A 288,358-nucleotide genomic window follows, 5' to 3' on the forward strand; every position below is an offset into this window, starting at 1 on the left:
GGAGATAAAGAGCTGGAAGGAATGACTGCACTGAACAGGGAAGCAGGATACATTATGAATGATTTTTAAGTTCTGTTTCTCGGGAATGAAAGTTAGGAAGTTAGTTGGGTAGTGTTGCAACTGCAATTTCCTTATTTTAATGACTCTATCTTATAGCCTTGGGAATATGCCCATTTTCATGTTTTCATGGACTGTGTCCGTTGGCTAAAGTAGCAAAGAAATTGCACTGCTTTATGAATCCTGTGTGCTGTCCTGTGTTGAAATGCAGCCAGCACTAGGGGAAGATGCAAAGAGCTGTACAGGAGCTAGTTGCAGGTCACATGTAGATCTCAGCCTAATCCCTGAATTTAAGATCATAACCATGAAGTTTTCTTGCTTCTGCATGTTTGTCACTCAAATTGACCATTGCAACCCTGATATCACTAGTATATAGACATGGTAAGGATTTCTAAGAGGTAGGATTGAAATGCCTTTGCTAGATCTCATTTCTTTTCTAAGAAAAGAAATATCAATATTTTAAGTCTCTCTTTGTAAAACTCTTCTCTTTTTTTGCTTCCATTCTTCTCTGAATCCCCTGTAATTCTGCAGTGGACTGCTTGAGAGGCTGTGTGTGAGCAGATGCACACCCAATGCAGAGAGGGCTATCTCTGTGGTTTGTATAACAGCCTCCTGATGTTTGGTGATTTCCCCTAGCCCTTTTCTCACACCACCTGCCACTTTGTCTGGTTTTTGGGAGAAGAGGTGCACATTAAGGTTATAAAATAAATTATCCTTCTTCCATTTCTGGTTGGATTTTTTTTAATTCAAAGGAGATTATGACTGATACAAGGGAAGCCTGGTTTCTTAATACTCTTTGTCTTGCTGTCCACGTATTTATAAAGATGTTAGAAATTTACATGAAGAACCTGGTTGAGTGCCTCTTAATGAACCTTATTGGCTCAGATCCAAACTGTTTTAAATAAATAGAAAAGTAAATATGGGGCCTCACAGGATATTTTCCAAGGCACAAAGGACAGTTAGGTAACCAGCTCACAGGACAGATCTAAAGCTTTCTCCAGCTAAGCCACTGAAAAACTTTATGCCCATGTAACTTTACACAAGCTGAAAAACATGATCCATATACACTGGTATATTTCTGCAAATTAAATCTCAAAAAAATTCTAATTAAGAAGAAAAAAAAGAATGATAAGAGATCTGGAACAGTAGATTGTGTTGAGATACATGATTTATAGTTACAGATAGGAAATGTCAGCAGATTATGAAAGATCTTTGGCCTGAAATGATGTAGCAGAAATCTGTGAAGGGCTTCATAAAGAGGCCTATCAGCAACTGCCTGAATTTCACCAAACCTTCTGTGTTCACTTATGTTGAACATTTTCAGCTGATAAGAACCAACAAATATGAGAGGGCAACTTTGATTTTGCTTTTGAAAAACAGTAGGAAGTGCTAGTAATTGTCAGTTTGTATTGGTTAAGCTGATACTCCGTGGCATGAACTCAGCAAAACCATTTTCTTTGAATATGTCTAGCAAACAGAATGGAACTTACTAGAAATGGCCAGTTTTGTGCTGGCCTGTGCTTCTGTGTAATGTTTGTATAATGCACCTAGCTGAGAAATATTTGGTGATGTCTGACTGTGTTGTCATGCTGTAGGCATAGCCTTGTTTCCAAGCTAATTAAAGAAAACAAGATAGAGGCAGCATCTTGACACTGTTTTGATTCCCTTGAACTTGGCTATTCTGCTGCCTTTGTTTTAGTGTCTTAAGGCTTCAGGTAAAAATATGCCCAAAGATTAGAATTTGTGCATTTGTCCTCTAATTCTTTAGTACAGATGCCAACATGACAGAAAAATACTTTATCTTCACCAAAATTGCTTATTTGATTTGATTCAACTTCCTATAATTCTGATCTTATATCATGTACAAATACAAATCAATTTACATATGTTTATAATAATTCACATAATGAAAAATGCACAAGTGTTTTATTGTCATTGAATGTAGCATCTTTCACTTCTAGTGTCCAGAAATTTAGATGTGGTGCATTGATGTTAAAATAAGACAATTAACTCCTTTGTTGCTTTCTGATGTACAAATAGGAGTTACTTGCGTTAATGAAATCCCATTAGGATTAGATTTTGAAGTTATTTCTTTACAAATTAAACACATTCTTTACCAGACTCTTCCAGTACACAAAAGGAACTGAAAAAGTATGATTTCAGGAAATGTTTAATGTAACATTTAAAAAAAAATAAAATACCATTAAGGCATATGATGGGTGGCATTGCTTATGTGACTAGAATTTATTTTCACTGAGTTGACATTTGCCATGGTATCTATGATTTATTAATAATGTTGTTTAATGTAGGATAACTGCATTCCTTGAGCACTCAGGCATCCTGACAATGTGTGGTCTCTGCTACGTAATCTCTGCTATGTAAATAAAATGGAAAGCAATCTTTGTCTCAAAATAATCCTAACAGGGAATACAGAAAAAAGACGGCAGAAAAAAAGTTACAGTGAGAGGAAGTGCCTTATCTGCAGTCCCATCATATGTGAGTGAAAAGGATGAAAATGGAAGGCAAGTCTTCTGAACCTTAGACATCTAAGTCTCCATCCAGTGGCTTGTTTGTTAGTCTAATCTGCCTCTCACATATCTTTGGATGTCACCTAACTGCAATAGCCAACTGAAATTTCACAGATCAGTGTTAAAGGCTATTTGTTATACTTGTGGTTGCACAGAAAGCTTTCCATATTCGCAGAACTGGGGTAATAAGGAGGCACTGATACAAAGCCTCAAAGAAAACCACATTTTTCATATGCTGACACTGATTTACTCATGAGAGTATCAAACTTCATTTTGAGTATAAGCTTACTGTGAACTTCCACTTCAACCATATCCTGTGAGGCACAGAGTTTTGCTCTGCTTGATGGTGGTGCTGCTTGGCTGACCTCAGAAGTATTGTTTGGTATGTATTGCTACATTATCTCTGCTTTATTCTAAATGAGGAAGCCATGGAATTTCCCTCATTCTAATAAGAAACATAGCAGTAGAAGCTAGTGTTAGGCTGAACAAGGCCCAAGTAGATTTTTTCTGGGCAGCTGAAAGGACTTGCCTCAAAATTGATCACAAATTCAGGGACTGATGCATCAGTTTTGTGTCTGCCTAAAGATAAATAGGAGTTGGAAAGTAAAAATAACTAAAGTACAAGGGGAACTGTGAACGTAGTCCTGGGTGGAAGTCCTATCAGAGAAAGGGAAGCTTATTTTGAGCATATGATCAGGTGGAATTCCAGACTTGAAATTTATGTGTGGGAAAATCTTCATGTTGGCTTCTGAGAAATTTGTGCATGTTCTTTGTATGAGTTTTTAATAAAAAAGTATGAGACTTTGGAAATAATCAAAGTAATGTGTTACATTTCTTTTTCAAATGGAAACAAGATGGCTTTTCTATCAACTAACATTTGAAGGTTTTTGTGGTTGAAGCAGATCAAAGTGTTTTGAAATATGAGACCCAAAGGGCACTTTCACATGAGTATACACCAAAGAAATTATTTGGGGATCTCAGAAGAAATTACTACAAGTCCCTACATCAAATTATGGTAGATAGGAAGATGACGAGTCAAGAGTCTTCCACACACACATTTTTTGCACTGTTCATTGGAGGTGCTTCCTGTGGGTTACAACAGTTCTGGGATGGGGGGAGTGAGTTTAAAAGATCATCAGAAATAAAGACCATTTGGTGCTGCACCCGTCAGAGTGACTGACAGCATCCCTGGGAATTCAGAGTGCTGTGGAAATTGCAGTGTAGTAGGAGATAAGGAGCCTTTCAAAATCTGAGTTGCACAAGGACTGGGCTTTTTTTGCCCTTAGCCTACAGCACTTTGTCTTTATAAAATTTTAGATTAAAAGTGATATTATATGCGTTTTAAATAAAGGAAACACTATTTTGTTTGCATGTTGTTACACAGCAGAATATCACCGGCATTACAAAACCCTCCCTTTGTGATTTATGTATTGAGTGAAAGCCCGCACACCGTTTCAGGAGTTAGAATTTTGTATAAAGGAAATAAGTGTGTTTCGAAAACAGGCATACATATAAATGTGAGGGAAGCATAAAGGTATTATGCTCATCATTTCCCTTGTGGAAAAAAAATCACATGTGAAATGTGACTGCCAACTCAGACAAATTGCTGTTTGGCTTCTGCGTACAAACACTGACATATTAATTGAATTTCTCATCAGGAAGTTGTTCCAGTCTCCTTGTTCACCTGATTATAATCCATCTGATGAAGCAGTTGCTATGGTAACAGCTGTTTCAACATTTTAACCTATACAAATATTGCTCAATATAGAATTTTGTGATAACACAGTTAACTTGTGTAACTATTACTCCTGAGAAGAAAATTATGGTCAAAAATTAGAGCAAACAAATTTGCAAGAATTTGCTACCGAGCCAGAGAGAGGCTGGTTGGATAAAGCAAGGCTGACACCTGCTGGCTTCTTTCACTCAGACACAAATGGATTTTCTGCATTCGAGACACGTCCAGCTTTATTTAAAATAGCCTTGAAATAGCTTAATTCCTGCTGCATTAGGAGAGTTTTGGTTTTCTAGTGTCATCACATATTTCTTATTTTATTCTTTTATTTCGGAAGATTGTGAACAATTTTTATATAGAGCTTGCAGCTCATATTACAGACTGTAAGCATATCCTTAGTAAGAACAAGCTTACAATTCTTACTACCCAGATGCTTATTCCTAAAGTTTGACATTTAAGACAAATTCAGGGCTGCTAATTGGCTAGTTAGGCATGCTGATGGACTTGGTGTTTTGAGAGCGAGTAAGGCTTTTTATATAACTTCTAAAATACTCTGTGATTTTTTTGAGGCAGAGAATGAAGAAATATGTAACAAATAATCTCATCCAGGCAGAGCTAGTGTCGTACTAAGAACTGTGCATATGGCCAGTGCTTAAAAATCCATTAATAAATCCAGCAATAGGACGTGCATAAATACTGTATGATGTCTATTCTCCTGACACTACCAAGGGCACAGCAAAATCCTGGGGGAACTGCAGGTGCACTGCAGCACTGGTAATTCCTGAAAGCGTTGCGCCTGTCAGCTCTCAAGGGCAGGCAAAAAGTCTCAGTGTCATGGGAAGGATTTCTTCAATGACAAGTAGTTTGTACGTCTCCTTTGTGGGGGTATAGCATAAACTCCCTCTGTTTAGTTTGGTAGCTAATGTGAGAGAAAGAGAGCAGAGCTTTAACTGCCCTCCCTTCTGCTCCACTTTCCTTTGAAAAGTGTTCTGCTGCTGGCATTATTAACTCTGAAACTCCCTATACAGCTGTGGACTGCAAGGACTGGCTCTCCTATGCAACTGTGGAAGAGGCACAAAGGTTTCCTTGTGACCACTCATTCTTTTTGTGTCCCCACAAAAGGCCAGTCACAATGTAGTATGCTGTTAATAGCTGAAGCACAAGATGTGGTAATGTTAATGAAGCCTGAGCAGCTGACGCTAAGGTTTGGGGGAAACTGGGGCCTAAATGATTGTGCTTTATCTTTCTTATTGAGTCACTGCCACATGACTCTTTTGGCTTAATCCCTTCACAGCATTTTATGCAGAGGCACTACATTCAGATGTTTAAACACAAATTCATTATATGCCATGTATGCTCTGATGTCCTTACGTGTGAATATGACTTTGTTATTACTCTGCCCTCAAGTGTATTTTTCACCTGCCCATGTGAATACTGAGGTATTTTGGCAAAGTGCTTCACTGTGGAGCTGTACTTCCAAATCCTTGAGCTGACATTATGCTCTTCTCATTAGCATGTATGAAAACGCACTTTTTGGTTTAATAAGGAGCCATTAAGAATCTGTGAAATATCAATGTGGAATCAAAGAAACTGAGCATCATTGAAACTAGAGATGCAGTAGAGATGCAAAGAGCTCTGGCTTTTCAAAGAGAGGAAAGGAGGGAGGGGGGAGGCTAAGGGTGTGCATGTTATGAATGTCCCTTCTGTTTGTTAGCTCTACAGCAGAGTCAAAGAAGCTCCTATCTGTGACAGGCAGACCTGACAGACATTGTTTTTTCTGTTTTTATTCCTGCCTCATCTTCTATTTGGCGTTCTTAGATCCCAGTGTCAGGATAGTGTGGTACTTAGTAAGTGGTCTCACAAGTCGTGCTCTTCTAGGGCTCAGAAGTCCACGATGCAGCTACTACAGGTAATTCATATTTTCCTATCAGGGACTCTGAGATGAAAGTGAAAGGTGAGATTTTTTTTTTTTTTTAGGATTCAGGCAAGTCAGTGTGAATATTTGAACATATTTCTAGATGCAAAATATGTGGCTCTTCATGTAGTTCCTAATTTGTGTACTTTACTGTGACAGCTTGCAAAGTAGAGACAATGGTAGTGGTACTGATTGGTGCTATAGATACTGCGAAAAAATGTAAGGAGAAAGTCAGCTCTTTTGGTGCTGTGCATAATCCCAATAGGTTAATCATCTGACATTGCAGAAATGTATCATTTTAGGAAACTCGAAAACCTGACCATGTTGACTTTTATTTCCTAGCAAAGAATTTCTGTTTGCTACCTGATACATGCTGTGAGCCTCTCTGTCTGTGTCTCCGGAAATGGAAAGCTACTCTAAAGCATCTGGAGTGACAAGAACCACAGCAGATTATTGTTTTTAGAGAATTATGTAGCCTGTGAGGCTAATGTGGTTTCACATCACTGAAGCTGTAGTTCTCATTGCAAGGAATCATACACAGCAAGGAATAAATATGGTGGGAAGCATGTCCATCACCAGCCAAAGGAAAGGATGTCCCAGTTCTCACTTTCTAGTGTAAGTAAGTTTCCTAAATCCCTGAGATGCCCTTGAAAACCTCACCCTCAAGTCATGCCCACCCCACCCACGCCTCAGTGAAAAGTGTCTCTTGAGGCCAATTTCCTGAGAAAGTCTGTATGTAACTAAGCATAAAACTGGGGCATCACTAAAGACAGAGCAGCATATGGAAGTTCTCTAGTTCCAAGTTTCTGCAGCATTTCTTCCACTCAGGGACCCTTGTGAATCATGCTAGAGCAGGCAGAAATACTAACTTGGAAGAAATTCATCCAGCACTGTATTCCACATTTGCACATCCATGTGCAACCTCTGCCTTCCTTCAGAGAAGGAAAATATTTTGAGGCAAGCACCACAAATGCCAGTAATTTTCAGTTACTTGCAGTGAAATAGCCATCAAGTTATTGTCTAGAAGGGTTCCTGACCTCAGAGTGGCTGAGTTTGTGAGGAACCTCTGTCTTGTCCAAGTCACTGCTCAGAGAGTCAGCTGGAGCAGGTTGCTAAGGCTGTCTTCAGTTGGGTTTTGAGTATCTCCAAGGGTGGAGATTTCACAGCCTCTCTATTCCAATGTTCAACAGTTCTTACCATTAAAAAAAATGCTTTGCTTGTGTTAAAAATGCAATCTCTTGTATTTCAGTTTGTGCCCCATTTGCTCTTACCCTGTCCCTAAGAAGAGACTTCTTTAGTCATTCCTCTCAGGTGTTTATGCACAGTGATAACATCCCAGTGAGCTGTCTCTTCTCCAGGCTACGCAGCCCCCATTCTAAAGAACAGCATAAAGAAGGCAGACTGAGAACTCATGACATCTGAAATAGTTCTGGAACTGACAACTTTGAGCAAATCACAGTGAAATTCTGTGTCCTGTCCCTAGAGTAGAAGCACAGAAATCGTGACCCTGTAGGAAGAGAGGCAAAAGTAGCTTCAAGATGCTTCTGAGCTCCTTTAACCTTGAATTGGCCTGGAGTCTGGTGAAAGCTGTAGTGTAATCTGTTCAGTCCAAACTGTGGTTCTTCTTCGGTGTCCTATGGGAATGTGAAATAGGATTGCATGAAATAGAAATGTCATGGCTGGAATATCCGTAATGCTGTTTCTTTTGTCCCCACTCCAAGCTGAAGCATGCTCCTTTCACCAGACCTTGAGAAAGGATGTTAGGAACAAAGCTTATTGGGTTCTTTCATAGTGCCTCTTCTAAAGAAACCTTACTTGGTGTGAAGGGTTTTTAGGTCCCCTTTAGGGCTCCACGCTGCTTTTGCATGGCAAAGAGTGATCATGAGGATTTTGTTTAATCTCTCTAGGTCTTATGTATAAGATGCCTGAGACTTGTCCCTAAATTGTAATGTCTTTGTGTCAGGGTTGGATTTTGAGTTGTGTTTGGACTTTTTTCCATGCTTTTGGCCTAGCAGAAAGGGTGCCATTTTTCCTTTGTGGTTTCCTGCAGTGCTGGAGAGTGAATAATTAGGACATGTAATTCAAAACCACAATACATGACTCTGCAATAGGTCATTTTACTTCTTGGTAGTGGAAAGGTCACTGGGCCAGCAGATTTGCTATTTGCTAGGGTGACTTTTAGTTGTGAGGACACCTTCCAGAATGGTTACCAAAATGACAATGTAAGTCAAGACTTCTGGAAAATTCTCTTTAGGATCTCTTGAAAGGGTGGTAATGCTTCCCTCCTCACACTCCCCTATCAAGCTGGAGATGCACCTCATTGACCTGATAATTTTGATGCAGGTCATCTTGGCAGCTGCTGAGTTAAAGAGTGGTAAGAGGTAGCTTCCTCTTGTTGGGAAACTTTTTGGTCTTTTTGCCAACTGACTATTCCTTAAGTTAACTTATTTTTAACAGAACAGCCCAATATCAAGGGTCTTTAAAACTTTTATAAAGTGATACACTTCAGTACCTGGAGTTTGCTTATAAGAGAACTAATTAAAGATGAGTATACAGGTAGTGTGAAATTGAGCTTTGTTCTTGACCTGGTGACATGTCTGTTCTCCTTCACTTTTGACAGTGATACATCTACTACACCAAATGTTGCACTTTCGCACAGCTATTCAATATTTGTCAATATTCTCATTGTTACTCAAATTGCATGTCCTACTCATGTATTCCTGCAGCAGTTAAAATGGTGATTGCTGGATTATAGCAGCTTTTGTCATCATAACTGAATTTTGTCCCTTTATTTAATTAAAAAACTTTTATGCTCCATTAATGTACGGTACATTGGATATAAGACAGATGATGAGATTTAAGTGAGCTTGTGTCTCTTGATCTTGTCATCTCTATGCATATGCATGGGATAAAAATATGGTCTTGAGGCCAAAAAAATTGGAAAGATAATGTAGAGTAAAAGAATTTTTGAAACTATTGATTTGAATGTTGTGGAAGGAAAATATTTATAAACAAAAGTGCTAGGGAAATCCAATGCTGTGAAAAAAACCAATAAACATTGATAACAAAAGAAATAATTGGTAGTACATCAGTTTGGGAGTTCAGATCTTGCAACAAAAAATGTCATTAATTTCCAGTTAAATCAGAAGAAAAAACTTTCCTAAGTGACATTGCAGACAGGTATTGGTTCTCAATCTCTGAATTAATTCTCTGTTTTTCCATAAGAAAAGAGAAAAATCAAGAGTTATTTTGTATTTATGTGAACTATGACCATTTTGGATTTAATTTTTCTTTTTAAGCCTAAAACATCCTGGACAGAATGGGAGAATCTGTAAATACAGGGAGAAATATTTCAGCTCTGAAAATCAGAGATGACAAGTACTGTCTTATTTCTCCGTGATGATTATATGCAACACTAAAAATTATCAAACTGCAATTATGTTACCTGGCTGGAAAAATATCAGAATTATCATACAGGAAAATAAAATTATTTTGCATCTTTTCTCAGTAAAATTTTCACTAGATGGTAATTATTTGGAAAGCGAACTTTATTCATGTTATTTCCCCTTTATCAAATCTCATGTTTTAGCTTCTGTACCTTTAAGTCTTGGTGTGAAATCAAGTGACCTTTTTGCTCTTTGAAGTCCTTGTCTCCACAGGACTGTGACTAGCCTGAATTTAGTGGCACTTCTAATCCAAGGTAATGTAGCAGTTAGAGAAAAAGGTTTAAAACAAGTCACTCAGTATCCCTGAAATAATGCTTTGTTTCCCTGAAAGCAGGCAGGCCAACCTTCTTCAACTCCACTGGCCAATATCTGCTTAAACTTTACTTATATATTTCTAGCTGCCTTTTCTTTTCCTTGCTTTATCTTCTACGTTCATGGAGGGAAATGTGTGGGCTGACTGGCAGGCTGAGAGAGTCTGCCTCTGGCTAGAGAACCTCCTCCTGTCACCCAAGTGTTTACAGAGGGGAGCCTTGTGCTCTCACTGACTGTCTGCCTTGCTCATTGTTGCATGTTGTTGCAATATTCCTCCCCATCACAGTGGAAGTGTCTTGTGTCAAATGTCAAATTAAATATGTACAAATCAGGGCAGGTTTAACAGTTTATTGCAGTGCATTGTCAATTTGATCAACACAAGTCATTAGATAAATCAGATTTTTCTAAAAGATCAGGCTTTGCCACCTCTACAGTCTACTGGATTTTTTTTCAAGTCGTACCCTAAGAATCTGTTTTAAAATTCAAGGAGTGAAGATGACTCCTCATTTAATTTGTCCTCTCCCAGTGAGCTGGTGTATAGTAGACAGCTGGCAGACCTGTAAGGAATTGCTTCAGTGCTCTTGTTCTGATTTTTTCAGGCTTTTCTCAGAGATACTAGGACAGTCTTCATTTCCAGTTTATTCTTTTGGGGTTTTGTATTGTGCTCATGACCAAAGCACCAGAATGACATAGAGAAGAGGACAGAGCAGCATGAGGAACAGCTGGTGTATGTTTATGCTCTCACCCTCTCCTCAGGGGGCAAGTGTGCCCAGCTGAATATTTTCCTTTGGAATTACTTTAAATACTGTGCTAATATGAGAGAATCAAGGCTAGAAGAAATGTGCTTGTTGTTCAGTGTATAAATAGTGAGTCTGGTTATGTCCCTATTTCCTTGCATAGCCCAAGCACTGAGCAAGGTTCCAGAACCTGCCTGCTTCACAGGCAGGCTTTACTCTTTGTAGAGATTGTGTTATGGATATTCTCTTTCTGCTGCTTTTGGGAGAGAAAGTTGTTTGTTTGGGGCTTATTTTACTAGAATAATATGAAGGAGAGCTCAAAAAATTTGATTTCTCTGTCTCCAAATCCATAGATGTCTGTTTTTTTGAGGAAAGTGGATGCTCCTAAACACAGAGAAATAGCACTGCTATTTCAGTGAAGCCAATGACAATTAAGCTTATCTATAGTGCAACCTCTGTGTCTGGAACAAGATGAAAATTTGACAGGTGACACCAGTGAGAATTATCCTTTTGGAAATGAATGTTGGAGCCATTATGAATTGTCTATGGCATCCTGTTTGGAGCAATAGAAATTGATCAGAATAACATTACTTTCATTTTATTCTCAGTTACTTCTTTCTGTCAAAGGATATTTTCTAAGCTAAACCTTGTCTTTAATCAGGGAAAATTCTATTCTATTTTCCTTGTATTGTATTGCTATGGCAACACAACATGAAATGGCATTCTGAGCCGGCTGTCACAAAACTGCTTCCCCCACTGTGTCCAGTGACCAGCCTCTGTTAAGGGACCCTGAGTGCAGGGTCTGGTGCCTCCTGTTCCCTCGAGCCATGCTGGCTTAGTTCTGTGGAGGAGTCTGTGATGAGTCAGAATAACACTGTGGACATTTTGACACGTTTAGACTTGCACAGGTACTGGGGCACATCAAGGACCTGTTAGTCTACAGCAGCAGCACGCAACACAGAGCAAATCATGTCCAGGAGTGGTGTCACCCCTCAGGCAGGAAGGCTCCTGGCTCACAGGTGTTACACTGGCCAGTTTGAGCATGGGCAGCAATCCCCCTGTGGCAGCCGAGGCTTCTCAGCTCAGCACTTACCTACAGCTTTAGGCAGGACAGTGCAGTCTGGTGGAAGCTGTGCTGCTGCAGACACGCTCCTGTCGTTGCCAGCGATGGGCAGGTTATGCCTACCTGAGCTGCAGTTGTGCCTCTGTGTTGACTTACCCCTGAAAACTTCTCTTTTCCCAGTGTCCCCCCTTTCCAGAGGAGGCATGTTGTGCAGCACTGAGCCAACACAGCCTGGCCTAATTTTACTTACTCCTCAATTGATATTCTAGTAACCTGATGTTTCTATTCTAGAAGGGTAATAATGATTCTTTCTGGAGTGAAACTTTACCTGTAGCAGAATAATTACAGTGAATTATCAGGGGGTATGATTCCAAGGCAGTAGTTCCCAGGCACTTGCTTTGAAGAATGTACCTCTGCAAATGTGAGAAGGACGATTTCTGACAATCTGCTATTGATTACAGAAAATTGTTTAGTTCTAGTTTCACCCTCAAACATTTGTCTCTCTGCTGCCTTGTTTTGGAAGATGAAGCTTCTCAGAAACTGAACAGTAGGTCTTATTGATATCAACTCTATTTTACCTAACAGCTCATTTACCTCTTTCCTCTCTGCCTGCCTCCCTCCCTTTTCTTTCCATGCTGCTGCTGGCAAGTTAATTAGGCTGCTCCCTCAAGAAAAATTCATCCAAGTCTGTAATAGCCATATCAGATTGAAGCTAGGATAAAACTCTCCGCAGTATAGCCTTATAAGTGCCTCTCAGCTTCCCACAATGTTTCCCTGCCTGCTTTTTCTTTGTAGAGAGAATTCTCTCGTCATGTGTTCTTTGGAAGTATAAGTTATATTAATTAAAAGAAATTATGATGTATGTTTCCTGAAATATCCTCCTTGATTTCCTTTTATCCCACTTATTTATACATTTTGGGTGCTGAATCTCAAGCTTTGTCCAAAAAGCCCACATTGTGTATTTCACTATCTTTCCTTTTGTAAATCCTTAACCTTCTGTTAGACTAATATATTAAAATTCTTCAGACATGGAGTAGCAATGTTCATAATCTCCAGTTCATTATCTTAATTAGATCTGTCTTATATTATCCCACAGTTTATTCTCGTTACTTTAAAGGTGATCAGCCTTAGAAGAGAATGTGAGCAGACTTTAGTGAATTCTATTGTGGCAACATTTCTCTGATCTGGCTTTGAATCTTTCAGGTGTAATAATGATAATGCTGCTGGTGCTGTTAATTAAAAATTGCATTTGAATGGTATGAATATTCATTTTGGAGAATGAACACAGAATTAACTTGGGGGGTAAAATGTCTTTAATGGCCCAAGGATGTGAAGTGAACCTGGCTCCCCATTAAAGCACAAATGAATCATTAAAAATGATAGAAATTCAAAATCCTCCCACCCTGCAAACTATTAGTAAAGTATTGCCCAGGTTGAGCCTGTCTTCTAAGGTGGCAATAGACATTAATGTTCATCCTTCAGTAACAAATTATACGACATATACTTGACATACAGCTCTGTCCAGGAGCTAATACTTGATGCTAAATCTCTATTAAATAATTTAGAAGGGCTATTGCTTATTTAAAATTCTCAGGTTAAAGTGCTGTATCTGTAAGATCCAGATTACTTTTAATAGCTTTCTGTGGAAGGTCAAAACTGCTTTCCCAGAAAATGATCATGACATCCAAGATTCTGTTGGGGAAGATACAGACAAGAAGAAATGCTGAGACCTCTGATAATGAAACTCTCTATACCCAAATTCTCTCTCGGCAAAATGCAAGACTTTAATATCCTGGGCAGGAATGTTAAAAATGTATCTTTGTCATGTGAATAGCACAACCGAAAATATGAAAGTGATGTCTGTTTTTTTTTATTTTTCTGAATTTATTTGTTGTCATTTTTATCTGAACAAAAGAAACATCAAATAATGAATACCTTTTTTAAAAGCTTATCTGGTACTGCAGGATGTTTAAAAAAATGTGACCACAAACTAGAGATAAAGCCTCTTTGGTGTAGGAACGCTATGTGAAGTTTAATGGGCATTTGGCAGGGAATATTTTGCTGGCTGTTAGCTAGTTGCCAAGGGGATTCACAGGATGCATGTTCTAGAATAAAATGCTCTGTGAATAAACTGGGGTCAGTTAAGGTAATTTGCATGGTGCTTTTCACTGGAGCACCAGGGTCTGGGCTTGCTGTGCAATCAGAGATTAGAGCACTGATGTGCGTCCTCTCCTTTCTCGCTCTGCATCTAAGTCCTTCTTATGCAAGACACTTCTCAGTTGAGGTCTGAACTAGATATCTGCTTGGGAAAGCCCAAATCAACTCTTCATGTATCCCATGCAAAACAGAATTTGGCCTTCCCTTGTGAAAGAGAGAAAGAAATGTCGTGACTTAGGGATTCAAGCCGTATCATGAAATAAATGGAAGGAGGTTTCACAGTGAGATCCCCTTCCTCCTATGCTTCTAAACGAGGATAGATAAAAGCAAAAGGATTCTTCTGATCCCTGTGTTTTCTTGCTTGTGGTGAAGAGGAGATGTGGTAAGCTTTTCTCTGGGGAGGATGTAACAGGGACGTGGAGAGTATGTGATTAAGATTCTTTGTACAGTGAGGATCTCCCTATTAAGCTGCTCCTCTTCCACCCAGTGGTAATAAAAGGGAGGTCTGTCCTTGGCCTTGCAGTTGTTTGTGGTCAAGAGGGCATCTTTTTGCTGGTCCTATGTGAGCCCTTTGGAGATGAACTGTAATTTGCAGATAATATCATAGGAGTAAATAAAGGAAATACTAAAAAGTAACAAAAAACTGTTACCAATATTTAATCTGACTTTTATTAGCAGTGTTATTTTCTGTGTATTAGGCTGGAGAAATGTGATAAAAATTTTAGGGTCATTGTATCTGGATACAGCACACATAAAAGCCAAAAATCTCCTTGTTTGGCTTGTGGGGTACATTTAAGGTTTTTAACAATTGATGTCTTGTGTCACTGAAGGTGCTATAGGGTGTGTGTACTTGGTAGGTAGGTCTGATATGGGGGCCTCAGTGGATCTACTGCCTCCAGAACTACAACTAGTTATTCACTCTGGATTGTCTTTGACATTTTAGTCCTTATACAAAGAATCTATCTGTGTGTCAAGACACTTAGCCCTTTCTGAAATCAGATTTCTCAACATCTAAATAGTAGCAGAGAGTCACTTAAGAAAACCTCAACCACAGCACATCAGTGCAAATGTATGCCACTTGCAAACTCTATTGAACAGAGTAGCATGAAGGCTTAATTTGGGCTGCTAATTAGACTTGGGAAGGAGACTGTGGCTGGACAGCAGCTGTGAGAGGAAAGAATGAACAAACTCAGAGTTTTGTTTCATCTGATCATGTTTTTCACCCTTGTTTAACTATCTGGCAATTATTATGCATATGCTTGTGTTGTTCTTTAAAATTTATCCTGCAAGTGAGAAACTGCAGATAATGAGAAACTGATGTTTCTTTCCTCCCCCATGGTTTTATCTCACTGTGAAGGCCAGGCTTAAGGTGAGAAGTACCTGGCGTTGCATTAGTGCCAGATGTTTTCCCTGGTATTTCTTTGGAGGAGCAATCACATTAATTTATTCATGGAATGCCATAGTGCTCAGTTTTGAGGAGGAACATGTGCTTGCCTTTTGTACCCTGCTTCTGTTTTGTATATTTTTGTGGAGTCCATGTGTCTAGTGCCTGATATTCCAAGGATAGTGCAATTTAATAAGAGGAAAGAATGATATGGCTGCATCCTGCCCATTATGCCCTTAGGAAAGAGATTTTTATTTGCAGTCAGATGTCATTGATGGTGCATTTGGCTTCCTTTCATCAAGTGACAATTGCAGTTTTAAGAATACAGTACAGAGAGCCACTTTAAAGCCAAACATCTCAATTCACAAGTAAGAGAAGGAAAAAAAGTTGTGCAGCTGGAGGATGCTATTTCTTCTTGGCAGCTGTCATTGAAAAAGCATGTGAATGCTCTAGAAGTCAGGTGTCATAAATGCTCCATCCAGAATTTGTCACATGCCTGGAAATATCATAGTGTTGGAAAGAAATTATTAGAACATATTAGAAGTCTCTAGACAAGCTTGCCTTGGAATTTGCTATATTGAAATTTTAGGGAATGAGGAATAAATAAAAGTGAGATCTACAGCAAAATCTCCACATTTTACCATAGTCACAGAGCCTTTTTATGTTACTCAGATCAAAATGTTTGACTTTGGTAGGAAAAATGTTCATGACAAATTCTCTGCCCTTTCCTTGGCTCTCCAAATCTTTAGATGTACCCACAAGGGGACATCTGCACATTTTAAGAATAGATGCATGCATACAGTGGTGGTCATGAGGAAAAGCACTATTCCAATACAAGAAGAGGCTTGGCATTAGGAAAATATTTTACAGTGTGCCCACTGTCTACTCTATTAGCAGCTCTCAAACTTTATTCTTTTCTTCCTTTTCCTTTTCTTCCCCTTCTTCACTGGAAGCAGATGTCTTCAGTGGGATAGAAGAAAAGAAGAACAGCTGAAGCCATGAAGAATATCTGGTCTTTTCACTTGATTCATACTCCTGTCTTCTTCTAACAGGTCCTTGTTCGGAGGAGGGCAGTGCTTGAGAAAGCTGCTGTGTGTGGGTTTATATGCAGGATACCAAGTCCCCACTGTGTGGTACATTAAGTACCCCAGATTGCCTATAGTTTGCTATAGTTTACCCAAGTTTGCATATAGTTTAGTGTCCAGGAAGTACACGGGTGCTGAGTTGTAGTCATTTTGCCCCTCTCTTTCTGCAGTGTATTCAGTGTGATCTGTGCTTGACAGCAGCTGCACTACCTATGTATAGGGGCATTTAGTATGAGTCACTATAAAAATAATGAACTTGAGAATTGTTTAGGTCTGATGCCTGGTGACAGCTGGGACAAGGAAGGGGTGAGATTTGAATCTGCTCTCTTTGGCCTTGGACTCTGGTGTTAACATACAGGTTTTCTGTAATGTCCTGTTCCTTTTCAGTTGTCACTGGCTGGCTTTCTCTGCGTATCATTTCTGTCAACTATTGAAATCAGAGTGTCTCTTCCTATTCCAGCTGGCAGTTGCCAAAGCTATGTGAAACAGAACTGGATATACAGAAGAACTATTTCATTTGTTTTTATGTCAGGTGAAGATGTAACACTAGCATCCTAGGGGTGTTTATTGATGCAGGGGACACCAGGCACTGAGTGCTGGAATTCTGCTCAAAGGAAGCAAGACAGATGGGGAGAGAAAAAAATCCGCACCTGTCAAGTGTGACTCATCGCAGGTGAGTCTAAAGAACAAACATAGCGTCTTCTTCCAGTATATTAGTGCCTCTGCACAAGAAATCCTTTGATAACACATGCCTGTTGTTCATTTAATAGATTTTAAAATGAAGATTATGAAAAAGTTACGTACAGTGTGCTTCACTGCATTGAGTTAATACCAGATTTTAAGAGGTAAGGAGTACTGGACCCCACTACACCAGTCTCCCTTCTGTACTTGTGGCCATAGGAGACTGCAGGAGTTGAGATCAAGGCCACCAAGGAGAGTGGAAGTACCCACAACACCTTACTCATTTTGCATTGCAGTTGTCAAGTAAGTCCATGAATATTGTGGTTTCCTGGAGTAATCATCTGCACAATTGTTTCCTAAAGAAAACTTGTGATTTCACTTCGTGTCTCACCAGGTTCATGATTGCACATAGAGACTTCCTTTTGATATTTCCAAGGGGTATTCTGTACCCCCATAATCTTAATATATTTGTAATGATTGAAAATATATTGCTTTTAGATTCAAGCATAAGATTTGTTTCCCAATTTGTATGAAATGTAAAGAAATACTCTTACCACTTGACTGCATGTCTGGTCTTACAATTTTCTGTGACACATTTGTATTGTGTGTTGAGCAAAATGTAACTTTTAAGATGAAAGCATGGTTTGATTTTTAAAAGAGTAACAATGATAGGAAGAGAGGGATCTATCCATCTGTCTATCTTTATGATATAATTAGAACAGGCTACATTTGTATTATTTCCTGGACTTAGGTTTCATTACAGTTATTTTCCCAATGAATACATTGCATAGTATGCTATTTCCTCTTTTCATTACCATCTTTTTCATGCAAAGGCAGTTATAGAATCTTAATGATTCTGTTATTTAAACCTTTTTGATAATTTGTGTTTTGAATGACCTCTCTTTCACCTCTTCCCTAAGGTTGCTTAAGTTGAGATTAAGAGTTGCTTTCAAATCAAATTACTCACCAAAGAAAAGGGCAAGATAGTTTAGATAATTATTGTCACAATTACAGATATTATAAAAAGGACGAGGAAAAAAAAAAAGAAAAGGAAGTCTGAAACCACACTAGTTTTCCACTACAAAGCAAGGAAAATAATAATTATTGTATGTGAGTCTGATTCAAAATTCACTGAAAAACAGAGATCCCTACATATGAGATTATTCAGGTTTCAGACACCATCAAATCAGGCTTAGTTCTGGATTTGGGGTAAAATATCACAGTTTAAACTATTGGTAATCACTGACAATGTGCTCTTTAAAAGTTGTGTCATCTTGGAAAATGCATAAATGTGGTTGGTCATGTGCATTTGAAATATTTTCAGAATGTTTATTTATAAGACTTTTTTGTATTCAAATGAGTGGAGAAGAATAGATCCCCCACATTAGGATTCAAGGTGCTGGCTGGTGATATGGATTGAAATGGGCTGCACACTGCTTGGGATCCACAGTCCATGTGGGAAAACTGGTATGTGGAAAGTACTTATAAAAACCCAGATATTTGTGTTCAGAAGCAAAATCTACTGCCACACAGTTCGACTGAACAGACTCTGCCAGCCAAACAACTCTCACCATTTAAAGACATGACTGAGTAGTGTGTAATGCTTCACAGACATCTGAGATAGTCAACCAAGATCACCAAATGATAAAAGTCAAGATTAAAGATTCAGTGCTTTCAGCACCATTAAGACTTGTGTGTGTGCACTGGCAGCTCTAAATGGTAAATACACTTCCTTCACATGCCCTGTACTTTCCATAAAGATTGTTTTCCTACAGTGGGCAGGAAGATCGTATGAGAGACTCATGGGAAGTGCACAAAGAACAAATATAGGCAAAGGATTTACCTGCAAAAAAATTGTAGAGAGCAGGGTTCCTATATTTACTCACACTCTCCAATCTTCATCCGAATAAATAAAGTGGTGTCACGGGGCATGCTGCAATACTGATAATGAGTTTTATATTCATTCAGCCTAAGAAGCTTCAACAGATATAGTTAGCCCATCAAATAGATTTAAAATTGTATTGTCTCTGCCTTGCTTTCTGCACTGATTGTTTTTGTATTGCAGCTCCATGCCTCAATAGATACTTTGATTGGTCTGTATCTGTTGTTTTGTTCACGAGTCTCCCCATAATCTGTAATATGAAACTCTTTGTTTTAACACTAAAACTCAACATGTGCTTCCATGAAGATTATTATCTTAGGGATATGGTGGCCAAAATTATATTTTGCTTTCTATCCTTGGTTTTGGGGTTTTTTTTCTGTGTACCTTGTATGGTAGGCAACAATCCAGTTACTTCAAGATCTCAGCTTAGTGGCAGAACCATTTCAGAAGGGATGTTGTGGGTACAGCTGCAGACATTTCCATAGGTTTGATTACCATGCTGCACACAGGTATAATAATAAACCTTGGCTACCCCTGGCTTAGCTTTTATTTTAAATTCTTATGACTGCAATTTAAGAACCCTTTAAAGCATGTATTCCATCTCAAATACGTTACCTTAAGAATGAATGATTTAATGCTGACACAATGATTGGGTATATAGACTATACCAAAGCATTGTGTATCGTTAAAATGCTCCCATGTCTTCAGAGAGCACTGCTCTGAGGGAGCCTACTTGGGTACCAAAAGCATCAAAATCATCCTAATAAAATGGTCTTTCTAAGGTTAAATTCCCTTCAGCAAGTGAGTTAAAACTCCTAAATATTATATTTTCAGTCAGGATGAGAATTATAAGTCTGACTCCAGTATTTGTACCTTAGATATATACCTTAATATGTACTTTAGGTGTCACTCTGGACTTTTGCTATTTCTTTAAAAGAAGACCAAATTTCACTTTTAAGGTATCAGAATACAGTGGTTTATCGAGCCAGACCCTGGATGTGGGCTTTTAAATATATACAATATAAGAAACCTAACAGAACCCTAACTCCTTCCTTAAAGAACGGTGATAATAAATAAATAAACAAATAAATACAGAAAGAAAGAAAGAAAGAAAGAAAGAAAGAAAGAAAGAAAGAAAGAAAGAAAGAAAGAAAGAAAGAAAGAAAGAAAGAAAGAAAGAAAGAAAGAAAGAATGCCATACGCTGAAATGGAAGCATAAACTGGAGACCATATATTTCACATTTTTATAATTTTTTTGGATGTGCTAGCACCACAATAACGTAATACAAACTTTAAAACTTATTATTACTTGTTAGAGCATACTATTTATTTGTAGGCAGAGAATAACAGTTCATGTTTCTCTTTGAGGGCACTAGGTCTTCTGATTTCCATATGCTCCTGAGCACCCTCTGAGCATCTACTGAAAGGCCAGAGAATTATGTTTGTATCAGGAAAACATATTAATGTCCAGTAAAGCAAAATTGTGCACTCTAGATGTTTTTATCAGTTCCTTTAAAATGAGAGCTTTAAAAATTACTAACAAGAAGATTAGGAAACAAGAAGGATATAAAAAAATAACTTAGAAGAAAGATTTACTTTTCCAAATTCATGTAAGGAAGTAGCATTTGTAACTGTTCATCCTTTATTTCCCTTCCCCCTAAGTAAATTCAGTCATCGATTTAACTCAAACTTTAGGATTTGCATTTGAGCTTGATGGCAATAATAATAAGTGAGATAAATCAAATTAATATACTTGCAGATACAGTTAGTTTAATCATTTTGCCATTTCCATTCCCTTTTTATCTGCATTATCACAATTCGATAACATACTAGAGTAAACCAATGCTGCAATGAACTTTTTTCTGTTCCCAGCATGGAGAGATTAGAATTTCTAATTTTATTGCTCAGATTGTCATATCTTGCCTTATGCGGCACCTTTTATTGCAAAAGGAAGCCTGATGTAAAGAGGAATGAATTTTTTCAGAGTTTGTATGTATGTACTTCTGGGGTGAAACAGAGACCTTTTTCAAAGCAACCAGCAGTATCACACAACCATTAAAACAGAATGCCCAGAGAAGCTGGATCACGGTGTAATCGTTTATGGGGGATCTTGGGAGTTCCAGAACAGAGAGGACATGTTCTCAAACACAGAGACATCAATACTTGTCTATATTAAGGGGATTTTCATATTTACACACCCTCTCTGATAGATAATCTGCTTTTATAGTCTTATAGTTTTATAGTCTTTTATAGTTTTTGGGCTTTAGGGGGATGGAATATGAATGGTCTGCAGGGGACAAACTTACATTTTAGCCTAGGGCTACTGAGTGGGGCTATGAAGCTCCTGTTGAAGCCATTGCCAACAAATTGCAGCCCCTCTGCATTCTCCTTGCTGGAGTTACTGGATTCAACCCTCATCAAGATGGCCTTCTCTATTGGGTGTCATGAAAAGCTTTTCTGTGGTATTTTTTATACCATTTATACATATATATACACCATTTTATCCATATGTATGTGCAGAAGCACTCCCAGCTAGGATGTCCTTCTCAGCATAAAGGACAGGTATCTGAGGGAGTTGTGCAGTAGTAATTGTGCTGGGTCAGCAATCTCTTAACACCAGCAGTTTAAGCCACCGTGTCCATAATTGTCCTCTGTGTGTTTACACAAAAGATTAATACATACACGTACAAACCTTTCAAGCCCATGTGTGGGCTGGTTAATAGTTTACCAAGTGTTATCATCTACCTTGGTCCTCCCACTTATCCTTGTTCCTGCTGCCAAGTGTGCCTGGAGCAATTTTTAATGGAAGGGTTATTCATTAGATGAATAGCTAGTGCTTTTGTCTTCAATGCTGTTCCAGGTGCACTAGAAGGGAACAGGCCGTTTGAAGGAAAGAATTTCAATCCCTCACTCCATCCCAGGCTTCGACATGACCTTGGTCAAATATACCTAGCCTTGCACATATGGTTGGGTTCAGTTCTGAAACTGAATTTGCTCTAGGAATTGAGTTGACAAATCTGACCTGGATGCCTAATGTATGGAGAAATTTAAGACCCTGAGAAAGAGATTCCTTTTTTATGCCTCCGTGTCAACTCATTAGAACAGATAATTACATCCTTTTCTTCTTTGAATGTACAGAGAAAGGGTAGAGAGAGCAATAATGCCCATTTTTTACATGGTGGCTGGGCGATGAAAGTGTTCCATCAGAAAGCAGAAAACCTGGATAAACAGATTATATCGGTGTTTATACATTTTTGTCTTGATAAAGCAGAGTAAAGACACAAAATAAGTCAGAAAGTAAAATTCATACAGAAGACTGAGCATGCTGTAGCTTTTTTGTCATTAGTTTCAGTAGTTTTTTCAATGAAAGCAAAGTCACAATTTATTACTTTTGTTGTAAATAGGCAGATAGGCTTTTTTATTCAGCAGTAAGGGGGAGGTGGCATACAAAACCTAGACACAAAAGCAATACTTTTTATACTAATATGACTCCAGAAACATTAGAATGTTACTGTGCTCACGTACACTCAGCTGAAATAGTTTTGGTTTCATCAAGTCCCTCCTGAGGTAGCTCTGACAGGCTATTTAACTCTGCAGAGCTCTGTGACAGCTGAAGCTAAACACATTCAGCCTTTGTAAAAGACTTTAAGCATACCAATAATGGAAGAAAAGGAAAACAAAGAATTGTAGATGGAAAAACAATAAAAAACACCCTTTAGGATTTTCTAAAGGATCATTAATATTGTGGTTAAGATTTCTTAGGACTTCTGGGTTTTTTTCTGCCATACCTTCATTCCTGTTTTAGGATTTGGGGTTTTTTTGCTGCTTTTATTAGAATGTTGCTTGTAAAGTCCATTTTTAAATATCTCCTCCATCTGCCTTTCCTCTGTGTTGCTTCTATTTTCCATCCCTTCTCTATATTGAGGCTTAAAATTGTTAAGAGTTAATGTCTCAGGCAGTGACTTCCATTGTTTTCCTGGGGAGAAGCCTTATATGGCCCTGACACTCGTTTCTGTCTCACAGTGTCTCTTTTTCTGTAAATTTATTCCATATTGAAAATAAGTCAAAAAACAGAGTTCATAAATTAATGAGAATTCATAAGTCTATGAATTCTATAAGTCTATAAGAATATTAAATATATTCTCCAGGCCATCACACAAGATCAGAAATTAAAATATGAAGATGTTTCAAAACTCCATGCAATTTGGTGATTGACCCTAGAATAAACACCAGGAAACCATTCCCTTCATGGCCAAATACCACACACACTTGTATTCATTGCACACATGTTCTATGAATACACCTTGACTTTGCATGTATTTCAAAAACGTTAAGATTTTATTTTTCAAAACTTTAAAATTAAACTTTCAGTCAATATATTTGAGCTTGAGAGAAAAAATAACATAACAGAATTACATTTAACACTGAATTTCTCTTATCCTAGCAGTGTGTGGCTTAGACAAGCTACACTGTCCCCGAAAAGTAATTACTTAATAAATATCCACTGCTTCACAATTTGTGATCAGTCAAGGTAATACAACTTCACAGAATGAGGAATAGCTTGATTGGTAGCTCAAATTTTTCCTGAAGAGATTGAAAACCACATGCTCCTCTCATTTGACCCCATGTGAACCTATTGATTTATAGAAAGCCTTCTCTGAGCCTCAGTGGTCTGAGATCATCAAGGGAGCTAATATGAAATCTATTTTGATTTGGATTATGCTCTTTGGGGACTTAGCTAAATGAATTTCCTAAGTATTTGATATGGCCTGAAAGGATGGATATTTAGACACTATTGTGGATCATCTAGAGTTAGGTAACTGCTTATATGTTGTAACTTGATCGTAGACCTGAGCTTTTTGATTTGGAAACAATCAGAGATCTCACTGAAATTCCTGAGCATGGCAATCACCCTCTTTTAAGATAAATGAGAATGGGGAAGTGATAGTAGGTGTTAAGCAGCAACTGACACAGTGGAATTGCTCCTATGAACACTGACAGCAGATTCCAGCAGCCCCAAATTTCTGCAAAGCAGGCTCAGAGCCTAAGGATCTAATAAATAGAGCAGAGAATCAGCAGACATGAAAAAAAAAACCACAGAAAGGACCAGAAACACAGGCAACAGAAATATATGTGGCATGATGGAAGGAAAGCCAAAGAGGATAAAAACAGGTTTGGGGGCACAATGATTGTTAAAAATACAGATTTAGAATGCTTGAAGACAAAAAAAAATGACATCCTATTTCTCTTCCTGCTGTATCAGGGATTTATGCTTGTTCCTCATAAAGTAAATGAGTTATACCACAGCAATCACAAGCTCTCTCATTAATTTGTCCCCCTAACAAAACAATTGAGAAAACCCCAAATATCTGCTTAGCTACTTGGATAAGATGAATAAAGATATAAAAGAGAAAGCAATATTTCCAGCTGTGGAATTTGCTAGATATGCAGTGAAGTGTGTTGTTCAGCTGAGTTTTGCATAAGAAATACATTTATGTTGCATTTCTAATGCAAATTGCACGTATTTTACATGGACAGAATGAATTCTTGCTGGCTGGATCTTCAGCTTTTCAAATCAATAGAGAGACTCTAATGTATTTTCAATAGACTTTGGAGCAGGCCCTTCCTCCCATGCACTCAAAATGATTTACAATCAATTTATGGCAAGAATCCACTTCAGAAAGCCTGAAAACTACGAATATGCAGTTTCATGGGGAAGCTAACATCAGTGGCCTAAAAATAGACTCAATTTCAATATACTGATCCAGATGCCTGCCTGTGAAGAATTTAGTCCCTGTGCATATGCTATCTAGCTCTTAGTGGTTTGAACAAAAGAGGCAGAAGACTATGTTTAAGGAAGTGATGACAAGTGCCTCTTTTTATCAAATGCTCTGTGCACCAAAATGGAAATACTCAAGGAGCTTATTTTGATGGCATGTTATTTCTGACCCCTCAGTAACTTGTCATGTGACCAACACTAGAATTGTTATAGATAAATGGATCAACCACTTACATTTATACAGATGGATCTGTAAAGAACCTTTTTATATGGCCTGTTCTATATGCAGTGGGGCTTCTTTTTTTCCCCCTGGCTACATCTGTACCTTAGGATTTTGGATTTTGCAGCTTCGGCTATGGAGGCACACACCACCAGTGTTCCACCTTCTTGCTAAAGTAAAACTGAGGAGCAAGACCTCCCTTCCTTTATGTCAAAAAATATATTCACATGGGCTGACTGAAAGGGAGGGAGACAGTTTACACCAAGAGGTCCACCAGTTTGAACATCCAGGAAATGAGAAGATGTTTCACAGGCTTCACATCCCAAATAATGCAAATATAGACTCATAGCACTATATTGGGGAATGCATATATAGCATATATGCTGCAACCCTCAGTGTTTGTGGTATTTACACAGAAGGGAGGACCAGAAAGAGTCAGTGAGCAGGAAAAAGAAAAAGATGGACTAGCAAATCCCCAAAGGCACAGAATATTTTGACATTAAAAACTAGGGTAAGGAAAGATGATTAGGAAAGGAGATGATGTATTGCTCTTAGCAGGCAGATGGGGGAGTAGAGAAAGAACAGTTCAGAGTAGAAAACTACCTGGAGCAGTTTGTGAGTAGAAGAGGAGGAAATGGACAAGGATGACAGATTAGTATTCTGATTTAGGAGCTGATAACTTACTGTTGTGCATCTGACTCCTTGCAATTTGAAATAGGGGACTTTGGGGAGTCCTAATTGGGATTGAGAGAAGTTGTGGGAGTCTTATGTTCCAAAAATGCTTTTCTTTGCTGTATCAGCTAAAGCGTGTCATAGCAAATCCATACTATGAGCAACCAGATGGGACTGCAGAGATACTGTTTAAAAGGTCCTCGGCAGATTTAACTACTGCATATTTAGCATTGTAAGAAAATAGCAATGAATTTCATCTTTGCAAAGATCACAGCTCAAGGGTGAAGGGAAAAAAAGATCAAAGTCTCAGTACACAGCTAACAAGATGTGTTAATCAGACAGTTAATTCTGAATCAGTCATGAGACTGAGCAACACTGGGAATCCTAACCCTGCCAAAGCAAACAGCAAACAGCAGGTCAGAGTCACCTTCCCCCATGACTGTAAGAAAGAATGGAGAATTTTATTGTGAAATGCCTGCCACCAGGACAGGACTTGGCATCACAAGTACTTGACTAGATTCATTAGATCAGTTCTCTAGGAGTCAAATTTGTCCAGGGAGAAGCATGTCCAGAATGATGATGAGAGAACTGTGAATGTACCATACACTCACTTGGGTATGTGACATTGCAGCCAAAGAGAAAGCTGCACTCTGGAAACTGATGCAGAGACTGCTTTTTCCCTTACACATTACAGGAAGACACTTCTTATCTATTTTTGTTTTGTTGATGGAAATCGAGATTTCTTAAAAGTGTCAACCCAGCCATGATAAAGCTGAAGCATACCCAGACATTTCTATACCACTGCAAAAACTGCCAGTGTCCTGATGCTACAATCGGTGGGGAACAAAGCCAGCACCTGGTGTGAATGCACCTGTCAGCAAGGGCTGCCTAGGATGACTTCTGTCCTTTTCTCACCCTCTGCCTCTGATTTTAAAACACTCCCCTTCATCTCTACCAAGTGCTGCTAAATAATTTTCACTCTTTACATCCTCATCCTTCCAAACTGTATGAGAAGTCCATGAGACAATTGCTCCCAACTCACACACAGGGCTTCTTGGCATTTGTAAATTCCTGCTATAGAATTGCAATCCAGAAAGGATAGAAAATGCTGCTCTGGGCTGGGGTTTTAGTGGAATTGCATCAAACTGGAAGCTTGGTCTGTGAAAGACACAGAGATAGATTAAAAAAAATGTTGAGGAAATGACTGTGCATTTGTATAAAATGAAGATTATTCTGAGTATCCTTTTTTCATCACAGTATAGGAATTTTAATAGTGCTGGTTTTAAATAATCAAGAATATAGTCCCTAGAAAAGAAACACATTGTACAAGGAGGTTTTTCCTATTATTTTTGCTATTGTTTTTGCATTCCTTTTCATCCCCAAAGCTTTTGCTCCTAGGTGTTGAATCCTGGCATACACTTCCTAACAAATGCATGCTTTGATGCTGATAGTTTAGCTCTGGACTCCTCTTTTCCTCCAGACCAGATGTTTGACTTCTCCCTGCTAATAGTTAACATGGTGCTACCTCATTATACACCTCTCTCTGGAAATTATGCCAGTGCTGCTTCAGCATGAGCCAAGAGCCATGCAGAATCAATGAGACAGCTGGCGTCCTCCATGGGGATGGACTACTTTACCTTTTGGATTCAGGCAGTCACTGTGAGCTGAGATCCAGGATGCTGTGAATGATTTTTCATAAGCAGGTGAGAACAAAAGAGCTTTGAAAGCCTACTTCAATAGAATCTGGAGACATGGAGCTCTCTTGATTAAAAAAAAAATTACACATACACAGTCCAATTGCATTTTCATCTTAATTGATTTTTGTATGAGATAGAAAAGTGAATTCTGTCAAACAAAAGCGTTCATAGAAGTCTTTTCTTTACATAACATTAAGTAGATTTTTTCATGCACAACAGCTGTGATGTGTTTTCAAAAATCAAATAATTCCCTTATAAAGCTCACAAACTGTAAGTTGATTGCTTTGATCTTGTCCACAATATATGCTAATCCTCAAATATCCATGGAAGAAGGGAATGAGATAATGCAAACAGAATAAACACCTGATTAAGATAAAACATTTGTAGAGTTTGAAGCCAACATGTAGTTAGTGCATTTGCTGTTGGGAAAAAAAATAAAAAAGAAATGAAGTTCAAACTTTAAAGGATGGTTTTAACAGGAAGAATTTGGAGTTGTTCTGTGAAGTCTCATGAAACTGCAAGTTGGAAAATTCTCCTGAAATAAATGAGAATAGACTGCACTTAATTTTCTTCCTACAGTCGGTATGCCTACTTTCACAGAAGGTACTTGACAAAACTCATCAAGAATGAAGCAGTCAGTTTCTGCAAGCACTGTATGACAAAAATAGACTGAAGGATTCTCAAGGTCATCCCTGCTTATAAGACTGCCTGGTTGATTTACAGTGTCTAGTTCAGAGCATCCAAAGGAGCACTCTGTACATTTTACTATTTCCCCTTTACCTCTGACCCTGAATTTAGTTTCAGACTATAAGGTTAAGGACTGGTCTTTGTTGGTACTTGAAAGTCTCTCAGTCATGCTGGATGCTGCTGAAAACAAGGATTAATAATAGCTGTTATCCTTCCAAGGCAGATGATCCTCCAGTGTAACAACTAGAGATGTTTCTGATGTCTCCCTCTGCCAGGACTGCATGGAATGACATCTAACCATGCCCTGTCTTTGCCAAATTTGTTGAAAACAATTTTAACACCTGATTTTAATCACATCTCCTTGTTTCACTTCAAGGGGTTAAAATTTCTAGGATGTCAAGTCTCCAGATCTGCAAAACTCAGTGAAATAAGGATGAAAGTGCAAGGTAGCAATGTAACCTAGGCAGCTGCCATCATTTTCATCAGGAATTGCGCTGACTGTGTGACTGCTGACAGAGATTTCTGTGTCCCTTTTTTCCTAATCCTTTGGTATTCAAAGCAAGCAGTAGTTTTGACGAATAGAAAGAAATACAGCTGAGTCACATGTCTTCAAAGTGGCTGCAGGAAAAGAAGACCTGAAAATGCATTAATATGACAGCCATCCTTCACAATAGTTTTTATACATCCTGTAGAGATCATGCCTGGCAAGAGAGAGCGATTTCCTTTAAAGAAAAGCACTGTGGCTGGTTTTTCTTTCCTGTCTGGATTACTTTTCAATTGCTTTTATTTTGATTTCTCCTCTCAAAAAATGATGAAGGAAACTGAAATTTCAGAAAATGATGATCTTTATTGCATTAAAAAAAAAAAAAAGAAAAAAAAAAGGCGACCAAAAAAAAAAGAAGCTTAAACTTCAAAACATTCCTGTGAGGCAGGTAAATCTTTTCATAAAAGATTATTTCAGCTTTTACTGAGATACAGGCACCTCCAGGGTGAAACACTGTGGTTTTTTAACTGCCTGTAGCCACACAACACAAGAAGTGAGGAGACAGGAAATGAAAACCATCCTATCCAATTTAATTTTAAGGAGAAAAGAGATAGGAGGAATGTAAAGTTCACAGCTGGGATTTCACCAGAGTGGAGGAAATAATACACCTTAAACAAAAGTGTCATAGTGTCTTTAGTGACTGCAAGTAGCAGACTCTCACTTTATGTCTTATCTAGAAGACAAAATCCTCTGCAAGTCAGTGCTCTTTACATTGTCCTGCAATAACAAACTGAGAATTCATGTTAGAGGGTAAAATACAAGCTACCAAATTAACATTTTCCCTTCCTGGTGAATCTAGATATTTCTTAGATTTTTGCAATGCAAATACCACCTGTCCATCACTGATAAGTTATGACAGTATTGCATTAAAAGGTGGAAGGATGCAGCAGATGTTTGAAAGTGCCAGTGCAGAAAAACACCAGAGGAAAGGTTATCTTCCAAAAATGTTTCTTCCTGTTCCCTAGAGTATCTCAACTTGTATCTGATTGTTTATCCATAGTTCTGTAGTGACTGGAAATGTTTAGATGTCTTAGGATCATCTGGGCAATTTTCTCTCTCTGAGAATGAGCTTTTGTACTCGAGGTACCAGCTGAGAATGAAGAAATGAGAATTGGACTTTACAGCTCTGAAGTGGCTTGAGGGTGTAAGCAACAGGAAAAGCACCAGCAATGGGGACAAAAATACACAGTTGTGACTGACATGGAAGAAACAGGAAGGAAGGAAGGAAGGAAGGAAGGAAGGAAGGAAGGAAGGAAGGAAGGAAGGAAGGAAGGAAGGAAGGAAGGAAGGAAGGAAGGAAGGAAGGAAGGAAGGAAGGAAGGAAGGAAGGAAGGAAGGAAGGAAGGAAGGAAGGAAGGAAGGAAGGAAGGAAGGAAGGAAGGAAGGAAGGAAGGAAGGAAGGAAGGAAGGAAAGGACAAAGAGTAAACACTTGCTGTATTTGTACTGTGCTTGTCTTTTTGAGAGCCCCTGTGAAGCTGTGGCCACTGAGCAAATACTTGGTGTGGTTAAAGGAAGAAATAGCTGCAGCCATAGGCAGAGCCTTTCTGATGAGGAGAGCCAGACTGGTGGCAATGGGGTGTGATCCAAAGAAACCCTGCCTCTCTGACTGCCATAGGTGTTTGATTGCAAGAAAATCAGGTTTGCACTCTAGACGTATTTTTATGAAGGGGAAAAGAGGAGCTAGTGTATTTTATTCTGATTTGTATAGTTGTATCCTTTTCTTCCACAGGATTTGTGAGTGGCTTCTTTAGCTTTGGATAGCATAGTCCTTCAGTAAGTGGTTAAAGCAATGTTTTGAGTGCCTAAGAAGAAGGGTGAAAACCACTTCTGGAAACTCTCTTTTGTTCCTTTCCTTTACATTTGAAAGGAAATCAAGTGTCTTTTTCTGTAAACGATTCATCAGGAACCATAACAGCCATGTCAGACCTTGAACAACCTCTTCTGCACACTTCTTCTATAACTTATGCATTTATTTCTGACTTCCCTGCAAACCCAAGCAATGAGCTGTGCTTTTTACAGGTGACTTTCATGCCTCCCATGCCAAGATAAAGCTCCCAAGTTATTTCCAAACCTCCCTAGGATGTTTTCATAGGCTAGGAAGTCCGTGGGGCTGCAGAGAGCAATGGTGAGAAAACGTGTATTATATCATATTCTACACATTCCCAGCAAGAGGAAATTATTTTGTACAGGATAGTCTGCCTTGCTTTGTGTTGCTAGGGCATAAAGCTGTCAAATGCTCTTCAGTTTAAAGAGGACAACAACACTGACAACTGCAGGGATTTCAAATAGGTACTGATTCCTCAGTTATGTAGAGAAGAGCCAATATTTTTAATTTCCTTGTCAAAAAGAGTGGAAAGTAAGATATCTATTGGCTGGATACCGTTGGAGTCTAGGCACAAAGGTGTTGACCAAGTCAATCTCTGTGCTGTGGAGAAACATGCATTCAGCTGGAAGCTACAGCAGCCGCCACAGCTGAGCTGCCCTAACTCACAGTCAGTCCTGCAGCAAGAGAAAGTGGGGAGGGCGAGATCCAACCCCATTTCAGCAAAGCAGTGGAGCTGGGAGAAGCAATGGCCAACTTGCCTTTCAGCAGTCAGCAGTGAAGGCCTTTCCTTACCTACAAAGGAAGAAGCAGGTGGAGATGTGCCAGGAGGGGAAGAAAAAGAATGGCTCTGGTAATCTCTGGGAAGATTCTGCACCTGGGATGGGGCAGCCCTGTTTGTGTATATAAACTAGGGAACGAGAGGCTGGAGCTGCAGAAAGAGACCTTGGGGTCCTGGTCGATGGCAAGTTGAATAGGAGCCAGCAGTGCCCTGGCAGCCAGAAGGGCCAGCTGTGTCCTGGGGGCACCAGGCACAGCATCATCAGCCAGGCAAGGGAGGGCATTGTCCTGCTCTGCTCTGAGCTGGGGCAGCCTCACATTGAGTGCTGGGGGTAGTTTGGGGTGCCACAATATAAAAAAGACATTGAGCTGTTAGAGAGCATCCAAAGGAGGGCAACAAAGATGGTGAAAGGCCTTGAGGGGAAGCTGTGGCTGAGGTCACTTGGTCTGGTCAGCCTGGAGAAGACTGAGAGCAGACCTCACTGCAGTTACAACTTCCTTATGAGAGGAAGAGGAGGGGCAGACACTGATCTCTTCTCTGGATGACCAGTGACAGGACTCCAGGAAATGGCATGAGGCTGAGCTAGGACAGCAGTGGGGGTGTGGGGGGTGTGTGTTTAGGTTAAATACCAAGAAAAAGTTCTTAATGCAGAGGATGTTTGGGCACTGGATCAGGCTCCCAGGGAAGTGGTCACAGCACCAAGCCTGACAGAGTTCAAGAAGCATTTAGACAACACTCTTGCACATGGTGTGACTCTTGGGGATGGTCCTGTGCAGGACCAGGAGTTGGACTTGATGATCCTGATGGGTCCCTTCCTACTCAGCATATTCTATGATTCTCTGAAGGGAAGGAACAGAGATGTGTCCTTGAAGCAGAGATATTGCCATGTTTAAAATGGTGGACAGTCCAAGACATACAGTTTTCTCGGGATTGCCAATAGCTAAAAATTAAAGATGTGGAAGATTATGTGTTATCCATAATTCAGTTTCAGTATTATACTCTGGAAATTAGTGATGATACCATAGCCATGAAAAGGTCTTCAGCAACTGGCAGTATGAAAAAAACCCAACAAAATTTAACTGTCTTTCCTTTTATTTCATTAATGTCAAGGTCTATCATACAATTCTCTAATACTTGTTTTGCATCCCTGTTCAAATACTCAGGGGAAACACTTGAAATCCAGCAGCTGAGACAGAGAGAAGGGGATCAGATAGCATGAAAAAGCTAAAATTATTTCAATGGAGTTTTGCAGAAGAGACCAAGCTGGTGTCTCTTACAGACCGGTCAAGTGATGCCTGGGCCCAGTGTGAATCAAATCTACGGACGATTTCTTTGATGTGTAGTCCCATCTCCTTCCCTGCTTTCCTACTGTGTGAGCTTTTTTATCTTCTCCTCTGTCTGGCACTTTGCTTGCTTTCCCTTTAGAGAGAGATGATAATGGTCTGAGGACTCATTACTATATCCTCAAGGCAGCATTGGAATGAAGACAAGGGACATCATTGTTTGAAAGACAGTAAAATGATGGGATGTAATGAGAAATACACTCAGGGAATGCCAGTTAATGCTCACAGCCTTCTCAAGGTAGTTTTAGCAAAGAGAATCTTGAATTTGTCGCAACCAATCATCCTGAAATCATTATGCTACTTAACAAAGGAAGAGTTTATAGCAATGCATATTTTGTTATATGCTCAATGAAGAATGAAGAAAGGAGTACTGCAAAGGCAAAATAAATTTCTGTTTAAGATCAATAAAAAAATTAATAAAATTGAAATAGGACTATAGATTACCTGAGACGTCATTTCAAATGACTGTAATCTACTTGATATAACTAGGACTCTCTTCTAAAACAGGTCTTTGGAAGCATATTGACCAAATATTAGCTTGTTTAGGAGTTTTATAGGTCACTTGTTGCTTAGTTATTCTCAGGCAATCACACACCTACTCAGGGACGCCATTATCAGAAGGTATAACATGGAGAGATGCTGTGATGTGGTAGCCTGGGCCCAAAGGGAAAAGACTCAGCAGAGGCACAGCCAGTGTTTTCAGGACAGAGCATCTTACCTCTGTGCAAAGATAACCAAGGATATTTCAGATAATTTCTGGATCAGAAGCAGCATGGTAAGCTAAGAGATCATCTCACCACCCTTTCAGTGCAGCACAGGAGTAGCTGGATGACACAATTAATACATTTTCTATAAGGTGGAAACACTAGTGACACTTCCGTGTTTTCTTCCTATTATTATTCAGAGCCACAGTACCCAGCAGCTGCAGCTTCCAGAGAGTCCAGCTGAGGCTCAGCATTATGAACTAATCTCACTCTACCTTCAGGCATTGTTTCAGCACACATTGCTTGCTCCTGTAGCTTAGCTAAGACACAAGACTGGAGTCTGACACCCTTGTTTTATGTGAGCAGGCAAACAGGCTCGGGAAGACCTACAAGACTGAATGACAGGACCAGCAGGACCCGTGCACGTTGAAACACTTGCTGTTCTAGCAGCCCGTCCTGTGGAATGAAAAAGGAGAGGGGGTTGTTTCATTCAGGTCTGTTTTATGAGTAGGGGGAGGTAAGAAAACAATCTGCAGACTTCCCTAGACAGTCTGGGTATTCTCTCCCCCAGTCAGCATTTTGCTGGCTGGAAGCTCCTCTCCCGTGTTCCTTCCTCACTCATCTACTCACACTGCTGCTTGACTGAGCTTACCTACCAGTGCTTCACATTTTTACCACTAAGCTATTTAGGAGGCAATACTGCCATTTGCACAGCTCTGCTTATTCTGAAGATATTTACAATCTTTTTTCTCTTACTAGGCACTACTTTTTTCTATTATTTCTATTATTTCTATTATTTCTATTATTTCTTACTCTTACTCTCCTACTGCTCACTACTCTTTCTCTTCTTCTTGTTTTGAATTGAAGTGAAATTTGGGTAGACATTTGAGTAGAAACCCCTGTAAAAAGATTTTGGGTTACATCTACACCCGTGAAATTACCTGCAAGTTCCATGAGTCTTTCTTCAGTAGCCTGGAGTACCTTCTTTCTGTGGTTTTGCAGGCTGTCTGACCCCAAACCAACCTCTCTTCTCACAGCCTGCATCTCTGGGGACATACTGCATACTCAGCCACATCTTTTGTTAAGTCACAAAGACGTCTTCACAGACTGGCCTATTAGTAGTGGTGGGAACATTGTACAAATATTTGCCATTTGTTTCCTGACAGTTCTTGATTTCCTGCAGCATTTTCTTGATGGCTGCTTTTGCAGCGTGCTGTAATGTACGGATGTAACACTTTTATAAGGACATACAGGCACAAACACTCTCCTACCACTCAGTAGTTCTTTAAGCAATTTTGCAGAAATTCCATACATTCTCTAATCTTTTCATTCACTCTTTTTTCCTGTTTCTCCTTGAGTAGCGTCACTTTCATGCAGTCACTAGAAGCTCATCTAGCATCAGCAGATACACAGTTACACACTATTTCCATTTTCAAGAACCTTTTTCTGTAAATAATAGGAATCCTTTCATCACACAATATTCTCTTTCATCTTTGTCAGTCACTGATTCCAGTCCAGTGACATTTTCACTTCCCTTTACAATGAACCTGTTTACAAACATAAACCACTTCTTGCTTTCATCTCACTTGCCTTGTCCGTCTGTGTTCTCTTCTTTTGCAAGGACAGTGTCACATCACATCTCACTGCTGTGTTCTTATCTCTTTATTTAGACCTGGGCTTATGTCTCTTTTTTCTTTTTCTTTCACCCCTTCAAAGAAGTACCTACAGTAGGATCATAGAAATACAGAATCATAGAATGGTTTGGGTTGCAAGGAACCTTAAAGTTCATCTAGCTCCTACTCCCCTGCCATGAGCAAGGATGCTTTCCTCTACACCAGGTTACTCAGACCTCTACCCAGCCTGGCCTTGAACAATTCCATGGATGGGGCATCCACAGCTTCTCTGGGCAACCTGTTCCAGTGCCTCACAATCCTCACAGTGAAGAATTTCTTCCTTATATCTAATCTAAACCTGCCCTTTTTCAGTTTGCAGCCATGACCCCTTCTCCTGTCACTACATGTCTTTGTTAAAAGTTCCTCTCTGTCACTCTTGTAGCCCTCTCTAGGTTCTGGAAGGTGGTCTAGTGTCTTCCCAGATTTTTCTCTTCTCCAGTCTGAACAACACCAGCTTTCTCACCCTACAGAGGTACTCCAGTCCTGTGATCTTAGTAGCCCTTCCCTGGACTCACTCCACCAAATCCACGTCCTTCTTGTGTTAGGGACCCCAGCGCTGGATGCAGCACTGCAGATGGGGTCTGAGCAGAGCAGAGCAGAGGGGCAGAACCCCCTCCCTCACCCAGCTGGCTGCTGTAGGTGCAGTCCAGGACATGTTTGGCTTTCTGGGTGACAAGTGCACATTGCTGGGTCATGTCCAGCCTCTCCTCCCCAAGTCCTTCTCAGCAGGGCTGCTCTCACTGCATTCTCTGCTCCATTTGTATTCATGTTTGGGATTGCCCCAACCCAGTTGCAGGACCTTGCACTTGACCTTGTTGATCTTCATGAGGTTTTCACAGACTGACCTCCCAAGCCTCATCCCTTCCCTCCAGCACAGCAGCCACCCCACACAGCTTTGTGTTGTCGGCAGATTTGCTAACTGGGAAATTCAGAATTTTGACATTTCTTCCTGTGGAAGAAAGCACAAAGTTAGGAAAAGTGAACCTCAGCCAACATCATGCTACTGCTACAGATTATAATTATGTTATTTGATCCTGTGAGATTCTTTAACATTATTTTGCAACGATCTCTGAAACATCAAGTTAAATTTCATTTAAGTGTTAAATACAGCTGTGACTTCTTGTCCTTTATTGTAAGCTGTATGCCACACATTCTTGTGTGACAAAAAGGAGATTTCTGATTGAAGAGCAGCTCAGCATGTTCCTGTAATTAATACAGGAGAAAACTCAAATCTTAGTTCAGAAATGCTCGAATACCTTCAAACACAGAGATGTTCTGACAGCTGAGCATCCAGTGGGAATTCTGGATAAGAAATAGATACAAATTAAGTCATTTTTCTTCAGGCCCTTTGCTAATGAGTACAATGGATGAGTGAAGCAGGCAACATATAGCTCAGCCAAATGGTACACGGGTCCCAGGTCACACAGCTTGCTCTTTGGCAGCAGTAAAATTATAGAATCACAGAATACCCTGAGTTAGAAAGGACCCACAAGGATCACTGAGTCCAATTCTTAGCCCTGCACAGGACCATCCCCAAGAGTCACACCATGTGCTTGGGACCATTGTCCAAACACTTCTTGAATTCTGTCAGTGCAGTGACCACTTCTCTGGGGAGCCTGTTCCAGTACCCAACCTCTCGCTGGATGAAAAACCTTTTTCTGATATCCAGCCTAAACCTCCCCTGACTCAGCCTCATGCTGCTTCCTCAAGTCTTGTCATGATTTATGAGAGTGAGAAATCGGTACCTGTCCCTCCTCTTCCTAAGGTAAGGATCTTGACTTGTAAGAAAGATTGCCAGGAGAGCTACGTAGGGAATATTACTCTATTAGTCTTTTGATCTATTCCTCTTCTGGAAGAGGCCAAATGCTACATAAATTTGAGTTGCTGCTCCACCACACTGATTTTTGCTGTATTCAGACTGCTTGTCATGACATCTATTTATTTTCATGTCTGTTAGGGCATCTCAGTCTAAGAGAGAGGTGGAGGACCCAAGAGAAAAATCCCAAAGCTGAGGACTTCCTGGTGCTTGTTTGGGGCACAGTCCAAGTTGGCATCTAGAGTAGATATAAAACTAGACTATTGTGTTAAACACTGAATGGGAAATTGTTTTGTCTGTAATTAGGATGGCAAAGGTGCTCCTGAAGTCTTTGTGCATTATATTATTCATTTATTTTTGACTGTGTGGCTGAGGTGGACTTCTTAGTAGAATAGATACCTAGGGACTTTATTAAAAAGCTGTTTGTTTGCATAAAGCAGCATGTGATTTCCCTGCTGAAAGCACCTTGGCTGTGTTTGAAAATAGTTGCTTATCCCTGATAGCCAATGTTCCTGGCTAGTTTTTATCTATATGTGGTGATATGACATAGATGCCTGTGTCTGAGCAAGGCTTTACATTATTCCTTAATTGATGGATGCTTAACATTCATATTGGAGAAAAATAAAAGGCTTTGTAGTGTGATGTTTGAAGTAATTTCAAATTGGTATCAGGTGGGGTTTTTGGGGAGTTTTTTGTTGTTGGGGTTTTAAAAATTTTTTGGGGTTTTTTTTGTTTGTTTTGTTTTTGTTTTTGTTTTGTTTTTGTTTTTTGTTTTTTTACATGACAGTCTCTGATTTTGACCATTAAGTAATTTGGACTTTATAGTTAGTATCTTAGTGTCTGGATGATGTGTCCGGAAGCAGTCAGGCAAGGCGTTGTCTACATACTGTAGTTTAAAATTCACCATTAATGATTCCAGCAAGTTAGAAAACACAGGAAACGGGTTTCATTCTCTCTAGCTTTAGTTGTCTGATAGTCAGGGTCTAGTCTATTTTGTCCCCCCTTCTTCAGCCAAGGAAGAAATATGATGTCTTGAAAAATATGCTTTGACTAAAGCAGGTGCTTAATTGGTGTCAAAATGATGAATCAAATGTCAAATTGCTCTGAAGCTTCATGTTTGAGTTATGCAAGATGAATTGCCCTCTGGACTTTCCTGCCTTGGTCTTCTGACAGTGAAACTTAGCTACCTAAATGTGCTGATGCTTGCACTTAATGTGTTGAATCCCTATCAGAAATTATAACTATGAAAATATTGCCCAAACTACATCTGTTTGGTATGTTTGGCCCTCTGTACTGCTAACACTGTTTAAGAGGAGGGATCAACTGAACAGCCCTTCTGGGAGTAAATGTTCGTGGTTTCTTCTCAGAAGGATGTCAAGAATATGAAGCATTTTGCTTTGTATCTCAAGCTCAGTAAATTGGACATTTCACCCATAGCAGCATCTGTTGGAATAATGGTGCACCAGGTTAGCTGTTTTCAACAAGTACAAACCACAGTTTAACCTTAAGGCTGGAGCCAAGTATAGCTTTATGTTGAATAAACTGCAGTTTGTTTTTCTATTGAGATTAGAATTGTTTGAGCCCTTAAATTTTCCAACTTGCAATTCCCTTGCATAGCCAAACTTCTGTACAGTTATTGTTGTGAGAATGAATTGTTTAATATTTTTTCATCTCTTTGGGTGGTAAATAATGAAACATATGAACACATCACAAAGTCAGAATGGAGCTCTGTGCATTGTATGGGTGTCTGAGGTCTGTTAAAATACTGCCTTAGATACAAATACTCTGAAAACTATCTGTGGTGTCTGCAGCTACATTCTGAAGGCTACGGTTTTTAGCAAATTATTTCTGCAGAGGATTTAGTGTTTTCCATAAATAAGTAAATAAATTTCAAAGACATGAAAACCCCCAGATCATTCTGTATTTAATCCAAAATGTAGATAGGCTTTTGTTCATTGCATGTTCCTCCAGTCAGTGGGGTTCTAGGATCCCCAGCCTCCTTTGGTGAGAAGACACCAGAAACATTCTGAGATGTGCAAGATTCCTACTTGGGCTTAGAGAATGGTCTGTGCAGCCATGGAGAGATGAAGACATTCACCACAGACACTATATCATCTGGGTAGAGAAAAAAGTGTGAAATCAATTTTGATTTGGAATTTTATGTTTTACAGCACCTCAGGAAAAGAAGATGTAATTTATCTGCACATGGACTTTTTGTAGTGAAACCTTCTGCAGACACATAATTTTATTTGCCAGTCATCTTACATACTTGTACATGACTATACCTGTCAGACACAGATGGTCACATATCTGCAGGTATACAAGGTACAACTCTGAAAACATTTAAATGTGTGCCTGATGTAAATAGTGCTAATAGTACCATTGATTCATGTTACTGCTAAAGTGAGCAGAATTAAAGAAGGTGCCTAAAGGCCATAGCTTGCACAGGATCTAAAACCTTAGCTCTTCACACAGAGTTGCACAGGAGTGTTACATGTCCTGAGTGAGTCTGCAAAAAGACCCCAGAAGTGCCCACCATCATTGCATGTAGGTTCACAAAAAACACCACAGGGACAGCGAGCTGCTTTGAGCTAGAAATCATTAAAACGAAAGTGCTACTATCAAACCGTCTCCCCAGATAAATTATCACTAGATTTAAATTGAATTATATAACTTTTCCAGCTCTCTATAAAATGGACTGATACAGTTTTAGTTCTGTGGAGCTGAGTTGTTTTCCAGCTCTGTGCATTACTGAAGACCAAATACTGCACAAAAAATTAATAACACAATTAAACTTCGAATGTAGTAGTAAAAGGATTAGTTTGAGGTTGTTTTTTTTTCTATTTTGGAAAGCTGTTTAATTTTCACGGTGCTCTCTTCTGCTCACATATTTCTTGTTTTTTTCTTTGCAAGAGTGGCTTTTGGGGTGAAGCTTGAATCCTGCTGTAGTGGATCTTCTCTTATACACTTTGCATTAGCAATTTCCTGCTTCACTGCTTCTCCACTATGAGACAAGCTTTAAGATTTAGTGATCTTATAGCAGAGTTGAATAACGGCACTTCCATTTCCTTTTACAAAAATTGGCATCTCTCTTGCCCTAGTCACTCAGATGCACCTAAATAAAAATTGCAACAGAGAAAGGAAAAAGTAGCACTAGACTTTTTAACTGTGGCTCTCAGGCATCTGTATTTTTTTTTGAATGTAAGAACAAACAAGCTGATGCATTTGAAGGGGATTTTTTTCCTTCTTCACATCATTTTATTCCTCCTTTTCACATCATTTTATTCCTTTGCCATTTGATTTTCTACCAGAAAAGCAGTTTGTAGAGGCTTTCCTTATGTGGAAGCTATAACACCGTGGTGATCTTATCTTTCTCTGCAGCTTTTCTACTTCTGTTAAAGCCATTTGCTGATAGAGGAGTAGACCTGTGCACAGTCAATGATGGGGATGTAGTAACCATTTGTGAGCAATGTACTTCTTGTACTCCTGTTTTCTGACTTCTTTGCTCTTTTTTTTTTTTTTTTTAATTAAATACTTGAGATGTTTTCTTCATGATTCCCACAGACTGTTGAGCTGAACTTTCCTGAGTGGAAAACATTTATTTAGAGCACATGTTTAAAGGGTCTACCTTTTAATTTACTGGCATTGAACTTCACTTTACATTTTGTTGCCACTCAACATGCAAGCCATTAGTAAATGAGGTCTCTTTGCAACTTTTCACTGCCATCTTATTTTTTTTCCAGTCCTGAATAATTTTTTATCACCATGATGTGCCAATCTTGGCACATCAGTATAACGTTCCTTCCAGACCATTTGAAAATCTGTTGAACACCAAAAATGCCTACGTGGATCCCTATGACCCCCCGGCTCAATCTCTCTGTTGTGAAAAATTTTAATTCATAACAAGACCTCCACTTTCCACCAGTCAAGCAGTGTGTTTTAAAAGCCCTTATGGAGAGAATTTAACAAAACTTTTAATGAAATTCTCATATTCCTACTACACTGCAGTATCCTTGTTTACATATGAATTGGCACTTCAAAGAAATATAGTAGATTTATGAAGCATGACTTTTCACCATGAAAGTCATACTAACCCTTCTCCAAATTATCATGTTTATTTCTGAGTCTATATATTCTGTTCTTTAATGTAATTTCTACAAATTTACCCAAGATGGAAAACAGATTTACTACGTTCATGTCAACAACTATTTAAAAAAATTGACACCAAATTTAACATCTCTGGTACCAGTACCAGTGTGTTTTAAGATATGAAATGGAGTTGGCTCTTCACAGTTTCATACATTAATTCCTTTAGGTATCCCAAGTGAATATTTTTTGGTTCTGGAACCTGATTTGTTAAAACTTTTTTTGTAGTATTTTTCTTCTAACATTTCCATTTGAGACAGATCATCATATTCTTATGCCATATAAAGTGATCTGTTGCCTGAGCCTTCCTCAGATCCTCCACCATGAACAGTAGTGGAAAATTCATTAAACATTTTCAGCCTTATCTTCCATGAGCATTCCTTTTACATCTTGATCATATATCTGCCTGACTAACTAGCTGGCAGCTTTCCTACTTCTGATGTGTTTAAAAGGAGGGGTTTTTTAATGAAACATTTTTATGCCTTCAGCAAATTACTCCTAAAAAATATTTTGGGCTTCCTTGTGGTTTTCTGTAAACTTTCCAGTTTTTATGATCTCTTTTCCTCACTTGGATGAAACTTCTTTTTTTTTCTTTTTAACTTTTGAAATCTTTCTTCATCCTGTTGTTAACTCTAACTGACTTGTGATTTTGTTCCTTTTAAAGTTTTGTGTAACTACTACTGGCTTACTTAGAACCAGTCACTAACAGGGCGTCATAAAACAATTTCCACACCATGCAAAAAATTTTGCCCTTTTGTCTCTTTCCTAGCTTCCTCTTTTTTAGGGAGTTCTCTTTTTTGAAGTCAAATACTTTTCACATTAATTCTTTCAATTATTTTTCTCCTATGGGTGTAGTCACTGTACCTATAATATCAGGTTATTTTATGTCTCCTTTGCAGCCAGTTTGAAGTAGGCCACTGCATGGGCCTGAGTCAATAATAGCTTTTTCTGCTGGGGACTCTGCAAGCTCTTATGTAATGCAGTCATAAGTAGGTGATGGCTCCAGTCCTCAACCCAGAGAAGAGGACACAACAGGTACCTCTGACACCCTTCTGCACAGCAGCAGTTCCTGGGACTCTTGAACCTCTAGGAGGGTTTCTACAGACTGTTTATAGCTCACTGACCTGCTGTGCCACACATGGTATGTGATCCCATCCCGCTGCTGTGATGAAAGGGTCCTGCTTGATTTATCCACCAGTTTCTTGCAGCAGAAGGAGGGAATGTCTGAAGTAAACGAGGATTCATAAGCAGAAATGTTTTCCTGGGGTATTTCATCCAAGAAAGAGAAAGTTGTTATCTAATGCCAAACATTTATTCCTTGTGACTCCTTGCTAAGAAGGAATCCTTGTTTTTGATTTCCCTAGCTATGGCTGTGAACAAAGAACAGACTCTCTCTGTTAGTCCTCGAGATCACGGTGCTTTCAGGCTGTGTTTGTCAAGACCATCCCAAAGCTTTGAATGCTCCAGTGTCCAGCCCATCTCAGGGTACTTTCCCAGGAAACCAGACACTGTTTGTTCTCAGCTGTCACTTGTGGAGCTGGGCTTCATGTCATGAACAGTGGTATCTGCTGCCTGTAAAAGGACTGGGAAATTACAGGTGCTCTGGGTGTTTTAATCACCTTGGATTATCACCATCATTTCCAGGGGCTGTCATGCATGTAGTTCTTTCTTAATAAGAATTTGTGAGTCCTCTGAGAGACAGAGAGGAGAGAGCTTCCCTTCAAACAGCATGGAAGTCAGATACCACGCACAGGGATAAGCTCTGGAGCCTTGACAGAGCTGTGGACTTGATGAAGAGGTATGCCATTTGTTTGGATAGAAAGAGGTATAACGCTACAGAGTTGGAAAGATTGTGTACCTTTTTCACAGGTACTGGCTTTCCTTCACTTTTACTTATTTATTTTTTTAAATTAAATTAATCAATGTTTCAATTAAAATTTAAAATTTAAATTAATAATGTTTCAATTAATCTATGAGTTGATTCTACTTTGGTTTTTCCTTCCTTCTTACATAGATTTCAATTATTCCAAAGAGTTGCAAAAATTAACCTTTCTGCCTTTACTATTTTCTTAACCTTATTTTTCAAATGGCAAGTTTCAGAGTACACTTCCTAGCCAAAAAGATTATGTTTTCTCCCTTTGATATTGATACTGTCATGATCCAAGGCTACCACGTCCTCTTTGATGTTGTATAAGGAAACTATCTAGAAGCCTTCAGAGGTCCAATGCTATTACATGTGGCCTAGAAAACACCAGCCAGGTTTCCAAGGCTTTGGAAACGGAATTATCTGTGTACTTGACAATTGAATCTTTCTGTAGTGTATGTCTTTCACAATGAAGGCTAGATTCCTTGTCCACTGAGCGATCTCCTTGGTGAAAAGGAATATGTGGACATCCTAGGGTTAAGGGAACCCATGTACTGGAGAAATTTGCTCCTTTTCAGGTGAGTGGTGCCCTGATGTAGCACAGGTGCTGTAGCCTGCAGCTGGGACTGTGCTGTCTCCACGTGTATTGGTGGTGCTCTTCTGTCTCCCCAGGTTCTTTCCGTTTGTCAGGTTTGCCAGGGCCAGGAGCTGGGTTGCTGTGAGCTCACCCCATCTGCTCGGAGGGTAGATCATTGTACAGATGATACCTGTGCATTAAGTGAATCAAGTAGCTCCTGCTCTCCTTCTGGTCTCATTAGATAGCTTGCTCCAAGCTTCTACAAAAGAGATAGTTAATTAAGGGTAATTAATCTACTGTAGCGGTGCCCAGCACTCAAATGGAAACCAAACAGCAACCTATTTATCACTCTTTCAGACCAGCTTTATACTGAATCCAGTTAATATTGTAAAGCTGTGGATTTAATTCAAACTAGGAATTTGAACTACCATGCTGAAGGATTTGCTAAATTTTAATCAGTGCTGCTTAAACTGAACAAATTCTAAAACTGTATGTCTGTTTTGTCTAAGTACACTCTACCTTGCTGGCAAAGTTTTAAATTAGCTGAACTGAAAATCTAATTGAATGACACAATTCCCAACCTATTTCAAATTTAAATGTAGTTCCCCCTTAAGACTAGCTGATCTGTAGAATCCAAACTTGCCGAATTTATTTTACTACAGAGTTTGAAACTCATCAGGTCAGAAAAACAGAATTTATCCTAAACAATCTGTTCTTATTATTGCAGAATATATATTTTATACTATATATCTAAATCTACAAACAATCTGAACTTGAAAAAACAGTACATCCATGTTCTGATGTGTACATAGATGCCTATGAAGGTAGCATGTGCTTGGCTTAGAAGAGTATTGTCTTCTGTAGAGACAAAAATGACATCTGTAAGCTTCAGTTTACCTGGGTGAGCTGGGGTGATCATGGCCACCTTGCTAGATTTAAACACCATTGCTGTTTAAATCAGGCTTCTGTCAGCATCTGATAGTCTCCTTAAATCTATGTGTAGAAATAAAACCATGGACACATCTTACATACTCAAGAGGAAGATGAATCTTCTGAAAATGTGCTTCTTACAATTATATTTTATGATCCTATTACCTTATGAGTGGTACACGATGTAAGCGCAGCACCTTTGAAAATAACATAATATATACTATCGACAGATGACAAGAAACAGAAGATTTGGCAGTACAGATCTGTAAGAAATATAGGATGAAAAGTAAAAGAGGGATCTGTCAGTAGGGCTGATTCTCCAAAACAGGAATCTCATTTTAAAGCCTGCTGTATGATGCTTGCCTGGCACTGCATGATCATCTGAGACATAACTACCCAGGACTGATTTTGATCTCATTAGTAAATTCTGCCTTAGTATCTTGCAGATTGTTTTAATTCTTGTGTCATTTGTGGGTTTCATGGATTTGCATGCTCAAGGAAATCGAGCTACTTGATTCCCCTTGGTTTAATTTTTTTTTATGTCCTCCAGATGTCCTTGCTGTCACTGCAAGCCTTGTATAGCTGAGAAGGGCAGTTTCACACTAGGATGTGAAGTTAACCAGCCTGGGGGGCTGGACTGTCCACCCCCAAATCCCAGCTCACAGGACCACTCTGAATATGAGCTGATCTGCAGCTCTTGCCAGTGCTGCTGACATCCTTGTGCCTTGTACACTTTTCAAAGATATCCTTTCCCTGTTTAAAACTATTATGTCCTCTGGCATATGTGTCAATTAAATCAACCAGTTTTATTTCGGGTGATTTATATCTCTTAAATTCCAGCTTTAAGAAGTCCACTTATCTGGTGATGGAGAGCACTTACCACCAAGGTACTCTGTGTGTGTGTGAGGAGCTCTCACGTGGAAGGGCTGTGCTCAGGAGCTGTGATTCCACTGCTGTGAGTGATGTGATAACACAGCCTCAAACTGCAGCAACACAAATCCTGGTGGGCTTAGAGAAACAATCTTCACAGGGACAGTAGTCAAGACTGGAATAGATGTCCACATATAGTGATGTTTGCTTATGTTGGTGCATTCCATTACATTGTAAAATATGAATTGTGGTTTAAACAAAAAAAAAAAAATATCCTTGGTGCTAAATTACAAGGTGTAACATAAAGCAGTGCTTATGTACTACAACATGGCCTATTGCAAAGCCTCCCTGGGGATCTTTCTGCATGCTGCTTTGGGGGAAGTCCTTAGAGTAATGCCCAAATATCATCATTAGGTGATATTTTCTACCAGCAAAAGCTGGCATTTTCTTGTGGCGGGGCAGAAGTTAGCTTAATATCTAAGATGAAAACTCTCTTCCAGCTCTCAGTTTGCTATGTTTATGGACTGCTGCAAGGATAACAAGCTGATTTTTCTTGGCGAGGGTGATGTTAGACGCCTTTTGCGGTATTGTACTGCGCCACAAGGTGGCACTGGAAGATTGCGATAATCCATTGTAATTAACACCATCACCCCGCAGTCTCTGACAGAGAAAGCACGAATTTTTGTATTAAATTATGTAAACCATGGGAATTGGTTATTTTTCTTTCTTCTGATTTTTGGATCCACTAAAAATTTTTTGTGAAGTTTTCTCAAGAGTGAAAAGGAAATGTGTCTGTGTGCAGTGTAGCTATTGCAAAAGCACGACAAACTAACTCGACAAATCGACATCCCTTTGTTTTTCAACATGCATTCGTTAATCCTGATGATCCTAACAGCTGTCTCTGATTTTGTAGCAAAGTGTTCATACCTCAGCAGTAACTGCAATCCAAAAGTGGGAATTTAATTTCCTCTAATTTCTCTGATAACTTGTCCGAAGCTTTCTCTTCCCTTATAAAGTAAAACTGAAAATCTATTCCAGGTTTTCCTCGAAGGTGAAAGTTTTCCCAAGGTTTGTCTACTTTTAATAAATTTCACAATATTCTAGTCCAAAATACCTCACTTGGTTTTAATACCAGACATAGGCTTGGGTAAACAAAAGCAGTTAATTACTGTACTGCTGTATTACAGATGAAATGTGACACATTTTTGCATGGCTTTTCAAAGCATATAGCTCCTTCCCATATTGCCACATTTCTTTCTGATCCTTTAATTACTGAAAATATTGAAGCTGGTTCGTGGTTTAGCAAAGTAACAAGATGTCGTTCACTTGGGTGGGCTATTGTCTAACTGAAGACTGTTATTTACACCTATGACTAAGAGAATGCCCTCTAGCTAACAAAGAGAATAAAACACTTTGGTGTCTTTTTAGTGCTAAGTACTATAGCTGAAATGTAAAATCTTGATCATCAATCAAGTGTAAACAGCCTTGAATAGTTTAAAAAATATTCCTTGCTGGTCCTAAGACTTGACCACATGAAATAATTTATTTGATCAAGGACTTGGAAAAAATCTGTCTTTAAAAGTTCTTGTTGCTGCAAGACATACCCAAAGGAGACTTCTCCCAAAAGCTCAACTCCGTCTTGTTCAAAGGAAGTCTCAATACTTTGATTTATCTGACGATGAACAGAGTGGTCCCCCAGATTTACACCCCTAAAGACAAAGTTTTTCTGAATAGTTTCCTGATAGCTCATTTTGCCTTGTAGGTAAAACAATATTAAGTTATTCGTTATGAAAGGTAAAAAAACCCCTCAGGTTCTGCTACTCACTCGAGTAAATTTTGGTCGAGGCAAAATCAGTGTGGTTGGTAATTTACAAACCCACCATGAAGCAAAAGCAATGTGAAGGGGTGCAGAGCTCCACAGAACACACTGAACACACACTCAGAAACTGGTTTCTTCCTAGCTACAGCCAGTGGCAGCTGTATTTGACGTGAAGGGTCCTGTGTCTGAGCTCAGCCTCTTCTGTCTGAGATCACCGATCCTTTTATCAGATGCTTTCTTAAAAGAGAATAACCTTCATTTTGGGGACAGCCATTCCAGTCATTTACCACCTGTACTTCCCTTCCCGAGGTCAACATAGCTTTTTACTGCAGCGGGTAAAAGCTGTAGTCCCAGCCTGGCTCCCCGTGAGCAGGGGAGCGCAGAGCAGCAGACCCAGCACCCGCTGCCTGCCAGCCTGGCACCCGTGTGTGTGCCACAAACCCCAAGAGGTGGAAGAGTGGGTGGAAAGAGCTGCCCCCAGAGCCTTTATTGTGATGGCTCCAGCATCAGGAAGAGCCTGACTGGGCATGCAGCCTGATGTCCTTCCCTGGCTGGTTGCTGCTGCAGCCACTCCGTAGAGTGACAAGTAAATTCTGGCTTCAGGACAGAGCTGCTATTGGGTGTACGCAGTCAATACAGGATGACGGAGAAAAAAAGAGGCAGAGGGAAAGACACTAAGGAGATCTGCCTTCAGTGACCTTAACACTGCATCAGAGAGTTTATTCCTGCTTATAATACAGTGAATGAAAAATAGTTGATTGCTACTTCACAAGGTGTGGCTTCACAGTGTTGTTTTGGCACATACGAAGTAGAGCCAGGATGTCCTACCCTGGCAGGCTTTCGGGGTGAAATTCTGCCATTCTTCCTCATTCTCTGTGGAGTGTCCTTCTGCCCTGAATGCTCAAGGTTTATGCAGATCTCTGACTCAAGCCTTGAAAAGCAAACTGCTCCCAGGAGCCAAGGGCAGCTGTTTTGACTGTGCCCTGGGCTGCAAGCATCCCTCCTTCCTTTGGCTCAGCAGGCAGCTCAAGAAGCCTTCAGGGACTTCCCTGCTCTCTCGCTTGCCATTACACTGAAAGAAAGAAAGAGAACTGGCTTTGCAGACTCTCCCCTACATCAGTTTCTACTTCAATAAAATTTAACTCTCATATATGCTCTCTTGCATAAAGTCTTTCCAACTGACATTGTGTTATATATTGTGTTATTTTGCAATTAAAACCCGTACTCATAGACGTAGAAATTCTAATAAAACTTTTGTTATCAAGTTTTATTATTCCAACAAGTGTTGCTGTCAGCTAATAATCCCTAGAGTGGTCATCATGAAATATTTTATAATTGGATTTTAATTAAGCAATTCACTTAGTCCTACATTATTTTTGAAATCTAATTATGTCTTCAGGAAACTCACCCAACTTGTGGTATTTTCTGGACAATACACAGTACAGACTCCTTTCTTCCTTTCAATTCTTTTTCTCTACTTCTTATAGCTATTATTAAAACTCTTCTATTTCCTGTGTTGCTACTGTAGAAACTTTTCTAGATCTAATGGATGAAATAAAAGTGGAATGCAAATAAAAATCTCTATTATAAATATTATGTTAGAAAGGAAGCTCCCTATGCAATGGAAGTTAGAAAGATTTCTTACTTATTATATTCATGATTTCCCCTCCTCCTTGAATTTAAAGGCCTTATTAATGAGAAAATCCTGTAGATAAACCTGGCTGTAAGTTTTTTAGTATAGATTATAATTTATGTCTTACCTCATATATTTTTTGGCAAAATCCTGAGTATATATGTGCACACTGTCACCTGCAATAAGTCTCATGAAGCCTGTAGGCTTACTCATGTTTATATCACAGAAGCTCTGAGTGGTCCAGACACAGCTGTTTTTTAGTCTTCTTTGATGTTGAATGTCACATCTCACCCCAGTGTGGTGTGAATGCACATGATATAGTGTCGGGAGAAATAGTTGAGAAAACCATGAATACAAGGCACTTCTCTTGAAGTGGTTGGAGTATTCCTGTATTTTTCCATATGGGATACAGAGAAACACCACTTTGTGGTATGCCTTTGACTGTAAGTAGGCAGAAATCAATGTAATAAAAATAAAAGTCTTACAGAGATATTTTTATATTTAGAAATAGGAATGGTACATATAGTCATATTCTGACCTTGAAAAAATGGAAATAAAATGTGACAAGGCTCTCTGTTTGTAGTATTTATACCAACCATAAAAATACTCTGTTCAAACATAAAGATTTCCTTGAAACAAAAGAAATCTATTTAAAATGTGAAGAGGGGAAGGGATAAGAAGAGAAGGTCTGATGAGTTGATGGTTGGCAATATGAAGAACATTTCAATAAGATTATTTACATGAGTGATAGGAGGCATCTGGCCCACACACTGTACAGTACAAATATAGAAAAGCTGTGGAGGCCATAATCTGTCATTGTAGTGCCTATGCAACTCCAGCTGAATTCAGTAGTATTTCAACTTGCATATAGATAAGATAGCGGAGTTGCACATGCACTACATATGTACTAAATAGTTTAAAGGCTAGACACTTCATATCACTCATGTAAATAATCTTACTGAAATATTCTTCATATTGCCAAGCACTGATTCATCAGACTTTCTCTTCTTATTCCTTCACTTCTACGCATTTTAAATAGATTTCATTGTTCTCTGGTCCACCTTTGCCATCTTTGCTTTGCTTTTTTTTCATAAGCAGTTTATTTCCAAAATAAGAGATGTGGCCTCTATGAATAGGATTCCATGGGATTCAGTTCTATTTACTGTTTCATAAATAACTGTCCATGTTTAGACAGGTTAGTTACATTGTGCAGTAAGTTTAGCACAATCATTTGATATTTATCATTACAGCATTGTATTTTCCTCGAGTTGCCTCAAGCAATTAAACCATATGCCCATCTTCCATTGGAACCTGTAACAGTTATTAATCACTTGCCATTGTCTTTGGATTTTCTGCTTGTGACCCTTTCAGTTCTGCAAGCCAGGACGCTATCTTTGCAGAAACAGGGAAGATATCTAAAGGTTAGAATATATTCCCAAGCTCTAAAAATAACTCCAATTACATTCTAAAGTCTAACTGGTCTTTTCTGAAGTCCATTACTAAGCCCAGAACTTATGATTGTTTAAAACCTTACTAGCTGATACTGCTTTGATGAGGACATTACTGCTAAAATTGCAAACAGCATCCAAATGGTTGAAATTAAAATTCACTTATTCACTGTAAAAAATCTTATATTCCACTTAAGCTGCTGCACCAATATTACAGAAGCAGATGAAAGTCAAATGGCTGTCTCCAAAAATCTTAAATGTCAGATTTTTATATGCATTTTATCATTTTATTCCCATTGAAAAAGTATCATATGTCCACAGGTGGAATACTTTTGGAGTTTGCTTTTTTTTTCTTTAATTATAAAAACACTCAATCCAGACTCCTATATACTCCTTACTCCTTTCTTCTAGAATGGCAGTGGAGAGAAGGAGCAGTCCAAGCAGCATTTCTGAAGGAAAGTTCAGTTCCATTGTAGTTTGAAAGTTTGTCCCAGTGGCCTCTGGCTAAAGAGGTCAACTGAAGGGCAAAGAAAGAAGCCCTCAGTTAAGCCAATGGATCAGTCTGAACCTTCAGTAAACAGATTCATCCATCCTTAAGAACTTTGCCTCAAGAGCCTGCCTAACAATTCAAATAGATGCCACACAGATCAGGCCGTTTATAGAGACCTTGCTGAATTCATGGAGTGAAGACATTTCAATAGGATGAAGTAAAGAGGAGTCATGCTTGTGCTTCCAGTGGAGCCAGGAGCTCCTCCACAGTGCTTCCCAAGACAAAGTATAAGGGTCTAGATGAGAAAGACTGAGAGGACCTTCTTCTATTTGACCAGCTGAAGGAATAATTATTCTCCTAGGACTACTTCCTTGTCACTCTAATATGAAGGCAGTGATCAGATCTTGGGTAAACTGAATCAAGTTATACATAGAGTTGAATTGCTCCTTCCTGAAGAAATTATGTCTTCTCCAGGGACATGACCTACTGAAACCTGGCAGACTTTGCTTTTTCTGCTCCATACTAACCTGGCAATTTCATATTTAAGATAAGAGTAACCATGCTGGGTCTAAACAGCAAGTTATTGCAATGATCAGCAGTATGCTCCACACAGTCTATGGCAAGTTTGTTCTATGCAAAGAGAGCAATATCTATCTAGAAATCTCCTCTCTCTCTCTCTCATCTCTCTCTAGATTGTTTATTAGGTGTGGTTCTAACCCAGACTTATGGAAAAGTGAGAGTGGGAGAGATAGGAAGGAAGGGAGGAGTTGCAAGGGAAAAGTCAGCTGCAATTTTTTGTTATGCTTTTGAAACAAGAAGTCCCTAGGCAGCTTTAGCCTGCACTGCAACACAGAGGCTGTCTGGAGGGGCAGGATGACAGTATGATTCCTCACAGGCTGCACACTTCTGTTCAAAGCTGTGACATGAGCATTCTGCATGTCTAGCAGAGTGATGGTGCTGGAAGCATATGGAGGTGTCCATCTTCCAGGTGTTTGGAGCAGAAATGGCTGTGGGGGAGGGCTCTGGTGCAGCTCTTTGAAAGAGTACTCATTACCTTCCCCATTCTTTCCCTGCTTCCATTTTATTATACTGTTCCAAACTCAGACCCCCAAATTAAAACAGTATTTTACAGCTTGATACTGAACCCTCAGATCACAAGTATTAGTTACTCCTATGTGCTCTGAGAGAAGCAAGGATTTGACAGGACAACTGAAGTCTTCCTTTTCTTTCTCATTTCCTTCTCTGTGCAGCTTACTGGCATGCTTTGGCTTTGGGAAGTGATAAATCTGAGGTTTGCTATTCAGTTTGGGCATCTGGTAAGGCTGCTGCTTCTGTGCTGCTGGTATCCACCCCCCCCCCCCCCCCCCCCTTCACCCTGTCCCAATGTCACACTAGTAATGATACCGTTTAGGGGCTGGAAGAGTGTATGAAAAACATCCATAGAATTCTTTGTAAAGTAGAAGGTAAAACAGGTCAGTGAGACCTTTCCATTTCTATGACAGCTGGCAGGACAAGCCACAGCACCCGACAGGGGTGAGCTTTCTAGCTTCACTCCGCGGGGCTGTCCAGCTACAGGTTCCTACTGGCGAGGCAGAAGCAACCCTTCCATCCTGGAGCCTGGTTCCCGCAGCCGTCACCCATGTGGGTTCCGCGATCCTGCCACCTCCGTGCCTGACTGGCGGGCGCCCGCTGACTTCCCAGGCGGAGCAACGCTGCCGGTGCACGGGACACCGCTGAGGGAGCTGGAAAAACTAAAATGAAAGGGAAGAAAGAGAAAGAAGGTGCTCTCCCATGCTCCTTTAAGGCAGACAGCCGGCTCCCGCGGGCAGGCAGAGAGGGAAAGGGCTGTGCTCAGGCAGCAGTGCGGGCAGCAGGGAGGGCAGTGCGGGCAGCGCCCGCTCCCGGGCAGAGGCAGGCAGCAGGGAGGATAGGGCAGGCAGCAGGGACAGGGCAGGACACACGGCAAGCAGCAGGGGGGATTGGGCAGGCAGCAGGGCAGATAAGACAGGCAGCAGGGACAGGGCAGGACACACGGCAGGCAGAGGCGCGGGCAGGGTGGGCAGGGCGGGCAGCGCAAAGCAGTTCGCGCCGCCCGGGGAGGGCTCTAATTCATCACCCCGTTCAGCGGAGAGGATGGGACGCCGCTAAACTCCCCTTCCTCCCTCCTCCCTTCCCCCCTCGCCAAGCAAGCCCCCCCGTCCTCCCCCCTCCGCTGCTCTTTCTCTTTCCCCAAGCAGTGAGCTCGGACAGTGCTCGGCTCCAGCGCTTTATTTTAAGATGATCGGCCAAGGTCTTTGCAGATAGATTTTATCTGAAGTTAAATAGCAGGCGCTCGCCGCTCACTCGCCAATAAGTCATTTTTAATAGAGACAAATCGCTCTGGACGCCCCGGAGCGCCGGTGCCGCCGCTCCTGCCCGCGCCCCCCGCCGAAGGCGAGCGGGCAGCCCGGGCAGCTCCCTCCTCCCGTAAGTGTCCTGCTCGGCGGATCCAGAGCGCGGCCGTGTGCGGAGGAGGGGAGGCAAGGGGGGGAGAGCTGCCAGCCGCCCCGCCGCCCTGACAGTGCCTGCGCTGGATGCACAGCGGCCGCGGGACACCTCGGCGCGGAGCGCGGCGAGGAGATGCGCAGGGGTGGTGGGCTGTACCGCGGCACTCAGCCCCTCTAGGCTGGCCCATGGAGCCTCCCGCGGAGCCCCGTCCGCCGTCGGATCCCCCACGCCGTACGTATCCCCACCGCGGCCCCCCCGCGGCGGCGGGGCTGTCCGCGGGCCGCGGGGGCGGAGAAGGGCTGGGGCCGGGGATGGGGGTCCTCGCCCGTCGGGGCGCCCCGGGGCGCGGTCCCGGCCCGGGGCAAGGCACGGCGCGCCTTTAGGAGCGGCAGAGGGAGGTGGGCGCTTGCAGGGGTAAGCGGAGCCTGCTAGGGCGTCCCGAAGGCAAAGCTCTCTGCCTCGGCTTTAAGCTCCCAGAAGCATCCGGAGCCACGATCCCAGCGTCTGCTGTCGCCTTCTCCCCGCTCCGGCGCCACTCCGCTCCCTAGCTCGCTGCCGGGGCTCCGCAGCTAGCTGGCGAGCGGCTGCCACCCGGTCCCCGCCGAGGGCACACAGACAGGCAGGGCTGGCAGTGGCACCCCCGAGCCGTCCCAGCCCACACCACGGGGCTCTCCCGCCCAGTAAAAGGACTGAGCGCCGGGGAGCGCTGCCTATAGGCGGTCCGCCGCCACCTCCGACCGTGCGATCACTTTGCTTTGACGCTGGATTAACTCGATTTTAATCGTTTTTTGTTTCCCCCACCCCCATTCACACACCCCATCTCCTCCTCTCCCGCTGGCCCCCCCTGTCCTCCCCTCCTTTCCCTACACACCTCTCTTTCCCTCTTGTGCTAAGCCTAACCTCGTCTTGTGGTCATGGGATCTATAATTTCGTTTTTGTCTAGGCTGGTGAGAGCTCTGCTTGTTCTGTAAAGTGGATGTCAGGTGGATCTATGTTCTGGAAGGAACAAAGAGGCAGCGAAAGCAGCGCGGGGGAAGTTTGAGCGGCGAGGATGCAGGCTGTGTACTGGTACGCGGTCCTTCTACTGCAGCCCACTCTCTACCTGGTGAGTGTCCCCGGCCCCTCTCACGGGCCGGGCATGGGGAAGCTCGTCGGGGAGGAGGGCGCCAGCCTGGCGGAGAACGAACAAACTCACGGCAACTACTTGCACCCGGCAGCCAGCCCTGCCCCGTCCTCCCGGGGCCGGGCTGGGGAGGTGCGGGTCCCGGCCGGGAAATCCCGGTGGGGCGCGAGGAGTGGGGGCACAGCGCTGTAACTTCTCCGCGGGGAAGGGATGCTCCGCCAGGCCAGAGCAGGGTTGGGGTCTCCCGGGCCGTGTCCCCCGGTGCTACCTCCCGGACCGGGTCCCTGGGTGTCTGCGTGGGCGCCAGAGCATCGCCGCGGGGGCGCCCGGCCAGACTGTGGGATGGAGGCAACTTCCTGCCCTCTGCTCCCTCCTGAGGGTGGGAGCCCTCCGGAAGGGAACCCCTCTGTGTGCCACTACGGGCGGTGCGGCACAGGCGGGCGGGCACTCGGCGGCAAGCACAGCTAGTATTTTCCGCGAGAAGTGTCATTGACTTTCGTAGCAAATCTCCTTTAAGATTACCGCGGGAGCACGGGTAAACATCGGCGTTATCTCCTTTCACACACACACACTTTATTCCCACAACGATTGCAAGGAACAAAACCCAGGCAGACTGCCTCTTTGCAGTCCGCATCCTCTCTCGCTTGTGATGCGTTGAGCAGGCAAGCGCTTTGGCGGCAGCTCATCCCCGTGGCTACGGGGAAGGGAAAAGCCTTTTTCCAGGAGCGTTGCCGAGAGAAGTACACCGGCGCCCGTGCTGGGGGTAGTGACGGGGACGGCCCGGCTCCGGTTCCGGCTGCGGCTCCGGCTCCGGCCCCGGTTGGGGCTCCGCGGGCTCCGGGCGCTGCCCGCGCCGCCGCTCCCTGCGCTGTGGCGGCCGCGCCACTCGGGGGCGCTGCGGGGCAGCTCGCGCGGCCCCGCGCGGGGCAGCCAATCGGGCGCGGCCGGGGGGGCAGGCGGGGCCGCGCGCGCTCCTCCCGCGCCCGCGCAGCGCCCGGCCCGGCCCGGCCCGACCCGACCCGTCCTGTCCTGTCCTGTCCCAGTCCGGCACCTCCCGGCCCTTCCCGTGCCCGCCCGACGTGCCTCCCTCATCGGGGGTCCTGCCCTCGCCGGGCGGTGCCACGTCTGCCGCGGGCGTCTCTCCTCCCTGCGAATTTTATAGCCGGGTGGGGGTGGAGGGGTGGGGGGAAATGGGGAGAAAAGTGCGTGGAAAATAATCCATCAAAAAGCCGGAGCGAGATCGATACGTCGTGTTAAATTTTAAATGTGTTTGCTGGCAGTTAAACTGCTCTCGACTCATTACAACAACAGTGCTGGATTTATTCTAATGCGCTGCAGTCTGAACAACAAGCGCATTAATTCTCCTTTAATTGTAAACTGGGAGCATTTGAAAACCATTCAGTGTGCAAATTATGCTGATTCAATTACCGTTTAGTTACAGACTTCATTACCTGAATACTTTTTTTTTTTTTTTTTTCCGAGGGCTTGGCATTGCAGAGTGAAGGAGACGATTTTCAAGTTTCCCTTGAAACAATGCAAAATATGATTAAAAAAAAAATAAGCTCAGGAATAAAAGACAAGCTAGGGGGGAGGGAATGCGCCCTTCAGCTGGTCTGTGTCTTCTGCCAAAGCACTCGAGGAGGATCCAAAAGGATTTCCCTAGCATGATTCTTCTTTCTAACTCGATACTTCCACTTTCATGCCAATCTCTCCCCATTCTCTGTATTTCAGGAGCGACTCTGAAAGTTTGCATTAGGCCATCGCGTGATAACGAACTGTTTGTTAGCACCGAAGCATGAAGTTTTGATTAAAGCTTTAATGCGGTGCCACAAAGCAGCAAGGTGCAGCACTTTGTTGTGCCTATCCGTATGTGCACGTCGCTCCGCGTGGACAAAAGCGGTTTCAATTAGGAATTAAATTTTCAATGCTCAAACTGCTAGGAAGGGTAAATGAAATGGCAGCACAAACAGCTTCCTATCGAGTTTGTTAAAAAAAACACCTTTTTGAGAGGGGTTAATAATATAGGTGAGAGGGAAAATAGCCTGTTTCCCCTTCGCCTGAATTAGGAGGTGTTCATGGAGAGTGAACAGCTGCAGCGAGGCTGGGCTGCCTTGAAGTCACTCATTTTCAGACACTGTCTGCCTTGTAATTTCTCTTCACTCAGCAAACCGCTGCTTTTTTTTTTTTTTATCCTCTTCCTTTCCCCCCTACCGTTAAACCTCTTTGTAATGTAGTCTTAAGGGACAAAAAAATAGTGCTTCTGCTTTTCTTCCCCTTTTAGTAGAGCCATATGCTATCCAGCCTTATTGCCTGAAATTTATAGAGATCATGGCCAATCTGAAGGAGTAGGAATTTTGCTGGGGTAGAGATGGTTCACCATATTATGTTTATTGGAAAGAACATTAATTGTGCATTGCGATGTGTGCATTTTTCTCCTTGTTTTGAGGTGTGCAGTGTATTGAAAATGTTATATTTGATTTGCAGTGGTAGTGTATTTCCTTTGGCCTAGATGGGTAGCTTAGTACTTATTTGGCAGAATTAGGAATTAACCTTTAAAATCTTGCAGTTGTTTTCTTTCCCTACTTTTAGAAAGCTGCAGAAAGTGTTCAAACATTTGCACTAGGTCTTATTTACCACGTCACTCCATATCACCGCTGTTCTTTCAAAAGCATCTTAGTTTGATTCTAACTAACAGTGCTGTGCTGAGCTCAAAATCGTCAGCGAGGAAGCATGTCAAGAATAAAGAAAAAAAAACAAAATAACATCCGGAGATCACAGACTCTCAGAATTGAGTTCTGTTTATAAGGACACTGGAATTCTACACCATTCCTTCAATGGAAACCTCGTTGTACCTCCTGCCTAGTTGCAGGTGAACTTCCAGTCCGACACCACAGGACAATAAAAGGCCCGGCTGTTCTTTTAATTTCTGCCTTATTTTTTTTCCCCCGTGTGGAAGCAGCAAGCTGTAGAAGTGACCACAGAACGCGCGGGCTGTTATGAAGGACGGCAAGCATCCTAAGTATTATTTCTCAGAGGGACAGGTCAAGCAGGCCCTCGGAGGAGGAGGCAGATCGTTTCCGTGCCGGCAGCTGCGGAGCCGCTCCGTGCGGCGGGGCCCGGCGGGCTGTGGCCGGCAGCTCCCGGCGCCGACGGGCGCTCATCCCGTCCCGTCCCGTCCCGTCCCGTCCCGTCCCGTCCCGTCCCGTCCCGTCCCGTCCCGTCCCGTCCCGTCCCGTCCCTGCGCACCCCGGCCGAGGCGGGAGCCGGGCGGCAAAGGGCTCGTACACGGCGGGATTTCACCCCGGTCACGGTCACGGGCTTTACCCCCGCACGCTCCGGGGAGACCTTCCCGCACCGCACAAGCGAGGAGTGGGTACATGCACCTCTTTCGCTGGGACCATCCCGGCTCGAAGAGACTTCTTAGGTGCTCCTTAACCGGAGTAGCGGGTACGGAAATAAAATCAGTCGGAATTTTGCTTGGCATGCTGCTAGAGTAGGGATCCCTCCCCCCCCCCACCCCTTCATCGCCCGCCCGGTTTGTCGCCTTCTCCCAGCAAAGTGTTTATTCACCGGTGGGTTTAGTTAGGATACGCACCGGAGCTGGGTAGCAGAGTGCTTCAACTCTGTGGAGAACTTAAGCAGCGCAAGAGCAAAAGGAGGGGTGTTTTTTCAGCCCGCGGTGAAGGCTGTTTCGCGGGGGGAGCTTTGCTGCGCGGCGCTTTGCCAGAGGAGTGGAACTACGGGGCTCACGGGGCACCTTGTTAACCAGGGCGATGGCTCTGGCACAGGGGCTTTGGAAACAGCCTGCTAACCTTCTCCCCGTGCCGGGCTGGGATTTTAAGGTCTGTTTCACACCGTCACTGTAGCTTGGAGGCCTTCTGACAGCTGAGAGGAGCTTTACTGCAAGATTGTTTTGAATAATAGAGGTTTAAAATTGTCCTCTGCGGTGGCACACTTGGTACAGTATTTGCTGAGGGGGTAAACAGGGGGTTAGCGGCTCCAGAGTTTGTGTACATTTAATTTCGCTGTGTGTCGCACTGTTTGCGGTCATTTCACCCGGTTAATGAAAGCTGTGGTGAACGTGAGGAAATATCACATGCCGGCGAGGATAAGTTGATTTTTTTCTTCTTTCTTTTTAAAGATTGTTGCTGATTGTGTCCTACTTTGTCATGGAAGAAAAAAAAAAAACAAAACAACCAAACAAACACACACCTCTATAGGCAGAAAACAAAAGAGAGAGGAAGCATTGTCCTATCGTAATCACCACCCACAGTATTTTCTCAGAGGCATTTGGTGGTGAATGCATTCGGGTATTGCTTTTTTTCCTCCCAAATAAGCGCTTTCTTTCAATTTTCAAATTGACGTCGAAGGCAGGGAGGGCGGGGGATAGCGCTTGGCGAGCAGGGACAGTAGTGGCTTTTTGTGCGGGAGAGTTTACGTAGCCTTGAGATGCTCCTGCTCCCTCTTTCTAAACGAGTTTGAGAGACGCTGTAGCGGTGGTGTAAGGTGAAAAAAATATCCTTTCGGAAGGTAAGACACGGGAATAACAACGGGATCCCCAACTCGTGTAGGTGAAACAAACTTATCTGAGCTCTTGATTTTTAAATTTTTTTTTTTTTTTATTTTTTTTTATTTTTTTTTTCCGAGCGGAGGACAGTGTATTCTTTTCCAGGCTTCCTTGCTTCATAACCACCAGGGACCTGTGCTAGTTTAAGAAGGGGTTTCCCCATACTGAAATTTCTTTTTCCTGATGCTTAGTACACACTATTTTAATTTAGTATATAGTTGGAGACAGCAGTCTAGAATAGATTTCACCTTCTGGGGAGGCACCTGAATATAATCCAATATCCTCTTCTACTAGCCAAATCTTCCAAGTCGGTACAGTACCTAGAGGTATCCATTTTAACCTCTTTAATATTTCCCTGCATCTCTAAACCGCCATTTTAATGAACAAAAAGCCAATTTCCTATTCGTCTTGGAAAGTGCAGTGAAACAGGTTAAGAAACCAATTGCTCCGAATAGCCAGCACTTGGGGAAAATGAATGTGTGAGCCATCCTACCCTCCTTAGGATTGGCTTCTGTTCTCCCGACTGGGTTTGGGTGAAGTTTTGCTGTGATTTAGCAGATAGTTTAACACCCATCTCGCTCTTCTTGTAACTCAGCATTAAACCACCCTCCTGGGTGCTTTGTAAATACAGCTTTAGCATTTTTTTCATGCAGCAGATTGACATGTTGACGATTCTGCTTTAAGGAATGTGACAATAAAGTGGAAAACCAAAGGCTGGCAAGCACTTCATCAAGGATAAAAAGGTTCTGCTGTAAGGATGTCACTCAATTTATTGTGAAAGTCGAATGAATTACGTTTAATGAAAGTGCTCCCCAGATGAATATTACCAGCAATTTCCTGAGTTGGCTCTGTCAGATTGATATGAGGAAATGCCAACCCATATCAAAAAAGATCTCCAATCTCAATTACTATGCAAGCTTTCGAAGAGCTCCTTTTTATTGATATGATATATATTGGCGGGTTCTCAATGCTGTGCAAACTACTCTCTGTTCAACAGGACAGCACATTTCCCAGTTTATTGTTTAACCCTACGTTTTTCTGGCTGTTGTATAAACTTCTGCGAGTGCCCTTCTTTCAGAGGGGAAACTGCCTCTCATCCTCTTTCCCTTTCCGTGACTTAGAGAGATCAAAGTTGTGTGACTGGCAGACAGCGGGGGCGACGCTTATTGCAGGAAGTTTGTTCAGCCTGGATGGACAAAGCCGAAGGTCAAGACAAATAGTTCGACTGAGACAATAGCATTGGATCCCCTAATTTTCAGTGTATTTCTAGGCAACAATCCAGATCACGGTAATATTTGTTACTACTAGCAATCCCAATATTCCCGCCCTTTCTTCCTCATTCCTCTAGGGCTTCTAGGGGCAAATTAGGAATTCACTAAGCCCTCGAAGGGAGAGAAAAGCTCTTATGTCACCTCATCTACATAAGAATTGACTTTTCGAGAGGCTTTTCTGTTCTATTTAACTACTGTGACGCCGGTCGTTACTCAAGAATACAGCTTCTTTTCCCATAATCCGTCTTGCTGGGCTTGTTTGTGATAGATTCAGTCAGATTTCTTCTGTGGCTTCCCTATATTATTTTAATTTTTTGTATCAAAGCAGAGAGACACTATTGAAGGACACCAGGGGGACTCTCGAAACTCTGCAGCAGGACGGGGATATGGTTACTTTGACGTGTGGGGCTGCACTCCTTGCATGAAGTATTAATGAGGAAGCAGAAAGAGCTTGTCCTTAGCACTTACCGGGTTAGTCTGGCTTCCTATTTTTCCATTTGTTGCCGGATCTGCGTCTAAAACTTTCTTCAGACCATGATTAGTCTACGTGTTTATTTATTTGTTTATTTATCTTTTAAAAGTGTGTTTCCCCCACCCCCCCTCCCCTGTCGGAGGTGCTGAGTGTTCCGAGCCGCGGACGGCGAGTGCAAGCACTGCGGGGAGAGAGGGCAAGCTGTGGCAATGGGGCCGAGAGGGGGCTGGGGATGAGTGTCCCGCTCGGCACCGGGCCGGCAACGCCGTGCAGCGGCTCCGCGGATAGACAGGGAGCGCCCAGGGCAGGGCAGCACCGCGGACAGACAGCGCCCGGGGCAGGGCAGCACCGCGGACAGCGCCCGGGGCAGGGCAGCACCGCGGACAGCGCCCAGGGCAGGGCAGCACCACCCACTGCTCGCTCACGGGCGCCCCGTCCCGGGCTAGTCAAGGTTTCGCGCTGCTGCTGCTTAGACCTCATCCCCAACACGCTCTAGACTTGGGACTTGGTGCTCTGTGCCAGTTTTCCTGAAGGAAGAAGGAGACAGGTGGACCAGCAGATCCATGTATTTGTTTTCTGTTGCTGCTGACTGGCTTTCTCTCAAAGGCGAAATGGTAGCTTTATTTTCTGAGGAAAAGCTGGTAAGAAGGACATACATGAGTATGGGATGGAACACGGGTCGTAGAATGAATCTGGGGATAGGAAAGCTGTTCTGAGATGCTCAGATCTGTCTCATTCTATCCCAGGACCACAGAATCCTCTCTTTTTGGAGAGAAACCAGAAGTATCCAAGAGCATTAGAGTAAAAAGTGAGGTCTGAGACATGACTGATACATGATGCTTTTTATCCCATGGGCTGGGGCAGGAGTATCTCAGACACAGCTGATGTCATTTTTGGGGTGGTGGCACTCTCAGGCATCTGTGAGGGGCAGCCACATCTTGCTGCCTTCCGTTGATTGCCTGTGTCCTGGCAGACAGTGCTCAGGGTATCTCCCAGCTCTCCCCTTGCTTTCACGAGGAGAAAATCACAGGCAACTTCCTCCACCCCATCACCACTTACTATCGACAGTGCTATCCTCTAGAGCTCTGCTGCTTGAAAAGCACTTGTCAATGAAACAGTGACTTTTGGCAAGGCAGGTGTAAATGAATAACGGATGAAGAGTCCTTCAATAAAGGAATGTGATGGGAATTGACTGGGCTGAGGGGTAAAATAACCCACAGTCTCCACCAGCCTTCCAGACAAAACCATAAGCCATTTATTCCTAGTCCATGTTCTCCCATGAATACCAGTAGTGATTGTGATGCTTTTGCTGGATGTGAACATTCTCCAGTCCCTTTTGATTACACCACATCTCTGTGTGTGGTGTCTCAAAACTGCATTGTCTGCTGCAGAGATACTGCTTTTATCTTCCAAATGCCACCCTCATTAATGTCAATGTCTCACCGTCCAGCTAGTGACAAATGTCTCAGAGACGTTCATCTGCCTTGCACACTGCGTCATCTCTCCCGGTGCCTTGTCTTTTCCTCTCCCAGGAGAGATTTAGTAATCTTTTCTTCCTTGCCCCCTGCATCTGCTCAAAAAAGTTTTGTCCACTAGTTGGTCTCGGTCCTGTCCATTCAGTTAGTTTTTCCAGTGTCCCTTAGGTTATCACCTCTCCTGTTAATCTGTTTGATCACTTTGATGATAGGTTGACCAGTGCAGGCAAAGATGATCTGTTCTTTCCAAATCTGCAGGTTGTTGAAGGGGAAAAATTAGACCTACCAAATGATTATGATATTGGTGCCTCCTTTTCCTCACATTTCATCTTCTAACTCAGACTTGACACAAAAAACAAAAGAACAAAGAGCCTGGTTGTTTCTTTGTGTGAGTAGCCTGGTTATTGTGTGCACAAGAGCACTTGTGAATGCTCTTATTTTGCTGGGCTTTTGAAAACTGATAAGTTAGATATGTCTATGTTATTTCTTTGTATATTTACTTAAAATTTGGTGATAGCTGTGCAGCAGCCTTGTTTTAGAAGCAGAGCTGACAGACAAAATAATACTAGGAAAGAAGTGATCTAATAACCTTAGTTCTTGGAAATGCATAGAATTAAATTCTAATATATACCATATATATGTGTATATACTTATATATATAAAGATTATTAGTATTATAGTAATATATGACACATTAGAATTATATTAATTTATTTATAAAGAAAAGTAGAGAGTCTCTTGAATCTAACCAGTACAGTATCCTCAGCTGAAAAATGAAAGATCCTACTTACCTTCCTAGTTGGAACATGCTTTGAAATAACAGAAATAACATTACCAATGACTAGTGACCTGTGTGTTTTATGATCCTCTTTCCCCTTTCCCTGCCCTATGTCAGCGTTGCATTATGTGTGAGTTAACTTTCAGCTGGCACAATATTTCTTACACTTGTTTAAGAGGTGCATGTGAGCTACTGGGTAAAAGTAAAAAAAAATAAAAAAAATAAAAGGAGAAACATTCTGGCCATGTATTGAGAACACTGTGGATAAACAAAGACTCCTCTGCAGCAGATCCTATGCTCTGATCCTGCAGTGTAATACAAGATAGGATTCCATGTAAATTGATGGTTTGTTTACTTTTGTGAGGAGGACAGATTCTGTTTATGTTGAAGATTAAGTAGACCATTTCTATTTCTGAGAATTGCTTGTCACTATTCAGATACCACTTCAAACTGAATGTGCTCTTAAAAAATTTTAGCTAATGGAATTTCTGTTATGAGTAGTTCAGACCACCTGTACCATAATATTCATCTGCACAGTCATTTTTATAAACTCTTCTTGATTGAGCTTTAGAAAAATAGTCCTTCTGCTAGGCTATTTTGTCAAGAAATGTTGTCATAGGCCTTCAGGTATATAAAACTGCTTATATAAAATTAATGGACTGCTTTTTATATTTACAGTCTCATCCATAGCATTTGATGTCTTGCAAAAGAAGAGATAGACTTAAAGTTAGAATAATGTTAAAACAGTGTGCTCATGTTTATTGCACCATCAATAACAGTACTGTAAAATATTGGTGTGCTTAAAATCAGAATGTTAGTTTATAATTTGACTCGAGTAATTTCTGCTGTCACTTACTGCAACTACGCTGTACTACATACAGAGATTTTTCTTAACATTTATATGGGGAATGCTTTGCACCTTGAGAAGATTTTGTAAGAAATATTGATAGGTAAAACATAGCAATAATACTGTAGCTGTGTGGAGGACAATTGCTGAGTGAACAGATCTTTAAGGATCAGGAAGATAAGAAAGACTACAGAGATGTGACATAAAAGATGTGCATAATAAATAGTACCTGAAAACCTAGACCTTTTAAAAATATGGGCTCCATCCTGCTGCCTTCATCTGCAACGGATATTACTTGACAATGTCCATATTTTGTATTCCTACTTGTTTCTTTTCTCTGCTTCCACAAACCATTGCATTAGCTTAGCTGACTTGCTTGTAACAGGTGGCAGTGTAGTACGTGTTGCAAGCAGAGGGTAGTGCATCAATACATGCAGTGGAATCACGTCTGTGAGTGGTCACTTAGAATGGATAAAAAATGATATTATCTAGTCCTTGACAAGTCTGTGGTATGTGTGAATCATCATCTGTAGCTTCTGTCTGTGCTGACTCAGTGGGACCTCTTGCAGTGTGTCTCCTTGCTCTGTGAGCACCTCTGCTCTCTCTGCTAGCACAAGTCATTAGTATAAGGTACCGTCCCACAGAATTATAAATGTATTGGAATATAACTTGTGTTTGCATCTAAAACCCACTGAACCTTTGCTAGCTAGAGCAGACTGTGAGTCTCGGAAAAGTTATTGTGTGGATTAGCAGATTGTAACAATATGGTTCAGTCTTCCAGTATAATGCAACTCAGATGAATATGGAAATGTATGACTAAGTACATTAGAGGAGGTGCTGTTTTTGTTCTCCACAATTTATAGAATATTCTGAATTTGCAGTGTTGTAACAGACACTTCAGAGTGAAGGCCAATAGCTTGCAACTACTTTTTAGAAGCAAAACAATCTCAGTTGAAGTGAGGACACTTGCTCACATACGCTTCAGTGCTTTACTGAGCTACGAGAAAGTGAATGCAGTATGGTTTTTGCATTTTTTTGGGGATATAAAACTTCTTCCATGGAGGAAAAGATAACACATCCATGCCTTCAAAAATATTGCGGAGTAATGTTTTTGCCAAGAATCTGATGAACTTACCTCTAGACTATTTAGAAACTATTAAAATATTTTTCTATAACTAAGCATTAGACTTTTGACTATCTCTTATCCTAAAAATATTGTCTTCATTATTATTGAATAATAATTAACTAAATGATCAAAATCCTATAATTATGAGATAATAATTATATTTTTGATTAATTTTTAATTTTTTGAGTCATGATTTGTGACTCATTCTGACTACTGCTCCAGCTTCTAAAGAAATAGTCTGCAAAAAACACCTTTATCTTTGAAATGAAACTAAATTTTTCAAAAAGGGTTTTCAAAAAGATAATTCATGTGTCTTCTTTTTCTTCCTGTAAATGCGATTTTGAAGCATTCAGACAGCACCTTTACTACTGTCTAGAATTACAAAGAGATGCAAATGGTGGCCTACCTCAGAAAGCTGTGTGTGGCCATTTTGGAGAACTATATTTGAGGTCGAAAGTTGAAGTCTAACTGCACTATTGATGTACGTTTTTTGCAGACCACTGCAGATTCTTTTTTTTCTTTCAGAAGAAAAATATACTGGAACAATGACCATGTAAAGCAAAAAATGTAGCCTTATTTATTCTTCCACAAGAAACTTGTATGTTGATTCAAGACCATTCAGGCTCAAAAGAACTTTGCCATTGATTTCTTTGGCTGTAACATTGGATCTTTAGCTTGATAAATATTTCCATTTTTACAAGGTGGTTGGGAAAGATATTTAATTACATTTTAGCTTGATTTTCGTTGTGAGAACTGGCTATTGACAGGTAACACAGGAAAGAAGTAGTAAACATTTCTAATGAATGTGAAAGAATGTGTATGTATGGCTATGTGGTATTCATAGCTTCTGGTCTGAGCAACCTTGTCTTTTGTGAAGTCAAAAAGAGCTGAGCAGGATCTGTACACTTTTATTTCCAGCATTGTTTCTGTCATTGTTTTATTCTTTAGTAAATTTACCCAGAAGGTCACCCTGTCTTTGGCCTGCCATGAGATCCTTCCTGTAGATCCAAGTCCTTTTGTTCTCTGGCAGAATGGCTCCATGGCTGCAATACTCTTCACCTAGAGTAATGACTGATGGTTTGTCCCTAAACTTTGCTATTTTACTTTATCCAAGGAGCTCAATGTTAGTCATCTAAGTCTGGCACAAAAACAAACCTGTTCTGCCAGCTGCTACAGGTGGATGATTTGCTTTAGCTCAACAGGTGGAGCTGTGACTTCGTTAGCCTCTTGATTCAGGCTAAAATTCATCTCCCTGGGCAGGTCCCTGACTCAATTTTGCTCAGGTGTTTTACACTCTCTGAATTTGTACCTACATTTCCATTGCTAATGGAAAGTTTTAACCTCTTGACCTATCAAACATTTCAGGTAATGAGACATATATGCTTATGTATTCATCAAGAACAGTTCTTAGTTTGTGGGAATGTGGTGGTTCTAGGGAGGTGCTGTGGGAGGTTTTTTCCCTCAGCTTTGTGTAATAATGGAGAAATTAGATGGAGTCTAAGATGGTATTTCCATTTTGTCGTCTTTGAGCAAGGTCCACCTTGCATGATTGATTTTTTTGTGACCTTTTTGTTAGGTTCTCAAAGACTGTAGAGATGCTTGGAATAATTCTGTCTTCAGCATGTTTAGAGGAAGAGAGTTCCAGTGGAGTTATACTAATAACTTTTATAAAAACAGCAAGTTCATTGCTCATACATGGTAAAGTTTTCATTTCATAGACTACTTACAACTCCTATGGGCCCTTTATTGCCTTGATTTAGCTGGAGCTGATCAATTGGTGGTTGGAATGAGTGAAGGACCATTCTGTTGGGAAAATATATCATAGGACAACGAGGGAGTGGCTTGAAATAAATTGGGATAATAGCATGTGGATCTATCTATAAAAGTTCTTGCTTCTCCAAAGATTTCAATTTTCTGTATTCTCATATTTTTTTAATTCATTTTTCAACATACCCCTGTGTAAACTTGTTTTGTCTGATGAATGTTTAGAGAAAGGTTGTTGTGCATCCCTTGGTAAGTCAGTGCTTCAAATATACTTGATACTAGATGTTCACTATTCATGTCAGAAGTGTTCCTGATACTGCACTTACAGTGGCAATGACAATTAGGGGAACAAAGACAATACTAACTGAAGATTTCAAGTCACAGCAACTCCAGCAAAGAAATAATCATTGTGATTAGATGAAGCAAAGAGCTTCCAAACAAACTCCAGACTAAAATATGCTGAAAACATTTACTGAATGCTTATGAATAAAATAAGCAGAAATCAAAATGGGAGAGGCTTTTTAATGAACAGAAGCATAGGGTAAATTAATCAAATAAATTGTTTGCTATTAATAATGTGGCCAGCTACAGTAAGATTCCAATAAATATGCCCGGTGGGGATGGAAAATCTACACAACTGAAATTACATTGATGAATTTATCCTAGTTTCCAATGCCTTCTGAGTATGTATTTAGGAACAAAAGCTGTCATAAAGATAGCCTGAGAGAAAATAGACTCAACTATTTTTTTATTTATTGAGATACTTCTCTTGACAGTGGAAGTAATTTCAAGTTACTTAATAGTGTTAAATGTATCACTGCTTAGGCAGAGAATTCTTAGCAGAAATACCAGCATAAAAGTGACCTCTACTTTTGCTAGAAGACTCATTGGGAATGGTAGGGAATGTGTGTTATTACCTCTCATGCCTGAAGAAACAGGAGGTTAGTCTTTAATGGAATACTCTTGGTTCTAAAATATGAATGAGTCACTGTAGTTGCATAGAAAGAAGTACAGTAATTAAAAGGCAATCCCAACACAAATTCTTTCTTAGAAATCAAAACAAAATCTCAAAAAACCCAGGATCTGAATAAAGATTCATCCTGCCCCAATTGCTTAGCTTTGATGTCTGTTTTTACAAGTCTGTCTCTGAGCCTGCACCTCTATTTCATCCTTGACTACTTAAGAATTGTTTACACCTTGCATTGTTGGTGTCTGAATCAATGTTACCCACAAACCTAAAACTCTGAGCTCAGTCACAGGCTTGGTTCAAGGCTGAACTCCTCATCTAGGGATTTTTTTCTCATATAATTTTACCGCCACTGAACACAGAAAAAACCCTCTCAAATGTCCAACAAAATGACTGTGCAGAAAGTTACTCTTACATGCAATAATTTTGATTTTTCATCTCTTGTATCACAGCTTCTAGCTTTAATTGTTTAACTACTTTATATTGCTTCATAATTAACTCACATCAACTATGCACTCAAGCTCTCTCTCATGATAATCTGAATATATTCTTTGGACGTTTTTTAGTGTGCATGTCCTCACTGAAAAATACCTTTCCCATGGTTGGTATAAGTCAGACTTGACCATCCCAGGCTTAGCTGTCAGCTGCATTCACATTTCAAGCATCCTATTAGTCAGTTGTAAGAAACTAACGACATATAGCAAAGCTTTGCTCCCAAATAAATGGCTGCACCTCACATTCAGCTATCATTTACAACAGAATTAGTGTCAGCTGTGATAGTTAGACTTCTGAGTTATTTAGCTTAAATGTCACCATTTTCATCTAAAATCCCCTAACTTCTCTAGTATTCATTCTCACATAGGCACATGGAAACTAAAAAACAAGCCAGACAAACTAACCAACCAACCAACCAACCAAAAAACAAAGCAACAACAACAACAAAAAACCCAACCAAGAAAACCCCCAAACCAAAAAACCAAAAAAGGGAGTGCTGACCATCAGGAAGCAGTTCTAGACGGGTGTGCAACACCCTAGACTTAAAAAAGATTTGATGGGGTCACAGGACTTTTCCACTCATTTTCTCTGTCTCTTGCTCATATTTTTCTCGTCAGCCCAGTGACTAAAGCTTTTGTTAGCGTTTTAAGAGAGTCTGTTTCTTTACTTATTCAGGAAATGTGAATCCAAACCTTACAGGTTGTGGTAATTGTTTTAACTGCTGCCTGTTCATCTGTGGAATTTTCTTGATTTTGCTTGTTCATTTTATTCTGCTTGGTTTAATAGTAAGGGACTGCTGTAATCTGAAACTGGATCTCATTTTAGGTAAATTCTGAGACACTTGTGTAATTAAGTCTCTTTCCCTTACTCTTTGACCTTATGTGTTTGAGTTCACTCATAATGGAAGCACTTCAGATTTTGAGAGCCCTATATCAGAAAAAAAGCTTTATTATCATGTGTAAGAAATTCTTGAACTAGAAAGTTGAAAATACGTTGCCTTGCCAATTCTATTCATTGGACATACTAGCAACAGCAAAATAAGGTACCTAATTCTAGGTGCATTTATGCTTCAGAAATGTCAGGAAGTGTTTAAGTTAATTTCTTTTCTTTCTCTGGTTTCTTAATTTCGACTGTTTAGTAGCTTTTGTGAATTATGCTTTCAGGAAATATTTCCCAACAGAAATATGTGGGCAGCTAATTCCAGGTTATGAACATTAAGAGGTCCCTTGGACAAAGACAGTAAGCTTTTCACTGTAGTAATTATAGACACCTTCTGGATCAGGCCTGAAGGATCTTCCAAGGTTGCTAACAGTAAGCATAAGCAGCCCTGATTTTAATCTGCTTGCTGCACCTCCATTATCTTCACAGCTGAACTGAACAAGTCTGGTTCTTGTCTTACATTTTAAGAAACTCTGTCAGTCTCACATAACACAGTAACTAATTAGTACCTAATTTCTTCTAGAAAGCTGTTTATGTGCCCAAGATCCTGAAAGCTTTTTTTCCCTGAAGAGCAATACTCATGGTTGGCTGTGGATGCATACTGTTAGCTTGAAACAAGTTACCAATTTGCAGGCCACTATCCTCACTCCCCATCCATTATTTTTAAGCTTATAATTTCCTCTGTTTGATGATTTGTATCTATCATTCCATGCATAAAAACCTGTAACAAATTACCGGATTGCAATCTGTCTTTATGCCCAGCTGCTTTTTCATTCTCAGTGCACCTGCAGGAATTGTCAGGAAAGGATAGGAGAGCTTGGCTCCAGCATCTTATTTTGTTGAGAGCAAGGATTGAAGGAGTGTTCTTGCTTGGTGCAACTAACTCTATGGGCTGAAGAAAGCAGACTGTTTTCCCGAGCTGAAACATGTATATGCCATTCTGCCAAAACAGCCATGAGTGTTAAAACAAGTAAATGATTTTTAGCTGTAGAAACTGAGGTGATTCTGGGAAGTAGTTAAGGCTTGATATTGAAAACACTCAACAAATTAACTTGTCTTTGAATGGCATTCCAGGAATCATAAAAATTGTATGCTTGACAAAAAAGCCGTGCCCTAACACATTTTAAAGGTTTTTCCTTCTCCAGAAATGAAATATTAAAACTTCTCAAAGAAAAACTGGTTTTGGTTTTTGTTCCAAAGCCAGAGATATTTTCCTGTAGTCTTGCTCTCTAAACAATTTTATGTTAATCTTTCCACAAAGACTAAAGGAATACTCGGGTAGATACCTTGGAGGGAAAAATTTTGCTCTAAGTAGTTGGAGTTCAGCAAACTTACGAGCAACTGAAAAAAAGGGTCTTATTACATGAAGTTTCAGGCAGCCTTAATCATAGCCATTGCTACCAGAACCATCTATAGTTTATAAACATACATATCCTCCTAGGTGCTCTGTGTGACAGTACTTTGCAGTATGGTGTTATTTTCTGAATAACTCTTTCTCTAATCTTGTACTTTGGAGTAGCTCCATGGTTAGCAGAATGATTAGAAGAATGCAGTTATTGCTGATATTTATAATTTCTTTATAACACTACCCACTGTATGGTGCTTACAAACAAGACTTAGTAATAATTTTTTCATCATGAGGTTCTTAGAAAGTGTGGAGGGAGTACTGTGATGTAATGGACAGATTTTTTTTTTTTTTAATTGGAAGTGACAGGCACATTTGGTATACAGAGGAAAAATATGCTGTTAAGTGTTTTAACGTGCAGATTGTATCCAATTATACATAGCTTTAATTATTTCCTAAAGACTCTGTTCTAAAAGTATAGACATTATAGTGCTGTTGGCCCAGGAGGATGTGATATTTCATTTTGAATAAGGCTTTCTCAACCTGCCATCTCTTTATGGGTAGGTCTTTTTATCTGTACAGATGAAACTAGCTTATTATAGCAGCTCAAACATAATGAATGATCTGTTTGTGCAGAACAGTTAAGGGACAAAGAAACAGTTTCTCATTATTTCTTATTTCTCCATCTTAAAATTAGGAGATTTTTTGACTGGCAAACAGAAATAGATCACCAGTACTATAAGGTCTGGGTGAAATATACTGCTAGTAAGATTAAGAAAGTCTTGCCTCATTTCAAACTATATCTGACCTTGGGGGATCTCAGTTATTCCTTGGGACAAAACAGTTAATGTTTCATTTTGTAGTGGTACATCTTTCACCTTTATGTGGATTTAAAAATGTAAATAAAATTGCTTTCTGTCAATGGGCTATGTGAAGGTCGCAGTCATATTCACCACAAGAATTCAAAGTGCCATTTGACCCATCATTGGTTCAGTAGATAACAATGCATTCCATTCCCCTCCAGTAATCTAATTTGCAAGTACTTTATAACCCAACATTTTATGCCTAGTTGCTAAAAAGTAAGAAATAAACCTTTAAGAACTTCACTGCAGATTTATTTACAGAATGTCTGTGTATCAAATGAGAAGATTTTAGAGTGCCAGGACATCTTGTATTGCAGTCTTGTAACAAGACTGAGTATTATAAAAGATAGTGGGAATGACTAGCGAAGGAGTTCAAGGGCTCTCTGATGGATTTACTTTAAACTTTTATGTGCTTATCTCACACAATTCTCTCAGATCATCTTTGCGTCAGGTTTGGTATAAACTGCATTCTTCTCAAATTGAAAACAAATAAAAGCTACTGTGCATGCTGTTTAGAGGAGGGGATGGATAAAGACACAGTTTTAATTAAATGGGATTTTTCTGATTTTGACAATGCAAGATCTGGGATAAATGTGTTTATTTGCCACAATGCAGACTACCCAAGTGCCCACAGACTTCTCTGGATTTCTGGAACATTTCTTGGCCAGAGCTTCAGCCAGTATTAAGTCCGGATGGTTCCCCTGATCTGGCCATATGTGACTATGCATACCTTCTGTTGTTGCTTCCTCTCTTGGCTAGCAGACAAATTGTTCTGAAAATGTGTAAACTGTTAAGCTTTGAAACAGAAACAAACCCTTAAATGCTTAATGCTGGCATGAGACTTTGACATGCAGCTAATTCTGCATTTGCTCAGTAGAAACAATAGATTTTTTTCTCTAGAATGTGAACAATATATTTTTCTTAAATATTTATGTGCTGCATTATTTAGAGCTTCATTAGAAACACCTGATATTGGCCATAGGTAGGATCAGGACACTAGATTAAGTGAGCTGATTTGGTCATAACTTTGTTTCTGTATCCTGTGGAACACACTGAATACACTACCATGAGATTATCTCAACTGATTTGAGAGGAACTGGTAAAAACTAACCACTACTAGACTTAACAAACACTTTACAGCAACAGAATTTGATGGGACACACTTCCCAGACTCCCCCTAGATATCCATGGATCTCTAAAAAGATCTGACTTGCAGTATTAAGCAAAGATACTGTGGATTAATTTTTTACAAATATATTCTTAGTTTTCTGTGGTGGGATTTCATATAGGTTCTTATGTTAGGTACAGAAGGAGTTGTCCCAATGGCTGGTATTGGGGAATTCAGTACCTTTCATGAAATAGATGTCTGCAAAGAGTTATTGTAGAGAACATACTAGGGGCTCTTAAATTAAAAGTGTGTAGCCAGATGCAGACAACTTAGACTAGGCTGTGCTTTGAGCCATGGGAGCAGAAAGTATCCCTAGTCCTGAACATATGCAGCTCAGTTAGGAAATCAAAGTGTTTGAGCAAAAAAAGAGCATCTTCCTCTTAGGTGAACAGTTAGCGTGGGTGTAACAGTGCACAAACATAATTGTCTTCATCTTGGAAATTACTCACAGGCTGGCAAAGAAAAGCTCTGTGTTTGACCATACAGATACATTGTTGAATTCTGTCCTGAGCCACAGCATAAATTAACAAGATTAATATTACAACTGAGGCACACGAGTAAAGATCTATCTTCCAGAAATTGCCTCGTTCTTCCTCCTGTTGACTATTTTACTTAACCTTTGCTTCCAAAAGTATTTCTAGGCCAAATATGGGATATGAGGTCACTGTTTATTTGTAATACTCACAGCAAAACTCAGCTTGAAGTGAAAGCAAGCCTGGGAGTCTAAAGGAAATGGTTCTTCTGTTTATTAACCAAGAGGGAATATTTTTCAGAATGGATGTGTTTAAAAGAAGTCTCCTATTAAGCTCAATGCGATCTAAGAATATGTGCTGACTATAACCAAGATTACTACATGTTTTGGAGAAGTAAAGCTTGAGGGTTTTATGTTGATTTATTTTTCCTTTTACCTTTTTATACCATCTTTTTTGAGGAAATGTACAAGCAGGAGAGAGCCCTAGGGGTTATAAAATGTACTCTCAATATATTACAAAAAGCAGCAAATATGTGAAGAAAGGTATAATATTTGCCTATAGTATTTGCTAGGTGTAGTCTGATCTAATGCCCATCAATGAAATAAGTGGAATTTTTCTGCACTACCTCTAGACAGGTTTAGCAAAGTTTTCCACAAAAAAGATTTCAGAACTTTGTAAAAAGTACAAAACCCCTTACAAACAAACACTTCAACTCCTCCCCCCACAAAAAAACCCCACAAAACCCAAGAAACCTCACAACAAAGATAAATCAGAAGTACAGAGGAGTGAAAGGTGCTACTTTTCTTGGGTTAGTTTTAGATGTTCTTTGCCAATCAGCTGCATCTCTTGTCTGCCTGGCTAACCACGAGGACATTGGTGGGGAGCTGGAGGTGCAAAGCAGTTCCCTGCAAGTCACACTAACCCCACACACTCGCCAGCAAGAGTAATGCTGGATACTCAGTGGGATACCACACTACAGCTACAGTGTCTCTGTGGGAGGCAATTGTCCTATCTGTCATAAACAAGGACATTCATATATAACCAGGAATAATTCACCAGTTCAGAACAATTAATGGTACGATAACTCAATGCATTTAATCTTTAATTGAAGTTGCAGACCTTATGAAATAATAAAACTGGGAGGCAGAAATAGTATAAAATATATCGATTTGCCAGTAATTGATTAAAAAAAATAAAAAAAACACCCCATGAATCCTGCTCTCATTATGCCATCTCAGATTGATGTTTTGGGATATTATGTGCTTTTGCAACTAACTCATCTGTAATAAAAGGACGTGTGCAGAGAAATATGACTCAGAAAAGGATTTAAAAGCACCAAACAAATCCAATACCTCAGAAATCTATTCATAGCTCATTGTCAATGAGAGAGGCCTTGCAGAAGAATGGTAAACAATCTCTTTTCTTGGTATTAGCAGAGCTGTGCAACTAAATCTTTAGAAGCCAAAATGTTTTGCTGTGTTTGACCTAAGGTGAATAGCTGGGCTGAGCTCCCTGCAAGTTTTTACACATCACTTATGTGCTTTCTATATTATTTTAAAGATAATAGCAGATAAACCAAAGGATATTTGCACTTGTCCATTGTATTGTTGCAAATAAATCCAGGCAGAGTTTTAGTGTTAGTGAATTTTTCACTACTATGATGAAAAGGGAATTGCTTGATGTCACTTTTTTTCTGATTTGGAAACTCTGTTAGTTCCAGTCCAGTGAAACAACAAAACATATTCTAAACTCTGAATATGTAACACAGATTGCAGTGAGACTCTTCACATCTATAAACACTTGCTTCCATTCTCTTCTGAATAGAGGCATATCACAGAATCACAGAATCACAGAATATGGTGAGTTGGAAGGGACCCACAAGGATTTTCGAGTCCAACTCCTGTCCCTGCACTGGACATCCCTAAGAGTCATATCAAGTGCCCAAGAGCATAGTCCAAATGCTTCTTGAACTCTGTCAGGCTTCATGCTGTGACCACTTCCCTGGGGAACCTGATCCAGTCCCCACCAGCCTCTGGGTGGAAACCGTTTTTCTAATATCCAACTTAAACCTCCCCTGACACAACTTCAGGCCATTCCCTCGTTGGTCCTGTCACTGGTCACCACAGAGAAGAGATTAGTGCCTGCCCCTTCTCTTCCCCTCCTGAGCAAGTTGTAACTGCAATGTAAACTGCAACAGTCTCTTCTTCTCCAGACAACAGATCAAGTGACCTCAGCCACAGCTTCTCCTCAAGACCCTTCACCATCTTTGTTGCCCTCCTTTTGACGCTCTCTAACAGCTCAATGTCTTTTTTACATTGTGGCACCCGAAACTGCCCCCAGTACTCGAGGTGAGGCTGCCCCAGCTCAGAGCAGAGCAGGACAATCCCTCCCTTGCCTGGCTGTGATGCTGTGCCTGATGTCCCCAGGACAGGGTTGGCCCTCCTGGCTGCCAGGGCACTGCTGGCTCCTGTTCAACTTGCCATGGACCAGGACCCCAAGGTCCCTTTCTGTGGCACTGCTTTCCAGCCTCTCATTCCCCAATCTGTCTGTACCTCCAGGGTTGCCCCATCCCAGGTGCAGAGTCTGATACTTTCCATTGTTAAACTTCATATAGTTGGTGATTGCCCTGTTCTGTAATTTGTTGAAGTCTTTCTGCAGGGCCTTCCTGCCTTTGAGGGGTCAACAGCTCCTCCCAGTTTTGTATGGTCTGCAAATTTGTTTAGTATCCTTCCAGTCCTGTGCACAAGTCATTAATGAAGATGTTGAAGAGCACAGGGCAGAGGATGAAGCCCTTTGTAACCCCACTACCATTACAAATTGGTGAAAGCAAGAGGTCTATTTAACTTGCTTTTTGGTTAGAGTTTTGATTAGCTGTTAATTTCTAATGTAATCTCTGGTGCATATAGCAAAATAGCTCAATTCTAGAAAAAGATAATTGTCCACTATTCAGAAGGAAATAATGAGAAGTGGCCTTGGTTACACCATCCAGAGTCTCATCTGAGACTCTCATCTGGTGCAGCTAGAGCCTACCTTATCTCCACAGTTGTACAAGTTATGGCTAGGGTTCTTGGATAGAAAACAAGTCTTTCTGCTTTACATGCTTTTGCTGGTGATAGTGGCCCAAATGTTGAGAAAAATGTAGCCCAGTATTGTCTATCAGTTCTTGGAAACCCTTGACACCTGACATTTACAGTGGTGACCAGTGGAACAAGTTCTAGCTTTATTTATGCAGGTACCATTGCTGTCCATTGCCAGTCTGTGCCCATGCTTAAGTAAAATTCAGTCAGAAGTCCTGCTGTGAAGCCTGCCCAGCTCCCTCCACATGGTTTCTCTGCTCCTTTCCAAGGGCTTTCAGAATACGTATACAAAGTGGTTTTATTTGCTACGGTATAAGATGTGTAGGGATTGAATACATTCCATGCATGCATATTTGTACAAAGTCCCATGTTATTCTGTTTGCTTTAGCATAAATACTCATGCAGAAGACAAAATGAGAGTGACATCTGGAAAAATACATGGCATACTTAGTCCAACAGTTGTTTTCCCATGCTATTAAGAAAGTTCATTGTGATGATGGCTGCTACATCTCTGCTTCTGTGATTATCCCAGTCTCAGTTACTGCTTCACATTCTCTGAATCAGTATCCTGGGTTATGGCCATTCATCTGGCATCTGAAGGGACTAAAGAATCAAGATCATAATCTGTGAAAGATTACTGGGTATGGACATGTTTGGTTTAGCCTTGCTTCTGTCTTGTTTGAGGTTCTGCTCTCTCACCCTTTCTCCTGCCTGCTCTTCCTGGATAACCATCTGTTACTACTCTATGTAGCCATAGGTAGGTGCTTTGTGACACCTTAGATTTATCTTCTATTTCACTGATGTGTGAGGGAGGAGAGACCCTGTGCACAGCTTAAGCCATCCAACAGAATCCTACCAAAGCAGGTGATTGCTCTCCTGGGAACAGGTATGTGAGAAAAGGACTGTCTGTTAAGGTGTCTCAAGCACAGGGTGAGTCTTGAAGCAGCTCAGGTGGTGAGTGTTGGAAGAATATGGTGTGTGAGTGCAAAGGCTGGTAAGGAAGGCTGTATATCTTAAAGAATATGTTTTCGTGTGCTCTTTTTTGTCAAGGGTTTTCTTCTCAGAAAGTGGACTGCCTTGTATTTATTTTAATCCAGGTTACTATGCAGGATTGCTTGGCAAGGTGGTAATGGGTTTTGAATCAGAGATCTGCCAGGGAGGACAGACCTTAGGCTCCTGTGAGTAAAGATCAATATTTCTTTAGTATAAAGAGGACGTGAACACACATTGATAGATATAAATATATGTATGTGTATGCTTTTGTGGAAGTCCATACTAGCAGAGGATTCTTAGCATTGCCTGTCTTTGATGGAGCTTTCAGTTTAGGGCTTGGACAGCTGAGGTGTGGCTCCTCATCAAACTCCATGTTTCAAAACATTACAGAGTGTGCTAAAGACAGGGTCCTTTGTGGAAAGGGATGTACTTGCCTTCTAGATGAACACAGAAAAGCACTCAGGGTGCTGTTCCTTGAAGCAGGGCTGTCAGAATTAATTCTTTGTGAAGTGAGTAAAGTGTGGAGTAAGGTGAATGAAAGTTTTTTGTCTTGAACAGCAACAAAGGTTTTAGGGGGATTAAAAATTGTGTGATTTGTTGACATGTAACTAATCTGTATAACTTGGGAAGAGAACCTTGGTCTTGGTTCTGTCCTCCCACTACCTCCCTACCTCCTCATGTGAACTTAAAAAATATTGCATCCACTGCTGTGTGTTCTGTCCTGTGTGCTGTATTTCTAAATCTCCGTGACTTTTGATGACTTGGAAGGTTGTTGGTGGAGGAAGAATTCTCCAGTACATCGCAGGATGAGTTATATGCAGACAAATGATGCAAGCAGGACATAATACCTCTGGAGTGCCCTGGCCTGGCTCCTTGGCAAAACAGGTACTTGTTTGATACACGGCCCTTTTGGGCTGCCAGATACCATGTGCACATATATCCAGTGAAAGGCTGATAGACAAGTCCAGTTTTTGGTGTCCTTTTTCTTTAGCTATTAAACAATCAAAGGCTGAGACTCAGGCAGGGCCAGTTATGTTGTGGTTGGTCTCAGGATGCAATTGTCAATGATATGGAGAATTCTGGGAGGACAGCCTGAGGTCAGGACTTGGAGTCTGAGCACACACAGTGTGCTCAGGAATGTGGATAGTTGTTACAGGGCTGTAGTATGGGTATCCCTTGGTGGGAGAAACCTAAATGAGTGATGAAAATGGCATGGTGATGAGGCTTAGCTGTTGTATAGCCAGGATATCACTACAGAACATGAAAGTGATTTTATGAAAGTAATTCATTTGCATGTGGTCCCATTGACTGGAGAAGTTTAATACCCATTGGAAAGTGCATCTTATTATAATTCTTTTGACAAACCCCACATGAATACACTAACCCTTATCTGTGAAATATTTCTATGAGTTTTGCCTAGGATTTGACCTTTGGCTCATGGAAATCCAATTCATTAAGTAGGGATTTTTTGGTTGTTGTTATTTAGTGTTTTTCAATAATCATCATTTTACAATGTCACCACTAAGCAGAACTTGTGTTTTACTTTTCTACATTTCTTAATGTTGAAAGAGCCCCATCTCACTCTTTTGAAAGTCAAAGGGAGATTGCCACTAGGCAGTAAGCATGATAGAGGCATAATTTACAGTTACATCCATTTTCTATCTAATCCACTTTTCTTTCTGCTATTTAAAAAGTAAATGAATGGGGAGATCAGAACTCTAAAGGAGTTAACAGACCAGTCTCGGGTAAAGCTTTATCTGCCTTCCAAGCTGCCATGGCTCACAATAAAGTGAATCTTCTCCCTCTATGCAAACAATTTAAAAAATTTGAAAACCTTTGTAGGCCAAACATTACAAGAATGCAGGTATTGCCAGGCAGAAATCTTAATTTCAATCATATGCAAGACCTACAGTGTTAACATTCATAAGGAGTTTATGAATAGGAATCCAGAGGAAATTACCTATTCTTATCAATAGTCACTATTTCCTCTGTCTGCATAGAGGCTTGGAGGAGAATAGTTGGTATCTTTATTATTAAAATGTCAAGTTATTTCTTTTGTAGATTTCTGGAGTGCATATGTTGTATTAGAGCACAAAGAGTGCAAGTTCTCAGTGCACAGGGAACAAAATGTCTATTATAATTTTTAAAACTACTGTTATGTGGAGTGTGGAACAAAAAAAATACTGACATTCTTAGCTTTCTTCACATAGAAGGATTTCTCAGCTGTCCCTAGTCCTGTGAAGAACGATCAGAGATTGGAGTACAAGGTTTGCAAAGGAGAAATTTTTAGGAACCCTCTGCTTACCAAGCCATAAATGTTGACAATTCTATAATGGAAAAAAGAGAGGATGGGCTCAATTTCCTCTGCAATGATCACTGAGAGATGTTTGTAGCTAGGCCTGATTTGCCTTTAGTAGTAATTTTAGAAGGGTACAACATATGTAGAGTTACTGATGGCTTACACCAGTGGAAAGGAAAGGAGGTTTTTAGGACTAAAATTAACCCATTATTTTAAATTTTTTTTCTGGACCTTAAATTGCTTGAGATGAGGTAGTGGGTGGTGATTTCCAGAAAAAATATGCTGTGGCTCAGGGAACTCTCTGAGACACAAATGGTTAGCTGCTGGAAGGATCTTATGGGGATGCAACATTACAGACTTACCTTGTTCTTGTACTCTACACTAAGTACCTTTTGTTAACTGGTGTTGAAAACACACCTTTGGTTCCATCTGTGTGTGCTTGTTCTTGTGTGCTTCCGTGAGTGGGGGGAACTTGCCTCTCATAGGAATAGTTTCCTCTGAGGGGTAGAGGAAGGAAAATGGTTTTCTGTGCCACACCCTGAGACAGAGTGCAGCAGCTGAGTCTTCTGATGTCTGAAGCCAGCCCTTGAAGCAGAAACAAGTATCTGAACTGCTGCAAGCTAACTATAATCAACTCTTTGCAGATAATTCTCTTTTCTGCAGCTAAAAGCTCTTGCAGGTGGATAATCTAATGCAATTTGACTAAACTTTCCAGCTTAAAGGGAACAGGTGTGTTATCTAAGAAACATCTGCCTCTACTCCTGAGGTTAAACATTCTGGTTCAGCTCATAAAAAATAAAATTGGCAAACTCTAAAAAAATTAACATTTTTCTATGACAAACTTGAACTTGAGATTGGCCACCTGAAAAATGAGAAGCTCATTGGAGCTTAATTTTAATTTACTTTGTTCTTTTGCTGTTCAAGCAGCTTCTTTTCATTAAAAATATTTATAAAATATGTATTGCTGAATATTCCCTGACACAAAGTTATGTACTCTGTTTTCATACCATTTCTAGTTCTGATATGAAATATTGTTCATCTACCAGATCTGTATGGTATTTACAATCTCTGTGGGTTTCTAAAATCACTATGTGTATTCTCAAATGTACCAAGTTAATTTCATTTTTAAAAATTTTTGTTTTTTATAAAATAGTATCTGTATTTCAAAGTTTTAATTGAGGTTTCAGCCAGTTTTGTCTATGTAGATGCTTTGATGTGTAACTCTACATGTGACTCTGCATTTTAATTTTCAGAGGATGACATGTTAGAAGAAATGGTACAAAATAGAAAATATATCTATGTAATGAAAGAATTCAAATTATTTTGTTCCATACAGTGTGTTACAGGTTTATTTGAAATATGGTTTTAAATACATTAAAATAGATGGACCTAATTTTCTACCATTCACAGCAATGCTGACATATCCATTTGTTGACCAGAACAATCACTAGGAAAACACTAGAGTATTGCACTTACTTTCTGTGAGTATAAATGACTATCTGAAGCCAAGAATGACAAATCAAGGTCAGAGCTTATCTTGCAAATAGAAGACTAAGGAGCAGCTGGTCACCATGATTGAACCTCAAATGAGATTCTTCTGTCTATGTTTAAACAGTTGAAGTTGTAAGAGGTAGTGAAAATCCACTATTTCCTGTTTTGTGCAACAGATATTTATAAGTGTTAAGTGGTTTTGAAATGAAAATAATTTATCTAAGTATCTTTTAATATCTAGGCCTCTCTAGGGATATCTAACTTCATAATCTGTTTTGGTATTTTAGTACTCCTTGCAAATAAAAGATAGCCCTAGATTCTAACTTTTTATTTTAAAAAGAAAAAAAAAAGCTTGCTTTTCACAGTATGGAATTCTAAATGCAGCATATTTGCATTTCTCTGCATTTATAGATGTGTAGTGGAAGTGATGTTGAAAACAGTACAGAAAAGGATTACAAGCGCTCTAAAAGTGAACTGAATACCATCTTTGGATGAGATGATTTTTGCAGCATGCATTTTTTGTGAACATAAGTATCAGTTGCAGGCTATTTGATCCAGTTTTGCTTCCTTCACTTCTAATTATTAAAGGGAATTTGAAAAACATTAAGAGTGTATTTGTAAAAATGCTCAAGACTTGATATCAGGATGTGTTGATATCAGGGCATGTTAAGCAATCACAATATTCATGTTTGTGGGAGTACAGAGGTGAAAACAGAACTATGCTAATGTGTGTGGGAAACTGATACAGTAAATTCACTTCAGGAATTTAGAAATTTTTGGTATTGGTTCTCTCAATAAATGTTCCTCACCTTTCATTGTCCCAGGCAAAGAAGCTGCAGTGGAAAAACTTTTCTTCTCTCTCTCTTCCTTTGTCTTTCTATATATAAATGAAAAGATATGGGAAGTGAAATATTGATTTTTAAAATAATGTGTACAAATTATATTTTCACAAAATAAAGTAAAAACACTTCATGAAAATTATTGAAGATGTGACAAACTTATTTATACTCCATTAATTTAAATTTGTTAGGGAGAATCACAGGTCTTGAGAAGTAAACTACAAAATTACCTAGGTTGTTCAATAGTGCAAGTACGTCTTTATCCTCAGTGACAAAAAAATCACCGTTCTGGCATTTTCACAGGGTCCTGAAAAGAGATGTGAATTTTGGGGCCAAATCTAGCAATTTCTTGTTCATGGTGAGAAGGAGACCAATTCTTGTTGTAGCAATGGGAAGGGACAGACAGAGTGAGGTGTAATTTCAGATGATCAAGTGGTTTTTGAACGAGCTTGTTTATAGTGAAGAAGAGCTCTGTAAAAGAAGAGCAAGAGATTTTTGCTTGAATGTGTGGCTTCAACTGCACCTTCTAGACACCTACAGTGAATGTGATTGTTTTGAAGAGTGTATTATGGTGGGCATTGAATCAGAGACCTTCCTTTCACATATCTTTGTGCTGACTTGATTGCTGAGAGAATTGAAACAAGGATCTGCCAAGGAGGAGCAGCAAAGGACAAAACTATTCAGTGAACTAGGGCAAATGGTCTGAAGCACTCATGGAAATGTATATCATGTTTTCCTACTTGCATACTCTGTATCAAATCTGCAAAACCTAAGAATTACTCTCCAGCTTCTGGATTTGTGAGTCTGACCTGTGCATGTCTTGATTTTTTATTTTTTTTTTCCACCAGTTTTACTCTTCCTCTCTGTTCCTATGTTTTCACTTTCCTAGAAGAAAGAGTCACATGAGCTTTGGGGGAGCCTCAGTCAGGTGTGGGTCGATGCCAGCTGAGTGGCTGTGAGCAGGGGCTGTACCCTGCGGGCAGAGAACATTCACTGCAGTCTGTGTGCAGCCTGTGGGAGGAAACCCTTGCTTCCCAGCTGTGTCACTGGCATGAGCAGCACAACTCTGAAAGGAAAGGGAGTGGTTTCAAACAACTAATCTCCTGTAGTTTTGGAGATTGCAAGTTCCTTTGATTTCCCTGCCCATGGACAAAAGCCATTGTTTTGTTGTTTAGTAAAGGGATGACCTTCTATCGTGGTCTTTCCTCATGCATTTCCTTTATCTAGGCTAAGAGGACAAGCAAGGTGCTTTCCTTTGTGTTTCTGGAAGTTCCCCATTTTGCAGAGTTGCCGCAGGAGAAGGCTGTGTTGTCTTTAGGCTTTCTTTGCACTGATGGTGTGGGAAATGCTGTTCGAGTACAACTAAGGATCGGGGCCATATGCTGGCTGTCAGACATGGTTATTTTTCAGAACTATACTCACAGAAGTGAGTCCTTTGATCATATCCCAAAGGCAAGAGGGAGAGGTTCTCTCTGGTCATATTAATATCATGCTGGTTTTCATTTATTTTTCAACGATGTTTTTTCCTTACTATGGTAAAAATTCTCATAAATAAATCATGGGGCATTAAACGACTCAGTATGCATTTACTTTCAAAAGTATTTGCCTTTTAATTTAAGAATGCTTTAAAACTTATTTTAGATGACTCTGTGCTGATATTATATCAAGTGTTCAGTGTCCAACAGCTGTGGCATTTTTGCTGGTTGCTTGCCTCTGGTGAGGAGATGCCTGAAACAACTTTCTTGTAGTATTAATTTCCATAAAGAAGATTGCTTACTCGTGAATACCTTGTTTTAGGCCATGTTGTAACTCATCAGTAGATCAGAGGGGGAGAACTCGTACTTTAGCTACCCAAAGTGCTGCTGACACAAAGATAAATGGTGTCTAATACTATAAGGACCCCATGACTGAGATGTTTCCACTTCAGAACATTCTCTTCTGACAGATACAGAAGGTAAATTCTTTAGTCAAGGAAACCATGGTGTCATATTCAACATTAACACATGTCCTGTGATAACCCCAAAGTCAACATCACTAACAATTTTGATTAAAATGATGATTTTATGAGTAATATATACTCAGTCAACATGCTTTCTTCATGCCGAATCTGGAATTATGGGAGAACGCTTCCTCTTCTAACTAAAAATTCTTTTCTCTACTTTGTAAAGAAAAGAAAAATATACAGTCTGAAGGTAGTCATGAGTAAATAACATTCTTATGCAGCTGCTAAGCAAAATAAACTCTTGGTGCCTGCATTTTGAAATGGCTGCCAGCAAGTTAGTTGAAACGAGTTCAAAATCTATATGCAGATGAAGTTGTGTGTTGTGACTGTCTACCTAACATTGGATAAATACAGCTGGATGAAATGTTTTCCATGTAATTTAGATGTGTGTGTCACCAAGAAGGCTTCCAGGAGATGATGAGATTCTGGGGTGGAATGTGTGTGTCACAGCAATGTAAGATGGATCACAGGTGTTGATTTGATTTCTTCTCAATAAGAAATTATCGGAACAATTCACTTCAACAGAAATGGTTCTTCCACATGAATATGGCCCATTAAATATGGGGGAGATTGAAATACTGGTCCTGCAAATATCTGTAACTACCTGCACATGCTAAACTGCTATTAAAATTAATGACATAGTATATAGAATGTGTATGCTCATGAATTTATGTGAAATCAAACATGATGGATAGCATGAGCCTCTTACAGATTGGAAATTAGTAAAACAACAATATTTTAATGCTATTAGTATTTTTTCCTTCGTTTGTTTCATCCATTTTCATTCGGAATGTGACTTCTTTTTTCCAGGGAATTTTTACCAGTTTTATATTATGTTAGGTTAATTTCTTTCTTTCTTCTCCAATCTCTTTTTATTCCTCTAGAACTCTTTTCCAAGACTTTTTCTCCTAATTTAATTTTTTTTGGTAGTATTGCTCTGTTCAAGGTTTATTATTACTCTCTTTTTTTGTAGTGTTCCTGTTACACACCTATTTTTCTTGGTTTCTGTGACTGTTTAACCCTTTCCCATCTATTTCTTTTACTCATGCTTTCTCACTTATGCCATTGTATTCTCCATGGCTTTTGTCCGAGTTTTCATTAAAGGTGTATAGGAAATTGCAGAAAAGTTATGCATAGTAATCACTGAACACAGAATTAAACACATTTTTTTATGAGAGTCCATATATTTCAAGAGTACAAGCAATAGATTTCTTACATTACAGTGATAAGAAAAGGAAAACAGATAGATATGATCTGGAATTTTCGTTCTGTTTAACAAAGTAAATTTTTTTGGTAATATACATGTGTTAATCCATAGAAAGTATAGTAATTTTGTATTAGAGCATCAAATAAATAGTATTAGCTTGAGCCAATTGTTTAGGTTTACAAATAGGATCAACATAAAAGAGAGTGAAAATTTGTCAGGATTGAGGAAGAATTGCCGATGAAAGCGCTTTAATGAGGTTTGAAATATACATTCTTCTGAATTGCTTTGCTCTCTTGCATTTTTTGTAAGGCTGGTTAGGTGTGAGAACTGCATCATTAGTCTTTAAGAAACGGTCAATTACTGGGAACTGCAAATTAGCTCTACCTGTCAGTGCCTCCAAAGGGAAAGCTTTGCTCATCTGCAATATGGGAAACAAGAGGGGAACTGAATGTCATGGGAATCTCTAAATCAGCTGTGACAACAAGCAAATCTATCTTCAAAGAAGATCAAGACAATAGCCCTTCCTGCCAGGGTGGAATTAAAAGAAAAAATGGACAAGTTCAAAAGCAGCACTGCAGAATAAGACTTTAATATTACTAACAGATCAAAGGAAATGGACTAATAGAAAATAGATGAACTAGACAAACTAGGAGAACAGCCTGCCTCATAAACCTAAGCTGAACCACAGGTCGTATTCCTAAACTTATATTTCTGTCTTTTCACTAGTCACTTGCCCAAACATTTTCCAAGGTTTATTGCCCTTGTCTTTCCTACACTCCTGTAGAGTGGCCCATGCAGTGCAAGAGTTCTACCTCATGTCTGGTATCTGGAGACAGGGGTAGGAAGCAGTAGGAAAATCCTGCATTCTTCTCTCATTTTGTCAAATGAACATTATGGGAGCATGGAGTAGGAAATATGGGTCTGTCTTCTAGAGTTTTGGCTAAAGCAAATAGGCTTGCCCAAATAATTTGGTGTCTATTTCAGTTTGGAGAAAATTTCTTGAGGCTCAAATGATCCTGTAGGCTAAATCTCTGTCAGCCACAATGAAATCTTAGACACCTGGTTCATGTGCACACACCTGTGTGTAGACACTTAAATTTAGCTCAATATTGTACTCATTAGAAAAGAGTCTTTGAGCATTTGTTATGCCATTTAATTTTGTCATTGCTTGTATAGAAGGAATACTTTTCTTGTTTTGTTGCCTTTTGGTAATTTTCTTTAGTCTGTAAGGTGAGGTGAACAACTGGAGAACTTTGTCTTGGGTGTGATGTCCCATCAGAAGAAGTGATATAATATTTCATGTCCACCTTGCTATTGAAGCAGGCAAAGTCAGATAAGTTGTTTTCCAGCTGAAGTATACCTGATGTAGTATGACTTAATTAGGTCTAACTAACTAAGCAATAGTACTTCGCACTTGCTGAGGAACTGACAAAGAAGAAAAGCAAGATTTTCAGAAATTCTAGTTGTTATTGTGGTTCCAGATTTTTTAAGAACTGGGACCTGGAATATGTTCAGCCTTCGGGCTGGAATAAATTTTCTCTTAGGAATCTTGAATTTCCTTGTTGGAAGGGTGCTGGAGTAGCAGAGGCTTGTTTATTTGTTTCGCCATTGATCCCAAGTTTTTTGTGACTGTGCCTAAGGAGAAGCTGTTATTTTGAAAAGTTTCTGGCATTACTCAAAGATTCAGCAAACAGTCATGTTCCATACTTGGAAATTATGCTCAGGAATATAATGGAGAGTTTGCAACGTATGACTGGAAACAGGATGTGACTTTTGTGGGGCTTCCCAAAAACCATGGGAATGTTTCATTTCTCTTCTGGATATGGTTGGGATGGAGTTAATCTCTTTAAAGCAGCCTGTATGGTGCTGCATTTTGGATTTGTGATGAAAACATTGCTGATAACACACCAATGTTTTAGCTATTGCTGAACAGTGCTTGCACAGTGTCATATAAAGTCATGCTCAGCAATAAAACTGAAGGACAGTTTTTCCAAAGTAGACATTGTTCAGACTAGCTGGAGATTGGTCTGTCTGTGGGAGGTGGTGAGCAATTGCCTTTGCCTCACTTGATTTATTTATTTTCCTTTTTTTTTTTTTTTTTTTTGGCTCTATTAAAAAAGTCTTTATTGTGACCCATAAGGTCACAATACTTACTTAGCCCTTCTGATTATGCCCTTTGTCCTTCTGGGGAGAAAGTGAGTGAGTGACTGACTGGGTGGAAACTTAGCTACCATGTGGGGCCATCCCATCACAATTTCTAGTTAGATCAGGTCTGCTGATAAATATTGAATGAGATGTGAGTACTATTATCTGAATATTCTTATTTTTACATTCTGCTTCTTAATTTGACTATTCTGCAACAGCTCACTTCCTCAACCACATGTAATGCTGAAGAGAGGGACTAGGAACCTCTACTGCTGGAAAAAGAAGATTCTCAGCTATAAGATTTTCATTTTCCTAAGACAGGTGTCCAGAAAGGCCCCATGGTAGAATGGTCCAGGAAATGGACCACAGCATAAGCCTAGCTGCATGCTGGAGGAATGCTGAAGTTGTATGCAGCAAAGTGAGTGAATATGGAGTGTAGCTAATAGCATCTTTTAGGGAAAACCCCATAGTTCTGCCTTTCCCTTTACTATTTTGATCACTAGAATTTGCAGAGATCACTGTTATAAAGGTAATGGTAGTAGCCACTAATGTGCAGTTGTTTCTGGAAGCTGGTTTGATGTCTCAGTAGAACTGAAAAGAGAAGGTATATGAAGACATTGTCTCTTTTTGCTCACGACTACAGAGTGAGGCTAGGCTTGGATTCAACAGGCAAATGAACATAAGTCTCTGAAAAACACAAGATGGGACATAAAAAAGTCGATATACTCAGTAGTATTCTGTGTCCTTAAGACAGAGAGTCTGGGAAGTTCCCTGAACTGTTCCTTCACACGCAAATGAAAGGTTTATGTAGGAATATTGAGAAATTGCTTCTTTACAGTAGCTGCTTATTAAACTTTTCTGAAGCATTGGATATCTTTTAGCTCATTATTGTATAGCACCATTTTTACAGGGATTCCAACTTGCTCTAGGGAAGGAAGAACTAACCATCACTTGTAGCATCGATAGATATAGAAAATGAGGCTAGAAAAATAAATGTCATGGCCAAGGTCAAACAGAAAAGAATGGTAGAATTGGGATTTAAACCCACTTCTCTCCCAGGTGTCTTAACACAGAACTAATCTTCCATTCTTTGTCTTAAAGGTAATTTATATTGTAAGTCAAATTCTTGGTATATTACTCGTAAGAAGTAGCAGGGTAATAAAGATAATTAAGCAGATGTTCGAATCACTAAATGAGTGTCATTTTTTGTTTGAAGGCTATCCCAACATGAACTCAGATTTTAGTCTCTTGTGAAAATGTCTGATATAATGCTAAGTTTTAATAGAGTACCAGAGAGAAGAATATTTAGCTACCTTCAATGTGTTCAGCTATTTGATTAATTGAAGGGCTCAGCAGTCAGCTAAGCAGTCAGCGGACATCTCATTAGCCAATTCACGTAGGCATGCTGTGACTATTTTGGATCACATATCCACAATTCAAATTGACAGTAAAAGTCCAATTAAAAAGTAAATGTATTTTCATACATTGTAGCAGTGGTGTTGTCATGTAGCTTGGGTTTTTTCCGTTTATTTCATTTCCAATTACTCATGTTAATGATGTGCTCCAGCATGTGAGAAACTAATGTTCTTATTTCAAGCTCTGTTTAAGAAATTGTCAGGCAACCTTTCCCATTCTGTTCTGCTCAGCTGCTGCAAAGTTGTGTACTTTGACTATATGTGCAGAGGTTATAGTGCCAGATGGTGTGGTTGTTTCTAGGATGTGAAAAACCACAGAGAGACCTCTGAAATATATCCCTTATGACATAAAACATCACACTTTAACTGGCTTTTCAGGGATGTGACTTATAGGTAAATTAAGGTGCAGAGAGCCAATGTATCCAACACTGAATATTAAAAGGTCAGTTGATACATTTCCAAAGGCATTCAATTGATCTTCAGTATTAGACTGCTTTTTAGCAGTATTCTTTACTGACATTAGTTTCCTGCTTTAGTCTATTGTTTAAAAGCCAGAATGTTAATTTATCCATCAAAATCATACTCTTAAGTCTCTACATTTATTTTGTTATTCATTATGCAGAGAAATTATAGAATATATTTGCTAGTACTTTAAACTAGATAAGATTATACAGCTCTACTGAAGTAATACAAAGCTTCTACAAATATAGGTTTACTCTGAATCACATCAGGGCCAAAGCAAAGAATTAGGAAGTTGTGCCTGGTTTCCTATCTACCCTCTCCCCCATTCTTCAAGAAAACAAACTAAAGAGAATTTTTTCTAATGGTTTAGCTCCATAAACATTCTTTGATTTATATAAAGCAAATTTCAGTGCTGGAATAAGGGAGAGGGCAGGAGAGGGGACTCTTTTAAAGGTAATCATCAATTCTGCTGGTTGAAATATTTTATGAGTCTGAAAGTCCCCCAAACCCCCAGTAAGAATATGCAGAGGAAGTACAACATACTTCCATTGCCAGTGAACTCTGCTAGCTCGTGTAGGTTGGGGAAATTTAGGATTCTACAAGTCTGTTTCTGTATAATTCAAGGGCAGCATTTGACCTCACTAACCTGCAGGTGAATTCTTGGTCATCATGAAAGGGCTTTGTAAACCATACATGAGATCTCTTTTCTCCCTGGGTGCTTGTGTTCTACCATGCAGCAGCTGAGCTTCAGTATGCCAGTGAATTCAGTTTTGTGTAGGAGCCCTTCTTACTCCAACTGACCACAAACAATGTCTGTGAATATGTATATTCTGGATTATTTTTTCCATATATATACATTTCCTTTTCCCCAAAGGCTCTTGGAACAGCACGCAGACATGCCTGTTTATTTGGTTCCAAAAAGATCCACAACACCTGAATGTCAGGCAGGTCAGCAATGAATCTGAGTGGGCTAAATCACAGCCCTTTGTGGAATACAAATTCCTTATATTTCGGTGAAAAGCCACAAATATCTGATGTAAACTTCAGATCCCAGAAACTATTTCAGATCTTTATTTAATCTCCCCACTCAATGTGGGAATTTGAGCATTCACTTCAGCCTGTGCATTGTACGGGAAGAGAAAGAGGAACAGAAAAGATTTGCCAGTGACTGTAGACCTACATTTGCAAACTTTTCCCATTCTGTTCTGGAATTCAAGCTCTTTTTCCTCTGACAGTTTGTAAGTGTGTATAATTCAAGATCCTTACATTTAGATGTTGGCAACATGGTTGCTACTTCAATATTTTTGATGTTTTATGGTCAGCTTCTTTCATCTTTAGCATACTTCAATTAGGGACAAAGCCAGCACATAAGTGCTTTGAGTAGAAGCGTTTCATTTGTAAATCCCCACACAACGAGGAAATGAACATGGGTACTGTGAAGAGAGTTTAATGAGAAGCAGCAGACTGATCCATTCACATTGGCACAGACTTCTGAAGTTCATAATTCAGTGCCTAAAACTAGTATTTTGCTAACTAACTTGCTATATAGATTAAATAAGAAGGTTGTTTTGATTAACATTTGTCATTTGTCATTTTGTCAAGTGAACTGAGAAAACATAATTTTAATTCTACAGACGTTTATTGTTTATCTCAAAACTTACCAGAGGGTTACTTTATTTTTCTCTTCCACATAAAAATACCTTGTTGTTTTGAGAACACTGACTAGTCAGTCATTTGTGTCTACCCAGCATTCATTTAAGAATGATTTATTCATTCTGATTAGTAATCAGATCTGGGTAAGAGACATTAAAAAAATGTAAAAATATTCCTCTATCTCTGAATTATTTCTTGCTTTTAAGGCAGAGAAAAAGTAAAACAGGTCATCAAGAAATTAGATACATAAAGATGAGAGGTGAGATAATGAGCTCATTTGCATTGCATTCAGGGTTTGTTTTGAACTTCAAAACATGAGATCATAAACCAGTCAACATTTAAATACTGTCAGCTATATGAAAAGCTAAATCAAAAATGGGCTTTTACTTTTTTTTTTATCCTCTAACAATTATTCTCTCACTGGATGTTTTCTGTCTTTTCTTTGGTAATTTCTGAATGTGAAGTACTGTCGTCTATTCTTTATTTCCTTTTTTAAAAAACAAACCAACAAATCAAACTCCATAAACAAATTCTGAAGTCTACTGTAAATAGCATTTAGTGGAGATTAGAAGAATAGAAGGTATATTAGAAGTGCAGGTATTGGGTTATTCAGAGACACTCTCCTTTAAAAAATGCTGCTGGTACAGGTCAGAGCTTGACTTTGGGCAAATGAAATTTGTTCTACATAACAGATAAACAGAGCTAAGGAAACGGGCCTCAAATGCATTTTTCCTGTGCTTTAGAAGATATTTCATAGGCCTTTCACAGTAGTGTTTATATGTAGTCATTTGGCATATATACTATTCAGACTTCTATGAGGGCAGAAGGAAGAGGAAGGGTTTCTTTCTATGTCGGGGCTTTGCAATCTGCCACAGGGTGGTGGAGAATAGACAGGACAGCTGTACTTGCCCTTTTGCAGGAATAAGCCAAAGGACAATCTAAGCTTGCAGTTAAAATGGTGGGAGCATATGTTGGCATGTATGTTAAGGTGTTGCCAGCAAGATTTCCATCTTTATCCTTCTATTCCTCCCCCGTTTAATTTCTTTGTAGAGAATAAGTTGCTTCTCCATGTTTTACTGATTAGATTACTTTTCATATCCTTGGTAAATCTGGACATGGGTTGTACATCTCTAATTCCCCCTTTTCCAATTACTTGAATGAAACCTTCTTGCTCTTCTCAGAGCAGAGAAATTCATATTCTGAGCAGAACCAGGCAAGAACCTATGGTTTTGTCAGGAGTTTCCTTTCCTCCTTTTCCCTGAACAGACAGAAAAGGCTGTGACAATTTTAGCCTGCTGTGATAAATGATAGCTCAACTGGCTCATCGTTATAGTGGAGGAGGGAGCTTAAAGACATAAGAGGATAACCTTTCAGAGATGCACAAATTTGCTCAAATAAATAACATCAGGAAAGGGCACCATATTTTTCCTTGGTTGATTTTTTTCTAGTGTCTGAAACTAACTCATGCTCTAGCTACCACGGTACTGTAAAGTCATTTGATTTTCCATTATCTAGGTTATCTGTTCAAATTTGGTCCAGGATGTCACTTGGCCCAATCTTCTGTAAATTAGATGTGCTTGACTAGGACTATTGTCATATACTCAGTAACTGTAAGAGGAAACACAAGCTTTGCCAGTATAAAAATGGAGACAGAGACAAAAACCAAAGTGATGTGAGTAAAAAGCAGTTCAGGTGACTTTTTGCAGAAAGCCTATTGGAGTCTCCAGTCAGCCTCACTGATAAGCTGCTATTCCTGCTTGCAATCTATTTTCCACTGAATATAATCAGCAAAACAAACACAAAATAATCTTGTTAGTTGCAGACTGCTGTGTTGGCACCTGAACAGCTCCTAATGTGCCAGCTGCTGCTTTGTTTTGTTTTGTTTGTTTGTTTGTTTCTTGCTGTATTAATGGATTTTACACCACTTTTATTATCCAGTGAAAATATAAAAAAGACCATTCAGGTTGTGTGTATGCCAAGGTGGTTTGGTGGAGAAATTTGGCTGCATAGCATTCATTTTTGGAATTGGTGATCATTGCATATTTTCACTTGATTACACATGTACAAAATATGTGGCCTGTTAAGTGCTTTGAGTGGTCATGAGGGATCCACTTTGGGTTTTGTAAGGATACCTGTACACTGTACACTGCATCACTTTACAGCAGGTACTCTGCTGAATTGCTGCCATCACCCTGAACAATCATACAATGCCTCTCTTAATCCTATCTTCCTTTCCTCAAGAAAGACTGGTTTGGAACATGCAAAAAATTTTCATGGTAAGATGAAAGAAAAAGTATGAGATTTTTATTTGCTTCAGCATTGCAGATAATTTTGGTTTGCTTTCACCTCCTCAACTGAATTTCTCAGATATAATATCTTTCATTCCTGGACAGTGAAAGTAGTGTGAGAAAATAAAATACTATATTATTTTTACCCTTAAGAGACTAATCAGAAAAAGTACTCATAAATGTGAAAGCCAAGATATTAAGGGTTTTGTTAAATTTAGTTGGACAGGCTTGGTTTACAGATTGTATACTTTCCCAGGTGAAATTAGTGGTAATTTCTGAAGCACGTAAGGGATGTATTTCAGGACTTGGAAGAATTTTTTGATAGCTGTGGGGGAGAAAATCTCCAATACCTAAGCACTAGTTATGGCCTTTGTGCACCAAATTACTATTGCTTATCAAATAATTCTCATAGCTCTCACATACATGATAAGCATAGATCTTCACATACCTTTTAGCATTTACAGTGTCTGTGGGGGTTTTAAAAATCATAGCACAGTAATTTAGATGGGAAAATTGGATTTATTTTTATTTTGTATATTGTCCAGAGGCTTTCCCTCAAGTAATAATCAATTTCATATTTCTGATAAAAGCTTTATACAGTATTTATGGTCTTTAAAGGGTTTAGACTGAGAGTGTTTATGAAATACTTTGGAAAAATCCTTGTTTAGAAATGTTGGGATAGCAGTTGTCCATTAAACCAATAATGGTATTAAAACAACAACAAAACATTAATATTATTTTTATGTCTTCTAGCCTAAGTCATAAAACTTAACCAAAGCAATCCCAACCTCTCATTCTCCACATTGTTATATTTTTTTTTGTGAAATACATTTCAGGAATAAAATGGACAAGTAGTTTATGGCATGTGATTAAACATGATCAGTAACATAAATAAATATATATGGAGCACATAAATATAGACAAAGCTATGTCAACGGAGACAAACAAATAGGCTTTTGGGTACATACACATACATGGCTTTTTGATATAACAAGACACGGAGATTTTATAATCATCAGTACCCATGTTTACCACTTGCTTGCTTTCCAGTCTGCATGGTTTATTGCATATTATAATTTGAAAAGATTATGTTACCAGGGTAATGAACAATAAAAAAAATTGCAATTCATCCTAATAAGCTTGAATGGTAACTCACATGCCTTGGACATTTCTAGCCAGGCATAATTTATCCACATCTTTGGCTGTGAAACATTGTGGATCTTCTTAACTTAGTCCCTGACAGATGGTTTAAGCTTTTTCAGGACTACATTTCCAATCACTTTGCCCATATTGCAAAATTGGCCTTGAAAAAGGGTAAAGAGTTGTTATGCTGCATTAACATCTCTTATGAATTGCTTGCTGTGAAGGACATGAAAAAGAAGGAAATCAGAAAAGCAAGTTTTAAAAATGTACTTTTGAAAGTCACAAATGTTGGATAAGATGATGATCTTAATGTATGTCCCTCGCCTCAATTAGAATGTGAATGTGGTCACATTATGTGTGATAATGAAAACATTATAACACAACCTGCTACCTTGTTTCATAAATGATTCAGATTGCATTCATGATAAGAAGTGTTAAAAGTGCTGTAATTAGAAAGACTTCTTATAGCCTTAAACCCTGCTGATGGATAGCACAATTGAGTGCTATTAGATGAACTGAGATTTCTGTAGCACTCTCAAGATTTTTGCTACTCTGAGTGGAAAGGCTCAAATATTTGCATTCATTTCTGCATGAAACATGGATTGATCACACGTACATTGCCAAATTTTCATTTTCTTTTGCAGCTTCAGCTGACTGGCTTCTTCATATAAACTGCTGTTCTTTTCTTCTTGCTGCCTTTTAGTTTATGATAAAAATCAATGAAAGCTGAAACCTTCCACAGTCATCTATAAAATGCAATTACTGTATACAACACACAGTAAAGCTCCTGTGGTGTATATGTTGAGACATAATTTATGCCACTTACCTCCAGAGAGGTATTGATCCTCTTCTGTGAATATCTTACAAAAGGGCTGTTGAATGCAGGCTCAAGGAAATATGTGGTTATTGGGACTGATCTGTAATTTGATTAATAATGACCTAATTCTTGAACTCTGCTCCTTACTGCACTGTTTTCTGTGACTGAACCTTTTATTCTAGAATACTGCCCCTGCTGATCCCCTCCAGAGGCCCACCCTTCCTTGCTGTCCCTCAGAAGCACTGTGGTGTCTATGATACACACCAAGGATCCATAGGAAAAAGCTGAAGTAACCTGACAGATTTTGTTTTTATTTTTTAAATGGTTTCCAATCTTTTCTGACCTTGATAGTGGTGGTTGTCCAGCAGAGCCTTCACTCATTCTGTGATGGGGTCCAGTTCCTAGTTTCCTATTGTGTATAGGAAGGAAAAGCAATTCTGAACAAAGAGTACAGCAGGGATTCTCCAATATAGTAAAAACGCAATAATTTAATTTAACTCATGGTTTTGAGACCTGCAATCTAATGTATAAATTGTAGAATTCTAAAACAATTTAGGTTAGAAAAGACCTTTAAGATCATCACATCTGACCATTTCCTTAACACTGCCAAGTCCACCACTAAAACATATATTAAATGCCACATCTACATCTTTTAAATACCCCCAGGGATGGTGACTTAGCTGCTTCCTTGGGTGGCCTGTTCCAATGCTTGACGACTCTTTCAATGGAGAAGTTTTTCCTAAAATCCTGCATAAACTTCCCCTCACACAACCTAATGCTATTTCCTCTTGTTCTGTCCCTTGTTACTTGGGAGACCACCTGGCTTCACCTCCTTTCAGGTAGTTGCAGACAGTGATAAGGTTTCCCCTGGGCCTTCTCCTCTCCAGCCTAAACACCATGAGCTCCCTCAGCTGCTCCTCATCATTCTTTTATTCCAGACCCTTCACCAGCTCTGTTGCTCTTCTCTGGACACACTCCAGCACCTCAGTGTCCAAAACTGAACATGGGGTTTGAGGTGCAGCCTCACTGGTGCCAAGTACAGGGGGACGATCACTGCCTTGGTGCTCCATGGGGTTGTTGTGACCCAAGTGCAGGACCCAGAGCATTTCCTTGTTGAATGTCATACCATTAGTCCTTGACACATCAATCCAACCGGTCCAGATCACTTTGCAGAGCCTTCCTGCCTTCCATCAGATCAGCATTCCTACCCAGCTTGATGTCACCTGCAAACTGTCTGGAGACAGACTTGATCCCCTTGCCCAGATCTTTGATGAGGATATTAAACAGGATTGGCCCCAACACTGAGCCCTGGATGATGCCACTAGTGACTGGTTGCCATCTGGATTTAACTCCATTCACCACCACTCTTTGGGCTGAGCCTCTTTATTACACAGTGAACAGTGCATCCATCCAAGCAATGAAACACCAGGACAACCCTTCAAGAATGATATAAAACAGAAAGTAGGGGGAATTTATGTAAACCTTTCAGTGTTCTGGTGTTGGGTAATACTTGTATAGCAAAATAATGACAAAAAAAACACTTCTGAAAGAATAAACCTCAGGTTACTCAGGGTTTCAGCCCCTTGTCTCAGGTAAATTCCTCAAATAAAGAGTTGTTGAGGCGTGTCTCTGACGCAGTTTCCATTTCAAATTTCATGCTCCTTGAGATGCCACGATAATGTTAGCAATTTGCTGTATGATATGTAAAAACCATGTGTATCCATAGAATGAGAGTTTAGGAGAGTTTAATTCACTTTGGGCAGAGACCTGGGTAGGAGGTAAGCTTCTCTATGACATGATTACAGTAAATAGTTCAATCTCGTTCTGACATAAATGTCCTGGTTTGGGATTTGACAGAAGTTAGTTATCTATTGTGATTGCATTGTACTTGTTGAGTATTACAATGGGGCATGACAAAATAATACATATCGAAAATTAGAGAAATTGCCCTTTAAGGAATGCTAAAAATATATTTCTGACCCAGATTGACTTAAACGAAATCAACATATAAGGGGCATTTTTCTCTTAATGTACTTATTAGTGGGGTTTTCAACAAAGCATAAGCTCATATCATCTGTTCTGAAAAACTTGAAGTGGTGCTTGAGTAGCAACTGAATGAAAAGTAAACTAAACCTCATTACGAATACAGAAAAAAATGCCAAAACTACCAAAACCCCCAAAACTCGGGCTAAGAAATCAAAACTAGAAACCATTTTTTAAATTAATTCAAAAGTTAATTTCATTTTACAATGCTTTTTATTTTGTCAGTCATATTATTATGAAAACCTAGTCTCTATAAAGCAAGTGCCAGTGTCTTTGTGCATTCCTCCAAGCAAGGATTACAGCTGTGAGTTGTGCAGCCAGCAGTGTTACCTGCCTGGGCAAAATCTCATCATGGCCTTCTGCATTGGCTTTTCCATCTATGAGATGTTTTGTGTCTTTGCTTAAAGATAAAAGTCAAAATTCCTTTGAAAAGTACTGTTGAGTCTATGAAGCTTGACTGTGCATTTAATAAGAGATAAAAGAGCCATCACTACAGTGGTAAGCAATTAAACTCCTAATGTTTTTGCTGACTTCAGTTTTTTTTCCTGCAATGTATTTTGTAAAGTTTTGTTCACTCTGGTAAGAAAAATGTCCTTTTGATATTCAGATGATGTGAATGATGAGTAAAATGCCTGACACAGAGTGGTAGTCCAGCCCAGATATGGAAGGGATGTCCTTCAGCTGAACAACAATGTTGCCATAAGAATCAATGTGTTGCGATTGCCCATATGCAAATTCAGGCTAGAAATCACCTAGCTAGCAATCAGAGAAGTGGATTCTGCAGCATCTGACCAGTTGGGAGAGCTAAATGAAGACGTTAATTAGCATTAATATGGATTTTGGTCAGTTCTGGAAGACATGATGGGATGTGGTGCCTGTAGTAGCTTATCAGAATCCTTCTTTTGCAACTAACTAACTAACTAACTAACTAACTAACTAACTAACTAACTAACTAACTAACTAACTAACTAACTAACTAACTAACTTTTAACTCGTACAAACTAAATCCACCCTTTGAAAAGGATGCGATGGTGCTGACTTCAGTTTGATTGCAGAGTGATATTAAGTGTAGCAGTACTTTACATTTTAAATGCAAATGATGCTTTGTAGAGAATATAGGAGATTTTAAAAACTCCTAATTACAACCACGGCTAGTAGATTCATATGAACTCGCTCTCATGGGTGAAGGCCTAAGAGAGGGGTCAGGGAACTGTGATTTTTCTGAAGCCAGAAATTCAGCTAGAATAGTTTGAAGATGAAGTCTCTTGAGAACATTTGGTGAACCAGAGAATGACAAAATGCAACAATTTTGAAGTTTTCCTTGCTACACACACTGCCCAAGGAGTGTAAGGGAAGGCAGAATGGAAGGTATGTAATGATATCCTATTTGGAAATTTCCTATTTAATGGAAGAATTATCAGGTGCCTGGTTGCCTCTGCCACATTTCCAGCTTCTGTAATGAAACCAAACTTCCTGTACTTGCCCATGTAAATTCTAGTTTGCTAAGCAAAAGGTTCTATTACTGCACAGTAAATGCTGAACAGACTTTATATACCTGAGAGATTTGCTCTGAGTTTTCATTAGTATCTGGGTTCAGTAGATACCAGCTGTGGCCAAGGTTGCTGTGATTCCAAAGCAAAGTTTGGTCTAGCTTGAGTGTCCCAGAATGGATCAGACAATACAGATGTTGTGTTGTCATCAATTTGATCAACAGCTTATCAGTGCCTAGTCACTGGCACACTGTCTTGTCTACAACTGAGGTTCAATGTGTTGCTACAGGAATTCAAGGTGATCTACAGGGCCATGACCCTGGGAGAGTGAACCTTCACATCTGACCAGTGCCTGGTCTTGAGCAGATAAACACAATTCCTGACTGGGAAATTAAATCTCATGGGAAGTAATACTTTACCTACAGCATATCAAATCTTCACAGAAACAGGGGATAGGCACAGAATTGTTTTGGTCTGTCATTGTTCCTCTACTTTCCTTTTCCCTGCTTTTTGACTATTACATTGCATTCTGGCAAAGGATTTGAATGAAGGTGCTGGGAACTGTCCCAAGAGACAGGGTAGCAGCCTCTGCAAGTTTGGTGTCTGACATGATTCCTTCTTGTGCAGAGTAACTCTGTAGGCAATGGGGAGCTCTTGGGAGGCTTTGAATGAACTTCGCATCTTGAACTTACCTAAAAAAAAAAAACAACCAAAAAAACCCCTTATATTTGCATGTGAAATATTACATCAAGGTGAAATAGACATAGAGTACACACTGACTGCTTCACTGGTTGCAAGTCTGACCATGTTTACTCATGCATGTTTTTGGGAGTTAGATTTCTGCTATAAAAACATACTAAGGCTAATTCACTTGAAATCTTGGTCTCAGACAGGACTTAGCTTAGTGGTCTAAGAAGCACCTGGAACCTGCTTTGAGAGTTTATTTTTAAAATGCCATAGGTTGCACATTTGATGTATAATTTAGTCCTTTGCAATATTTCTTGGGCTTTCATGACCTTCATCTACCAAATCTGTATTCATATTAATTTGTGTCCTATCCATTTCCTATGAAATTTCCTGCTCCTATTTCAAGTGCAGACTCTGAAATTAGAGAGTTTTTTAGTGGTTTATAAAAATTTGGGCTGCTTTCTTATGTTACATTGGTTCATCCAGGCTTAGGGTACTGACATAGTCTGTTAGCTGTTATGCATCTGCTGATGGGTGATAATTAAATTTTATTGCTTTCAATTGTGTGACTGTATGCAAAAAAATCCTCTGTGAAAACTGGATCAGAAAATAAGACAGGTATAAAATCTTTGCCTTGTATAAAAGACTCAAACACAAGTGTTCTTCCAGCCACGTTGTGTCAACAACAAATTTCCAGGTGTGTTTAGAATGGTATTAACCCTGTAGTTGTCTTGAATACCAGATGCAGCCCACTGGTTTGATTGCAAGTGTGGCAGCTACTAGGAAGCATATTTTGTATTTTCAGGGTGGGCTCAAAGGAGGGCAGGATGTGAAGGGATTCCAGCAGCAGACTGGTCCTGCACCAACCTAAGGCTGTTGTGCTGCTGGGAACAAAGCCAGGGCAGAGGCCAAAGGAAGGGCCAGTCACTGCTGCAGATGCCAGCGCTCAAGAAATATAATCTGGAAGTTAACAGCTGCCAAACTAGCCCTCAGTGTAGCCAAGCTGGTTGGCTTTTTTTGGAAGAGATGACAGAAAGTGGCCAAAGGGACCAGTAGTGGCAATTCTCCAACTACAGGACTGAAACGAAGCCAAATAAGTACTGTGATTGTACTGGTCTTTTCAGAATAAGAGGCACTGTCAGTGGAGTCCCAATTCAGACATTTTCTTTTGTTGCATCCACATCCTGGAGGATCTGCAATTAAATAGATCAAATGTATGAGAAAAATGGAATCTTCCTCCCACTTTTCTTACTCCATCCCAGTCCAGGGCAATGGAGAAATTAAAAATAGACACTGCAGCCCCTCTCCGAATGTCATGATCATGGATCATTTCAAATTAGTAACTCAGCCTTGTGTGCAAGTCAGTGGGGCACTGGCTGCATGGGTCACCCCCTTAAACAGGGGGCTTACTTGGTATTGCCCAGCCTAAGGTAGGAGTTTAGAAGCAAATGATGATGCCTCAACACCTGCCTGGAGTTCATAGAAAGCACTGCTAATTCTTGCTAAGCTCCCTTTGGTCTGCTGCTGTGCCTGGTGCCCACAGCTGACCTGGCAGCCTTCCACGCTGTGGCTGCAGAGCAACCTCCCTCAGCCCAGCACAGGAGGTCAGGGGCAGGGGTCCTCAGTCTGATCACCTCTGCTATAGAATGCCCAGCTAATAACACTCCTGAATTGTGTTGTGGTCCCAAGGAGAATATTGATTCTGCCACCTAAACAAGCCATCCTTTCTCAGGATTAGTCAGGTCTCTCTAAAAGCTCGTGCCACAGTTAAGGGTGAGACCTCATGCTAGGAATGCGGGCAAAAAGAGATGGGAAGAGAAAGAGACATTTGAAGCTAAAGAGATTATATTTTTGAAGTAAGGAAGAAAACCTCTGGGAAGCAGACCAGAAGAAAGGGTTCATATTTGTGAAACAAATCTAGTGTGAAAGGAGATTGATTTCTGGGGGAAAGGCAATATGAAAGCTGTTACTAGAATTGACTTTTATTCTAGCACATCTGGAGAGATCCTTTTCACTTTATAGATGCAGGATGGACCATGTGTGAATTATAGAATCACATGAGAGCTGAACAGATCGTATTCCTATGGCCATCTTCATCTATCATACAAGATTTGTCAGGCAGTTCATCTTCTTACAATTGAGCCATCATCTTAACATGCTAAAATGTAGAAGGGGAATGTTTCCTGTTTCTGCTCCTAAATATAGAATTTACTCCATAGTGACCTCAACCATGTACTGAGAATGGCCAAGTTACACCCATACTTTTCTATATTCAAATAGGTAGCCTCAAAGTACTTTATTTCAAATCCTGGGTTACAAAGGGAGGAGTTGGAAAGCTCAGATTCCTATCTGATGCAACCACTCCCAGCCTGGGAAACAATGAAATATAGCTTATGTTGTACACCTTAGGAAGCCAGGTGATTCACTGCCTAAACATACCTGCTTCCTTCCATTGACTACAAAGGGAAAGCACTATGATGGGTTGTTATAGTTGTTTACTTTATAGACATCTATAGGATGATCAGGTGATGCAATGGAATCATTATAGCTTGATGGGACTTTGGAGCTGAGACCCCAAATTATCAGCACAGTCCCTTTTTAGGTCATGCCTACAGCTCAGTAAGCAGGAGACTTAGCTACTCCGAGACATTTTTCTCATTGTCTGAAAAAGTGGAGTGCAAATTTTTCCTGTCGGTATGTTTTACTTAGAGGGTAGCTACACCCTGGGGTTCTTTGCTATAAAACAGAGAAGAGAGGCATAAGGTGTTATTATTACAAATATTATTGCAGAATCTGATAAAACATGTCTGGAACCTATTCTTAAAAAATCCAATGATATGGATTTTGCAGTCTTTCCAGGCAATCTGTTCCGATGCTTTGCTCTCATCAAGTTAGAAAGTTTTTCTAATGCCTAGTCTAAAGTTTCCACATTCCATTATTTCTTGTTCTAATCCCTGTGGACATGGAGAACAATTGATTCCAATTCCTCAGCAAGGTACTGTTCAAGTCTGTTATGACATTTCCTGTTAAGTGTTTCACTCTCCAAACTGAACAACTCTGGTTTTGTTCAGTCTTTACCTGCAGATCATTTTTCCCCAGTCCTCTAGTCCACCTTGTTTCTCTCCCTGGACTTCTGCAAGAAGCAGAGTGCCTAAAGGTGCATGCAGTACTTTAGCTGCTTACTGATTCTGGAGTAACTACAGGAAAATCTTACACATGATACTGCCCATATAAACTCTGCAATAGTTTTTGCAGGGAGGTGGGAGTGTTTATTTCTGTTCAGCTTGTGATCCCCCATAGGCCACAAACTATTTCCTACAGACTCATTTTCCGCCTTCTATTTGTACAGTTGATTACTCTACATAACTGTAGCACTTTCACTTGTCCTTTCAGAATTGCATCCTATTGATTTCAAACCACTTCTTCAAATCACCAAGTTCATTTTTAATAGTGAAAAATGAGATCTCCTACCTCAGAGCCTCTCTGTGTTCAGTATGGTAACATAGGAAAGGATCACAGGTTTTCCTCTGCTTTTATTCTTATGGGGTGGCAAGGCACAATGTCCACAACTCTGCTGACATGAGTCTAAGCTGTGGGATAAGAAGAAATAAATATCCTTTGTTACAGTGGAGCCTGAAGGTAAGACAAGTTTATCCAACTGTTTCTAAGTGTTTTCCAGTGTTTCATATAAAGTTCCTTATTCCATCACATGTATTAAAAAGAAGAGGGAGAAAAATATACTTTTATTCCTCAGCAGGGGGACCTTTGTTTTAGGTACTGTATTCAAGTGAATCAGTAAATGATTCCTGCTCTGCTAAATTTGTAACCTAAACACAAGAAACTAGAAATAGAGGCAAGGGATTTAGCAGGTAATGGAAAGGTGGCAAACTGTATATTCATTTTTGGCATTTTCTAGGAAACGTTTTAGTCATGTTGATGAGAGAAATGGAATGCAAAAATGTAGGGGAAACGTACAAAATGTAGGGAAAAGTGAGGCTAAATGAAGGGGACCCAGCATGCTAAGGGCAATGTAGTGGGAATAAAACTAAAAGAAAATTCTGGGAGGAGACTCTAGAAAAGAGTCAAAGACAAGCCAAGAAATTCCAAACGAAACTGTATAACACAGTCTGTCTGCCAAGAGGTCTGCATTTTGTTGCTTTCAAGTAACACATCTCTAGCTGGACAAATACTAGAATTTGTCTTTAAATCCATAGAGCAGGAAGGGAGCAGACAGAGGAATGGGAAGGAGTGTTTTGTCAAGGATCTCTGTGTGTGGATACGAGGGTGTGTGTCTCAAGCACAGTTCAGGGAAGTGCTAAGAGAAGAGGTGGCACCTTTCAAGATATGTTCCACATTGAGTGGCATGTCTGTCATTGTGCAGCAAGCCCTTCACAAAAGAAATGGATCCTGTAGACTGGAAGAGGATGATGACACAACTGTATTTTTTACCTGCTCCAAGGACAATGCCTTCAGGAACACTTGCTGTGGTGCTCTTCCATGCTGAGTTCAAAGCATACTCCTTCAGAAAATTGAAGTCTATTTTCAGTTGCTGACTGGTTCACTGTGAATTAAAATGGGGTGTTCAGAAGGGTGAAATCAGAATCGTTTATAATCCATGTTCTTTGTTTTTTCATTTCTTCTTGCTCCCCTCTCTCCTCCCTGACATAATTGGGACACATTAGCTTCACTGTCTCAGTTCATTAGGTCATTTCTGAAAATCGAAAATCACAGTTTTGTATTTATTGGTGTCTTTTTATTTGTAGGAAATCATTTGCAGTGAAACTACTTCTAAATTTCCTACTGTGTAGAAGACTCCAGAGCTGTTTGCTTCTACTTCATCAGAAGAACTGCTGGAAATAATAGCTCTGAGTTAGGGAATGATTTTGCCCAAGGACTCTAGCTTTGATAATTAAAAATACCAGTCCCTCATGATGCTGAAAACCCTCACTTCTTGTGGACTGCAGAGGGTCCTCAGCTCTTTACAACCTCATGACCTAATTCTGATGTGATGGAGTAAGCTTTTCAGAACATGCATAGGGCAAGTTTATCTCTGGTGCAGTATCCAAAACCAGTGCAAGAACAGATAAATGACATGTATGGGATATCCAAGGGTAGTTTCTTTTAACTATATTTAACTGATGATGTCTCTTTAGCCTATGATATTTATAACAGCTAAAAATCTGGTCTTTATCTATTTACAACTGACAGAAATTGAAAAGATTCAGAAACTGAAAATTTAAAAAGATGACCTGTAAAGAAAACAACTTTCAGTTTACATAAGAGATGTTTTTATTGAATCTTTACATGGCCTTTAGAAAGGATGGAAAAATTCAGGATTATCTCTACAGGAGAGAAAAAAATATTTTAGAAGATTACTGATAAATGAGAAATCTCTTCATTTTGCCTTTCACAGTCTTTTTTGTCTCAGCATCAGTTTACTCCTTTCTTTTTCATTTCCCTTCATCCTTTTTCCTGTCAATAATATCCCTTCCCTCCTTTTTCCAAATTACATTTTAAAATGTCAGCCTTACCTATGGCAATAGTAAGCTAGTTCATTCTATCTTTAATGTTGCCTTTGAGTCCAGAGGAACTTTCCTTGCCCGTTTTTCCTGCTTGCTTAAAGATATTTCCTAAGAGTCGCCATGAGAGGCTGTAATCAGGCAAGCCTTTAACTAGGGCTTGCAAATGGGGAAACTACTCTGAAGTTTCAATGTGCAGAACACTTTTGTAGAATATTTGCTTTATATTCTAAAGTCAGCCCTTGGCTTACTTCTAAGACTGACTACAGCCTGAGTGGGAGCTGTGTTTGATTCTTAAATATGACTTTGAAGGTAAACACTTTCATTAGGACTTCTGTAATGGACTTGGAAATATTTTAATCCAAAGTTTTGTTCCTGGAACGATTAGCTGCCTGTGCCCTAGCCTGAGGGAAGCTGCCACGAGGGAAAATAATATGAAAGATGGATCTAAATGGAGAACTGTGCCACTACCACTTAAAATTCAGTTCCTTGTCTGTGATGTTTTCAGAGAATACAAAACCATTTCTATATGAAAAAAAAATTGCAGACCATACGAGTGATAATGTATTGCAACGTCCTAAAGCAAAGACTGGAAAAATGATTTACGCATTTTGTTTGCTCATTCATTATAATTTGTTTTCTGTGGAAATATTCAATGATGTCAGGAGTTCAGACTAGAACTGGTGGTGATATTGTTACTCCTCTAACACCAGGAGTTGGAGTTGTCAGTGGAAAATTCAGTCATTAGTCTGAATAAATCTTTTACTGGGTAGGTGATGGTTGGGAAGGTATGTGCAACAGGTGTGAAAATGGGTTGTTTCCTGGGATATCAATAAAGTTCTGGCAAGACCTGAGAGACCCTTCTGGCCAGATTTTGAACTTTTACCCGTGAATTTGGCAGTGGAAATGGAAATGAATATTTTACAAATAAAAATTTTATTATCGGGAGAAAGATGCCCCTCTAAGTAACAGCTTCATGAAATGTACCCCAACTTACCAACATGTGCAGCACAGGATGAGTACTCAAAATCTCAGAATTGTAGTAGGAAAACACAAGTAAAGACAAGGAGTTAAAATATACTTAAAAATTGTAGGAAGTTTTGCAGAAAAAAGTCCTCTACAGAAAGTGATTCGTTTTCTAACAGGGCAAAACTGCTACCCCAGAGAACTGAAAATATTTAGGGAAATTATATAAAGCAAGAGCAGGAGAAGGCTGACAGGTGCTAAAGAGTATTCAGGTCAGACAAAGACATCTGCCAAAGACATCAGTCATACAAGATAAGGAAAATTACAATTGAACTGTGGGAGGAACAGGTGCTGCTCACAAAGGAGTATCCTGAAAACTTAATGGCATATCAAAACACAAAGCTAAATAAAAAGGCCAAATATTAAACAAAACTTATATGTCTTAGTGAAAGGCTAAAAACGCTAGGAAGGTGAACTTGATTACTTGGTAATATGGCTAGAAGCCTTCTATAGCCTGGAAGAATGAAAGATGGAAATAAAATGTTTGTAAAACTGGATTTGACTATTCATAATGAGTAGATTTAAGTCATTGAATGGTAGAGTAGTGCACCTAAATTATTTTATGTTCTTCAAAGAGGTATGCTTTCTTAATACATGGAAAAGCCTACAGAAGTACTGTATGTATTTCACAGATTGTGACATTTATTTCATTACCAGTGTCTTGACCAAACTATTTTCCAGGAAAAAAACCTAAGGAGATCAATAAGATATGAGATATCAACTGGTTAAAAACTCCAAAAGGGGTGACTTTGAGTATCTGTCTCTAAGCTACACTGAATAAATAATACTCTTTTTGTAACATACAAGGCAGTCCAATTGGAAACAGCTGAAATGCCAGATGTGACATTGATATAATTAAGCTCTCTCTATTAAGTGACCGTGGAGCTGGAAGTACAGTATTGGATGCTACTTTGGACAGCTCACTATAAATCTCTGAAGTAATTTGCAAAGAGCAATAGTGTAACACAGAAAAAATGGAAAGATATAGTACCATCACTTTATTAACTCCATACTCCAGCTGAAGCCATATACATATAAATGAGAAGAAGCCAACAGGTACATGGCAAAAACATAGAAGCATGAAGCAATTTTGGTCTGAAGAAAGAGATGAAGTAATGAATTTTAGAAAAGAAAAAAAGACACAATGAAGGTATACAAGATAGTGAGTATTAATAAGAAGCTAAATCTGAGCTTCTATTTACTTTCTGAAGATTTCATCAAAAAGGGACTTTGAAATTGAAAGCCTCTGCAATTAAAAATGATAAAAGGAAATACATTTAAAGATAATAATTAACCTGTGGCATTTATATAGACAATGCAAATATCCTCAGGACATTAAATAGGAAACAACAAACAACAACAAAAAAATCAGTAACATAAGCCCTCAGATCTCAGCATGTTTGCAAAAAAAAAAAATGTCTGTAAGCAGGTTATTAAAAAAAAACCAAACACTTATTAGTTTGGTTTTTCACTTTCTTTTGTGCACTGGTTACTGTCTAGGTTACCAGAGCATCTGTGTGTTGTTTTAGAAAAGAGGTGAAAAGATAGATGCAAAAATAACCCTTGCAATAGTGACAGTAAGTATTTTGACTCCCCAGATGCTCTCTGAAATCTGATTTCAAATCTTGTAGATGGGACATTTAAAAAACCCTTCTAAAATAATATGGGAGAATTAACACATATTTTCATACAATTTTCTTTATTATGAAAAAGGAAATAATTTTCTGTCGCAAAGTAAGAGGCTTTAAAAATAGGTAGTAGGCTTGTATCTGTTTTCATCATTTGTATATGTGGGTGAGGGATGGAATGAAAACAGAAAATCTTATGTATATTTTGTTATTTATTTGGGAAATGGGCCAACATGACAAAGAGAGGAAGTGATGGCCCTGAACCATCTTCCCTGAATCTGAGCATTGTGTGAGGTTTTGAGGTTGCAGCTCCTGATTAGGATGGCTTGCTGGGCTGGTGTGGTTGAAGCATAGCAATAAGAGGCAGGAAGGTGATGTGATTAGTATCTTATCTGTCTGTCCTTGAATCCCCCATGCTTGTGACCTTGTCTGCATTAATACAGACTGGCTGGGAAAGTGTGTGATTACAGCAGAAGTCCATCAGGGAGCGGACTCATTTCAAGTGCAACACCAGGACGCTCTAACTACTCTGCTTTTGTGCCCCATGATGAATTCCCTGGTAATCTCTTTTCAGGTTACCTGCTGGCAATGGCTTATTTGCATATCTCTTAAGGACATTTAGGGTTAGGACTGCATTTTAAATAAGTTTTTTTAGAAGACTGTGTTAATTTTCTGCATCCAAAACCAGATTGCCTTTTTCATGGAGAGAGATATATATATCAGTTCTTTCAGATTTGGTTTGCACTCTAAAAACTTATTTCAGAGATCACACTTAATGTCCTTTAAAATCAAATCAACATAGGTCATCATTTGACTTTGTGAGGGTACTCAGAGGATGAGGAAAGTAGAGGAGCTCATGCCCACCTCAGGTATTGTGGAGTGGCAGGCACTGGGGTCTACTACCTGGGTATGAACTATCTGAAGGTGGGGAAGCCTTAGCTGTTCCTCAGATAAAACCAGTTTACAAACTGTAACTGACAGGGGATATGTGTGTGGGGAGGGAGGAGAGGGGAGACAGTAGTCTGCCTGTGCTGAAAACTGTCATCCCTGAGATGGAAAGGGGCTTAGAAAGGGAGCTGTGATTCTTAGGCAACACTGTAGTGGAAATAAGGTAGCCAAGATTTTCCCATCGACTGACAATGAGAGGAAATTCTCAGTTATTTATTGGCAGAGAGAGTATTTTTCTTATGAAATATTTTTTTTCAGTGCATTCTCTGCATGCTTTCAATACCTATAATTACATGTCCCTGCTCTAAGCAGCTAATGATTTACTTTCACACAGGGTACTCTAAGAGGGACAACAAAGGAGTGGGATGGGGAGTATTAGGGCACTAAGGCTACGAAGATTATGCAGAGATGATATGGACACAGCATGGAGAAATGCTCATTTTGCATTTGCATCCATTTTATGACTGCTCCATGTTGCTAAGCTAACATAAAGAGGCCTCATGTAAATGAGCCAAACCTCCCTGGGTAAGTGATTGAATGGATTTTAGTGGACACACATTCTTGTAGCAATTATGGTAGAGTGGTTTTAAACAGTGGCTGGAATCTGAAATGATATTGGAATCTGAAATGAAACTGCCTAGTTTGATATTGGCATGGGAAGCCTTGTTGCCAAAGGGATTCCCCTGAACCTGTTTGAGCCTACCACAACAATTCACAACCAGGGATCTTCCAAGATGACTGATGGCTGCTCCAAAACCATTAGCCTCATGATGTTTCTGTTACCTTGGATGTTTTGTGGGAAAAAGCAAAAGCAGTCTGCTGCGTGGAAATGGGACATATTTCCATATTTCCAAAACATCTGTTGACATTATATATGCCGAGTAATTTCATTTCAAAATTGTCATATTTTTCAACATAGGACATCTGTGCTGGTAGGCAGTATCTGTAAAGTGCAAACAAAGATGGAATTAGATGTACAATAAATATACTCAGACAAAAATTACTTTTCAGTAGAGAAGCAAACATGCAATGTAACACTTTTATCAGCTATTCTCTTTTGTCAGAAAATGCTCTTTCTCCATTCAGCAGTGTAGCAAGAGACCAATATATAGGTTGTGTGCCCCAAACAATTCTGCGACTGTGAAGGTTTTCTATCCATGTAAACAAGTTTGTTATACAAGCCCTAGCTTCTAAATTCCCTTGGTACTTGACCTTTGCTGAGCAAGTTGAATTCATAATGCCGAAATTCCCCACACACACAGGGTGAGGCAGGTTTGGTACCTAGTCCGGGAGTCCCAAAAGCTCATATGTCAAAGTTACTCAGTAGGTTATAACACCAAAAAAGGGGCTATGGTCCTATCAAGCCAGGAATCAGAGCTTGGAGTTGCTGTGTGTCTTTGTGAGGCAAAATGTTGACCTCTCATTTGCAGGATGGTACCTTATAAACTGTGCAGTGTTCCCATGCTCTTATGGAGTGGTGAGAGCTCTCACTTGCATTATCCTAATGGATTTTGCATTCTAGGCAGTGCCTTCAACACCACCTTTTTGGGATCAAAGTACTCTATGCTCCTTCTGTTGAAGCTGGGCTCCTGCTTTTGAGACAAGTGATTCAAACACCCAGCTGTGATGTAAGAAGTGAGTACCATTCACACCTGCCACAGCTTTTCACACAAAGCAGTCTGAGTTAGGTTTGGTCAGAGAATGCTAGAAATCTAGGCTCCTCTGAGGTCTCAAACCTCAGTGCATCTTTCTGAGTTGTTAATGAAAGGTGATTTATCTAGACAGCCAGCTCGGTAAAGAGAAAGATGCCAGACAGTTTCCTCAGTCATACATCTATAATTATCAGGGAGATATATCCCGGACACCTAAGTGGGTAAGATAGGGTTTTCTTCAATTGCTTTCCTGGTTTGAGTTAGTCAAATTTAAACTGTGCTTTTTTAAACTGTATTTTGAGATTGAAGAAGATCTGCCCATGCTCCATGTTCCAGCTATCACATAGTGCCTCAGGAAAGACACATGACAAGGGAGTATGAATATAGAGTTATGAGCAGAGTTATAGGTAGAACTGAGCTTTTCTGCATCAGTCCTGGTGCTCTGCCTCTGCCCCAGTGTTGTGCAAGAATGAGGGGAACAGTGAATCATGGAGAAGTGCTAGAGCATGGGGGAGGTTGCACTACACAGAGATTGTAGAGTTACAGAGAGTTTGGTTTATCAGTCTTGCTGTCAAAAGCAATTACTGAGTTGGTGGAGCCTCTTCTACCAACCAAGAGTATTGCCTGATGCATTCCCACTTGTCCTTCAACAACATGTTGCATTTCCAGGGCTTTGCTGTCAAAAAAGTAAATAGATAGGCAATGACCAGTTTTATGTGATCACAGGATTGGTTTTTTGTGGTTTTTTTTTTCTTTTTTTTTGGTCTTTATTTTTATTACTACAGTAATTTTGAAAATTGGTATCCTTATGTATTAAGAGACGGAGTTCACAAGGTCACTTGACTTGTGCCTCTTACGTTGTCATTTCTCTTTCTTTCCCTTCCCTCAAATTTTCACCAAATCTGAGAGATGACACCTTGGTCTCTCAGGCAATTAAAGCTGCTTTCAGATCTAAATGTTTGAGCCCTAAATGAACACTAAATACAAAACTCATACCTACAATAGACATTAATTTGTCTATTTCACCTGAAAGATTCTGTCAGATCCTTCAAAACAGGGTCTTCATAGATTCATTCATCATCTATGGAATGCATCAAGACCATGGGAATCTGGGGTTCTGAACTTTGCTTACTGTTGTTTCTCAAACATGCATCCTTTGCCTCTTCATAAAGTTCCTTTGGTCTGTGGAAGAGCAGCCAAAAAGTAGTCAGATGTTCAGACTCATGGTGAGTCAATACTTCTTGTTAACCTGAAATATTAGCTCTTGAAATATTTCCTCCATGAAACAGCTTTTGTTTTCCTTGTTTTCCTTTTCATTTTTTTTAAATTGTTGTCACTAGCTTATTTCTCTGTTGTAAATAAAATTGCCCTCTGGAAGCAGAGGGAAACAGCTGAAAAAATTTAACAGGATCTTATAACATGAAGTGTTTTACAACTCCTCAAGAGAAGGAGGCATGGTGACTTAGATGTGGTATGAATAGCTTAGAGAAGTGGTGTTCCTCATCTGAAGTACCTGTACAGCTACAAGCGTTTTGTTAACTTGGGCTATAAAGAAACCTTGTCACTTGTAGTCAGAGAAAGTTTGGCAAAAGTTATATCTACCTTGGCTAGAGAGTATAAATGCCATAAAGTGGGTTTTAAGTTTGCTGTTGCCACTGCATAAAAACATCTATATTCAAGATGTGTTCTATTACCTGCAGTTAGGCTCATCTTTGAAAATATATGTTAGCATAGCTCTGTGGTGTGCTGTACGTCAGGTTTATTAACAATGAAAAAAATGCCCTTAATACAGCATTTGTTCCAATTTGCTTAGGTATCAAATCGGTATGGAAAGTTATGTTCCAGATTTGACATAAATATATCTGCAGATATTATAGAAATGATTCTGAAGTTATAGTTCCCAGGAGTTGTTTGTAATGCAGCCTATTCTCAAACAAAATCTGGCTAAGAAGCAACATTTATTTGATATAGCATAGACTCCCATGCATCTTTCACTGTTTTATGCTATGCATTGATAGTATGAAATGTATTATTGATTGCTACAAGGTATTCTGGTAGAGTACTGTGCAAGTATTGAAGGTTACAGATTCATTATATTACTGTGTAATAGATTTATTTTTGGCATAATATCTACTAATCGTATATTATTTGGAAGAGAAACATTAGTTTATGACTGTGAAATAAGATATTGCTTTAGAAGAATGCATATAAATCTCTATATAGAAGATACTAAGTATTGGTATAAAGAGGATCTCTTTTCATGCATTCTGGAGAAATGATGTTTATCAGGATTATTAAAGTTGAAAAATCAACCCTTCAGACTGGTAGGAAATACCAGATCGTGCATATGCTTCCAAAGAACTTCAATCTTTATGATATATTTCAATAAATTGTGGTAGAATATGCTGATACATTGTAGATGGTCTTCAGTTTGAAATTTCTTTATTGAGATAGCAAAATGAGACATGCTCAAAGAAAAATGATAATTCAAATTTTAAAACTTGCCACATATAAAAATATCCTGGATTGACCTTCAGAGTCATTTCAGTGGTTACAAAAGCTGCCCATGGGTTTGGAGACCATGTCAAAATTAATGATACTCAATTGTAAAAGTTTCATTGCTAACCATTTTTTACACTTTTATTCTTCAGTAGGGAAAAAGTGAACTGTTCAGTGTAGAAAGAGGAAACATGCTTTCTTAGCTCCACTGGAAATCTACTGGAAGGAACAAGCCAGTTTTGAAAACTGCTGTTGAGGAACTAAGTTTGCTAACACTCCAATCCAAAACTATTACACTAAAACTCTTGGGAAATTGACTATATTTACAGGTGTGTTTTTTTACTTGTCATGACACATTGAAACTTAGGAATATAATTTTCAGTAACAGATAAGTCAAATTTGATCTGAATAAAATAAAAGATTTTTTTGAAACATAAAAATTATTAATGAGAAAATAATTTCAGATGTATAAATGATTAAAAAAAAAGGAGACCAGAATTCCTTCTGCACAGGAAGCTTTACTGCCCACCAGAATAATGAAGCAAATGAACTTCAGGTGCTGGAGATCTTATAATATGCTCTCTAGAAACAGAGACTTATTGGTAAAGTAGTAAACTAATTTCATATATACAACAAGGTAATTTCCTGTTGTGAAATTTCACAGTAAGCTGAAAACTGACTTTTGCAATTATATGCTGATGAAGACCACAGCACCTTCATGCAAATATAAACCCTTCATGTAACTAAAATAGTAAAACTTGCTGTCTAGTACTTTTAGGATTTAGCATTAAGCATTTTGAAGTTTCAGCATATTATCACTAGAAACTATTTTTGGCTTCACAAGTTATTCTTTAAAGCTTGTTAAAATGAAATCCTCTTTCCCTTCATGTCTAAAAATAAGCATAGGAACTCCAATTTTCTGGAGGTTGTGACGAATGAGTGAAATCCTCATAAAATCAGAGTTTTTTATAAGAAATCTCAGACTTGATACAATTTTTGGGTACAAGGATTGCTATGAATTTTGAATGCCAAAGGCATTCAGGGCTTAGCTGCATTTCCTTACGCTACATGAATAGTAGTGTTTATTCTTCATAAGGTGAAATTACTGTGCTTTGTCCAGTGGGCTTTGCTCTGACAATAACTATTATAGAGAAGACCCAGGCATTTCCATCCCCTCAGGAGGCACATGGTGCCTGGATAATAGCAAAATGTATGTGGCTTTGCTGCATGTAGTGGTTAGGGAGTAGTCAACAGAAATCTCATGCAGTGATGGAAGTGAGAGTCGTGTGTACTTAGAGTGGTGCTCGTAGGGTCTCTGTTTATTGTGGCAGAGGGAAAGAGGGCTTTAGGGCCTGGGGGAAAATGTGGCAAATAAAGATCTGGCAGTTAACCTCCTGACAGTGAGGGAGTATATAGGGAGCAGTTGCTATGGAGGGCTTAATCATAAGCTTCCAAAAGAGTGTAGCAGGCATGCTGAAAGCAGGCTGAAGTGTTTGGAAGGATTCACAGTCTAAAGAAGGTGGTTAGAAATGATTACGAAAAGGAAAACAGCTGAAAAGTCTGTCTTCTTCAGTGAATTACTGAATCTATAGATAATAGATAGATATATAGATATATAGATATATAGATATATAGATATATAGATATATAGATATATAGATATATAGATATATAGATATATAGATATATAGATATATAGATATATAGATATATAGATATATAGATATATAGATAGATATATAGATATATAGATATATAGATGTGGCCATACATACTGTTTACTGCATTCTCGATGAGCTTTTAGTGGCGTATCAGAAGTAAGATAATCTATAATATCACAACATATTGCTAGCACGCTTGAGTCAAATGAAACACCTTTCTTGGCAAAATCAGAATGAGAAAGTGTAAGAGGCAAATTGCAATTTTGGCAAATCTGATCCATGTTATGGTAGAATCTACACTATAATAAGCATCATAAGGTCTGCATACATAAACAATCTGAGAAAAATCAAATTTTAAAAAAGGTTTAAATATATGAATAATCATTTTGATAGAATAAGTATTTTCAAGGTGCCAGTTATTATTGCATTGTGTATATATATATGTATATATACATATCTCTGTAATGCATAAAAATGTGAAGTGCATATATTTGGGTGCAAACATCCCAGTTTAATGAATATCTTTGATTAAGCATCAAATACTGTGCTGTAGGAAAGAATTGTGATCCTAATGATAACAATGGCTCCAAGGCTTAGCCTCAAACACAAGCCCACCTGCCTGTATGGGCAAACTGACTTGGAAAGAATGTTTAAAACTCTTCCAAGTTTCTAAAGAACTACCCTATGGGCAAAAGTCTCCTTGATCACTTTGATGTCCAGAGTGCAGATGAGATTTCTGGGCAGTGAAATTTTATGCTGTAGATTTCTCTGTATGTGAACAAAAGTAGCAGAAATTATAGAAGATTGAAAAGTAACAAAGCACAGGCCAAAAATAATTTGGACATGACATGTTACCTTTGTAAAAAGAAGATGACAAGGAATTTAAGCAATGGTGGGGAGAAAGGAGTCAGCAACTGATGAATAATATTCTGAAGTCACATATGAAAATAATCTGGTAGGGAATAAAAGCCAATCTGGAATACCAGATATGAACCATGGAATGTTGTTCCCAATGTTGATACTGTTTTTCAATGCACATAAAAAAATAAAGTGAAAATAGGCTTAATATAGAGGAAACTTAGAGATTGCTTGAACTTTCAGCATTTTTCATTTAAGCAAAGAAACTGGGGAATAAAAGAGAATTGGATAGGATACAATTTGGAAAGCTTTCTTATGTTATTATATTTCACAGGATTCAGATATTGCTGCTTGAGAAATTCTGAAAGTTCTAGGAATTCCGTAAAATAAATTTTGGCACCAGTTCTCAAATGATTAGTTTGGGAGTTGACGAATAAAGAGAAATTTTAAGCTTCTGCTCAGTAGTAACGCCTGAAAAAAAAATCACTGGATTTCCTAGACTTGTTTTTAATGTGTCCATCTGTTGATACCGGCTATTTATGTTGTCCAGTACTCCTTGAAGTACTGGATAAGGAACACCAAGGGATTACCTACATGTCCCATCAGAATATAAAGCAGTTGATGTATGAAGCACTCAGAAACAAACACAGTTCCCCAGAGAAAACTGACAATTAACATTTATTTATACCTGAGTGTATGTATGTAAAATTAGCATCTGTGCAGAGAAGATGAATAAAAATTTTCGCAGTGGAATATTTTTGAGCATTAGATTCTCTTTGTGCAGCAGAAAGAATACCTGTCCTTTATGTCCAAGATGTATCAAGAGCCCTGGAGGTATTAATGTGGCTAGTGCTCATGATGAGAGAAAGGAATACTAAAATGACATGTGAAATGCTGAGATACTTGGAAATAAATTTAACTAAATTTCCAGAACCAATAACCTGTGTGGCAATGCAAAAAGTAAAAGAAATCCATTTCACAAGATTGGTACTGTCAAGATTGCTTGTAAAGTGCATTTTATAAAGATCATGCAGAATAGGAGGGCACACCAACAGCTCTTTCAGAAACGTTCATTCCTATTAAGGAATAAGCAGAACAGAAAAATTCCTTTGGAGATATTTGATTTGGTGTACATAGACTGAGCAGTTAATTCCCTAAATGGCTGAGCAAGATACTGTGAGGGAAGGAGGAGGAGCTGTAGAAGTATCTCTTTGATGTTCATGTCTTAATCCGGAATTGGTTTTGATTTGATGCTTGGAGTGGCAAGACTAAGCCTATGATTTGCAGAATTGTAAAATCTATACTTGTACTGGTGTAATAGAAAAAGAAACCAAACAGGTGGATCTGCTCTCAGTTGTACATCAAACTAATTCAATTTACATTTTGTGCTGTTTCTGATTCAGACTTGTGAGGGTTACAGGAAAACTGGGCTCTAGAAGAGGTTTTGTCACTGGAAACAATTTGTGGATTTAGTTCCAGATCAGATACATCTGGGGGTCTAAATTAATAGTATAACAGTAGGGCTTGATTCAGTTGCTGAAACAGTGTTATCTGGTGCCATTTGAAACTCAGATTTCCTGCTTCAAGCTGTCCTGAAAGGCCCATATTTCCCATGCCTTACATCACATTTACAACATTTTGTGCATTGTAATAGCTGAAAGGACCAATTTTAGGCGACTGAATTGAATCTTCAGTAAGTACAATTACTGGACCCTAAGATATGTTGAGCAGATTGGTAAGAAATGTGGTCTCCACCACTTTTTTTACTAGGTTTCCATTGCCTATAGTAGGAGCTTGGACACCTACTTTATTTAGACACCTAAAACATGCTTTTAATTCCATGCTGAATTCTACCCTATGTGGCTGGACCAGTGCTTAAAGACTCAAGTTCAATTTCCCACACCAAGATGCCCTCTGCCACTGGAGACACTGTAAGCATCTGTGATAGCAATGTGGCTTCAGGCAATCCTAGACTGTCCCAATGGTAGTAAACACTTGTTTCTAGGCAAATAAATATTGTTTTATCTGCAAAGATCAGAATAAAAGGTTAGCACCAACCTTAAAAAGTTGCAGGGTGGAGCTGGGTTATTAGGATGCTCCAATTCTCCTTTTAAAAAGAATCAGTTCTGTTAAGAGATTTAACTAACTTTCAGGCCTAATTTTAAAGGAAGAAAATTAATGTACTAATATGAATACTTTATAAAGATGCAGTTTTTAAGTTTGTACAAGAAAGAACTCTGAAAATAATCACTCTAATGGGATTTAGCTCCAGGTGAGGTCTGTAGCCAGAATGGAACAAGTTCAGTCAGTATCACGGGTTATAGCTGAATTTGGATCAGCAGCACCCATCCACTGCAAAGGATTTAGAATCAGAGTGTTTTAAAGGGTGGAATCACTGAGAAGCCAGTTGTTTTTATGTGATTTTCGATTCCCTGTACTTAAATCGTGGGAAAAGCATGATTTTACTTCAAAGAAGTCCTAAAGAGAAGGACTGCCTTAGGACCCTAGAGTGGGTTCAGATTTAGACATTCAAAACTAGTTACCCTGCAATGCAAGGGAATGTGGTCAAAATTAAAATTCTGGAGTTGGCTGACTCCTAATATCATTTTATAACCCATACTTGTTAAGTGTATTTTTAACAATAAAAGATAATGCTGAATTTTTCTAAGGGATGTTGCTGATACTGAGCTTATGGATTATGATTATGAAATCCTTATATTTCAAAAGTCAAACTTTGTTTTCTCTGTGGTATAAAGACACAAGTTTCACACTGTCTTTTTGTCACTGACTTAAAATGTGGTCTCATGATTATTTTGTATATGTGGTAAAATTTGCTATCTTGTGCCAGATCATTAAAGTGCCAAAGCATATGCTGAAATAAGTGTTAGTATCATGTTACCTAAAATAATAGAAAAAGATCAAAATTGGATAGTTTTAACCTTGCATGTATTAAAACCCACAGAGTTAAATTTGCAATGAAATTTCAACTGATGCCAAGATACAATATTTTAATGTTATCAAGCTTAAGGAATGTGCAAAGTACATCCTCTTATCTCTCATTGCTAGGAGAAATGACACTGCTCTAAGATCTCAGAAGTTGATTGCAGGATATCAAGTATGCAAAGACAGGCCAAGTTGAAAAGTCTTCAGAGGTCCCTGCTCTGAGTATGCAACTTCCAGATAAAGTTCATAGAAATTAAATGCAGTGCTTTCTGTGGATATAAATCCAAATTTCATCTGATGGCAAGTTTCCCTTATTGAGTGGCTTTAGCAGCTTTCAGACCTTGGTTCAAGGAGAACAGAAATAATCTGTAAATTATGCTGTAACTATTATGGCTATTTATTCATACAGTAAAAAGGCAACATTATTCTGTCAGTAGATCTCAGCATCCTAGAAGGCACAGAGAAGACCTTGAAAAAGGGAATATATTTCCAGGAAGATTATTTATCCCACTCTCCAAAATAATCAATAGGTTAATTAATAGCCTATTTCAAAAAGTACTAAGATTCTATACTATTGATTGCTTCCATAATTAAAATAAAGGAAATTCTAAATATCAACAATTTTAGTGCAAATGGCTTCATTAACATGCAGCAGAGAGCACACGCCTACATCGTTGATACCATTTTTCTTGTTTAATCTATGGCAGCTACGCAAACTGGCAGCACTTAACATGATTATGTCAAGATCTCACACAAGTTAGCTCACAGCCAAGGGCTGACATCTAGAGTCAATATGCCAGGGCTAATTATGTTGATGTCAAAAGTTACCTTTCTTTATGCATGTTAAATGTTTCACATAGATGAAAACATGTTTGTGTACTGTGAATTTTACCCAAAAGATTGCACCAAAAGGTCAGGAAGATTTGATGCAATTTAATTACAATATTGTTGATTATGTGTGCCTTGTAATCTGATATTATGATCAAAGTCAAGTGTGGGATTTAGGAAAAAAAGTATGTATTATGACTTTTAATTATAATTTTTTCTAGATGATTATGCCTGGGAGGACTAATGCAATCTGCACGTTAACTTATGAAAGGAAAGCTTCTACTCTATCCACTGTACTTTGTTTTCAGTAGTTCAGAGATGGAAGGTATTATCATACAGTGAGATCTTGTGTGGTCTGTGGCATGCACATGTCAAGAGGAACATGCACATGTAAAGAGGAACAGAGCTCCCACAAATCCTCTTCCAGTCTCCAGATTCAGATTTTTAACATTTTTTATAGAAAATAAATCTCTGCTCAGATTTCAGTGTTCCCTTACTACTAATGAAAGGCATATTGATTATCTTCCAGTACTTAGAATCCTCTCTTATCTTCTATTCAAATTTGAAAACTAACATAATTACTTGGTGCTACAGGTGTATGGCTTAGCTTCTGGTTCAAGCATGGATATAAGTGCACCAAAGGATAAACTCCTCCCTCCTTGATCTGGTTTTCTTCAACCTTCCTCAAAACTGTACAACTTTTTGGCTTACCTTTCCAGAGGGACCATCTCTGGGCAAGGCAATCCATAATTTTCCCTCCTTCTCTATTATCAATATGTTTGCTAGTTTATGAAAATTATAATCACAAGGAGAATTGGTATGAAAACACATCACATATCCCAAAAGTAACCTTCAACTTTCTCTTGATCATATTTTCATTGTGAAGTGGAAATGCAGTTTCTGTAGGTCTAAATAGTGTAAAATTGCTCATTTGTCCCCTTTGTCTTGCTGTCTGCTTCTAGTGAAGTCACTGTACTAATTTCTTCTAGAAAAATATCTGCCAGAGTTTGGACACGCATGTTGCCCATATCTTCTGCTTGTATGTTTTTGTATACATGGGGAGAAGAGATACATACAACTGCCAGTTGGATGTATGATAGCTGGTTTTCTGGAAATAGAAATGGCTCTTTTCCAGTGTAAGATTGATTATCAACCCAGATTAATGAACTATTTTTTTCTTTTCATGACAGAGAAATCAACTTTTTATCCTCTTTTGATGGATAAATGTGTTGTGGCACAGCTGAATTCTTTAATCCCTCTTCCCATTACTCTCCCTCCAAGTACATTTCTTCAGTAATGGCAGTTCACAGAAAAACTCTCCAGAGGGATATAACATCCTGGCATAAGTATTTCTTTTTGGAAGCAAGTATTCTGAAGAGCTCTCCTTGTTGCCTAATGAACCAAACCCCAAACCTTGTATTTCATTATGGTTATGATTCCTTAACCCACTAGAGTCCCTCATCAAAATGTGGTCTCATTAAGTGAAAGAGGCACTGTGCACCACTCCATTAAAACGTGCTAAGCTAATTTGTTGTCTGACGTGAGATGAAATGAAATATAATTATTTCAGATCTGTTCCTAGTGGACTGTAGCATACATCATAAGCTGGAAAAATATGTAAGACAGTTGATATTCCTAGTTCTGAGGGCTCAAATCTGAATGAGTAAAGTAATGAGTCTAGAGAGGTATTTTCTTCTTTTGTGCGTGTAGAACTGGAACTTCATGTTGTGGTCCAGATTGGGAATGGACATCTGTAGCTTTGAAAGAAATTTGCTGCAGCTTACATTTTGCCTGAAGTTTGCACATATATCCAGGAGGTGAGGGAGGAAGGAACTTTTCTCCAAATACACTCCCTGCTTTACAGACTGTGGGCATGAAGGCAGGCTCTAAGTTCTTTCCCATGGGGGTCTGTTTTTTGCACTGTCAGTTGGGAGATCTACAATATGATTCTTGTACTTTTGCAAATAGAAATATCAGGTGAGCTGCAACATGCTTTGATATAGTAAATAATGTATTTGCCCCAAGGAATCCGTGATAAAAGTTAAAGATTGGAAAGAGAAAGAAAATACTTGCAACAAACTGGCAGAGGTGCTTTGGGAATATTTTATAGATGGAAAATCCAATAAAAATCAGATTTACAAACAGAAATCAAGGCTTTGAGTATGCAATTAAGTACCTGATTTAAACACAGAATATCTGTAACTGGGGAATGTAAACTTAACTCATAAGTGGGTGTTCAGCTTGCTGTCTACATATAAGCTATCTGAACATATATTTGTAGTACCTATATGCCTATAAAACTTATTGTTGTAGACGCCTAATTCATGCAAAGCAAGTAGGGCTTCGTATTTCTGTAAAGTGATAACATTTAAAATATTCCTAAATTAAAAAAAAAAACTAAATTTCTTTGGTATTCTGATATTTCTTTGGTATTTCAGAAATGGTATTCTGAAAAGACACACTGTAAATTACTTTGTGGGTTTCTAGAAGCACTAATGATAATCATTGAAAGGGCACAAAAGGATGAGATCTTTATACTGAACTGCTTTCCTTCCTCATGTGGGAAGATGATATCCAAGCATCCCACCCAACTGTTAGGACTTTCAGTTGAAGGCCTCCACACCTGTGAATCAGTAAGTTGGTTCTGCTGTCCTGTGTTAAGTCTCATACTATCAGTGCGATAGGGAAGATCACAAGACAGAATATGAAGGGAAAAGATTTGGAGAATTAGCATGTTAAGTGGTATTAAGCCATTTCCTTTAGACTGCACCATACCAGGAGTCATGAAAACACACTGGACCTTTCTGTAAAGAATCTGTAATGATGTTGACCTAAGCATCATATAAGTAACTGAAAACTTGAATAATTCTTGAATATTTCAGCTCATTTAGTTCCTTAAATGTCACTTCAAACATTATATACACGGTTGATACAACTGCACAGTGAGTTCCCTTGGGTTTTTTGCTCACTCTGAGAACTAATTTGACTCTTCCTGTGACTGGGAACAGTATTCCTGTTTGGCTTAAATTCAAAGATTTGCAGGAAAAGAAAAAACTAGAGAAAGGTTTGTGTAAAGCTACAGGAGGTCTGAGACCCAAATCCAAACTGACATTGCTTACAATTTCATAAACAGTGTTCCCATGCATTTATCCCAGCTATAGCCAATAGGTAATAACAAATTATGGAGGCCCGATGTGATTTATGCACAGAGGCTTCTATACAAGAATTTATGTGAATAAAAATTACTATTATTTCCTTTTCTATCCAAAGAAAGGAAACAATTGAATTCTTGTGGAGAATATAATTTTCTTCCATTTAGTTTTAAATGGCATTAGCATAGCAATCAGATCTTGAGATGAAAGATAAATACTTCTGGACCTGGTCTGTAAATGTACAAAATACTAAACAATAAATAGAACAACTCCCTCACCTTTGTATTTCAAAGGTCATTAGCACTTTTTGTAGAGGAGGATAGCTTCTCAAACTGTTTTGTCTCCAAATGACCTATTCCACTATTTTTAAACTGAGTTAAGTAACCTCTGAATGTTAAAAAAACTGTAAAATTTAAACATTAAAATTATTTAGAAGACACTTTGACATCACAGTATGTTAACACTGTTAATTGATGATCACTTCTGATGGTGCTGTATGTTCCACAGATGAAATTTAAGAGATTATTGTAAATGTGTAACAGTAGGGAGAAAACAGTCTAGCTCTGTCAGAAGAAAAGGATATGTAATAGCATTAATCCTTAAGCTGTATTTGAAAATACACAGGAAAGCCAGTGTCTTATAATTATAATGATGTGACAAAAACAGCCCCACGTGGTCATCTCCAGCAATTAGAAGGAAGGGAACCAAATGAATAAGGGCAACAATCCAGTTCTCAGCAGTGGAAGAAACGTCTGCCTGGTATAGGGAGGGAGGGAGGGGAGGGGCAGCGAGGGCAGGTGAGGCAGCACAGGTGAGGCAGCACCAATGGGTGCTGCAGGTGCATGGGGATACAGGTGACAAAGGAAGAGGCCGGGGTACAAGGGAGAGGATGGGAAAGTCTTGGCTCAGGGGTTGCCTTCAGCTGCCTCACACTGTGCCGCTGTAACTTTTGGAGTCTGAATGCTGCTTTGTAGACTTCATCTGTCCTGATTTGTAGACAGGAAAAAGATTTCCTTTTTAATCAGGGCATGCTGTAGAAAACCCAGAGGAGATTATTGCTTCTGGTTCATGCTTTTTATTTTCTAACAAAGAAGGCTATCTTGTTACTTTCTCATACTAGGTCAGAGCACGTATACAGCATCTCACATGTCAAGTGGCTTTAATTACCCTTCTAAAAGAGAGTGATTAGAAATAAAGCAAGTAGTGTTAAATCTTTGGACTACTACTGAGGTTTTCCTGGACTTTCATTGGATAGATTCTTTTGACTGCAGTGAGAATTTGCCTGAGTAAAAAATGAAAAGAGGCTTTGGATATAGCTTTAATTACTAAATCGAGAAATCAATGTCACATTCATTTAAATTTGCCTTATTGGAGCCTGCTGTAGGCCTCATGAAACCACTGCCCTGCCTTTGTTACCCATGCATATCTCAGATGCTGATTTTTTTCACTGTTTCCTTACAGGTGGATTGCTACTGTTCCAAGTAACTGCAAGATGTGTCAGCAGCTGCTGCTGTTATTGATAAATTGTGCAGCCACTCTGACTAGGACACACTGAGGTGCCTTTGAGGTAGCAAAATAAGAGGATTTAAAGGCAAAGCCCTAGACAGAGTGATGTATGAAGTGCTCAACCTGCCTGGGTGTGAATGGTTGTGCTACGTTGATAGCTGTGCTATAAAGTGTTCACAGCCATGTCTTACTGAAGGCAGCACTGCATAGCTTGAAAGGTTTGGGTAAACACTGTATGGCTGCACCCCTCCTCAAACAGATCTTAGGACAGTGTCTCACCTGCTTCCCTCCGTTTTGGGGGAAAGAATGGTTTTTAATTTTTTTTATTTCTCAGGGGACAGTTTGCTTCCAGTGATGTGCCTGATTTTGTCTGGTCCTCCTTCCCTCTGGTTCTTCATTTACTGGGAAGTTCTGAGTTTGCTGCCCTTTCTCCTTCTCCAACAGCTAGGGTTAAATACAAGGAAGGCTCACTTTCCTATTTATTGCCCTGGATACACAGAGCTGTATCATCTCACTGGGATCCTTCCTTCAACTTCCAGATTTTGGCTTTTGCTGCCCTTTTCCTTTTCTGTTACTTACAAGAGGATGTTTTTTACTCTATTTTTATGGGTTTGGATCTGAGGGTAAAAAGTTCAATAAACATGGAAATAAAGACACAGTAAAAGTAAAGAAGGACCCACACACAGAGCCCAAGGATGTGTGCTCTTCTGGTCATGTACTTGAAAGGCCCTTACATTTCTGTGCAAGAGGAAATGATTGCTTTTGAAGGTATATTCAGGGATATTCACAGAAATGCTTTGTGAATATCAGTGGATGAAGACTTACATTTAAAGTAGTCAATGATAGAAAAAAATTGACATAGGAACAACTTTTCAGGTTACATGAGTTACAAAAATGCAGTACAGTGTGAAAACATGCTGCCACTATCTGATTCACAGGGTAAGCAAGGAGGAAGCAACTAGTCACGTTGAAAAGGCAAGCATTAGGATTTAAAGTTAGAAAAGGAGATGGTGCCATTTTGCTTGAATACACAACAGACTGGTTTGCACTTGGTAAAGCAAAACATTTTGCTGGTATTGTCATATTGTTTTTAGCTGACACTTGGAAGTATGCATCTCTGATAAACATGTAGGACAAATAACCTGTATTGAGATGACAGGAGATATGATTATATCATGAGCAATCCAGATCCCTCAGCAGAGAAACGATATTCACACCAGACTGAGATGAGACTAGACAGGTTGTGAAGAGATTAGGGTTTGCATGACACAAAGCTGGGAGCTGGTCTCACAGCATGACACAGGCTTATAAAACAGGCTTTCCTCTGTCCATACAGGAACCTTCAAATCAGTCACTCTGAAAGGAGATGATTGCTGAGAATTTAGGCAGGGTGTCTGGCAGCATGCCTATGAGCTTGTGGCTGACAAGGGGCAAAGCAGAGCACTGATGTTATAGCACGTGTGGTAGAGTGAGACCTGGTGGGCTAGAGGTTACAAGGGGCTGCCTAAAATGCATAAATACTCAGGATATTCTATTCTGCTGGTAGAAGTTGATCTGGCTTGTAGACTAATTTAGAGAGAGTTTGCCTTGGAGGCATGACAAAATGTTCTCAATTCTGCCTGTTTGGCAGACATAACATTGATGTTCTGCTGAGGTGCTGAACATGTCTTCACCATGACCTGTGATGCAAAGTATCAAAATACTTGTTGCCAGTATTTCTTTGTCATCCTGAATTCAAACACCATCTAATATCTCCCAGCTTTGTTTCTCTCAATTATGTGGCATTGTCTGTTTGTAGAAGAGATTTAAAATAATCTGATAGTCTTTCTTTGCAGAAAAAAAATGAAAGGATTATACAGTTTGTAGTTTTGTACACCACTTTTACTTGGCTGGAATTTCAAACTGATGTCAAAAATTTTTGTAGAAGCAGCTTGGTAGAGACGTGGGATTTTCGTTTACTTGTTTCTCAAGTGGTAGAGTTGTTTTCAACAAAAAAAGTCCGAGTTTCCATCTTTTTCATCTTTCTTCATGATTTAATTATTTTTACTCAAATCCAAAATGTCTGCAAGAGAAATGATATTGCGTTCAATTGAATTAAATATACTTCAGATAGTGAGCAGATTATCAGATGTTTATAACGTATGTTTATAGTCATAGCAATCTTTTTCTCTGCAACTCTAAGGTCAATTTGCTTTTTAAATTTAGGGTCTTTTGCCATATTTTGGTTGTCATGCCTCCTTACTCCCATCTCCAGATGTCTCAATAATTGGACATAGAGTAGGGATTGCACATTATTCCTACAGGGGACACAGATGAAAGGATCAAGGCTGAAGGGATAACACATGAAAAGAAGCAGAAGGAATTATTATTGCCAAGTCCAACAAGCTTTTAGAGCAGGGTGTCAGAATGGATTGACTTCAATAAAAAAAATTGCCCTAGTAACAACTGCGTTAAATATATGAGTAAGAACCTCAGGAATTGGACTATTGTTTGATATTTCCACATTCACTTTGCATGCCAGTCAGTATTAGTGACTGTCTGGGAAGCTGACATTGTTTGAAAGAGTTAGGTTGTTAAGTACTGGCAATGATTAGCTTTGTTTTGAAGGATCATTTGAGGTGTAGATTACTGTCTATATCCTTGGCTTGTTGACTGCTATGTTCTACTATATCTCATACCTTTTGCAATCCATTTTAAAGTTTGCTTTGAATATGAATACTTTGTGGTATTGTCACGTTCCCTAACAGCTATTCAGCATATTCTGTCCTCATGCATAACTTATATAATGATGAATGGAAAACATCAGTACTACTGGATGTAGTCTGTGAATATATTTTTGTAGGTCTAACAGCATGATTGGACTTCTACTGGAACTGATAGAGCCTGAAATTATTGAAAACTCACTCTTCTATTTTATGTTTCTTAACCCAAGTAAATTCTTATTGAGCTGCACTCCAGGAGCAGGCAAATCAGTAGGTGGCATGGAAAATTTTGCTTTTTATTAGTGTGAATACATAACCATAGGGTCTCTAGTCTACTGCGATTATGTCCTGATAAGCGACAATGCAAAAATACTTCTTTTACAAACTTGTTCCCACTCTGCAGGAGCTATAGATTTATTTATAATAATGACACTAAAAGGAGATATTTCCTAAAGGCCAAAGATGAAGCTTGAAATAGAACAAGGGATATATATTTCCCTGCCAATGGGGTTTCCCTAAGCTTGAATCAGGTTTGCCAGAATGTCAGCAAATTACTAAGTTGAACCTTGACTGCCTATAGTTTCAATCCCTTTCTCTCTCTCCAGCACTGCAGCAACCTTTCCTTACATCAGAGACCGCATGGGAGCTTGGCTGCCCAACCTATTCTGGCTCCAGGGGTGGGCCCAGGGTGCTGAGTGGTAACTACATTACCACTGTTACCTTCTCTGGCAAGGAGAAGGGATGTAACTGCAGCCCAGGTCTCAAACGGGTGCTACAACCTGTGCTTTAACCGGGGGGGTGGTGAGGAGTGTTAGTTAGAGCAGACCTTGAACTTCATGCTTCCAGATCAAAGAGCTGCAAAAAGAATTTAGCTGCACTTTTGTTGTTATTATCACAACTTTTCATGGAGCTCACCATGATGAAGCACTTAAGATGCTGTCACGAAACAGAGTAGTGTGAGTAAACCCCAAATCAGTGCATTAGCTGGGGAAACAAGAGAGCTTTGCTGCCAAAGATCATTGCTGTTGAACTTTAAAGAAGCAAGAGGCAATCCAGAGCCCAGCCACCTAGCAATTTAACTCTGAATTGTAGTACATCTGTCAGCAGTTGATTCCTATAACTGGCAGGAATCACGAAAAAAATAAAAACACTGCCCATCATAAAAATATACTGTTCAGTAGACCTTTTCATGAATCTAGCCATAAGCACCATTCCTTCCCTCACTGTAGGCTTAATTACGTGGGACAAAAGACATAGTTGGATAATCAGGCAGACCATAAAAAATGTCTTGTGTGTGCCTTCCTGTTCTTGTTTTCATGCCAGGTGGGTCAGTTCACAGTTGTGAAATGCCTTTTCAGAAGTCACTTATTATCTGTGTTCTTTTTTATTGTGGACATCATCACATTCATGCTTTAATTGATACTATTTGAACTATAGATGGATGTTAATTAGGCAATGATTCAAATCCCAAAGGAATTAAACTCCCGAATACCAATCTGTATTACAGAGGATATGTCTCTTCTAGGTGGACGTATCACAAGATGCTCGTGGTTCACCAGTGCATTGAAGAATATTTTCTGGCTAACTGATAGATGGGGAAAGAAGAGAATGAAAAACTGGAGTTTTGGAAAATATGTCCAAGGAAATGTTTTTCTGGAGAAAGGTTTAGGGAAAAAAGCATAAATTATACCTGCTATGATTCAGATTATATAGGCACTCAGACATGCAAGTAGCCAGCTTTGATGGATAAGAACAGAAATTGTAATTTGTTTTATATAGGAATTTTATTTCAAACATAAGTCTGATTTATTATTTAAGAATCTAACATCTTGACGTGCTGCCTCACATCCTTTCTTTTACAGTAGCGCCATATTTTTTTCTGCTGATATTGCAACAGTTGCACTGCATTTCTTAGCTCTTCAACACAGTTTGAAAAAGAGCTTGCAAAAATACTGAGAGAGGCCCATTTGGTTTTCCTCTTAATCTGTCTGCCTCTTCCACTAACACCTTTTAATATTTTTTTCTGGAGCAGGTGATGGGACTTGAATGTTCTAACCAGCCCTGGCTCAATTTAAAGGACTGTAGAGAAGTAGGGATCCCTATTGGAACCCTCATGTCCTAGCCATGTTTCATATGTTGCATTCACACAGGTCTGAAAAGCTTTTACCTTTTCAAATTGTGCTTTAAAGATTCCTGTACTATTTCAGATATAGTCAGATACCACTTTCGTTTAGCTCACATCGAAGGTAGAATCCCAGTAAGGCTGCAACTTTGGATGTAATTGGAGGAGACAAAATTTCAACAGATTTCAATAACTTCTTGGTAGTTTGTGTCTTTACCAGTTTTATCTGCTTGTTGAGTACACTGAAAAAAACAGTATGGATTTTGGCATGAGGAAAACATCCTTTATTTTTTTTGAAAGCCCAAAAAAAATCAGAGATGGGTGTCCTTGAATAAAACAGATACGAGAACTAAGGGGAAGCTTAGCAAACAAATGGTGTGGAATATGATTTCCTAATTTTCTTGGCATTTCAAATACTTCAGAATGAGTTGGGATGGACCAAGGTTTCTCAGCATCACATTATGGAGATGCTTTAGCACATAAAGGACTCCAAAATACTCAGCTTTCAGTATATTATCTTCTTCCTTTCCCTAATAAATCTTTCACTGTTATGAAAGTCACATACCTATATTTAAGATGTTATTCTAGTGTTACTTGTTTCTCACAGCAAATAAACTCTACTTTCATCTTGCAATGTGCCAAATGTAGCTTAGAGATTTTAAAATGGAATTAAGAGTGACTGTGTTTTCATTGATACTTATTGTGCACATTTGAGATGCAGCAAAAAGGTAGAAAAAACATAGTAGAAAATAAATATGCCTTCAATAGTTATTATTTTTTATTGTACAGGATGTGCTTAGTGGATATTATATATGAAGATGTGGCTTTCACTTTTTAAAATCTAAATTTTGGGTAATATGCTACAGTTGTAGGTAGTGTCTGAGATAAATTCTGTCTGGAGCACACCAAGTGAACTGGCATATTTACAGAGTGGAGCTGTCCTGAGAACATGCTGCAAGGCAAGCTTTACATACCTATCACAGAAAATCATGATTCAGAACCTGTGATTGCTGTTTAAATATGATGGGAGAGTAAAATGAACAACAACAACAAAAAAGTAAAAAAGAAAGAGAATGTGACTTCCTGAAAGCATCGTTTCTGGCTAATGGCCTGCAGTCTCTGAGGAAAGGGGCACACAGGAGCTTCCTGCTCCAAGGGAAGGCAGGCTGGAAGGAAAGGCTGGCCAGAGCCTTGTTTTCTCTGTGAGCAAGCAGCTCCGGAGGAAGGATAGGGGTGATGAGGAGTCCCGCAGCCAGCACTGCAGGACAGGGGCCAGCCGGCCTCTTCTGTGCCTCCTCCGGGGTGGCCCACCCTCTGCGAGAAACTGGGCTGAAAGGGCTGGAATGAGGTCAGTCTCTCATTTCTCCACATTCCCTGGCTCTACCTGAGAATTTACTTAGTTATTTTAGCTGAAGCTCCAACAGAGAGGGAGAATACTCTCTCATTGCTTGGATGTGGGAGGTCAGAAAGGGGCTGGACTCCTCTTCCCTCCGTAACACTCCGGGCACTTTTCTTAACCCCACGAAGCCTGCTTTATTTCACCAACCCATGTGCCACAGACCTGTTTGTTAGTGGGGAGTGACAGCTCTCTTTCGATCTGCAATGGCATTCACTGCTGCTCTGATAAGCAGATTGGATCTCAAATGAACTTGAAACACAAGATGACAGTTTGGGAAATGTAAAATTGAAATATGAATGGGTTATATGCTACTGCATGTGTGGGGGAGGAAAGCATGATAACTGAGCAGTTTAAATAGCAGGGTTCCCCTCTGTTTCTTTTCTTCCTAGTGCTTGTGGTAAATTACGGGCTTAGTACACAGACTCCAGTGCATATTTTACCACCTTGTTTCATAAGTCTGAATGCAGCATTTAGTGGGAGGACAGCCTGTAATTATGTTGTAAGTTATCAAACAAACTGCAGATGTATAAATGTGAGGGTAGGCTTAACTACTTTGTTTTGAAAGGGAACTTTAATATTAAACAAATGTGTACTTATTGGAAATGGCAGTGTTGAAAGCCTGCATTGTGAATCTGACTTAATAAACCTAATCTTTCCCTAAAGCTCTGTATATTATGGAGAAGTAATAAGATATCTTGACTAACTAAAATATTTTCCTTCATCTTTGAAAAAGAACCCTACTTCTAAAAGTAATTAATTGTTTGATTTAAAGCGTTTCATGTACATGACCAGATTTTTAATATTACCTGTACAGATATGATAGATTGCAATAATGAGGCAAGTACATGAACAGCGTGTACATAGAACGCATAATTTAAATGTTTGTGGGCATTTAGAGAGAGGAAAAGTAATATATATTTGCATCTATTTTTAGAAATCCTTCCTGTAAGAATCAAGCTTTAACAAACAAAGCTCCACCAAAAATTGCATCTGAACCTAGGGCAAATATTTAATATTTCTCAAGAGCTGTGCTTTGTATTTCTTTACTTTTTACTGCCTTCTATTTGCTTTCCTTTTTCTTTTTTCTTCATCCAGGACAGAACACGAATATCACAAGAAATACACAGTTTTTAGAATAAGTCTAATTCACCTTAAAGATGTGCCCTGAGCATTATTTTTCAGCCCACTTTTAGAGGTACAGTAGATTTGGATTATTCATTCGCACACAGGTGAATGTGGGTATAATGGATATTTCAGTTAGTCAATATGAACTGCTCTCAAACCTTTTCAAAGTTTTCCTGCTTTTTACTCCTAAGCAAGAACAAGCTGTTTGTATTGGTACTGTACGGGATGTATGCAATGAGGATAAAGGTTTTGTCAGTTGTCCCACAGAGGTGTTACTTTAAGTGAGCAGTCAAAAAAAAAATCTCTTCTGATTATCTGAATAATGACAATAGAAAGGCCAGACACTTAAAATTTATTTGATGGGGACAAATTTGCAGTTATTGTCAGCTGGGACAAACAGGACAAACAACATTAACTACTCTGAGCTGGTGATCTGGCTTTGAAACCTGTGTCATTACCGTTCCAGTGGATTTGTTAATACTTGGCTATACATGTCTAAGGAGCAAGGAAGCAGAAGTTACTTGTGAAGATAAGTAGCGAAGGAGAAGCGTGCTGTTCACAGTACTGAGGAACAGAAGAAAGGAATGAGAGAGGAAAGAAGTGGAGCAGGGAAATGGGAGCCTTGTAATTCACATGACTCTCAGTGGGGAGACTGTCTAGAGGCCGGGGGTGGTGACAGATGGACACAGGGAGTCCATTCACTACTTGTACTTGAGGTATTTGCTTTCTGTTGCAGTTTGACCTTTCATCTGACTATGTCAACTCACCTGCTGTGGAACCAGCATCTAGTGCTTGCATGGTCCATAAGGATATGAATATTTTTTGCTGGATCAGGCACTTTGTAAATCATCTAATACCTAAGGCATAAAAATTGTCATTAGAGCCATCTGCAATTTTTAGCAAAGGTTAATGCCTTTAAAGGAATTATTTTTTTGATTAATCCATCCTACAGCAAATGATGTGACTAAAGTTTCTTGATGGAATATTTCCAATGCTATTAAAAGGCCATAATAAGCCATGAGAAAGTGCTCTCATATTTTCTTATTTTTCTATTAGAGAACAGAGATTTACAAAGAACCCAGTTAAGCAGAGCATTAACGAATGACTCTATTAATTGTTTACAAGAGCAAAGAGGTAAGAACTTGCTGCAACAGGAAAAACAAGTTATAGGGAGAAAGGATGCACTGCTTGGCACTTTGAAAAGTATCTCTATAAACTGGCCCTTTCTCAAGAGACCAAACAACTGTTCTCAGGAGATCAAGTAACTACTTTATTCATGCTGAATTCAGCAAAATATGTGTTCTAATAGACATACTTGACTGCCTTCATGGTTAGATCTAGTTTTACCTTCAGTGCCTGCAGCTATGGGAGTACACATTAGGTTTTCCAACAACACCAAAAAATTTTTCAATGAAGGTCTCAAACCATCTCAAAAACATTTGAAAATCTCTTTTTCATGGGTGAGTGTGACAGCTCAGAGAACATACTTGAAGGTATGGTATAACAGAGAAGAAAGAGTACCTGGGCATGTGCTGTGTGAGTGTTAAAGACACACTGTTAACACAAGAGGATGCAGGAATCTCAGCATGTAAGATCCAACCCCAATGTAATTTGTGAGTTATATGCACGCTATAACTCTTTTGGGTCTTAGGTTGAATTTGAGTGGCTGAAAGGTTCAGAGACAATAACCACTACATTTCTATAAATAAATTCAACTTCTATGACTTTCAATACAACAAAAGAACAAACCAGAAAAAAATATTTTCATTTTAAAAGCTAGATCATGTTAATTTTGACCTTAATTATGCTTATTCAGTTAACTGCTACGTAATTTAATAGCAAAGCTTCAGCAATTATTATTCAGCACTCTATTGGGTCCTGGGCACCTGGTCCTGATCCTATATGCTTTACTGATAAAAAGTCATAAAAGTCGTCTGATCAACAGGCACAGCAAGACTATATGTCTTTAATCTAGTCCAGTTGCAAGATAATGGGATTTGCATTAAAACTCAAAGGAAAGCCTAAGCTAAGTGTCATTATATCAGATTTGAGATAGTCTTAGGCTGTGCACATTGAGTGTTAGGACAATTTGGGTGATAGTTGTTAACTTAATAAAGCTTTTGTGGATTTTGGATCAGAACCCTTTACTTCAGTAAGTTTTTGTAATTGACTCAAAAGTAGAAATCATGCTTGTCTAGAGTCTCGTGTAAGAATAGGTAGATCAGTTTGCTGCTAGTGAAAATTTGTTACTACTAAGAAGATCTGCTGTGCATTCTTATTTGTATTTTGACTGAAAGCAGAGACCTCAGCTCTGGAAACAGAATCACAGAATATGCTGAGTTGGAAGAGACCCACAAGGATTACGAGTCCATCTCCTGGCCCTGCATAGGACCATTCCCAAGAATCATACCATGTACCTGAGAGCATTGTCCAAATGCTTCTTGTACTCTGGCAGACTTGGTGCAGTGAGCACATCCCTGGGGAGCCTGCTTCAATGTACAACCACCCTGTGGGTGAAAAACCTTTTTCTAATATCCAACCTAAACCTCTCCTGGCACAACTTCAGGCCATTCCCTCAGGTTCTGTCATTGTTCACCACAGAGAGGAGATCCTTCCTTTCCCCCTCCTCTTCCTCTCATGAGGAGGTTGTAGATTGCAATGAGGTCTACTTTCAATCTTCTCCAGGCTGAACAGACCAAGTGACCTCAGCAACTCCTCACTTCACAGCTTCCCCTCCAGACCCTTCACCATTTTTGCTGCCCCTCCTTTGGATGCTCTCTAACAGCTCAATGTCTTTTTTATATTGTGGCACCCCAAACTGCCCCCAGCACTGGAGGTGAGGCTGCCCCAGCTCAGAGCAGAGCAGGACAATGCCCTTCCTTGCCTGGCTGGTGATGCTGTGCTTGATGCCCCCAGGACACAGCTGGCCCTTCTGGCTGCCAGGGCACTGCTGACTCAAATTTAACTTTCTGTCAACCAGGACCTCCAGGTCCCTTTCTATAGCACTGCTTTCCAGCTTTTCATGCCCCGGTCTGTCCATATATCCAAATATATATGTATATATATATATATTTATATATTTATATCTGCTTCATCCCAGGTGCAGAATCTGACACTGTCGCTTGTTGAACTTCATAACACTTGGTGATTGAGCTGTTCTATAATTAGTCAACACGTCTCTTTGTGTTAAGTGCTGTTCATGATTGTGACATGACACAAATATTTTTTTAAGTTACCAAAACCCCTGGTTTATTATGAAAACTCTTCAATACTTTCAAGGGATGGTATGAAATCACATATGCTACAAATTTTCACGACAGAGAACATTTTAATACCTTTTTTTCAGCATAGGAAAAATGAAAATGAAGGTCCCTTGAAATGGCCTCTTGTTTTAGTGGTATCTGCACCATAATTTGGAAGAAGTTAAAAGTACTGCTGTATCCTTTGTTTCACTAATAGCATTCATAGATTATGCTTTTATTTATGAAGGTTTGGTGAAATGAGGAGCAGGACTAGAGAAAGTAGGACTAGAGAAAGTAGGAATTATTTTTTTGCCCAGAGTACAAATTAAGCACCAAAATGTATTGCAAATATGAATTCATCAGTGACAATCTAATTGAATCAGGATGTCTCTGAATGCTTGAGACTGGCAACAGCTGCTTCGTTAACATATATTTCTAGCTGTGTAGATACTGAGACACAAAAGAGGAAATTTACAATCCATGAATCCCTCAATGGAAACAACAGAATTGCATTGATGCTTTTAACCTCTTTCCCAGTAATTGTGGAGATATTTCCCATATGGCCAACCTTCAGTATGAAACTTCTAGTAGTGAAAGTCATCCACACATGCCCTCAGTCTCTATAGGTAATAGGCCAATAACATGCAGATGCAATCACAGCCACCAACAGAGACAAGCTCCACTACTGGCAGCATAATGAAGAAGCAAACTTAAAGAATATATCAAATGTGTTCCTCGGGAAAACACATATTCCTTCCTATGAGAAAAGGAAAAGCAAAGAAGGCTAAATGAATGAGGAGTTTTGGTGAAGTATTTGTGCTACAGAATTAAGAGTATTTATTATTAATCTATGCCACAATAACTGTAAGCAGCATGGAAATGAGCTGTAAGTGTGAAAGTCCAATGGAGTCTGTACTTTGTAACATTTACCACCATTGTTGTTCTTGAAGTGGCAGAGAGAGAGAATATTGCAGAAATTATAATTGGAGAATCTGCCTCTATGGGCCAGGACAGTCTAATTCCACTTAGAGGTCTGCAGGGTACGGCAACCAGTGTATTGAAAACTGCTACTGGTGCACCAAATATGCATTTTTTAAAGTCAAAAGTGTGTCAGTCACTCTGATGACTCGGCAGCTCCTCAACAACGAGTAACTAGAAATGTATGGATCAGCATTTGAGAGAAGTTTGTGAAATTAAATTTTATTATCTCTTCAGAGAGATTAATCATGCCATAATATTTTTCTTATTTACTTTTCTTGAGAAAATAAGTGTTTTTATAAGTTCCAAGAAGAAATTGAACCTGCTGTCTTCCATAGCTGAATGACAGTGGCTTTGGAAGTCATAATGTTCCTCAGATACAGTACTGCTCCTGTTGTAGGTAGTCACTAGAAACAGCTTTCTAGTGAGAGAAGCACAATATAATTCCACAGAGACAGATTGTGTAGTAAACAGACATAATTTTGTATTAATGTAAAATTAATTGAATTGATTGGAAATCTGGTCTTGATTCTACCTCTCTGAAACCATGGAAAGGTTTGCTATCCTTTCAGTTCCTTTAGGTGCCAGAGATTTTTGTGTGAATTATTTACACCATTTGTATGTACAAAACCTGAAAGGAGCTTCTAGCAAATTTATGAAAATCTGTTAGAAGAAACCTAAAATTCCCCCGAGTTTTTGCAGTTTTGCAATACAAATTTATATATTATGAAGTTCTCCTGTTCAAAGGAATTCTAGTAAAAGTGTGGTCAAGCAGAGGCAGTAAGTGTTGGAAAATTGTCCAACTTATTGCCTTCTGTGTAGAGTCTACGACAGGATCACAGAATGGTTTGAACTTTAGAAAGAGCCTTAAAGGTCATCTTGCTACAGCCCCACTGACATGGACTGGGATGCCACCTGCTAGATCAGGTTGCTCAGAGCCATGTCCATCGTGGTCTTATGCTCTTTTTTCTCCAAGACTGCAAGAAGTTTCTGAAGTTTGTAAATTTCACAATTAGTAATTACTTGAACTTAGTGAACATATTTTCTATTTATAAAATGCTCAATAAAATGCTGTCCCATGCTTATCTATCCTTCATATCCTAGAGTAATCAATTAAAAATGTAATATTTACATTCTGGAAAATCCTCTGTAGAAGTTGGATATTGGCTGTGAGATTGTTACATCTGACCTATTAGTCAATTATAATTGATTTGGAAATTGGAATGCTGCACACATTTTTGCCTGTACAACTTCTCTTCATGATGACTTGCAGAGAAAAAGCACAAAAAAAGGAGAGGCAAAATTATATAGAAAATGAAAAGGAAATAAATAATTTTGTGTGTGTGTGTCTGCATCGATCCAACTGGTTCTGTAAGAAATGGGGCAAAATTTCAAGTTTTCAAAAATCTAAAGGAGGTGTTGTGAGACCAGGGAGAATCATGTACTATGTACTATTGCTCAGATTGTGTGTGTCTTGAGGCTTGAATTTTCTGTGGGCATAGAAAGGTCACAGTACTTAATGCTTGATCAAAAACTTGATCAAATACTAATCCCCTATTTGTTTTTAGTTTTGTCCATCAACTTGTACATGATTTGCATGATTTTTACTGACATTTGCTTTTCTGACTCCTTTGGCTTTTTTAAAATTCCACCTTGCACATAATATTTTGCGCTTTAACATGTGCTGTAGATCCATTTCTGTAGAGTGCTCTCAAACAAAACAAAGCTCATATGATCCCCAGCATCATTCCTAAAACCATCAGCACCTTGTTGTATTAGTTGCTTGTGCTCTGTCAGGCAAGTTGTGTTTTAAAAGAAAAGCGCTTCATAAAAACACACACATTTGATCTTTACAACTATTTTTAGTTTGTGTCAATCTTCTATGGCCCTGGGCAACAGAGGCAAAATGCCAGCCTTGGCAATCTTTGCAGACACTCTAATATGCCAAGTTCTGGCAGCAGCACATTTTTTATCAGAACTGTTTTCCAGCCTCAGTAAACTGCTTCAAATGCTGGTGTGCCTGTTATGAATGTGACATCCATGGGGACCGCAATGATTGCAATCAAAAAGTAGTGGAGAAAATAGAAAGAGTTAGTGTCAGTTCTGATTCTCACTATCCCTTTCATCATGACAATAAATTAATACAGCTCAGCTTCTGCCCTGGTAAGCCTTTTCCATATGAACAAGGTATTAGAATCCTAGTGCTTAACATTCACAGGGAAATATTCTGGTGTTACAAATGTAGTGGAAGTGTAGTATGAAATGCAAAAAAGTATGTCTGTACAATGTCATGATAGGAGTGTACACGCACAGAGGAGTCAAGAAACTTGAATTGATGATTCTCACTGATGAATTTTAACTTACTCCTCTTCTACCTTGCAGAGAATTTTCTAACACTTTCTTTGGCAGCTATTTCTAGGTCTACGTGCAGTGTGGATGTTGTGTTTATCCTGGAAATCATAACTTTGGTTTGTTTGACATTTTGATGAGTGTGAATTTCTTAACCTAATGTCACAAAAATATTATTTTTAAGGATTTTTTTTCCTTTTTAAGGGTGAGTGCTTTCCATCCTTTAAAAATGTAGACATATAAAAAGAAAAAACAGTAAATTGTGATGTGTAGTATTGTAAAGAAAATTGCTTGGTGAAGTTTTGTGACAACTAGACCATGTAATCAGTAGCTTAACAATACCTGTGTTTGCATAACAGTAACATATGATAAGAAGTGCTGAACAGACAAGAAAATGGTTTTGATTGTGTTATATGCATTTCAACACTTCCCAGAATGCCAGGATGCATTTTTTGTGTGTTTAATATCCAATGCAATACCCAGAGATTCCTTTTTGGCTTTACTGAACTGGATCAGTACTGAAGCCTTGACCTTATAGTACCTTAAGCATACTTGCAATCCGTTTGCATTGGAGCATTGAGTCAGGATTGTTATAAATATCCTGCTCTACAAAGGCCAATAGATGTTCTAGAATGTGTTGTTTTTTTATGTGTTAATGCATATATTTCTTATCTGCTACTTCCAAACTCAGTCAAGTATGAAATCTTCCCCTTTGACTATATAGATACAGCATTTGAAACTTGCCAAATAACTCTTTTCTGGACTAAGCAGTATGCAAAAAATGACAAGGACATTTTCTTTAAAGTACAAAAAGCAGTTTTTAATGAAAAAAACCCCACATTTTACTTTATTCATCATGAAAGGTGGTAAACTGCAGACTGAGCACAAAAATGAAAAATATCAGTTCAGACGATATTTTTGCTTCTGAAAAACAAAAAAGAAGCTCTCAAAATAGGATTTGGCACAAAATTGCCTCTATGCTTATATTTGCTCTTCAGTTTGCTATAAAAATATGACCTTTTCAATATTTTCTCCTTGGGATGAGGCTCTTATCTCAAGTTTAATTTCCAGAGGAGATTAGAGCATTAATACTAATGCATCCTCTCCCTAAAAGAAGCCAAAAGCAAGACAAAACATGATTTCTTTCTTGAATAAACAATATGGTACCATGCCATCACCTGGACTCATAGAAGAACAAGTCTATTCTCTGCTCTCCAAGACAATAGTCTCAATGAAGAACACAGAAGTTAACTACAGAGCCTACACCAATACACTGCAAAGGCATAATTGTTTAATTTCTCAAGTGAGGGTTGGCCACCCCATTTTTTTGAACTGTTTCTCTGAGGATCATTAGAGAAGACAGTGTTCTTTACTCATAGATCCGAGTATTAGTTGTTGTTGGACACTCTTGTTTCTGAGGGGACTTCAACATGCAAGATGAATAGGCTGCTCAGTGATATTCTGCTTTAATGAGCTGGCTCTCTTACCCTGAAGGAGGACAACCCAGTGCTGTGCAATCATGTACATATGTAGTGATAAAATACAGGGTAAACCCATGTATATTTCTGCCCCTCTATCCTCCACCCCTAACCCTTATTACCCTGTATGAAAGCAAAAGGAAACAGTGAAATACTAATGCACTGTGGTATAACTCTTAAGCTGCTGAAGGGCACATGCAGGTGATAAAGGTTGTTGTTTTCATATATTGTGTTGAGGGAGGATAGAAAATCATCTTTGTTAGTCTTTGCTGGTAATCTTCTGTACGGTCTCAGAGGTTGCTGACTAATAGGTGACCTAATTTATGGTAACACAACAATTGTGAAAGCATTGTTGAAACTATTATATCCCTTGTATACTTGCTATCTACCCTGGAAAGCTAATACTTGAGTAAATTAGTGAAAACAGGTGAAATGTTCAGTGGAAAGGTGTTTTCTCTTGGCTTTGCAGTTAGAACTGGAATCATTTGGCATTTCTCAAATCTGCTTTTAAGATGCAGATATGACTCTTGTAGTCATAATCCTTTGTCAGATATATCAACTTCAAAAATTCTGTTTGACCTTAAAGACAGAAGTAGGACTTGATTAATATTCCGTGTATGCTTTTCTTTTCACATTTACAAAACTAGGAATGTAAGAAATCTTGAAATAGACTTTTCATAAGAACATCTTCCAGCAAATAAAAACAGATCATAAAAGGAATAGATGGTTTGACTGTTAGAATCTTCTCATTTATAAAATACCTTTGAAGTCAACTAATGGTGAACAGAAATAAAAATAAGTGTCAGTTATCCCAATGTAAAATACAAGAAAGAAAGTTTTATGGAGAAATTCTTTGTAGCACTTAAGACTGGGGACACACGACACCTTCCTCTTTGTCCTGGTTTAACCAAGCCTCACACAACCACTTGCTTACACACCTTCCCCCAGTGGGATGGGCAGAGAACTGGAATGGTAAACTGAGACAACTCAGGGATTGAGATAAAGACAATTTAATTGGTAAGGCAAAAGCTTAGCAAAGCAATACAAAGGAATTAATCACCACTTCATCACTTTCTGGACAGGCAGATTTTCAGCTATGTCCAGGAAAGCAGGGCTCCATCATGCATCTTCACTCTCCAACAATTTACAACTCAAGAACTGCCTGTGGCTGAGGATGCAGAATGACACAGATGTGATACATGGACAGAGGTAGGACAAGCCAGGGGGCTTAATATTCCTGATGGATAATAGGAATGCTGACCAATTGAACAATAATATAACTTCAAAGCTATTAATTTCCTATGCAATGAGATTGAATATAATGAAAATTCTGAAATTCACATTGTCACTGCTGTCATATATGCTAACATATGCTATGTCTGTAACAACAGTTACAGACACCTTCCTTACCCAATCAGTTTTTGAACAGAGAAAAAGCACAGTAATTTTATATTTAACCAACAGAACACTCCAAAATTAATTGCTTTTATTTCTTTCCATTGGTTGTCTCTCTTGCATATCAAGCTTACTGTCCTTTTGTATTCTGTGTTGATGATAGTACTACAGTTAGGCTGTCCTCCTGCCAACACAGTACACAGTTAGGAGAAATCTGGAACATGGAAATGTCAACTGCTGGCTTGGCTATTAAAAGTAATTACTCTCTGGTAAAACTCAACTGCTGCAGAATGCTTTGTAGACTAAGATCAACACCTTCAGAGTGTAATACTCCAATTAAATATTAATTAAGGTTCATCTTTATAAAAATGCTCATCTGAGATGATACTGGCAAATGGTATGATGCAAACCTGTCAAGTTTCTGGGAAATAAAATTTCTAAAATCTTGGCACTTGAAAGGGTCTTTGCTGATGAGCACCTTTGAAGAATTAGCCTACATAGCCACAAAAAAAGAGCTAAACAAATGAGAAACTAATAAATAATTGGAACAAGTGAGAGCACAAAATATTCTCTAGTTTATTTCATTATTCTACTTTTTAATTAGTAGGGTAATTAAGGGAGAGAAACATTTTCATGTTTTTTGGTAAGTAGAAGGCAAGTTTGGTTTGGAAGATGCTAACTTCTTGCATAAATGAGAAAATCCCAACACCGATGCACAGAAAGCTTTCTTGACACTGGCTTGGTGATGTTCAAGTGTGTACAAACATTCATTGATTCTATATGCTCTGTTTAATTTCTTCCCTAACTTAGTACCAACAATCTTTTCCATATTCAAGACTTGGGAATTTGCCATCTTCAGTGAAACATGCAAAGATCTAATTGTTTGCCACACCTGTGATAATAATTTTCCTTGAAAGCCCTGCAATACTACATGGAAAATCAGTCCATAGCTGTGTGAAAAGGTTGAAAGCTTTATGGTGAGCCAAGGTATATATCTTCCCATTGCAGAGCTGACACATTAGCTGACACATTTTCCCCTGCCAGAAAGTGCAATAGTCTTTATCTTACAGAACGCTTTTGATTGCTCTGAGTGTTGTTAGTGTAGGCTGTCTGAGTTTTCTCTGAGGTAGCACTGATGGCTGAAACATCATCAAACCTTTACATGCAATCCGTTAACATCTTTTACCAGAGCCATCTGCAAGTAGAAAAATTGATAAATATTCAAGAGCCTGCAGGAGAACTCAACTTCTGCATTTTTCTGGGCCCTAATACCTGGAAAGAAGAGCTGTTCTTCTGATGGAAGAATCCATATTTGAACCTCTTTCTGAAGTTGTGAGACCCTTTTGGGCTTCCCAGCACCTGTCTGATCTGGGCATTTGGCACCAGCTCAGTTCCTGGAGGTTGGGGAATGGCAATCAGTTCTAATTATTGGCTGATGCTGTAAATATGCACTTGGTCCTGGAGGATCTGAGCTTATGCCAGAAATGACAAGCTTTTAGTAGTCCCCTGGCTAGTATAGACACTTGCAACTACTAATTAGCAGTAGCTTTTCACTTCCCTCCTCTGTGGAGAATGGAACTGCTGCTAAATATCAGTCCTCCTCAGGCAGTTGTGCTATGTTCAGATTATACTAGCCCACGGCCAGCATGAAGAAAATGTTGGTCCTTCCCTTTCCCCCAACCTTGCCTGCTTTTTCTGCTGGCACTTTTTTGATTGTGTGATGACTTTTACCAAAACTAACTCTCCAGAAATCAGATATCAGTAAACTGATGTGACTCATTTCATGGCTCCATTTAGTGTTAGAGATGATGAAAAAGAGGAAATTGCAATCTGAGGCCATGGAAAAGAGGATCCTTCTTTTTGACAGCAGGAGAACATTGGATTGGCTTAAATCATCATGAAATGAGCCAATGAGCCCTTCAGACATTTTGATCCTCTATGAAGAATTTCTAAGTTCTCAAGGGACAAAAGACTCACAGTTCTAGAGCACAGTTGGGGAAGAGAAAGGAGCAGAGGAGATATGATGAAAACAAACAGTGCAAGAATAGTTCAGCACACATGGGTGGTTTAATGTCTCTTTAAGTATCACCTGTAGACTTAGTGTGAACCTGAGACTACTTTCACTTCTGCAAACTAACTCCCAGCAACCTTTTAAACTAAGCTGGTGGATCAGCTATGTGTATTCCTCACTCTTGCCAGCCACTTTCCAGTATCTCTTGTGCTCTTTTCCATATCTCTTGTGCTTGAATACATTCCTCTTCAACCAAATGGCGATTTGCATTAAGGAATTACTACAGGATTTGTTGCTGGTACAAAGTAACCTGATTTGCACTCTATTTGTGTCAAGAGTGCATGCTTACAGCAGTTTGGCAGAGCAAAATGGACTATTCCAGCAGCAGGAGATTTTTTTTCTAGTGGAATATTTCTATAAACATGGAATTTTGGCTTGATGTTTTTTCAGTCATTACTGGAAAGAGTTAAAGTCTCTTATCTCTTGCATTTGTCTGCAGCGTCTGACTTTGTATAGAACATCTGTCATTTGGTTAGTCTTTATTACCATTCATGTTGAAGCAATGATGAATTGCTGTTTCAATGTCGTCATCAGATTGCTCAGATATGTTCTTTGAACATCTACTCATTTATCCTCAAAGGACTATCTGGATGGTTTAATTGATCGAATAGAGCACAATGGCATGTGTCAATCTACTAGCCAGCAGTTTCTTAATATCTCACTCCTTTTAATGTGGCTTTAGAGAATGCTACATAACGAATGAGTAATAACTACCGTATCTCCTGACTATATAGATGCATTGATTGAATCACTGTCTATTAGGGACTCTGGATCTTTCATAGAGTTAAGAAAGCAATATACTTCTCTTTTTAAAAATATTTAAAATGTTTTTTAGCATTTACTAAAAAAATCCAGATGATTTTTGAAACTGTTGCTGCAGACATGCTGGGTTTTTAATGAATTTCACTCGATTTTTGCTTGTATACTTTTCAGGGTTTTTTTTGTGTCACATAGTCCTACTTTATGGCATATTTGTTGGATGCAACTTCTTTTACAGGCTTTTGCTTAACCTTTAGCACATGGAGATCACAGTAATTCTTTTTGATAGAAGATTAGTTTCAGTTTCAAGAAGTAATAGTTAAGTCATAATTTAATCTTTTTTCTGTTTTAAAAATTGGTTTTGGTACGAAATAAGAAACTTGTATTTCAGTATCACATCAGAATGAGTGGCTGCATGCCAATCAGGCTCAGCTAACAGCAGCTATTTGTGTTCTTCAGAAAGTCTGTATATGTAAGAAGGGATTAAATTTATGGCTAGTAGCCAGCAGAGAGTTGAAACTAACACTAAGCTGAATTTTGTATATATGTTTATGCAGTACTCCTGAAAACATGAAATATGTGTCTCTCCAGCACAGCAATATAAATAGCCTTTTCCCCCTCATGTATTCTCCAGACAAACTTCCCTCTAGTTGGCTTCTGTTATCTTCTTTGTAGCTTTTATCACATTTCCCCTTCACCTAACCTGCTCTCTGTACTCAGAGCTGTGGATGATATAGCTTAGTGTCCTTCCACATGATACAAATGCTTTTGTCTCCAGGTTATTCCCAGATGGTTGGGGATATAATGAACTGTAAATCAGCTTCATAGTCTAATGAAACTATTAGACTTTTTGTCTACTCCAATACTTTGCATTTTGACTCCAGAGATGGCTAAATAGTCTGGACTTATAATTTTCTCTAATTTGGTCCAATTTTGTGTCCTTAAAAATCACAGCAGATTGCCCATTGCATATTTACAAGGCCATTTCTCCAATCTTTCTACTCCCATGCTCTAGTGGAGATCTCAGTGAAGGTTCTCAATACAGCTGTGCTTCTATCACTGAAAATGGCCTGTAGCATTATTTTGCTTGGCAGCATTTTGAATAGTCCATGGTTTTGCATTTGAATATTTAGAATTTGTGTGCAGATTTATAGAATTTATTTTTACACTATGGTACAAAAGCAACTACAAAAACCTAACCAAGACAACTTTGACAAACATTACACTAAAATGTTCCTATTTTAACAGAGTGACCTCTAATTCTTCATCCTCAGTTTTGAATCAAGAAGTAACTGTGGCTGGAATTTTTAATCTGCAAATAATTGCAGCTACATTTTACAGCACTTAGCCTGATTACAGTTCCCACAGAGCTATGGTGAAATGTGACTTGCATGTAGCTCTGTTTCTATTACAGGATCTGAGTTTATCCTGCATTTTTTTCTGATCCAGTTGATTCTGAAGACTTACATTGTTCAGGCACATTTTGATGAAATGGTATGTCTTAAAAATACACCAATTTACAGAAGCCAAATTTTTCACAGTAATGTAAGCATTTCAGTAAGCCTAATTGAAAAGATTTCTATCCTCTAAGTGTTGAACTTCTGATTAAAAACAGTGAGATAGGCGGAGAGAGAGCCAAAACCCAAGAGAGCTGCTATCTCTTAGTGCATTAATGTGGGGAGAATATGAAAAGAAACCGAAAATGAGTCACCATATTGGTGGCTGATCACTTTACTCCTCAATATATCTACTCTTCTGGATGTTCTGTGCTCACTCATTTTCATTTATAACTTCTCCGACAGAGGAATCACCATCCGTATTTTGGAAAATCATGTGTTCCAAAAATGGTGGGGTTGAAATAAGCAAGTTACTCTCTCTCCCATCTTCTTCACTTTTAATCTATTTCAAAAATGGAAAAGTTAGGTAATGATAATAGGGAAAATGTGAAATGTACAGACATACTGGAAAGCTGAGATGGAACTGGGAGGAAAATCAAAAGAAAATTCTGACCATGGTTCCATATATTTTAATGCATCTTTCCTGTGTTGCTCAGTTTATGTGATTTAAGAATTTAAGATTATGAAGATGACATGAGAGTCATCTACAATCTTGAATTAAACAAACTTAATTAGATTTACTGAAGCTGATTTTTGTTACTCTAAATCTCTTTGCTCTCATGCTGCTAAATCAACAATCTCCACAAACAGGGTCAGCAGTTATGGTTCTTTGTAGCACAGATACTAAGCCTTGGTTTGTGTCTGAAAGAGCAATACTAAGTGTTTGATGGTTAGACTGGTTGCCAAAGTACCATGCTAGTAGGTTCTTGATAAAGCTGTGAGTTCTAAGCTACTACAGTTTTATTTTAGTACCAACAACTCTGATTAGTTGAGTATGGAACTGGAGGTAGTTAGTCATGAGCTGTATTTTCTGTCCTGAAGTCTGTCTGGAGATTAAACAATTCTGTTTGTTTTTCTTAGTATTTTTTGTCATTGTAGGTTGTACTTTTTTGTTATCCATGTACATGACTCACATGAATTTTCAGAAGTGAGAATAGCTTTGGCTATTAAAAAGTTGGTAAGAACTTCCTTCACACTCAATTGTGTTCATTCTTCAGTCAAATTCACTACTGAGACACCCTTACTTCCTTGTCTTCCTTGGCTGAAGACAATAGATTGAGATATTTTCCTCTATTCAGCTTTTTTCCATGGGCTGGAGAAGGAAACCATAGTGTCACAATTTTTCCAAAATAATAACTTCTGAACAAAAATGTAATGGAGATGGTACATTCCAGGCATAAAAACAGGAAAGGTACGATTAATGTGAATGTTCCCTAAGAACTTTCCGTCTTCATATAACGATCTTTATTTCTTAATTTGCATTCCTACTCAACATAATGAATCCTCACAGGGTTTTGGTGTTACTATATCTACTATAGTTCTTTTGCACTGACTGTATTTCCTGTTGAAATTATTCAGTGCATTGCTCTATGTTGACCTTTTTTTCCCAGCTAATGGTGGCATAATGTCTTTGAAGTAGTAACAATTAAAATCCAGCATTTGCCAGCATGTGAATTTTACCAGTCATCTTAGTCATCTGTGATGCAGCAAGTGAGAATGCAACTGTGAGGCTTTTGCTCAGAATGGTCTCTTGCAGGTGAAGTGTGAATGTATGTATCATTGATGATGATGATGCAGTCTTGTGACTGATGAACTCTCTAAACTGGGGGAATTTCTGATATCAGACTACTTATATCCATTTTTATCTTTGAAGGATTTGAGTCTTCAGAAAACAAGACAAAGTTTTATGGTCTAAAGCCTAGGCAGTAATTTCTGCTCTTCAACTGCTAGGACATTTCCAAAGCTTTGTTGTACATGACAACAAACTGTGATATTTTATAAGGAGAGCTATATGAATATATTAATTGTTCTCTAGGGTATTATGTTAGTGCCTTATCTTCCCTTCCCCCTAAGACTCTTTACAGGTGCTGATTGCAAAGCAAAAAATCTATTGGGATCAGGGTTTGACACTACCAGATCTTAACATATGCTTAAAGACAGTTGTATTAGCTTTTTAAGCATGCATCTCTTGCAATGGGGAATCTCAGCTGCAGTCCCTGCCTCTCCACACCATGGTATTTGGGTGTCAGTGCTTGAACTACCTTTGTTCTATCTGACCTCTTTTATTGGTGATTACTGGCTCTATTAACAGTGCTTTGCGGAATTCTGTGGGATATGTGTAAACAAAAGAGCTATACAAATGTATACAAATGTAGTATGGTGACACTACTGATGTGTCGATTTTGGCATAGCAGCATGCCAGTTGGGGGAAGCCAGAGGCTAATATTCAACAGATGGCAAAGTCCTAAACCCTATAATAATGGCTGCAGTTATTTTCATTACTGTCATTTGATGACACATACAATAGTGGGGAAAGACTTGAACTGGGTAATCACAGGAATTATACTCTGAAGGACCAGATGCACTTCAAACTCCTAAAATGGTGACGGATGTTCAGGCTGAATGCCACTGTTGTCTGTATTCCAGGTACATTTATTACTGAGGACTGGAAGCCACACTATTTGCTGCCATATACAAGGCTAGCATTCTCTCTTCTGTAGTAACCAGGAACTAAACATATAAATTGGCATTTTTTATATGAAGGGAAATTATTCTATATTGCTAATATGTCTGTGTATTATTATCACATTTATAGTGATATATTATTTTTAAAATTTTTCAACATGAAGATCAAAGCATGAAAAAACAGAAAAGGTTTGCTGTGGAAGCCTAAAGAATTAAAAAAAAATCACAAGCTTGTCTGATTAGTCCTGATAAAAATCATACTAATTTGTGTGAATAAAAGCATTAGATGATTCTATCTTGAAGTTTTACAAGGTTAAAGGTATTTTTCTTCCTCCAGCTTAAGAAACCTGTGAATTGTTTGTTATGATCCTGTACATAGGGAACTTCCATAAAATAATTTGAAGGTTTTAAAAATGATTTAAAATTTTATGATTTTTCTTTCTCAAATTTGAAGGATAAAATGATGATAATCTATGCTCTGGCAGAAAAGGACATTGGCTTTTAGAAAATTAATTAGATCATATTTGAATATTCATAGAACTAGTTTGCATTTGGGAAAAAATAGTTCTTTTTGGTTTCCAGGAGATTTAGGAGTGACCTACCCTGACCCAATTTTAAAAAAGTCCAGCAAAGCAGGTATTTTTCTGAGCTCTTCATTACAGCATCTATAGTCATGATACATTCACAGGCTTTTACTCAATTTGTACTAACAGGGTCATGTGGTGATTCCTTCATGTTTATTTTATTTTTCTAAAAAAAGAAAAAGAAAGCAAAATCATGTTTCTTTATTTAGCAATTCTGTACAAGCTTTCCCACACTACAACAAAGCCAGAATATTTCACACCTACCATCAGTGATCTAATACTTAATATTAAGACAGCACCTACTGTGACATGTTTCTTCCCTCTGCTGGGCTAACAACATAATAGGGATCAGGAAAACATTTCTGAACATGGCATTGCTAAAATCTGTGAAAAAAATTCTAGGTTAAGCCTTCTTTCTGACCCTACCTTCTGTAATTGCTGCAAAGCAGATTGAGAGAACCTGGAGCAAAAAAATCTTATTAAATCAGTCTGCTGCTTTGTCAGCTGATGTTGAGCTACTTATTTGAGGTCCTTGGTGCAAATCCTGATGTATTCATGGCTTCTATAAAACAGAGTATTGAAAAAGCCATAAACAAGGGGGGAAATCCATAAATCAACCTGACTGGGAAATTGAAATTATAACAAGACTTTTACAAATGTCCTAATAAAATGAGAGAGGTTGGTGTTTTGGCTTTTTTTTTTTTTTCTCAGATGGTTTTTTTAAGTTTTAAACTCTGCATTCTTGAAAGAACATGGATATGGCAAGGATTTCCTTATTTTTGCAAGCAGGCTGTGTGTGCATACTTGATCTGCAATATCAAGGCCAGTGATATCTTTAGGAAATCATTCCCAGTGTTTGCAGTGTATCTTAGATCAGATTCCTTTAATTTTAAGCTGCCTGCATAATTAAGCTGGACATCATCTGACACCAGCCTTTCAAACTTATTTACAGCCAATCACAAAAGATGATGTCATAGCCAAAGGTACAGGATTGGGACTCAAGGGGCTAGGCTTTGTTTCTGTGATGTTCCTTGTACACTGAGAAGATTAATTTTGTTCTAGATTATAATTTTAAGTACCAGGATGAGATGCTGTGCATTGGGAGCACAGACTGGTTTCTCACAGTCCCTGTCTGCCTCAGGGGTAGACAGAGAAATTTTTGCTAATGGGAAAATTTGTATACCTTTCTGCAGAACAGAGGTACAAAGACCCAACTAGACCAGGTCTGAAAGGGTTTTAGTGAGTGGGCTAAAGCTGCTCCTTATTTGAAACAGTTTACTCAAAGTTATGAGGAATGTTCTTTCTTTCCTTAAATACTGTGGAAATCTACATTCCAAATTTTAATCTTAATAATCTGGATGCATTTCTGCCACCTTTACTCAGTCTGGGTGGTCCTAATGATGATGCTCTGTGATCCTGCACAGTAAAAAACTGAAAGTCTGTACCAAAAACAAGTTAGAGTTGAGTTGTGACGCCTCTGTCCTCTAGCTGTGCAATAAATAGCATAAATGACACTCCTGCAATTTTAAAATATTCTGAGGACAAACAAATGATTGCAAACTGCTTGACTACTAAGGGACTGTGGTCTGTGTTAAACAAAGAGCCAGCCTGCCAACCAACCTGACACAGAGCAATCACAAAAGCACCAGCCAGCCATTCAAACAAACACTACTCCCAGCTTATTGGAATAGGTCTGAACCACAAAAGTGTTGTGGGCAAAGGTTATGTACGAATTTTATCTGAAATATATTTTTTTCCTGGACTTAATGAGTACCTTTGAGCATTGCAGTCGAGAACACATTCCATCTGGTGACAGCGTTTTTACAAATGAGAGAAAAGGACATTTTAAGCAAACTTCTTGCTCAAGTGGTAAGGGTTATTTTTGTGGGTTTTTTTTTTGTTTTGTTTTGTTTCGTTTGTTCATTTTATACTTTGCTAGTCTTGCATGACTTTAGAAACATAGTTTTATACTGTACAGGCCCAAAATAAAAATTGTCATTAGTTTACTAAGAAACTACCTATTGGTATCAGTTATTGTTGTAAAACTGAATGATTTTGTCCTACTTGGAAAGATACATAAGAATTTTAAATCTATAAAAACTTTAATATTACTATTATTACGGAAAACTTTCTGACCTTTGGTTCTAATTTTGAATAGATTGACATGATTGCAGATTTACTTACTCTAAGAGCAGGCACAAAATGAAAACACAAATAATTGTTGTGCTGATACTGGAAGCAAAAGGCTGAAAGTGAAAATCCGTCTCTGTTCTTTTAATTTGTATTTTTGAATAGGATAAAATAAAATTTATTTTAGAATGAGTATGTGGGAACCACGCTAAACTCATAGAGAGAAATAAGCTGAGAATGTCGGAGGTGATTAAAAGGTCTAAGTCCTGGTATGATGCTTGCAGGCTCTCCACAATCAACAGGTGTTCAGGAGATTGGAGCACTGTTGTGGAACGGGTTAATTTGATGCAATTTGATTCTGAGCTTATTTCAGAAACTTATCAGCAGAAAACAAACTAATACATCATCTCCCTAAGGCATTATTAAAGTGCAGAAGTCTGGGCTGTCAGATATCTCACGAAGCTAAAGGAAGTCTTGCATGAGCAGTATTGTGGCCCTGCTATTCTATGGTGATGTTGCTTGAATTTGTCATCAAGAAAAATCATGTACCATCCTTCCAGTGTCCATAGTTCTGGACAGTGGATGATCTCCACTGCCTCGTCTCTCCAGTCTCTGTGGCATTTTCTTTCTTTCTCCAGTTTCTTTTTTCTTCCCTTAATCTTCTTCATGTCTGTATCAGTGGTGAGAAAAAGTTGTGACTGAACCAGATTCTTCTTCCAGTGGTTGGATCATGTTTAAACACATTTTTGGGGGTTTACCTCCATAGGGACTTTGGAAGTGAATGAAGTCCCCAGGGCTGTGTATATGCCTCTGGAACTATCATGAGTTGCTTTGTTGGAGCTTCTGATTCTGTTTTTAGTTTTAGAAGTACCCAGGGATTTCAAATGAAGTTGAGGCCATCTCATACTAGGAGCTGTGTACATAAATAGTAGAGACAGTACCTGCCACACAAAGCTCGAAGCTCAAAGAGTATAGGGACAAAAGGGAAAAGTCAGTCACACAGTGAAATGAGGAAGGTTATACACCTCAGAGAAGCAAAATTTGAATTAGCCTCCTAATCCTTAAAATTCTGTCCAGTGCTAGACTGTGCCTTGAACACCAGGAATACTCTTAGATGGGATGAATGGGATGAATGGGTATAGCTTTAGGGACCATCAGTTGCTTGATAGACCAGGGACTGAAACAATCAGTGAAACCACATATCTTATCACCTGACCCATGACTCACACTCACCACAGTGTATCTCATGTAATGGGGTTTTTTTTTAGTCCTCTGTCACTAGATTAGTATCCACTTTTGCTTGCTGAGACATGATACCTATGAAATAGGGTAAATGAAGAACTACTTCATTTATCTTATCTTTCTCTTTTTTAGCATCCTCTCTAGATTGATCTGGTTTATCATCTGGGACCATAATAGAGCTCTCTTTTAAAGATAGATAAAAGTCTAAAATACCAAGTAGAAATGCCATTAGCCTTTTTTATAGTAAGGGTTTTTCCTTAAACCTTTATCCTGAAAAAATGTAGGGAAATGAGCCAAAATTTTCATTCTAGTTACAGCAGGTAAACCAGCAGCTTAATGTCAGAATAGTATGTAGCACAAATTGTTGCATATAGATAGAATGGGATTTTAAACCTCCATAAAATTATTAGCAATAAAAGAATTTATTTACAGCATTTCTTTTTCACTTACATCATGTTACATTTGTTGAGCTGAAACTTAAGATAGGTTTCTGTGGTTTTCTATTGATGCATTCCATATTTGACATACGTAGACAAAAACCCTTTTCCTTGTTCTACTAGAGAGGAGATTGTCTACTTTTTAGCCATCTACCTGTGGTGAGTTCTGCTGAAATTCATGGGAATATTTCCAGTAATAACTAGAGCAAGCCCTTTCTAAACAGCTAAAGTAAACAATCTCTAGGTAGGCAAACCTCCTGTGCAGGATGTCAACAATTTTAAATTTCTACTTTCTTATTATGAAGTCTTTGAAAACCTGAATTTAAGCTCTTAAACTGATCCATTTGAAAGAAATGTCTACTCCTGAAAATGTGCCTACCACAGGTGTAGTTAAGCTTTATGGTCTACTACTATAAGATAGTTTGGGGAGAAATGGATTACTTAGAATTATTATAGGTAATCACAAATCATAAATAGAAAAATGCTACTTTTAATAGACAATTATCAAATTAGATGCCTATGCAGTCATCTCCCACATAGTTCAGCTCTTCTATTTATTATTTATGAGTAGAATGCAAATTTTGTGTGTACACAGTTTCTATTTCTTTGGAAATAGAAACTATCTCTTTGCATTGTACAAAATCTGAACTTGCTCAATACTGGTTTAGTTCACACTATTTATAGAGTTGAGAGTTGTCCCACAGGGAAGCAAACAATTTGCATAAAGTGATAGGAAAGAAATAAGAACAAATTATTTATCTGAATAGATAGGTTTTAAATCCATTGTTCAAAAAGCTCTTTTATCAACAGCAGAGTGATGGATTATTTCTTTAAGGGAAAGTGGCAGTAATTAGTTCTAATACCTGAGAGAACTCAATAAATATTTGCTAAATTAACATTATTTATTATTTGTATTCTAGGAGCATCTAGATGATTCCTATGAGATCAGACCCCCATTGTTCAAGGAACGATGTAAGAACAGCTGCTATCCTAAACAACATACAGTTCAAAATAGATGTCATGGAAGACAGGAAGAAAAACAGAATCTCAAAGAAACAAAATTAATTGCCTGAGGGCAGAAAGTTAGCAGCAGAGTTAGGTCTATGATCAGTTAGGTCTCTCCAAAGCCACCCTGGAGCTTTACCTGGAGCAAGTGTCTTCCCTTCTTATCTGACCCTTTTGACTTGCAACCCATCTCTCAGTACAACAACCAACCTCTCATGCCCACTGTCACTGCTCCTTTCCTTTGAGATGGTCCCTCTGTCCACACTCAAAAATCACCTGTTATGTAGGACAGTCAGTTGCTTTAGATTTTTTGATATTTCTCGCTTATTTTGATCACTCTTTGTACCTTCCCTCTTCTACTGAATTTGCCATTGTATCTTGCTGTCACCCTGTTTTTCTGCAGACTGTTATCATTGTCCATCTCCCCAGCTGTTCTTGATCCTGTATAAGAACATTGGGAATCGTGAGTCAGGTAAATTTGGTATTTGTTGATGTTTTCCAGAAAATACACTGTAGATAATTCATTAGAAAAATACGTGATATTGTCTGGGTTTGGTTTTTTGTTTTGTTTTGGTTTTTTTTGGTTTTTTTTTGGTTACTGATGTTCTTTAGTTTCTGGTCAGAAAAGGACATGGAAGTTAATAAACCTTAGAAGGAGACAAATCCATGTGGACACCCATGTATTGGACAATGTACTTAACAATCTGTTTCTTATGTATGTTCCAAACTCAAAAGAAATTTTACAAATTACTGCTACAGGCATCTGAACTGAAGTGGTTTAGGGCAAAAGCAAGTGGCTGCAGAAGGGCTGCATGGGGAGCTCAGCTGAGTCTACCCAGATGAGAGCTGTGCTCTGCATGGAGTCCCTTCTTCTTGAGCCACTGTCACTTAGCTGTAAAACGTGGAGAGGGGAGAAGAATTCTGGGGAGAGTGGCTCTACCATGATGTGAATCTTCTACATTTCCTCCATAATTTCCTCGTAGTTTATACATTGATGTGAAATTTCAATCTATCTTTACTTCAATTATTGTAATGACAATAGGCCTTTCCTTTCACATAGGCTGCAGTTTTAAAAGCTGAGACCCTTCTGTTCAGGTACTACCTTTGTTTAGGTCATCTGAGATCCAAGATAGGCTGTGCCAGTGGGGAATTCTTTCTAGGAGCTGCCATTGACCAAGATCTCTAAATCTAGACAGCAATTCAAACACCCTCTCCTTGTTTCAGAAAATAACATTCTTTCCTTTCATCTAACCTTTAATAATAGGTCTGTGGGGGTTACTTAAAGCTATGCACCAATTGAGTTATGCAGAAGATACCTTCAATCTGTCCTTTTAAGTGCTGCTTCTTCAGGGTGAGTTAAAAAGCTAAGTGATGACAGCATTAACCCCACGGTTAGAGTCTTTTGTTTATATTACACGTGTATGCTGTCTCTGTGCAAACTCAAACATTCTTAGGGGATATGATGAAACCCTACAGCTGGCCTCTTGGGAAGAGTGGCTAGCATAAACTTCTGGGGCTTACTTCAGATTCAACACACTATTGTGGTTTACCTTGAGCTGTAATATGTTCCACACTTGAGTTTGATCTTGATATCATCTACAGAAAACATTTTTTGAGTTCATAACATAGATACACCATTGGTAGATATATATTCAGACCATTGTTAGAAGGTGTGTGTACTTTTTTAAATTTTTTTTTTTAACCTTAAATGGTTTCTACCAGGTAAACGGAATAGTTGCAAGCTGGAAGTTGAAGTGTATGCTGCTGTCTGGTGCCACAAACTGATAGACCTCTATTTACAATTGATTTACAATTGAGGCAGAATCCAGGAGATTATAAAATGACTGGATCAACCAGAGCATGGGGATAATTGGAAATTGTTGTATTTGTAGTCATCCTGAGATAGAGTCCTCTTTCTAAAATTTGATTTTATACAGTTATTTTTATTGGCTTAGGTTATCTGATAACTTGGACAATTTACTGCATCTAAAATTACACTAGATGGCTATGTTTAAATACATAATGTATATTTGATGGTTTTATAGTGTTTCAGATATATTTGACAGCCTTCAGTAAGTTCCGAATTCCTGGTTAGAGAGTTTCTGTGTGAACATGCCTTTGTATGACAAACTTATCTCAGAGAAAGAAAAACAACCAGTTGTACAAGATATCCCATATTTTATCTTTTGCTTAGTGATAATTTTCTTCCAAGAAGTCTTGAACAAATGACTTAGAACTAAAAGCATGCAGGCATTCATGTGCTTAGCGACATGGTTAAGGAGTATCAGATGTGTAGGTGCCTGCTTTCTTTCATTCTGAATAGTCTTTGCTGTAGCTTGGTGAACAGATACTTTAGAAAAGTTCTGAGGAGCTAGAACCTACCTCTTTAGATGTCTCAATAGCCTCAAAACCTTGTCTCTTCATTCCCAGCTATAAATGTACAGAAGGTTTTGGTTTCTCTACACTGTGCAGAGGGACACCCACATTAGAATTGTAGTTTAGTTGCAATCAGTACTAGATAAATCTCCAAATAACTTCATCACACATATGTGATATGTAACAAATTTAACCTCTATCTCAGGACTTCCATGCCAGGTCCACAAGTAGAAAAGAGTTGTGCCCTGATAGATAACTGCATAGTAGAGTGCCTTTGGGGCCTTTCCACAGCAGGTGACCCTTTCCCAATTCCTCAGTCTCCCTAAAATGCAGAGCTTGTTACATGTGGTAACCAGACCAGTGATATTATTTCTTCTTGGGTGTATTTGTTTGACATTAGGTGCAATATTTCTTACTAAATTATACTGTTCATTATACTTATTTCATTTGATCTGCATATGCGTGTGTACATTGTTATGCAAGTATATTAATGAGAAATCTCTCTCTCTTTGGGGAAGTCAACTTCAGGTGATCTGATCTTAAAATGTGGAGATATGAGTAAAAAATAGGTGTAAATAAAGAATACAGACAACAACTAAAAGACAGAAGCTTACTGTGAAGCATATTGGAGGATCTTAAAAATCAAACTGTGACAGACAAATTGTTACTCCTCACAATTCAGGTGGAATTGTTACTAGGTGCAACTAGAGGTACTACTAATGCACAAATCTTTGTCAATAGAGTGAAATTACAAAGTTATATCGTCAAACAAAAGAAGGTGCTGTCATAAAAGTACATGTAAAAATTCTCTCTCTATATACTATCTATTATAGTATCACTATGGTTTGGTTGTTTTAAATTCAAGTAGTTAGTGCCAGATGCTGTGAAAAATAGGTAATCTTTCCTAAAATTCAGATTAGACCAATAGTCTAGTGATGATGTTATTTATTTAGGTGATCTAACAGTACCTCTGCATAATTTATATTGTGTTTGTTTATGAATTTGGATCACACCTTTGAATATTGAAGATCTGGGTGGAGGAAAAATTTTACTCTCTAAATTAAAACAAAATAAATGTTTGGAGGAGCAGAGGAATTTTGTTTCAAGCTTTGAATGCCTTCTGTCTTAGCATCATTACTATACACTGGGTGTTCGAAAAAATACCCAAAAATCACACTTTTATTCAGAAATGGCTAATTTAAATAGAAAATTCTGGTGCCTCTGGATTGATTTTTGCAAGAAATACATTTAGTCTTGGTACATAAATGGCACTCTTCATTTGCAGAAGCAGTCGATTTTTGCCTATGTAATATAATTTATGTTTTTAGATGTGATTTTAAAACAAAATTTCTGAAAGTATATAGTTTTAAGAGAAGAGATTTAATTGAATGACTTCTTATTTGAATCCTGAAAGATTAAAAAAACCTTGTTGGCAACACAACTGGATTCTGATTTTATTTTTTCATTTTGGCCCAGTAAAAACTATTTGTTGAATTTTATGGCATTCTATAAGTTAATCTATACATTCAATATTTATTTTAAGAAAGAATTAGAAGAAGGTGAGTTTTATCCTGTTATTTCAAAAGACATTTTGATTCTTGCCACAGCTGTAATATTCAGCTGTAATTTTCATAACACAGTAGCTAGACTTTAAAGTAGACAGAAATAGCAAATAAATAAAATAACTGTTGGGGAGATCTTTCGGTTTTGACACTGTATTCAGGAGACATTTATAAAGATCATTATATAGCTCTAGCTAAATGAGACTATCTTCAGCTAATTTTTCTTGATTAAAAAGCTATTAATGATCCATGAAAAGAGAGCAGAGGCAAACTTTGCCTCTTGAATAAAATCTCATAATAATGAAATGTTACATGATAGCCCTGGATTCTGCATGTGATTCTTTTCCAAGGTCAATGACCTATTTATCCTTCTTTTGGCTCAGAGATGCCAATATGCAGCTTTATTCCTATTAGAAATGGTATATTAAAAAGGGACGAGAATGAGATGTATTCTGTAGCAAGATATGCTAATCTCCAATAAGATACAAGGTGATTCTTCTGCTGATGATTTTGAAAAACAACGTGAATCTTGAAATCAAACCTAATAATGAACTCACTGTAACTGGATCTAGCAATTGCCTAGAGCGATAATTACTAGATAAAGAAGAAGGACATGAAATGGTCATTGAAAGCAAAAATGGAGAGCAGACATGATTGAAGTAGGTAACTTTTAGTAAATTAAAACAAAATAGAGACAAAATACAGTTGTATCTTGCATTTGAATGTTAAAATTAGGCATCAGGCAAATTTTAATGCAACATTATCAATTCAAATCGAACAATAATTCAGAAACTTACATTCAATAAGGTATGGTCAAGGACAGACCATAAATACCCACTATAACAAAGGAAGCTCTTGCTCAATGAATAAACACAACTCACTGCTGAGTTCATACTCTTCTTGAGAGGCTATTGAAATTGTACTCATGAAACTATCAACTTCAGTGAAGAAGGCAAATTGTTATATCACTTTGATGAACTAAGTTCAGATTCTTATTTCTTTTTTTTCATCACCTTGACATTACAGATTCTTAGTGATGCTTACCACATTTTTCTGCTTCCTCCTTGGTCAGCATTTTATGTGTTATCCAATAGTGGTATAAGAACCTTATATTGAAATTTTTAACTGGAATATTTTCCCAGAATTCTGACTGTATGATCTGCTACTGAATTTTCTTAAGAACTAATATGTTTTTCTACCCTAGGTAATAATCTTCCTACAGGTTTATGCCAGTTTTTTCAACAAACAGTTTTGCCTTTCATAATCCTAGATTGTTGACAAATTGCATAGAAATTTCCTGTGCCATAGTCTAAATTTCAGTCATGTAAAGACAACTGGGCTACACCAATTATTTTATTAGGCATCTCTTTCACTGCTATACAAAGACCATGTTGGAGAATGCTATCATACAGACCTTAAAATCTATTTAAATATGTATGCTGATCATACAACAATTTTTCTTTGCCACTGAAGCATTGAAAACATCTGATACATAGAGATGAGATTTATGAGATGTTATATATGCCTGGAAACACTTGCATTCTCCTATTGTTTGTTGCCTCTAAGGGCAAAATATATATAAAGTGTTAAAGCTAGGACTCTATGAATCATAATAAGTAGAGAAAGCAGACTGTCTTTTTACATTTTGTCTTCCTTTTTGAAATTAGAAATATGCCTGCTTTCTTCTGTTTCCTTAGCTTTTTCAGAGACCTCTAAATAAAAAAAATTAGATAAGGTCTCTAAGATTACAGCTTCTTGTTTTTAACATTTAAACAGCAACACTGTTGACACCTGGTGCTTTTTATTTCTAAGGGCTCTGATTGTCTCTTGAATCTCTTTAAAATTTGGCTGAGCTGCCTGGAAGGTGGCCATTTGTTGTTAGCCTTTTCATTTTCTTTACTGGGCTTGTCTAAGCACTCCTACCATATAGCTCTACTTCCATTCCTTGTAATAAGATTGTTTTCATTTTTATATTTTATCAGACTTTGTTATTATTGATATTCTTTTCTTCATGCATTGATATCCCTGTAAAACTTTTGAACAGTCTCAGACTCCTTAAACTCAGTCATCAGAAGCAAACTGTCTACAAACTATAATTCTCTGAAAAGGTCCACTCTTGCCTGAGGAACAAATATAAGAGTTCTCAATACTCACCATCACACCATAGTTAGTATCTTCTCCAAAGGAGCTACTGAAAGCTCTGAATTTTGTATTTGAATTTCCCAGAATGTATGTCACCTAACAGACCAAAAGCTCTTAGGGAAAGTGGGTATGGAAACTGGTATAATTAAACAACAAATTCACACTCAAATGAACCCCTACATAAAAACAATAATGGCTATAAAATCCATTTTCCAGTGGTGGAATGCTTTTCAGAAAATATTCCTTCCCTCTCTGAACTTCCAGGCCTAATGCAGTAAAGGTATGAAATAGCTTTAAAAGAAAAGCTTGGAAAGCAAAATTTCTTATGCCACTGGATACTAAAAGGCTAGGCCTTGTAGCTACAGACTTCAGGGAACAGTAATGGTCAGTTTTTTTACACCATTTTCCTAGTATTTCTCTGTCATTAAAATTTTACTACTTCTCACTATTGATTAACTCTTCTTTCTCAGATTTTGGAACAGTTTTTAAAATATAGGTAATTGTTTTTAGTCTGTCTTTAACTTAGAATTTTGTTACTCATTTTGATCTGAGGGAGGGCTTACATAAACCACAGCTTTCTATTTTGTTTGTGCCTTCTGGAAGTCATTTACCTCAATGTTTTCCTCGTAGCAGAGCTAAGTTTCAAGGTAATCAGATTGATCAGTGCTATGTTTAGTCCAGTGTTGTAAATAAATGTGTTGTAATTTCTCAAGCAACTGTTACCACATTTGATCACACTCATGTTTTCACCATGTTCAACAGGAATTTCTCTTTATTTCTTGTTTTCATACAAAATTTCCTAGGAAAGCCTGTCTCCATTTTCTCTTTAGGCTGTAGAAATCTGACAATAAAGTCCTTCCTTACACCGTTCTCTATACTGAACCCAGTTTCTTTAGCCTCATCTGTCATCTGCTTTTGCACTTCAGACATAATCATGGCATTCCAGGGGATCGCCCCCAGCTGGCTGGACTCTGTACCAAGGATTAAAGAGTGAACATAATATTCTTTGTGCAGTTAAATGTGTCCTGAAGTCATGAAGGATACTCATGTTTTTAGCAAATTTATTCTGATTAATTCTTTCCTTGAAGTCTTGTATTGTCTTTGTAGACTTGAAGTTTCTTCTTCAGCCTTTTCACATTCTGTAGTTTCTGATTATATTGATTACACTGGCATGCTGGCCATGTTGCATATTAGGTCAAAATTGTTCATTTACATTTGAATGCATTTCTGGGAGCTCTGCTTTTTTGCTGCCTTTTTTTCCTAACGTCTTTTTTATTGCTATCAACATATCTTCAATTTAATATAGCAGACTCCAGAATTTTTTTCTGAATCAATACTTCCCATTTGTGTGCATAATTTGAATTATCCAAAGACAATGTCTTCTATATATGCGCATATCTTCTGTGTTTTCTTTACTATGCAAATTTTTTTTATGGCTCTCTTATGAGACAGTCATATGAGTTACTGTTACGTCCCTCTAGATTTTTGATGCCAAGAGGCAAAATTTCTGTTTGACTTAGTAAGTGCATGATCAGTCTAGCTAATAGTAACTCCATCTGTGCTCTTCGCCAATGTTGGTGAGTAGTTGTAGCAGAAAACACAGTACTCTGTAAAGGCACTTTATAAAATCTGTTCAAAGTAATCTAGTTTCAATATCACAAACCACTTATTTCCAGGGTTTTTTTTAACTTCTTCATTTCCTGTACTAAACAGTAGAAACTGTAAGCTGTCCTACAGCTGCTGAAGATACTCAGTGCATTCATCATCTAATAATCTTTATTTTTCTTCAGTGAAAGAAGATATATTGCTGAAGTCAATACTGAGCTATCTCCTTTTAATCTTAATTGAATGTTTGTCCACCAATGGCTTCAAAGGTATTTCTGTTGATAATGCATTTTAACTGTTCCCATTTCATGTCTTGTAGTCTTTCTTTCATTGTGAATGTAGATCCTTCTCTATTTCTATGCATCTTATCTCTGAGAAGTCTGTGATGTGTGCACAATTCTGCTTTGCTTGTGCTATAAGAGTTTGGGGAACTTTTGGCCTATGTAAGATCAGATGTTCCACATTTCTAATCCCTATTTTTTTCCAAAGTTGATGGCTTTTATTCAAATTGTTAATCATGTGAGTTTTTTTAAAGTTTTGGAGATGATTCCTTAAAATTATTCTTTACTGTAGATCAGAGAAGCCATTATTAAATTTCTGTTTCCCCTTTACATTATTTAAACTGTAGAGGAAATCATTCTTAATCTTCTGTAAAAGCATTGAGCTCTTGGAGTGTTTGGCTATGAGCAGATCTTCTGATCTGCTAAGCATGCTGAAGGTTCTTCTGTCAGCTGAGTACAGTTTATCAACATTTCTCTTGAAATGTAGACAGCAGATTGGGACAGTATGTTCTTGCAGTCCTTAGGCCATTGTCAAATATACAAAATAATGTTACTACATTTTTCCATGAAATTTTCCTTTTACTAAAAATTTCTGAAGATGCCAAGTTGATAGGAACTTACAGCTGATTCACTCTCCTCTTTATCCAGTGTTTTCAGGTGTTGTAGATCATAAGGCAGTGTAAGATTCTGACAATTCCTGGTTCATAAAATTTATGTTTTTGGAAGGCTTTAAAAAATCCCTTCTGATGCTTTTTCCCAACTTACTAAACTGTCCTATTGGATTTGTAATCTCTAATTATCTATAGGTTTGCTAGCTATTACTTCCTTTGAAATCCAAGTGATCAAAAGTCTTTACTGGTGATAATTTATGTTACCTTGCAGATCAGTAAAAGATGTTGGTTAAATATGTGGGACCACAAAACCTATAAATTGCATGTCTCAGCTTCACCATAAATATATTTTCTTGGGAAATTTCTCTAAGTGGTTACATTTTTTCTTATCCTCCTCATCCTTTATTTTTATTGCAGCAAAACTCAGAATAAAACCATCAAAGGTATGAGCATTTATTTCAAGTTAGGGTACATCAGGCAGTTTGACATTTTATACCTATTTTACTTTTCCTCAACTAAATGAGCACTGTGTGGTGGAACAGGTCATGTCCCTTTCTGTCACAGTCCACCTTGTTTTGTGATTGTGCACCCTTGGATGCATAACGGAGATATGGGTACTTGTGCATAAAGAAACATAGCTTAAATGAACTGTAAAACTTTGTGCTTTATTGGACATCACTTTTTGAACTTTTTTTCTCCTGCCTGAATTATTCAGAAGATCTTTGTAAATGGTGCATAACTTCAAATTGGATCCATAGACTGTAGATCAGGTAATTGATTCTCCTCCTTAATTTCATTTGTTACATGATCACATTATTGCTTTTCCTTTTTTTGATTAAGTTTTTTTTTATTCATAGCATTATACAAATAATCTAAACCAAGTTCTAATATCTTAATCTCTTGTTAATTAAAATTTTCTCTGCTCACTTAAATTGCCCATCATGCCGTCCTGCAAGGTAATTTTTTGCTCAATCAGAGCACGATTTCAGGTAAAGATGTCTTCTTGAATTTGGAGACAGACTGAGGCTGATATTGGTTTGAGATGTGTTGAAAAGTGACCAAAACCCACTAAAGAAAACCAGAAAAAAAGTAGAGAAATTCTGGAAGATTATGTACATAGGGGGTTTTTTTGTTTGTTTTGTGGTTTTGTGTTTTCTTTTAGTTTTGAGTTTTTTGGGTTTTTTTAGATTTATTTTCCTCAAGAGTACTTCAGTTTCTTCTTAAAGTGGTTCAGCATTTTAAGATGAAACTGTTTGCTTTGGGTAGCTTTCTTATGGGCTTCTCAAGAAGTCTGCTAGCCATGTACATGTGGAAGAAAAAGTCTACACTGTGAGTTCTGAAAACTATGCTTCTGCTGTGTCTATAACAAGCAAGCCTCTGTATTTGTTGAATGGAGAGAAAGTCCATTCTTTTGTAGTGTCCATCAGAGTTGCATAGCTGATAGTAAGGCACTAGCAAGTGCTAACTATAGAAAACGGAGTTTCCTGTTCAGCTGCATTTTTTATTATTATTTTTCCAACAGGTTTTCTCATGTGAAAGCTGTAGAGAGTTGAATTTCTCTTGAGATAAGAAATTACAATTAAATGGAGACTGGTTGATCAGCCATGACAGAATGTTGTCAACATGAAATCAAAGGGGGGACAATACATTTGCATTTTCTGCCTTTGTAGAGTGAGATTACGCTAGCAACATGGAGCTGTCTCACTCCCCTAGGAGCAGAAAGAAGTTCCACAGCTACAATTCTGAAATGCTTCCTGAAGAGGTGAAGATTACACCTGCTCCATGTCTCCAAACTGTTTCTGTGCTAGAATAGCCTCTGGCTCTGCCCAGTACTTGCACTGCAGTTCCATGCTTACCACCCCCCACATGTGCTATGGGATTAATGAACTCTATGACTGATTAAATTCTCATAATTAAATCATTTTCCCATAATTCAGATTGAATAAAAGGAAGTGATACCGAGTTGTGTAATTCATGAATATAACTGATATAATTTCATAGCTTGCATTGTTGGTGTTTTTTTTAACAAAACACAAACACAGGAAAAATTTAGTATCAAGCTTTCCCAAAGTCCTAAGTCATTTGAGCAATACAAACCCCATGACTTTGTCTGTGTAGAACACACAGATGTCAAAACTGACTGGTTACATCTCAAAATCAGCAGTTGTTGTATGATTTACTGATGTCTGTGGGAAATTTGGTAGGTGTATAAATTTATATATTTTTCTTAATGTGTACCTCTTGTTAGAAAGGTGCTAAAGTTCTCCAGCTGATAGACAAGTATCTGCTGAGCACATTAATGAATTGTATCTGTCTAAACCAATTTCTACACTTCTGTGTAGTATTTGCAATGATAATGTGTGACACTGGGGAAATAACTATCCTTCTTGTGATCAGAGGTCATTCATAAGAGTGTTGTATTAATCTGGTAAAAAGAAAAAAAAGAGACAAGATGCAAAGGGAAAAAAATCAGTGGCTAAGGACATATATACATAGAGGACTTAAAAGCCAAAGTAGAAACACTGGCCCCCACTGTAATCTGAGATCCATGCAGAGGAGGTTCAGTTCTTAGGAAGAGCTCCTTTTAGTGCAGGTGCAGAGCTGCTTTGGGTGCATGTATTAGGGAAGACTACAAATAACTTTAAGACCTGAAAATGGAAATAATTCTAAATTGAGAGACTGTGAAATATGTGATGTGAAAAACATTCACTTTTCATTCTGTTCTCCATTATCTGTGGAAAAATAATTCTTTCCCTTCCTGAAGGAAAATCCTGCTGGAGCAGGACTCTGTGCCTTCAAAAGCAGCAGGACTTGGGCTATACACAGCAAACAATGGCAGTCAGGGAAGGAAGAAAGGAAATTGCTAATCCCTAGGAAAGACCTCATCCTTCCCTTGAAGTGAATCCTATTTGTATTGTTCTAAGGGGCAGGAACAAGGTGGAGAGGAGACGGGGTTGAACTTCTCTATCCCCTACGGAAAAAAGTGTGCTGAGACACTAGTTTTCCCCTCTTACCCATAGTTCTCTTTTCAAATATTTTTTTTAATAGAGAATAAATTAGTCCTTCAGTTGGGTGTTCCCCTCTGAAAAGGGAGAGAGGACTTTGAGAAAACATTAGAGGTGCTTTTTATAATTACCTGTTAGAAACTAACACAAAAGGGAAGTGTGAACATATTTTCAGGAGCTAGCAAAGTATAATGAGGGGAAAAGCCTTTTCTTCTGATTCTTATTTATATTATCAACACCAAAGAGCTCTAAGTCATAAACCAGGACCACATGGGGAAGTTTAATTCAAATGTAAGAGACAACACACATATCGAGACAGCTGAAGGAGCACAAGGAAACAATGAGGCAATGCTGGTCAGTATGAGAGAAAGTGTCTCAGTGCATTATTAGCTTAAACATTTTCTCATTTTTTTTATAGGCATCACAGCAAGAGAGTTTTAATGAGGGATTCGAAGAAAGATAATGAGGTTGTGTGGCAGATGCTTGGAAAAAATCACAGAGGAGCTTGTTTAAAAATATCTGACAAATGGGTAATGGAAGCCAACATTATGGTGTAACTGGAGATAGAGCTCATTGGAGATGATAGGTAGGATGAAAATGAGGAAGAATTTGAAGATGAAGGCAAACAGCTAACATCTGATTATTTAGAAAATCATAAACAGGCGTTGGTGAAAAAGGCTGGCACTTTTGTTCCATTAGATTCTGTGTGAGGGGATCAGAGTTAAACAGAGGAGCAGATGTTATGATGGTAGAGATTTGGAGTGGATTATGATGGTGTGGACAAGATCTTTGTGGGCAAACATCAATGGGCATTCTTTAAAGGTGCTACACAGAAATAACCACAACATTTAGGCTGAAGTGTATTGCATTGGACATTGACTTATTTGCAAAGCAGATGATGTGATCTAACTTTCTAGAGGAACATGTGATAAGTTTTATATTTAAAAGGGAAGCACTGTCTGATGTTGAAAGAGTTGTTTCAGTGTGTAGATTGTTCCTCTTTTCTAGTATGGAAAGCTAATAACAGCAATAAAAAAAGTTAAATAAATACATACAAAAATACAGTATGAGCAGTCATAGCTACTGAAACTTCTGTTTGGTTTTCTTGGAGACATAGTTATGCCATCCCCTTACATTTTTTTTTTAAAGCTTCAGGTCTAGTTACTTTGATTTTTAAAATAATCCTCACAATTAAAAGTTCAGTTTCAAGAGTGATTATATTAAAATGCAGTAAAAGAGGTGAGATTCCATGAAAATCAGGGGTTTAATACAGATGATCAAAGCAATTAGTACATACCACAGTTGAGACCAGGTAGTTAATGGGAGATTTGAAAAAAAACTAGTGCATACAGTAGATTTATATTTTAGCTTTTTTAAAAGCAGAAGACAGATATGTATTCTTTGTGGGAAGCCTAATCCTATAGAAATGTCAACATGACAAAAGACCTGCTGAGCTGTTTTGTGAAGGAATTTTAAAGTACTTTGCATGGGAAGTCCATAAAGGTAGCTGGAGTAAGAAGTTAACATAATTAATGGACAGAACTTCTAAACATTAAATTAATGTTTTGCCTTAACATTCACAAGTTAGTGGGTGACAGATGCTGGAAATGGCTGTAAATTTCCTATGAGAGGAAGAAGAAATACTGGGGGAAATCAAGACCATACCTGAACAGATGATCAGGATATTAGAATATCTAAAGATTAGCAAAACCCCAGGGGCAGATGAAGTCTGTCCCAAAGATGAGAAACCCAAGAACCTATGCAAGTGGAGACAACATCATATTATAATAGAAAATACTGGTAGACTTAGAAGTGGTGAGCAGAAACTGAGTGACAAGAAATTAATGATATTTAGGGATCACTTCTGCTCTTGAGGACAGTGACAGCTAAACATTCATTTTCAGAAAGGTATTCTTTTACAGGCTGAGCTCAGAAAGGGAAGACATGTAATTGTTTTAAGTAGTGGTCTCAGATTAAAAGTTAACTAGGGAGAGGCAGAAAGGCATGTAACTGCTGGTGATTTTAAGAAGCTTTGTCTATAACACAATCTAAAAGACAGGCCAGATTTTTAAAAGCCTTTCTAGCCAGCCAGCAGCTCTTTGCTTGTACATGTTCCAGGGACTTCCTCTTCAGAGCTGGTGATTCCTTGCAGTGCTCTGAGTGGTAGCAGGAAGGCTCTGCACACATCGGATCAGTAGTGTTGGTGCCAGATTGGGTTAAATATTGGTCGATGGCAGCTGCAGCCACCACTGAGACCTTCGTCTTATTTGGATAAGGGAAGGTGATTATCTTCAGGAGATGAAAGAGTTCTGGAGTTATCAGGTAGTAAAAAACAGAAATGAAAGTAACTTACTTCAGCCATTTTGTGAGGATCAGCATGATGCTATTTTTCACTTACTACAGCAACGCAAACGGGGAGCATAAGTGAGTAAAATAGTGAAAAGTAGAATTTGTGTAGAATTTGGCATTTTGATAAAGCAAAGTAATTCACACTTAGGATAGCTCAGGAAGAAAGTTCAGCAAACTGGTTTGTACATACTGGGTGAAAAAAATGTAAGAATTGTAGAAGGAACAAGAAAAAGAAAATACCTCAAAGTCACATGCAAATTAACATTAATCAGGAAGATGATCTAGATGAAAAATTATAAGCAAATAATTTTTTTTTTTACATAATTACTTATGTAATAACAGCAAAATCCCAAAGAAACAATAAAGTTCAATAAATACTGCATTGAATATGAATTATTTTGGTCTGCTATTAAAAAAATCACAAAATCTATGATACCAAAATTTCTGTTGTCTATGTAATTTTAAATCTTCTTGTTCCATCTTGATATACAGAGAATGGACATGTTAAAATATATGGACTAATAATTCTGGAAAGGAAAACATAGAGATTTGTGTTTATTCTAGCCACAGCACTTATTTCTAAAATGAAAATAAAAATGTGTATGCCACCAGTTATGGCAACAATCAGTCATAAAACTTAGTGATGAACAAAATGCTATTAGTTCCATATTTAAGTTGTCATTGACCTGCTCTATTTAAATATAAAGCTGGTTATAATAATCCAGCAACTGTGTTGTGGCTGTGAGTACAACCCCTGAGTTTTTCTTATCTTTTGTAGAGATTGTAAGATTGTAAAAGTTGTATTTTTTCTCTCTGTTTATCCAGTACAATACCTCTTACAAGATCCACAGTTCTTAACAGTGCTGACTGATGACCTAAGACCAAAGTCTATCAAAGTTAATTGAAAGACTTCATTGTCCTTTTGATCAATCCTTCTGTCCTCTTGTATTTTGGACTCGTGGCTTTTCCTTCAGTAAGAAATGATTTCTGCTGTTTTCTCTTTACAGAAGAAGGGAGATCTACTTTTAATCAGACCTCACCAGCAAAGAATTTGTTTCTCAAGAGAGAGAAACCCAGTGTCTACAGAGTCCAAGAAGATTTTGAGAAGTCTAGGGGTGGATGAGGAAAGATTTTGCTAGAGGCCTCAGAGAATTTGTAAGAGAGCAAGCTCAGAGATCTTAATATCTTATGTTTCATAGTTCTGGAGTTTGAAGGTCTAAACTGGGAGGCTAGAGACTTTACCAAAGAGGATGGATCATATATCACGAAACCCAAAATCTACAGATTCACTGGGAACCACTGGGGAGATTACTTTCTATTGCTGGTTAGTACTGAATAACAGGGTACAAATGCTGAGGTGGGTTGGAGGTGAGAGTGCAGAAAGTCTCCCCTTTCATGAAGAAACATATTCTGCCTAGAGCAAATGATGGCAAAAGTCTGGTACACTATTATCCCGTAGTGTTTGTGTTGTAAATGGTTGCAGTAGCTTCCCAGACTAAGCAGATTCTTTTTGCCATCCCGTTGTCATTGCAGGCCTCAACTGATCACAGCTGCCAGATCTGCAGCCTTTAAATCTTCCAAGTCAGACCTGCTTAGTTTGCTGACAAAAAGAAATTTCCCAATTCAGTACTGTGGAGTCAATAAAAATGTAGCTGTGGCAGAGCAAGGTGCATTCTCTTCTCCCTGATGTACCATAATCATCAAATTGTAAGCTAAGATACAATTCCAGAAATAATGTTGCACATAATAGTTGATGTATGAAGCGGAAAGAACATAGTTAATTTGCAGAGGTGAATTTGAGCTTTCATGTCCATCAGACAGGAAAATCTGGTTTTGACTGCAGACTGAGAACATTTTAAATGGAAACCTCTGATGGAAATATATATGGAATGCAAAGAAGTGTTTATACGGTCAATTTTCTATCCAGATGAACCTTCTTATTTCTTCCTGTCAGTTTTACTGGGACTTCGTATTCATTTCCTTGCAGTTTTTCCTTGTATATTCTTCTGACCGTAAATTTTTTCATGGTTTCTTGTTTTTACAGAGATATTCTATGTCTTGCCATGTGAGAAACAGCACCTCTTTAATGACTTAATATGGGGGTTACAATCCAAAAGACAAAAGTGTGTAACTTTCATTGCAGTATTAAATTTCTAATACTTACTTTAGTCAGTGTTACTGTACAGGTATTTCCTCATAGAAACAGGGATTTGGGAAACATCTAAAAATTAAATTTAGTCTTCAAGATATTTTCAGCGACTGCACCTTAGCTGCATCCCTCCAGGCCAGGTAATGTCATTTTTTGATGTAGGAAGCTTATTGCAGTGGAATTTAAATGTAAACTTGAGTATTCTTTAATAAAAAAAATCTATGCTCTTGGTTTTTTCCTGTGATAACTTTTTGTTGTTTATTCACAAGTGGCCTTGAATTGCCTTGAATTTACATCATTGTAAGGATAGGTGTGCTGGCTCTAACTGTGAAACAGCTGACATACAGTACCTGAATCTTTTGTGATTACTTGTTCAGGTATCAGTGTCATCACAGTGGATACACAGCTAGCTGGGAGTGCAACTTATGTATGGCCACATTTTTTCCCACTTAGATGTCTGTACCGAGATTTGCCATAGTATCTTTGGCTGGTACTTCATTGTTAGCAGATGGCAGGTGGACCCGTGCATAATTGGCTTGGATACCATGATAACAGTGTATATCCTTTCAGAAAAGGTTATTCTTGGAGGTTATAGAGGATTTTTAAAAATGTTGTTCAGCAGCTGCAGATTTCAGAATGGACTAGGCTGATAATTTCTTGACAAAGCTCTTTTCATGAAGACTGAAGGTATTGACAGGAAATTGGTGAATTTGAGTTTCAAGTATTGTTAGACATATTTGTTTGGTTCAGAAGGAACTTCTTTACTCCCAAGAAATGAAAGAGGGAAAACTTCTGGGTGCAGAGCAGGTGAGGTGGTAGTATGCCCATCTCCATTTACACAGTTGGTTATTTTTTGTTCTTCCAGTACAAATCTACTTAAATGTTGGCCATAAACCTTGGCTGCATTTTAATATTGGCTGTGTACTTGTGATCTTTCTCTACTGATGCTTAAAAAGGGCATTGACTCTTCCTTTTATTTGATTTCTGTCTGGAGCTATAAAATTAATCTCCCAGTGTCATGCTGCAATGGGCTGTGTCAGTGGAAGAGAGATAAGTTTCATTTTTTTTGCCTTAAAACTTCTTCCAAAGTTACAAAGACTTGAGCACATTTACTTTCTCTTTTCAATTTTAACAAAGCCCTTGTCTTTTTTTCTGTATTTCTATTTTATCCATGTCATTTTGGTTCTTTTGTTTTATACTTCACATTTTTTCCAGACTCTTTTTTTCCCCTTCAAGCCTAGTTTATAGTCTCTGACAGGATTCTTTCTATGCTATCTGCCAAAACATCTGTTCCTTTTCTGAATAAAAAGCTTGCTTCTCCAGAAAGTGTCACACGGGTCCACACCAAGTAGAAACCTTCATTCCTCTCTGTGACTTTGCCAGTGATGGACTAGCAATGGGAAGCTTTGCATTCTTGTCTGTCTTGTCTCATTTTTCATTACAATTCAAATTCATTACAATTCAAATTCAGTAGTGTAGTGGGGGGAAAAGAATTGTATTTAAATGTACACATGCCTTTCAAAATATGTGAGAATAAAGTGGTTTTTGTATGTATTTATCTGTGTTATAATTTGCTGTTGATTTGTTGCTGAGATCATTGACTTTGGACTATAATATTGCTAAGAAGAAGAATACTAAGTTTGTGGTGAATAATTTTAAATTCCTGCAAACTTTTGAGCTTTTGTGGTAAATAACATGAGACTACAATGGATAGAAACTTCCCTCTGGTCTGCATCTGATTCAGTAATTCAGCCCCTTGAAGTTTTAATTAATTTTCACAGAAATTAATGAGTACTATTTTGCTATTTTTTTTTTGTCTTTGCCAGAAATTTCTTCATTTTTTAGAAGAAAAATGTGTATTTCCATTGTAATATTTGTAGTAGTTACTTAGAGGTTTCCAGTGTCAATCTGGTATGAGGATGGGGAAACACATTCTGTTTCATTGTTCCCTCTCTCTGCCAGAAATAAAGGGAGTTTCTCCAGGTGGCAGAGATTTGATAAATGCTGGGAAGCTGTGTAAAGAGAATTGCTAAGGAAATTGAATTCAACCCTTCTCCATGGCTTGATCCCCCCTAGAGCAGGTGGCCTGGCACACTGGCCACAAGTTCCTGTTGGCTGCCTCCATCCAACACCTCAGTACCCTCGTGCTGGGGATTTGTTTGTGGAAGCTGGCAAGCTGCCTTCCTGGAGGAGCTGCAGCAACAGAAAGAGCACTGGGAATGGTTCAGAAGTCCTGAGTCTTTTCATAGCTCTTGTGCTCTTCTGGTTCTCTGAAATGCTTAAGAAAGTTGGTGTGTGATTTGTTAAAGGAAAGTTTGTAAATTCTTAGTCAAAGAAATATTTTCAACATAACACACTTTCTCAGTCAGCTTTTTGTAAGGACTTGCATGTGTCTCTTGCCAAGATCTTAGGGCAGAGGGAGTTTTTTAATTTTTGACTTAAACTGCTGAAAACATTTATTTAAAAATAATTGTTGTTACCTGTGTAGGCCTGTCTTAGTATGATCAAGACAGCAGACAGTGGGAAGTGTTCTCAATCCTGAGAAATACCAATTACTCATTCAATAAGTTGCTATTGACTGGGCTGTTCAGTAACTGTGTGGAACAGATTAGAACTTCTGTTTATGACAGTGTAGTTCAGGAGTAGCTCCAGTAAAGGGCAGTCAATGATTCTATTTTTGTACTAGAAAACCAGCATTCTCTTTTTGTCCCTTGAGGTGCAACCCAAGTGGCTGGTAGCCTGTCAAACTGAGAGGTACCTTTAATGTGTTCCTCTGCCTGAGCTCAGCTTACATGGGAAATTACTCCCTCCAGTGAACAACTACAGTGATTCGTATTTAGTTTGGAAGATCTACATTTTCCAATGGATAAAAATGAAGAAAACAGGACTCTGACACTACAAAAAATTCAGTGCAGACGTCTATGCAAGCTGTTTCCTGAACCAGTAAGCACAGAGCTGCACAGTGCCCCAGTTAAGGTCTACTAATAGGTGGATTTAATTAGCTGCTGCACTTCATGTGCACATATTTTGTCTGCTTTGAGGGACCTTGCTAGTATTTCTGTCTGAGATATTAATCAGTACAATCTCAGGGCAGTAGACATTGCATTCCAGTTTGCAATGGCAATGCAGTCTAAGTATTACAGAAAGGTAAACGTAATGCAGTACAGAAATCTTGATCAGTCAGGTTTAAAACAGAAATGTAGTTCTAATCTTAGTTACAAATATGACACTAAATCCTGTAAAAAACCAATATGTATTGACAAACACATGTAAGAAGCATGAAATTGTGTGACAAACTGTAACAATATTAGGCATTGGTATTTACAGGAAAATTATTATCAGTTTAATGTGATTTTAATCTGGCAGAAAATGTGCAGGTAGAAGCTTTTGCTCTTCTGGTTTTAAGCTTTGCATTAAGAGCTGAGTGCATGATAGACCCTACTGCCTCTATATTTCTTCTCTCTCAGTTAGCACATGTTTATCTGAAATATAATTGAATGTAGATTTGAAAGTAATCAAGGAAAAAGTTGAGATTTGGAGGTGCAGAATTTAGAAAAACGTAATTGTACTCAAAAGAATGATTCAAAGAAAATGTTCTCCATGTTGTAACTTGAAATTTGAGGAGGGGAAAAGCTTTTGTTCCTCTTTTTTTTCTGTATGATCCTTTTTTAGAATGAAATTCAACACAAAGTGAATCTCAGCTGGTTTGGAATTATATTACCATCTGGGGGAAGATTTTGAAACAAGCCAAAACTAACAGATTTTCACCAGCCCCTTAAGAATTCTAATTGCCAGGAGTTGGGCATTTCTTAGGAGCAAATTGACAGTGCAGTAGTGTGAGTCTGCAAGATTTGTCTTGGCTGCAATACCTTCTTGGCTGGAGAGAATTTTTTTGATTCATGTAGAATCACCTAGAGCTCAGCAGATATTTTTAATGTTTCTAGTTAGACAGTTTCTTCTACTTCATCTGGAAATTATGGCCAAAGCTGCAATTAACATTGTCAAATCTGAGTGTATTCTTGATGATGTTGTTGGTTAAAGCCAGTGTTGAACAGAGAGGGTCAAGCTGCATGCCTCGGGGGCTCTATAGTGTACTTTGGAGTCCCTCAGTAAGGATTAGCAATTAAATTACTAGTTTGAGTCCAGGAAAGGTCAAGAGTGATTAACAATCTTTGTTCCATTGGTTAGTGGGAAACAGATGTAAAATGAAGTGATGATCAAAATCCAATTCCTAGTAGATATTTTACATCATAGACACCAAACTCCTAATGATCCCTTGTTAGCAATCTGATTGGAATGGACAGTAATTGAACAGGCACAGACAACTGCCATGTAGTTTCTACTGCCATTCCTCATAACCAAAATTACTACCATTTTCTGTCTCAAGGACAAACTGAAAGTTTCAGTCTCTCTGTCTGAGATTTTTGTATTCTGTTTGGAAATCCTTCACTCTGAGTAATATCAAATAATATTTTGAACCTAAAATAATGCTGAAATTTATTTGAAGGGCTCTGAATGCAGAATAAACAGTATTTTAACTCTGGAAGGTTTTATTTGATAATTTTAAATATATGTGGTTGATCCTCAGCTGGATTAATCTGACATCTGCTGAAAAATTAGTTAAGTAGTAGTCAGTGAACCTGGAAAAAGATCTGATTCTGCATTACTCAAAGTACACAGTCATATTTAAGGTACACAAGTAGTTTTAGAAAATGTATAGCAAAATTATGTATATTATACATACAAGGTCCACCCTTCTTTTTCTTGCCATCAACCATTTCAGGAGTAGGTGAGAGGCTGTATGTTAGGGGCTTAGAATGGGTAAGGATTTGGGGCTAAGGCTTAAGCTTCAGGCATTTGCCTAGGGTTACTACCATGATACAGCAAAACTTCAAGTTCCAAAGCTTTGCACTCTCATACTCCTGTAACTCATGAGTGATAAAAATATCTTTCTTGTAAACATGATATCTTTTAGACCAAGTCTGTGTACATGCTATTCTCTGTGGAAAAGCTGTTCTGAAATTACCAGGAAATATATTCTATTAATTAATCTTACTGGATTACACTAGATGAAAATTCTTCCATATTTTAGCAATAAAGTCCATAGGATGAATGGACAAAAAATGTCAATGGACAAATAAAAGGCTTAAAGTATCTTGTAACAAGTACCAGCTGAAGTTTTCTTGCTGTTCTCTGGTCTCTTGTCTTAGTTATTTATAGAGAAAGCTAAGAAAGGAAACATTCTAAAAAGCTAATAACTTGAATAGGGTAAGATTCTTCTGGTTTTGTCTAAGATGATAAAAATTATATCATTAGATTTTTATATAGCACATTTGAAACAATAGAAAAATATTCTTGTTATTCACTTGGTAGCTTATGTACTACCCAAAGATGGTGTTGACTGACAGCTGAAAGATAAAGGAGGACCAGAGAGATTCACATTTTGAAAGACATTTATAATGTCTTCCCAATTGTTAATCCAATTTTATTTCTTCTTTTTTTGTCATTGTTTACAATGACATTACAATAATAATATTCATACTGGACATGAGTATCATTTTTTGCCAGACGAACAAATCAAACATTTCTCATTAACAAGGACAGTTTTTCCTGCTCCTGTAGAAAAATGGGACCACCTAATGGTCCACAAAACATTTTCATATTTCTTGTTGATACAACTCACTTCTAAGCTGACTTTGTTTCCTTGAGCTCGTATCCTTTTTAAAATAGCTAGTGGCATTATGTATAAGCAATTATTGGTGTTAGCTTTTTTATTGGTACATACTGGATATGGCATGGGAAAGAGAAGTCCAGGGAGTTGTACTAATTCTTAGCTCTGCAATTGAGTTAGGACATCACTAGTATTTCTTCTTTTAGCTTTGCCTTTGTCAAATCTGTTTCAGTAAGAAATCTTTCTAGGTCAGTGACTATATATGTTTAACTTCTAGTACACCTTAACCCTGGCCACAGGGAGGTCTGTGAGTGTTGCAGTAATAGTAATAATATATAACACTAACTGTAGGTTATGAAAGGATGTCTATTCTGAAAATACATTTAAGAGAAACACAAGCAGGACTGTCATTTACTCCCTGAAAAATGGAACTGCTAAGCATTTATATTTAAATTAAATTCTTTTATGAGTTCATTGAATGTTATTTAGCAAGTATATTATAGCGAAGATGTGTTACCTTCTGCCTTAGAATGAGGATATTATTGCTTTTTCATTTTTATATTTTGTATCAGCATTTGGCAGGTAACAAATGAAATTTGCTTGCTAATGTTAAATTGTTTTGTGCTGCTGCTCAGCCACAAAGATATTGAAGGATGAGACCATGGGAAAAAAACGTTATTTGCTTTTTTGGGCAGACAGATGAATGTAACAGTGATCTTGACCTGTCCTTGATGAAATGTTTATTCTATGAAAGGCAAAGCACTTAATTCCTGTCTGAATCACTCTGAAATCTTGTTCATGCAGAAGGCTGCACGAGTGGAAATGCAGATAAAATTGGCTCAAATATTTAAGTGTGGTCAAGGTGCTGATGTTTAGAACTGTCTGAAGTCAAAGCAGAGTGGACTCCATGTATCAGTCAAAAAAGATGAAGGTTTTCCGAAACTTAGTGTGAAGAGTTTGTTTTTGTCTACCCACTTTTTGTGCCACCTCATTGACTAACTTGAGCAGATTTTGGACAAATAATCCCTGATTGTCCCTGAAACCTGAATTTTTTATACTCTACGAATATGAAAACAGGATCTTGAGTAAGTAATGAAGCCCAAATTTTGTAAGGATTCCAGCTTAATATTCCAGACTCCAGTCTTTAAATTTAGAAAAAGCCGCCTGGCAACCAAGATTTGCAGGTCTCACTTTAGTCTAAGCCTGTTTTGATAGACCAACTGAATTTTTTTTCACACCTGAGAAGTTCTTGGGATACAAGGTCAGAGTAATAAATGTTATGCTTTTATTCTTTATGTAGGATAAGTTATATAATTCCATCACTACTTTATTACTCTGCAGTCATTTTGTTACTATGCAATTTAAAATATTTTCGCCATAAATGTTTGGAGAAAGCTCGTAGGTTTGCAGCAATATATTATAATTTTCCTGTAAGACTACAGTTCTTCTAGTCACTGTCTAGAAATGCAGTGATCGATCAAGACACTGGAACTAGTTTTGAGGTGAGCTGGTAAACTGAGAATGCATTGTATTTGCATTAGAATAACCAGTGCTGCAGTATTTCTCTTTATGAGCTGAGTTAATACTTCTTGCTAATTGGAAATGTCTGGACCTTTTATGAAGGCTGAAGGTTGGGAAAGTCGCTGAAGGGTTTATGAAACTGGTACTCAAATCTTGTTTAAAAAATAGAAGTCTTTCTTCTATCTGAAGGTGTTCAGCAAAAGTCGGCAGACATAAAATAATCCCAAAGATGTCAGTTTACTAGACCTTGAACTATCTTGTATTTAACTTGCTTCAGTACATCTTAATAAGAATTTAAATGGATGTATCAGAACTACTCAGGAGAAGACTCATGGCCCCCATAGACAAGTTCACAGTGCTGCTTATCCTAGAAGCTGGCACGCTGGAGCAATATTCACGTATTCTCTTCCTAAGTTTTTTGTTACAGTGTGAAAAACTTAGCAATGAATAACCTCCTTCAACTTATGTGTCAATGCCCAAAGGACTCTTAACTCATCTCAATTTAAATTAATGACCTTAGTGATAGTATTAGCAATTGGACCATGGCTCTCATGAGCCAGCTATTTGCATATGGAATTTGATTAATCCTGCTGGCTATCAATTTTCACTTTTAATTAGGTGTGATACTATAGTGGGAGAAAATACAAGACTACTATCAGGCAGCAACAATGTTGATTTTCTATTGAGTATTCTATTCTGTTTTGTTTGGTTGTGGTAAATTTCCTGACCATGTCTGTTTGGATCAGCTCAGAAAGGTGCCATAGACCTTAAAACAGTTCTGTGCAAGCTCAGCCATAGTCAGCACAAAGAAGCACCATATAGATTGAATATTAGTAGTTTATAGGATGTAGAGAAATTGGTTTATGGTATCCCCTTCCAGAACTCAGTAGCTCTATTCCTCTTAATGGCCTATAAGCCTCTTGTAATGCATGTCCAGAGTCACATAAAGAGCAGCTGTGTAGGCAAGGATGGCTAGGACTTTTACTGAGGATACTTGGTTTCCCTGCATCCTGACTGAGCAAATATACACTGGCGATAGAGTCCTGCTCAGATTTTGATCAAGACTAAATTTTGCCTGGATCTTGTAAATATGTAGCATGTGGTGTCTCTTGATTTCCAGCAGGCCAATCCATATTTCTTTGACATCTTTGCACTTTGGGAACATTGCAACATGTTTGTGTATGCCATAGCCAGGAAAACAATGTTCAGCATTTGGCTTGCCTAGCAGAGCTGGTGCCCACATGCTGGTTACTGCTGAGCATACCCCTGTAAGAATTAGCAGACCTTTACTAAACTATCAAGAAAATCTCAATAAAAATTAATTGAATAGACTTGCAATAGAATAGCTGCTTAATGCTTCCCTTCCTTACCAGAACAACTTTAAAGAAATACACCTCTTTCCTCAGAAATTAATTTTAATAGAGGTTGATATCCACTGACCAAAAAAATGAATGATCAATGCCTATTAAACAAACACAGTCAGAAAGGCAATATATTTCTGTATCTGGTTAAAATTCAAAGAGAAGAAAACCTTCTTCTTTGAGATCACAAAACACTCTTGAGAAGTTAGCATGTGTATCCAGCAATGGCATAAGGTGAAGGTGAAGGCATAAAAGTTAGCAGGGATATGCCAAACTCTGAACATTGGAAGAACTTCCTCTATGTTTTTAAAATTCCTTTCCTGAAGTATTCAGCTGTTTGTAATAAATTAATAACTCATGCTGAAGAACAGGGGATTTTAATGAAAGGAAATTGTGTTTTTGCAATAGAATTTCCTGCACTTGTGGGAACCCCCTTTTTTTTTTTGTTTCCCCAAGCATCTCATATAGATATGAAATTCCTTTGTGTGGCAATGTGAACTCTGCTGAGATCAGTGGGAGTTAAATCTCCTCAAAAGACATCTGTTTTCAAATTCAGATTTCTAGGATGCACCCATGAATATCTATGTGGAAAGTGGCTTAGCTGTATCAACATTCTAATGCTTTCTCTGGAAAAAATATATCATCAGACACAGGAGCAATAAACTATTTGTGTGGATTTAATTTTATTTAAATTCTGTATTGACAATGGATGATTGGAAACGTCATGCAGAAAATGAGCAATATTAATAGAGTATGTTAATAGTGCACAGTGGCCTTGTCCATTATATAGTACCAGGATATGTCAAATTATAGTCGTTTTCACTTTCCTCAGAAGACATGGCTACTCATATGATAATGAATATTTTCTTCAGTGTGTAACACAAAAAGCAAACTATAGTGCAAATTTTGATTAAAATGTTGCTCTGTGGCCTTTCATATAAAATCTAATTTTATTTAATATTACTTTCTACATGTATGCAGAAAATGGCAAGCTAATATTAATAAAAGAAGGCTTACAGGAATGTGAAACAAAAATAATAGATCCTTGTCAAAATTTATTTACCTATCTAGAATTTCATTTCAAAGTTAGCAGCACTCTGTGATACTGGCATAATACACAGGTCTTAGAACTCTGTTAGACATTTTTAACCCACTTTAATTTATTCCATGGTAGTTTAATCCCCTGCTGAATGCGGATGGGGTGAATTTTCAAAAGTCATAATCCACTGAAGTAAAAAATCTGTAATGACAACATAGACAGCAGGCTTCAAGAGTTTAGTTTAAATTATTTCCAAAAATGTAAAACTTAGGGCAAGAGTTAATAGGATATTTCATACAGTTATATTTCAATCCTTTTCCAAATCTCTATACATTCACTTGCATCTCTGCCATCAGAAATACTTGAGCTCGATTTCTGTTCTTTTTAGGCAAAAACCAGAAAGCTGCAAAATTCTAATGCAAAGATTTTAACAGGGTAACTCATCTGGTCCTTCAGTTCACAGACTTTTATATGTGATAGCATAATATTTTATAAACTGAAAGAGAAATGGCATTTTACAAACCAAACACCTTCCATTCTGTCATAACTGGACATGAAAATGAAATTAAGATATGTAATACCACACTATCTTCATCCTTCTGCTCCTCTAGGAGTTTTGTAATTGACTTTATTGGTAGACGAAAATTCAGCCCACAAACTGGTTGAGAAAAATTCATGCATTTCCTGTGTACTTGAAATCTACAATTTTACACTCTTCCTTGACTATACCTTTAGAGCAGCCTACTTCTGGAATTAGCTGTTACTCAGACAACACCTTATTTTCTTTAACCAGGAAGCTCCTCTAGCTCCAGCTATAGACTTTTGCAGCTTTGCCTGGCCTCAGCATCCAGGCACCAAATTCTGCCTGAACCCCACAGGAAAAATGTTGTCTCCTTGCTAGGTTTTGTTATGTCATGCTGAACCAGATTTTGGGTGGCATCAGATAAAGCTGGTAGGTGACTTGTTCAAAACAACAGGATGAGAAAGTTCTGAGAGTGTCAAGTAGAGATGAGGTGGTAGGGTGTTTCACATGGTAGAAGATTCATACAGGAACAGAGAAGCACTTGTAATTTATATTTATTGAAAATGTATAAATTCATAGCCACACCCCCAACTTAAGCAGTCTTTGATCTGCAAAGACTTGAAAATGAAAAAGATTTTCTGGTACAAATAGTATATTCTTCCCTCATTTTGCATTCCTTGATAAAATCAACATTTAGCCATTTTTGAATGCTAAATATTCAGGACCAGCTGGACTTCCATTTTGACTTGCTAATTCTTTCAAACTCTTAAATTAAATAGACAATGGCAATAATTACCTTTTTTTCCCTCTAAAAGCTGCATATCTGGAGAGAAAACAATGAGTTTTCTCCTTTGATAAACAAAAGTGACAGCAGTACCTGTCTTTGCTCCTGCTTTCCAGGAAAAGGGTGGAACAAACTGTAGGACTGGTTTTCACCACTTCCTCTTGTGGTTCCGTGATTTTGGTTCTTGGTTCAAAGGTCCCACTCTTCCCTAGGCAGATAGAGGAGCTTGGATGTTTAATTTTGAGTCTGATTTCCACTCTGATAGGTTGTGAAAGAATAAAGAAAATCTTTATATATATCTGACTGTCACAGGGGAGAAGGCAGCACTGGCAGAATGAAGCAGAGAAAAGGAGGAAGAGAAAAATATCCATTAGGGCACTGCTACTAAAACAAATGTCTCTGTAATTATAATCTAAGTCTGATTGATTTAAAGTACCTGTCTATTCTAGATGATTAAAGACTTTTTTAAAGCCTGGTTACTAAACAATTCTTTTAGTCACTAGTGAACCAAACACGATCAAGAAGACTAAGTTTTTGGATTCTAAATACTTGTGAAAAATTGTCATGTTATTAAATCAAGCTCAAAAGATAACAAGAGTAGTACAAATCTACACTGTTTCTTACAGGAAACCTCCAGATGGGGAATTTCTGTATCTAAAAGGAAGAGCAATACTAGCAAGTGTGCATGCCTATGAGTACCACATCACTTCAGCTTCTGCATGCTTACAGACATATAGGGAGAAGTGCACTTCAGCAGGACTAGAGAATTTCAGGAGGCATTTACACAGAGCATTGATCGCCCTGCTTCCAGTCTACAGCCCTCGGGTTGTCTCCACAGAATTGTCTCCAGGGCAAGTTAAGCACCATAGGTCAGATTATTCTTGGCTGCTAATGGGTGACTAGGTGAAGAGCATTTATTCAATTTGGAAAGTTCATCAATAATTCATGGAAGTAGAAGACACAATCCATTCTGTTTCTCTCTTGATCATGAAATAGGCCTAGAATTCCAGGTGAATGAATAGATCAGTGAATCCCACTCAAGATCATGGACTGGACTGGCAAAGAATATGATACAATTTATGACCTAGTACCTGGCAGGCCACCAGCTTTTTTTCATCAGTTTGTTACCATTCACAGGGCTTGTGACTTGCAGTGTCACAGCTTAGCCCACAGTCCAGGAATGAAAGCGAGAGGAAAGAAAGCTCTAATTCTTAAGGATTTTTACTGGGACCAAACACTTAAAGTGCTTTACCATCTTTGCATTTCCTGAAAATTATTTGAGACTAGCTAGATTTATTTTTAACAGGCAAATTACATTGTGTAGAAAGCATGGTAAAATTGTTAATTTTACTGGCTTTTTTATTTTGCAGAACAGCCATTCCAATATCTTAATATTTTATGATAACAACTGTTAAGAATTACAATGCACCTAAACAAAGCTGTGTTGCTACTGTTTTATTAGTACCCTCATCTTTCTGTGGGTACAAATTTTCTAATTAGTTTTTGGTTCTTAGTCAGATCTCAAAGAGATATCAGCTGATATAGGCACTGCAGTTTCAATGATGTTACATTTCCCTGAATTTATATCAGCTGTTTTCAGTTAAATTTATATCAACATCTTATCTCGCATAACTGCTGTTGTGTGAATGATGAAAAAAGCTCAGGTAGCTATATTTTGTTTTAACAAGGGCCATTTGAAGCAAGTATGATAGCTCATAGATTAAAACCAGAAAAATACAGAATTTAAAGCTGAGTTGAGCACATTTAATAGAAGTATTCTGAATTTTGTGACTCCTAAGGATGTTCTATACAAAAATTGCAGTAAGAGTGTATGTTAAGTTCAATTTCTTAACCCAAAGACAGTATAAAATAAAAATTACATTCCCTCTTTTTTCTGTGTGACAACAAAGTATCACTTAAATGAATAACTTAAAATGAATGATCCAAAGTGATTACTTTAGAAAATATTGAAAACTTCAGATACTTCTTTTTCTGTGGTAAATAATCAATTCAGTGCTGTTTTATGACCAAACCCAAATAAAATATTATGAATTAGTAGAGACAAAAGACTGAACAAATAATGGAAGGCCATATTTGCCATCATACAGGACCATGGTTCTGCCACATCCTGAATACTGTGTACCATTCTGGTCTCCTCATTTTAAAGATAGGACTGGGAATGGAGAAGGACAAAAAGGAAATTCAAAGGTAAAGGTATAGAGTAACTTATGTATGAGGATTATTTGCACGATTCAGGAGACTGTTAGGGCTGGAAAAGAGATATTTACTATTATGAATGGATATAGTTGAGGCATGTACTAATCAGCTAGAAGGAGGCTTCCTCATGCAGTTAGGAATCGTCGAATTTTCCACTCAGTGGTATTTGTAGAAAAAAATGTTTAAGGCATAGCAGCAAAGAAAAGTAAGGAGGAGTGTAGGAAATTTGGATAGAGACAGAATTTTCAGTCTGAAAGGTTCTCCAAAGAAGGCGTAAGGAACCAGGTTCAGAACAAATCATAGCAGGAAACAGAACTGTGGAACTCATTGCTGAAGTATCTTATGAATGTTGAAAGTTTACAAAGGGTCAAAGTGAACAAATGCACAGAAGATCAGTCTGTTTAGAGTTAATGAAACAGAAAACTCATTTGTTCCTTCAGTTCACAGACTTATATAAGTGATAGCATAATATCTTAAAATTGCAAGAGAAATAATGAAACAGAAAACATATACAGAAACAATATCTAGCAGAGGAAACTAGAATTGTTGGGTAGCTGGGAAGAAATTAGGGGTCCAGAATACGCTTGCCATGTTCTTGCCCTTCTCCAGACATCTCTTATAGTCGCTATTGGAGACAAGATGATTTTTCTAAATGAATCTTTGTTTTGATCCTGCGTAGCCACTTTTCAATTCTCATTTGACATAGTAAATCATGAGTTACTGTTCTGTTTGTAAAACTCATCTGCGTTTGCAGATTTTTTGAATGACCAGTATACATTCTCATTCTTTTCATGTTATGCAGCAAAAAGGCTTGTAAATTAAAATCAGAGAGGCCTGTTTCTATGAAATATCCATGTATATGTTTTTCTGTGTTCGTCCTTCCTTTCCAAAGTGTCCATTTAAGAGGTACAAGTTCTTCAGTGTGTTTTACTCTCTCCCATTATAATAATATCTCCATTAATTTGCATTCTCAGTTTGTTTGTTTATTATTAAATACCTGTAGAATATTGACTTTGACTTTTCTGGAAATTATTCACTGAATAAAATATTTCCATGCCACTGGTAACTTTGCACAATGTGTAGAAAGCTGCAGGAAGAAAAAATGGATCCAGATGGAAGAGTAAACTTGGTCTTGTTTTCCCTCCACCCATTGCATGACAAATATAAGGACTCTGGATTCATTGCCAACTTTCTGTTTGCTGCCCTGCCTTGACAACGGTCCAGCTTATTGTAATGTCCATCAATACTCTCCCACCTCTGTTGTACCTGAGATATCTTACTGAGGAAAGAAAATTCTGAATTCTTTTATTCAGAGCATTTGCAAATACAGTGCTGCCAAATTCTTATAGTGATATGCCAATAGAAACAGTCTTGGCTTTTGATTAGTTATTTACCTGAAGAGAGAGATTTTCCACCTTGAGTATTAGATTGTTTGTTTGCATTTTCATTTGCTCTCAAGTAGTCATATATTCAGAGGAATAAATACATAATTTCTAAGCCAATACTGTAATTATAGGTAATGAACTGTAGTAGAGCTAGAATAAAAGGAAAAGAGTGAGAAATCGAGATGCATTCTTTGCTTTTTTGAATTACTATTTTTTAAAATCTCAAATCAATAAGTCTTAAATTAATGTTAATATACCTATGGTTGATTTTACATTGAGAAGAGGACCTAAATCACCACTGAGGACTTCATGGTTTCATGAAATTCCTTTTAAACTTCATTTTCTCTGCTCCAAATGTTAAGGTTTGACTTGACAAAGCATTCAGGGCTCAGTGTCTCGAAAGAGAACTCCCAAGTTTCTGAGATAAATAAACTGCCTATCCTTTAGGAAGTCCTAAAAGAATGACATATATTAATTAAAATATTCTTAATGAAGCTAAAAATTAAAAAAAATCATCATCTTCAAAACATAGGATACAAAATGAATGGAGTATTCTATTTTAATAGAATTTAAAAATTAATTACAGATCAATTCCTGTGTCTTTTTAATGATTCTTTAGGATATTGTGCCCAATGAAACCACTGTCTTTCCTTCTTCAAAGAAGAAGTAGAAGAAATGGAATAAAATTTTGTCAGTATTTGTTGGAAAAGAGTTGCCAGGCAGTAGTAAAAACTCCTGGTACCTTTTCAATATCAGTAGCCTTTACTAGATAGTGGAAATTAATACTTTCCAGTAAAAGTTCAAGACCAAACCCAAATGTCAGTCTGCCATGCTTAGTAAGTGCTTTTCCAATGCCACTTGTAGCACTAGATATGCGTTTCTAAATTTTTTTTGTTCCTTGCTATTTTTCTATACAAACATTTCTGCCATCATCATCATTTAGAGCCACTTCTGGCTATGCAGTCATGGAGGAAATCCCCCTACTCAGCCCTTTTGCAGCACTGATTTATTGCACTGCAGTGGTGTTTTGGGTTAACACTGGTGAGCAGCTAAGCACCTCACAGTTTTTTGTTTACTTCCCCCTTTCCCCAGTGGATTGGGGAAGAGGAACAGAAAAATAAAACCAAGAAAACTTGGGAGTCAAGATAAAGAAAATTTAATAACTGAAGGATAAATGGAAGAAGCAGAAAGAAAACAAACCAGAACAAGTGATGCAAAGGCAACACTCAACTCACAACCAACTCCAGTGGGTAGAATGATGACTAGCCTGCTCCTAAACAAAAGATGACTACCTCCTCTAAAACCCCCCTCTTTTAATTGCTAAGCATGATGTTACATATTGTAGAATATCTCTGGTGAATTCAGATTCTCTGCTCAGTTGTGTCCATTCCCAATCCACTGTGCACTTCCCCAGTCTATTCACTTGAGGGACTGAGAGAGAAACAGGATAGGCATTGGTGCTTTACACTGTTCAGCCAGAGCTAGAGCATCAGTGTGTTACCAGCATTTGGGTTAAAAGTCTAAACGACAGCACCAGATAAGCTGATGTGAAGAAAATTGACTCCATCTTAGAGAGAGACATTGAAATTGAGCCAAATGTTTTAATGTTTCATCTAGGAGTGACACTTGGCTATGGAAAAGAAGGCAATACTGGTTAAAGTGAACTAATTGATTAAATAGAATATGCAAGTTTCTGAATTATATGTAGATATCCTCAAGGAAGATGGCAAAAAAACCACCATAGAATTTAGGCTGCTCCATGTTTTGTCATCCACTTTGAATTGGCTCTTGTTCCATGCACCCCTAAAATAGGTCTGTGCTTCAGTTTCGCAATACTAAGTGCAAAACCTCATGCTTTTGTGTGCCCTTTCTTGTATTATTGCAACCTTGTGTTTAGGAAGAAGAGAGATTGAAGAAAACTGAATCAGTTCACATGAAAGAACTGCTGCATTTGCAGAAATTCTACTACACAGCAATGCTCTGTTATTGGGTGTGTGAATCTCTGAGGAGAATACGTTCTGTAGCATATAGTATACTAGCAGTATATGAAAAAGCAGTTGGATGGAAAACGTTAGTGAAGCACAATGAATTCTAGTGCTTTTTTATTAATGCTTTGTGGGCTGTTTTTTAAGTGCTCACACAGACTCTTGACTAGGAAAGGCAGGTTCAGGCCTTTATTCAACCAGTTACCCACAATGAAAATCACAAACTCAGGTCTCAGGGATAACTGCACAGCCGGAAATCTTTCAGGTATTACAAAATAAATGACAGTAACAATCAGTTGTATCTGTTAGATTGGGTATGAAGCGGTATAGAATGCATGTAGACTAAATCATCCATTTCTATGAAATATGCTGGCTTTCAAATAACCATGTATTGGATCAGTCATCAATCATTTCAGAAAAAAACTCCTCCCATTCCTGAGTCTTCAGTTTCACATATCTGAAAAAAAAGAGAGACCTATTTTATAGGTTTTTATAGTCTTATCTAATATAACATGGAACGGGTAGTCTAATCCTATGAAATGCAAATCATTTGATGAAGAAAGGAAAACAAAGGAAAAACAAACTGTTAGCAAAGAAAACGAGAGTGGTAAGCAATCTGCATCCTACCTACAGATTGCTGGTTTACTAGCTCTGCTATTAAACTGCTTAGATTCGTTGTAGGTTGACAGATTTGTTCTAGACAGGCACATTTTTCCTTTTAGCCACATTTCTTATTTTGCCCTCCTTCCCCATATGCCATAGAAAAAATATATTCTGAGTCTCTTTCCCTCTCCCTGTGAAATCTTCATTGCTGCTTCATTAACCAGTGCACCATCAGTGCATTTTATTACAGCTTCTCTCCTGGCCTACTGTGTTATTGCTAAGATGCAGCTATGAACTGGTTATCAAAATGCTAGTCTGTGTTTTAATCCTTCTGTCCATTCAAAAGAGGGGGAAGTTGTCTCTTTGGCAAAATCTTGAATTAAATCCATATTTTATCTACTCTCCCGACTTGCCCTACATGAAATGGATTGGGGAAGTATATGTAGGATGTGACAGATTTATTTACCTATTTATTTGCTGTTAAAGGCTGGGGGCATATCTCCTGTCTGATCAGTGTATTAAGACAATTTAGACTGGTTTTATGTATGTGCCTTCAAATGACCTTGAAAAACTACTGAAGTTAATGAAAGTGTGTTTCAATTTCATGATTGTTAAGAAATGAAAAGGCCATACTGTGATAGATATCCTCTGTGACATATACGTCCAGTTGTACCAGTAGGGAGGGGACATGATTTAAATACTATCTGGTTTCCAATGGGTTTTCTGGGTATGGAATGCACTTAATTCATTTTTAAGTGAAGAGAAAGATATAACTGCAAGTATGATAGAAGCACATAAATCAGTGCCAGAACACAGAGGAATAAAACAGGCATTTTTGGTATCTCATATGAAAAGGGAAATAAGAAACTTGATGGCCTCTTTAGAGCAGTGCAAATGTTAAAAAATTGGGCAGTGTGTGTGGTGTGAATTTTAGGGGGAATGGGACTACATGTTTGTCAGTCCCTTTCCATCCACCCTGCACGAATTCCTACCCTCCCAGGTATGCTCTGTCAGAGCTCTCTGCCAGTGCTGCATGTTAGACAGCTGTGAGCCTGCATCTGTTCTCTGTTTCCCACTCAATTAAAGCAAAGAGAAAAACTATAAATAAGACAAATTACTCTGACAATAAATTTTGTGAAAACTATGTCATAAATATATGATTTTGTAGGAACTTGATGCAAGATTTTCTGTTCTTTTAAAATATGATTTTGCAGGATTTTTTATTGCTACTTTTAAGTTGGTGCCTCTATTTTTCTTTTTATAAATATACAAAAGGCTTTCTGTCTTACACAAGATCACTATTTAATTTGGGGAAGAAATGGTGAAAAAAGAAGTGAAGCAAGGAAGGATAAATGCTTGTCATAGATAACGACAAGGCAAATCAGTAGTTGGTCTGTAAGGGATTATTAGGAAAGACTGTGACTCCTCCTGCATTAACTGATGTGGAGTGCAATGTATGTACAGCTGTAGACTCAAAACTCATTAAAATTTTCATTATTCTGTTATTTATACTGTAGTTGTGACTGAAGATCCCAGTCGAGAACATATACCAATGAGTATTCATAAAAGGAGTAGGGAAATTGTATTATTATTATTAGATTCATAATGACATGGACTCCAAGCATGGTCAGGCTGGCACCACGAAGACAGCACCCTGACAGCAGACTCCAGGGGCAGCAAAAAGAAATGAATGTGTCTCTGATGGTGGAAGATGCAGCAACTTTGCAAGTTGCATTTGAGCAAGAACGTTTCACTCTGAGATGCCATATACAAACTGATGGACGACAGGACTGTGTATCTCAGTTTTTGTAGTAATTCATTACACACTCATCACTTACAGACATCATAACAGATGAATAACGTGAATTTCTGTGATTAAACCTGAAGGTCAATTTAAAAAAAAACTGGCAAAGGAGAATTGAGCAATTACTACTCGGAAAGTGGAGGAGAACAGACATTTCTCTTTTGGTTTACTGAGTAGAGAGGTACAATTTAATTTCTCAAAAAATGTTTCTTTATGATTAGGAAATCTGGTCATTTTGGTCTCTGGTGGAAATAATGGGGTTTGTATCACATGTCTCAATATATTGTTTCTTTCTTCTTCCTTTCTTTTTCAGGTTACCTGTGCAAATTTAACAAATGGAGGAAAAACAGAACTTCTAAAATCAGGAAGCTCCAAATCCACACTAAAGCACATATGGACAGAAAGTAGCAAAGACTTGTCCATCAGCCGACTGCTGTCACAGACTTTTCGTGGAAAGGAAAATGATACAGATTTGGACCTGCGATATGATGCCCCAGAAACTTATTCTGAGCAAGATCTCTGGGACTGGCTGAGGAACTCCACAGATCTGCAAGAGCCTCGGCCCAGAGCAAAGAGACGGCCCATCGTCAAGACTGGGAAATTTAAGAAAATGTTTGGCTGGGGAGATTTTCATTCCAACATCAAGACTGTGAAGCTAAATCTGTTAATAACAGGGAAAATCGTTGACCATGGCAATGGGACGTTTAGTGTTTACTTCAGGCATAACTCCACTGGTCAAGGGAATGTATCTGTGAGCCTAGTGCCCCCTACAAAAATAGTGGAATTTGACTTGGCACAACAGACAGTGATTGATGCCAAAGATTCCAAGTCCTTTAACTGTCGAATCGAGTATGAAAAAGTTGACAAGGCTACCAAGAATACACTCTGCAACTATGACCCTTCAAAAACCTGTTATCAGGAGCAGACCCAGAGCCACGTGTCATGGCTCTGCTCCAAGCCCTTTAAAGTAATCTGTATTTACATTTCCTTTTATAGTACAGATTATAAACTAGTACAGAAGGTGTGTCCTGATTACAACTACCACAGTGACACACCCTACTTCCCTTCAGGGTGAGGACCAACTTGTGTCTGAGACTGAAGCCTGGGGAATAAAAGAGGTCGAATGACAGGGCTGTAACCTCAAGGAGGAAGGCCACATCTATTGCCTGGAATGTGTCTACCTGCTGCTGCTGATGTCAAATGGCTGCAAATATGTTAGTGGAAAACAACCTAATGTAATTTTTGCCCAGTCAGCTCCTTGTATCAATCTAGGTGTAAATCACTATGGATTTGAAATAAAACCATACACATACATAGAAACACACACACACTTTTCAGTGCACATTATTGAGATTCCTGTTAAGAAATCTTTCATTGTCTGATATCTAAGGATTCAGCATAACCTATCGTCAAGCAAAATGGATTAACTAGACAGTACAAGGTTTCTAACACAGACTGTTATGGAAATCTCCTTGAATGTCCTTTGAGTACATGCCAATCAATAATCCCCACTCATGCATTCTACTGCTTGGAGTAGCTGTACTGGTAAATAATACTGTAGGAATATATACTTGTTAAAATGGGGAAAAAGTGTGTTTAGAGTTCAGTATTCCGTATTATATGAACCCAGCAAAGTGTCATGACTTTTCCCAGCACACAGTAGGCACATTCAAGGTAGTGTTGGTGGCTCTTTTTCCAAGGAGCAAGCCTGTTTCTAGTAAAGATGGGCAAACATTTGGAATTTACATGTGAGCAGACATTCTGGTTTAATGTTTCTCTGACTCTTTAAGCTCTGATTCTTTAAACTTGTTTGAGTTTAGGCCAGCTAAAGTACTTATAAACTGGAATTGATCTCTAAGAAGGAAAATGCCTGGCGGAGAACATGTAAGTTATAAGTGGCTGTCTTATCTTTATTACAAAATATTGTAACAAATTCAATATCCTAGTCTTCATTTGTATGAATGGTTTGTATTGTACATAATTTAACCCGTGTTATTTGAGCTGCTTATTAATATTAACTTGTAATTGTCTCTCTGCTTGTTATTGGTTAAAACAATCAAGGAAATGAGGAATCCATTTTATCAATGTAGCTGTAAACTCCATTAAAAGACAGAACTATGTACAAAGCATTTATTCAGCTAAAGTATTGTTGAAAGCTATACATATACAACATTACAGTCTGTCTGTATTTAGATATTTTATTTCCAGAGGAAAAAATGAACTGTACATAAAAATAAAACATCTTAAAGTTGAGTTTCAATATGTACTGTGTAGATAGTAGTTTAAACAGTTCTGACAAGCGGGTAATACTCCAAGTCCAATATGATTTTCAATATCGTCTCTTTGCATATGCACATATATAGACATCTATTTATGAATTTGTGTGGGTGCATATTTGTGCATGTATAAGTACATGTGTGTGTGAGTGTGTGCAAATACATATATACATTGAATACATAAAACTTTCTTGAGCCTTTTCCTAGCAAGCAGATCTTATTACTGAAGGTCTTGCTAGTTCAAGCAGAAGCCTCCACTCCAATAAGAAATTACAGGTGCAGGGCTTTGTTTAAAATGAGTCATTATAATTTAGAAGTGGGAAAACATAGAGCCACTCTCTGTGTACAAAGGCCTGTCTTTGCCTTAATTCTAGCCTCCTGTGAGGTACTGATCTCTGTGGAATGAAGAGATCCCTTTTTATGGTACTAGGGAATTTTCTTCCAGTAAGAAAAAGCTCATAGGTTTTATATATAATTTTTTTGTTGTTGTTGTTGTTGCTAGTGGCATACTTTACCCCCAACATCCAGAAAAACAGCAACTGTAAGAAGTCCATGCCTAAAAGAAGGATGCCCAAAGAAGAACTCAGTATTTCATATCATGTCTTTCAGAATTATCATTCCTGGAAATGTTTTCTTTCCCCTTCCACCCTCTCCCCCATGTTCAGTGTTCTTGGGTTACAGCTGCAAATGCAAATATGGGTCAGCTTCCAACTATGTGCAGCATTATGAACAGCTCCTTCAAAATTCCAACAAACACTCCACTAGTGCTTCCAGAACTGAAAAGTTAAAAAAACTACCAGTTGATGACCTCTCTTGCTGAAATGTGCAGACCCTAAATGAGAATGGAACAAAGCAAATGGATAACATTATTGAAAGTAAATGTTTTCCCACTGATGTACCAGTAGGAGAGGAGACTTTCATACTATTATTGCTTTGGCTTCTTTGAATAGATATGCTTGTGGGAATTTCTTCATTATGTATGACATTTCCCAGGACAAAATTGTGACCCCAGACCATGTGTAAATTTGGAGAAAGAAATTTTCCAAGCCATGTAGTTCATATTTGATTCAGGAATATGCTGACATACACACTTTTTTTTTTTCTTTGATAGGGATTATGATTAAACTGGTAGTGTTTATCCCTTATGCTCTATGAAAAGTAATTGTTATGAATATAAACCATAAAGTAATTTGTGTTGCTGCCAATAGTTAGGTCTTGGGTCTATTAAATCAATGGGAATTTTGATATTGATTTCAATATAAATTTCCATTTAATAGTGTGTAGAACTTGAGTGTTAAATATCATTAACAATCTTAGCAATCTGTATTACAATTGAGCATTATATGGTTCGTTTATATTCCTGGAAAATGGATGTGAAATACTATTGCTGATACAGTTTCATTATTTTCTATATTTTTTAAAACTTCCCATAAATATATTAAATATATACATTTTGTTCATATATAAATGTTTGTCCACTTTTCAGGTAACATTCATACAAAAAGGAACTATTAATCACCCAATGGTTTTGATCCTATTAATTGTGGTTGTTGGTATTTTATCTGCCTCTTTCACAGTCATTCATACTATTAATTAGTCTTAAGCCTTTGAAGAATTTGCTATTCTTCATAAGCATTGTTGAGTTTGAACTTGAAAGAGTTCTTTTGGTGATTCAGTTGTGAAACAGTGATCTAATATCAGAATAGATAATGTATTACTTAGGTGCTAGTTCATTGAATTTCATTCAATCTATTTGGGAAATATTTTGTGTTGACTAACTTTGTTTAAGAATGTTTTTTGTTTTGTCATTTGAAAAAAAGATTTTAATGAACATGAATGTGTGAAGTCAGTTAAACTATGTATGTATGAGTGTCTGGGTCTTGCACATGAACTATGCCTTAATTGAGTGCTAGGCCAGGCAAATGTTGCCACACTATAACTCACTAATTCTAGAAGTAATAAAGATGTATATCTCTAAAGGTATATTTTTAGGATTAAAGAAGATTAAGTTACTTATTTTTAAGAAGTCAAGAGACTGTTTCTGTTCACCTTTTTTTTTAACTTTTAAATCATGCTTTGACTCTTACTTTCACTTCACAGAAAAATCACAGATAGAGATATTTTAATGGAACCAATTATTTCTGGTGAAAAGATATATGGATCATGCACTTGAGCAAGTATCAGTATATTAAAATTGCCTGGCATAGATCAGTGATATTATTTACGTGCCAGTTCCTGTGCTTTTGAAAAAAGGAATCCACGATATAGGAAATGGATGGTTTGCAAAAAAACCTGCAAAAATCACCGATCAAAGTTTGAAACAGTGGTGGAAACCTGTAAGGCTTTCACTTGTTAATTTTTGTTTAGATATTTCAGCATGGGGCAGAAAATATACTATCTTTGCTCCTCATGAAATCACTTGCAAAATTTTATCCCTTTCTCCCTTTTTCCTCTTACACTGATAGTAAGAAAACGAATAAATTCATCTTCACACATACACATACAAGACATTGTTTTTCAAAGTTTGCCCTTACTTAAAAAGTAATGATGACAGAAGCAGTTGAAAATTACTGTAGTAATTTACAGTAAACTTAGAAATATTAGAAATACAGTAAACTTAGAAATATTCAAACTGCATTTATAGGAGAGCAGAATGAAAGTCTTGTAGTGTTCTGATACATGTTAGAACAGAAATTTAAATAATACTATTCAAGTATTTTGGCCAGAGGGCAGTTTTACCATGATTAAATCATGACATCCTCATGAGTTCTGAACACTGTGTTCTAAATTGCAATGCTAGTAGAATATCATAAACTACTCTGAAAATTATGTGTTAGAGAATCGTGGAAGAAAATGGATTAAAAAATATCTGCTAAGCTTACAGTAAAATCAGCCTGAAGCGTAGACAACTGATCTGAAGAATTATTCTTCAACAAAAGACAAGGAACCTCAGCCTTGGCATCTTGTGGATCCTTCTACTCCCTTCTGTGGCAGAGGTAGTAAAATTGCATCTGACTGCATCTAGGAAAGGAAGACAGGCTTTTCTCTAGTGGTTTGTACTGAAGTGCATGCCTTAGGACTGCCAGACACCTCAAATGGCTGCATCAGGGATCTGTTGTGCTAGGAGCTGCATAATGTATATAATGTATACAATACCTATTTGGGAACGGTTTTGATGCCAAGAACTCCTAATTTTCAAGACAGTGTACTGCAAAGTTCTTGTGGACTATGTACTTATAAATTTGAAGCATGTTGTTTATGATTTTTTTTGGTTAAATATACACAGTTCCCAAAAAAGAAGTATTTTTAAAATCACATACATGCATCATTTAAATACAAGCACTCTTGGCCCTTCCGATTAGTTACAGTTATCTCTTTAATTTAGAAAAAAAGAAATACTATTTCCAAAAATATTTTTATAGTGGAAGAACAGAGTATTTTATAATAAAAATAATATTTTATTTTTTCTTATTTTTTAATGATCAGTATCTTAATAAAATTGTGATAAAATTGGCAGATTAAATAATTTTCTGGATCAATTTGACAAAATAAATATCTATGGATATGGTTAACAATTTTTGCTGCTTGCAAGAGGAAAACTCATTAAAAATATACATACTTTCACTTGTAAAGATACAATAAATTGTGGGACTGTGGGAATATTTAATTTCCTTCAGTAGAACACACCTGACAATATGATCTAATACTTGTAGTAAGATTTCTCCAAAAACACTGATGCATCTTATAGCTAATTAAATTTTCTCACTGTTTCCTGTATTTTGTGCTAATTAGTTAATGTACCCAAACTAGCAAGCAGATTACTTTATTTTGTACAGGAGTATTTTCTCATACAATTTCTATATAATTTTTTAATTCTGTTTGAGGGGCACAGCTGGTGAATCTCTGCTTGAGCTTGGACTGATGTCCTGTGTATGATATACATAATTTGGAATCCTTTATCTTAGTTTGCCTTTGGGATAAAGAAAGAAATGTAGTGTTTTGTAGGTGCTTTGGATCAGGAGCAAGTCAATGACTCACTTGAATTTTAATTCTAAGGGAGTTATAGTCCCATTGCCAAAGAAGGAATTTGAGAAGAAGGGGCATGTTTGGGATTTATTCCTATTTCAAACTGTACCTCACTCATGTATCAAGAAGGGATATTGCTCTGAGGGAAGGCTTAAGTGGTGTGTGAAATGAACTTCTGCCTGTTGTTAAGAATTTAGAGGCACCAAAAGAAAATTTATCTTCAAAACAATTCATACACATCAGTGAAGATGTGGCAATTAGCCATTTCAGAAAGTAAATCACTATTTTATGAAAGGGCTACTGAGTTTCTGGGAAAAGCCCAATGTACTTGCAGACCTGTTCATCACAGAAAATAAATAAAACCAGACTTGGCAAAGGCATAAATAACATGGGCTTTTTAGTTCCTCATCTAGGTCACAGAAAATCTGGAATGAGATGGAAAAGCCTACTTAGAAATAGGAAACGCCAGGAAAAATGAGATCATTTATGGAGTGTAAATAATTAATTCTTTCAGTAATCAATAGTTATAATTGTTAAATTTATTATGACTTACTTATGAAGCATTTTAAAATTTCTTTTGTGAAAGTAAAATATTTTAATTAGTCACAGAGTGGAAATAAAGATGGAATTTTTTGCAAGGAAGTTTCTACAATTCCAATATTCTCCTTCCAGAGGCAAATACTCTGAACTCCTTTCAACTGGCTGCATGTGGAATCCAGAACTGTGATTGCTGACAGTGAACAAACCAGAAATAATAGAACTTGAATGGCAGGGACCATGATGACCTTGAGTTCATTGTATGCTAATTTTGTTGTGTTTGTCTGTTTCTGGTTTTGTGTTTGTATTTTTGTAAATCTAGAGGCATAAGAAATGCAGTTATTTAACCATGATTCACTTTGACACTCTAAGTGTGGAGTTCACTCATAAACTGTATGAAACAAACTGATTTATAGGTGTAAGACATTAGATGCTCTAGTCTTTGTTTTGCTAATGACCTGTAGGTCGTGTCCAGTTAATAAGGTGAAAAGACACTAACAACACAGCTTGTGTATTAAATGAATTCCCAAATGAATCTTCTGTGACTTGAGAAAAAATTACTGAAACCTTTAGCTGATGAAGTTCAGTAAATCAGCTGTAGCCTTTCAGAAAACAGGAGTAATGCTCACAAACTTTGAACTGTGTTTTTCTTGAGAGCTCACCAGTATTTTCCAGTACCATCCAATTTTATGGAATTATAATATCTCCTCTGCATATCAGAGATTTATCATTTCTTTAATCAAAGCTATTACTCTGAGAAATGTTTTGGCAAGTAATCTCCCATTTTTCAGTGAGGTATTTTTTTCTAAAATTTCTTGTACTATTCTTCTACAAATGTTGAGCAAGTTTCTACTTTTTACTCTGCAGACTATGCTGTTACTAAATTTACTCTCCCAAAAGAAGGCTTTTCTTCCTACTGAGGTAAAAGCATACTTTTCATTTATTCATGGGAATCACACAAATTTGCCAATTTACTTTCTTTCTCTAATTGCACATGTATTACCTGTAAAGTTGCTTTTAATTAACCACTCCAAAAGAACTGTGCCTGTCTTTTCAGAACAACTCCCATATCATCAGTCTCCGATAAAGTTAAAAATTACAAAATGAATGCAATATTTTACATGGAATTCCAAGGATGAAGGGTCTCATCACCTTTCTGCCATGAAATTCCTTCACATTCATAGTTACAGTGGTTTCTCTCAGGTCCCAAACTGTAAAAAATTTACTGCTAATAAGCTCTCCACTATTATTTCTATTAGAAGCAAGTCTTAATTATGCTGCTTTCCAGTGTTCCTTCTCATTTGAGTTTTGAAGTAGCAGTCTTCAGAGGTGTTCATGCCTGCTTTCCTTTGCCACTACTTTATACAAGTCTACCTCTTTAGACCCATTTTTAATACATTTCTATTCTCACAGATGTAAGAACTGCCTATGAACTTCATTCACAGATTACTTAGACTTCTAGCTAGTTGCTGTGATGTCACAAGTATAGGAAATATTTTATTGTTCTTTTCTGATTGATTTCTGGTCTGCCGTTTTTGCTGTTTGGTGTGTTTTTCCTTACTCTGATTTGAAGTCCATTTGTCTGCTTCAGATCAGATGTGAGCAGTACTCATTGATGTGTTTACACATAGGAAAGGATGAAATATATGTTTTCTATTAAAAATTGATCCAATGAGGTGATTGTGTAAATTCATTCAGAAATACTAAGTAACAAGGGGTAGTTGTACTTGTAACTGATCCTCAGGTAAAGATTTAGGTATGCTATTAAAAATAAGTAGTTACTTTATTCATAGTGCTGGGAACTAATGTAAAAAAAATTTGTTGCCTTTGTCTAAATATTACTAAAGGCAAAGTGATTAGCTTGGTGGTAGAACAAATCAGTAATAAAATTTCATATAATTCCTAGGAAATAATACCATTTCCATTTAGTTTCCTGCTATTTCTTGTATCTTTCTAGGTAGAAGGTTAATATACAATTGTAATTGCCAGCCTGTAGGCTTATTCTATTTCTTTCACTTTGTCTTATTCTGCCCCATATATTATTATTAACATTATTTTAAAAGGCTTTACACTATATTCCTTTTGCTACTCTCATATGACTTAGACCATCTGATGGCTAGTTGCCAAGACAAGGCAACTAACTCTCTGTAACTGTAATCGCCCCTTTTGAATTTGTAAATTTCTAGAACCTTTAGTTTATCCAGTTGGCATACTTTAAATTTACTCTTCACTCTTTTTCTAGCATGTACTGATTTTTGGTTTATCAGTTTAAGATAATTTCTATGTGCTGTCTTTGTGGAAGAGAAATGCAGCCAACTCAAAAGTTTATTTTTTAGTTTTTATTTTTATACAGTGGGTTAAATTGGTTATAACATGCAAGCTGTAAGTTCAGCATAGAACATATTCAATAATGAAAATTATATATGGATAACTAGGAGGTGCATAGAGTGACACTTAAGTAAGCAAATGCAAATGAATAATAAAAGAACACATAAATATAAGCATAATTTATATATATTGTAATTAACATATTTATTCTATTTTCAATGATGAGAAGTATAGCACTAAAAATTCTTTTCACATATAGCAACGATGAGGAAGATAAGTTAGATGAGAAACTGAAAAATGGGTGATAAATGATCAGATATAAAATTAGAGTCCCATTAACTCGTTGTCAGGCTTCGCTCAGTAGGTGCTGCTGCTCAACAGCTAATTGTAAAGAATATATTTGAGGCAAGTACACACCACCAGAAGGTTCATATTTTAGTATGGCTGCTATAGGTTTAAGAAGAAATGAAAGGGAGTTGCAAAGCTGTTTACTTCTGAGCTCCTGCCCAGAGACAAGTTCAAGAATGTTCAGACCACACAGAAAGATGTTTGTCTATGAATAGTTTTTAGGACCCTCCAGTGTGCTTAATTACATGTTCTTTCTAGGTAAATTGTCTCCAAACTCAGTAGTTCTCAAACTGAATGTTCTTGTACCCTTTCCTCAAAGAAAGTTGATCTTGAAGTCTCTCACTTTCTTACTGCTGTTCTTGCACTCACTCCTAGAACATGTCATGACATTAGAAATGAGATTAGTGGATCCATTTACCCTTGTTTCCACTGTTGCCCTGCTCTTGTACCCTTCAGGATGGTAAGCATCAACTCTTCCAAACTCCTGGTATGGAATATCACAATTTCAAATTAAACAATTATTTCCTTCCAAGTCTTCTTGGACTGGAAACAAAAAGCAGGAAGTCCTCTTATTGCACTCTTTTATATCTTTGAAGACTGTTACCATACTCAGCCATTAGTCATGGTTTTTCTGGATTTTGCAGTCTTGGTTCTTATAGCATGGTTGGCTGTATTCTTCTGACTAGTCTAAAACCTCCCTACTCTTTCAAGTGGAACTCCAAAGAAAACAGACTATTCTGGCTTATGTCTTGCCAAGAGTGAGAAAAGCAGAATGTGAATAATTCTCTTTTTCATTCTATGTACTTGTAACAGTGTTCTATGTAATACCAATATCATAGTTATCATCATTTATTATTGGCTGTGCTGGTATGCTGACTAAAACCTGCTTATGCAGTAATGTTATCTAACCTGTAATTCCACATTTTCTATTTTTGCATTCGATTTTTTTCCTGCCTATGGTAGAATTTAAATTACCACATTTCAGTAAGATAGGGTATAAATTTACAGCACACTAGCTTCTCTATGCCAGATTCCCCTGTGGATACTTGCAGCCTGCACTAATGCTGTCTCTGTGCAAAATGTGAAGTAGAAGACATCACAGAGAGCTATACTTACTGCTTAGCAAAGTGTCAGCATGAAAAGTTAGTATGCAGCAGCAAGTGTACTGTAAATTCATGCTTTACTTTGCTGTACTAATCTGTTTGTGTAGACAAGCCCCAAGTGTAGTACTCTGCACTTGTCTCTATTGAATTTCTTGTTATTGATTTTGGACCAATCTCCCCATTTATCAAGATAACTTTGGTATTCAATAAAGCACTTCTCTCCACCCTCTTTTTTCCTTTCAAAGTTACATCAACTCTTCATAGTCTTTGTAATCTTTAATGATATTGTAAATCATTGCAAGATGGCACAAGTGTAGTCTTAACATTGTGAGAATAACCAAGATGGCATTTTTACAGTTACAGTTTTTAGACTAAAATCACACAAGTTTAAAGCAGTGATTAACTGAGGACTAAACAGGAAACTGGAAGAATGATTCACCAGAAGAGATACCTTTAATGTGTTGAGAGAATGAACTACTTTTATAATTTATCTGCTTTTAGAAGGAAGAAAGGTCATAAACTTTAAGTAGATTCTTGTGTGTAAAGTCAAGGCAGAAAAGTATTTCTCTGGGAATCAGTGACAATTAATAAGGGCCTAATTCCTTCTCATACTAATGAGTGAAATAAGTCCTTGGAGAATGCTATTCATAGCTTCTTTGGGATTTATGCTGACATTTTTTTCATGTATTAGAAGTATCTGTTACCTCTGGCCTATTAGTATATATGTGTTACAAATAAAAACTTCGCCTAGATCAGAGGTTTCAGTTTGGGAAAATCATTTTTATGTAACTCTAAGACAAGCTCACATTTTAATGGACATTACATGTCTAAGAAATGTTAATGGTATCTTCTTGTTAAAACAAGGACTTTAGCTCTCTAAATATTATTTCAGTTTTCTCATCATTAATTTTTCATCATTTATTTATAATCTGAATTTGATCCTTCTTTATAAAAAATTAATTACAAATATTTGCAAAACAAAACTCACCTATGCCTACTCTTTACTCTGTTTTACTATTAGCCATCAGCTTTCTGTTTACCTCTGGTTCTAATGTGGTTATCAGAACATATAGAGTGTAAAAACAAAGGTCCGGGTCTCTTTGATTACTTGCAGGCAGAGACTTTGCCAGTACTCTGATCAAAATGGGTGTGAGGAAGAAGCTGTATGAACACACTCTTCTATGCTAGTAGACCTCTGTCATGGGTTTAAAATTGAGAATATCACTGAGGTGATAAATATGCACAGCTTTCAGTCTGAAGGGAGGTAAGTTCATAGAATAAGTGAAGTCAGCTCACACCTAGATGTAAAAAAGTGCACGAACAAATTTGTGTATCCTGGACTAGAACTGAGAAAGTGATTTCACTTAACACCAGTCTAATTTCTCAGTTTGAGGGTAAAAGGATTTTTCTGCTTCTTCTTCTCCTTGGCTATTCTCTCCAAATACTCAGACTTGTCTTTTTCTTTGAATCAGATCTCATGACACCTGCAGTATATATTGAATCAGTCCTCAGTCCTATTTTTCCTTCAAAGCAGTGAAAAATGTTTTCCTTTTTAAAATATACAGGTTTCATCCTCACCATTTCTATGAGAACCATCTGGTTACATCACTTGCCTAGAGAGGGGAAGACATGAATTCTAGTTCAACATTCAGTGTTCCCTACTCTGCCAAATTATCCACTCTACCTGCATTCTCTAAGGCTATGATTTCTCTTCTATTCTATTCTATTCTATATACTCTGAAAAAAACTTACCATTCTGAACAACTCCAAGATTTCAAGAAGAGAAAAGTGTAAGGCTTAGGCATATGTTAGGCATTCATTGTTCAGCACTTCAGCAGAATAGAAGCTTTCAAATATTCTGGAGTTTTATTGTTTGAAATTTTAAGAAGTGTAGATTTTACCTTCTCTCCTGATAGACAGCAACTTAACAAGGGCAATTTTGGCCTGCATTTTTTTGGGAAGGAGATCTAGCTATTCAAGGGGACTGTCTAGCTAGGAAAGAATACCATGAAATTTTGGGTTCAGTATCTTAAGGAAAAGCTTGATGGGCTTCAAGGTGTATTTATCCTGTGAATCTAACTTCTACAGCTTAATCAAAATACAAATTAAAGACCATTTACATTCTAGTGGAGGAAAGTGACTCTCTCTCTGTTTGCTTGTTCACTGATTAATCAATATACTCAGTATTTATTTGCCATGTTGTTCACTATTGGAACTAAAACACCAGTTATTCTCATTTGCCTAACAGCTTGATAGGCATAAATTACCTCATTTCCTGTAGAAATTGTCAGAAGAGAGTCTTTCCACTCTTCACTTAGTTATATTTCTGGTGTTATTAGTCCTGCATCAGCCTAAAATAGGAGACAGTGTGGAACCTCTGCTTTCCAAGGACTATGCTTCTATGAGGAGGCAACAACTGTGGAGTGGAGTTTCCGTGTGGAACTGCATCAGCTCATCCATGTGGTGTCTCCTTAGTAATACTGCTTCCTGCTGTTCAAAGTAAGAAGATAGATCTGCCTCCTTTTCCTACCTAAAAATATTTCTGCATGATCTGTGTGAAGGACCTCACACTTCCCTCTGTCCTCTTCACCACTGCTCTAGACAATTATGTAAGGGCTTTTTATTGCACATATTCCACTTGAAGAAAAGCTATTCTGCTGAGACATGACAATATTTTTTTCACCTACAATTACAGGTCATTGTTTTGGAGTTTCTGAAAAGAGCTATTGAAGAGCATCATTATTGCCAATTTCTTTGTAAGTTTGAACTATCAAATGCCCTCAGTGTATTGAAAAAATCATGTTCGGACGATCTGAGTCATGAAGAGTAGTTTTGAAGGTCTGTGGACCGAAAATAAACTGCTGGTTTCTAAGAGATTTGGCTATAAGCTCTGTCTGCCAATCATCTGAAGTAACCTATCTGGACATCATCTGCAAATAAGTACAGAGTGTTTGATTTAAGAGCAGATATATTCTTTCGTGTGTATTTTCAACTACAGAAGGCAATATCATGCTGCAGCATTTCACTGTTCAGGCAAGTTACATTACACTATTTTCACAGAGCATTACTTATAGGTCACATATGTACACAAGGTGAGATTTACACTTTGAGGTAATCAAGTCTTCTGCATATTTATATTGGGTCAAGTTTTGGTCTGTAATTTCTGGTGTTCTTTGCTTATGTAAAAACGCATTATTTCAAATACTCAATTTTGGAACAGTCTCAAATGCATATCAGACTGTTTATGTGATATCCAACTTCAAGCCCACCAAAATCAGTGATAAGATTCAGTTTGGAGTCTCTGGATTTTCTGCCACAATTTTAATGAATACTACTACAACCAAAGGCATCATGCCTATATGTAAAGTCATAATTGTCTCATAGACTAATGTAACTAAATTTTCTCAATGAGATAGGATACTGAGTAAATCTCTCCCTGTTTTTCATAGACAAGATCTAGTCAGTAGATGTTTTAGTGGTGCCTTTTCTTCCTCATCTTTGAAACTGAACACCTCTACTTACCATTCCCAGACCAGAGTGTATCTTGATACTGCAAAAGGAACTATCCTACAAAAAGCTGGCTCACTTCAATGGACTGCAATTCAAAGGAATAGAACTATAGGGGTTTTTTTTGTGTTTGTCATATGATTATTTATTTATTGCTTGCTATTTATTACTTACTGTTCGCATAATGGGGTATATGATCCCACTGTGCAGTCAGAAACAGATAGTCCTTGTCCCAAAAAAACCTTAAACACAGATGGGAGTTTAAAGGTGTGCATTATGGAGGATAAAAACGAAGGTTAGGGATAAAGACAAGGAAAAGGAGACACTGGATGGTGCCTCAAAACTATCTCAGTGCTACTGTATCTTATTGATAGCATAAAATATGCATCTCCTAATTATTCTCTTAACTGGTCTCATCAAACACCTGATACCTGGTAGTCCTCTAAAATGAAAAATTCAAGGACAAGTATAGTGGTATACAATAAAGCAACACCCAAGAGAAGAGCAATAGAATAATTATGAAAAAGAAATCTAGCATGAGAGCAACATAGGAAAAATAGATAATAGAACCTGCCATGCTATTTCAGTAGTTACAGGTGGGATTGCACCATCATACAGTATAGATAGACCCTCGGTTTTAAGTATTTTTCTTTTCCACATCTAGCCTCTGTATCTCTTCACCTGAGAGGTACTTCTGACCCAAAAGAAAGACGCATATAAGTACATCAGGTTTTTTTTGTTGTTTTTTTGTTTTGTTTTGTTTTAAGTTTGTTTTGTTTTGTTTTGTTGTGTAACTTAATTACTAATGGCCTGATCTCATCTTAGACTGGAAGCTGAACTTCATCTTTTTGCAGTAAGGGACCTGCAGAATATTGCCTGTATTTGAGATTCAGCCAGCTTTTCTCTAATGTAGTATGTGCCAGTGTTTTAAAATCCTTTTCTGGGACGCTTACACATACCTTTGCACCTGGCTAACCATATGCTGGGCTGCATCCAGAGCCCCGTGGGCAGCAGGGCAAGGGAGAGATTCTGCCTCTCTGCTCTGCACTGGTGAGGCCCCACCTGCAGTGCTGCATCAGCTCCGGGGTTCCTGCACAGGGAGGACAGGGACCTGTTGGAGAGAGTCTAGAGAGGGAACACCAAGATGATTAGAGTGGTAGAGCACCTCTTCTAAGAGGAAAGACTGAGAGAATTGGGATTGTTCAGCCTGGAAATAGAAGGCTTCAGGGTGACCTGATTGCAGTCTTCTGCCATCTGAAGGGAATCTACAAGAAAGATGGAAAGAGATTATTTACAAGAGCATGGAGTGACAGGACAAAGAGGAATGGCTTCAAGTCAAAAGAATATGTTTAGATTAGGTATTAGGAAGAAATTCTTCACTGTGAAGGTGGTGACAGCACTGGAACAAGTTGGCCAGAGTTGTGTATGTCCCATCCTCAGAAGCATTCTAGGCCAGGTTGGATGGGGCTCTTAGCAAACTGGCCTGCTGAAAGCTGTGCCTGCTCATTTCAAGGGACTTCAAACTAGATGTTCTTTGGGGTCACTTTCAACCCAAACCATTTTATGGCTCTATGATTATTCCATTATTCTATGACTATGATAGCAATCTCCACCACAACAGCACTACTGGGTGTGTCTTGAGATTTTCTACTCTCATAATCAAGCTGAGTCAGAGGAGGTTTAGTTTGAATATCAGGAAAAGATTTTTCACCCAGAGAGTGATTGAACAGGCTCCCCAGGGAAGTGGTCACAGACAGTGGTCTCTCTAAGTTCAAGAAGGACTTGGACAATGCTCTCAGGCACATGGTGTGATCCTTGCAGTTTTATGCACAGGGCCAGGAGTTGATCCTGACAGATCTCCTCTATCTCGACATATTCTATGATTCCGTGATTCTGATTCTATTCTAGCCCAAGCCATTTTGTGATCTTATAATTCTGATGTGGGGCTTCTTAACACCAAAGATTCCTAAGGGCGACCTGAGGGTTGGATATTTGCTCTGTTGAGCACAACAGTGCCTCAGGAATTGTCTAAATGGTAAGAGTCTGCCACTTATACCTGCCCAGGGCTCTAACCTGGTCAGACTGCCTTATACCAATAAATCCATTTGAGAAGCAAGAATTGTTAGCAGGAGCACAGTCACACACAGACCTGTCTAAATGGCTCTAGAGTCTCAGCTAGTTTTGGTAATGATTTATGCACTTGAAGAACAAATTTCACATCATTATCTTCTGGAGCACCTTTTATCAAATTCCAGCAGTGTGTCACTACCCAGGTGACACATAAAATGGGTTCATCATGCTAAATTCCACAGAATTGAATGTAGCCTACAGGTAGTAAAAATGCTCCTTAATATGAAACTTCTGAACCTAAGAACTGCTGGATATTGTGGTTCACTGACTACATTTAGTTTGAAACATATTGTGTAGACAATACAGTAAACTGTTCATTTATGAGTTTGCTAGTTTCTTTTTTCCTTTTTTTTATCATCAGACCCATATAATTTTCTTTTCTGAATTCATCCTACTTACACTAGACTTGCTGTCTATTATCTATTGCAGTCCTTCTGATTATATGAAATTTTAGTACTTTTTGTGGCAGAAACCATTACAAAGCCTGAAAATATTTCCATCATTTATGTATTTCCAGACAACTTGAAGTTATTTTTCTTTAATACAAGTTTTCTCTTTCATAGCCCTAAAGAATGTTTGCTATTCTTTTGACAGCATACTAATTTTATTTATAGTATAAGAGCTGCTGTGACTGAGCACACTGTCAGTTTTGTAGAAATATTCAGTACAATCCACATTTGGGTATATATTGTTGATATATACAGTCTAAATACTCCATTTCCATTGAAAATCTTTTTTAGAAAACATATTTCAGTTCATTTCACACTGTGTTAATTGTGTAACACACTGTAACCATTACCTTTTACCAGCCACAGTTGCTCATCTAATGGGAAATGATGACTTTAACAAGGAATTATTAGATCTGTTTGATCTGAGAATGCACATGTGGACAATGGGAGCTGCTGGCTGGAACATGCACCATTTTCTCCCCCTATGAGTACATAATTGAATTACAAGTCTTGCTCTATGAAGGAAAAAAAGTGCCAGTAAGCCTTATGCTTTGTAGCTAGCCCTGTTGACTTGTAATTTGTATTTAATATTGCTAAATATATTTAGAACATTCAATATTGTCTCAAAGCTAGTTTAAAATACATCCAATGGAACGGGTGAGTAGGTAGGCAGAACTCTTTTTGTTGTGTGTTAGAAAATTTTTCTACTGTTTTTTCATTAAATACTGTTACAACTATAAAATTGGTTTTACTAAAATTAGGAGGAACACAAGCAACTATTAGAAGGTAATGGTCAACAACTGTGTTATGAGAAAACTGTTTCTTCAACAATGCTGCTTTAAATAAGATTTTTTCTGTCTTTGCTTGGCAAACTGAGAGACTTATATTCATGAGACAGATGTTTCATGGGAACATAAACCCTGAATGTACCATATTTAACTGCACTATTGCCTTCTATTCCTCACTAGTGGAATAGTAATTATTTTTGTTCTAGAAATTAAGAAAGAGATGTAAAATGCTAGTATAAAATGACTTGGGAACCTGAAGTCCAGTTTTCATAAGTCAGAGAGGGGCATTGGAGTTTTGGGATATCTACCCTATACTGCTGTGAGCAGAAAAGGTAGATCTTTCCTAATTGAATTTTCTCCCAGTCACCAGCTGTACCAGCCTCTGCAGGGTTCTTAGACCAAACAACCATCCCATTTTGAGAAAGTAAATACATATATTGGAGTGGACCTGGCCTGATGTGACTACCTCAAGACCTAAGAAAATACCTGTGAAACATCCCATCACTAGTTATAGCTGTAGCTCTAAGTCTCCTTGACAGTCATTTGCTAGGTCTTTCAAAATAATCCAGGCTCCCAAAACAACAGATTGGTGCTTAGATTCATAGTATTGGCACGGCTGCTGTTTTCACAGCTATAACTACAGCCCAACCTCCCAGGTGTCCAATTCAGCTACGTGTATAGTCTCTTGCAACTGGCAGCTTCACAGCATCCAAAGCACTGCTGTAACTTTCCCTACTGATTAGCTGCTTGGAGCACTAGCTCCAGCCTTGAGGCCTTGAAGATGGACTATTACAGAAGCTGGGATCATCTAGTTTGTGAATGATATATAATTCACATAAAGTGCTTAACGCTTTCTATCCTGTAAACCTTGTAGCAGAAGGGCCAGATTAAAGTCCTTAACAGCTGGAACATCTGCATAAACAGTCAAGTGACACCAGCTGTGTCTGAAAGAGGTACCATAAATTGGAAGAGAGACTGAGAAGGCTAATTTCATGTGAGATGCACAGTGGGACAAGTTATTAGTCTGGTGCTATCAAATCCAGCTCCTTAATCCTTCCACTTTCTTCGCTCCCTCTCCACTGTGGTGGATCCTGAATGCCTACACAGCAGCTCATTCAAACCTGCTTAGCATCACCAGGAGTCTGATCAGCTAAAACACCTCTAAACACTTCTAAAAATTGGGCCCAAAGACTTTTAAAATAATTGTGCTGATGCAGATGCATGTGCCCCTAGCTGTTCCTGTGGACAGCTTTTCAGATATTTATCTTTTCAGATAAATGTGAGGCTCCTTGTGGCCTGCAGTACATACTAGACTTCGGGTTGGCCCAGCTCATAGAAGTGGTACTCAGTGAATGCAGACCTTGCATCAAGTTGCACCTGTGTGGTGGGATCTAGCTGAATTTGGGCTTTGATGGTAGTGCTGAACCGTGAGCTCAGTTCCTCGCATCTCCTGTTTTTTCATTCCTCACACTCCCCTGATTTCACAAACCCTTATTTGCAAAAACTGGTCTTCAAAGCCCTTATATACTTGTGGTGGTTAAAAAAAAACAGCTGGGAATTGAACTCGAAATAAACTGCTCCCCTTCCCCCAGCCCCCCTCTGGTGGGAGAGACAGAGGGCAGAAATTATGGGTTGAGATAACAATTTATTGAAAAATAAAAAAAAGCAATGGAATAGGAAACACACAGTAACAGCAACAATATTAAAAACAAAAGTATACAAAACAAAAGGTGCTTTACACACAAAAGATGTTCACCATCTCAATTCCGTATGGCTGCCAAGACAAAGACAAGTTGGCAGGGGCCCTCCAGAGCCAGTGTTCCCCATCTCCACGCCCAACACAGTGAAAAATGCTGATGGGCAACCCCCGCAAAAGCTGGACAATCTGCATAGCACTGCAGTGCCCACCTCCAGACTGCTCCACTCCACTGATTTAATTCTGTATGGTGCCGCTGCTTCAGACCTGTCTGCTTGGCTCTGCTGGACTCGGCTGGGGCTCAGCTCAGGCTCATCTCTCTGCCACTTCTGAGCTGAGTCTTGGCTGAGTTTGTTGCCTTTTGGAGATGTGCCATGCATCAGATGTGCTCACTGCCTGGAGCTGCATTCTCTGAGGGACAGGAAGGGCAGCAGCAGGAGAGGTAGAGAGTTGTCAGTGCTGGTCCTGGCAGCTTCCCTAAGGAAGAAATGGAACAGAACTGCACTTCTGTCCTGAGGTAGTTTTTTAATTCCCTCAAAGCCATGGTCTGAGCAATGCAGTGAATGGTATAGAACAGCAATTCAGCCATGTCCATGGCTCTGCTCCTGTGGGAGCAAACCAAAGACCATATTTCTGATACTTTCCAAAAGGAATGTGAGATACAAGAGCCACAGAATCAGATTTACCAAATTATTGAGGTTGAAAAGGACCTCTCCATGTCATCTTGTCCAACCCTGTTCAAGCAGGGTCACCTAGAGCAGGTGTTGGGTTTTCCTGGGATATTTTTTCTCTTACTTTATATTTACATATATCTATGTACACAAACAGCAGGATGAGAATGCTGGAGCAGTTGTCTCAAAGCTTTATTCTATCACAATCATCAGTCTCATTTTACAGAACCAAGCAAGGGAACAGCTTCAGCTGCTAGCACAGCAGACGAAGTTCCCTTTGTTACAAAGTTTTTTAACAACCTTTTAGCCAATAGCATAATATTAAAAACTGACAAGCGTTTGCTCAGGCCAATTAATAAAGCTGCATGTACATCTTCCTTTGAACAATGCTTGCCTGTAATAGCTTAAAACAATAGATAAAGCTTCATTATTAAACTTACATATTTCTACTATCTTAATTAACATATTTTCCTGAGGCCTATCTCTACACAGCTCACAGCCCTATTGTTTCTTGTCCTTGCATTTTCAGCATTCTTGCATTTCTCCATCCTGAGATTTGCTTTCACACAACTTTCTGAGAGTTTTTTACCTTTTCTATTTCCCACAAGCAGGTATTCCAGGCCCAGGCCTGGATGGCTTTGAAATGTCTGCAGAGATAGAATGTGCAACCTGTGCCTGTGCTCCATTAACTTCAGAGCCTTGTATGGATAAAGCCTCCAGAATACATGAAATTACTCCATCCTCTCTCAGGCCTCTTTACCCAGACCTATGAGCAGATGACTAGCAAAGTATTTTGAATTAAATTATTAATTATTTAATTAATAATTAATTGTTAAATTATTATTTGAATCCTATTCACACCAATATTTTAGTTTGCAAAAGTATTTGACTAATTTCAGATAAAAATATGTTCAATAGCAAACACTTTGGGCGTTGAGTGCCTCAGGTACATATGCAAAATGAAAGCTTCATAGAAATATAATCTGTGCAATCTCAACAGTTTGTTTACAGAAGTCTCAGGTTAGATATCCAAAATGATACATTTTGATATCAGTTCTGATTTTCAATAGGACGAGATCTCACACCCACCTCATAATCAGTGTTCTGTTATTAACAATTCATGAAGTCCTGTATGAAAAGGTAAGAACCTGACATTTCCATATTCAGTGAAGGCAGCAGTTAGTGTAGTCAAGCTACCTCGTTGCTCTCTTTCAAGGATACTATGCTATCTTTTGAATATAAAGACGATCTAAAATCATTCTGAATATAGTAAGAGGTTGTGTTTGTCTCTGAAATTGGTATTAATTTGATACTCCTCTCACACTCTGCCCTGGCTTTGAGATTCACTGACTCTTAGAATGTGCCATCAGAAATGTCACTACATTTCTGGGCAGCTTTTTTTTCAGCTTTGATTTCTCTTCATTACACTGTTATTTATTTAACTCATGTGATGGAACACTGTTAAATTGGACTTTTCTTGTATTCCATATCATATTGGTTTGAATTATTATGCTCAAACCTCCCAGTAAGCAAAAGCAAAACTGGAGAGATTACATCCTTGATAAGATTACAATCCCCTCTTGTAAGTAATATTAAAATTGACTCCCTGAATATAATCAAGAATTTGTCTTGTTATCTTTAATTGATCTCCCTAGAAAGACAGTATAGACTGCAAATGAAATTGCAGTACATTACAAATCACAGAAATAATATAAAATCAGAGAGTAAAGCAAAATAGCAATTTGTGCCTGTCTTGGCACTTATAAGTTATAACTTGTCTCTAACTGACAGGAGAGGTCAGCTCCTGTTTATGGGAACAGTAAGTAAAATAAGACACCCAGGGTAAGACAAGATTGTGCATTAAATATCAAGATCTTGAAGAATGTTCTCCTTTTTTTGGGAGCCATTAGACTTAATAAACCCATGAAGAAAATCTGAAACAAAAGTAACATTTCTTAAAGTATGTTCTTAGGCATTACCAATCACAGTGGATTCAAGATACTTAAATCTCATTGCTGCCTCTATTTGAGATAAGTAATTTTAGCTTCCTGCTGCATTTTCTGCAAGGCAGTAGGCTGGAATCCCAGATTCCAACTATTTTAAATGTTTGCAATCTGCTGGACCAATGGTTTGTACTTAGGTGTTTGGAAAGTCTCTCAAGGTCCCTTCTTTTATGAGGTATATGCAGAGTCCTCTAGTTTTTGCAGTCATCACCTCTCTGGAAGTGGTCCAAGATGCACAGTCTGTTGTTGATCTCCCTGTGTGCTACTGCCCTTGCAGAGATTTCTCCAGCTCTTGGCTTTCTCAGACCTTCTTTTCTTATAGATTCTATAGGATATCTGTTTCCTGGAGCATGCCAGTTCCTTGGAGACTGTCACATGCTATGTCTCAACCTGTCCTTTTAATCTCTTCAGCCTGCTCTTTTCCATTTATTATTTCTGTAACTGTACCCATAGACACCTAGAGAAATTATTCACACACACTCACAGAGAAGAGGTGATTCCTTTTTGTTCCATAAAACAGGGCAACCTGGATAAGTGCATATGAGGAAGATGGTGAAGAGGTTTTCCTCTGTAGCCTGAAAAGAAATGATAACCAGGTTTATGAAATAGCTTTCAACAGCGCTGACACATTCTGTAAATTGCTGTTTATGCTAATTCTCTCCAGTGAAGTCAAGGTTGAAATTTATATTTATAAGCAGTTCTAGCTTCATGCGTATGTTGATATTCCTGTGAATATATTGTGGGTTATATGTAGTTACTTAACTTATTTTATTTTTTTATAATATGCTGTGTGTTACATATGTATTATATATGCTAATTATGTGTAGGTATATGAGAACATACAGAAATATGTATAAATACACAGTGGAATATTTTTGATTAGTAGTATATTTAAAATGGATGAATGCCTTGTCTTATTGCAAGTAAGTCATAATTCTTAAATACTTGGTACTGTATGCTTAATATCATTATTTGTGATCTGTGCTACCTGAGCACTTAAACTCCCCCAGCCTGTATTAAGCACTGTGCAAAACACTAAACCAGCTGAATTCTTCTGCCTGTATACCAACAGTAGTGGTTCTCCAGGGATAAAAAGAAGAATGCTGTGCTCAGTGTATCTCCACACAATTCTAAGTGCAACGCAACCACACAAATAACTCATTATCATATTCCACATTTCTGCTAGATATAGGATTAAAGGATCATGGGAAAATTCAGAATGGAAGGAGTCTTCTGTTCATGGTTAACTATGAGTTCAGCACACGATACTCATGGCTTTATCTAGTCTTCAAAATCTCCAAGGACAGAGACTACCTAAACTCTAGGGAAACTGGTTCATTCAAGTGCCTTTCATGGTAAAATTTTCTTTTCCTTACATTTAATCTGAACCTCTGTTATTTCAACTTATGTCCATGTCATCCTCCCACCATGCACCTCTGTGAAGAACCACCTTGTAGGTTCTGGCATTCATGCTAAATTTTTGTGAATAACTATGCCAATCTTGTACAAATCCCCACAGACAATATATTTTTTATACTATTTGACTGAAAAATCAGTTTTTGTTGTGTCTGTGTTGTCTGATCACTGTGTGGTTCATATTCTCATTCAATGTAATGTGCTAGAGGGTCAAATACTGCTAAAATAAATATTAATCTTAATTTTATTTTGAATTAAAAGTAGATCTGAGTAAGAAATTTAGAATGGTGAGAACTATTGTTTTATTGTTTCTCGTGGTTATAAAAACCATGACATTACAGAGTATTATGACTGACAGCAATGATTACCATCCAGAAGCAAAAAAAGCATCTTTAAAGGAAAGGGGTATAATCCATACCTGCATGGTTCAAAGCCATTACAGGTCTATAAAATCCTATTTTCTCCATGATGGAGAAAGTCTTAGATACAACAGACAGCATTTACCACAGTTTGTCTATGACACTCCTTCAGGAGAATTTTGATACAAATTTCAGAATACTTAAGCTGGTCAAATTACTTTCCAAATATTTTTAGATTCTTATTTGAAACTATTGCTCAGCAAATATGGTTAATTTTTTCTGATTCAATAACAAAAGAACTAAAATTGATTATTCAAACCAATTAATAGTTCTTTCAAATATTATTTGCAACAATTTACTTTATTAAAAAAAATTAAATAATCACTGTGCAAAATACCCAGAGAAAAAAATATCTACCTTGAAGCGGTCAGGATCAAATTGAAAACGGGTCAAAAAAATTGAAAGGATAGGGATAAAAAAATGTAATATTTTCATGACTTGCCACACTGACATGCACAGAGATTGGTAGTTGCAAATCATGTGGAAGTTTTGCCTTATATCCCTGACTAGCTTCATTTCAAGTGAGTATGTAAGCAAAGTGGTGCAGGTAAAAGTGATACGTTGATCCAGAGGCTCTGGATTGCAGCTGTGAGAAAGGTATTTCCTGACATGCACTGTGCAACTACAGCTTTTTCCAATAAAAGTTCTGACTAAGTGAAGCCCTGTAAAAGTTCTGAGTGTTAACATCCAATATAAGTTAGAGAATGTATGTAGTGCTGCGAAAGTATTTGCATTTTTCACTTTCCATCTGCATTATTTTACTTATCTGTTAAACTGGACAACTTTATTTTTAATATTATCAGTATCCCACTATCAATGCAGTTCTTGGGTTTGTCTCTATTTTTGTATTTAAAATTTGCTAGGATTTATTCTTTATGGTCTATACAATTTATGAGACTTTTACACTCAAGATACATTAAATTAGTTTTGTATCTTTGTTCTGTCAATACATTTAAAAATAATATTCCACTTTTGCTTTTATATCTTAATTGATTTTTGTAGAACGACCAGTTATTGTCAAATAAACTTCCAAAGTGAGTGAAAAGACTTTTGGCTTGCATGTCACTATCACCCTTTATCAGAAAGCTGAAAATTTTCAGAAAAGATGAATATTCCTACCATCAAACTACAAACATGGACGAAGTAAATGTTGGAAAAAAAACTCCAAGTAAGCCCTTCCTGGAAGGGTTCATTATAACAGGTAGAGGAACACAAACCAAGCTGTGCAGGTTCTGTAACAGTGCTAGCATGTTGAGTGTGGATGGATCACAAAAGAAAAGAAAGGACAGGGATGATGTTTCACTGCTTCTAAAAGGCATTTGGATGGTGTCTAAGCAGGAGAAACAGAGGATAAGTGCAAATTTTGTGACTGATTTCTAGTTTGATTTGAATACGTGGCGGTACCTAAGGTTGCAATGGTGCTCCACATGGAAATTTAACTGTGTCTTCCCTGAAAAGATCTGGCAGGCATTGGGTCATCTTTGTTAGTCTTTGGGGTATATTTGGATGGATAAAGAGGCTCTTCTGTTTAATTATATTAGTGCACTTGATTTTAGTTAACGGCATTGCAGAGCTTGGCTAACATATCTGAAGTCATGTTAATTGACCATGTTGTCATGTCCCTATCCCTGATGTTTTCTCCTGAGGCTAACTGAGCCTGAAATGCAGTAGCCTATTTTGTCAAGGGCTTTTTAATTGGGTTAAAGTCTCCTTAGCAAGCAGCACTGAGAGTTTCACGTGTAGCCTGAATGGAGTGCATAAATGAGTGCAAAACTTTTGCAAACCTTTTCATAGGATGAATTTCCCTTTAAGAATCCTCCTCTCAGATAAAGAATTAAACATAAAAATGGGTCTTCTGATGATTAGTTGCATTTTAGAATAGCTGGTAAGAAGCAAATTAGTTTCAAAAAATAGGCTTCTGAGGGGAAACTTTGATTAAATCCCTAGAAATAATAAATCATCTATAAAAATAAGCAAAGTAAAACTTTTTTTTTCCCCTTATGGATGCCTTCTTGTGTGGGAAGTAGCACACATATAATATTGGCATAAGACAGAGAAATAGCATTTACAAAAGTGCAGCACTACTTTATGAGTACATATTGAAATAAATTGGTTGTTCATTGCACTCTGAAAATGATAACATAAAGAAAAACTATTTCTTTAATTTCAAGCAGCATTATCTTATCAAGACTGGTTTAATGATTTTGTTCTTATTTTTAAACAGCCAAAGCACGTGGTCAATGATTGATAATCAAGATAATGGAAAGATATCTTAAAATGATCTCTTTATTTTCTGTGATAGAGCAGCTTAGAAGAAATGCGTTTTTGGAAAGCATCTAATAGCAGCCATTTTCTGTTATATCTAAATTAAATCATACATCTTCATTAATTTCCCTGTTAACCATTCAAAATTAAACCTGCATTTTTCTTCAAGAACACCGAAATCTGAAATCACTTGTGAATTATTGTTCTGCCATTCACATAATTTTTATTAAAATTTGAATATCATTCTGCTCTGATGACACAGATGACAACTATGGATAAGGTAACTTATGAAAGGTGTAAGAAATGCAAATTGAATTTTTGGTTCCTTAAATGACCTTTTATTAGAATGTTAAATATGCTTTTCCTGCATTGGAAATATACAGAATTTTGTGTGAAATTAAGAAAACAGTTTATTGCAAGTGTCAAGCTTGGAGGTTTTTTCTGTGATATTACAAGGTGAGTACAATCTAGTGTAGGTCATAAAAAAAAGTCTCAAGTAGTCCTTTAGCACAGATTTTACATAATAACAGTATTTGTGAAATAATTTATATGGTCTGGGAAAAGTAATGGTAAACCCATAACAATCTTTTCTAGATGGGGAATGATTTAAGAATATAAAGCACACTAAGCTTTATATCAAATGATGTTGTCATGGCTTGAGACTGGCCAAATGCCCTGCAGGCACCCATGAAAGCCTCTCACTCACTTCCCACTGCAACTAGACAGGGGAGAAAATATAATGGAGGGTTCCTAGTTCTGATTTCTTCTTAAATACGTTGTCAGAGGCATTACCAACATCTTTAATTGGCCCAGCCTTGGCCAGCAGCACATCCATCTTCAGTGCCATCAGGGAATGGCTCAACCAGACACGGTGGAAGCTTCCAGCAGCTTCTCACAGGAGCCATCTCTGTGGCCCAACCTGCTACCAAAAACCAGGCCATGCAATACCAATATAGATGAAATCAAGATAAATCTAAATAGTCATAGTTAAGTAGGTGTATTTTTTCATGCTTCTTAGTAATTCTGCAAACTTTTTTTTTTTTTTTTTTAAATCATGCCTATATTTACCTAAAGTGCTATTCTAGTTAAATAAATTTGTATATAGATCATGTGGAATTTTCTGGGGGAAAAAAGTCTGTGATTTCTGTGCTAGTTATTGTTATTACTTATTGTCAAGTCTGTCAGACCAGCTGAAAATAGTAAGGGTACCATAAAGAGTCATCTCACCAAAACTAACAGACTCAGTGAAATTCATTTACATAAGTGGAATGGAGGGAAGATTTTTCTCTACTAAGAAATGGGGAACAAAAATCTAGAATGGGCTGGAAACAAGACAGAGTAGAGATGGAAGAATGAGATCATTAGGTCAAGTCCTTCAATCAGCTAGTCTATTTTTCAGATCCAGGCTAACTCACTGACAAACGCACATTATTACTCTTCAATCACACCTCAAGTCTGCAAGCCTCTTGATGCCTAGAAACTTTGAATTGTTTTGCATGATTTATGCAGTCACATTTTAACTTAAGAACTTTAGTCTGCTCAGCAGCCATTATTTTACAGAAGAAGTAGATGCTAGGGTTAAAGGCAGACCAATGTCATCCTGTTTTTCACATAGATTTTTATTTTAATTTCTGAAGTCTAATCTCTTTGTAAAAGAGGTAATATTAAAAATGCTATATGAAAAAATTATGTAGACAGAACCAAATCTGCATAACCAAATTGAATTAATTAGAAAAAGTCTTTATATCCAACACTAGGATTTAATATGACTTTGAGGCTATGTAATCTCTAAGAGATAATGGTTTTGAAAACAGGAGGATTATTTTCTATTTTGAATGTGTAAAGATGTTATAAATAACTCCTGAAACCCCCCAAAAATGCCAGTCATCTAAATGGCGATATATCTGCACATTCATGGGATAGAATGAGACAAACAGGTCCATCTGCAAATCCATTGTCTACTTCCATTAGTCATCTCATTTGGAATCATTTTTGTCTGGCAGCTCTTACGCAAAAGATCACAGCAATATGAGATGTTGAAATGCTAAAAAGTCATCCTCTCGGGAGGGTTTTGCCAATTAGGAAAGGACTGAGAAACCTTTGATACAAGAGGTAACTCAGTGTGATTCAGGATCAGAAATGGGAAAGAAAGGTGGGAGGAGGAACAAAAAGAAAATACACTAAAACATATAAGAGAAATTTGAGAATAAAATACAAAAAGGTTTCAACACTGGTCTAGCTGGTTGTATGAATTGAAGTGTGGAAGCTGGTCTTGATCTTGATGGTTGGGTGGCTGCACTTTGTGCAGCTGTGCAGGGGTGATTGGGCTGCTGGAAATGAAAAGCCATGAGTGAAGGCGTTGAAGAGGAGCCCATAGTGGGGGTCTGGTGTTGAGTGTCTATTGAATGCCCTTTTGTAGACCAGTACTGGTAGCCTTGTATACAAACACTTCAAAGTTTTGTGTGGATTATCTGCCAAATATTGTGAGATAGGGAGATATTATTAACCCTTGAAGGCAGACCAACACAGAAAAGAAGAAAAAAAAGCTGATTGTTGTGTCTAAGGACATGAACAGAATTAATGACAAAGGAAGAAATTGACTCTTATGCCTTCTGCTTGACATGGATCGTGCCCTTTTTCTGAACTTTGATACTGTCTTTTATCTTGTGATTGATGTACATCTTTCAGAAATCTGTCTTTATCTCTGCTTTGAAATGGAAGATGATAACCTTGTTCAGCCAACAAAATTATTGCTATTGAATTTCAGACAGATTTTTAATAAACACTGTTTATTGTGAGGAGACATTTCAGTAACACAGCAAAGAATTCTCATGGATAAAGCTGAATAAAGATTCAGATTAGGTGTCTGTAGTGGGATGACTGACTATGCAGTCAATATGCTCTAAGATTTAGCCTCTCACCCAAGGCATAGCAATTTGTAATTAATTTGGAATTGTGCATTTATAGTTAGAAGAATTTCCCTGACTGTGCTAGAATCTATGACAGGCTATGGCAACACAGACAAGTGAGTGGCATCTTGTTACATAACAGAAGAAAGGCAAGACCAGAGTATAAGTCAGACCCCTCTGAAGACCCTAGGAACACAGACCATGCTGCTTTCCTATTCAGCTTTAAGAATAAAACATCAGCCCTACACTGGCAGTTGTGGAAAACAATAGCTTCCCAAAGCTTTACTGCTTTCAAAACATGATTAGGATCAATGTCAGAACAGGAACTGAGTCCCCAGCCTAGAATAAACCAGGAGCTCCTGCCAGCTAAGTCAGAAAATATGAGTTTATTGTGCTACTGACATCTATGCGGGTATGGACATTATATTCATTTAACTGCTAAAATTCTTAACTAATTGCAAGTTTGATTAACCTCATAAATACTTGCTTTCAAAAACTGGAGAATTAAGGTCACGCCTCCTTCTAACACTCAGTGTTTTGTTCTTATTGTTCCAAATAGGGAAAATTATTTCTTCAAGGACTCAGTTGTGACTTACAGATGCTGGAAACACCTTGGATTCCGTTTGCTGGAAATACCCTGGATTCCCTTGTTTAATAAGAGATACTATTCTCTGAGTGATAAAATAAAGCTGTGAAATAGAGAATTGCCTTTGTATGAAGAATTGGTTTGAAATATCTTCGTGAATGATTGTTATGTCTGTTTGCCCCTACTATGTTTTTTAATATTATTATTTAAAAATTCATTTTTTTCCCGTAAAAGTATTGCCAAATATAAAAGCTGGGAGAAATTTCAACAGGAATATTCCTTTTTATATTTGAAGAGGGTTAGTCTTTTCTATTTTTCACTTGTGAGTTCCCTGCTTAAACTTCTGTGTTGTCCGTTCAAGGAGTATGAAGTATACCAGGAATCCTGGATGAAAAATAATCATGTAGCAGAAAAGATGATACAGTTCAGCCCTTACAGTGGGTGACAGAGTTACATGTAAAAGCACTTTTTGAAATGGTTTTGAATAGCAAGAACACTCTGTGAGACCAGGATAGGTTTATATGCAGTTCATAAAACCCTGTGAAGGCTACAGCCATGGCTGTGGATTATGGTACCTAAGCCTATTGCCATTCTTGCTGTAAGCTGCTCTCCTTATCTAGTGGTAAAAGCTGCAGTCCTTCTGTGGTGCTTAGTGTGTTAAGCAGGCTGGGAATTATTTCGGGAAGTTGGATGCCCGCGTTTGGTTCAGTGCAGTAGCACTGAGAGCTTTCCTGTGGCCAATACACAAGTGCAGCTCCTTTCCTCCTGCACTCATGAGCAGCACTGCACTGCTGCATGCCCAGCGTGAGCTCTCCTGGGTACATGATGTGACACCAAGCTGTGTGCCTGCCAAGTAACGTGACAAAACCATGTTTCCCCAAGGTGTGACAAAAGCAGGAACACACTTACATCCAATGGATGTGGAAGGGAAGATTTTAGTCATTGCATTGACTCTGCGTCTCTGTGTTTCTTTTGGACACAGACATTTGAACCCTGTGCCCAGCACTACCTTCCTTAAGGAAATCTGGCAGAGGTTCATACATTATCCAGGTAGTCAGAGGCTTCTTTGCATAACTCTTCTACAGTCAGGATGCTTGATGGAGACAAAGCAGAGGAAGCTCTGAGCTTAGCATGCTCAATCCTTGTTTTCTTAGTTTGAAATAAATCTACCTTATCATTTTAGAAATATTTAAAAAAAAAAGGAAATTAGTTAGGCATTTAAGATTCCATCAAGCTAATGATCTGTGAACTCAGCAGTATTCTGATCAACTCCAGAGTGGCTGAATTCCAGATTCAGGGGCTGGGGTCTCCCAGATCAGCTTTTAAAGCTGTGAACTTACAGTTGTCCAAACATGCCCTGCAACAAGTCACTGCTGTGATCTGCAAAAAAAATAAACAGTTGTTATTTCTTGTGTCACAGGTAAAATAGACATGCATTATCAGGCATGATCAATATTACCTTTATTTGCTTTACATAACTTAATTGATATCATATGATACAAATTTTATATATTTAGTCGGAAGGTTCTGCCCTTTGAAAATAGAGACTATTGGAATAATGAAGAATTGGATTTTAGGGAAAAGAGCTTTGTCTTTTCAATTTTAAAAGTAGTGAAATAGAATATTTATAGAAAAATAACCAAATAAGCCACATTGGTGGCAAAAAAAGATTTGCACTAATTTTAGGTGTTTTAAAACTGGATATTTAATTCAGAATTAAAATCTTGAGACTCCATTCCTAGCAAATATAAACAAAAATAGATACAATTAATCTGATCCATCGTGTTAGGGAGATAAATAATTGTCTCTAGAGGTGCCTTCCTTTTTCTCTGCTGTCTATAGCAGAATCATGGGGTAACTAGCTCAGCCCCATAAATTAAGGTCTGGGCTCCTTTGCAGGAGAAATGAAAACCCCCTCCTTCTTCCAGTTTATTCTGGAAGAGGGAACAGCTTCACAGCACTCTCCAAACTGACTTGCTCCAGCTAAATAGTAGAACTGAAAAGCCATTTGTTTTGAGTTTGAGTTTTTTTTCATCTTTCTTATCAATACTAAAATATTATTTTGGAAATAAAGTTCTAGCAGGACAAATTGTTCATATAGATCTGATCTAAATAACTTGGCAAAGGCATATTCTTTTGGAGTGGAAAATCTGATATCCAATCCCTCTTTTACCAGAAAATAATGAATACTCTAACTGTGCAGCATGGTGACAGCTATGAAGACCTGCTTTGTTTTTTAAAAATCCAGACTTCAATCTTTCTGAGGAGAAATGTAGAAGGAAAGTAATCTCTGGTCTTTCATGGGCATATTACTGGAATACTACTGGAAAAATATATTGGGCACGCATCTTTTTCTTATCTAGTAAGCAAAATTATCAAGAAATACCCCCCAACTTTAAATTGGGAAGAAAAAAAAGAGAACAATTATGTACCCATTTTTAATATTCATTATTATGTCATAAATTATCTTGTTTTTCCAATAGAATATGGTTATTTCAAATTAAATGTTTTCCGGCTACTGAATCTATAGCTGCATTTTTCTTTTCAAGCAAGACATAAGATGTAACAATCCTTGTCATATTCAGAGAACTTAGCTGGTCAGATCCTGCCATTTGGTCTTTGCTTTATTGTTCTTTAGGTGCCAGTTATGGTCAATCCATTATGTTTAAATTGTTGGCCATCACTGTCTCCCTCTTTTTCAACTGACAAGACACAGCAGGAGAGGAATTTCAAAATGTCTGGCAAACTCATTACTCCTTATAACTACTGCTGTGCTCAGCTAACTGGAGTTGTGGCAGCATAAGCCTTAAATGGCTGACAGCATACTAAACATCATATTCATTAGCTCTCTCTCTTTTTTTTCTTTTCACACTTCGTTTTCCATTTTCTATTAAATCTGCTCTCAGAAGAAACTTTCAGTCATTTGAGTGAACAGCAAATCAAAGCAAGGTATTTCAAAAGAAAAATTAAGGTAAGAGAATTTTCTTACATGAAAGTTTCTCTACATAACACTTTACATACTGCAGAGATATTATGCTGCCGTTTTTGTTTTCCTTCCGGGTACTCAACACATAGATTAACAAAGCCACCTATGCATCAGGCTTGGGGATAATAGTAAATAAGAAACACAGCCTCCCCCTCCTGTGATTGCTTTTTGGAGTGATGCACAGCTGATACACATTCTATGGATAAATCTCAAGATCCAGGATGTATCAGGATTCTTATCTGGCCCATACACCAAACTTGTTGCATTTGTAATATGCTCATTTTGTTAGATTTTTTTTCACAGAAAGGGGTGACTGTACTGAGAAGACATGAAGAGTGTATTGTACATGTTTTCTAGGGAATGTTTTCTACAGAATCCAAATATAGAGACTTTTTGATCACCAGAGACTGAACCCTAACTCCCTACATGGGATGTAGACAATGTCCATCATCATCAGAGACTGCCAATGTGATTAAAGAAATTGAAGGGACTGATGAACTTTGTGTCACAAGCAGATCTTGAAGACTCCTCAGGGAGTTCTATAAAAACGAGTTTTTCAGTAGCCCGAGAGAGATCTGAACGGACTAATGCTGGTGATCACACCTTTGCCACACCATCCCTCCCAGATTTCCTATTGTCTACCGCATGCCTTAGACTTTACACATTTGATGGTTTTATGTGCAGCTCCATGTGTCCAAATTTTGTTCTCTTCAAGCTACATTGCTTCTCCCAGTTGAGAAGGAACACTGAGGAGACTTGGTATCTTAGGCTTCTCTGCCTCTGGGGAACTAGGATTTGGTACTGCAGGTGATAGCAGCAGGTTAGGGTAAAGAGAGGAAGAAACATCCCTTGTTTAAATTCCTTTTGTTGGTTTGGCTGGCTTGGTAGATTAGCTTAGCTTGAAAGATCATCTTGGCATGTGTGCTTAAGCAGATGCTTCTGAAGTAGTTTTGGTTTTCCTTTCTCAGCAGACTTGTTCTGAGTTTGTGCAGTGATGCCTAGGTAATTCTTTGGCATTTCCGAAATGGTTGGATGTGAAAATTTTTAAATTTTCATGTTTAAAAATGCTGATGGAGAAATGCCATGAAGTTTATTACATATGCAGATATATGTAGATATAGATAAAATTTAGGGAGTTGGAGACTGATATGATGAAAAAGATATTACCAAATTCTTTCATTAAAACCTCCACAAGTTATTAGTTATCATCCCTGCATGTACATGACTGCTAGTTTTTAATAATTGTTTCATATATGAGTATCCTTCTAATGCATTTGGCATTATATTCTGCCTATTTGTAGTCTCTTGTGCTTATTTTATTATTTAATTTGTTTTTACCTGGATCCCTTCTACATTAATCCACGCACATCTTTGCCCCTTCAGTGTCACAATGCCCACATACTGATGTAAAATGCAGAGTGATTGTCTGCCTATGGTATTGCAGTTTTACAGCCACTGTGTTGGCTGAAAATTGAATGAAGGGGCCTTATTAAATTACCAACAAGTTGAAAATTAATCAGATTTCTTCTAATAGTTCTGTTTATGGTTAATTTGACCTTTTTTTCCTCATCCATATGGTATGGTTGGCTCTATTTTAATTTACAGCAAGAAACTGCTGCTTGCTTTGCATGTTTTTGCAAAACCATTATAGGAAGTAAATCTCAATAGAGACACAAAAATGTTTTTCAGTAAAATAATTTAAATTTATTTCTGGGGAATTTGTGTTATTAAACTCTTGTTTGTGTTCTTTCTGACTTAAAGAGACACGGTTCTACAGACAATGCTTAAAGAACATGAATATCATAATATATAGTCTGATTGGGCAGTCTTTGCCAGTTAATTGACATATGCAGCCTAAATGGAAGAGGAGGAGGAACAGAGCAGAGAATCCTCTGCAGCCTGTGGAAGAGGCCGTGATTGAGCAGGTATTCTCCTGCAACCCATGGGAGGACCATCCACTCTGCATGGAGGACTCTACACTGGAACATGTGGATATTTCCTAAATGATTTGTGGTCCATGGAAAGCCCGTGTTGGAGCAGGTTTTCACAGAAGGACTGCAGTCCACAGAGATGCCCACACTGGGGAAGACAAAAAGGATGGAGCAGCAGAAAGGAGCTGCTATGGACTGGCTGTGACCCCAGCATTCCTCATCCTGCTGCACTATTTGGAATAGGGAGAGAGTAGAGAAGTTGTGAACGAAGGAGTGAAGGTGAGCCTAGGAAGGAGGGATAGAAGGACGGTGTTCTAACCTGCAAACTCTTTTAATTTTTGCCTCTCCTAGCAGAGGCTTGTGAGACGAGTGAAAAGGAGGGAGTGGCTAGGTGGGAATCTGTCATCTGGCCAAGTTCAAGCCACCATAGTAGGAAATGACAGGTTATACATCTATTTACCACTTTGGTCAAAAGACAAGCAAATCATAAGTTCATGACAAGGAAAATAATTCACCTTTAAAGATATCAGTCAACCTAGCAGATAAATTTAATCTTGCCCACCCAACAAAACGACAGTTACTCAACAGACACAACAGGGAAAATTCCATTACTTATAGTGATTCAAGGAGGCCGTTCAGAATAAGCATTATTGCTGGGCAGTAAATCCAAGTCAGTTATCACACTTTTTGCTTCTTACTTTTGTCTTTCTTTGATGATAAACCCTCATTTTACAACATAATATAATTCTTAGTTTAAGCAATTTTTATAAGAATGCCAAAGGATTTAATTTTTAGACAACACTGATTGTTGGGATATGTTTTATAGAAACTCATTACTTTTAACTTATTCATGTTCTTTCTCTGATGGAAACTTTAATTGTTTCTCAACTATTTAAGATAAGGCTCTTTTAAAATTTGTAGTTAAAATACCATGTGTCTAAATGTAAACCATTGCATAATCTGTTCCTGATTCCATTGCTATGTGAATATTGAAAAAATTACCTACGATATAACAAGCCTGTCTGATGCTATAACCAGATAAAAAAATAAAAAGCAATTTAAATATAAAAAATCAAAACCCCCAAAATGAGTCACAAAAAATGCTATCATCTGGGAAATTAATTAGAAATCTGACAGTGCTCAAGCAACTTCCTTACCAAACTAAAAGACAAAATACGTCTTTGGTTTTGGTCTGGCTGAGATGGAGTTCACTTTCCTTTAGCAGCCCTCATGGTGCTGTGCTGTGTATTGGTAGCTTGAAAGATGCTGATACCACACCAGAATTTTGGCTACTGCTGGGCCGTGCTGGCATGGCATCAGCTCTGTCTCTCAACATCTTTCCCCTTCCCCCAGCAAAGGGGCTGGAAGAGGACAAGATCTTGGGAAGGGACTCAATTAGGCTAGCTGGCCCAAATTTACCAAAGGGATATTCCATACCATATGAAGTCAGCTCAGATATAAAACCTAATGGAAGGAGGAGGAATGGGGTGGGGTGTATTTATTATTTGTAATGTTTGCCTTCTGGAGCAACCCTATATATGCTGAAGCCCTGCTTGCCAGGAAGTGATTAAACATCACCTGCTTGTGGGATGTAGAGAATAAAACTTTTTTGCTTATGCCCATGCAAACTTTCACTTTAGTAAAGTGCCTTATATCAAGCTATAAATTGTTTTCCATCTTATTTTCTCTGTGCTGTCTAGCTGGGAAGAGGAGTGGTAGAGAGGCTTGGTGGGCACCTGGCATCCAGCCAAGGTCAACACACCACAGTCTTTCTAAGATGAAAGGCAAACAAGAGAAAGGAATGCCTTCTCAATTGTCTCAATTAAAATGTAAAAATGTCCCTTAGGAATAACTAGATTAAAAAAAAAAAAACAACCCAAGACAAAACAACTATTTAGTGAACAGAGAAATAAGGATGTTTGAATTTGTTCAAAACTAAAATTTAACTCCTAATGGACCTGGTGGAAAATAAAGGGAAGTATCAGAAAAAAAGACTAAATAAAAGGGTAAGACTGCTGACTTTCAAAAGATTGTCACAAGATCCTGATAGATAAACAATATTGAAATTGATATTGAAAGAAAGCTATAACCCTATCACTTAGATCACTTGTTTATGAGCTTAAATTGTTAACAATGCAACCCAAAAGAGTGTTATAGGAGTGAAAGTCTGACAACACTTAATTCTGAATCTCAAAAAGACTGAAAGAGCCTTTCATTTCTTCTTCCTTGCAGTTATGAAGAGAATGGGGTCTAAGTTTCCTTGAACTTCATGCAGAATACTCTCTGGTTCCATCTTTAGTTTAACAATATGCACCGCAACTACTTATTGCTGCTAAGTCTCATTCAAAAACAACCAAAAATGAGTTTAGAATGTAGCACTGTTAAATGCCAGCTAAATCTGGGATAGTAATATGACCGTACTTATATGGTTTTGATGACATGTACCTTGGCTGGAAGTGCAGCCAAGTCCAAAGCATGAATCAATAAAATTAATTCTAAAGACAAGTTCAGGGACTTAGATTGAACTGCACTTGAAATATTTTTCATTTGAAGTTGTTCATGCCAAATACTGTAAGTGATCTTTGTTTATTGTACTTCTAACTATACTTTATTTTCCACCGTCTCTTAAGCATATAATTGTCAGACGGAAAATGTAGAACTACTCTTCATCCTCCACCCAGTGTAAATGAAGCAGTTTGTATAGCTATTTTGATCCTGTGAGAAATGCTACTGTGACACACTTTGCCAACAAGTATATTTTGATCATTGATCACAGCCAAGATTTGAATGTGATCACTGGTCATTGCCTTTAACATGATGTCCTCAACAATCAGTAAGTGACCTCCTTGTGATTGAGAAGAAAGTAAATTAAAGTTTCTTTAGACTTCAATTTCTCTTTACAAAGAGAACTGGGTATATGGTGAGCTGGAAACCTGCTGATCACATGAAGTGTTCATATCTGATTCTACTTTATCTGTTCACCCAGAAACCAAACCCATGAGTTTTCAAAAGGATGGCTACTTTTCTTTTGAAGAGTCTTTAAAAGTTACTAGATTAGATTATTGATGACTGAGAGACAAAGTATTTTATCCTGTTAACTTGTTAAAATTCCTCATCCTGTATCATAAGCGTAGGTTATATGGGAAGATGGTCAGACATCTATGGGTGAGAGCTAGGGCAGTTGGTTTCCATAGATATAAGGAATATAGATTTCAGGGTGCCTCTGTAATTCTTCAGGGAAGCTATGGATCTGTGCTGCTAAAAAACTAGAACTGTTTTAAAGCAGGTGCCTGATACTGCTTCTACATCATACTTTTTCCTCAGGGGAATTTAATTCCTTTTACTTGGTTCACATTCTCTAGATTAATGCATTGGTGACTGAAACCTCAAAAGGTAAAGTGAAGCTATACAGATTATTATATTTTGAAGGACTAGAAGGTACCTTTAGTACTGAAAACATGTTCTTTGGATTTCTATCACAGATTAAGAACATAATGCATCTTTTGAAGATCAAATGCAATGTCACGTCTTTAAGTGATATAGATCTTTGTATGTTCAAGATACTTTAGTCAGAGTATTCTGCCTCACCCCAGCTGAGAATCCAGCTGCTGTTTCCTCATGATCACATGAGATTTTCTTATCTAGCCAAAACACTTGTCCAATTCTTATTCAAAAACAATTGCACTGCACATTATAAATGAGCTGAGCCTGGATTGTTCATCTGACAACTGGTGTTGCATTTTCTTGCTATTAAATAATCTCTTCACTCAGTGACATTACAAACTGTGTGTATCTCATGTACTTTTACCTTGCTGCCACAAAGTTTTCATTGTAAAAGGTGATATTGCAACAGCACTTGTCACAGAGTATGCTAATAGTAAACAGATATCTTGTGATTTCCACAAATCTGTTTTATTGGACAACACTTAGGAATGATAGAGTTTAATATGCTATTGGTTCTATGATTGATTTAATATTTAAACAACAATTTCATTTCCTCAAAATTTTGATGTACTCAGTCAAAGTACTGCAACTTGTGCAAACCAATATCCCAGTGCTCCTCACATTAATGTTTTGTTACTTCTTTTAAGGGGAACAAGGTTAGACTTTTTATTGAGTCATTCCTTTTCAAAGGAAAATTCTCTCCTGTGTTTGACAGAGACACACAGAGCCTTGGAACTCGGTAGTCAAGGAAAGTAAGATCCATGGCATTCTCACTTGATAATTTTGAGCCTTAGGTTAGAGGTTTTGTACAACAGTGTAGAAGCAGAAATATTTGGCAGTGGAGACTTTGACTTCTGTGCTATACACACCAACTATATCAGAACTTTTTGTTTACATCAGTATTACTTTGAAAAAAATATTAGTTTCTGTTCATCTAAGGCTCATTTGTGAGTGTGTGTTATAAGGTATACCTCATATTAGCAATTATTTCCTTGACTAATCCTCAGAAAGGGTAGAAAATTATTTAAAATTTAACAAACTTAAATTTGCCCCTCCAACTGCATTCTTTATGACATTTTAGTCTACTACTATATTTATATCCTCTTTTTGATTTTAAGTTTTTTTGCTATATAGTATTTTAAGTTTAATCAAAAGTCAACTTAGAAAGGCCATTCTGCCTAAGGGATATTTTTCCATTAAGTATTTGACATATTGGTGGCCTTGAGGGATTATTGGTTTTTGAAGAAATATTAGCAGCTGGAAATTTGCATTTTAATACAGTTCTCCTCAACTACTCAAGCAATTTTATTTTTAAGACCTGTGACAGGCTTCAAAGCCTTAGTTCTAAAGCAATCTTGCCAAGTAGTAGCTAACATAATTTTACTAAATGATTAAGTTTCCTAATAGGTTTTCCTTTTCAAAATCTTGTTTGAGGCGTCTGTGAAATCAATACCAAAACTTTGAGATTTGTACTAGAACTAGCATTGCTGATTTGTCAGAACTAGAGAGAACTGGAAAAGAACTCCACTCTAAATTCTCCAACCCAAAGAAAGAGACAAGTGAAAACTAAACCCAAACATGATGTAAGTTCTCTAAATCTAAAGAGGATAACAGTCTCTGTAAAATTGGTATTCTTTATCAGTATTTTTTAAAATCATGGCTCTATAAATAGCTATTATATACTATTTGACAATATCTGAAGCTTTTAGGTGAATCAGATGCAGGAAAAATAATTTACAGTAAAATCGGAACAGACTGCACACGGTAGAAGTGCTGATACCAACATCATGCATGGGCTGTCTGTCCCAGCTGCCATGTAAGAGGAAAATGCCCACTGACTTCACGTGTTTTGTGTCAACATAACAAAGAATTTATGAGCCAGTGACAGTTTTGAAAATGGGCTAGATTGAGATAATCTTTCCTGACATGTTAGCATTGCTGATTGAAATGAAGCAGACACAGCATACACAAATGATCATAGTAATCATACATTAGAGTATGACAGATTTTTTTTTTCTTTTTTGAGAATTAAATTGCAGGGCAAAGTTTGAGAGATATAGGAGTTTAGCTAAATCTTTACATTGTAGAATATAGGCAAACCAGAAGTGGTTGTAGTTGTAAGAGGGGGGAAAAAAGGCAAAGGCTGGGAAAAATTGTCCAACTTCTCCATATATCATCAAGTCAAGTGGAGCAATTATCTTCAATTAACTCCTTTCAGAGGAAAATATGATGTGATTTCCCTTTCTGAAAAGAACCCCAAAACCATAAACCTGATCAAAAGCCCTGATAACTGTTGGTAGCTTTTATATTGACCTTAAAATATCTCAGATTAGATCTGAAATTTATTATTAGAACCCAAAGTATTTTAAACAATGACAATAAGATTTCTGCTTACTTTACTGGTTTCTGTAGAAAGAAATACTTTTATTTGATATCAGTGAGGCTGACACACCATCTCATTACAACTGAAAGTCTTATTGCAACTGGTAGTCTATCAATTGATTGCTCTGTTGTATTCAGCAGTTTCACATATGAACATGGAAGGGATTTACTGAATATCACCATAGAAATTCTACCGGATATTATAGAAAAAACCCAAGACCCCAACCAGAATAAGTTTTCAAATCAGAGACTCATGAGCTTGACTTTAGTTCAGAAATAGACCATTGTTCTGTAATGAATACATTTTGAGTGTGTTTGTCTCTTGGTTTCTGAATTTTGTCAGTCTTGGTATGAAATATTTAATGTTGTTGAATTTCCAGAACTTACTTTAACAATGTCCCTTTCACCAACAATTCCTTTTCTACATTCCTTCCCTAAATTTTAAAAGTAGTTCTGGACCCAAAGGGTCCACAGAAAGTCTGAATTCAACCCCCATATCTGACCATGCCCTGAAGCAGCATCTAGTCACATATTCTGACCCAGACCTTCACTTAGATTTTTAAATTGCTTCTTCATAGAATCATAGAATAGTTTGAGTTGAAAAACCTATTAGAGATCATCTATTCCAACCTCACTGCAACGAGCAAGGACAATTTCAACTAGGCCAGGTTGATCAGAACCCTGTCCAACTTGAATGTTTCCAGGAAGGGGCATCTACCACCCTTCTGGGAAACCTGTTCCACTGTCTCACAACCCTCATTGTAAAAAACTACATTCTGATTTCTAATCTAAATTGACTATCCTTTCATTTGAAGCCATTTCTCCTTGTCCTGCCACTACAGACCCTACTAAAAAGCTTGTCCCCATATTTCTTATAGACTTCCTTCAAGTATTGAAAGGCTGCAATAAGATCTCCTCTTAATAAGCCTTCTTCTGGCTGAACAGTCCCTATTTTCTCAGCCTTCCTCTTAGGAGAGGTGCTCCAATCCTCTGATCATCTTGTTGGCTTCCTCTGGCATTGCTCTGACAGGCCCATATCCTTCCTGTGCTGGGACCCCAGAGCTGGATGCAGCCCTGCAGGTGGAGTCTCTCTCACCAGAACAGGGCAGAGATGCAAAACCTCCCTTGCCCTGCTGGCTGCACTGCTTTGGGTGCAGCCCAGGACATATGAAGCTTTCTGGGCTACAAGCGAACATTTCTGAGTCGTGTCCAGCCTTTCATCCACCAATAGCCCAAGGTTCTTCTGGGCAGGGCTGCTCTCAGCCCCACCATACCCCACCTGTACTGATAATGGAGATTGCCCTGACCTGGGTGCAGGACCTTGCACTTGGCTTTGTCCCCTTGAGCTCCAATGGGCCACTTCTCAAGCCTGTCCAGGTCCATTTGGATGGCATCCTATCCTTCAGGGCTGTCAACCCCATCAATCCACTCATGTTCCATGCTGAAAAGCCTGAAGAGTCTTCCAGGACGATGTGCAAGCCTACAGATTAATCTTGTGTTGAGTGCATCTTGTCACAGCTCCTGGTAGTGACATCTCCTTCTGGTTTCTTCTATTTTGCATTCATACTGAACAGCTATAGTGAGGTGAAGAAACAAACCAGGAAGTAATCCTTAAATGTGCAAAATTCTTTTAATCCAGTTGGTCTGATATAATGATACTCCACAGTAGAATCAAAGGAATATCTGCTTTACAGGTTTTCTCAGATAGCAGCTGAAACTGGATTCCTCAGAGGGGTGGATGTGATTTATGGTAGAAATAATCGGACTTAGCCTGTTCATCAAGTCTTTTCATTCAGATGTCTTCAATTTTTTTTATGCCTAAACAAAAATAGTTTCTGTTTTTTTCATACAGATGTTTCTATTTCATTATCAATTTTTTTCAAACTATAGCAAGTCAAACTGTGATGAAGCTGATTTATCCTTAGGTTTGCATCATGTATTTTGGATTCCATAAGCTAAATTACAACTGCTAAATGATAGGAATGATAAATGTTTATTTGACTCAGTTTTAAGTGAATTTTCTCCTCTCACTTTTAGTTTAATTTCAAATCTAATTACACTATCACTATTAAGGGCAAGATCAGAAAACAGCTGTCTTAATTATAAATTCAAAAATTGCTCTGAAAACTCTGTGGAAATGAGAAATTTTAGGATATTTGGAAAAATCTCATCCAACCAGATAAAAGAATTTAAATAGGTAGAGGTTAATCAATTTGACATAACGACCTATAAAATAGTGTTAAAAAAGACATATGATTGTCTACACTACCCTGGACTCATTAAAAATCCTCATTGATGCAACTTGAGCTTGTACATGTGGGATGCAGTAGTACTTTGAAAGTTATGTATATATCCCCTTGGTATATTTCCTAAAAATGGAAAAATTGCAATGTACCAGTAACTGAATACATCCCAAACCCCCAACATTTCTTTTTAAACTGGTAATCATGTAACAAAATATGGATTTTTGTCAGGCTTGATAAGACCTGTGTGTTGATTTAAACACCTCAGGCAAATAAGATTCACACATAAGAATATATTACTGCTAGAGGCTGTAACTTTATTAACTTAATTAACATAATGATAACTGGGGAGATGCAAAACAGCTATTTTACCCAATATCACTACCTAACAGGAGTGCTCCAGAGTGCTTTTACCTAGAATATATCAATCAAGTTAATAATAAAACAGCAATCTTCATTTACATTCCCTGGCAGCTGACAGTCAAATCCTTTCCCCTTTTTCTTCTTGTGTCAGGGATCAAGGTGAAGTGTCTCAGTTTGTGCTTAAAATTTTCCTATGTCCAGGGGCAGGTCAACCACTAACTTGAAAAGCTTGAAAATATCTGAAATTTTTCCCTTGAATCACCTTGGACATTGTAGTATGAGGTCATAGGTTTCAAATCAGCAGAAATTCCAAACTCTCATATATTCTAAAACACTTGTCACAATAAACTCCTCTAAACCTCCTGATTTCCTTGGGTGTGAGAAATATGAAAAAATTATCACTGCAGAAAATTATCTTTGAGATACAATAGAGGACAAACTATACACAAAATATCAGTCTCTCAAATTCAGGAATTAAAGACTGGCTATAACTTAGAAATGCATAAAGAATTAGAGACCAGGGAGATATGCTTAGTAAAAACTAAAATTTAATGGTAATATTGAGCTCTTATAATGGTTTAGTTTGCACAGCTACAGTTGAAGTATCTTTTATCACTAACTCTAGGCTATTTTTTTTCGTTTGTTAAGGAAGACCTTTGTAATGTGCTATGACAAGTTTTAGTAGTCTGAAAAAGCCAGGAATTAAGTAACAGATCTTAGAAAAATGATACTAGAAGTTGAGAAGTTTTCATTAGAAAATACTGAGGTACTGGAAGAGAACTACCCACATGAATGTACAGAATTTTTATTTTTCCGTAAATTAGGAAAGATTTTTCTTATTCAGCACTAAATTTCTGTCATAACTAAAAAACCCAAACCCAATCCTGTCATTGCAAACAGATAGCCATGCACTGATAGTATGAAAAAACAGACTTTACATATTTTCCCTGACTCATTTGAAATAAATATCTTGAATTTGCAGTTCTCATCTCTCATGTGAGCTACTGCGTCTTTTTAACAGATGCTATTTTTTCCCATAAAACCCTTTGGAAGTGTCAGTTTTTGCTTGATGCAGACTTACCATAGGCTAAGAAAATAATTTCCTACACAGTTCTTCAGTGCCCATACCTATGAGTAATATTTGTCAGTATATTTCCTTAAAAGCTAGATAATATTTGCAAACTTCTTGCATAGCAAGTCAAAAGTTCCAGAGCAATTTGGAATATTGTTGAATTTAAAACCAAATGTCACAGGTCTAAGAGAATAAACATATCCTGAAAATATAAATGAGCATTTGGTTTTCCATACACAGCAGATAAAGTGGTTTTCTCTTAGGAGAGTTTAAGGCATTCTCTTGTAATTGCCCATATTTTTGTCATCTTTGCCCATGTCCACTGTAGCCATGTCCTCATCTGTTTGTGCTGGGTCTGATGCTCACATGATCCTGATGAAAAGCCTAAACAAGGTCAGTTAAGAAAATCAAACCAGCAGTGGAAAAAAGAAAAGAAAAAAGAAAAAAGAAAGAAAAGAACTATTTAGATGTAACTATTTGTCTCCTTTTTTAAATTTAAAGGTTTAAGAGGAGGTCCCTGTACTTGGTATGTGTGGCGAGGTTTTGGTAGCAGGGGGAGCTACAGGGCTGGCTTCTGTGAGAAGCTTCCAGAAGCTTCTCTAATGTCCAGTGGAGACAAAGGCATCCAGCTCTAAGACGAGCCCACTGCTGGCCGAGCTGAGCCCATCAGTGACAGTGGTAGCACCTCTGGGATAATGGAATTGAGAAGGGGAAAAAAGGTGCTGCTCAACAGCAGCTGCAGACAGGTAAGAGAGGACTGAAAATGCAAGAGAGAAATAGCTCTACAGACAACAAGATCGGTGGGCAGAGCTGCTTCAGGTGCCAGATCAGATTCCCCTGAAGCCCTTGGAAAAGATGATGAGAAGGCAGGCTGTCCCCCCGCAGCCCAGGAAGGTCCACGGAAGAGCAGAAATCAACTTACAGCTGGTGCAGGACCCCATGGCAGAGCAGGGAGGTGCATCCCAAGAAGCTGTGACCGCATGGGAATCATGGACTGTGCAAGCTCCTGGAAGGACAAGTGGAGCCATGGAGTCAGAGGAGATGATGCTGGAGCAGATTTGCTGGCAGGAATTGTGACCCTGTGGGGTCTCCCACTGCAGCAGTGAATGAAGAACTGCAGCCTGTGGGAAGAACTCATGTGGGAGGAGCTCATGTAGAACTGTCTACCACGGGAGAAGCCTCACACTGGAGCAGAGGTGTGTGAGTATCCTACCCTGAGGAGGCAGGAGCAGGAGCAGCAGCGTGTGATGAACTGACTGCCGGCCCCATTCCTTAATTTCTGTGCCACTGGGAGGAAGGAGGCAGTGAAAATTTGGAGTACAGTTGAACCCAGGAAGAAGGGAGGAGTAGAGGGAAGGTGTTTTAAGATTTAGATTTTGTTTTCTCATTAATTTCTTCCGATTTTGATGTAAAAAATAAATATCTAATTTCCTGAAGTCGAGTCTGTTTTGCCCATGATGGTAACTGCTGAATTACTCATCCTGCCCTTATTTTGATCCATGAGGCTTTCCTTATATTTTGTCTCTGCTGCCCAGCTGAGAAGGGGAGTGGTAGAACAGCTTTGTGGGCACCAATATCCAGCCAGAGTCAAACTGCTACGATCATACATTGGAATAATAGAGATAACCTACACAGTATGGTTATGAATTTTCTTCAAGATTTGCCATGCAAGTTTAAGATCGTTTTGCCTTCTTAAATAAGAGTCAGTTTCCTGAGCTATTTGCTTTGTCTTCTGCTGTCTTGTTCTGCATTTAGTATCATTTACTGCACTTGCTCTATGACTGAAAGGAATCATTTAATTCATATAAGCTCTTGGATTTGTTCAACCTTTTATTCCTTGCCATGAGTTGAGGACAATATAGGCTTAGAAGTATAAGGTCATAAGTGCATTTTCCCATAAATAATGAATTCTTTGATCATTTAAAGAAGAATTTTTCTTACTAAAAGTTTTTATAATGGTTTTTAATGTCATTTTTGGCACTCATCACCTTGGACGTATTTTACATTCATCAAAAATAGCACTGCCTTCAGACTCCACATTGTCCCAGTGTACAAAATGCAGTTACATTTTCACTGAGTGCAACTACCTGCATCTTTAAAATTAATACTATGAAAGCAAATTATAATTAACAATATTGAAATTAATCTAGCTGAAGAATATGACTATTCTTAGCTTTTGGACACTGCACAAATTATATTCTAGAGAGCTCAAACTTTCATTTCTTTATTTGTGTGTTTACTTTCTCAATGTACTTTTGTTTTGAAAACACTTGTTGGAAGCTGTAACTGTGATTCATGTGAGACTCAATTTAAATTCAGGTAGTTTGCAGTTCCTTTGGAACAAATTTATTCCCTAGGTGGATTATACCATGTAGCCGTGGAAAGGGGTTTTAACCCTTTAAGTGCAGTGGAAATAAGATGCACAGCTACATGGTCGTCTTTCATGACAGGAAGAAAGAGACAAGTTTATTCAGAAACACATTTGGTTTTATAGCATGACTCACAACTCCAAGAGTAGAGAAAAGGTGATTGGTTCAGAGAGAAGACACCCCATTGCCAGGGCCTGGTCACACACCACAACAGGTGTTCTATCTTTGTTATTAATTCCTTTTTATTTTGACCAAATTATCACCCTGGGAGAAATTCTCCCTAGCCTTGAGCTGGACCAGCTTATTGGCTGGGAACAGAGCTGAAAAGCTCCAGCCTGGAATATTTTTCAGGCTGTAATTTTCTTACTTTTCTCAATATGTGCCCCACAATAACACTACTGTGTAAATAATTTTGGAATGTGTAAACTGAAGGATGGGAAGCTTCCTGGAAATTTTAGTAGAGGTATGTGATGTCAGTAAGTCAGTTCTGACAACCAAAATAAGCAAGTGTCAGTCACTGATGCTGCACTCTATGACCAAGACGAACATAAAATTAGAGCTCTCTTTCTAGGAAGTCTAGAAGACTTCTCTATAAAAGGAAACTGATTAAAAAAAAAAAAAGAAATTACTCTGGCTTGATCTTCAACATCTCAAAGGACATGTTTTAAAATTACCCAAAGAAGTTAGAAGTATTTCTGAAAACTTAGCACTCATTTTCTAGGATGGCCCTGCTTGAGCAGGGAGGTTGGACCAGATGACCCCCTTTCAATGTCACCAGTTCTGTGATTCTCCTAAATACTTCAGTTGCTTACAAAATGTCCTAATGCCCTTGGTGAGAAGGAAGAAGGAGTGGACATTCTACCAATTCTATGTTCCATAATGATTCGAAATTAACAATTGCTATATGTCATTAGAAGCTGGCTACTTTTGAGAGTGTATTTATTAGGAATTCATACTTATTGTGGATGTTAGCTTTAAAAAAAACCCACCCAAATGTTATTCATTCTTATGAACATATTGCTCTGTATTAAAAATATGAAGCATTGCAGGAAAAAAAACCACAGGTAGAAAAAAGAGGTATCTTCAGTAGACATTTGTAAGACATTCTGTGAGCAAAAGAAGATGCATAATTTACTGCAGCCTTAGGGAAGCTATAAATTATATTCAGACAAATCACTATTTGTTCTGTTATTGTAGTGAAAAATTCTCCTAGCAACTACTGTGCCTTAGTGTATCTGTTAGTTGATATACAGAACATGCTTTCTTAAAGGAATGTATACAAATAGATTACAAAGATCTTTATCTTTCCTGGCAAAGCCCATAGGGTAAAATGCTTAATTTTCAGTTGAAAGAAAAAAGAAATCCTTTTGTTGCTCTAGGCTATTTGGATTAAACAGTAGAAAAGAAAGATGCAACATGTGTAAGGAGAAAGTAAGGGCAAGAAAACTGCTAAGACATCAAAAGAGGAGAAAACATAAACCAACACATTCCTAGGGGAGAATTAAAATACAAAATAATAATAAAAAAAAAGATAATCCAGCTATATAATATAAACTATTTGAATAATTGAATAGAAAAGTAAGAGAAAGTGTACTCAGTACCAGCTAGACATACTGTGTATTTTGGAAAAAATGGATGGATATGATGAAGATATGAATGTGTGTGCTTATTATAGGTCACCTGACTTGGAATGGAAAATTCCTACATCAACCCTTGAAGTGTTAAAATGCAGAAGCTACTATATTCATGAGGGACTTAACAATAACCATTTTGAAACCCATTAGATAATGAAGACAGTAAAACATGAAAGTAGTTCCAAGAATACTGAGTAGACAGCTTTATGATCCAGAAAGTAGAAAATGCAACCAGAGGAGAAACTGTCCTGGTTCTACTTCTTCAATAGGGAGGAACTAATTGAGAACGTGAGTATAATACAGAGCTACTTGCATTACTCACCATATGTATCTGATTGTAGGGAAGTAAATCCTTTTGAATGAAGAAACTGAAGAAATATGGCACAGTAGAGAAAGAATATGAGACAGACTAGAAAATATCTTTGCAAAACTGTTAACCCTGCCTTGCAGTCCTGCAGAAAACAAAGTGTACAGTCCTCTAGGAACACGCAAAGAGTTGTGCTGCACAGCAGTGATGCTTGACACATCACTGATGAACCGGTACTAGAGGTCACCAATTAGCTACTCAGTAGTTTCTCTCCTGAGCTGTTTTTCTCTTGCCGTTTGCAGCATTGTGTCACTATGGGAAACTAAGTTGTCAGTGAGTTACATGGAAGAAAACTAGTCTCAGCAGAATGGAGCCTAATGCAAGTTAATTTATCTAATTTTGTAATTTAAGATAATTAGTTTTAAAATTACGTCAGATATAAATCTACGCTACATAGACTGCAACATAGAAATATCTTGTGCTGTTGCTTGACCCTCAGGAAGATGTAGATGGGAACAGAATCACAGAAGAGTCTGGAGCATTCAAGATCCTTTGGGCAGTGTCTTATCCAGGAAGGTGTCTAGCACTGTTTCCAGTCTTCTTTGGCTATTTAACTAAGTAGTCTTTATTCTGCCTGGTTTGTTTTCATCTACACAAAACTCATTAGAGCGATACTGAAGAAAAAGTACTAGGGCCAGTTTATAACCTTTCAGTACCAATAACTACCATTGAGTTCATGCTCACCTAACTCACTTTCTGCAAACTGCTCCAGGACCTTTAAGCAGACCTTCTTCCCAGCCAATATCATTACAAGCTGATGTCCTTTCCCACATGTGGGCCTCAGCATTTGTCCTTGCCGAATTCCATCAGGCTCCTGTGGCCCATTCCTCCAGACTCTACAGGTCCCTCTGGGTGGCAGCTGTGCTCTCAAGCCTGGTGACTCTCTTCTCCAGTTTGGCATCATAGCAGACTTTTCATTTTCCTCCAATATTCTTTCTTTTGAGTAAATTCTGTCTCTTTACACAGATTTGTGTGAGGTGCCTATCTGAGATCTCTTTACCAGGTCAACTTTTTAGAAACCTCAGGGCTGCCTCCTAAAACACAGTTGTGCTATCTTTCAGTTCTTACCCCAAGTCGTGTCAGACTCTTCCAGACTGGACTGAAGAAAGAATGCATATTCATAGGAAATAAACACAGTGAAGTATTAAGAACACATATTGTTTACTACAGCTTTGCAATGGAAACCCCATGTAAATTCTATCGTAGTTTCTTGCTTTAAATAATCTTGAATAATTTACTGAACATTAAAGCTGTACTGCACATTATTTACAAGATATAAACCCATGATGTTTTAACCCTGTCAAGAATTTGACCTCATTATTCAGCTGGTTTGGCCAGCTAATTTGGAAAAGCAAATCTGGCCAGAAAAAAAAAAAGTGAGAAAAATCAGTCATTTTTCACTTTTTGCCTCAAGCATATAACTATGAATGATTCATGGCACTTCTTGTTCTGTGACAGATTCATTATTAAAAGTTTATTTAATTATCAATACTGTGCTGTGCTCTATTAAGAAAATCATATTTTATATTGACTATTACTTGTGAATGAAGCTATCAGTGTCATTCAATCCACTTGGAATCCTGAACATCTGTTTCATTAAGATGATAGTGTTTGCTATTGACATGTTTAATGCAATATATTTTACAAGGTCATATTGGCAGTTTCTCTGTGTGTTAAGAGAACTCTGTGGTGTAAGCTATGATATATAATACTGTGTGTCCTGTTATGTTTGGGGTATATTTGAGGCTTAAATATACTGTACAGCAGTGCCCACTTTAGTAGTGACAATTCTATTTATTTCATTGTTATTTTCATTGCAAATGTGTGTCAAGAAACATAATGATCTTAGCATGTAAATTATATGAGAACGTACAAAATAAAGGGATTTGTAATCCACTGTTAATGTCAGTTGCTTTCAGTTTGCCTACGTACATTAAAAACATGATATTATGGATATTCTGCAAACACTAACATTAGCATATATTAATGCATGCTTTTTTATTTTTCTTCATTCCATTTCAGATTAATATCCATTACCATTATCAGTGTTTTATCTCTTTCGTGCTGGAAATTGAATTCTGCATTAGAGAAGGTGGATAATGTTTAATAGAAAGATGAGAAATATTCTGAAATAGAAAAGGTTTTGGGTTTTTTTTCTATTTAAGATTGTTTTCATGCTCAAATGATATTTTCTGCTAATTTTCACTATTTGCAATGGTGTTTGTCTTGGAAAATACCAGGGTGAATACTTGTCTTTTTCTAAACAAAAGTTCTATAGTTAAATCAGAAGCTTTCTTTAAATGCATATGGTACAATTACAAAATAACGTGTTTATACATTTATTTAAAATATATAAAACACAAGAAAATCAATGATCTTTTTGCTTACTTCAATGGACTAGGTCTTACTCTGCTTTCAGATATCAAAGTACTCTATATTATAAGAAATCAATATTCTGTTTCCATGTCAAACCAAATTCTGTATTTTGCCATTAAGCATTTTTCTATCTCAAAGTTTACACATATAAGTGTGATTTAGCAGGTGCTGTCATAAAACTGATGCCCTTTAACAGTAATAAATTGCAGGAGAGATATTGCAATATTGCAATTTTAAAATGTTTCTATGTTTCAAGTATTCTGGAGTTTTGAGGGTTTCATTTTGGGTTTTTTTCTGTGTATATGCACGCTTTCTTTCTAAACTTATTGTTATTGTACCGACTTTGAAAAAAACTTAACCCATTCTTGGAATATGGACCAAATGGACTAGTCCATAAAACATTTGTCAAGGAACTGGCAGAAACATAAGGTTTAATTTTTCATGCATGAGTAAAACTTACAATTGATCAGGTGACTGTTTTTAAAGTACAAAGCAGTGTTTTCAAATAATGATCAATTAATATGCAGTTAGAAACACATACAACTTTCTGTCTTGATCAGGAAAACCTTACTCAGTAAAAATCAAGCAAGTCTTCATAAGACTCTTTCTTCCCTGAACTTTCATCTTCCTCTCACAGGGTCTATTGAAGAAGGTGAATATCACTAGAAGATATATTTTTTCAAGACATATTTTTTTGAATCTTCAAAAATCTCAATTTTAAGACACTTGTCTAGACTCAGTGGATGAGATAACTTTTCCCCCAATGATTATTTACTACACCCATGACTAGACATGATGAGAAAAAATTCCCTTAGAAAAGAACTGCTTTGTGGAACTGTTGCTGTATGGGACATAAGTTCAAAGATGTGCATAAAAATTCTTTGGATCTAAATATGGTAGTAAATAAGAATTAGAGATTTAATCCACAGTAGCAAAGAGAATTAAAAAAGAAAAGGAAGAATAAGATTTGGGAACTTTATTCCAGCTCTTCTATAAAATAATTAATACTATGGTTCATGTAATGACATCGAGACAGTGATTTTTTACAGACCAGTCTAGCATCTGCCAACAAAAACATTCAATAAATTCTCACGATAGCTGGTATTAAAAAGTTTTCAGTTTGTTATCTCCCTCCAGGCAAACTTCAGTGATACAAATGTTTGTGTGCACGTAGTGAAAAGAGATTCTGAATTACTACATATTTTCACAGAAATTTGAGATCAAGCAATTAAGAACTTTATCATAAAGCACAAAGCATCACACTGGACAGAAAGTGTAATGTATGTATTTTCCAATTTCTCAATGCTTTAATATCATGTACAAATTTAAAGCAGAAAGCAGAGGCCAAACACATTATAAGTACCACAAACTCTGTAGTTCTAGTTTACACATGGTATAACTTAAACTAATCTATATGAAAATCATTGAATGATAGCAATTGGTACTGGAACACGGTATTTTAAGATATCTTCCTTCACTTCTGCCTCTAATAAAGAAAATTCTGTTAATTTGAACATTCGGAGGTAGCCAAATCACCACAAGAGCCAAACATCCACCAAGCTGATATCATATACAACCAGACCTTATCAGAGCAGCAGCTGATAAACCTGTCATTGGAGCCAGCACTATCACCACCATCTCTTCCTCCACTGTCCCAAAGGGAACATCAAAATTCATAGGTATCCTTCCAGAGGAACTTGTGTGCCCAGTGCTACACTGAAACTATGCAGGTGAAGCAAAGCAATCACTTTGTGTCAAAATGGATTCGCTTGGTCAGCTAAGACTGGGAGAAAATGTTCAAGAAAATGGCTATTTCCCGATCTGTTAGCTCTGGTGCTCATCAGAGAAGTACAAAAAAGTTTTAAATTAAAATTAGAACGCTGACTTAGGTTTATGTACTTAATTGTGATACTGCTTTTCAGACATATTAGAGTTTCTTTTCTTTCCTAGTTCATGATTCATTATTTTTAACTAGTTAACTAGTTTGTCTTTGAAGATGACTAAATATAATAGTTTTGCTTAAATTTGTTTTTTCAAATATTTTTTTATTTTTAAAAATTTGCTGCTATTTTGTTAAGGATCAGGAACTAGCCTATTTTAACTTAGTTTCATAAGTCTTTTGTTTCCAGCTACTTCATCTGATACGCTTCTAAAATTCTTACCTGACATATATGTATTGTATGTATTATATGTATTATATGTATTATATGTATTATATGTATTATATGTATTATGTGGAGTTTTTACAGTACTGGAAGAAATTCTGTATCTCTAACAATTCAAAACTAGAGAGAGATAACGAGAAACATCTGTTGTACCCTAGCCAGTAGACAATTTGTCAGAGTACTCTTGCAATATGATAAAGGTACGCAAATCCCTGTTCAGAATTCAGAAATAGTTTCAATTTAAGTCTCCCAAGATTTAAATATTTGATCCAAAAAGTAAATTTCTAACTGTATTTACATCATTTGTCTTCACAATACATTGAAGAATTAAATAGAAGCCTAGTTTGGAAGAGGAAGAGATAACAGAAAGAAATTCTTTGTTTGTTATATTACTATCTGAGTCAAAAGTCTTTTCCCCCACACCATTGCTGGCAGTGGGAGCTGTTCAAAACTCATGGGTAGAAATGTAATGTGACAATTCCCTGTGACAGAAGTTTTAACTCATAACAGCAGTATCCTCCACAAGACCCTGAAATTGGTCGGATGGATTGGAAGTGGGAGGAGACTCATCTGAGGATTGCCTATTTTCACTTTGCTGCAGTACATTGTTTTGTACATTTGTGCATGCTTAAAAGTTCTTCTGGTTCCTAGTTCAGAAGCTTAGAAAACGGAAAAAATGTCACTTTTCTCCACAGCACATACTCTTTGTACAGCTCCTTTGTTTCTCAAGGTTTCCTGGACCGAATAGTAACTGTCCAGACTCAGTGTCCATCCTCAGTAGATTGTTTTATTTATTATGCATATTTTCATGTCCTTCCAGATACCCTCATAATCTTAACTCTTATATTTATTCAGCCATAGTTCTTTTAAGAATAATATCACAGACTTCAGGGCCTGGATTGGCTGTATGTCCTTTGCCTGGTTCATTGTGCATTACGGGCTGAACTGTACACAGACTTTATCAAGGATATCTTAATGTATTGAAGGAATTCTTCTTGAGGTTGAATTTATGTTATCTATTTCTGTTATGCCATGATGATTTTTTGCCTTTTCTTTTATATATCTTGTATATAACTTTTATGAATCCTCAATATTCTTAGCATGCATACTTTTAATTCCTTAAGTCTGATAATTTAGCATAGTCCTAGTATTCTGTTAGGCCAGGAGACCAAACATCCCAAAGACCTCATAGTAGGAGGCCAGAACACCCTACACTATCTTGGGAAACCAAGGTCCCCTTTAGAACATATCCTGCAAACTGGAGATTTGGCCCATCCAGGGAGGAATTCCTTGAATGGGGGAATATCACACCATTCATCCAAGTCCTCCCATTGGGGCATCCTTGTTAGATATATTAATTTGTAAGGTCTATAAATTGTATACACAATCTATTGTTAGATATATTAATTTGTAAGGTCTATAAATTGTATACACAATCTATTGTTAGATATATTAATTTGTAAGGTCTATAATTTGTATACACAATCTCTCGTGTGCGCTCATTGTGGCACATCCCACCTTGGCCAGGTGGTGCACCATAAGGACCCTTATTAAAATATTGGGGTATTTTAAATATCCTTATCCCTTAACCATGTCTGGCTCTCTATTTCCTAAGACCAGGAAAAGGCATCACTATCATGTGGGAAAAGTTTTTTTTCCATTGTACCATATTTTTTCTTGATGAGATATATGGAGCTTAAATGTAACCAAAAGGAGGGGAAAACCCTTGACTCAGTTAATGAAGAATGTCCTGAAGTAAAGTACATTCCAAACTGGCTCACTTTAAAGCTGTTGATTTTTTTTTCCCTGTGTGAACTTCTACTCATGGATAGATTTTGCACAGTGTAACTCATTATAGTCCACTGAGAGCAATAGCTGTGTTTCAGAATAACTAGACTGTTAAGAAATATTCTCTAGCATTAGCCTGGGGAAAAAACTAACCAAACAAAAAACACTGATAAGTCTGCATCAGTATAAAACAAGGACACAAAAATACACCCCCCAAAAAATAGTTAAATGTTTTTCAACCTTTATGGCAACATTTATGTAGAACCTGCATTTGCATTTTTTGGTCAGATTTTAAGGAAAAAATATGACATTTTCATGAAAATATTTAAATTTATTCTCAGGTAATATATTTCCCACTGGCTTAGCATAAACAAAATATTTATTTTTATCTGCAGCAAATGAACAGTCTCCCTCTTTCTCTTCTTCCACACTAAAATTTTCTTCACAAATAAACAGACTGGTGGCGCCAGAGGAACTGATCCTTGCAATTACTCTATGATACAAATGTGCTTTACTAGAACAATCTATGGTGTAGTCTGCTGATTCAGCAGACCATGTAGGGTTAACTACATGTTTTGCTTCAGTACATTTATACTTATTAAACCTTCACTTATTGCAGCGAGCCATTTTTGATTAATGTTGCTATTTCTGTTTGATGGCTTGGCCACAAGGTTCTCACAATTTTATGAAATATACTGCTGCTTAAGTTTGTTTGATCAATCAAATCCAAAATCAGATAGTTATGACAATTTACAGTTAACTTTGATTTTGGACTTTTAAATATAGTTAAGCTGTTCTTTGTAATGGATGCTTAATCTGTAAATTTGCTGTCACATTTTCTGAATATTGAGTTTTTCATGATATTTTGGTAAAAATTAGGAACACAGTACACTACCAGGAAAAGGATACAGTGGCCAGTCAGTTTCATTTTTGGGAAACTTAATTAATATTTGTGCTGTACTTTGTACAGAGATGTATCACATATTGCACTTGCAAATTCTTATGATGAATTAAATCCTTGTGATGTACCGGTGATATGTGAATTCTAATACATAATTCTGGAGAAAGCAAATAACAGATATAATCCAGCAAACAGCAGATAAACGATTTACTAATCTTATAGATAAGAAACTTCTTTCAAAATTTCAAAGTGACTTCAAGGTAGGAGGTCAGGAGCTAATGGCTGTGCTGAGCTGTACCAGCCCACTCCCAAAGTGAAGTTAGCCAATACAGGATGCCAAACACACCTGTGACTCTCATAATTTTAAGAGAGCTCATCAATATATTAGCAGAAGTATCTCAATTGCTTTCACTCTCTCAGATTCTCTAACTGTATCATCAACAACAGAAACTTTATGAAACCTGCTTGCAAGGGTGTTTGAAGTCCAGCTTAACAGCATTCCAGCTACAAATTCACAACATGCAGACTTAAAAATTCATGAATTTCCAGAAAGAAAAGGTCATCTAATCTTTAAAAAAATGAAGAAACTATTACGTCTCCTTATGTAAGTAAATGAAGATTTTTTAATGGAAAATAAAATGGGTTATAATTGATTGGAAAAAAAAAAGAAATCAAAAGCAAACAAAAATCTAGTACCTCAAGACTCAGATTAATTTATGCCAATTTACTTCAACAGGTCATAGAGAATATACCAGATAAGTGATACACACATACAGCTGCTAAGTATAAACTATCAGAGATATCTTAGAAATAGTGTGGAAAGAAACTGATACTGGCTATCAGTGTCATTCAGTCAAAATCTAAGATAACATACATAATTTCTTCCCTCTTCTCCTTCCCTCCAGAACGAAAATCTTAGCCACCTTTTTTTAGTTTCTTTCAAAGATAAGATATTAAAAAAATGAGGTGGTAACAAATTGAAATTGTAATAAAAGAGAACATGAAGGATTTGGGCAGGATCTCAGGAATCCGAAATAGGGGAAAAAAAAAAATATATATATATATATATTTTCCCAGATGGTTTTAATTTTTGCATGCAATCCATGGTCTTGTGGGCCTTTCATATCCTTTCTCTCAGTGTACATGACTGATAACATTGTCCTAACTTGGTTCTTACTGTCTGCTTTAATGGTTGCTTGTATCAGTTAGCCAAGCAACTTCTAACTGAGATATCACCAGAGCAGTGTTGATTTTTTTTTTTTTTTGGTTGGTTAGTTGGTTTTGAGATGGTTTATTTTTTTTGTTGTTTTATTTTGGTAGTTTTTTCCAGTTTGGTTAGTTTTCTAGTGTTGGTCAAAGGAAATACAGCCAAGATTGGCATGGGTCTCTTCTTTTAAGAGAGTCAGAGACTCTTATATTCTATGGTGTTCATACTCCTAAAGGGAAGAATGCTTTTGGCTGGTAAATCTATTAGCAGACTAATGAACACATTTATGTTAATCACATATACTGCCAAGGGTTGAATAATGTATTGATTTCCCTTAGCTGAACTACTTATTTTTTCACTTATCTCTCTTACCTACTCTCTTACCCAGCTTGTTACATTGTTGTCCATGCTGAATCTCACCTAATTCAGAGGTTCCTTGGAATCACAATGAGGTTACTGGTAAGGAGGGAGAATACTTGGTGTGGATATCAGGTTTGCACCGTAACTTCGGGTGAAATTTTGGTCTGCAGTTCTGGTTTATCAAGTTTCTTTGAGCACTGTATGTCTCATTTCTAGGTGATTCCTGCAGTGTGGGTATTATCTCGGGGGGTTGCACAGTTATGTTGCACAGTGCAGGGGAACAATGTAAAATAGCATGAGAAAGTACTTTAGAGTTGCTCCTGGCCTCTTATTGTGGGAAATACTGTCTGGGTCTATGCTGTAAGACACAAATCCTCTGAAGTAAGTCCCAAATTTCTGATGCCATGAAAAGACAGAATGATTTCCTTCATGTCTCTCATTTTCTTTGTCAGGAACTTTAGATACATGTGCAGATAGGAAATAAGGATGCTCTAGAGAAAGACTCATGAAGGGATTAGGCAGAGTTACCTGGGAAAGCAACTGACTTGTAAGAAAATCCAAACTGGAAGTGAGCACTACTGCTTGCCAGAGGAGATTATTCTTTCAAGAGATTTTTGTGTCAAGAAAACTCATATATGTTGAGTAATGTGCAACTGCTGCAGTTTTATTTACAGTTATGGCACCCAAATCCACCAATGTAGTGCATTTTAAAATATTATCCTGAATTAGACATGTGTCTATGAGTATTTGCATGTCTTATAAGCACTTGTAGCCATTATATTGGATAATTAAGTAGCATTCTAATTAAACAACCGTAATGAAGTGTTTCAGAGACAATATGCATTCATCCTCATTTTCTCTGGTGTTTAGGAAGCACAAGCAAAAGTCAGTTGCACAACATTGTGTAGCATAAGCTGGCAATCATAAGTATATTTTGTTTTGAATCTGTATTTGTGTATAAATAGATAAACTTTACCAAGGCTAAGAAAGTAATCCACTGTTACATTACTTGTCTAAGGATATGCTTTATGGAATAGATTTAACATTTTGAAACAGACCTAAGAGAAAAAGCTCAGGTAGCTGAAGGTTACTATTCTGTTGAGGCTTTGATATTTCTGTTTTATCAGTGAGGAGCGTATGTATTCTGCTGATCACTCAACATCTGAGACATTACAATATGCTTACTTTTCTATAATTATTAAGGGTTAATAATAAAATGTTAATTTCCAATACAATACAAATAAAGGCTACTGTCAATTTGGGTAAGATGATAACATACCAGAGATACAGTTTAGAAAACACACTTTGTGTTCTTGATATTTTTATTTCTTGGGATGGTTGACAGGGAAACATGTGACAATTGGTTTGAGTGATTTTTTGAGTGAGCAGGCTATTATTTTTCTTATGGCATCATGAAGGGTAAGTGATTTCTCTTGTAACTGCAGGGCAGGTTTTGTGGAGATACATGACCCAAACCATAATAAGACTCAGTGAAGGGCATCAGTGAAGGGAATAGGGACCTTTATTTTCAAAGTTGCACTGGATTACAGATAGCTGGATTAGAAACTTTTTTTCCTGATGCTGTACTTATAGATGATGTACTTAGTTGCTGTGCAATGTATGAAGTGGAAAGACAGATTTGTTCTTTAGAATGGGACGCTGAAAGTGATTACATCAGCCACAACAGCTGTGAATTGCTTCAAACTCCTAAAGGAGAAGGCAATACAAACCATACTGTTACTGTATTTTCTATGAGGAAGAAAGTCAAAGAGTCAAGGTTGAAGAACTATGACAGATGATAGTATAGTGTCACTGCTATTAACATATTTCATTATTTTTTTCTCTACAGATTTAAAATATTGTTAAAGCTGTTTTCATAAAAGAGTATTTTAAGGTCTAGCAATTTGTTATTGTTTTTTGAGTAGTTTTAAATCCCCTAGTTAAATTCTAATTATACAAGATACTATTACTATTTATGACTCCTGTTTTTCAGAACATCTTTCTTTACCTTGATAATTTTATTTTCAGTCTGGTCAAGCAATGTAACTTATTAGGATACTAAAAACATAGCACTGAAGCTGTAAATAAGTCATTGCCTCCAAAAAAAAAAAAGGAACATAGATGAAAACAATATGATAAAGCTCAGTGTTGAAATAAATTATGCCTTGGGAAAAAAGTAATTTACACAATTAGGTGATACAATACAGTGTTCCATAATTAGGTGCTATACAAGTGTAACCATCCTTAATATCAGTAGTATGCAAGCCTTTCAGACTTCATTAAACAGTTCCATTGGAACATGTGAATAATAGGATTAATATAGCCATGGGCACTGCTGGGTCAGCTGGCAATAGATCAATCCACAACGTAGAGCATATTAAAAGGATTATAGATTAGCAATTAGATGGCTTTTTCATGAGCAAGAAATAGTTCCTCAAGCTTTGCCAAAGGTTAACAGAGATAGGATGTCGATTTTTCCAGTTTATAATCCAGTAGGAGCTGTAAGGTAAGGGACGTCATGGCATTTTCAGGATGTTACGACTGGTATGAGCAAAACATAACAAACCTTTTAGGACTTGGCTTCACAAAAGAACTAGTCTTACCTGAAACTTAGAATATGAATATATAGTGTTAATAACTACATCTTTAAGAAAAAAGATTTCAAGTGAACTGTCTGAGATGTAAGAGGCACTTTCAAAGCCCTTTCTATAGCATTCTGTTTGAAAACTTTTGTTGCATTTCAGAGAATACATAAATAAGTTCTCTAATTCAAACTGTACAAATCAATGTTGAGCATTACTAAGATTATACACCACTGGAATTATAGTTTGACACTTACTTTTAGTTTGTCAATAATACAGATATCTAAGAAATTTTTATAGCTTCCTGATGAAATACTGGATGGCAATATTGGTATGTTTTCAACTGCATAAAGAGAATGTAGTATGTAGAATCAATATATATTGATCACACTGGGAGCTGAGTCTCAACATTTCCAAAATTCAGGTCACTTACTTGGATAATTCAGTGTGCTTTTATTTCATATGTCTAACTCTGAAAATATGGGCTTTTGTATTAAGAGAGACATAAATATATTTAAAAAGATGAAATGGACATTCAAATGGGAAATAAATCAAAGATACCCATAAATAAAAAGAATTATTAGCAGCCATTAATTTATTCAACAAACTCAAACATTTATGTCTGTTCAAGAAGAAGGTTTACTCTCTCATTATTCAGCTGCCTTGTTATCTTTCTGCAGAACTTTTGGGACAGAGGCCTGACTGTTAATATTTTGCTGAGTCTATTTATTATGCTGTAAGAAATGCTGGTGAATTTGTTTAGATTAAAGGCAAAAAGATAGCAATAAAAATTGTCTGAATAATGACGCTGCTGAACAACAAAAGGTAAATTGTAAAAATATTTTTTAAGAAGCAGAAATATTTGCAAATTATTGCAACAAAGAGTAAAGTAATTTACTGAAAACCATTTTATTTTAAAAAATTAATGGTTGTACAGTTTAAATGACATTTAGACTAATTAAAATACTTCTTAATAAATTAATAAATCCAGTCACAGCTGGAAAATTTTTCATAAATATATGATACCACACTGCCCTCACTATAACAACAGTCCTGTAGAGATCTGAGTTGGATGAAAGTTTGAAACTAACTCTCCCTTCTTATTCTGCCCAAACCAGCAACTATATTGGGGCTATAGATACATCAGATACTTTTCTGCATCATTTACTGGTTTTAAATAACAAGAACTTTCTGGTGGAATCTGTCTCTGGGTACATGAAAAATATGATGCAAACTCAGTCTCTAATTCTAAATGCCTCTTTATTGTGCCCATTACATGTTATTAGTTCTAGGGTAAGTGCATCAATTTTCTATACAGGAAACAAAGGATAGAAGATTATATAAAATCTATGCAATTTAATATTTTTTCACAGTATTACTTTCTCATATTGACGATATGTAATATTTTAATCTCAGTTAACCTCCATTTTTTCTAATTGCTCTTAGCATTCGAAAAGCAAAAAAAGCAATATTTTCTATTTTAAAAGTTTGGAGATTGCATTTTCGACTGAAATCTGTATAATTACTACTTTGACTTTATCTAAGCTATAGGAGAAATTCTATAACGTAGAGATTTCTAATTAGGATGCTTTTCAAGTTAGTTAAATTGTGACAGCCGCTCTGATTTTGACAGACAAGAAACAAAGTATTTGCATTGTGATGACAGCGATGTCCATGACACTAATTACAACTTTTGTTGGAAAATGTCATGAATAGCGCTTCAAATAGGATCCAAACATAAAGCTGGCTCTTCACTCATTTTACTTTGAGACAGAATTCTGGGGTAGTAACATTTTTTTTGTCTTAATTAGACTAATAATTTTTGCAGCAACTACAGACAGTGAAATAGGTAGCAGCCATCAACGATCACTGAAACAGTCCAGTCAATTCACTGACTTTATAAAATGTTTGGCAGCCACTGGTCCTGAGTGACCAGAAGAATAGTGTTATATGTCTAATTATTTTTGTGTTTAATACAGAAAACATAAGATGATGTTGCATTTATTTCTAGAACTGAAGATATTTGCATTTTTTTGTCAAAATCAAAAAGTGACAGCTGTTAAAGGTGGAATTTTCATAAGCTCATGGATAACTTAGGAATAGAAGGTCCATTGATTTTTTTCATGCGCTGCATGCTTTTAAATTCTATTTAGCTGAGAATTTTCAGAGTGTTTAAATACTGTGAAAGTTTTTTTTTTTTTTTTGCTTTTCAGCCTAGGTTTGAAATGTTAATCCACTGTTAAATTGGATGCTTTTATAAACCTCACTGTGATTCTTACTATTCTTTAGGTGCCTACATAGCCCATATAAATATGGCCTTCACAGAAAATCCTACCTGAAATATGCTTAAATCTTCCCCAGGGGAAGGGAATGGCAAGGAAACATGCCTCCCCATTCCCAATATTACTGCTCTGGGGATAACTGACAAATCCCCTTAGAGTCTGTGGAAATTATATTGCCCTATCTTTATAGCATTTTTCAACATGTATGTACTATATGCTTGCAAGAGAACGGTTTTGGGGAAAAACATTCAGGAACTATTGAATTGGAGGAGTTGGAATGCAATTTACAGAGCATTTTCTATTTAGGAAAGTTAAAAGTGGGGAAGGGGAGACAAGATTACGTTTCTTAAATTGTTACAGAGGTAACTTTTGCCTAGGATCAATAACGAGTGCAGCGTCCTTAGGGGTGCTTTGGCAGGACTTCCTTTGGTATACCTCAGTATACCTGCCCGCACGTGTCATGAAGTACTCTTCAAAGTCAGCCCCATGTTTTCTGCCTTAAAATAATTTTGACATTATGACAGGTCACAGCATTAGCCTTTTGCCTGTACTACATGGTATCTCCATATGTCCTGACTGAATCAGGTTTTTTTGATTTATGTCTTCTGTAATGAACTCAGCTTGCCATGCTGCTTATTGCTTATCTATCAATGTATTATATCTCCAGCCCTCTGTCTGGTTTCATAATTTTCTTTCTTGTCAGCCCACACAAATGTCTTTTTAATGTCACCTTCTCACTTTGTATAAAGAGTTCAGACCTGTGGAGATGAGCATGGAAAACTCCCTCTCAGCCCTTTCTGTATCAAAGCAGCTGCCATGAAACTACCTCTCCCCACTCCCTTTCCAACATACAGCTTCTTCCCTGTTGAAACATGGTGGACTAATACTGAATAAAGTCTAAACCCTTAAACCCCAGCACTTTAATCCATATCACAGCAGCTGGGTAAGCTCAATTTACAATGATGCAGATATGTATAATTATATGAAGGAAATCCTCCTCCAGTAACTAGCACTTTTCCTTCTCACTGAGGCTGACTATATTTCCCATTCACTTGAGAACTTTACCTTATGGGAGTTAAATTGACCAGACAATATGTCCTTCTAGGAGTCCCTTTCCAGCAACATTTCCTTTAGGAAAGGGTCCCCTTTGTGGCAGTGTCCTACAAATCCCTGGCCTCTGTCTAGATCTCTTCACCTCCACATGGCATTGTAATGTCACTACTGCAGCACCATATTACTCAAGAAGTTAATTCTGCTCAGACTGCAGAAATTCATAGTTATGTTATTAAACAAAGAGCAGTGATCTCTGAAAACTTGCTCTGTAAATGTGAATAATCCAATTCAATTTCCTTTGGGTTTGGATTTAGCAGTTGCATTATGTGATGTTTACTAGGGTGAAAATGTTTACTGTAGCCTTTCTACAATTGTGAATCTTCAAACAGAGATGAACCAAATCCCAGTGACCAGCAATAGCTGAACATCAAAACAGTCCTAAGTCCTCTAACACTATTCATTGATGCTGTCTTTCTCTTCTATCAGATCTTAGAGGCTTTTACCTTCTGTCCAGTGTGGATGAGATTAACAAATAAATTTGAAAATCATTACTGAGGGGTCCCAAACCTCTGTAGATGTAGGTGCATCTGTATGGAACTCTGCTAAGCAGCTCCTTAAGATGTGTGAATTTCGTTGTCATTTGTTAAGGCTTTTTTTCCCCTTAACCTAACACAATGTGCATCTATTGTTACTGAGTGCTGTTTCCCCTTCATTTATGAACAAGCTTATACTCTCACTGTTTATGTTATAGAAAATATAAAATTCAATGGGAAGCTTGTGGTAATCTGAACATTACCACTAATGTTTATTCTTCTAAGTTATACACTCTTTTTTTTCTACATTTGCAGGTGAAAGAGGACATACTAATGTTGATCTATCTCAATGTTGATGTCTATTTTCTATGGTAGTTATGGAGATTTATGCAGACTCCCTATGTCTATTGATAAATCTATTATGTGGAATAACTGTTTTAGTTGATAATGATATCTGAGAGTAGCTGTATGAAACAGCACAGAAAAACAGCTCATTTTTTCTTTCTTTATACTAAAAACTTTTTGAGAGTAAGATATATTTTATATGCTTTCATGGAGATTCCTCCAGAAAATGCCAATTCCATAAAAGGTGCTAGAGAATATGATGGCATGTAAACCTAATGAATTTTTTTCCAAGTTATGGAGTTTAAGAAAAGAATGCATTTTGAGTGTCTGTATATACATGGTTTCATATTCATTTCTTAATCAAAAATAATTTGTTTTTTATCATCAAAAAAGAAACTTGAAAAGCATTTTCTTAGTGTTTCTACCTATATCATATTTTCAAGCATAGCATACCTGTGAAAAATATGTGATTCTGTATTGTGCCCTTTACTATTAATATTAGTTTACTATAATTTACTATTAATATTATTATTTACTATTATTTAACTGTTAAAGGAGTGTAAAGGGAGTGATATGTAATCTATAACATTTAACTCTATAGTACCATGGTGTAAAATTATCTCAGGCCAGAGACAGCAAGTTTTCCGTGACTCATTCCTAGAAATACATATAGTATTTTTCTATGCTAAATGTGCTCCACTTCAAATTACTATGGGAAAACTAAGTTAGATTTGCTAAGAACTCAGGGCCTTTTATTGAATATTTATTTGAATATTTTTTACCTAAGATGTGTAGTGTGCTGTAGAATTTCAGCATCTTGGCAGAAAATGGTACTGTAAGCTCATAAGAGCTATGTCCATCACAGTCTAACTATATTCTTCTCAGAGTGGATAATTTCATGACCTCTTCATCTGTTAAAAGAGTAATATTCAGATTCCTGATTATGCTGAGAAATTGCCTCTGAACAGCTGTCCTGGGCAGTCTTGTCAAACAAACAAGGTATATGACTTATGGGTCACAAATTTCTTGATAGATCCTGTTGCAGAATACTGATAATTGATTGAACCTATTCACTTTTGCTTATATCTCCTTTAGGAATCATTTCAGTTTATTCATAAGCTGAAGAAACCCCAACTCTACCCCATATGCAAAAAAACCCAAACAAACAGAAACCATAAGAGAAAAATATCAGAGTATCACTGGAGGAAGTCTAGTGGTGTCTATCCTTCTTGCCTCTAAAGGCTCTAACTAAATGTTTCTACTCTTCTCTGTTTTTAGACTGACTGCAATGTGCTGTCTGTATGTGTCCTCTGTCCCACTGGCAAATTGTATTTATTTCATCACATGTTACAATAAAAATAAGCTCCATGAGTGGAAGTAACAAACAAAGGAAAGTAAAGATCTCGGCAGGTAAAAGGCCAAAGAAATAGCTAAGTGTTGAATATTGAAAGGAACGGAAAGAGCAGAGTGCACATTATTGCAAGGAGTATAAAATGTATATGGTGATAGCAGGTAATAATCATAGTTCCTACTGACTACTCTAATATAGGACTAAAATGGGGAGTATTGTATGAATGCTGAGGATATGCCTGGAACAAGACAGAATTTGCACTAGGGAATTCTCTTTAGCAGTTAGAGACAAAAAAGATGGGATATTGTAGGAAATTTCCAGCCTGCCTAAGCCATTCTGCAGCTCCTCTGGTGTGTGTGAGGCTGGACGTGTTCTGAGCAGAGCAGGACTTCAGATGTGAGAGAGAGAGAGAGAGAGTGTGTGTGTATGTGTGTGTGTGTGTGTGTGTGTGTGTGTGTGTGTGTGTGTGTTAGGCATTTTCTGTTGTCATTACAAAGAACTCTGCTATTCATCCTTCAGTCTTAGCTGCCTTTGTGTCTCACCTGCTTGCTGGTCTTGTTATAATCAATCACATTTTAGTCACTTAACCTTTGTTTGCCTGCTCCCTGCCTCTTTAGCTCTTTTGCATGTTGCAGTAGATGGCACGACTCCAGCTGTTTGTTGATTAACAAATGCACACTGTATGTGCTGCAGCCATTTTCACTTCTTCCCAGAGCCTTTTGCTGCAGCCACTTTAGCTGCTTCTTTGCATATTGATTGAACAGCGCTCGCATTGAGTATTGACTGTCACAGACAATGTTCCTCACTTACCATTACTGCCCTTGTTTCTTTCTCCCTCATCACCATTCCTGTAAATACTGGTGTTCATCCAGTTTCTCCTGCCCTTATATTTCTCCACCATCTGCCTCTTTGTTTCATTCTCATACTTGTAAATCAACCATATACAATAATTTCTTTTCTTTTTTGCTATTGCCTTTGAGGAACATTTCTCCTAATCACCAGTATGGCCAATCTTAGGAGTTCAACATTCAGAAATCATGACTCAGCCTCCCTTTTCTCTGAGATCAGGTTACTGATCTAATACTGAAAAAAACCTTTTTTTTGTTTTCCATTCTTTTGTCAGAAAATAAATACAAGCATCTTTCAAGGTGTTTAGGAAACCTAGGTAGTAATATGAAGGTATTGTTTACTATTCTCAGGAAAATGATATTGTCATAATAATAGTAGTAGTAGTAATAATAATAATAATAATAATAATAATAATAATAATAATAGTAAAAAGCAGCTGCTATCACCAGTTAACAAGAGCCTGGTATCTGAAGACAAAGAACAGCTAAGATAAAGACAGAATGAAGGAGAGAAGAATGCACACACTGCCTGGAGTGGCAGGAGCTGATAATGAACATACCAACTCTATAAACCACTGGTCATTTAACGGAATACAACCTTGTGAGCAAGGAAAAAAACTGTTTTAAAGAAAAAAGAAAGCAAAAAAAGATATCCATCATATCTCTGGCACTCTGGTTATCATATGTTTGCAAGTAACATTGAGCTGAATATCAATGGAGAGAGTGGAACGTGAAAGCATGTTGGAAAATGTTAAGACACAGAGGAAGAATAAATCTTCTATCTTCCCCATGTGGGGGAGGAAAGAGTCAGCACCATTCTCCTCCTTGCAAAGAGAAAGAAATTCTGTAACCAGTGTCACTTGCTTTGCTTTGAGTTTAAATTTGAGGCTGGACTAAAGGATCTCCACTGTTCTCTCTCAATCTCATGCCTCTGATAAGGGAAAAAACATATTTTTAGTAAAATTGTGAAATTATGCATTTAAACCAGTTTTCTGTTGATATTATTCTTCTTTTTGTTTTGTTGTAGTTGTTTCTTATTCCTATCCTCAAAGGAAGGTTTCATTGGCAATTTTCTGTCAAAATACATTCTGCCATAGGGTTGCTACATGGAAATTGTCAGTGTGAAGATAGGATACTGCTTGAACATTTTTGTTTCCAATTTAGGAATATCACAAGTAAAGCTATCCTTAACTGGAATATCTTCATTTTTAAATCCGATGAAGAAATTTTATTTGGGACAACAATAACTGCACTCCAATTACAGTCTTGGAACTTCCTATTTCTTTTCTCTCTAATGGTTTAAATTCTTTGTACGGACTGCATTTCTCTTAACATACCCCAGCCTCGTCCTTGCCTCATTTCCAGGAATATGCTGGAAACCCTATAAACTTGGTCTATTATGAGAAATGTAATCTGGCAAAAAAGCCAAAGTTTTAGAAGAAAATATAATTTGGCATCCAAATCAAAATGCCTAGTAACTTTTTGCAAGCAGGTCTCGAGATGTAACATAAAAAAAGGTGGGGAAAAGTGCTAAAGATAGGGCAGGAAAGAACAAATCCAGTGGAAATTCCTGCTCACATATGCCATGGGCAGGGCACAAATTTGCTTGCTAAGTGAAGCACAGGCAGTGAAGTGATGGGGTGGCAGAAACTGAAAGCAGAGTTTGCTGAAGACAAAGTAAGGTAGAGCAAATGTACCAGATTGAATCCTGTGCTACACAGCCCCACCCAGGTCAGTGGCCATGCCAGGGGGCAGACAGGTACTGCTCAGTGCTGTATTTAGCAAACCTTCCCCACCAAACATGGACTCTCTTTTTGTTGTATGGAATTTTTACTCATCACTCATTTTCATCCGGATTTCTTCTCCATGCTTGTTTAGGTCATTGCAGAATGCAAAGTCTTTTTTTAAAACAATTTTTAAAAAATTGAATAAGCTGACATGTTCCATTGAATTCTTGTAAAAATATGTGCATTTCAACTTTCATTTCTGAAAAGCTTCTCCTGTGCATCATGGCTATGAAGTGAAGATGAAATAGTTGACTCAAACATACCCAATATATAATAATATAAAGTAGGGGAAAATATATATTTGTTCCTTTTAGTCAAAACTTGAACTTAAATTCCTAAATGAGCATGTTTGAACACTTGAAGTATTACTTCTATATTAAATGTTGCATTTTCTATTTCTAGTTCATGTTATGTGATTAATCTCACCTTGAACTCTTTGATAGTCCTTGAGAGACTTCTTGTACTTAGACATTTTAAGTCTCTTCCCATTTCAGGTCCTTTCTTGACTGAGTGTCTTTGAGGTCACTTTGATGATTCTTGGACTTCTCTTTTCTTTCAACAAAAGATAAAATTACACCTTTCCTCCCCATGCCCCCAGTTTGTTCACTATCTTTTGCTCTTATATTCTTTCAAGTCATTCCATTTGCCCTGTTCCTTACTCAATGATTCAGTTTGAATATTGCTATTTTGATAATACCTGTATATTCTCCTGCTTGAGTAGTGTCCTATGCTTGAGAGTACTCTTATCCTCTTATTTGAAACTGAAATTCTTTACAATAAGTTTAGCTCATGTACAATGCATTCTTAAATGGTCATATTCTATGAAGTGGGATGATATAGAAGACAGAAGCAAACCCAAGGATTATCTGGTGCTTAGATTCACTCTCTTGTGGATGCCTATATTCCCAAGGGTGATAAGCCTTAGTGAAGGAGACTCACATATACGAGTGAAGGTTTCTTGATTCTTGGTCTTTGGTAATAATAATGTGGGAGTACAATTAAAAAACTTTAATTATAATTATGTAATGACTTGTTCTGTGTGGTATGTGCTAAACTACTCTAATAGATACCAGCACTTTCATATTACCATGCACTGCTTCTGGGATGGTTCCACAGTGGCACTGAATTTTCATATTTAATTTCATTTTCCTCAAACCTAACTGCTTTTCAGAGACTAACTGCAGCTTTGATAAATGTTCTTTCTAGACTAGTTAATATCTTAGGCTTATAAAAGGTATTTTAATAAAAAAATGTAGCTTCCAGCTAGAGCCCAGATTTCAAAAGATAAGAACATCTAGTTTTCCATTTCTTTTTTTCTGAATTAGTCACTTTAGTTTAAAGACTTTTTTTCCAGACTGATTAAGAAGAAAGACTGACAAATTGAACTTCAGATTTACTCTTTTACCAGACTGACACAAGAAGCAGGTAATGAGATCAACTCATTGTTAGTCACAAAGCGGTTTCTTTGAAATGAAACATGTCAGACATACTTATTGCTTTAACAGTCACAGAGATTGATACAAACAAAAGCAAGACACTTAGGCCTAGAGTTTCTTCCATAGCTGCTAAAATAACTAATGTGGGTCCTCACAGCTTCTCAGAACTGCCACCAGTCTGATACCAATTTGAATTCTTAAAACTGCATTTCTTAACAGTAATTTGCCAACAGTGTACTGTATTTTTTGTAAAGCTACTGTGTTGGTGTAGAAATTTCATCTCTCTCCTCAAATAAATTAAACCTCAGCTATAATTTTATCAGAAGACTTATTGTTTTCTTTGTATTAAAATGTAGGAAAAGCAAAGGAAAAAAAAAAGAGAAGGGTTTGGTGCCACTCTCCCCTCTCCAATTGAGTTTTCCTGTTAGCAGACAAGTTTTAACCATGTTAATAGAATGTGCTCATTTACAGAAGAATCACAGAATCACAGAATTAATTAGGTTGGAAAAGATCTTTGAGATCATCCAGTCCAACCTATGACATAACACCACCTTGTCAACTAGACCATGACATTAAGGGCCACACCCAGCCTTCTTATAAATACACCTCCAGGGACAGTGACTCCACCACCTTCCTGGGCATCCCATTCCACTGCCCAATCACTTTCTGTGACGCATTTGTTCCTAATGTCCAGCCTAAACTTCCCATGGTGCAGCATAAGACGATGTCCTTTTGTCCTGCCAGTGGTTGCCTGGGAGAAGAGATGAATCCTTACCTGGCTACCCCCTTCCTTCAGGTAATTGGGATAAGGTCTCCCCTGAGCCTCCTCCTCTCCAGGCTAAACAACCCCAGCTTCCTCAGCCCTTCCTCGTAGGGCTTGTGTTCTAGACCCTCGTTTGTCTAGACACCAGCCTTGTTGCCCTTCTCTGGACACCTTTGAGTATATCAACATCCTTCCTAAATTGGGAGGCCCAGAACTGGATACAAATTTGCCCTTTCAGCACTGGCCTGACAGATAAAGGCTATATTTCAAGATGAGGAGTTAAGTCAGGTTGTATGACTTTGCCAGGTTCAATCAGACCCACCAGGCTTGGTAGGGGAGGAAAACTCGTGAGTTATACATAAAACAAATCAGGAGATAAGTGAGTGGAGTGAGAAGACCTTGTCGACTGGTGATCTGGATGGTTAAGAAATTTTAAGAGCTCCTCCACTGAGCTTTCTTCTGCTACATATTCCTGTAATGCTATAGGAAGAGGCAGAAGAATACCAGTAACTAATGGAGAGAAAGAGAAGATGTTGTACTAATTTTTTACTATGAATCATCCTGAGAAGAATCACTTCTGTCTCTTCCCCTTCCCTCTCCTCATCCACACAAGAAAGACAGTGTTCATAATTTGAAGGAAAATTTCAATAGAACTGTAAAAATCTTCTATACCCATGAAGGATAAAAATATTAAATTTTGCATGCAAAATATCTATTTTTACTAGCTTTTCTTGGATTTACTCTACCAAATAATTTATTATCTTCATCCACCAAGAATTCCTTTCTCACCTAAAAGTTCCCTTTTTTTTCCTTTCCTCTCTCACCTTGCCCCAATTTCTGCCTCTCTCTTGCTGGGAAACCTCACATATCTACCTGCCCTTCAGTACTCACAGTACTCACAGTTCTGTTTTTCAGTAGAGGAAACCATATCTCTCTTTTTGATTATATCAAACTTCCACGAAAAGACAGTTAAGTTGCTTCTTTTATTCAAGAATGCACAAAAATGAGAGACTTAACTACAGCATGTCTGAGGAGACCTCAGACAAGCAGGACATATTTATTATGTGCAGATTATAAATATCCTTCTAAAAATAAATTTTGCTTTTGTAGTAGGCTGAGCATAAAGAGATTGGAGAGTAAAATTCTGATAATATAATCAGTTGTTTTTTGGGGTATCCTTTTGGGGATGAAAGGTTGTTGTTTAGCAATTCATCTTTACAATCATGGATGAATGAGGCAATCCCATTTCAGTCCTCCTGCTGCTCTATTGATACACAATGTATCAGTCCTGCTACGGGAATGAGTGACAACGCCCATTATGACAAAATCCACATCTGCTTTTCTCCTACTGGGACACATGCAAACATAATTCCCAATGGCAGATATACCGTTTCTTATTGTCCTCCATAAAAAGTCAGAGTGCAAAAGAAAATTGGAGTCAGCATAATTATAAAAATACTATTTTTTTGACATTTTTCTTTTTTAAAAATCAAGTCCAGTGTGATTTTATTTCCATTTTGACGTGAAATAGTCTCTGTTTGGTCCTTTGGATCGGCTGATCTCTTTCTTGCAGTGTTTGTAACTTATCACAAAACAAAACAAAACAAGCCACACCAATTCGGAGTGAAAATCCACCAGCTGCTCCTAGGAAGATAGTCAGCCTGAGCATTTCCAGTCCTTCCTGCAAAGTTTGTGTTCTAGATTTGCTGGCAGTTGGCTCAGCGTGCTGTTCCCCTGGGAAAGTACGCCTAAAATGATTCAGCTCCCAAGACACTTGTGTGATATTTAAAATTGTTATGAGCAGCATAATCTAATAAAATAACACTGAAAAAAGTACCATTTAACCATGTTCTATTATATGCCTATCAAGACATTAACTTTCAGGAAAGTGAGTATTTTTCTTTTCCCTTTCCCTCCACTCTTCATTTCTCGAGAAAGCGTTCAGGTAGTGTGCTATGTTTTAGTGCTCTGTTGGAGTCAGGGTATGTGAGAAACTTTCCCTCCATTTCAAAAGAGACAGAGATTTCATCAGTCTTTTGACTGGCAGCAAACTCAGATTCCCTCTGGAATGCCACAGGGTGTGTGGCATTTGCAGGCAGTGCTGCAGCTTCCCTAAATAACTAATCCAGTAAATAACTGCTGGGGAAGGAAGGAACAGCCCTAGCTGACACCTGGGAACTGACAAACAGTAGATGTTGCATGTCTTTCCTATTTCCTTTATTGGTGTTTAGGCCCTGGAAAAGCATATTCTGCAGCACCACCAATCCCACCAGTAAGGGGTTTGGGTATGTGGGGAAAGGGAGCAAATCTGTCCAGTTTCAATTCTCACCTTGCCTGTTCCTTAGCACTACTGCAGGGAAAGCCCAGCCTGGCCCTTCGGGTGTTTTCCCTTCGCTCTACACGGATTCACACACTCTCTCCCTCCTCACAAGTCTGCTGTGGCCTCAGCTGCTGGAACAAGGGGCACTATGCTCCCTGTAGATCCCTTGATCTTGCAGGAACAAAACTGAGTTTGCCCACATTGTTAAGACACTTTAGGGAACTCTGCCCTAATACATTGTAATTCTTTACAGAATGAAAACATTTTTGCTGCCTTTTCAGAAATATTTGCATGGTACCAGTATAAAAACGAAGTTTCAGTGAATTGGAACAGTTTTTTACATTTATTTAGATATATTTTCCCTTCATGTTTTTAAGTAGGAAAAGCAGCTAAAATCATAAATAAAGAGCTCTTTCATTAAAAAAAAACGCGTAAAAAGAAGAATGTTCTGTTACACAGATTTTGGAACAAAAGGCAGCAGAAACTGAACCTTTCTAAATTTATTTTCTGATGAGTCAGTATTTTCACACAAAATAACCTTTCCCAGACAATCTCCTAAAAGGCTGTAGAATCTTGGCTAGACTGTGGATACAACCTGTTCTTCAGTATTGCATTACCCTCAGTGTTATCCAAGTTTATCCGTAGAACTAGTTGCTTAGAAAATATTTGAAGTTCTCTTCTAAAATATATACTGTATTTTGAAGTTTTGTTTCTGTATTGTAATGCATCTGCAGATGTTAATCTGTACACTTTTCTGTTCAAATTGGCAACCATAACTATGACTATATGTTTAAAACAGAACAATTTAAATAATAACAAAACCCCCTGCTTGTTCATTTTTAGCCCTGGAATGTTAGTAATGACACAAAACTGGCTTGCTGTGTTGTCCCTTTGTGCTGGAGGCCTGATAGGATGCCATGATGAGCTTACTCTTTTAAGCCTAAAGCCTTAACATTAGCAGCATTTGACAGTTTTCTTATCAGAGTCTGCTTTGCAAAGCACTCAGCGAGGAGGGAGTGGACTGTCATGTATGGAATGGTGTGGTAATTAAGCAACACTGTTCAAGCATGCAATGTGAAAAAACCCAAGGGTTTCACTGTTAGGCTTCTTACATGATTGCAAAACACGCCAATGCAAAGCTTTTTTGCCTTGCAATAAGGGACTTTTTATTTTTGAGAAAAAAAGAGAAGCAGTTATTAAACTCAGCATGGAGACAATCTGAAACAGGATCTTCATCAATCAGATTAACTACTTTCCAAGATGAAAGTAGACGAGGCACAGTGTGAGCCTGAGAAGATATTTATCAAAACCCATATTAATAACCACTTTCAGCCTTCTCCTGACAGTTTCATCTTAGCTTCCATGTTTAACATTTGAGTATCATATGTTTTTGTCAGGATGAGGCTGCTAAGAGCATCAATTAATTAATTCCTCTGAAGTATGGTTTGGAAAGGTAATAAAGTAACATTCCCTAAGGCCAGAACCAGTAATGGTAAGCAGCACTCTGGTGCTGTGCAATTCGTTACTTCAGAAAGAAATTAAAAGCATGGAATCATTTCCACTTTTAAAAGCAGAAGATATTCAACTTTATTTTAATAAAATTGCTGAGAGGGATCCATTTTTAAAAGTAATATTTTCAAAGCTGATAAAAAATGTTGCTGCTTTTTATTTGTTTTATTTTAATAGAAAAAAAGTAGAATGCCTCTGGCAAAATAAAAAGCAGAAGAGATGACTGGAATATGTCTTAACACTGTTATTTATTTGTTATCATTATTGTGATTTGCCTTGTTATTTGGGTCTTACTGTTCTGTTCTGGAATTTTCACTGTGGGATGAAGGAAGCCTGCTGGCAATACAGAGAAATTAACCCTCTCCTTGTTTCTGCTAAAATTCTCACTGGGAATTTCAACTATACAATAAAACTCGTCCATCCTCTCCCCTGATTAAAAACAGTGAGATTTTTGTTTCTTTAACTCTATTAGAAAAGAGATGTTTTGTCTTGCAAGTAGGGGAAGAAAAGCAAAGATAAAAAGATGTTTGGTGACATAGGAAAACATCAAGATAGTATTTTTTTAAAATCAGAAGCAGATAGTTGTTGAACTTAGATACATTGCTTTTATCTTCTGAAATATATGCACTCTTTTACTTCCACATCCTTTTAGTCCCACCACAAACAAAGTAATGCATCTATGCAAAAAGACATATGTGTGTAAGCTGTTGACAAGGGTAGCTCTTTTCTTGCTGCCTGTGGGAATGTCAGCCTGTGCAGTTAGTGTGTCCTAAGACTGCATGAGGCAGATCAAAATATTCTACTTGCTAGTTGCTAAATAAATGTCTCCACACATTTTATATTAATGTATTTCAGTCTGATCTTGTCAGACAATAAGATTCAGGTGTTCATACTTTACATCTGGTGTGTGAATTGTGTAAATGATACCTTTGTGTCTATGATCCCTTTGCCTATCAATTCTCTTTTATAGCTTTTGAGTCCTTTGACTACTCAGTTTGGGGTAGTTCTGAAGACATTTATATTCATGGGAAGTAGGCAGTCACAGCAGAATAGGCTGAGAGTAAGAAATTTGGTGAGCTTCCATAAAGATCAACAGGACAGGGATGTTCTCTCTTTCCCCCATTGGAACAGCTCAGAAAACCACCCCCCAAAAATAAATGCTCTTGACATCCTGTAAGAACTATGTTGATTTATGTTGCTATTTTACGTGGTGGGGCTTCATCTGGACACCATCATTCAAGGTCAACAGACCAACAGAGCCCTGAGTAACATCATCTCCCTTCCCCAGGATGGAGGTCAGTAACCTGCAAGCTATGCCTCCCAGCAGTGTCATTTCCAAAATCAACTTGTTCATAAAGAACATGGACACTTTTGTTATAAATTTTTAGGTAGTCAAATATCCATAAACTCCCTCTTGTATTATACATAGTGAAGGCATAAATTTGACCTCCTCTAACCTTCAAGAAAATGACACTTTTCCTCCTCCTGGGGAGGAATATCTATCTGCTTCATTATTCACATTGGGCTGAAAATGGCTCAACTATCCCTTTCCTCAATGAGGAAAATGTCTTAGATCTTACAGAATATGGAGGAAAAAACCACAAACCAACCAACAAGCCAATCAATCAACCGTGATATCTATATTCAGCTGTAGTTTTTGCACTTTCATTCTGACAGTGCCTGGGACCAGTCATCAATAATATCTAGAGATCCATTCTGTAGAGATCCTATGGCACCATCCAGATAAGCTCAAAATATTTTGCAGGATCTGCAAAGAACTTGATAACTTCTGACTCTAATAAACAGCTGAGCAAAGCATTTAGCATTTGCAGCACAAAACAGACTGGAAAAATCACCTCTGGCGAGTAGGGATCTGTGCAAATTCCCCTGGCCATGGCCAATTTTAGGATCTGCGTGTTCCTAGTCTTCCGAGAGTTATTCCAAAATGGCCTGTGTGGACTGAGATTGCTGCTGTTCATCAGCTTTTTTGTTGCCCTGGGGATAGGACTCAAGTAAATGCAGGAAAGAGAAGAGAAAAATTTGAAACAAAGCTAACAGAATGCAGAATATTCTTATAGTAAAGGTTTGACTTACACAGTAGATAAATTTCATTAGCGGTCCTCTGAGCTGTTGAATGTTTCTACTTGATTCTCTTCCTTTATTTACTGGTATTATGGAGGATTTATGCCTGATTGGTGAAAATGAACCTAATCTAAAATTTTTCACACAAAATAAAAAATAACTTTCAAATTTAGAGCTGGACTATGCTCTTATGCGACGTCAGGGGTGAGGGGCAGACACCAAGGTGTTCTCTGGCCTATCAGATGAACTGGTATGAACCAGGTCCAAAGTTCTGTGGAATTCCTCTTTGCTCTTCTCCACGTATAAAATTGCTACTTATGTATTCAAACCTAAATATCTCTGCAGAAATAGACAAGTCTGAAGTGGTTTGGTGGAAATTCTTTGCACCATTATATTTTCTAAAGTGTAAGATAGCTACAAGTGAATTAGGGAGCATTTTCTACATAACACATTGTGACTTTAACAGGAGCATGAGAAGACTATTTAGCAGCCAGCCAGAATCACCAGCTGAGGTCCCTTGATTTGCATTCAGAGGTTACAGAGCATACAGCTAGAGGGAGGATTATGGAATTGAAAGGTCTTAGGCACAGGAAGACTGAGTCTATAAGTGCTGTAAAGAAAACTAAGAAAAACTCAGGAAGCTGAGAGTTGAAACAAAACTAGTTTGTCTTATGTTCTAATTTGGCTTCAGAGATTTAAGGGTTGATCTCTGCTAAACCTCATAGATTGTGGCTGAACCCTCTGAGTGTCAGAAGATCTGCTATTACTGTCTTCCCTGCTAGGGTGATTGTTGTTGCTGGATAAAGAAGGTGTACATCAATGCAGAAGGATTAACGTGATTTAATACCACTATTCAATCTGCAATTCTGCGCATGGAATTGATTCTTTTGGTGTTTACAACTGTGGAAACTTAACATTTGGAAATGCACAGCACTTTTTGGTAATGTAGCTAATGTTAAAGAAACATCATCAAACTAAGAGTACGTCCCCGTGCTAAGCTGACCGAATGCTGTGTGACCATGCTGAAAATTAAATTTTTGTAGGTAAGATCTGTGAGACACTAAAACGAGTATGATGCTTAAGATCAGTACAAAACACTGATGCTAAGATTAGACTCTAGATCTTGACTACAGTTAACACCATGAAGAGACTTGTAAAAAAATATCACCCTACAATTTCTACTATAACATCCTGGGATTCAGAGACATTTTAAAACAAATATTTCTTTTCATGAAGTTTTGTGCTGTGCTCCACAGGGTCACTGGGACAGGTCAAAAACATGATCAAAATATCTTCTTTGTTTCTCCTGCTTTGAAAACATTTCCCTGCTGTTTGCTGACTATCAGTTCTGGTTACTTTGTGCTACTCCCAAAGCATGAAGAGTGAAACTTAAGACCAACACAATCCTGTCAAACACACACAGACAGACAACTACAAAAAAGAAAAAAGAGAAAATAAAGCACTTCTGCAAATCTCTTACTATTATTGAGATGTTGAAGCTGTATGTGTATTACATGATCATACATGTGGGTAGCAGCACAGTTTTACCTAGTGGAGCCACAATACAAAAGATACTGATGTGGCTTTATAGCCAATGACTATGGTCTGACAGCTCCTAATTCCTGACCATGATAATGTAGGCTATAATTCTTTAGAAGACCTGAATGGATTTATTGTGTTTAGTTTTTGATCCTGTAGAGGTCCACTGATATTCTATACAGGGTTTCTCTGGTATTTAAAGCAAATCTGTGAAGCTCCTTTCTGAGAATTATCATTCTGTCCGAGAACCTGCTGACTGACAAAGAAAATAATTTTGGTGAGTTAAAGTGGATGCTTCCTGGTAAACAGCTCTTCCACAGTACTGTTTAAAAGCCCGGGTTTTGACTCACTCAGGATGGTAAAAAAATATTGTACTTCAATAATTATTGTACTGCCCTATTGCCATATTAAAACACATACTTTCTATAAGCAAGGGCTTATACTTCAAGTTATAGTCTTGCACAACTGGCCCTTGGTTCTGTGTCTGAGTTGACATCCAGAAAAAGGTCTTCAGTCTTTCGTGACATTTGCATGGAACTATTTTCAGTGGTCATGTCCTTGGGCTGACTCTTAAGTGGAAGAGAGTTTGTCTGGGATAACAGGACTTTCATTGTTGTTCAAGCAGGACTTTTTGGCAGCTTTTCTTTCTACACGGACTTTTAAAGTTGCATTTCTGCATTTATTTTTATTTAATTTTTATTTTTAATTTACTTCTTCCCATAATTTCACTACTCAGGACAGTCTATATAATCCACCTGGCACCACTGTGGTTCCTGTTCTGGGTTTAGCCAGGACAGGGTTAATTTTTTTCACAGTAGACGTGAGTGGGCTGCGCCTTGGACCAGTGTGGAAAAATCAGGGTTTTTTATTCCATGGCAAATGCATCACTCATGGAGCAGAAGGAAGTGAGTCTGCTTCTGGGAAGATGGGCATAGCTTTTCAGTGGTACAAAGTGTGGGGAACAGTTTAGCCAAGTTCTTTGTCTTGGGTCAAACTACCTTGGGTCAGGCTGAGTGAGCATTTTTCATGTAAATCGCCCTCTCTTTTGTACACTTTCTGTTATTAGTATTATTGCTGCTACTGTTCATTTTCTTATTTCTTTTTTCAGTAAGTCATTCTTATCTCAACTTGTGGTCTCTGCCTTTTGTCTCCCACCAGAGGAGGAGAGGGTTTGTGGTTTTCTTTGTAGTTAGAGTACTAAGTTAGGAAATACCATTCTTAAACCATTCCTAAACCAATGACAATTCCATACCATGACTCAAATAAAGATGAAACTGATGAGGTCTGTAACTTTGTATCATGTCATTAAAAATAGCTCGATGTGCTTTTTTTACTTCCATATGGTTTTGACAGCTCAAATGAAGTTTCTTTATCCTTTTGCTTCTAGTTTGCATATATGCAGCAGTTGTGCTTATTCATAATTACATGTTCAGAATGGCATAAATCCCTTTCAAAATGACATATCTTATGGTCTTTTATCTTATGGTCTGCACCTGCAAGTTTCATATATTCAAATGTAAAACTACAAAGAATCTCCTTACTGCCATCTCACACAGGAACTGAAGGTTGTCCTATGTTTTTGTAGAAAAGATGTCCTTTTGCTTACTTTTAGTAAGTACAGTAAATAACATATGCCCAGGGAGGAACTGAATTTTTGAAAATGAGGAATTTACGGAAATATTGTCAATATTGATACCAAAATTTTACTGTGATATGCAATCAAAAAGATCCATGTTCCCTATAATTCTGTAGAAAGCAACTATTTTGTGTTACTGAACTTTCGAGAAAACCTCATGGATTATTCTTCCTGCCAGAATCAATAACAAGAAATAAAATGGAATGTCCCAGTTGGTCATTTGAAACTGTGTTCCTATCTGTTAAAGTATTGGAATTAGACTGAACTGTATGAATGTGTTTTTAGACAAGCTAAAGGTCCCTGTTAAACAAATTTTAAAGGTAGCAGGAGACCACTTCTGTTATGTCCTGGCTGAAAACATTTCACCTGAAGGAATTAGCCCATGCTCCTTGGACCCAGAATTATAATGCCATCTGGCAGATATTATTTCAGCACCAAGTTCTTAATGAGATAAGGTCGAGTCAAACATGGATTCAGGGTACAAAAGAATTTAATAATCTTTTATTCATTATAGTGAACATTTGCATATACTTTATGAGAACAGTTATTACAGGAAACTTTTCACCTTCTAGCATTCTTTAAAATATTTTGGCATGTAGATCTTTCTAAAAGATCCATAGGTTTTTACGTCTTTGTTTTGTTTTGTTGGGGTGGTTTTTTTGTTTGTTTTTGTTTTTTGTTGGTTTCTTTCTTTCTTTCTATATTTAGATTATTATACTCATCTGTTTGGATTCAAATTTATTTTGAAATAATTGCATTATGTCACATATAACTAAACATGTTTTATAATCTAAGGCAAGTAAGAGTAGAATACTGAAGATCCAAGATTCTCATTTCTAATCAGTGTAGGTTAGAACAGTCAAATGTTTGAAAATTCCAATTCTGAAGTCCAGTTATCCCTTGTGTTACTGAATTGGGCATATTGCTACCAGCAGACAAGGATGCAGTTTAATTTCTAGGGATGCATACCTGTTCATATTCACACACACATCAAAGGCAGTAATCTGCTCTAGTATAGCATTGCTAAGATATAGCAGTTCTTTTACACCATGTCACACAGGGAACAGTACTCTTAGCAATATGTCTGCTTGCTCTCAACTTCTTAGCCATGATAAAGGCTGAGGGCAGTCTTCGGTTCAATTTCAGATGAAACAAAGAGATTTAAACAAAAAACGTCTTGTGCAGCGATATCATGTACACTGTCTAATGCAGCTGCGAGTATTTTCATTGCCCACATAATGGAAAGGGTCTAGTTAAGATTCATCTTGCCTTGGTTACATGTAATGCATCTGGCCATACTTGAATTAATTATATAAATCCCATTAGTGTCAATGAAGATATAGCAAATACAGTCAATGGCATCTAGAGAGCAGTTCATCTTGTCCTAAATTTGATCAGATGAATTGTTCTTTAAACTCCATTAACTATATTGATTATCTTCCCAAGAATATAATGGAGTTCAGACAGTAAGTCTGCTTAGGACAGGCTAGATGGTAGATATCTAGAATAAGGATTTCATGCTCTCTGCTGTTCTCTGCTATGAAATCTGGTTGAAATACTGGCGACTCGACAGTATTGAGTCAATTTCAATTTAAGAATTTAAATTTGAGGATTTCAATTTAAGGATAATATTCAGGTTACAAAAAATTTCATAGAGGAGTAGAACTTTATATTGCAGCTCTGGCTGCCTAAATAGCAAACAGCCTTGGAAGAAAAGAACTGATTTCTGTTTGCTCTTTTGGATTTGTGGAGAAGCACACAAGATCTTTTTCTGTCCAAAATCTCATATAGTTGTTCAGGATAGATGTTTATCCTGAAATCTGGAGGGACTGTGGCCACTGTCTGAATGCTTGGTATGTCTCTTGTTCAGAACTAATGGCCTAACCATGCAACCAGCTCAGTAGGTCACTCCAAGCTACTTCACTGGCCTTTGCTGCTGACTTGCCTTCTTGTATTGTGTCATCTTCATAAATTCCAAACTTACACAACCCAGAGAAATTACTGTAACCACCTAATAAGCCCTCCTGACAGACTTGGCCATGAGAATTCCTTGAATAATAACTGCTTGAACTTAGACCACATCTTGATTTAAAAATTGTTGAAAAATATCTATCACTGTCATCAATAAATAGTTCTGGCTAAAACATTCCCCCTTATTTCCCATATGAACTTTTTTAGCCTTTATAGTGAACAAAGAAGTATGCTAGAACAAAAAGGTGTCCATTACCCTGTTTTTCTTTCTTTAGTGTATAACTATAGATGGAACAAGATAAGCAAGGTCTTTCCTGCTGACTAGATATGTATGGTAGCTGGCAGAGTATAGTGTCCTTTTCCAAGCTGTCTTAGTGGAATTGTTTCACATCAGATAGAAAACTAAATATTTGTCATAGAGGGGTCTTGGGTCTCTGTTTCTTGCTTCTTAAGGAAATGCAGCTACCATTGGGTCAGTCTTTAAGTAGCTGGCCCACTGGATTATTTATACAGAATATCACTGTGCTGAAGAAAGGGTATTATTGATCCTATTTCCATAGCCAGGATACTCAGCTGGAACGTAAAAATGTTCTTTTCTGAGTTGGGAATAAAAAGGAGCTTAAACTAAGGACCTGTTTATGCAGGTAACTGCACAACTACTGAGCTATGGCTGTTCTGGGTGAGGCCTCTTTTCTTTTGTTGTGGATAAAAAAGCTAGTATACTCAAAGACTCTTTCCAATGCCAAATTCCTGCTGTGTTAGTTTTGAAAATTTTAGTTTAGGGGAAATAGAATTTTCTCCCAGAAGAACGGCTGTTGAAAAATTTTCAACCTGTTGCTTTCAATCTATAGCTGTTGATAACAATCCCTTCTTTACATAGAGAAAATTCCCACTGTTCAGTTATTTTCGTGGTCGTTTCTCCCCACAGCAGGTGTAAGGAAACATGAAGGCAGAATGTCTTGTTTGCTATTTTATAGTCACTTCTCTCAGAAATAGAAAACATTTCCTCTAAATTCTTAATTCCTTGTTTCTGAAAATTTTCTATTTCCAATTGCAAAACAGTTCTACTCTTCCTTTAAACTAAATTCAAGTTAATTGCTTCTCAGCTGAATATCAGAAGAGAAATTTGTGATCAAAAGCATAATGCCAACTTATTTTCAAATGATTTCCTGTCCCAAGTTTTTCAAGGCATATTGATATTTTCAATTTTGGGGAAAAGCTTACAATTCAAAACTCCTATTGAAAACATTCATACAGTTAAATGCTGATGCTGGTACAGGCACTATATAAAGATATAGTGCCACCTTTTGCCTCAGAACACTTCCAATGTGGGCAGACAGCAGATTCACAAACCTACAGGGACAGCAGTATGCTAAAGCATGTGCAATTATGTTCAGATATATATCATGTTTTTGCCATATTTTACTTTGTATAAATACAGGTAGTTTCTGCAATGTCCAGGCATCACTTTGCATTGCCTTAAAAAAAGTCTTAATATTCCCAGTACCATAGAATTACATATCATGGAGATATAAGGGAATAAATGGTGGTAGCATTTCAGATTTTTTTAATAAGGTGGCTACATTTTGTCTCCCTGCCAGCTTTTTCCGTATGCTGCCTTTCCAAAACCTGCCTGTCAGTGGGATACCCCTGAGAGAAGGGCCACTGTAGACTTCCATTCAGTGTAAAGAAAAGAAGGACAAAAAAACCAAACAAAAAACCCCAAAAGAACAAAAAACCAAAAAACCACACCTACAAAAAAAGTACCTACTTTTGTAGTCACATTCCTGGCTATGAGGAGATAGGGTCAGAAAGTCAGCACTGACGTCCTGTGGCCAGACCTAGGACCTTTCATGGTCATCATGTTCAGGGAAGTGCTACTGAGTAGATTAGGCCAAATGCAGCATTATGTCTGCTGCACTGAAACCTGGAAAGTTATCTGTTTGTTCTAATACCTTATCACATAACGTGCTAGGCACCTTTTGGAGTTTTCTCCCCCACAGAAATGAGTATTTTCTAACTTTGCAGATGATGTTGATTTGGAAAGAACAGTATTTAACATTTTAATTTTGAGCTGGAGATACTTTTAGTGAGGTTTCAAGGAGGATGGTTAATATGCTCTTGCTGGTAACCTGCATTATTTTTCATTAATCTGCTGGTTACATCACAGTATCCTTGCATGATGTCATTCCTCCAAGATATTTCTAGCACATAGGTTCTCTGCTGTAACACAGTCCCAGGTAGAGATTTCTATTATTCCAATAAAGGAATTATTCCAATAATGGTTAGTTTAAAGAGAAAAACTTAAAGCAATTCTTAAACTCTTTGTAAAGAAGGATAGATATTATACCCCTCAGAATGACTGGTGGAGAAGTGAATCACAAAATAGTTTCCAGACAAATTTCAAGATAAATTTCAGTTGCTAGTCAATTTAATATTTTCCACGATTACAGGTAATATTAGCATATTTCAAGTTAGTCTGTTTTGGTACATGGCACTAAAAAAGCAGTATTTGTACTGTTTATTTAAGGCTTAAATTTGCTTTGGTTTGCCCTCTCTTTACCCCTAGTTTCCCGTTTTCATTCTATATGAGCATGCTGACGAACCCCTCTGGAGCAAAAAAAATCACACCTGAGTCTTTAAGGTTTATTGGTTTGTGCTGGTAATGAAGTGGGGTTGGTTATGACAGCCTGAAGGAGCTGGGGCAGGCATGTTCAGGTATCTGCTTTTGGTGAGAAGATGTGAGAAGGGAGTATTGGTAATGTATAAATATGTATAAAGAGCTCAGCTTTCAATAGTGGTGAGCTGTGGGACAGAAGGCGTGCAGAGATTGAGTCTCACAGCAGAAAAAAACAGTATGGAATGAGACCCTTACAACCCATATTTATCAAGAGAAGAGTTTTTGTGCTGTGTGACTTTGTGACTTTCCACTATTTTATCTGTATTAATAAATTGTGGAGGAAGAACATGAAGAGATGCATTTACATGGTGTTCCTCCTGTGTTAGGGGGCAAAACAGTGGCTGTAATAACCCCTCTTATGACTGGGGATGAGTTCCAGAATAAATCAGAGAATAAAGGAACAACAAAGAAACAGCAGAAGCTTTTTGGAATTAAAATGAAAATACTTGGTGGAAGAAAAAGCAAACAGTGAGATTTTATTAATATGTGGTGAAATATCCTGTCACAGTACATTGTATAGTTAACCTTTCTGAACCACTGGAGATTTATTCTGGTTGGCTAAATGTGAACTGTTTAGCAAAGCTAAGAGATCAAATAACTAACATTACCATTGAACACCACTTATAAACATCAAACTCAAAAACTTTAAAGTATTTTCAATTTTTTTATACTTTTCCCTTTTGTTGCTATTCTCAAAATGCATGAATATACCTGTGAGTATTAACTGAATCTTATGTAGTGGTTGTTTTTTTTTTTTAAATGGGTGGTGTGCTTTAAAAATTCTTCTGTTGATTTGCCTTCATTAGTATTTTTGTGGTCTCTGCTGTCATAACCTGACCAAAATTTGGACATTCTCTGTGTATATATATACCTCAAAATTAAATACCAGAGGTTCACATGAAAATATTTTGGCAATAACTAACCAGTCCCATGAAACCATAGGTACATTTTATTTACATAAAATTAATTATTTTTTACTTTTCTCTGTTATCCATGATCTGCTAGAACCTCAGACCAAATGTGTAGGTCTTTGCCTTTAGCTCATAAAGGTAGTGTTTTAAGGTGTAATAAGTAGTTGTTTCAAAACTGAGTATTGTGTTTAGTATATGAACAAATACAATCTTTTATATGTGCACTAAATTTCAAAGCCATTATTTAACATCTTGGTAGAAGAAGAATCTACAACTTTACATCTCTGCAGATTCTGACCTGTCTTTACTGTGGTTGTACAGGGCAGCAACAGCAGTGTGGTCATGGGCTCTCTTAAAGTGTTATAATGATGTCTTCCTGTAGTTAGCTGGCTTTCCATGCTCCAGCCAATGAAACAGACATTACACATTCAAGCAGGATTATACATCTGGAGGTCTAGGCAATATTTACAAGGGATCAGGCTTATTTTCTTTTAGCAACTGTAACTGAGAGGATTACTAAAGCACTGAGTTGGTGTCAGAGACTAGGATTTATTCCTTACTACCTGTATCACTTTGGACAATTCACTTAATCTCCCAGTGCTTCAATTCTCTGTTCAGAAATAAGGACAAAAATGCTTCTTACCTTGCAGATATTTCAGATGTATACACTGTAAAAAGAAACAATGAGGGGGCAATTCTCTGTTAAAGGGCACTCAGGAGCCCATATGCCAGTCTGACAGGGAATCATGAGGGGTGTGCTGTCTTCTGGGAGCTATGGTCCGAGATGCTGTCAAGAGGGTGCTACAGCTTGTCAGGAGCACAGGCTTCTGTCCATTGCTACCCTTTCATGGGGGAATAAATGACACTGCAAGCCGGAACCTGGACAAAATCAAAGAAAATTACAAAGCTCTGGGTGTACAACCAAAGTATTGGTACCCAAGTTATCTTTTCTTGCACTTTACCAGTTAGAGAGAAGGGTGCAGCCAGAAACAGACATATTATGCAAACAAACTTCTGGCTTAGTGGCTGTTGCTGTTTTGAGGATTTTAGCTTTTGCAACAGGATATTCTTCGATTATTATAGTCTATCAGGGAGGAATGGGATACTTCTGTCTAGAGGGGGCAACAGAATCTTTGGCAGTGGGATATCTAACTTGGTGATATGGTCTTTAAATGGAAGGACTTAGGGGGCAGGGTTCAAAGATTTGTTGTTTCCTCTAAAGTGATGTCAATGTAGAAGACCATAATGGGTTATGGTGCCTCACTTTCTTGGTTAACCCACAGGCTAGACAGAAGAAGGAAAGGGGGAGTAAAGGAGAAAGACAGGAGGTGAGACCAGGTAAGAAAAGATTGTTCTCTGAGATCGGAGAAATCAGAAGTTCTGATAGTTCCTCCCAGGAAAGGAGGGCTAGACATGTCTGTGGGGTTGTTTGATGGAAAGATAGGACAGCATAATCTCCCACAGTCCCTCCAGAGCTGAATGTCCAGAGCAACCCTCAGCTACCATTCTAACAGTGGGAAAAGTAACAGAGACTACTCAGTCTCTTGGCTTTCTGCTGTTCAGTCATAGGGAGACCAAGGTTGGACAATCAACTTTGTCACCTGCAGAGAACTATAACTTAGTGACCCTGAACCAAACAAGAATAACTTGTACAGTCAGGTTTCCAGAATCTCCAAAGACAGAGATTTCACAGCTTCTCTGGGCATCCCATCTACAGCTTTATTATTGCTGTTATTAAAAAAAAAGAGAAAATGTCCTTACCTCAAAACACTTTGGAAGCCACAGTGGTGGGCATTAGTAGACTTGCTCCATTCAGTCTGGATTTGGGACTTTCCAATTGCACTTTCAGAGATTTCAGATTTACCAAGTGAACATCTTGACTGTCTTGGTGTCAAAGTAGAATGAAGCTCGTAAATCAAGTGTAAAAGGAAATCTGCCTCACTCAAAATTGTGTGAAATCCTCTTGTGTCTGATGTTACAATCATTTTTTATCAGGAACAACCTGCCAAACTACAGAGAAAATGGAGGTGCAAGACTTTCTGGTGGAAACAATAAATTTATGGAATGAAACTCTGTGCCTTTGCCTCACTGTAGTGTGAGACTACACTTTCTCTCACATAGAAAATGTTCCTATAAATTGTGCAAGTAAACATGGGAGTTTACAATAGAAAATGACTGGAGGTGGAAAACTGCTTACAGTTATCATGAAAAGTTGATTGAACAAATAGGCTCTATAGCAAAATCCTCTTTTTCCATATTTTTTAAACAAACTTTTCATTTAGTTACACTAATCTCATATTTCTTCTTTAGTTTTGTGGTGACCTCATTTGAGATAGGTATTAAAATATTTAACTTCTATCACACCAAGCATTGATACCTCTTCAAATTTATTAGATCCTGACATTTACGACATACAGTGGAGGACAAGAATTGTGAATGTGTGGCTTTGAAATTACCATCTTCTGAGTTGCCCTGATCAGTGAAAAGTCAGACTAGAAAAAGCACCACTGAAGTAATACATTCCCTCCTTACCATGTTCTCATTTTGGTTTTCCAATCTCAAAAGTCAGCATCAGGGAAAGTTTCAATATTAATATAGTTTGCTATTTGGTTAAGTAGTTTGATTCCATCATTAAAGGAGGTGTTTTCTTTTAAATTTATTGGAGCTTTATCTGATCTGGAAGAAAGGATGGTAACTCAGCACTGTACATTGGAGCAGATGATGGCTCTTTTCCCCAGAATAATGGATTAGGGGAAGAGGGCTGTTTCCAGAAGTTTATGTTTGTTCTCACAGCTGTTTGTACATCTCATGTATCAACAAAAAAAGCAAAAAGCTCTTTCTTAGTTAGTTCAGCCAAAATTTGGGTGACTGACTAATAGTCTTGCAAAGGGTCATGTGGAATTTTTAATAGATTTTTTTTACTTATTAATGAACAGTATAAGAAAAGCATGCCCAAACTTTATTTCAAATACTTCTTGTTTTTGTTGCTCACAACTTCCATTTATTAGATATACAAAAAACAGAGCAGCTGGAATATTTTGAAGGAAATAGGTGGTGTATAAAAATTACTTCCCTGCATGATTTCTACTTTATTTATGAAATGAAACCTGCAGTAAGAGAAATCTTACTGGCAGAACACATACACATTAAAGGCTTATCAACAAGAACTCTAAAGAATATTTCTATTACTTTAATTTCTTTAATTTCTTTGTATTAGTACATTTTCACTGCATTTATGAAGCAATATTTTATATCACAGTCTGTGGTATATGTAGTCTTGTATCAGTGCTTAAAGAGCTCAAATCCAATTAAATTGTAATGGGCATGGTTATTGCATGTGATTGATAAAAGTTAGAAATAAAAATTTGCACTTAAGTCATTTTTTGTTCATCAGGGGCAGGTAAATGAGTATTTTGGGATAAGACAAATCTCAGAGTATTAATATATTATATATTTGACATTCAGGATAATATATCATGTATACACATACCACATACACTAATATAATTTTTCTAAATTATGGAGTATGGAATGTTCAACATGATATTCAGTAACTGAATAAATATATTCAGACAATAGTAAACACCTGCAGAACAGTTAGAGCTAGAATGGTCTTGGAAGAGCACTACATTTTTATCTGTCATTTATCCTTTTCCTATGGAAGCTATAAGGCACCTGGCCACCACTGTAAGGATCTGAAGAGAACGAAGGAGCTGATCTTCAAGCATGCTTGAAGAAAATGGGAAATTACTTTGTTCCTTTGCATCTTGACACACTTTATGTGGAGTTGGCTGGAAGAGTGGGGAATGTATGCTGTAGTACCAGAACAAGTAGCAAGGATTAGTAGTAATAGCATGATATTTTCTGGAAGTCCTTTGATTTCAGTGATGTCCCTGAGATAATGTACCTGTTTAGGCCACTTTCCAATGCAGAACAACACTTCTGTACCTTCAGCTTTAGATATCCTCTCCAGGCCCACCTCCAAACATTTCTCTGGAAAGGTGACTGAAAACCAAAGAAACTGACAACTCAAATTCCACTTACCATCAAGAAGCACACCATCAGGTTCTAGGACTACTAAAAAACAAGTTCAAATTTAAATCAATTGAACAATTGCCTCTTTTGAAGAGAAGGGCAAAGAGAGTTTTCTGGATTATAGGAATACATTGCAAGCTACACCTGCAGTTAATCCATGTTTAACTTCTCTACTATTAAACATGTTTTGTTTGGTACTATAACTGTACTTGATATTTGATACCATAACTGTACTGAATCTAGTTCTTTAGTAAAATAGTAGTCCCCTTCCTATTCATTGCAAGGCAAAATTCGCAAAATGAAACATTTCTTGACAAGTTTTGTTCCACTTGTGGTGAATCCTCAACTTCTCCAAGCTCTTTTTACATGTTAGCTTAATATTTTGATGTCTTTATTTAAAACAAAATTCTTAAGATGATAAAGAAAGAATATTCTTGGTCATATCCAATTAATCAGATTGAAACTGAAAAAAATAAATTGACAAAAGACAATTGGCTTCTTCCACTGAATTTTAAGTAATCATTGTCATTTTTATCAAGAGATAATTTGGAAGAATTCCTACTTTGTTCCTTGATAAAGATGTTCAGGATATGGGGAAGTATTAAAAGAAACAAAACTCCCCCCATCCACTAAAGCACCCAAAACACTTTAACACTTTATTTCAAAAGTGAAAGAAGAAAGATTAGCTTCTGAATATATCAAAATACTCTGATCCATTCAGAGCTATATTTTCCTCATATAAACTTAAGAGGCTGAGCATAAAGATTCATTCAAAATCTTCTAACCCATAGTTTGAATATTCAAATACACAATGTACACAATGAAAATATGGTAAACGTGTTCTTTTGAGCAAGACAGAGGGAACTCAATGCAACATGAGCAAATGTGAGTGCCACTAGCCACTGAAGGTGCACAGCTAGTCAAACTAGAGGATTCAAGAACTGTGGATGTTTTGTAATTAACTTTGTTATCTGGAAGAGTGGACCATAACATGTACAAGGGAAGGCAACTGTGCACGAATATCCACATATCATTACTGTCCACATAAATTATTTAGCAATAAAATATGCTCCCAGCAGTTTCTCAGGTCATTGAAAGTAAATTAATGAAGTAGATGTAACAAAGAAAATCATAAACCCGGTTAAGCTGACACATTGGCAACAAGACTCTCATTCGTTTGATACACAGAGGTTTAGGACTAAGGGAACACTAAGACAGATTAAGAAATATGTGCATTATTATAATAGTACGAAAACTTTCGCACTTCTGCCCTCAGCCTTTTTCCTTTTATTTTGATTTTCTTCTGCAGTTCATATACTTTATCGTTCAGAACAAATGGGCTCCAGTTCTCTGTTACAATATGACTTGCTCCCAGACACTGAGCTGATAGGTGACCCAGAATTTCTTGAGTGAAACAGCAAATTTATCTCTGCCACATTCAGAGACTGTATGTGTTGCTAAGCTGGGGGCAAAGGAGAGCTTGTAGAATAAATTTCATAGCTGAAATGATTAAAAATATTATGAACAGATCTATGCATGTTTAAGTTGTTTGCAGCCCTCTCAAAATTTTGGCTGGCAGGCAGGTGTAAACTGCAGAAGGTGATAAGTACTTTCATCGGCTCTAAGTTGGCTGCCCTTTGAGGCCACCAGCAAGCCGTGTCTGAGGACAGGACATTATTCAGGCTCAGGAAATGATGATCTGCATTTCTGGTCGCCATCTGCTGGTTTCCTGTACAACGACAAGTAATTGGGAAAGGAATCTCTTAATGGCAGATCTGATGTCAGGAGCATTGCTGTGAGCATTTCACCGGCATCCCAATATGGGATGTGTGTGTCCTAGACATGAAAGAATAACATCTACTTACCAATCCTAAAATGCATTTTTGAATGTATACATAGTAAAGATCTTGTTCTCACTAACTGAGAATTTGTCTCCTGTTAAGTCCTTGGTAGCAATAGAGGAATCACTACTGTCTGAGAGAGTCTTACAAGTCCAACTTTGGCGATCACATTGAAACATTTTTCAACATATTGCCTTTTTCTGGTTTTTTGTTTTTTTTGTTTTTTTTTTTTTTTTTTCCCAGTGCTGACATGTTTGCTTAAATCAATTCCCTTATATTCACTTTTTGGATAACAGTGCACAGAGTTTTACAGCCTTTCCTCTTTTGTCAGGAAGTGTCTTGGAAGTAGAAAGGACTTTTTTTGGTGGAGATTACCTTCTCTGTTGGTATTGAGTAGGAAAGCCAAATTTCTAGTCAACAAGAACATGATGAAGCCAAAGATCCATTGAAAATCCTCTTTTCATATGGGAGGTTGTCAGGTCTAGATACGCAATTAAAAAACCAAAGCATAATCTCCAGTTGAATATTTTACTGGACCTTAAATCCTTGAGGAAAGATTGAGGTCTTGAAGAACTAGAGGACGAAACTGATAAGCCATAGCTAGATTATTGATTTACAATCAATATAAGTAGAATAGGCCTTTATCTAGTAGAGACATTGTGAAACCTAGAGGGGAGGCAAGGGACCAACCATTGAGGTTAGAGATTTGGAATAACAGTAGAACAGATGTGACGGGATGTGTGTGGGAGCACTCTCCATGTTGGGAGAGCTCAGGTAAAGTCTGGATTCAAGGCAGAAGCTAAGCAGTGGGAAAATAATGATGAGATGATGCTAAACAACATTTAACCACTCTCAGATAGGGAGTACTAAACACACAGAAAGAAAAACCACACAACTGCAACCTACCAAAGAGCATAGTTTCTTCAGATATTGTCAGTTATGATTTTAGGCTGAATAAATCCTTTTTGGACACATTTTTCTGCTTCCAATTTGTGTACAAGCATGCAGGTATTGGTACTCTTATGGAGTAAAGAAAACTGTGAATGAACACAGTATCTGAATGTGGGAGTGATGGGAGTTTAATGGCATTTTGAGAGAGAACTTGGTTGTTTGTAATTACACAGTACTGGCTCTGTTTATTGTCCAAATATTTTTGCATAAATTACTACCAGATTTTATCAGTGTAAGAAGTAGAGTAAATAGGAAAAACCTACATACGCATAACAGAATTGTGTATCTATTTCCTGACATTCATTATCATAAATAACAATAGGCTTTTGAAAACAAAAATATTTACAATATAACAGAGAAAATCAGTCTGTACATAGGTAGGTATCTTGTATTGTGGTATAGTGTCAATATATATCAGGCTTCATTTGATTTCAGTAGAACAAAAGCTTATTTAGTTATTTTTCTGCTTGCTCCTTTTGCATCCTAGCATAGTTTGAGTTTTAAATAATTTTCAGTCATAATTTGTTGAGAGTCCTAATAATATTTTGCTCTTTCACACTGATTCTAACAAGGTTCTGACCTGAATCCTCATGTGTTCCACATCATTTCCTTCTGGAGATTACCAGGCCAAGCCAAAGAGTAAATGAGTTGTAAGGTCAAGAGTTTCTCACTGTGAGACAACTGCTGAATTCCTGGTAGCTGTGATTGCATCTTTCTATTACACCTTAATCACTATTTGACAAATTTCAAACAGAGATTGATAAATTAATGTGACTTATTTTAATTAAGGCAATATGTTGCTTCACTACATGAATATTAAAAATACACAGATCTCAGAAACAGTAAATATGTCTCAAAAGGATGGTAAAATGATGGAGCTTTAATCATGGGTGACTTGTATAGATATATCTTCTTTGATTTAAGAGTGGGTATAGATCATTACCTCATAGTAACAGGAAAGGAAAAGTAGATTTGAAATTAATATTAATTTTTTCATCTCCAAATAAGCCTTTTAAGCCTTTAGAAATAAAAATCTTAAAATCTCAGAGGAGAATTTAATGACTTCACAAATTTTACTATAAAATATACTTTAAAAGCAATAACTCCTTTTTACTCATGCTATTACATTGCTAACTGTTGAATGTAGTTGATGTAAATGGCTATGTTCTCTTCAAGAATAATCTAATTTTTGCAGGTGCCTGGGAACAAAGGAGTCAGATTCAGAAATCCCTATTGTCCATCTTATGTCTGATATTTCTACCGGAATTATTCTTTTTATGTAAGGAAACACCCAGACCAACACATTTTAAGCAGCAGAGCTTTGGTGAGGTTATGTTAAAACACACTAAGTTCCACAGCAGTGAAAAAGAGAGGGATAAGTCTAATACTTGCAGGCCACTCTAAAAGATTAGGTATTCATTTAAAATTCAGATTTGGCAGTGAAAACAGAATAAGGCTCTGACGGTGCTTCTGTATGATCAAGAGGAAAGTATAATCACTCTTTCACTACACTCACTATAGGAATACCTGTGTGTTCAATTACTCATCAAAACTATGGTTTGTATTAAGATCTCAGGCAACTAAGGCTAAAGTCTTTTTTGGTTCATTTTTGCCAAATCTCAGGAAAATTTTGTTGTTTCCATCTTGTAGATGCAGAAGGTTAAATACAACCTCTACCCAAATTTGCATGGCCCTGTGTACAAGGGATACAAGGGATGCGTTGTCTGGTGACTCTTTGTTTTCCTAGCTATATAAACTCTACATTTTCTAGAGATTAATGGAAAACAACAACCTTAATGAAAACTAATTTTTGCATAATAAATGAAGTTGATTCAAAGCACAAGACAGTAAAAAGATCTAAGTTTATGGTATTACTTAGGTAAATGGCTATAAATAATAACTTCTAAACTAAAATTTTGTTTACATTACATCAAGATAAACAAGGGATGTCTTTAATTCCATCAGACTTCTTGAAAATCCAATGAGCTGTTGAAATAGTTCCTCTGACAATATAAACTATAATATCAATTTTCATTTAAGTCTGCTGTAATCCTTGTTTGCTTTAGAGATTATAGACATAGTTGATGTGGGAATGAAACGCCAAGTATAGGTCAGATGATGATTTAAGTTACTAAACCTTTGTAGCTCTCTTTCTACCAAATCTTTCACTAATATATGAACTCAAACATCTATAGATTCTAGTACAGCAGTTCAAAATTAATCCTTAAAACAGGTGGGCCTAAGATTGACTTTGGTATAAATGTAGAAGCAGAGTTTGAATATAATTTCAGTGATTAGAATTCACAGGGCATTCCACTCAAGATTAATCTGGAAATTGAGCATGTAGGGCGTAGTTGGAGGAAGTCAGTTATTGAAATAAAATACATTTTTAAAGTAACTAAAATGTGCTGATGACACAAATGATAAGGGAGGGATATAGAAGAAGAGAAACGTGCTGCCTAATTCGTAAGCAGAAGAGTGATAGCAATGTCCTCCATTCTAACAGTAAAAATACTATTGTAATAAAAAAATATCACTTTAGGATTTGCAAATAGGAACAACAAATAGATAAGTCCTGTGGTCCCTGTTATCTAAGATAAATCCTCCATCCACATTCTCACCTTGGACTCAAACCAAATTCAAAATACTTTCATATCTCAAGAAAGGCCAGTTGACTCTATTAAATGATGAAAAGCACAGCATTTCTCCTAACTGTAGGTTGATACCAGATATATTTTTTTCTTAGATTCTAGGAAATGCTAGCATATTCTATCCCTGTCATAAAAGTATCCAGCCAAATTGCAATTTTCATGTCTATTTCATAAAAGATTTCATGTCTAGCAGAGTATAAAATGAAATCTTACCGAGGGGGTTTCAGCACTGCAGTGGTTGGGGCAACTTGGTATCTGAGTTTCCTGCTCTGGGGTACGTTTAAACTACATATGTAACTTGGATCAGAGCTCTAGGAATTTCCCTGCTGGAATGGACTTGTGGGCACAGGTCTCCTTGAAAGAAAGAATGAAGGGAGGAAACCAGCAGCAGGTATTTACAGAGTGATTTACAAGTGCCTGATAAATGGTATTAGTGCTTGCTACAAAGTCACTGTGTTTGCTGTATTTGCTGTCTTAGGTGGCTCAGCTAACAAACTACTGAGAGATTCTGCAGTAAACAAAAGATTGATAGTCATTCAGGGGAAGCTGGAGAAAAAAATGAGAGGCTGAGAGGAGGATTTTGAGGTTACACAACATTACGTTTTTTACTTAGGGAATACTAATGATTATGTGTTCAGCGCTGCCATCTCCTTTAGTAATCAGTAAAGTGTTAAACCTCATTGCTTTGTACACACCATGCAGACTAGCTTTCTACTTCATGATAATAAAAAATGCTTTAAAATGCTACAGAAACTGTGCTTACATTTTAAAACATGATCGGTCAAGGCAACAACTTGAGATGAGGAGGGATGAGCAGTGGTGAGACACTGGACAAATTCTATTTTTCAAACATCAGTGCAGGTGGTAACACTGAAATCCTAGAAAACAGGAAGGAGGACTGACCCAAACATACTGAAATTAGGCTGACTTTTGTATGACAGGAATGGAATAATCTAATAATAACGTATTAACACTCTCTGTAGAAGCAGTTAATGCCTATCTGGGCTGAATTAGGAGACCAGGGTGAGAAAGGCTCATGACTTGTTTTAGTTTATTGACAATGCAAACATAATGTTTATGAAGGACTGAATCTAGGCACTACACTTCTCCTCAGCTTTCCTATTTGTGAGTACTGCAGCCAGCAATATTGCAGCCAGTATGGAATCCACATTGTACATCTAAAAATAATATTTCAACAAAGTCAACATTTGGACAACTGAATGTAGTCTGAGCCCTGATGTTGTTTGGAAGGAGATTCTATGGTGGTTATAGTATAAGATACAATCACTTTTCCTCCTATAAGGTATGCAATAGAAACATCCTTAAGTTCTTGAGTTACTTTTCCTTTTCCCAGATGATGGAGTGCTGCACTATGTTGTGTTATCAATGCATAGAGAGACTGAAATTGCATTGGCTTGCTTTTGCTGCTGTATTTCATACTGCTGTCTAAATTGCTTTCTACTATCTCTCCTGTCTAGACTGTCTAGGTTTCTTTCTGCCTGGAAAATTTATGGTTTATGTTATTTTGTCCCCATCTAATTATATTAGCCTGATTTTTTTTTCCCTTTGTGTCCTGACCACATTTCTAAATCTTATCTTTTTTTTTCCCTACCATCTTGTCCTCTTGTCATTTCCAGTTCATTCTTACTGTCATAGGCTCATGTCTTTCATGGAGACAGGTAGCAAAATTACCGAGGATCAAAATTTTAATTAATTTAGGTTTTTAGAATGAATGGGGGCATGCATCTTACTGGGAACAGATCATGGAAAAAAATCTAAGAGTGAAAAAATTCTAGAGCTCCTTCAGTACTTCTGAAAATGTTACTTACAAGAAAGTAGATCTAGGGGGAAGATCAAAGCATAAAAAATAGAAGAAACTTGTTAATGTGAGTTACTGAAAAGACACGAAGATTTGGACGTGGAGGATGCCCAGAATTTATTTACTTTACACTAAGCAAATACAAATATTTTACAGAGTTTATATTTCAGATGGAAAATAATGGTGACAAATGATAAATAAAAATAAAGAATAAACAACTCAGACGGGCATCCAGAAAAAAGGTATATCCAAGTAAAGGGAAAAAGAATGATGAACAAAACAGTTAATTCTTAAAACTAAGAGAAATAAAGAGTACAGTGAAAATAGCTAAAAGATGAGGAATTTTTCACTTTGTAAATAAAAATAGAAATACAGCTTTCAGTCACATTAATAATGAGATAAAAAGTGGAGGCTTATGCAACACATCAAAAATATCAGGAATGTGTATAAGGCTAAAACAAGTCTGTGAACCAGAGTGGAAATGAATATTTTAATTACAGTTTTAATGCAGAGAGTAACACATATATGTAATGCATATATGTATGTACTCATGAAACAACATATTGAATAATGAAAACTGCCAAATTTGGGATGAAAACACACATCTAGAGTCTGGAGTGGCTGAGGGAGCTGAGGGTGTTTAGCTTGGAGAAAAGGAGGCTCAGGGGAAGCCTCATCATTCTCTACAGCTGCCTGCAAGGAGGTTGTAGCCAGGTCAGTCTCTAATCCCAGCCAGCCACCAAAAAGACAAGAGGACAAAGCCTCAAGCTGTGCCAGGGGAGGTTCAGGTTTGATATGAGGAGGAATTTCTTCATGGAATAGGCTATTAAGCACTGGAAGGGATTGCCCATGGAGATTGGGCTGTTGCTGGAGGTGTCCAAGAGACAATTGGATGTGGCACTTAGTGCCATGGTCTAGTTAACAAGGCTGTTGATCAGTCTAAAGTTGGGCTTGATGATCTTGGAGGTCTTTTCAAATCAAAGATTATGTGATTCTGTGAAAACGATATTTGGGCTCCTAATTGCTTAAAATCGAACCAACTTTTAACAATACTAAAACAATTGGAAAAGAATTTGCAAATCGAATAGTGATTATTTCAGTTAGATCTATCCTAGGGAATTGAATTTAGGACATAGAATGCACAAATAAAATACTAAAGATGCTATCTACTTTTGAAAAAGGAAGTAGTGGGGAGGTGATCAGGAAATACCTGCTCACTGTTGAGAATGTTATATGTAGGAAGCAGGTGTAAATGGAAAGTAAACTAAAAATTACAATGTTTTATGAAGGGTAATTTCTAATAAATTAATATAATTACTGCTAAGATAACTGATTTTTTTTAAATGATATATTTATTAACTTTCTTTGGTCATGTTTAAGGAAGTGCTTCTGATTTGATGCCACAAGTAATTGTTGAAGTGAAGACAATGGGGTGCATGGAGCTTGTTGTATGGTGAATAAAAAACTGGCTAAGACAAAGATGATAATTCCTTGATATTAATTACAAAGGAAGTGGATCAATCACTTTTTGTTTTCTTTGGGTGCTGGGTGTTTTTAAAACCTCTGTTCAATATTTTCCTTAATGGGCTTGATGTTTTAGAAAAGTAGAGTTTATACCAATCCAAAACTTTCTACTAATGTGAGGAACCACATGGTTGTCATGTGGTCTATCTTCAAGGGATGGATAGCAGTGAGACAGAGCAGTACAAGATCATGTATTTTGGAATGGATAGCATAATACTTCTTATAAACAAAAGTAGTTAATCAACTTAATGTGATGGAAGGACGAACGTAAACGAAAAAAATTATGGTCAAATTTCAGCCATGGAAAAAGGTGGTAGTCTTGCAATATATTGTGTGGAATATTTTCAGGAGAAATATTCCAGGCACTGCATAGTTGCTTTACAGAGCTATTAGTAGGAGCACGTTTAAAATACGGTATTACTCCGTTAAGCAATCTGTGTTTAGAACAAACTAACAAAATCCTCTGAGACTGGAACAGGAGCAAAGGAGGACTACTTGTATAACTAGGGAAAATGGAAGACTTATCATATATAAAGAGATTAAAGGGAATAGATTTGTTCAGCCTAGCAAAATAAAAGTTGAGAAGGGTATGATTATTTTTCATAAATACATTCAGGAAATAGATGCAAAGGCATAAATACTGAAGGATCGTACTTGCAGAAAATTAAACGGATACAAATGTATAAATTTAAACTAAAAATTAGAAATAGTTTCCTAATCAACAAAGAAGGATTTGGATAGGATTAGCAATGGAGGAATCTAAATTGCTTCTAAACTTGATGAAGCAGATGAGTTCATGGAAGGTATTTGCAATATGACAAGAAGGATTCTGATGTAAAATGCAAAGAATTTTTTTGTCTGGCTTTTTTTCTTTAGTCTTTCTTCACTCAAAATGCTTTTATTCCATGCATTCAATTGTAGTAGTTTCAATGAAAAAGATGCAACAAAACTCAGTTAAAGTTATGTGCAGTAATTTCTTCTTCCACTTTCAAAGTGGTCCTAAAAAGTTATTCCATCTTTTCATCTCTGAATAGTAGATATAAGAAAGAATACAATTCTAATTAACTATTCCATTAAAAAGTGGATATGTCTGAATGTCAGCATGCATTGTGTTTTTTCGTGTGTTATTTTAAAATGCCTTTATTTCCTTATTTAATTTTCAGTATTTCTGCCCACCCTCAATCCTCATGTCTTACACACACAATATTAACCGTTCTCCAATGGTTGTCAGATATACAGGTTAATAAAGCTTAAAATTAGAAAACATTGCTTAGAGTCATAAAAAAGATGAAAAAAAAAAGAATAGCATGGTCTGGTACTTACTTGGAAGGGGGAATGGAAGGATTTGGGAAACTATTTCAGTGATACCAGGTCATCCTTTTGCATGGCTTCTTTTGATAGGAGAAGACAGGGAAAGTCAAACAACCCAAATGTACATGGTGAGATGTGACTATGAAAAAGTGTCCAATACAGTCCTGACTTGTATTTATGACTGCCCAGAGTAACAGCTGTTTAAAAGTGCAGAGATTCAAACAAATATTTTTAGATTCACAAACTGTGCAGGGACAGTAAGAACATTGTGTGTAAGCTAAATAGGAAAAAGTTGAGATGATCATACAATGAACATACTTAGGTACACAAATATTTCAGAGGAGATAGGTTAGGAATGCCTAGGCTGTGGGAACCCTTTTGAGGATTCCCATTGAGGAATCCTTTTGAGACCTATACATTGAAAGTTCCAAAGCATTTAGACATATAAACATCGGAAGAAACATTAGTAATACGGGAATATAATTCGGAAGCAAATGGATGTTTTATCCAAATTTTGGATATAAGCATCAAAGATCATCTAAGTTCCACTGCTGAAAATCAGATACTGGATTATTTGTATCTTGTTTGGAAAATTTTTCATTTTTTAACATGGCTGATATTCTTTTAGTATGATAGATAAAATAATATACGAATAAATGACCGCATAAATACAAAGTCAATATTTTTACATATTGAGCTATTAAATGTTCTCTGGAGAAAAAAACAAAGGAGGAAAGTGCTAAAAGTGGTAATTCACCTGAGAATAAAATTGTCCCCAGCATAAAGAGGAAGACAGCATAGTGGTCTGTTAAAGTACTCAATGAGCATTGAATTCTGATCAGGGGATTCATGAGGACATAACTGAAATCACATTGGTTCACCCTTTCTGCACTCCTTCCGGGTTGGGGACTTTAATTTGTGTCATGGGGTCTTGCTATGCATGCACTTGGAATGTGTAAACAACATAAGCTGAACATTTATTTTTAAAAATACAAGTTTGACTACAATTTCTTAATAGGGTTGGTAATAATAAATATAATATAATATAATATAATATAATATAATATAATATAATATAATATAATATAATATAATATAATATAATATAATATAATACAATATAATATAATATAATGTAATGTAATATAATATAATATAACATAATATAAATATAAATATTATATTATTTATAATTCAATGCATAAGTGAAAGGATTGTCACAATGTTTGAACCTGACACTTTGCTACGATGCAATTTTGAAGAGGAGACTTCTGCCAGATATGCTGATCAATTCTGTCCCCTATTAGAGCTGACAGTGCTAAATAAAAAGCTTTTAAACAAATCTTAATAATGGCAAAATCACTTGCAATACTATGCCAGGCTATATCCTGTCAATAAAGAAAACAGTTTCTGAGTGGTAAGCGGTAAATACCCACAATATTGCCCATCATATTTGCATTGAGAATCAGTTCAGTGTTTACTAACAGAAGAAGTCTTGTCTTATTTTCATATACAGTGGAATTTTTGCTAATGGTACCACAGTGACACTGAGATCTAGAATATCACTGATAAAATATATATGGAAACACAAACAGGCTCACTTAGGTTTCTTTGTTGGCCTTTTGTTCTTCTAAATATACTTTCTTTCATCTGAAAGAAACAGTATAATTTTGCCATTATTTAGAGGAAAATATGTTGTCGTGTCCTTTGAAAATGTAAAACTATTAGGATAAGATGAATATATCTTTGAACATATGGTAATATGGGTCTTGGAAATATGAAAGTATTAACTGTGCTTTTCATTACAGCAAACTCTATTGCCTTGAAATAATGTTCAGTTTGACAGTTTTGCTTTGTAGGGGTCCATATAAACATTTATTTGGTTTAGTACACTTAGAATAACATCTGCTGATTTAAATATTTTTCTGTTGTCTTAGCAAAATTCTTTTAGAACTGCTGTCTGAAACTCCCTCAGTATCATATGATGTCCAGAAAACCTAAAAATTAGATATATTACAAAGGCATCACACGATTTTCCCAGACTTGAGATTCACGAGCCCTGAAGAATGTTTTCTAAAAAGAAGAATTTAACACTTCTGAAATTGACTAAAAGTTGAAAGACTTTCTAGTTTAATTTGCAAATATTATGCAGGCTTTTGTTGTGATAAGGAGGGGCCAAGGTTGTAGAAAACATGGACATGAAATTATTTTGAGCTAAGATTAGAGTTAGCATGGATATTCAAGAGTCTAGATAAGGTTAGGGACAACAAGTTTTAGAAGGATAATGTAAATAGCTGCATATGAACTATCAGAAAGCAAAAAAAAAGCTAGCTGTATGCTTTAGACACCTCTAATTAAGGAATCCTGGGTAACTTACCCAGCCTACAGCATCATTGTCCTCATTAGTGTACTGTCACCATCATCATCATCTCCATCCTACCTAACAACAAAGCCTGAGAGATTTGCCATCACAGTATTGGGCATCCCATTTCTTTCATTCTCAGACTGCTTTGAGACAATGTAAATCTCAGCTGCTATTCCCCAAGGAGCCTAT

The 288,358-nt window shown here is 37.6% G+C and overlaps 1 protein-coding gene across 5 annotated transcripts; it reads left to right on the forward strand.

Annotated features, from left to right (window-relative positions):
• Positions 1-6,138: 6,138 nt before the first annotated feature.
• NXPH1 (neurexophilin 1) lies at positions 6,139-189,261 on the forward strand. Of its 5 annotated transcripts, none has more exons than XM_088162259.1 (3): positions 6,139-6,226; positions 53,926-54,087; positions 187,313-189,261. In XM_088162259.1, exons 2-3 carry the CDS (start codon positions 54,034-54,036, stop codon positions 188,072-188,074), a joined length of 816 nt encoding a protein of 271 aa, XP_088018385.1. In that variant the 5' UTR covers positions 6,139-6,226; positions 53,926-54,033; the 3' UTR covers positions 188,075-189,261. The 5 variants fall into 5 exon arrangements, with proteins under 5 accessions (XP_088018385.1, XP_088018366.1, XP_014733965.1 ...); XM_088162240.1 differs by lacking the exon at positions 6,139-6,226 and adding an exon at positions 52,603-53,213; XM_014878479.2 differs by lacking the exon at positions 6,139-6,226 and adding an exon at positions 52,607-52,961.
• The last annotated feature ends 99,097 nt before the right edge of the window (positions 189,262-288,358 follow it).

This window comes from Sturnus vulgaris, chromosome 1, assembly GCF_052056855.1.
Source record: "Sturnus vulgaris isolate bStuVul1 chromosome 1, bStuVul1.hap1, whole genome shotgun sequence".
Classification (NCBI taxonomy): domain Eukaryota; kingdom Metazoa; phylum Chordata; class Aves; order Passeriformes; family Sturnidae; genus Sturnus; species Sturnus vulgaris.

Coding starts and splice junctions, on each gene's coding strand:
- NXPH1 (XM_088162237.1), top strand. CDS start 57,879: ATGGCTCTGGCACAGGGGCTTTGGAAACAGCCTGCTAACCTTCTCCCC. Junction 57,948..187,312: donor TGCCGGGCTGGGATTTTAAG/GTCTGTTTCACA, acceptor TTTCTTTTTCAG/GTTACCTGTGCAAATTTAAC.